The 245740-nt window shown below is 43.8% G+C and overlaps 15 protein-coding genes across 33 annotated transcripts; 6 read left to right on the top strand and 9 right to left on the bottom strand.

Annotated features, from left to right (window-relative positions):
* Window positions 1–7579: 7579 nt before the first annotated feature.
* Window positions 7580–23523, bottom strand: rtn2b (reticulon 2b). 2 transcript variants are annotated; one of them, XM_048235785.1, is made up of 7 exons: window positions 23341–23523; window positions 10121–10328; window positions 9166–9304; window positions 8958–9027; window positions 8491–8537; window positions 8280–8338; window positions 7580–7688 (listed from the first exon to the last, which is right to left on the bottom strand). In XM_048235785.1, exons 1-7 carry the CDS (start codon window positions 23351–23353, stop codon window positions 7598–7600), a joined length of 627 nt encoding a protein of 208 aa, XP_048091742.1. In that variant the 5' UTR covers window positions 23354–23523; the 3' UTR covers window positions 7580–7597. The 2 variants fall into 2 exon arrangements, with proteins under 2 accessions (XP_048091742.1, XP_048091749.1); XM_048235792.1 differs by lacking the exon at window positions 23341–23523 and adding an exon at window positions 22737–22855.
* Window positions 23524–24080: 557 nt separating this feature from the next.
* ppm1nb (protein phosphatase, Mg2+/Mn2+ dependent, 1Nb (putative)) lies at window positions 24081–36226 on the top strand. 2 transcript variants are annotated; one of them, XM_048235764.1, is made up of 7 exons: window positions 24081–24442; window positions 26062–26400; window positions 28100–28671; window positions 31007–31124; window positions 33961–34075; window positions 35012–35075; window positions 35385–36226. In XM_048235764.1, exons 1-7 carry the CDS (start codon window positions 24343–24345, stop codon window positions 35412–35414), a joined length of 1338 nt encoding a protein of 445 aa, XP_048091721.1. In that variant the 5' UTR covers window positions 24081–24342; the 3' UTR covers window positions 35415–36226. The 2 variants fall into 2 exon arrangements, with proteins under 2 accessions (XP_048091721.1, XP_048091730.1); XM_048235773.1 differs by lacking the exon at window positions 24081–24442 and having other exon boundaries at window positions 25851–26400.
* A 2277-nt stretch (window positions 36227–38503) lies between these two features.
* On the bottom strand, window positions 38504–45090 carry kcnk12l (potassium channel, subfamily K, member 12 like). Of its 4 annotated transcripts, none has more exons than XM_048237333.1 (3): window positions 44141–45090; window positions 39148–40236; window positions 38504–38943 (listed from the first exon to the last, which is right to left on the bottom strand). In XM_048237333.1, the coding sequence occupies exons 1-2, from the start codon at window positions 44487–44489 to the stop codon at window positions 39188–39190; spliced, it is 1398 nt and encodes a 465-aa protein (XP_048093290.1). In that variant the 5' UTR covers window positions 44490–45090; the 3' UTR covers window positions 38504–38943; window positions 39148–39187. The 4 variants fall into 4 exon arrangements, with proteins under 4 accessions (XP_048093290.1, XP_048093291.1, XP_048093288.1 ...); XM_048237334.1 differs by having other exon boundaries at window positions 39155–40236; XM_048237331.1 differs by having other exon boundaries at window positions 39192–40236.
* Window positions 45091–48084: 2994 nt separating this feature from the next.
* Window positions 48085–51617, bottom strand: LOC125309841. 3 transcript variants are annotated; one of them, XR_007196196.1, is made up of 4 exons: window positions 51514–51617; window positions 49961–51100; window positions 49483–49614; window positions 48085–48828 (listed from the first exon to the last, which is right to left on the bottom strand). XR_007196196.1 is itself a non-coding variant. In XM_048266969.1 (4 exons), the coding sequence occupies exons 1-3, from the start codon at window positions 50015–50017 to the stop codon at window positions 48688–48690; spliced, it is 330 nt and encodes a 109-aa protein (XP_048122926.1). In that variant the 5' UTR covers window positions 50018–50166; the 3' UTR covers window positions 48085–48608; window positions 48657–48687. The 3 variants fall into 3 exon arrangements, 1 of the variants encoding a protein (XP_048122926.1); XR_007196195.1 differs by having other exon boundaries at window positions 51468–51609; XM_048266969.1 differs by lacking the exon at window positions 51514–51617 and having other exon boundaries at window positions 48085–48608; window positions 48657–48828; window positions 49961–50166.
* Window positions 51618–54225: 2608 nt separating this feature from the next.
* On the bottom strand, window positions 54226–69119 carry qpctlb (glutaminyl-peptide cyclotransferase-like b). Its single transcript, XM_048238182.1, has 8 exons — window positions 68944–69119; window positions 68352–68574; window positions 67992–68138; window positions 67269–67562; window positions 62146–62310; window positions 59193–59292; window positions 58755–58871; window positions 54226–55667 (listed from the first exon to the last, which is right to left on the bottom strand). The coding sequence occupies exons 2-8, from the start codon at window positions 68556–68558 to the stop codon at window positions 55522–55524; spliced, it is 1176 nt and encodes a 391-aa protein (XP_048094139.1). The 5' UTR covers window positions 68559–68574; window positions 68944–69119; the 3' UTR covers window positions 54226–55521.
* A 497-nt stretch (window positions 69120–69616) lies between these two features.
* On the top strand, window positions 69617–79234 carry LOC125285612 (meiosis initiator protein-like). The gene is made up of 12 exons (XM_048230142.1): window positions 69617–69698; window positions 70052–70135; window positions 70294–70396; window positions 70528–70633; window positions 71515–71640; window positions 72953–73162; window positions 73610–73688; window positions 73978–74192; window positions 76192–76274; window positions 76432–76667; window positions 78239–78328; window positions 79078–79234. Exons 2-12 carry the CDS (start codon window positions 70080–70082, stop codon window positions 79232–79234), a joined length of 1461 nt encoding a protein of 486 aa, XP_048086099.1. The 5' UTR covers window positions 69617–69698; window positions 70052–70079.
* A 508-nt stretch (window positions 79235–79742) lies between these two features.
* itpkca (inositol-trisphosphate 3-kinase Ca) lies at window positions 79743–118182 on the bottom strand. 7 transcript variants are annotated; one of them, XM_048230566.1, is made up of 14 exons: window positions 101827–101842; window positions 94528–94587; window positions 89515–89566; window positions 88744–88844; window positions 86397–86485; window positions 85799–85878; window positions 85310–85683; window positions 83333–83689; window positions 82548–82704; window positions 81887–82046; window positions 81679–81786; window positions 81407–81533; window positions 80826–80904; window positions 79743–80557 (listed from the first exon to the last, which is right to left on the bottom strand). In XM_048230566.1, the coding sequence occupies exons 3-14, from the start codon at window positions 89563–89565 to the stop codon at window positions 80411–80413; spliced, it is 1830 nt and encodes a 609-aa protein (XP_048086523.1). In that variant the 5' UTR covers window position 89566; window positions 94528–94587; window positions 101827–101842; the 3' UTR covers window positions 79743–80410. The 7 variants fall into 7 exon arrangements, with proteins under 7 accessions (XP_048086523.1, XP_048086524.1, XP_048086518.1 ...); XM_048230567.1 differs by lacking the exon at window positions 94528–94587 and having other exon boundaries at window positions 101827–101855; XM_048230561.1 differs by lacking the exons at window positions 94528–94587; window positions 101827–101842 and having other exon boundaries at window positions 79743–80306; window positions 80389–80557; window positions 89515–89787.
* LOC125291302 lies at window positions 95311–100751 on the top strand. The gene is made up of 6 exons (XM_048237980.1): window positions 95311–95394; window positions 95508–97560; window positions 97874–98711; window positions 98974–99089; window positions 99263–99376; window positions 99469–100751. The coding sequence occupies exons 2-6, from the start codon at window positions 95514–95516 to the stop codon at window positions 100749–100751; spliced, it is 4398 nt and encodes a 1465-aa protein (XP_048093937.1). The 5' UTR covers window positions 95311–95394; window positions 95508–95513.
* Window positions 118183–119816: 1634 nt separating the features above from the next.
* ccdc61 (coiled-coil domain containing 61) lies at window positions 119817–134124 on the bottom strand. The gene is made up of 13 exons (XM_048230132.1): window positions 133787–134124; window positions 132836–132991; window positions 132527–132609; window positions 130779–130939; window positions 130309–130461; window positions 129432–129695; window positions 125175–125232; window positions 122727–123009; window positions 122374–122452; window positions 121727–121933; window positions 120876–120909; window positions 120534–120606; window positions 119817–120060 (listed from the first exon to the last, which is right to left on the bottom strand). Exons 2-13 carry the CDS (start codon window positions 132981–132983, stop codon window positions 119966–119968), a joined length of 1638 nt encoding a protein of 545 aa, XP_048086089.1. The 5' UTR covers window positions 132984–132991; window positions 133787–134124; the 3' UTR covers window positions 119817–119965.
* Window positions 134125–134964: 840 nt separating this feature from the next.
* On the top strand, window positions 134965–201765 carry rb1 (retinoblastoma 1). Its single transcript, XM_048267818.1, has 27 exons — window positions 134965–135310; window positions 135887–136007; window positions 136107–136210; window positions 139746–139880; window positions 140601–140639; window positions 140921–140970; window positions 141194–141304; window positions 142589–142713; window positions 145002–145079; window positions 152698–152807; window positions 152908–152985; window positions 156671–156758; window positions 157158–157274; window positions 158311–158367; window positions 158459–158490; window positions 158627–158700; window positions 159395–159582; window positions 178778–178893; window positions 185867–186021; window positions 191024–191169; window positions 196143–196247; window positions 196665–196778; window positions 198770–198909; window positions 199015–199045; window positions 199266–199408; window positions 201104–201150; window positions 201313–201765. Exons 1-27 carry the CDS (start codon window positions 135195–135197, stop codon window positions 201405–201407), a joined length of 2715 nt encoding a protein of 904 aa, XP_048123775.1. The 5' UTR covers window positions 134965–135194; the 3' UTR covers window positions 201408–201765.
* On the bottom strand, window positions 161089–169110 carry LOC125310448 (lysophosphatidic acid receptor 6-like). 2 transcript variants are annotated; one of them, XM_048267892.1, is made up of 3 exons: window positions 168573–169110; window positions 165041–165138; window positions 161089–162741 (listed from the first exon to the last, which is right to left on the bottom strand). In XM_048267892.1, the coding sequence occupies exons 2-3, from the start codon at window positions 165041–165043 to the stop codon at window positions 161536–161538; spliced, it is 1209 nt and encodes a 402-aa protein (XP_048123849.1). In that variant the 5' UTR covers window positions 165044–165138; window positions 168573–169110; the 3' UTR covers window positions 161089–161535. The 2 variants fall into 2 exon arrangements, with proteins under 2 accessions (XP_048123849.1, XP_048123839.1); XM_048267882.1 differs by lacking the exon at window positions 165041–165138.
* LOC125310454 (lysophosphatidic acid receptor 6-like) lies at window positions 166713–168382 on the bottom strand. The gene has a single exon (XM_048267907.1). The coding sequence runs from the start codon at window positions 168295–168297 to the stop codon at window positions 167218–167220; it is 1080 nt and encodes a 359-aa protein (XP_048123864.1). The 5' UTR covers window positions 168298–168382; the 3' UTR covers window positions 166713–167217.
* Window positions 201766–207386: 5621 nt separating the features above from the next.
* dub (duboraya) lies at window positions 207387–219129 on the top strand. 5 transcript variants are annotated; one of them, XM_048267850.1, is made up of 7 exons: window positions 207387–207616; window positions 211380–211466; window positions 213380–213460; window positions 214048–214119; window positions 216494–216706; window positions 217327–217947; window positions 218158–219129. In XM_048267850.1, the coding sequence occupies exons 1-6, from the start codon at window positions 207611–207613 to the stop codon at window positions 217900–217902; spliced, it is 1035 nt and encodes a 344-aa protein (XP_048123807.1). In that variant the 5' UTR covers window positions 207387–207610; the 3' UTR covers window positions 217903–217947; window positions 218158–219129. The 5 variants fall into 5 exon arrangements, with proteins under 5 accessions (XP_048123807.1, XP_048123825.1, XP_048123817.1 ...); XM_048267840.1 differs by lacking the exon at window positions 207387–207616 and adding an exon at window positions 209287–209767 and having other exon boundaries at window positions 213383–213460; XM_048267831.1 differs by lacking the exon at window positions 207387–207616 and adding an exon at window positions 209287–209767.
* A 6549-nt stretch (window positions 219130–225678) lies between these two features.
* Window positions 225679–231103, top strand: guca1d (guanylate cyclase activator 1d). The gene is made up of 4 exons (XM_048267920.1): window positions 225679–226062; window positions 227286–227435; window positions 227972–228059; window positions 228229–231103. The coding sequence occupies exons 1-4, from the start codon at window positions 225868–225870 to the stop codon at window positions 228360–228362; spliced, it is 567 nt and encodes a 188-aa protein (XP_048123877.1). The 5' UTR covers window positions 225679–225867; the 3' UTR covers window positions 228363–231103.
* A 1303-nt stretch (window positions 231104–232406) lies between these two features.
* On the bottom strand, window positions 232407–244661 carry alg8 (ALG8 alpha-1,3-glucosyltransferase). The gene is made up of 13 exons (XM_048238152.1): window positions 244554–244661; window positions 244066–244144; window positions 243765–243958; window positions 243570–243676; window positions 243302–243369; window positions 242970–243096; window positions 242709–242812; window positions 242389–242509; window positions 241782–241921; window positions 240874–241013; window positions 237422–237519; window positions 235170–235242; window positions 232407–233303 (listed from the first exon to the last, which is right to left on the bottom strand). The coding sequence occupies exons 1-13, from the start codon at window positions 244640–244642 to the stop codon at window positions 233069–233071; spliced, it is 1575 nt and encodes a 524-aa protein (XP_048094109.1). The 5' UTR covers window positions 244643–244661; the 3' UTR covers window positions 232407–233068.
* Window positions 244662–245740: the final 1079 nt, after the last annotated feature.

The following is a 245740-nucleotide window of genomic DNA, read 5'->3' as shown; positions in this document are numbered from 1 at the left end:
GATGCAGTCACTTTTCCCCTGAAAGTAAATCACCAGAGCACCCCCAAACTGATCAAAACAAAAACCTCCTCCTTTTCCTCCTCCTCCTCAGATTGAAGACCACTGCCTCTCCCATCAGAAGAAGCACTCTTGATAAACAGCTACATCATCGTTTACAGGCCTACGTCCAATCAAACTCAGGCACATTCAGAAGAAGCGCTCTTGATAAACAGCTACATCATCGTTTGCAGGCTTACGTCCAATCAAACTCTGCCCTATTGCTGTAGGCACATGGCATTAGCGTGTGGTCAGCCTAATAGTGACCATCACATTGCATTAGCGTGTGGTCAGCCTAATAGTGACCATCACATGGCATTAGCGTGTGGTCAGCCTACATCACATGGCATTAGCGTGTGGTCAGCCTAATAGTGACCATCACATGTTTTATGTGTCTCTCTGATCCTCATCATACCCTGTTCACCCAGCTGTGCGTGCGTGTGTGTGTGTGTGTAGAAGAGAGAGAGAGAGAGAGAGAGAGAGAGAGAGAGAGAGAAGAGAGAGAGAGAAAGAGAGAGAGAGAGCGCGCCTGCTTCCACATCCAGCAGTAAGACAGCAGTGCCTGCTTGTGCCCTCTGTGCTGTTTCCGTGCCCCTTTTGTCCCGTTTGTTGTGTAATCGCTCCGTGGATGTTTCTGGTTGAGACCATGCTCTTGCCTTCATCCGCTCCGTGGATGTTTCTGGTTGAGACCATGCTCTTGCCTTCATCCGCTCCGTGGATGTTTCTGGTTGAGACCATGCTCTTGCCTTCATCCGCTCCGTGGATGTTTCTGGTTGAGACCATGCTCTTGCCTTCATTCACTCCGTGGATGTTTCTGGTTGAGACCATGCTCTTGCCTTCATTCGCTCCGTGGATGTTTCTGGTTGAGACCATGCTCTTGCCTTCATTCGCGCTGACATCCCTGGGATCAGGTTTCTCTATCGGCCCCTGAGGTCTCACCAGCAGCCCCGTGTGGGCTGACAAAAACAAATATGGATGCCATTGTGGCTGGACCATATACAGCTTTATTTAATATGGGAAGGGGGCCTTCTCTGGCCTGTTGTTTTCTTCTGTTGATTTGTTCCTGATGTGGACATCTATTTTAGACCCACGTAAAAGTAGACCTCTTTGCTCAAAATTGCTCAAAATAGTTTTCCAATTATAGTATGTTGTATGCATAGAAGTATACTATGTTTCCAATGATGGTGTGTTTTAAATCCAGCCATCTTGGCCCATTCGTTTGGGATAGAAGCGCGGACAGGGTGGAACTACAGCATGGAGTACTGAGGAGAGTACTGAATATGAGGAGAGTGCTGAATATAGCACTACAGCATGGAGTACTGAGGAGAGTGCTGAATATAGCACTACAGCATGGAGTACTGAGGAGAGTGCTGAATATAGCACTACAGCATGGAGTACTGAGGAGAGTGCTGAATATAGCACTACAGCATGGAGTACTGAGGAGAGTGCTGAATATAGCACTACAGCATGGAGTACTGAGGAGAGTGCTGAATACAGCACTACAGCAGTGGTCCCCAAACTACGGCCCGCCACCTCATTTTGGGTGGCCCCCCAAAACATGTCCGTGGTATATAGGATCCGGCCCGCATGGGAGTACGACATCGTCAAACTATAACCTCCGTAATTTCCCCCATTCATTCTCTATGGCGGGTCTTAACAGTACACATGTAATACTCTTTTTGTCCACTGGTGGTTGTTTTGGCGCTGTTTCGCGTTTGCCATCGTAAACGGAATGAAATGTATAGTAGGCCTACTGTACCTGCAAACAATGTAAGAGGCCTCTGCTGACTGCATCAGTGCTCAAAGTATTCTAAAAGTGTATCAATTCATTGTTAATAACTAACTAACTTCTATTCAAGTCATAATTCTGAAACTTTCTGGTATAATTATTTATATTTTTTATTCACTCGTTCAAATATTCATACAGAGTTCACAAAGTTCTCATCAGGTGAGTGAAAGTTAGAATGGTGGTCATTTCAGATGTTTCTGCCACCACTTCATAAAACTCATAGTTTGAGAACTTTAAATTATTTGTAGGATATTGCTTGTTCACAACTTCAGCTGTGTATGCAAAGTTCAGAGTTCAAAATATAATATTGGGACTCCCTGCTTATAGTTTTGAGAATGCTATTATTAGTATTATTTCATTTGAGCTACATTTTACACTGATATGGCAAGATGGCAATATAAACACAGATAACAATGGTATTAAATTGCAATAGCCTATAGATTAAATGTAATGGAATATTCAACTAAGGTAGACTGCCTTTGTTCACAGCGCTAAGCTATTTATGGTTACTGATATACTCCGAGTCTCTGGCCCTCTCTTATAAACCAGGCATAGTGAGCTGGCCCTCGGAAGAAAAAGTTTGGGGACCACTGCACTACAGCATGGAGTACTGGGGAGAGTGCTGAATACAGAATCTATTGCAGCCGCACTCACAGTGTGGAGTAGATAGATAGATAGATAGATAGATAGATAGATAGATAGATAGATAGATGGATAGATAGATAGATAGATAGATAGATAGATAGATAGATAGATAGATAGATACTTTATTGATCCCCAAGGGGAAATTCAGGAACTGAGGAGAGTACTGAGGAGAGTGCTGAATATAGCACTACAGTGTGGAGTACTGAGGAGAGTGCTGAATATAGCACTACAGTGTGGAGTACTGAGGAGAGTGCTGAATATAGAATCTACTGCAGCCGCACTCAGACACTACGCTCTCCTTCTACCTATGTAAAGACGTTGGGTTGGCATCATAGATCCATAGTTATGGACATAACTTTTAACTCATTGAATGCCAAGCTGTTTTCGGAAGCTTTGTCCTAGAGTGCCAGCAATCTAGACCATTGTTGATGATTTTTGTACAGCCACAGCATATTCTGTGTTATAGCTATGAACACATACAACGTCTCGTTTAAAAGGTGAGACTTTAAGCTTTCAGTGGGTGTAAACCGTGTATTTCTACACGCCTCTGATCCTGAGAAATCCCAAGCTAAACAGTGGCTAGTTTTCATCAAAATCGCTGTTTTTTAAAAAAAATGGAGATATAACGTCTTTCATGAAATATGAAGTGTTGCCTGTAAACTTTCTGGGAAGTGATCAGCAAGACCTGGCGAGACTGCCACCTAGTGATAGACCCATGAAAATGGTTTTGACCTGACGTGCATGCGTCACTGATTCGACCCAAAGCGGCGACCGAGTTATGATAAAATGTCCAGATAAAATGTCAAGATTGTGCGTTTTCATGAGTTTTCGATCGTCATATATTTCATTTCCATTCATCACAGAGTTCCCAAAATCACATACAAGATGTGTTAGAGTGTCTAGTTTCGTAATTTTAAAAAAAAAACTAAAAACATAATATTACGTTTTTGGCAATCAACACATGGGAAGGAAAAACGTAATATTACGTTTTTGGCACTCATTGAGTTAATAGATTATCAACTCTATTCTGTAAGTATATATATTTATATTGTTTCCATACAGTATCCACACTCCACCCAGGGGCCCATAGAGTCCAATGCCTGCGTGTGTATTGTGGGGCCCGGGGCCCGTAGAGTCCAGTGCCTGCGTGTGTATTGTGGGGCCCGTAGAGTCCAATGTCTGCGCGTGTATTGTGGGGCCCAGGGCCCGTGGAGTCCTAGCCTGGTTAGCACGCAGACCTTCTCAGTAGTAGTTGAGAGTGGGTCTGGAAGGGCCCGTGGAGTCCTAGCCTGGTTAGCACGCAGACCTTCTCAGTAGTAGTTGAGAGTGGGTCTGGAAGGGCCCGTGGAGTCCTAGCCTGGTTAGCACGCAGACCTTCTCAGTAGTAGTTGAAAGTGGGTCTGGAGACATTAATTGACTTCTAACGACTTCCAGCAGGGGCGCAAATAGAAATTAAACTTAAATTGGAGCATTAAACTCTTACCAAATCTTTTCAGAAGTGTAGCAATCTTCTAAACCAAGGTTCTAAAGACAGTTTTTTACTCAATTACAAAGAAATATATGTCAATGCCAGATTAGCATTTGTATTTGTGTGGCCATACTTTATGGGCGTTAAATGGCCTTCAATGGCCTCTTGGCCAGGCGGATCTGCAGAGCAAATCCCAAATTTAGTATGAGTATTCCCAGGCTGGTAGAGTCCAAAACCTGTGTGTATCGTGGGGCCCGTAGAGTCCAAAACCTGCGTGTGTATTGTGGGGCCCATAGAGTCCAGAACCTGCCTGTGTATTGTGGGGCCCATAGAATCCAGAACCTGCGTGTGTATTGTGGGGCCCGTAGAGTCCAGAACCTGCATGTGTATTGTGGGGCCCATAGAGTCCAGAATCTGTGTGTGTATTGTGCTGCACTGCAGCAGACTGGTGCTGGTTCTGTTTGAGTCCAAGAGTCCACTAAGTGTCCCCTCCTTGCGCTACGCCCACTGACAGGGTTCCTACACATTTTGCATTTCAAAATTCCATACTTTTTCCATACTCAAATTTCCAAACTTCTCAGTAGATTTTTCTGACCATATTCTCGACATTGCGGCCACTTCTGGTTTGGGATAACTCGGTGAAAACAAAGGTATGGACAACTGAAGTGAATTAAAAAATGACACTTAATATTCGTCCATTTAGCTGGGTCATTTTTAGTTGTATCTTAGTTGTATCATAGTTGTATATTGACGATGGGGACTGACAGTTAAGCTGCACAACAGTAGGAATGGTTCATTATGACCTGAGTGAAGGGATTAGTACTGCAAATGCAATAGTCTGGAAACACAAATATTTCTCCATACCCTTGTTTCTTTTTTCCATACTTATCCAGACCTGGAAATTATTAAAATAAACTTCCATACTTTTCCAGGTTTTCCATACTGCGTAGGAACCCTGCACTGAGGAGGCAGATTGTTCCATCTCCGCAGTCCGTAGGTGTGTGTGTGTGTGTGTGTGTGCTCAGACCGCAGGTGACCTACATAACTCAGCTGCTCTTAAAAGTGCTTTAATAGAGACGGCCCAGAATAGTTTCTTACTGCTCTGCATACACAACTTTAAATGTAGAGAAGTTTAGAGGCTGCCGTGCCACTACCACACCTTCCTCCTCTTCTACCAATCACATCAGCTTCTACTCTACCAATCACATCAGCTTCTACTCTACCAATCACATCAGCTTCTACTCTGACTCCCAGCAATGACGCCCAAGATGGAGTACGACTCCAGAGTGGATCTAGATTAGAGAAGGTTCCGTTAGATATACCAGAGGTTCTGTTAGATATACCAGAGGTTAGCGTGACATGCGTTTTCTAGAATGGTTTCCTGTTCCATTTATGGAAACTATTTTCATTCCAAGCTTCAGTTGCCTGTGTAAGCACAACATGAGCATTCCATTTGAAATTATATCTAACGCGATTGCCTGAGAAACATTGAAAACAGATAACCAGTTTTTTTAAAAAGACAAAAAAAAATGTCTGTTTTTGATTGGGACATCACAAATGTAAACAAAGCATGTCGAAGAATGCTCCACTGATTGCACAGCTGAGCGCTCTAAGATCTGCGGTAGCACGACCCTGCATCCTTATTTAACTAAACTCCCCACATCCCAGCTGGGCTAGTTCTGACCGGTCCTCTGGCTTTATTTACCCTGCCAGCATTTGTTGGAAGTGTTCAAAACCACTCAGATGAACCACAGCTCTTTGGTCTCATCCAAGACTAAATGTCCCATTTGGGCCTACGTTCTCCCCTGCTGTCAGGTATAAGCCAAACAAACAAACAACACAAAATGCATAATACGTGCTGATTCACCACGACCACACGTGCTGTTTATCAGGGGTCTCATTTTATTTCTGTTAAAGTAATAAAAAACATTTGACACACAAATGATATTCTGGCGGTATCAAAAGAAAAAGTTTCATGTGTAATGCCGCCCTCTTGTGGGGGAAAAAGAATTAGTCATTCCGGTCTGGACATATTTTGACTTTGTTTTGTCGGTGGGACAGATGTTTTGCAGTCTTAAATTGAATATAAATATAAGTGTACTGCCGGCACAGTGCAATGGCCTACATGGTATATGATGATGATGATGATGATGATGATGCTCAAATGCATCCCATTAAACACTTTTGTTGAACATGACAGTGTTTCTCGGCAAATGTGAATCTTTTCAGACAACAGTTGCATCTCAGAGGATTATAAATAAATATAAATGTTTCAACTGGTAGTAAACATGAACGGGAGGCGCATAACTGGAGCTGCTTTATGTCCATACAGTCAGAGGTCATACATGTCAAAGAACCTCTCTGCAAAGAGGACTTGCTTTTTTGCCTCAGCTGTAGCTTGCCTTACAGAGGCTGGTTTCATTTGTGTGTGTGCGCGCGTGCATGCGTGTGTGTGTGTGTGTGTATGTGTGTGCGCGTGTGTGCGTGTGTGTGTGCGTGTGTACATAACTCAGCTGCTCTTAAAAGTGCTTTAATAGAGATAGCTCAGAATGGCTAGTTTCTCACTGCATACACAACGCAGCTTTAAGTTTAGAAACGTTTGGGGCCTTGTGTGTTCCAGGCCTGCCGTGCCGCACGCACGTGTGTGTGTGTGCCACATGAGCTTCTACTCCCTCCGTGCTGACCGGCTGACGACCAAGATAAATAAATTAGGTTCAATAATCACAGAACTGAAATGAAGAGCCCTGTTGCCAGCTAAACCTGGCCCTCGGGGAGAGTAAGAGAATGGACGAACACACTCAATCTTTATAGGTACAACTCTGATCTTCACATTTCAAATAATATATAAAAACACACTCAATCTTTATAGGTATACCTCTGATTGTCACATGTCCAATAATATTACAAAAAAACAACAGGAAAAAGTATCACACACTCAAAGTTACTCCATTTAGGTTCTAGATGACCTCCGTCATGTTAACCAGCTACGCTGAGTGTGTGGTACTTCCCCCAATTTGTCTTCTGTTTGACCTTGCAGTCATTACCAGCACACCGTAAATGTTTAAATATATTGGTGTGTCTTTGCCCATTCTCTCATTCCAAAAGTGCAGATGAACTTGGTGATCAAAAGAACTTAAGTTACAGTGTGAATGCAGTGTTTTTTTCCTGATTGAATCTGGATGGGATCTGGCTCAGATCCCTAGAGGCAGAGCTGCCAGCGACTCCCAGACTACATTCTGGGACATTATTAGTGTACGGGCTTAGGGGGTAAACCTTTAAGACATTTCAAGATTTTTCTTTTAAGACAACGTTTTTATGAATGTGAATTCTTCCTGACCATTTCGATCAGCGATCCGTTTGCACAATTAAGAAAATCTTAAAATCCTGCTCCATTCTTAAGTTATGATCTTAAAATCCTGCTCCATTCTTAAGTGATGATCTTAAAATCTTGCTTCATTCTTAAGTGACCGATACACTCCACCTGTATTCCATCAGGCTGAACATTAAGACATTTTAATATTTTTTCTATTTCCCCCTCCTGTGCTTTTCACAGATTCTCCATATCTGTTCACAGATCTCCAGTTTCTGCCCATTCACCCCACACCCCCAATGCCCTCCCCAGAAAACCCACTACCCCCCGCCTGTGTCGTTCTCCCTCATCACTTGGCCTTCAGCTTGGCCTTCAGCGTTGGAGTCGAAGCAGGAGGCGGTGGAGGAGACGGGTGGATGAGCTCATAGATGCTGTCAAGGCTGCAAGAACAACAACAAGAGTTAGCATCCAGTACAGTCACAACAACAAGAGTTAGCATCCAGTACAGTCACAACAACAAGAGTTAGCATCCAGTACAGTCACAACAACAACGACAAGAGTTAGCATCCAGTACAGTCACAACAACAACAAGAGTTAGCATCCAGTATAGTCACAATAACAGCAAGAGTTAGCATCCAGTACAGCCAGAACAGTATTCATCATGCATTGGAGTTACATGCTAGTGTAGATCTACAAAAGTCTGTTTCTGCATATGTGTGTGTATGAATGTATAATTAGAAGATCGAGTTTTGAGCTAGATTGTTTATAGACTCGTTATCTGCATTAGCAACAAAATGGTTTATAGACTGTAGCAACGGGCATGTAGTTATGTCCAAATAAATTGCTCGCTACATGCCTGTTGCTACAGGCAATTTTCTCAAAACTGAAATAGAATTTAATTGAAGAAGACTTGTACACACATTAAGTGTTTTTGGATCAGGTCGTGCTAATAGTTTTGAGATCATATTTCTATATGCTAGTGGTATGTGGTTGCTCTGTGCTGTATTTAAGAATATAATGAAAGCACTTACATTAGTTTGCCTCTATCTAAAGAGGCGTTCACTGCTTTCACGATCCTCTCAATGCGTCCCTAGAACAAACATAACACAGCAGAGAGTGTGAGTCTGTGTATGAGTGTGAGTGTGTGTGTGTGTGTGTGTGTGTGTGTGTGTGTGTGTATGCCTTTAGATGAGTCTTTCTCCCTCCCCTTCCTTCATAGAGGAGGACAAACAATGTCCTTACCTGCTGCAGCCGGTAAAACAGAGGGAGAGAGAAGGCACAAATCACCGCTGTGGAAAGACAAACACAAGGTCAAACACAAGGTCAAACACAAGGACAAACACTGAATCAACTTAGGGAAGGCACATTATTGGTAGAAATCAACTTGTCTGACAAGGAGCTTTGGCTTCATTAAAAAACAGATGATCACTGAACAACATTTTGTCACATAACGTGTGTATGAGACTTCAATATTGGCTTTGTTAAAATCTGTGAACAAATAAACAATACGCAGCATTGTTACACTGATATTTAGTTAATGGCTTTTCCTCAGTGCAGCTTATAGCTTATGAACGGGAGACTATGAACGGGACAGGTCATCAGAGAGGTCATCAGTTTATCTGTGAGTCCACATCCACTTCCTGAGAGTCAAACTTGAGATGTTGCTATAGTTACAGGCGCTGCCATGGGACGAGTGCTATCGGTCTTACCAGACATGACCAGCGTGAGGCCGTTGGTCTGGACACCTACATAGGTCAGCAGGTACAGCAGCACCAGGAACTATGGGAGGAGAAGGACGGCCATCTTTAGATTTGGATTAAAGATGTGTCGCTATTTGCACTGTTTCGGTGTGCTTGAGTTGAGAGAGATGATATCAGTCTCTGGTCATTAACTTAGTTTGCATTGACTGTGTAATACCTTGATTGAATCCATCATGTTCTCAACGAACAAGAGTCTCTTTAGCTCTGTGATGGACGTGGCAATCAGGAGAACGATGGTTTCCACCATGCGAATGGTGATGTCATCTGTCAGGGTGGGATCCTCATCCAGGAACGACCTGAGAGCAGAACCCAGACTCAACACAAAGACTCCACAGAACCCACTCAACACAAAGACTCCACAGAACCCAGACTCAACACAAAGACTCCACAGAACCCACTCAACACAAAGACTCCACAGAACCCAGACTCAACACAAAGGCTCCACGCCACCTCCACAGGTGCTGTATCAATTCATACATGCCTTCATTATCACAGCAGAAATCACTAATAAAAACATATGGCTACATTCAAATGTGCTGTTAACTTACAGTGTAATTGACATTACCCTACAGCAGTGTTTCTCAAAGTGTGGTCCGCAAGCTGACCCAAGTGGTCCGCGAGCAGACGTGGTAAAATATAATATAGATGAGTTTTTTGCAATATTGAACCAAATTGTATGTAAATCCAGACAGTTCTGCAAAACTGCTTATGTAAGCTAGGCCAGTTTAAATGAATCTTCTAACACAATAAGCAAGGTGCAAATACAATAAGCAAGGTGGTTCAGTATAGGTCTACTGTTGAAGTAGGTCTACTGTTTTTTTTTTTTTTTAGCTAGGTGGTCCGTGAGGTTTTTTTTTTTTTTTAGTGGTCCTTGGGCTGAAAAAGTTTGAAAAAACACTGCCCTACAGTGACAGTATACTTTTATATCCCCAACACTTATAAGCCCTACAGTGACAGTATACTTTTATATCCCCAACACTTTAATTCAGCAGCCATGTATGAAGTCAAAGTTACTCAGTCTGAATGAGTACACGCTGAACTGATGGCGCTCCACTTGTGACTGTTGAAAAGCCTGAGACTGGAGAGGTTATTTTTGCAAAACACAGACTCACTGGAAAGGGTGAGAGGCATCAATGAGGCGAACGAGGTGCAGGGCCTTGCAGAGGAGGCGTACGAACATGGTGAAGCCCAGGATGGCCAGGAGGAAGTTGGACACCACACTGATGAGGCTGAGCTGGAACAGGCAGGCCAGGCCGACCACAAGGCCCGTGAACACCACGGCCGTCCTCTTAACATCCCGCCAGTACATCAGGTCTATCACTAGGTTTGGGTAGGGAGACAGGGGGGACGGTTACTAGGGAGACAGGGGGGGACGGTTACTAGGGAGACAGGGGGACGGTTACTAGGGAGACAGGGGGACGTTTATCTTGTTGACAACTGAACACAGGGTTCCTACACATTTTGCATTTCAAAATTCCATACTTTTTCCAAACTCAAATTTCCAAACTTCTCAGTAGATTTTTCTGACCATATTCTCGACATTGCGGCCACTTCTGGTTTGGGATAACTCGGTGAAAACAAAGGTATGGACAACTGAAGTGAATTAAAAAATGATACTTAATATTCGTCCATTTAGCTGGGTCATTTTTAGTTGTATCTTAGTTGTATCATAGTTGTATATTGACGATGGGGACTGACAGTTAAGCTGCACAACAGTAGGAATGGTTCATTATGACCAGAGTGAAGTGATTAGTACTGCAAATGCAATAGTCTGGAAACACAAATATTTCTCCATACCCTTGTTTCTTTTTTCCATACTAATCCAGACCTGGAAATTATTAAAATAAACTTACATACTTTTCCAGGTTTTCCATACTGCGTAGGAACCCTGTGAACATCAAATACACCCACCACAGTATAATGTGATATGTGCCTGCTTGATAACCACAGTGAAATGCTCTGGAACGCTGTTCTGTCAGATGTTTTTTGCCCAAAAAGGTTGATTTGTTGAAAGTAAATAGTAGTGTTGCCACCTAACGACTAATTTTCTAACAACTAATCTTTCGAAAAATTAGTCAACTAATCTAAACGACTAATATAAAAAAAATGTAAAAAACATTGTGTATTAACAATCTAAGCATAAGTATCTGCATTTCTATTAGACTATAGTATACTGTAGTGGACACTATGGACATGTGTTATTGACATGTAGACTGTAGACTAATTTTCATGGTCGATTACGTCGACTAAGTCGATTAATGGCGGCAGCACTAGCAAATAGTCTTGGTTGTTGATTTGTTGACGGTAAATAGTCTTGGTTGTTGATTTGTTGATAGTAAATAGTCTTGGTTGTTGATTTGTTGATGGCAAATAGTTTTGGTTGTTGATTTGTTGATGGTAAATAGTTTTGGATGTTGATGGGCCTCTGTGTGAAATCCCCTACCTATAGTTCTAGGGATTTAACATCTCTCTGTATATCATATTTGAAATGACCATAATCATAACCATACCGTGCTGTGTGAATGTGCATGAATGATGGAGGGGTTTTTCTTTTTTGAAAGGTACACTATGCAAGATTTTCACCTTAAAGGTACACAATTAGTGCTGTCAAACGATTAAAATTTTTAATCACGATTAATTGCTGAATTCCTATAGTTAATCACAATTAATCACATATTTTATCATATGATTAAAATTCTATTATTTTGCATTTCTGAACTTTCCAGGAGTCCATATTAACAATAAAGCAATTATTGTGTATCTTGATTGGGATTCAAATGAAAGCAAAGCAAGTTACTTTATTAACTTAACTTTAAGACGTAGTAGGTCTATTTGATTATTTCAAATCAAATTTCAAAAGATGTGCAGCAAACCTGAGGCAACACAATATATTCTTCAGAAATATAGCTGATATAAACTGAAATAAATGCTACCGCAGAAGTGCATGCACAAAATGTAGGCCTACACACATTATAAAGGCATAACAAACAGAACATATTATATTCATACTATATTCATTATCTTTGAGTTCAGTTGAAAATAAGGAACTTTTCAACATGAGTGCATTGCCATTTTATAGGCCTACAGTCCATGGTGCACTGTCACTTGCCACACACATCAACGCCGAAGTTTTTAACAGGCAAACACTGGATGAACAATGGATTTTATGGAGCAGCGTCGACCAAATATAACTGAATCGTGATTTACACGGCGGCAAAGTGTGATGCTGGTGTACAGAGTTGTCTTGTAAAGAATATGGAATCTGTAAATGAATGTCGAAAGCAGAGTGCATCGCAAATAGTAGCAGCCAAAGAGGAATGTTGATAACAGAACAAGTGACAGTGATAAAATCTTTGGCGGCACACAACTAATGCGTCAGCCTAGGCTACTACTCTTTGGCTGGCTCGTAAGCCCAACAAAGTGTGTGCAGCATGCCTTTACGTAGCCTAGCCTACTAACGGCAAAAATTGTCTTTGATAAAGATACTGTAACAAACTGCAAAGTTGTCTGAGAATGGTTTTATTGGTTACGCACCAAAACACAAGAACGTCATTACACAGGCAACACAAAGGAGGTCAATTTTAAACAAGCACAATACACAAACAGGGTAGTCACATACAATACACGGGGTAAACACATGAGGTACAACATAAAGAAAGACTATACCAGCTAACACATACATGACAAGGTAAACGCAATTACTCATACTAAAACCAACATCAACATTACACACACACACATACACTGCACAGCATTATGGGAGTTCAGTCATGAACCAGCTAGGCTCAGTTCACTACAATACATTTAATCTGCATCACGCCCCATTTTAGCGGAAAACATGTTAACATTATATCATTGGACTTGCTCATGTCGAAACGATGTACATTACCAACCTAATTCGTTTGCAATACCCCATGCATTGTACACATTTAGCATGTAGCCACACTTTACCATAATATTCCATGCAAAACGGTTAGCTTGCAGGCTAGCTAACTGTGGAACTTCAGTATAACCTGGCTAAGTATCTCACCTAGTTGTAGGAAATAGGCTATGTTCATATTACAAGTGATAGAATGAATGTGTGACTTATGTTTAGTTGATGTTATGACATGTAAAGTTAAGCTTGCTGAACTTAATTATAGTCAGCCACGGGCAGTTTGACTGTGCCTATCGATACATTCGTGACACTCCTGTTAGTAAACTGGAAAGTGCAAAACATAGGAACATCATCACATTAATCCCATAAACACACAGATAACTCTTACACCAACCTTATTATGTGCCTTTTATTCACGTTTGTTTCAAGATTTAGTAAGCGTACTATAAGCCCTTTTCGCTCTCCACTTTGATGCAGCATAGATTTCCATTATATCAGTCATCTTTCCCCTAAAAGGGGGCGTGTACGTGCAGCACATACAACCTTCCATTCCATCCGGTCTAGCTAGATCTGGTGTGGTGTTGTAGTTGTTCTAACGTTACTAGTTGTTGCAACAGCATGTGAAAAAACTACAAAGTTTGTTACACCAAAAAGAACGTTAATCTCGCGATAAAAAAAATTGACGCTGTTAAAATAGGTTTACGTTAACGCTGTTAATAACGCGTTTAACTGACAGCACTATACACAATGCAACTGACAGCACTATACACAATGCAAGATAACTTTTACAAAGCCAATTTGATGGTAAACGAACTTGTAATAGGCAAATTGTTTACCTAGCATAGCTATACAGCATAGACGTAGCGAGTCGCTAACGACAAAACCAGCCATTGAACTTCAAGAACGGTGGGCCAACAAATCTCGCAAGAATCGTGAAACATTACCCTGTCAGTAGATATAACTCTTTGGAGATAATTTTTGCCTGTTGTTAATCCTTTACCTCCTCAACAAACGTAGTTTCATTGTGTACAGGCGGGATAAGTCATGACAAGTTTGCTATTTACAACAGCAAAGTTAAATATAAATATAACACAACTCTAGAGGGAGCTCTACAGTGGCCAAAAATACCTAAACCTGCATAGTGTACCTTTAAATACCTACCTTTAAATTGCATAGAATCAGAATCAGTTTTTATTGGCCAAGTATACTTACATATACAAGGAATTTGACTTTGGTAGGTGTTAATTACTCTCTGTACATTCAACAAATAGACATGTAGTAGTAATAGACAAGTGCTATTTCAAGAAAAAGTCCTTGTAAATGGCTCTAGAGGCATTTCTTAGTAAAAGTTGGGAACAGGACTTTTTATCATATTTAACATGTGCTGAATCCAACTAGCCCTGTTCCCAAGCAGAATTTTGAGTTTTTGACCATCTATTAGCATCAACAAAATGGCGATTTTGGGCACTTTCTTCGGACGGTTCATTATACCATGTAAATAAATTAATATTGTTCACATCTGTGCATCTCAGAAATCTCCCGTGGGCAAAAAATAAAAAGTAAAGGCTATGAAAAATATAAAAATGCAAAAAAATTATAATTAAATAATTAGCCTTATTATCACCTCATGAACCATACTCTTGACTATGTTTACGGTCCTCTTTGGCAAAGAGTCTGGCCTGGCTTCATTGGTAAACATCTTCGTGGTGGGTGGACACGTGTTTGGAGTTTAAAATCATTGGAGTTCCTTTAATAATCACGAACAACTGTTAACTAACAAGCTAGCATCATATCCTTCATTTCCAAATGTGAAAGATGGCCAGCAGTCACATGTTTCATTTGATTAGATTATCTTAGATTAGATTCATCTACATTGTCATTGTGCAGAGTACTGAAAATATATAAGTGTATGTGCAGTATGAACAGTATAAATATCAGTAGAATATCGCTGTGTTTAAGTGTAATTACAGTATGTACATTTATTGATGTTGATGGAGGGGCGTTGATGGAGGGGGGGTGGGGGGAGGGGTGTGAGGAACCAGTAATGTGTTGAGCAGTTTTCACCATTCTCTGCCGTGCTTTCCGGGCGGAGGCAGAGCAGGTGCCATACCATACTGTGACACAGTTGGTGAGGATGCTCTCAATGGTGCAGCGGTCTGAGGAGAGAGGTTGTGTTCTTTAGTCTCCAGGAAGAAGAGATGCTGGTGAGCCTTCTTGATCAAGGTAGAGGTGTTGAGGGTCCAAGAGAGGTCCACAGAGATGTGGACACCCAGAAACATGAACTGGTGACATGCTCCACCTCAGTCCTGTTGATGAGGATGGGGCTTTGTGTGCTAGCTTTTGACTTCCTGAAGTCCACAATGAGGTCTTTGGTCCTCTTGCTGTTGAGAGCCAGGTTGTTAGGTGCTGGACCTCCTCCCTGCAGGCTGTTTCATTAGTGTTGCTAATGAGAGCAATCACAGTAGTGTTGTCTGCAAATTTGACAATGGTGTTAGAGCCATATACAAGTATGCAGTTGTAGGTGAAGAGGGAGTAAAAGAGGGCTCAGCACACGCCGGTGTTCAGGGTGAGGGTTGAATAGGTGAGGTTATCTAATCTAACAGACTGTGGTCTGTTGTTAGGAAGTCCAGAATCTAGTTTCAGAGGGAGGTATTGATGCCCACTTCACTGAGTTTGGTGATCAGTTTGGAGGGGATAATGGTGTTGAATGCTGAACTGAAGTCAATGAACAGCATTCTCACATAGGTGTTGCTATTGTTAAGGAGGGACAGGGTGGAGGGAATTGCAGTAAAGATGGCATCCTCTGTGCTCCTGTTCTGGCAAATTCTCTTGAAGCATTCTATACTGCAAACAAAATCTACCTCTGGGTACAAATAAAGTAACTTGAACTTGCACTAGTTATAAAGTTATTCATCTAGCTATTAATTCACAGGACATTCAATCATTTTACTAACACAAAGGTTATGAAGAAATATGGGTAACACTTTATTGTAAAGGTACATGAATTATCATGAATTCATGCATTAATTAATTCATGATTTATGCATTCCGTCATTCCTTTATATCCTATGAATCATCAGGAACTATGGAATTGACAGGAATACATATATATGATGACCTCATGTATGAACAACACATCAACTAAAGCATTAGGTGTGATGGGTATATCCATAAAGTGTTACCGAAATGGGTAAAGGCCTATGTAACTTACTCCAAGACTACATACATTACCAACCTAATTCACTTCAATTATGTAAAATGTAATGTAAATCAGGTTTTATGGCCAAGTATACTTGCGTATACAAGGAATTTGGCCTCTGCATGTATCCCATCCGTGAATTAGTGAACACACAGGTCACACATTGAAGGTATTTAGAGAAACGAATATTTCCCCCCCTCCGTTTTCAATAATAACATCGTGCACACAACATTGTTTTCAAAAGACTTGTCATTTACATCAACCCGCATCAAATACGCTTGTTAGCCATAATAACTATGCCAAACCTATGGGTGGCAGTGTAGGGAAAGGAATAAAGCCATGCTGGCCAATCAAAATCCTCAGAATCGACACCAACGACTAACACGAGCAGTAAAAATGCTGACCTCCGTGCGATCCTTCGCCTCTGCTCCTCCATGTAGAGCAGTTGTTGCCAATGCAAACAGGCCAGAAGCGTTTGCACAAAAGTAAAAATTAGTAGCACCTTAACAGCATCCATGATAATCCTGATCAGTAGCCAAAGAAACTGTAAACATCAGGCGCTCGCATGACGTTAAGGATTTTCAGGCGCATAATGTGACGTTTAAGAAGCTAAAACGCCGTTTATCCCTGTTGATACGGCAGCACATAACCGGCGTTATCAGAAATCTCCACTTTGGCCGGAGGTTTTAGAAATAATCGTTTTCTGTGATAAAAACAGGGTTTTGGTGTAAACGAGAGGCCAAACCGCAGGAAAATATCTGCGTTTTCCCTTCGTGTAAACGGGGTCTGTAGCACACATTAATCTGGAGCAGTGAGATGCCTTGCTACAGTGATGCCCGGGGAGCAGTGAGGGGTTAGGTGCCTTGCTCAAGGGCACTTTTTTTCCAACTGGTCGGGGATCGAACCGGCAACCCTTTGGTTTCAAGCCCGAAAACCCTCAAAAGTCTCATTCGTCAAATACCGTGTGCCTGCTCAATTATAAAATTTTAACAATTACATTTTTCAAAGGTTTTTTTCAGGTAATTAACATAGGCATAATATAGATTGTTTTTCTTTTTTTCACAGCCTGTATCCTTGATCTATTGGCCGAGGGAGATTTCTGTGAACAATATGAATTAATTTACATGGTATAATGACATCCTCCCAAAGAATGGTGCCCAAAATCACCATTTTGTTTATGCTAATTAGATGGTCATAAACTCAAAATTCAGCTTGGGAAGAGGGCTAGTTGGATTCAGCACACCTTAATTATGTTTAAGAGTCCTGTTCCCAACTTTTACTAAAAAATGCCTCTAGGAAGCACATATCTCAAAAATATCTCCATAGACATGTAGTATTAACACATAGGCATGTAGTATTAACACATAGACATGTAGTAGTAACACATTCAATAGACAATAATAATAAAGATATGTATACTGTACAATATAGACAACTATATACATGTAGGCACATATCAACGTATTAACATAATATACAAAATACAAATAAGCATATGTAATGTAACCCGCGTTGTGTTGAACCTGCTCGATTCAGCCCTGCACACGCCCGGACTCTAACCGGCGAACAGCAGCACCTCGGATCGGGAGGTGAGCGTGCTGACAGTTGAGCCAATAGCCCAGGCTACTGGCTCACATGAGGCGTCGGGCAGTGAGGTTTACCAACGTTCCCCAAGCACAGCTAAGCTACAGTAACTGGCATCCGTTACACATAGTATCAAGACAAGTACACATGGAGTGGAGTGGATGTAAAGTGCAGAAGTAATAGTGCAGATGTATGCAACTATGCATGTAATGTGCAAGATGCATATTGGGATAATAGGCATGTAATGAGACTGTTTTTAGTGGCAGGCTAACACATACTGATGACTTGCGCTAGCCTAGCACCTGCGAACTCTGCAACTAGAAGGACTGGATGAAACATGTTGAAAACGGTCTCCGGTTTTACCTAGCTCGAGTTGCTACAGCTAGTAGCTAATGCAACCAGGCAACTATAGCGCTACACTCTGATTACATGTAAATTGGAGCTCACGGATGCTACATTGTGATGCTGTTGTGTTGCTGTTTTGTTGCTGTTGTGATGCTGTTGTAATGCTGTTGTGGTTCTGTTGTGTTGCTGTTGTCGGAGGGCAACACACTCATATCACGCCGGCGTATGTAGCCTTTAGGCTAATTGCACACATTATCACAGGTGTGACAAATCAAAGGGTGATCGAACCACTTATGGCATACTGCAGCAGGTTTTCATTCCAGCCAAAAGAGCAGTCTGCTTATTCCAATATACATCAACGGCACCAAAAGCACAACCAAAACGTCTTTTCTGACCTAACCTGTTCAGAGAATAACCTACTACGAAGTGGGCTTATTGGCTTACCCAGGTGAGGTAACTTCGGGAGTCATCCCTGATCTCAAAACAATATGTCTCTTCAAAACTAATACATGCAGTAAAGCCTGTTACTCCGGAAGTTACAGGGTAAGCCAGTAACCTTGTTTCAGAGTAGCCTATAGCCCTATGAGCTTCATACAGTACAGAGTAGCCTATAGCCCAATGAGCTTCATTCAGAAAAGAGTAGCCTATAGCCCTATGAGCTTCATACAGTACAGAGTAGCCTATAGCCCTATGAGCTTCATTCAGTACAGAGTAGCCTATAGCCCTATGAGCTTCATTCAGAAAAGAGTAGCCTATAGAGTAGCCTATAGCCCTATGAGCTTCATACAGTACAGAGTAGCCTATAGCCCTATGAGCTTCATTCAGAAAAGAGTAGCCTATAGAGTAGCCTATAGCCCTATGAGCTTCATACAGTACAGAGTAGCCTATAGCCCTATGAGCTTCATACAGAGCAGCCCATAGAGTAGCCTATAGCCCTATGAGCTTCATACAGAGCAGCCTATAGAGTAGCCTACAGCCCTATTAGCTTCATACAGAGTAGCCTATAGCCCTATGAGCTTCATACAGTACAGAGTAGCCTATAGCCCTGTGAGCTTCATATAGAGTAGCCTATAGCCCTATGAGCTGCATTGAGTAGCCTATAGCCCTATGAGCTTCATACAGAGTAGCCTATAGAGTAGCCTATAGCCCTATGAGCTGCATTCAGTACAGAGTAGCCTATAGCCAAAGATCCTTGATTACTAGCAAGATAGAGCAACGTAATTCGTTACTATGGGAGCAAAACGGGACAGTTCCGGTCTGTATAAGTGGGAGTGTCACCTTACGTCACTAAATAAACTTTCTCTCTTAACAAGCAATAAGAGCAGATAAACATAATTGTGTTCACAGTATTATTGTCTATAATCATGTATGATACCAATGAATCGTAGCCTGGCGGGCCATCCTATATCATTGAAATGTATAGTCTGGAATCGAACCATTCACCTTGCTTAATCCAAGGGGAGGGCAGAGAATTGTCTTTCAAACTGCCTAGGCGTGCAATAGGCCAGCGCTACGACCATATCCGTATCCGGTCGGCAAAACGGCAAATACATCCTTCTTCGAAAGGAATGACTTAAGTGCATTGTGTTGCTCCTCCAAAGTTGACGCCAACGCCGATTCAAACAACCGCTCTTCGTTCGCCATAGCCACCTTCCTTGTTGTTCACCGTCGCAGGACTGTCGTTATCCTGTTAAGCCCGCCTTAAGATTCTCTGACAAAAAAGAGCACTGTGATAGGATGATGTCCACGGCGTCAGCCAATAGAAATCCCTATGGTTTGATACTAGACGTACAGGCTGAGCAAAGTAATTTGCCGCCGCTAGGGTGCGTCTAGATTTCTAGGCTAAATGAATCGTTCTTTAGGACATGGAATGAATAATTTAATTAGTCTGTAAACCGAGCTAGCTAGTTAGCTAACGCTAGCTTAAAACGCTATACAAGTGAATGGGAGTAGCTATGGCAATACAGCTATGCGCTAACAAGTGACTAGTAGTTGAAGGACTTCGCTTAATCTTAATATACTGTTGCAAGTTCACTTTAACTAATGTCAGTAATGTTATTCAGCTAGTTGTCATTTCAAAAAAATTACACTTCTCCGTTTAAAAGTTTAATAGAGTAGCCTATAGCCCTATGAGCTGCATTCAGTACAGAGTAACCTATAGCCCTATGAGCTTCATTCAGTACAGAGTAACCTATAGCCCTATGAGATGCATTCAGTATAGAGTAGCCTATAGCCCTGAGCTTCATTCAGTACAGAGTAACCTATAGCCCTATGAGCTGCATTCAGTATAGAGTAGCCTATAGCCCTACGAGCTGCATTCAGTATAGAGTAGCCTATAGCCCTATGAGCTTCATTCAGTAGCCTATAGCCCTATGAGCTGCATTCAGTATAGAGTATTATGGCTGGCTGTATTATGCTGGCAATGAGGATAAAAACCCATCAGCACAGTTCTAGCACCTGCTGCTAGAGAAGAGAAGCTAACAGCACAGTGCTAACACATGCTGCTAGAGAAGAGAAGCTAACACACGGCACAGTGCTAGCACATGCTGCTAGAGAAGAGAAGCTAACACACGGCACAGTGCTAGCACCTGCTGCTAGAGAAGAGAAGCTAACACACGGCACAGTGCTAGCACATGCTGCTAGAGAAGAGAAGCTAACAGCACAGTACTAGCACCTGCTGCTAGAGAAGAGAAGCTTACACACGGCACAGATCTACAGGCCGTCATTACACAAGAATCTGGTCATCAGGAACTGGTCATACTTCACCAGCAGTAGGTCAACTTGCTGACTCAACAGTGAGTCATTGGCAATCTGATGTCAGACACAACAGCTTGTGTTTTGCTGGTTGGGATTTAGTCAAAGAAAATAATGCTGGAAAATGCCCCTTTATCGCAAATACATTTAGAGACGTAGCGAGCCCTCGTTGCTATACCTACAGTTGCTGTAGAGAAGAGAAGCTAACACACGGCACAGTGCTAGCACATGCTGCTAGAGAAGAGAAGCTAACAGCACAGTACTAGCACCTGCTGCTAGAGAAGAGAAGCTAACAGCACAGTACTAGCACCTGCTGCTAGAGAAGAGAAGCTAACAGCACAGTGCTAACACATGCTGCTAGAGAAGAGAAGCTAACACGGCACAGTGCTAGCACATGCTGCTAGAGAAGAGAAGCTAACAGCACAGTACTAGCACCTGCTGCTAGAGAAGAGAAGCTAACACGGCACAGTGCTAGCACATGCTGCTAGAGAAGAGAAGCTAACAGCACAGTACTAGCACCTGCTGCTAGAGAAGAGAAGCTAACAGCACAGTTCTAGCACCTGCTGCTAGAGAAGAGAAGCTAACAGCACGTGCTAACACATGCTGCTAGAGAAGAGAGAAGCTAACACACGCAGCACAGTTCTAGCACCTGCTGCTAGAGAAGAGAAGCTAACAGCACAGTGCTAACACATGCTGCTAGAGAAGAGAAGCTAACACACGGCACAGTGCCAGTAAATGCTGCTAGAGAAGAGAAGCTAACACACGGCACAGTGCTAGCACCTGCTGCTAGAGAAGAGAAGCTAACACACGGCACAGTGCTAGCACATGCTGCTAGAGAAGAGAAGCTAACAGCACAGTACTAGCAACGCTGCTAGAGAAGAGAAGCTTACACAACGCACTGCACAGATTTACACAAGAATCTGGTCATCAGAACTGGAATATACTTCACCAGCAGTAGGTCAACTCTACACACACAAGAACTGGTCAACAGTGAAGTCATTGGAATAACTTGTTGACTCAACAGTGATGTCAGACACAACAGCTTGTGTTTTGCTGGTTGGGATTTAGTCAAAGAAAATAATGCTGGAAAATGCTCCCTCTTCCTGAGTTGAGTTGAGTCCTCATGGAGGTAAGATATTTCCATGAGGGGTTTTATTAAACACAATACCGGAGTTCATCATGTTAATGATGAATTTCATATAATGTTTGTGTTAACCCAAACTAAAAATAGGACATGATGCCGGTAAAAGTTCCTCTTATCAAATACATTTAGAGACGTATGAGTCTGCTGCTATACTACAGCTGCTGCATGTGTTGATGTGTTATATTAGATATCACGTTTAAAACTGATCACTCACAATGTGTATATTATAGATAAGTCTGCAGTGAGCATGTGTGTATATTATAGATAAGTCTGCAGTGAGCACATGTGTATATTATAGATAGGTCTGTACACATGTGTCATTGTGTCAAATACCTATACAGTGTATAAAATACCTATATAGTATACAGTGTATAAAATACCTATATAGTATATAGTGTATAAAATACCTTTATAGTATTAGTATACCTATAGCTTCTATAGTATATAGTGTATACTATAGACTGGTCTGCAGTGTGCACATGTGTCATTGCTACAGCAGTAGGATTCCAGACATGCAGCCAATCAGGGACCAGTGTTTACGACTCAACAGCTATGGACAGAGAAAGCGCTATATATGATATACTGTACTGATATCATGACTCAGCTACTTTATGGAAAGAGGAAGCGCTATATATGATATAAATGCTGATATCATGACTCGGCTCTAATATATTATATAAATGCTGATATTATGACTCAGCACTAATATATAATATACATGCTGATATCATTACTCAACACTAATAATCTAAAAGCTGATATCCTAGCACAGGTGTAATCCACATTAAGCCCTCATGAGTTAGATGTTGTTGTTTTTTTTCCCACGTGTAAGAAGTGCACTTGCGACACAGACAGAGTCGAGGCAGAAGAGCCGCGCAGGTCAGTCAGAGCACATCAGCACTAGCGTTGCCAGACGGCTGTCTGGGAAACATTAGCGATCCGTTGGCAGTCTGAGGTGTAAATCTGAAAAGCGGAGTTGACTGATTAGACGCACTTGGGCCTCTGGAATATCACATCAAATAGAACTAAGACCAACCACACGCCCCAAAGTCCAGCCTGGCTAACCCGCTAACCCGCTAACTCACTCTGACATGGGCGTCTCAGAATCTCCCCAGTGACCACGGCCAAAATAAATTACCAGGACGGTTTCACGGAGCCAAAACACAAAAGCTTCAGCGCTTCCACACTCTCACTGTCCATCTCCTGTCTGTCTGTTTCTCTTTCTCACAATGTCTAGTTTAAGGTGGAGTTTGCATATCTTAGTCACATGAGAATACGGTGAGTCCACATACACAGGAACAATCCATCATCCAGCTCCTTAAAGAAGGCAAAAAACCCCTTTAGAGCTCCCCCCCAACCTGTTCCCGCACAGCGACGCTTGTGTTTGTGCTGTAGCATTGTGGCGTGGTGGCATTGTGCGTTGTCTCACCTTTGCTGGCCATCGCAGCTGCTTCCTCGCTACGCAGCGGTCCGCCCGTCCCGTTCCGCTTCTCGCCGGTGCGTCGTCCGCCGTTAAAGGCTTTTTTTGGCCTCGCCTGCCCTGTCAGCAGTAAGTGCTCCACCTGCTCCTAATTATAACCCCTTCCACTTGCACAGCCCATCTTCAGAGACACGCACACACACACACTTCCACTTGCACAGCCCATCTTCAGAGACACACACACACTCGCTCATTAGGTTACACACACACACATGCTGTACGTACACACACCAACACTAATATGCCACATACACACACACACACAGCCACCCACACACTGACACACACAGTTGCCCTCTCACACATATACATGCGCACACACACTCACACATATACATGCGCACACACACTCACACATATACATGCACACACTAACTCTACTAAAAACACTGATACACACATGCACACACTAACTCTACTAAAAACACTGATACACACATATACATGCACACACTAACTCTACTACAAACACTGATACACATACACATATTCTCTCTGGTTCTCTCTCTCTCTCTCACGCACACACACACACACACACATGCACTCCAGGCACTCTGTCTCTGTCCTTTTTCCAAAGCAGGTCTTGGAACCTGAGACGACCGCGATGTGTGTGTGTGCGCATGCCTGTGTGTGTGTGTGTGTGTGTGTGCGTGCGCATGCCTGTGTGTGTGTGTGTGTGTGTGTGTGTGTGTGCTGCACATGCCTGTGTGTGTGTGTGTGTGCGCATGCCTGTGTGTGTGTGCTCAGCGCTTGCTCCCCAGAGACCCTGCACTATGCCACGCAGTAGGTCATCTGAGCAAACACCCACCACAGGCCCTCGTCCACCACCCGGAACCCCAGCGGCTACACCAGCCCTCGTCCACTCCTGTCCACCATGCTGCCCCAAGGCCGGCCGTGTGAGCGCTGAAGCTGAAGCTGGAGCGGCGCGTATGATGTCCTCACCCGTAAATAATGTACATGCAACTCCGAGGGCTGCGGGGGCTGGCCAGGGGACAGTTCTTCTACCGGAGACTGGTCAAGCTGCAGGAGCAGGAACAGGGGTCTGGAAAGGGTAATGCTAAAATAGGAAACAAGCTACAGTCTGGTCTGGCCTGTTCTGTGGGGTTTGCTTTTTAACAGCATGAGAATCATTGTGTGTGTGTGTGTGTGGGCGGAGGGGGTGCTTGAAATGAAACCAAAACAATTAAAAAAAATTGTGTGTGTGTGTCAGCTTGAAGAGTGAAACCAAAACAAGCACCAAAGCAATATTGCCGTGTGTGTGTGCATGCTGACGGAACAACACAAAGAGCAACATAATATAACTGTCATATAATGCTGTAATGGCATAGCTGCCATATAATGCTCCCATGGTATAGCTGCCATATAATGGTCCCATAATATAGCTCCCATATAATGCTGCCATATAATGCTGCCATAATATAGTCGCCATAAGTGTGGTAACTACAGCATTAATGCAACCACTCAATTCTGTAAGAGCCGATCTGCCATACGAGCGCATGCGGCCTGAATATTCTCCAGCGTTGTTGGAGTGCGTCACTCGCTGCTGAATCTGCTCCAGGCCAACTGTGTTGCTGCACATGACTCACCCACAAGTAGATCACACCGTTTTCAGAGAGCGGGAGGGAGGGAGAGAGGGAGGGAGAGAGAGATACAGAGAGGGAGGGTGGGGAGAGAGAGAGGGGAGACAGAGGATGGGAGAGAGAGAGGGAGGGTGGGAGGGAAAGAGAGGGAGGGAGAGAGGATGGGTGAGAGAGATACAGAGAGGGAGGGTGGGAGAGAGAGAGAGAGGGACTGAGGGAGAGACAGAGGCATGTGCCAGGGCCAGTGTCCAGAACCCAGGCTACCTGTTATGAAATCCAGCCGACCGGCTCGGTAATCTGGTGGGGTGAGGTCTGGTAATCCAAACACATCACATGTAGAGATTAACAAGGTTCAACGGCAGGGAGTGAGAGAAAGAGTGATGAAAAGAGAGAGAGAGAGAGAGAGGGATGAGCGAGAGAGAGAGAGGAAACAGTCCAGTGACAGAAGGAGATTGTGTGTGTGCATGGGAGGGGGAGGAGGGCTCAGCGATGTGATTGGTGGGCAGAAATAGATTAACCAATCAGGGCAGCGTATGTAAAAAAGGCCCGGCTGAAGCAGAGCTGTGAGGAGAGAGAGAAGAGAAGAGAAACGAGATGGAGAGAGAGATGAAGAAGCATCAGGCACAAGATTCTGTTCTGGAACCCAGCGCGATCCACTCAGGGAAACAGCTAGAAAGGATGACATCATCCCATCAGGATATCATCCGCTGAGAAGACAAGCAGAAACAGAACAGCTGGGGAGAGAGAGAGAGTGAGAGAGAGGAGGAGTGGAGAGAGAGGAGGAGTGGAGAGAGAGAGGTGTAGATTGAGGGAAAAAAGACAGGAGAGGAGAGAGGTGTAGATTGAGGGAGAGGAGAGGAGGAGAGAGAGAGGTGCAGATTGAGGAAGAGGAGGATAGAGAGAGGTGCAGATTGAGGAAGAGGAGGAGAGAGAGAGGTGCAGATTGAGGAAGAGGAGGATAGAGAGAGGTGCAGATTGAGGGAGAGAGGCCCAGGCATGAGGACAGCCAAGAAAGGGAGCGTTGAGGTGCCGGCCTTCGTGCGGCACTTGGTGAAGGAGACGGAGAGACGAGTGAGCTCCTTGTTCAAAGGTGGACGCGGCGGAGCAGTCCGGGGCGAGCAGGCCGAGGGGGAGGAGGGGGCCGCGTCCGAGGAGGAGGAGGGGGGCGCCATCATCCCCTGCCCCTATCTGGACCGGCCCGTACTGGACAAGCTGCTGGAGGAGGGCTTTGCGCCGGGCGGCGGCGTCCACTTCGCCTGCGCCTGCATGCAGGGCTGGAGGGCCACTATGGAGGACTTCCACAACTGCTTCCCGCAGCTGTGCGGCGCGCTGGCCGACTGGGCGTTCTTCGCCGTGTTCGACGGCCATGCAGGCAGCGTAGTGGCCGAGCACTGCTCTAGGAACCTCCTAGAGCACATACTGGCCACGGGTACGTACCTACACACACACACACACACACACACACATGTACCTATACACACACACACACACACACAGTCCCCAAAACCTGCTGGAACACTTCCTGACCCTGGGTACACACACACACACACACTGTCCCCAAAACCTGCTGGAACACTTCCTGACCCTGGGTACACACAGACACACACACACACATACACACAGACACACACATACACACTGTACACACACACACGCGCACACATACACATACACACACAGCTTGGCTGCAGGGAGTACAGGATTATTCAGCACTGTGGTCATTGGAGTGAAATGTGTGAGATTGTCCTGCAGGAATGAAACAGAATATCTTTACAAGAGCTGCATAGAAATCATGTGTCTTTACTTAATGAGCAACATTTATTATTATTATTATTATTATTATTATTGTTATTGTTATTATTATTATTATCTGTATTATTATAAAAAGTATGAGATTGTCCTTCAGGAATGGGGCATACTGTAGTGAGGTAATTCCTTTAACCTTACAGCAGCTGCATATAAATGAGCTGTTATTTAATGAGAAACACCCTTAATTCATTCTAAATAATTATTCTGTTCATTCACATTTTTATTACTTGATGAGCAACATTCAGCAGTCCCTTTTAATAATCATTCTATGTTGTTGACGTCTTCATTAATGACATTAAGTCCCATGAGATTACATGAACGTAACTAACATGACTTTGCATAATTATTCCATATTGTTGACATTATTTTAATCGAGCAAATGCTACATATGCGATCTGTAAACATCCTTCCCATCACACTCTCTTACGTAAAGCACTAGCACCACCAGGCCTGTCTGGAGCGCTTCTCAGATCATTTCACGTTACATAATGATATGGTTATGCTGGAGCGCTTCTCAGATGATTATGCCATCAGGACACACAGAGAGCAGACGGCCCCTCCTGGCTGTGTCGCCAAGTCCACACCAGACCGCCATATGTGGGCCAGTTCTGGGCCAGACTCAGCTGGCCTCTGTGTGAATCGTAAACACAGTGTTTGTCCTCAGCTAGCTGTCCTGTGGCTCCACATGAAGTCACATGTAGTGTGTGTGTGTGTGTGTGTGTGTGTGTGTGTGTGTGTGTGTGTGCAGACAAGCAGTCAGAGCATTAGGAACACAAAGTTTCTAGGCTCATAAAGTTGCCCCAAGTCTCATCACCTTAATTGGCAGATGTTATTGGAAATGGGTGTGGCAGACACACTGATGAACCAGTGCTATGCTTTAAGTGTACTGCAAGCCTAGTGTAAGTGTGTTAGATATCAGTGCTATGCTTTAAGTGCACTGCAAGCCTACTGTAAGTGTGTTAGATATCAGTGCTATGCTTTAAGTGTACTGCAAGCCTATTGTAAATGTGTTAGATATCAGTGCTATGCTTTAAGTGTACTGCAAGCCTACTGTAAGTGTGTTAGATAACAGTGTCTGCTACAGCATTCTAAATGCAGATGTGTGTATGAAAGGTGATGGGTAAATAATAATAATAATAAATAATAATGCTACAGCATTCTAAATGCAGATGTGTATGAAAGGTGAATAATAATAATAATAATAATAATAAATAATAATGCTAAAGCATTCTAAATGCAGATGTGTGTATGAAAGGTGAATAATAATAATAATAATAATAATAATAATAATAAATAATGATGCTAAATGTCCCCTACAGGCTCCGTGGGTCTGGAGGAGGACGTGGAGCGTGTGACAGAGGGCATCCATGAGGGTTTCCTCAGCATGGACAAGCAGCTGCACAGTGTGGCCACGCGCGAGGGCTGGGAGCGAGGCGGTACCACCGTAGTGTCCACCCTGCTGACGCCCCAGAGCATCTACTTCGCCAACCTGGGCGACTCGCGGGCGCTGCTGTGCCGAGGCGGCCGAGTGGCCTTCGCCACCGCTGACCACAAGCCCTACGGCCCGGCGGAGAAGGAGCGCATCGAGCGTGCGGGCGGCTCTGTGGCTCTGCAGCGAGTCAACGGCTCCCTGGCCGTGTCCCGAGCGCTGGGCGACTTCGGCTACAAGACGGCGGAGTGGCGCTCGGCGCGCGAGCAGATGGTGTCGCCAGAGCCTGAGGTGACCGTGGTGGAGCGCTCGCCGATGGACGAGTTCCTCATACTGGCCTGCGATGGAGTGTGGGACGCCATCAGCAACGATGACCTCTGCGAGTTCGTCAGCAGTCGGCTGCGTGTCTGCACTGACCTGAGGGAGGTCTGCTCCCAGGTCATCGACCTCTGCCTCTACAAGGTCAGTGAGCCACAGGTGGACTTACCTACAGGTGCCTTGTATTCGGACATTTTGACCAGATTTCACCACATTTCAGTTCAAGTGAAACACTTGTGCGCTCCATATCCTCCAACCAAACACATGGAGGAGCCTTTACACTTACCCATTCACATTTATTCACACATTATGCATTTACCCAGAAATGCGTAAACTAAGATGGTGGAATTTCCTACATTTCTGTAAGTTCTGTCTAAATCCCCACCCGGTTGCAAATAGGGCCCAGCTGACTGGTTTACAGGCAGGAGATCTAGAGTCCCGAAGCCATGACGAGATATTCCGCAGCTGTGTGAGCATGCTGGCCATCGCTGTGGAGTTCCGCAGCTGTGTGAGCATGCTGGCCATCGCAGCTGTGTGAGCATGCTGGCCATCGCTGTGGAGTTCCGCAGCTGTGTGAGCATGCTGGCCATCGCTGTGGAGTTTGCGTGGCCATCGCTGTGGAGTTCCGTGGCTGTGGAGTTGCTTGACCATCGCTGTGGAGTTGCGTGACCTGTATACTGTATGGACACTCGGGGGACGCTAATGTGCTAGTTCTCTTTTCGCTGCCTGACGTCTGTTATGTAAGAGGGCCGTGGAGAATGAGATGCTGTGTGTGTGTGTGTGTGTGTGTGTGTGTGGTGTGGTGTGTGTGTGTGTGTGTGTGTTATGTAAGAGGGCCGTGGAGAATGAGATGCTGGCCAAGGGGAGGCTGTGCAATGACCTGAAAACGTCTTTTCTCTTCCCTGCACCAGCACTCCTGGACCACACACACACCCACCCACACACCCACCCACACACACACACACACACACACACACACACACACACACACACACACACACACACACAGCCAACACCCCCCACCCCGGTAATATGGTTCGATTGAAACACGAGGTGCTGTACACAGCAAATCCTCACTCTATTCTTAGTGCTGAAGGGCTGAAGATTAGGACTTTTTATCTGTACGCAGCAGTGGTCAGCAACAGCAGTGTCCTGCATCGTCCAGCTGACCACCATGAAGCCCACCACACCCTCCTGCCTTCGGTGGGCCTCTGGGTCTGAGGCAGTTGGGAAGGGTTGACCGCTCCTGGCTGAGAAAGAGGGTTGACTACACAGTCACAGTCGGGCAGACGCATCACCTCACACAGGGTTCACAGACACAACAGAACACCACACAACTCAACATGCCCATGTGGTCTAGTCTCTCACAGTCAGGCAGATCCATCACCTCACAGAGGGTTCACAGACACCACACAACTCAACATGCCCACGCACATGTGGTCTGAGGGCAGCATTCCACCGCTGTGTGTAATCCTAATCTGGCTCTTTAATCTCGTTGACTCGTAGACTGAGGTTTTTAATGCCTCACGCTTCCTCTGGCAGCTAGTTCAATGACGCAGCAACAACAACCACAATGAAATAGCCTCATTTACAGAGTACAGAGTGCGTACAGAGTACAGACAGAGTACAGAGTACAGACAGAGTACAGACAGAGTACACACAGAGTACAGACAGAGTACAGAGTACACACAGAGTACGTACAGAGTACAGACAGAGGACACACAGAGTACAGAGTACAGACAGAGTACACACAGAGTACAGAGTACAGACAGAGTACACACAGAGTACAGCGCACTGGCTTTTTCGGCTGACTTGTGAGGTATTCCCACACACTGAGTGATGTGGCCGTGTGGCTTTTGGTATTTCACAGAGATGTCCCAACCCCCGGCCCGCATTTGTGCAAATCTTTTTCTGCTCTCCGGTGGGCTGACCAAAGTGAAGTCTCTCTCCAAAGTGAACTCATGTTCTCACATTTATAAAACATTCCAAATAATCCTGTTCAAATGGACTGCGCTTGTTTTCATCTGAGGACTGGCCCTGCACATCATTAGGGTCCATCTCATCTGTAATCTGACTCTTCTCTCTGTTCTTCTCTCTCACCTCAGATTTTGAGAAGTGCACGTCAGGGTGTAGTAGGAGAAGTGCACGTCAGGGTGTAGTAGGAGAAGTGCACGTCAGGGTGGAGGAGGAGAAGTGCACGTCAGGGTGTAGTAGGAGAAGTGCACGTCAGGGTGTAGTAGGAGAAGTGCACGTCAGGGTGGAGGAGGAGAAGTGCACGTCAGGGTGTAGTAGGAGAAGTGCACGTCAGGGTGTAGTAGGAGAAGTGCACGTCAGGGTGTAGTAGGAGAAGTGCACGTCAGGGTGGAGGAGGAGGAGGAGGAGACAGGAAGAGTGGACATGCATTGAACATTTTTAAAGCACATTTTTAAAGAATGGTTCCCCATGTTGTGTTGTTTCTCTTCGCTGTGTCCGTCTGCAGGGGAGTCTGGACAACATCAGCGTGGTCCTGGTGTGCTTCCCTGCCGCTCCTCAGCTGTGCCCAGAGGCCCTGCACCAGGAGGCGGAGCTGGACGACCTGCTCGAGTCCAAAGTGGCAGGTGGGGAGTCAGCCGTCACTACCATAGACTGAATAGTATATATAGTCTAGAAACACGGCAAACACATCCTTATCATCAGCCCTCACTACACCCAACACACTACACCCAACACCCCCAACACATCAGCCCTCACTACACCCAACACCCTACACCCAACACATCAGCCCTCACTACACCCAACACACCCAACACATCAGCCCTCACTACACCCAACACATCAGCCCTCACTACACCCAACACACCCAACACATCAGCCCTCACAACACCCAACACTCCCAACACATCAGCCCTCACTACACCCAACACCCCCAACACATCAGCCCTCACTACACCCAACACATCAGCCCTCACTACACCCAACACACCCAACACATCAGCCCTCACTACACCCAACATATCAGCCCTCACTACACCCAACACACCCAACACATCAGCCCTCACAACACCCAACACTCCCAACACATCAGCCCTCACTACACCCAACACACCCAACACATCAGCCCTCACTACACCCAACACCCCCAACACATCAGCCCTCACTACACCCAACACATCAGCCCTCACTACACCCAACACCCCCCAACACATCAGCCCTCACTACACCCAACACATCAGCCCTCACTACACCCAACACATCAGCCCTCACAACACCCAACACTCCCAACACATCAGCCCTCACTACACCTAACATTCCCTGCAAATACATCAGCTCCCTCACTTTACACCTAACACACCTAAACACATCAGCTCCTCACTACACCCAACACTCCAAACACATCAGCCCTCACTACATACCAAACACCCCCAACACATCAGCCCTCACTACACCCAACACTCCAAACACATCAGCCTCACTACACCTAACACTCCAAAACACATCAGCCTCCCTCACTACACCCAACACTCCAAACACATCAGCCCTCACTACACCCAACACTCCAAACACATCAGCCCTCACTACACCCAACACTCCAAACACATCAGCCCTCACTACACCCAACACATCAGCCCTCACTACACCCAACACGCCAGCCCTCACTACACCCAACACATCAGCCCTCACTACACCCAACACATCAGCCCTCACAACACCCAACACTCCCCAACACATCAGCCCTCACTACACCCAACACATCAGCCCTCACTACACCCAACACTCCAAACACATCAGCCCTCACTACACCCAACACCCCCAACACATCAGCCCTCACTACACCCAACACTCCAAACACATCAGCCCTCACTACACCCAACACATCAGCCCTCACTACACCCAACACCCCCAACACATCAGCCCTCACTACACCCAACACTCCAAACACATCAGCCCTCACTACACCCAACACTCCAAACACATCAGCCCTCACTACACCCAACACTCCAAACACATCAGCCCTCACTACACCCAACACTCCAAACACATCAGCCCTCACTACACCCAACACCCCCCAACACATCAGCCCTCACTACACCCAACACTCCAAACACATCAGCCCTCACTACACCCAACACTCCAAACACATCAGCCCTCACTACACCCAACACTCCAAACACATCAGCCCTCACTACACCCAACACATCAGCCCTCACTACACCCAACACCCCAACACATCAGCCCTCACTACACCCAACACTCCAAACACATCAGCCCTCACTACACCCAACACCCCAAACACATCAGCCTCACTACACCCAACACTCCAAACACATCAGCCCTCACTACACCCAACACTCCAAACACATCAGCCCTCACTACACCCAACACTCCAAACACATGAGGCCTCACTACACCCAACACATCAGCCCTCACTACACCCAACACCCCCAACACATCAGCCCTCACTACACCCAACACTCCAAACACATCAGCCCTCACTACACCCAACACTCCAAACACATCAGCCCTCACTACACCCAACACTCCAAACACATCAGCCCTCACTACACCCAACACCCCCAACACATCAGCCCTCACTACACCCAACACTCCAAACACATCAGCCCTCACTACACCCAACACTCCAAACACATCAGCCCTCACTACACCCAACACATCAGCCCTCACTACACCCAACACCCCCAACACATCAGCCCTCACTACACCCAACACTCCAAACACATCAGCCCTCACTACACCCCAAACACATCAGCCCTCACTACACCCAACACTCCCAACACATCAGCCCTCACTACACCCAACACTCCAAACACATCAGCCCTCACTACACCCAACACTCCAAACACATCAGCCCTCACTACACCCAACACTCCAAACACATCCTTATCATCCACTTTATATTTCCCATCCAGTGCACACTTGGCAAATTCCCTTATGGTTAACTAGCATTGTAATGAGGGATGTCAGACATGATGATCATTAAGCTTCTGCTGTGCCACGACTGTTAAGGATCTGATATGTAATTCTCATCAGGGGTCTATGACATAACTATTAGGCCTAATACCCTTTATGTGAGCGCATCTGGACACTGTCCAGTCTACCTCAGCGATGAGCTGCTGGCTATGCCTGCAACATCATAACATGACCGAACCTATGAATTCAAAAGGTTATTATGAAGGAGCAGACTGCAACAACAGCAATACTTCTATTATTAGCCTTCTACAACTAATAATAATAATAATAATATCAATAATGTACCATGTTACTAACACTGATTCTCAAATGCAGTCGTGTGTATGAGTGCATTCATTACTTAGTTTGTTGTGGTTTGCTGTGGCAGAGACTTCATTACTTAGTTTGTTGTGGCAGAGATCTTCATTACTTAGTTTGTTGTGGCAGAGATCTTCATTACTTAGTTTGTTGTGGTTTGTGTGGCAGAGATCTTCGAGGAGCTGAGTGGTAGGGGGGAGGACCCTGACCTGCTGTCTGTTCTCACGGTTCTGGCCTCAACTGTAATTCCAGGGCTGCCACCAGGGGGAGGGCTTCAGAGCAAGTGAGTCCACTCTCACATAGAGACCACTCTCACATATTAGTGACCACTCTCACTCTAACATATTAGTGACCACTCTCACATATTAGTGACCACTCTCACTCTCACATATTAGTGACCACTCTCACTATAACATATTAGTGACCACTCTCACATATTAGTGACCACTCTCACATATTAGTGACCACTCTCACTCTAACATATTAGTGACCACTCTCACATATTAGTGACCACTCTCACTCTAACATATTAGTGACCACTCTCACTATAACATATTAGTGACCACTCTCACATATTAGTGACCACTCTCACTCTCACATATTAGTGACCACTCTCACTCTTAACATATTAGTGACCACTCTCACATATTAGTGACTACTCTCACTCTCACATATTAGTGACCACTCTCACTCTAATATATTAGTGACCACTCTCACATATTAGTGACCACTCTCACTCTAACATATTAGTGACCACTCTCACATATTAGTGACCACTCTCACTCTAACATATTAGTGACCACTCTCACTATAACATATTAGTGACCACTCTCACATATTAGTGACCACTCTCACTCTAACATATTAGTGACCACTCTCATTCACTTACAGTCAAATAACAGGAAACTATTTATATGACATGAACACAGGCAGACACTCCCCAGTATCTTGTTTTAATAATGGTAAACATTGTATAATTACATTAATAAATAGCCTAGAACAGATGAATAGATGAGTTCAACCTTTTCTATGGCTGTAAACAGAAACATGTGAGTTGAGGAAAGCTTGTGAGCTGGTGGAGTCTCCAGATGCAGTGTTTCATTGGTGTTCCATTGGTGTCCCATTGGTGTTCCATTGGTGTCCCACTGGTGTCTCACTAGTGTCTCACTGTTGTCTTATTGGTGTCTCACTGGTGTCTCACTGGTCCTCTGTGTTGCAGGCGCAACTGCATCATCTCCGCTTACTACCAGCAAAAGGAGGCGCGGCAGCTGAGGTTATCTCAGGTGGGTCTGCAGCTTAAAAACAATCCAGTACCTCATTTCCTATATCAGTCTTATCTCAGGTAGGTCTGCAGCTTAAAAACAATCCAGTACCTCATTTCCTCCTAGAACAGTCTCCAGAGAAGTTCTTTATAACAATAACGCTGTCATTGTTATAGTAAAGTGGCAGTATAGTATTTGTAGTTTTACTACAAGTAAAACTAAAATATTCTTGAATATTTTATGAAAGTCACTTTTACTTTATACCTGTAGCTTTTAATGTTTTGAATGACAGGTGTGACAGTACAACTATTTCTGTTTGTTTGTTAACAGGAAACGGGTGGAGCATCAGAGACCTTCTAATTGTAATAATTAATTGTTGCAGTATGTCAAAGGACTATCCAATACCATGTTAGAATCCCACATGTGCGAAATATACAAGAGGATTCATTATTTGCACAAGTATTTTTCAAATGCCACATTGATACATGTGACGTTTGATATTGAAATGACTGTATTTTTTATTTTACATTTTTATTTTATTTCTCTTTATTTTTTCTAAATATTTTTTCTTTTTGAAGATAATGTTTAGGAGTTCTTCTGATGTGCACGTGAAACTTAGACTACTACTGCAAATGATCTGATGTGCACGTGAAACTGAGACTACTACTGCAGATGATCTCCCAGTTTTGGACGTGACCAGATTCAGGCCAAATCCACGCCATACCCATGCCAGATTCAGGCCAAATCCACGCCATACCTATGCCAGATCTGGGTGGGATCGGTTGCAGACTCTTCTAGGGGTCGTTTCAACAAGATCAATAACGCATTCAGTGAGACGAGGGAAGAAACCAGGCGAAGGTTTTATTGAATACAGAGTTGTCAGTGCCATAGCATCACTGATAGAGATCAACTGTACTGAATATTTGATTGTAATCCCACGACCGATGACGTCACATGAAAGCTTGTCTTTTGAGAGGCTTTTTCCCTTGATGTATGTCATGTCATGTTGCCAAGGAGATTAGGTGGTGCAGGTGCAGTTCATTGTTAAACCCTTGGTCCGCATAAAGGAATGACACGTTTCTGTGAGCTAGTCCAAGGCATGCACTAGTCTTATTTCAGTCTTTCCAAGGCCAGACTAAACCCCTCAGAGTCACATTATAAGCTTGCTCTCCCCAAACATCTACAACAATTTAGGAGTTAGGATTTGGGGCTTGGAGCTTGAGGACTGGTTAAAAAATATGCTATATATTTTTAAGACTCTGTAATTTCAACAACTAAAGTCTCTGGCAGGTGGTAAGACTATCCGGTAAGAGTTACCACCCATAATGCTAGTCTGGCCTTTGTCCAATGTTCGTACTTTTCTCAGTACAAGGCTTCCAACCAGCTATTGTGCATTGGATCCAAATGCAGTTCTGCAGTTCACCGAAATATAGTTCGGTGAAACGATACTGTATCCAAATGCAGTTCTCCCTAATGGTGGAACGATACTGGATCCAAATGCAGTTCTCCCTAACGCTGAAATTTTACTGGATCCAAATGCAGTTCTTCCTAACGCTGAAATTTTACTGGATCCAAATGCAGTTCTTCCTAACGGTGAAACTTTACTGGATCCAAATGCAGTTCTTCCTAATGCTGAAACTTTACTTCAGACCACATTTCATGTTCTCTTGGTTTGCATGAAGTGTAGTTCTGCAGCCTTAATGATCTCTATGAAGTTATCCTAACATATATTGGTTAAGAGTCATTACCTTAAACATCAGCCATAATAACTAATATTGCTATGAAGTGTGACATATGATGTTCCCTGTATTGTACACATCATGTATTAAGATGGCATTCATCAAAGTTGGTGATTTAGGAATCATAAAAGTGAAATGGCATAACAAGATTGCTTTCTTCCTTTGTTTGTACTCTGAGGTGGTTATATGAATGCACTTCCTTTAAAGATTTACATTCCACTACTAGTATCCATGATTTCTCTAACTCTGTTAATAACACTGTTTTGCCATTAGTATGTAAGGGATAACGGCCGCCGAGGTGTCCTGTTATACGGAATTAATGGACGAGGGCGAGGGGCAAAAAACTCCCCGACGCGCAGCGATATAGCGTTATCCCGCTTATCACCCGGTTGCCACTGTAAAGCAAAGGAAACACGCGGTTCCGTTTAAAAAGAAGCTCACTGTTGTACAACTTTCGTTGGCCCTATAACAGCGATAGCATGGACAGTGAGCTTGTTTACATTTGATTCCATTGTTGTGAAGCCTGCAACCAAAGATTCTAGAGCGCTGCAACCGTCGTCCTACTATGGTTGTTATAGTTACCATTCATAAGCATTGATATGGAACAGTGTCCTGTTATTCAGAATTAATAGCCACCCCACCAGCCAATCAGAAAAGAGTATTTCTTTTCTCCGGGTGATAAGTGACAATACAAGTTGCCATCACATCAAGTGCAAGTCGGTGCCATACCATTGTGCACACCTTTCCTCTACAATATTTATTTTTTATGGATTAATCATTCTACTAAGTCCATTTTCCAGTATTCTCCTGTTTTGAGGTATAGAAATAATTATACAAGGATACAAGGATACAAGGAAGTTTAATGTCACATTCATATAGTTACTGGAAGTTAGAAATGCAGTGAAATTATGTCTGGTGTCAGCCTATTTGTGCATTAATGGGGGGGGGGGCTTAATGGCAAGGGCTGCATAAAAAGGTGGGGAAGAATTGGGATTGGGTGGGGGCACCAACAAAGGAGCACCCAAGAGCAACAGGGGGCAAGGAAAAACTCCTTACCAAGGAAGAAACCTTGGGCAGATCCACGGCTCAAGGGGCTAACAACTGCCAGGGGTCTTGGTGTGTGTGTTGGGGGATGACAGGGGGAGATGGGATAGTGTGCTGTGTATGTGGGGGAGGGCAGTGTGCAATATGTGTGTTGGAGAAGCTTCCTCATGAGACAATGTGCTGTGTATTGGGGGCAGTGTGCTGTAAGTATGTTGGGGATGTGTGTTGGAGCTTCCTGATGAAATAATGTGCTGTGTATGTAGAAGGGGCAGGGACTTACTATTGCAAGCAGGAGTACTGTATGTAATGTATGTGAGTGATGACAGTGAAAAGATGTGTGTGTGGGCGGGGGGAGTGGAGCAGTGACTGTGTGTGTGTGTGTGTGTGTGTAGTGTGTAGGTGGGTAGAGTGGGGGCAGTGTGCTGTAAGTATGTGAAGGATGTGTGTTGGAGAAGATCCTGAAGACAATGTGCTGTGTGTGTGGGGGCAGTGTGCAGCAAGTATGTAGAGGAGGCTTACTGTAGCAAGCAGTGTGCTGTATGTATGTGAAGTGATGACAGTGATGATGTAAGTGTGTTGTGTGTGTTGAAGTCAGGGACTTACTATTGCAAGCAGAGTACCATGTAGCCTTACTAAGACTTAATTATGAATTACATTAATCCTTACTCATTATATGTGCTTGCTAAGATTGCTTACGACTACTACTAAGGAAAAAGAGTGGTTTGGTTTGATAGACTTAATAGACGTTAGTCCAGTGTTGTATACTAGCTTTGTTTTGCTGTGTTGGAGGATGGACACATGAGGGGCAAACAGCCGAGAGGCTGCTGACCCCTGATGCTGTTCAGAGTGTATTTCTCCCCACTGAGAGTCTCTGAGGGTCTCGGCGGCTTTGTGTCGGCTGCTCTTGTAAATCACTCTGCGTCATGGCGATGCTGAAGAGTGGCCTGAGGATCTCTCTCTCCGAGCGCTCTGATTGCCTACCGCAGCAGCCAATCACTTCAGGAGCTGAACGGGCCTCTCAGAACGCCATCATCAGCGCAGCGACTGTTCTGTCTCCTTTTATCTCAACTCAGACACGCCGTTTACATCTCTGAATCATCCGCTCCCTTACAACAGACGTACACATCTCAGACACCAAGTGAATGATGCGTAATTTACATGTACAATGAAGCAAGAGCCTTCGGTCAAACGTTAAAAGCAATCTAATCAGCCTTAAGACTGTGAAGCTGTTATCAGACATATAAAAATAGAATTTCAGGAATACTCCAAGAGGTTTTCTTGGATTTTTTAAGAATGATGTTTCTTCTCACGTGAGACCTGTTTCCTGCTGGCTGGCGGACGTCCTGTTGGTCACCTGTCGACGCTGGTCTCCTGCAGCCGGTTGTTCATGATGGCGAAGGCTCCGACTCCCCCAGAGAAGCCGTTGCAGCGCGCGTGGCTCTGGCGCGGGTTTCCGTGCGCCGTCTCACACAGCTGCTTCTGCAGGATGGCCAGCGACACCTTGTTGGACGCCATGAAGTCGTTGACCGAGATCATCTCTCCGGAGAGCCGGCGGCCAGCCAAGTGTCCAGCCTCGGGCCCCTGGCCACCATCCGTCTCGCTGTCGCACACCGTCTCCACCGAGGCGTTGGTGTAGTGCTGCTTGCCCGCGGCGTCGCGCGTCGGAGTGGCCGGCTGCACCGCGTTGCGCTTGTGGGCTCTGGACCTGCCACGGCCGGTCAGAGGGTGCGCAGCGCGGCGCTCTGAGGACAGACAGGGCACACAGGGGCAGCAGCAGCCGCGCCACCTCACCCACCTCCGTCCGCACGCCTGCTGACCCCCCCGCTGGCACGGGCACGCTGCCGCCCGCTGGCAGTCCAGCTTGGCCAGGATCCAGTTGAGCGTCTGCTTGATGACGATGGAGAGGACGTTGAAGAGCGAGTAGATGCAGCACACGCCCATGAGGATGAAGAGGCAGTTGCCGAGGCGATAGGCCTCCTGCGCCGCGTAGCGCTCCCGCTGGCTGCTCACCAGGTCGCCGAAGCCGATGGTGCTGAAGGCCACGAAGCAGAAGTAGAGCGAGTCGAAGTAGCCCCAGTCCTCAGTGCTGGCGTAGAGCGCCGACGCGCTGCAGGCGATCAGCAGAGCCGCCACGGCCAGGATCAGCATCACGTAGTAGACGGACGGCTTCCAGCCCTCCAGGCTGTCGTCCTGACTCCGCTGGTCCTCGCCGCCCACGCCGCCCACGCCTGACCGCTGCAGCTGCCGCTCGTGGCACCAGCGCATGATGTAGGCCAGCATGGTGATGATGCGCTCCAGGAAAAGGTTGAAGAACAAGATGGTGGCCGCGCAACCGATCAGCCCGTAGAAGATCAGGAAGATCTTTCCCCCGATGGTGGCCGGGGTCGTCATCCCAAAACCTGCGAGAAACAGCAGATTAACCACAGATTAACCTGGAGAAACAGCAGCAAATTTAGCTCAACCACAGATTAACCTGGAGAAACAGCAGCAAAATCAGGTCAGATTTAAGGACATTGGGCCTCATTCACCAACTGTTCTTATGAAGAAGTTTGCTCTTAATACCCACTTATGCAGTTTTTACAAAGATTCAGGCATTCACCAATGTTTTCTTGTTCTTAAGTAAGAACAGAATCTATGAACACTCAAGAGCACTCTTACGCACATTTGAGAACTATCTTCCTAAGTATTTTCTTAACTGTGTTCTTAGGTCCTACGAAACTCTTCAGCAGATTCACAAAGGTGTTCTTAAATCTCAGAATCGTTCACAGTTTCATTCTTATCATGCTCAATCCCATTTCTCCTGAAGTTGACAGGGTGTGCCAACTGTTCTTAATTAGCATAGAGTAGGTAAACACCCTGTCAATCCCTATAACAGGGCATGATACTGCACACAGATTGAGGCTGAGGCACCAGCTTTCATTTCTACCGTATATTATACACTAATTGAGCAAGACAATTTGATTACCGTATGACACATGCTTTAAAGTGAAAGCACTGTTGCAGGAATTGAACAGTAAATTCATTCACTCATATTTAGTAGTTAGTACCGTATTTTCCGGATTATAAGTCGCACTTTTTTTCATAGTTTGGCTGGTCCTGTGACTCAGGTGCAACATATATGTATTTATATATATTTATATATATATATATATGTTTTTTTCCTCTTCATGACACATTTTTTGACTGGTGCGACTTATAGTCCAGAAAATACGGTATAAAAAGTGAGAAAATTTGTTTTGTTTATTTATTTTAAAATACCCTAATGCTTTGTAATATAGTGGAATTTATTTTCTTAAAAAATAATTATAATATTTGTATTCAAAAATATCATACATTTTAAAATATATAGTTGTCATTTAAATTCTATTATATTTTACACCTGCAGATATGATGAAAATGCCATAACCATTGATTTTGCACAAACAAGACAGTTCTCAAATGTACGTAAGAGTGCTCTTCAGTGTTCGTAGATTCTGTTCCTCCCTAAGAACAAGAACACATTGGTGAATACCATAATCTTTGTAAAAACTGCGTAAGTGGGTTTTAAGATTAAGACATTTCTCCGTAAGAACGGCTGGAGAATGAGGCACAATGCTGCAGTGGGAGCTTTCTATTCACAACATATACTGAGCTCACTGCTCCTAGTGTGTGTGTGTGTGTGTGTGTGTGTGTGTGTGTGTGTGTGTGTGTGTGTTCACAACATATACTGAGCTCACTGCTCTGTGTGTGTGTGTGTGTGTGTGTTCACAACATATACTGAGCTCACTGCTCCTAGTGTGTGTGTGTGTGTGTGTGTGTGTGTGTGTGTGTTCACAACATATACTGAGCTCACTGCTCCTAGTGTGTGTGTGTGTGTGTGTGTGTGTGTGTGTGTGTGTGTGTGTGTGTGTTCTGGCATATACTGGAGCTCACTGCTCCTAGTGTGTGTGTGTGTGTTCACAACATATACTGAGCTCACTGCTCCTAGTGTGTGTGTGTGTGTGTGTGTGTGTGTGTTCACAACATATACTGAGCTCACTGCTCCTAGTGTGTGTGTGTGTGTGTTCACAACATATACTGAGCTCACTGCTCCTAGTGTGTGTGTGTGTTCACAACATATACTGAGCTCACTGCTCCTAGTGTGTGTGTGTGTGTTCTGCAACATATACTGAGCTCACTGCTCTAGTGTGTGTGTGTGTGTGTGTGTGTGTGTTCACAACATATACTGAGCTCACTGCTCCTAGTGTGTGTGTGTGTGTGTGTGTTCACAACATATACTGAGCTCACTGCTCCTAGTGTGTGTGTGTGTGTGTGTGTGTTCACAACATATACTGAGCTCACTGCTCCTAGTGTGTGTGTGTGTGTTCACAACATATACTGAGCTCACTGCTCCTAGTGTGTGTGTGTGTGTGTGTGTGTGTGTGTGTGTGTGTGTGTGTGTGTGTGTTCACAACATATACTGAGCTCACTGCTCCAGGGATATTGACAAATGGGTTGCGGACCCACTCATTGGTTTGCCGTGGATCTTTGGAGAATGGCAAGTAACGCTCAAACTCATTTGAAAGCGCAACAAGGTGATCGCGCACCAGCTGCGAGAGAAAGGGCCCTGTCTCAGTCTCTCCCAAAACCGCCACCACTGTTTGGAACATATCAAATACACCCCGATCCACTCGTCGTACCCACAAATCAAGCTTGGCTTTAAATGCAGCGACTTTATCTGCCAGTTTAAAGACAGTCGTCATTCTCCCCTGGAGTGACAGGTTGAGGTCATTAAGCAACCCGAATATGTCACACAGGTAGCGAGTTTTGACACCCAGCCCTCATCACTAAAATATGCAGCTAACGGTGAGTTTTTTCTGTAAGAAATCTCTGCAGCGGCTCGCAACTCAAACACTCTGGCCAGTGACCTGCTAAAGATGCTTGTTTTTGTTGCTCATTCTAGCAGTTTAGCTAACCGTGTGACACTACCGTTAAGCCAAGAACTGATCAAGTGAAGTGAGCTCACCTGAGGCTCGCTTGGCGCTGAAGGCAATATGTAAAGAGATGTTGAAGCGGGACAGACAGGCGTAGAAGAAAATAGACCTTGCAAAATGCAAACATCGTGCAATCAAACAACTGCATATAGGCCTATGCCATGTAAAAGCATTGACATTATTGCGAATTAAATTTAGTTTAGTTTGCATGCATTTTTTTTTTAAACTCATGTCGTAGGCTACGGCCCGGTTAGGAATGTCCTGCGGCCCGGTGGTTGGGGACCGCTGTGTTAAGTGATACTACGATTGCAGTTATGTGATATATTTGTCAAACTAGGCTTTCAGCTCAGATCTGTGCGCGTTCTCAGTGTTGGGATGACATTGCCAATCGTGGAAGCGTGGAGGCGACAAGACGCCTCTATTTTAAAACTATTACTTCGCATTCATGGCGATAGCTTAATCTACACAGCGGTCATTTTTGTGTCTAACCTATAACATCAAATAAATCAATTGTCATCAGTTGTTGTATGGTATGCACGTCCATAGTGGGATATTTGCACGCACAGCACTATTAAAGCGCATTCGAGATCCAAAATGTTAGTAGAGGCGGAGCTCCACCTGTGAGATATGTGACAGAATCCTACACGTGAGATAACTTCGTTTTTAAGACAATTGATTGGTCAGCGGGTGGTAGATTACACGATTTGAGCTATACCTTAGCACATAACCTCCTCCCGACCAGGTTTGGTTGACAGCATAAGATACCATGGTGATATAGCGACACTAAAACAGATCCACTTTCGTGTCACAGCATAGCCTGGCTTTGAGCGCAACATACCTCGCTAACCCACTAATCGAGATTCGTACTACACCCCACTGTGTGTGTGTGTGTGTGTGTTCACAACATATACTGAACTGAGCTCACTGCTCCTAGTGTGTGTGTGTGTTCACAACATATACTGAGCTCACTGCTCCTAGTGTGTGTGTGAGCTCACTGCTCCTAGTGTGTGTGTGTGTGTGTGTGTGTGTGAGCTCACTGCTCCTAGTGTGTGTGTGTGTGTGTGTGTGTTCACAACATATACTAAGCTCACTGCTCCTAGTGTGTGTGTGTGTGTGTGTGAGCTCACTGCTCCTAGTGTGTGTGTGTGTGTACACTAGCCCTGGATAAGTTAAATGCAGAGGACAAATAAAGTAACTCAACTTAACTTAGATCTGTGACCCCTAACCTGTGACCTCTAACCTAGTGACCTCTAACCTATGACCCTAGTGTGTTATGAGGGAAGGCAGTTGTGTACTAGTGTGTTATGAGGGAAGGCAGTTGTGTACTAGTGTGTTATGAGCTCCAACTGACCGATAGTGGAGACCACGGTTCCCACGAAGTAGAAGGCCCCGGAGAAGTCCCATCGCGGCCGCAGGGCGTCCACACGGATGCCCGCCATGTTGGCCTCCTCGTACCGCCGTAGCAGGCCGCGCAGGGCGTCTAGGCCCACGCCATGCCGACCGGTGAAGTCGTCCAGCTGCTCCTGCCAGCGCTGGTGAGCCTGCAGCTCAGACGGACGCTCCAGCGCCGAGAAGACGGCCGCGCCGCACAGCAGGTAGCCCAGGATGAGCGCCGCCAGCAGGCCGAAGCGCGCGTTGTCCTCGTTCATGGCCACTGGGCAGCGGCCGCCCCTACTGGCCCTCGGCCGCTTCCGCACCATGGCCGAACCGCTCACAGAGGGAGGTCAAGCGTCCAGGGGCACTGCGACGCAGAGCTGAGCACGAAGCAGAGCACGCAGGGCTGCCCACCATCGAGATGACCGCTCACAACACACAGGACAGGAAATGGAAACAGGTGGATCCACAGGGGTGTAGGGAGATGAGTTACGTTCACTAAGAGATGAGCTGCAATACAATGTTGCCGTTTACACAGCGTAATCTTGCACGAAAGCACAACACATTAAATAAAAAATCATTATACAAACACATATATACATATGAATCAGGTGAAATGCTTCCCATGCAAAGGGATGCTGTTGCTAGGAAGGCCGTTCACACAGCTGGATCATTAGACTGTGTATCATTAGACTGTGTATCCTTATTAATGATGTGGTCACAAGTTAATCAGGAGTGCTATGAGTTTCCAGAGACACTCCAGGCTTCCCCGGCACAAAGGTGCAACCGAAGAGAACATCCATCTCCAGATAACAGCGCACAACATAAAGCCACTCTTCTCCAACACTCTTCGTTAAAACTCTTCTTCAACACTCTTCTTTAAAACTCTGCAATAATCAAAGCATTCAGCAAAAACAAAGGCAATCAGAGCTGATGGAATCCTGCATGGCACATCCATGACAACATGTCAACAGAACATGATGATGGAATCCTGCATGGTGCATCCATGACAACAAGTCAATAAAACATGTTGAAACCTCACAAAAATATTTATATCAAGAAGTGAAAACATTTAAACATAAATGACATGACTAATGATAGCCTTGGCACCGTTGGCTTTGTTATGCAACTACCACAAACAGGAAGAATTATACACATATAGAAAATAATATGAAAACATAATAAATGTTTTCATATGAATGTTGAATGTTGAAAACATAAACCACATAATAGTTCAACTTTAACTACTTTATGGATAAAATACAGATAATGATAAATATAAATACAGGCATAAAAATATAAATATATATATATATATATATATATATATAAATATATTCATATATAAGGACAAATTAATATTCTAAACTTTGAATTTCTCATTGTTAGGTATACATTAAACAAGCCCAGATCTGAAATTCATGTATGATGTGAATAAACTTACCCGTCTTCAACTGTATTCCACTCTCTAGCTGATTATTAGATATTATTATTAGGTAGGTATCTGATTATTAGATTAGGTTTTTTGTTTCATCGAAGATGGTGTATCCAGTCCACAGACAGACAGACTGTCCTCCACTAAGCAGAGGCTGACCAGCCACAGCAACAGGCATGTTATGAGATCGCTGCTTCAGAAGTCAAATGAGACGGAGTTGCTAGCAAGACTGCCCACCACCAGGACACAGAGAATGACCCGCGCAAGTGGAGGAGGAGGGGGAGAGAGAGAACAAGAGAGGAGAGGAGAGAGAACAAGAGAGGAGAGGGGGAGAGAGAATGAGAGAAGAGGGGGAGAGAGGGGAAAAGAAAGAACAAGAGAGGAGAGGGGAAGAGAGAACAAGAGAGGGGGGGGAGAGAGAATGAGAGAAGAGGGGGAGAGAGGGAAAGAAAGAGAACAACAGGAGGAGAAAGGGGTGAAAAAATGGGTTGGGGGTTGTAAGAGAGAAAGAGTATGTGTGAATGGATGTGAGAGAGAGAGAGAGAGGATGTGTGTGACAGAGAGAGGGAAAGACAGAGTATGTGTGTGTGTGTGAGAGAGAAAGAATGTGTATGTGTGTGTGAGAGAGATACTGTGTGTGTGTGTGAGAGAGAGAATGTGTATGTGTGTGTGAGAGAGAGATACTGTGTGTGTGTGAGAGAGAGAGAATGTGTATATGTGTGTGTGAGAGAGATTGTGTGTGTGTGAGAGAGATCATGTGTGTGTGAGAGGGAGAATGTGTATGTGTGTGTGATAGAGAAAGATTGTGTGTGTGTTTGTGAGAGATCATGTGTGTGTGAGAGGAAGAATGTGTATGTGTGTGTGATAGAGAGAGATTGTGTGTGTATGTGTGTGTGAGAGATCATGTGTGTGTGTGAGAGAGAGATCATATGTGTGTGTGAGAGAGAGAATGTGCAAGAGGGAGCGTATGACTGATTGCTGCAATTATTCTACATTTTGGGAATGCAGTTTCCAGCTCTTCAGACCTGTAATCAGTAGCCGCTGCCTCATCAATAGAGACGTGTGGAACAACAGGGTTGCCTCTGTGTGCACTTGCTGTCTTCACACACACACACACACACTCAGAGCAGAGGGTTTCTGTGTTTCCCCTCGTCACGCTATAGTTGTGCTTTGTCACCTGTGTGCTGTGTGTCTGTGTTTTTTGTCACCTGTGTGTGTGTGTGCTGCCCAGATCAAACAGGTGGGTGTGCTTTGCCCCCTCTGACCCTCCCCAATTTGACTTTCATCACGGGCACTCTGGCTCTACGGGTCAGCCTGAGTCCAGCGCCATTGAGCGCGTGGTCAGGGGTAGAGCCAGGTGCTCCCTCACGTGTGTGTGTGTGTGCTGCCCAGTGCATGGTCAGGGGCAGAGCCAGGTGCTCCCTCACAAGGAGCCGGTGCATCAAAGCAGCACTGCCCATTGCCCTGCCCCTCGGCTGTTATGTTTCTGTCTGGAAATATTCTTTCTATAAAAAACAGCAGCATGTTTAACAACTAGGCAAGAGGTACTTTTTTTATAAAGCTGACAACAGCTCATCAGCAGAGTCTGGGCCAAATAGGCCTTCATCTTTCAAGTCATCAAGGGACGGCATGAATCTGCATGATAATGAGACCCTCGCAGGTGCTCTCTGCTCATCTGCATGCTGGCCAGGGCGCGCGGGAGCTGCCTCTCTCGGCCTCATCTTCATACGCATTGTTCAGGAAATCTCATGTCTCATTTGATGGCCATCTTATGTTTCACCTGCTTATCTGTGACATTCTGAAATAAAACAATCTTAGAAAAGACTACTAGAGCACCTCAACCATATCAGTGTAGAACTACTTACCAATACCCTGATTATATCAAAACGTTACAAACCTTGCACAATCTTTTATATGTAGTTAGGTAAAGTTAGGCTTTTTTTTCACCAATCTGCAAAAATATTACTTACCAATTGCTTTTTTTTTTACTCTGTGTTCCTATAGGTGTCTAGTAACACCTCCCAATTTAACCACGGCCAAATCCTCGGTGAAACACCTGGAGAGCCCATCATGTTTGGGGTGCCCAGAGGGTCTGGGCAAAAATAATGAAAACAATTATCATGCTGAATCTATCCCAGCCATTAGTTTTGAGTAAAAATGACTCCAAGTCCATAAAAAATCCATAACAAGTGGTTTTATTGAACAATTACAAAACAAAACTTCCTGAATTGGTTTAAAATGTATTTGTTATGGATTTTTGTTTTATGGACTTGGAGTCACTTTTACTCAAAACTAATGGTTGGGATAGATTCATAATGATAATTGTTTATATTATTTTTGCCCAGACCCTTGCAGATTGGCGAACAAGATGCCTAACTTTCCCTAACTAATGACATTGAGGGCCTTTAACATTCAGCTGCATCAAACCCCCAACAGGTGCTCAAACTCTTTCACAATGAAGAGCTATAAATATTGAAAACAGAAGCTGAAGTATAACAGTGTTATTTATTTACAATATTATTATTGTTGTTGTTTTTGTTTACATATTTGATATCTAATACGGGCTTGAAAGAAAACACCAGTATCATAGTTTCAAATCAATAACTATATTACAAAAAGATAAAAACAAGATGCAAAATTACACCATAAATCAGATCTCATTAAAATGGTACGAAAACAATATAAATTATGAAATGTTAAAAAAGTGAGAAAGACAAATCCTTGTGTTGCTGTCCTCCAGTAAGGCAAGAGAGGGGGAGAGAGAGAGAGAGAAGAGGTAGAGAGAGCTAGAGAGAGTAGAGGTGCAGTAAAGAGAAGAGAGAGAGAGAGAGAGAGAGAGAGAGAGAGAGAGAGAGAGAGTAGAGAGAGAGAGTAGAGGTAGACAGAAAGAGAGAGAGAGCTAGAGAGACAGTAGAGGTAGAGAGAGAGATGTTAATGCTTTGCCAATATTGTACAATGCACAGTCATGCCAATAAAGCTCACTGAATTGAATTGGATTGAATTGAATTGAATTGAATTGAGAGAGAGAGAGAGAGAGAGAGAGAGAGAGAGAGAGAGAGAGAGAGAGAGAGAGAGAGAGAGAGAGGATCTTAGAGGAGGGACCCAGAGTCCAGGGCCTGCACTCGGGCAGCAAACAGCAGGACCTGCTTCTCCACCTCAGTGTTCAGCTGCCTCTGGGAGGCGCTTGGATTCTTCTGGACATAGTCCGCAATCTGCAGAATGCACTCTTTCTGTAGGGGAAGCATTATAGGGTTCAGAATGCACTCTTTCTGTAGGGGAAGCATTATAGGGGTCAGTCACGCTTATCTGGACAGATGGAGGACCATGCAGTCTTGTAAGACATATGGAGTTATTTACAATCAGGAGTGAGAACCACAGAGTAAGTCGTGATATGACACATTCAAACTACTCTGATACAACTTCACACATTGCAACCTCAAGACAGTCGTCTGTGAAACATCACAATATCTGTGCACTGTACCTGAAAAGAAAAATGCCCATGACAAAGGATTTGAAGCCATGTACAACAAGGTGCATGGAGTCTTAGCTTAGCGTCCCTTTAAGAGCACTGGAACCCTCCTGTTAAAAGCCTATTCTGATGGAATGCCCTCACTGTTTAATGCACTATAAAGAGCTCTCTAGACATGCGGGTGGAGGGAGAGTGATGCTCTGGAAATCTGAATGGCTCGGTGAATAACTTGGTTCTAACTGCATTTGGTGCCAGTAGGCTGATATGAGCAGCTGGAGGATATTTCATGTTGATTTTTACCCCACCCCATTCATCTAAGAAAACGAACCGAAATGGAACAATTAATTTGATACGTACCCACTATATACTGTAACTAGATATTCGAAATGTCAACCAAACTGAAAATAGCGTTCACCTTGTAAGCCTCTACTTTCCCCTGTCCAGTCAATCTGTTGAAAATCTCCCGTCCTACTTGCAGTTGGGTGATGGCAGTCAGTATGTCTTTACTCTGAGTAGTATCAGACTTCAGCCAGTTCAGCAATGCCAACTGTTCAAATGAGATGGTCAAAACACATGTTATCACGTATGGATCATATATTGATCCATTATAATAAAGGGTGTTTTTGATCAACAATTTGACTACATAGTCAATATGTTCATCCCCTATTAGGAAATAAGGTTAGTTAACAAGACGTCCAACTTCCACTAACGTTGCTTCGCGCAAAATAAATAAATAATGTTGACAGTGTCTACATTAAATACAAGGTAATACATATCTTGTATATAAGCCCAATATAATTAATTTGAGTAGTCATATCTTTATCATAATTAATCATATTTCTATTAGCCTAACTGGCTAACCTTCGCTGCTATCGCTAGTTAACGTTACTCACTTGTTGAATTAGCTGGGCATTGGTCATCTCGCCCGCAGCATTTCCTGGAGCTGCCATGGTATAATCTTTGTGCACTAAATATCCTGCTAACTGCTTTCTTCTAGTCTATATTTAATCACAAATGTACCAGCCTCGCCCACCGTCTCAGCTAGCAAGGTAGTCAGAGAATGTCCACCGTTCTGTTTATTTCCTGTTTGGGTTTTTTCTCCGTCTTACAGAACTACTGCCCCCTGCCGGCTGCAGCGCATTCACCATGCTTGCTCAACTTCCCCCCTGGTAGTTATGTCAAATTTGAACCTTACATAATTCAACTCAAGGATGTGCAATAGCTATATATATGTATTCATAGGTACTTACCTCTATGTACATTATATTGTTTTACAATATTTGTTTTGTGTCAAGTGGATGTGATCTTTTGGTCATAAAATATTAACCAGATTTGTGACTGTTACAACTATAGACTGTATATATACAGTCTATGGTTACAACCAGTAGGCCCAAATTATCAATGGTGTAGAAAAGTAGTGTTTGTTTTATTATTTATTTTTAAATACATTACACAATCAGTAATGTAGACAGTGTCCTTCACAACAGTGTTCATCCAGGTATTGAACCTTGTGCCGCAACAGGTTCTGATCTTTGAGCCATCTGCTCAAACAACAGGCTTCGACAGCCTTCTGACAATATATATGACCTTACACAATGATGTCCAGAGGAGATCCATGAGGCCTGGAAAACTATTACATGAACTGAATCCTATTATCGATAATACATGACAGATATCAGCACTTGGCCTTTACTTGGCATCATCTGTTTTCTTTGCTCCCGGAGAAAGACCCCAGCTGTTTGGTGTTCACATCTTTGAGCTGTTCGAGCTGTCGTTGTCCGCGCCGATATAAGTATTCTATGTGCATGACGTCGGTCTTCTTAATACGAGCATTCTCTCGGAATTCATCTCGAATCCGAGGAATGAATCCAGGTTTGTCCCTTCCAGCGCGCATGAACTCTCGATACAATGCCAGAACTTGCTTCTGTAATTTGCTGTAGCGGATCATTGTGCATCAGCAAGGCGGCCAGTGGAAAGTAGCTCTGCAATCAGTGTAGATATTTAGGTCCAATCAACAGAGATAGATGTTGCTCCTGCAAACAAGTAAGTGCACAGGTATTCGGTGAATGCAAACACAAATGCAGCCCAATGATTAGCACCGCGTCTAACAAAAGTGCCGCTTGTCATTCAGACTCACTAACAAAGAGCACTGGTCAAAAATAACTATTTAGTAGGCTACGCATATGAAAAGCTATGACGTTAACTGGTTCGAAGTTCAGGGTGGTCTGGCAATTCTGTTACGTTAGTACAGTAGGCTGATCAACGCTTTTGCATTGGCACCATGCGCTGGCATCAATTCCTTCCTGCCTGAAATCAACTGGCCAACTTTCATTACATTACATTTGTCTACAAATGGCGAACGTCGAGATGACTTAGTAATCATAAATAACATTGCATCACCTGTTTATCGCTATCAATCGCATTGACATCGTTCTGCTGCTTTTACCATTCATGTTGGTGCAATTCCAAGACCCATGTCAGTAGTTAGCTTCGGTCTCTCTCATTCTGGCAGCATGACCTTATGTTTAGATGTCCCTCACATACACCCGTAAACGGGCTTACATCATAGCGCCAGTTGGGTCAAAATGAATGTTCAAATCTACATTGCCCTCTAGTGTCGTGGATGTGTTTTAACCAGGTACTTGGTCAAATCCGGACTCGAGACATCTCTTGACTTGCTGCATTTGGTCTTGGACCTATCTCTCGCCCAATATTTTTGTAATTTAGTAAATTGTAGCCTACACAAAGATGGTACATTCTACCGAATTTGTGCAAATTCAGAGTTTGGAACATTTTGGAAAAAGTATGTTTTCCCCCAAAAACTTTTCATTCACATGATTTGTTCACACTGCAAGTCTTAATGCTCAATTCGGATATTTTGCTCAGATCCGGCTGGCTGTTCACATTACCTTTTAAAATGTGGTCTATATTAGGTTTGCACGGCGTGTCGTCAGATAGGGACGTCGCCATATTGGAGATACAATATTATTTAGAGTCAGATGTTTTGGTATAAAATGTAGAAAATATCAGGCTATTGAAAATATATCAACATAACTCCTCCCTAATCAAACACAAAATATAGATAGGAGGAAATCTGTAATGAATAGTTTATGTTGGTGTTACTGAAGTGGATATTTCTCCTCCACAGTGTACAGAAACCTAATTTTGAGAAAACACCCTTTAAAGATTATAATGAAAGGGAATACATTTTTTCAGCAGAAACCACTATAAACAGACAAGTCATTGATTTTGAAATCTGTAAACAGACAGTACGTACCCAAAACCACAACTCAAGAGACAGATGTAGAGTGTTTGGCACAACTTTGGCCTTTAGTCTCGAAAAAATATATGGTGAGCATCTATCTACGGCGGTAGACTTTTAGTATATGATTCAGGAGGGTATTAGGACCAATAAAAAACTATGAGACATTTCTGTTGCAATTTTTTTGTCTTTTTGGGCTAGATTGACTGGCCTAATAAGGTATCCAGCGTGCATAATACTCCATTGTGCTTCATTCAGTTCTTTACGCGAAGTGCCTCCATCATTAACCTGACCCTCGCCAGATGGTCTACTATAGTAACCTGACCCTCGCCAGATGGTCTACTATATTAACCTGACCCTCGCCAGATGAATTTCGCTCCGCCTAGCTCCACTCATCCATCTGGAACCGATCCATTGAAGTGTTGCTTCAGAAGGCTGGGCCTAATCAAAAAATGCTTGCATATGATTGAGTAAGCCACTTGTCCGTCATCTATTGACGTGCTACTTCAACCACTCACATCGAAGCCAACCCGTGACGCTTATAACAGTCTCACGGTCGCTTCTACGCTATGTCACATCTATGAAACTCCCGCCCTGCGTCCTGATTGGCTGAACCATAAAGTCGGTTGCAGAAATCACTCTCAATGGAAGAGGTCCCAGATGGATGTGAGTGAAGCTAGGCGGAGCTATAGCGGAACGAAATTCATCTGGCTAGGGTCAGGTTAGTCCAACATGGCCATGCAGCTGGATTACCGCCAGAACGTGTTGTCCGTGCAAACCCCTAATTTCAATGGCTCATTTGACCTCTAATCAGATTTCAGTGTGAACTGTTTGCGGTTTTCGAACTGACCCGCATGCGCAAAAGAACAATAACAATGACATCAGCTAACTCCCGCAGCGTTTAATTGTGACAAATGTCGATGTAGATTGTGCTAACTCCCGCAGCGTTTAATTGTGACAAATGTCGATGTAGATTGTGCTAACTCCCGCAGCGTTTAATTGTGACAAATGTCGATGTAGATTGACGTAAAAGTCACATCAAATCCACCTTGGATGTTCACACTGAAAAACTCAGACCTGGGTCTGATTCAGGACCACATATGGAAGTGGTCTAAATCTGATTTGAACAAATCAGATCTGGACAAGATTTGAGTGTTCACACTACTTCTGAAGAAGTCTGACCTGGTCACAATCAGATTTGGGCCACTTTTGCCTGCAGTCTGAACAGGGTCTAAAACATTCTTCATAAATATGTAACATTTTCCAATATAAATGCTTTATAAGTAAAAAGCAATTTGCACAAATTGGGTAGAATGGCCCAGATAAGTAAGTGGTGTAAAGAGAATATTATTCCCAGTCTCAACTCTGTCTCTTATTTTCGACTCGGCCTTTACTTGGACTCGGCCTGGTCTTGGACTCAAACCTCTTTTGACTTGGTCTCGACTAGTCCAGCTCTTGGACTCAACACAGGTGGTGGTCTTGACTACAGTTCTGGTTTCAACACCCTTTTTCTAAGGATTTCCACAGACATTGAAATCCGGCTACTTCCAGCCACATAAGACAGGCCTATATTTATATAAATCTTATGGATCAAATCTAGCCCCCCCCCCCAGATACACATGGAATGCATGGTCTTGGAAGAATAATTATGAACTAATACTTTTTTTCCCCACACACACATACACATGGAATGCATGGTCTTGGAAGAATAATTATGAACTAATACTTGTTTTCTCCACACATACATGCACATGGAATGCATGGTCTTGGAAGAATAGTTATGAACTAATACTCCCTCCTCCCACACACACACACATACACATAGAATGCATGGTCTTGTAAGAATAGTTATGAACTAATAATTTTTAGTTTTCAATTTTATTCATAAAAGTGCTGTGATATTGCAATACACTGGTTTAACCTCACAATATCAGTGCAATCAGTGCAACTGTATATAATCACCATGGTCACAACTGACCAGTGACCCCCTCGCCACACATACAGCAGGTCATCTCAAATCTAGTAAGAACACCAGAGGGCATTTGTGCCACTACACATGCGTGCCGCTGACCAGACGAAGACTTTGTTGCATATGGCCTACCTGGCCTTACTGGCCTGCTCCGGGCTTTATTAATCCAATAGATATATTTCATATGTGTGAGCGTATATAGTAGGCTGGCACCATCCTGTTGAGATATTTGATGTTTGCAGTCACTCCTGAGCTGTATACAGAGGACCCGAATGCTGTATCATAGCTAAATTATTTACATTATTGCATCACTATGTTAATAACTATGTTATTGCACTTCAACACATGCTCACATAACCATGGCTTCAAGTTAGAGGTTCTCTAAGCAAAGCTGGGTAACGTCACTTCTGTTGACCTTCAAACAAACCAGAGAGCTAGCTCACCCCTCCCGCCCTCTCTAAGCAAAGCTGGGTAACGTCACTACAAACCAGAGAGCTAGCTCACCCCTTCCGCCCTCTCTAAGCAAAGCTGGGTAACGTCACTACAAACCAGAGAGCTAGCTCACCCCTCCCGCCCTCTCCCTCCCGTGCTATTGAAACGAACATGAACGTCGATGATTGGCTGGAACAGTTTGTTATGTTTCATGGTCCAGGCTGGACCAGGCTGTTTTTATTGCCGTTTCTGGAGCCTGGGCTGTCTACAGAGACAACATTTGTTTACCGTGTGTTCAGGAAACAGGCAGCTAGCGGATCGTGAGGAGATGTTTGCTGTACGTGATAAAAAAATGTTTTAGCTTAAAAACCTCATATCATGACTTAGAGCACCTTTAACAACGCTGGATGCCTTTTGGCATTTCCTACTTTCCTTTCTTTCGATCATATTTGGCTTTTTATCTCAACATGAAGCTGAAGCTGAGGTGCAGTCCATGGCTTGGCACATATACACACTAGAACTGATGTCATTGCTTCTCCAAAACAAGAAGGCAACACCCTGTCCAAATCATACATAGTATATGCTTCAAAGGCACATAACAAAGGTGGATAGAGGCTGTAATTAAATTATTGTCATAAACTCAATGCATATTGCAACATGATGCCCTTGCAATGCAATGATATGAGTTCATTTGCTGACAGATTTCATATCAGATCTGCTCCTCTTCCTCCCTCTCATCCATCATCTTCATCCCGACGACGTAAAGTGCTGAAGCAGAGGCCACGGAACGTTTAAAGGCCCAGATATTCCGACAGAAACACGGCCAGGACCTTGGTCAGATTCTCCACCGTCTGGATGTGGATGTGCCCGGCGGTGTCCTCGACGGTGTGCATGAAGGGAGGGAAGGGCGTAGCGATCATGTGCAGCACAGGGACCCCTGTGGGCAGCAGAGGCAGAGGGCACATGGAGGTCATTTACAACACTGTGGGCAGCAGAGGCAGAGGGCACATGGAGGTCATTTACAACACTGTGGGCAGCAGAGGGCACATGGAGGTCATTTACAACACTGTGGGCAGCAGAGGCAGAGGGCACATGGAGGTCATTTACAACACTGTGGCCAGCAGAGGGCACATGGAGGTCATTTACAACACTGTGGGCAGCAGAGGGCACATGGAGGTCATTTACAACACTGTGGGCAGCAGAGGCAGAGGGCACATGGAGGTCATTTACAACACTGTGGGCAGCAGAGGCAGAGGGCACATGGAGGTCATTTACAACACTGTGGGCAGCAGAGGGCACATGGAGGTCATTTACAACACTGTGGCCAGGAGAGGCAGAGGGCACATGGAGGTCATTTACAACACTGTGGGCAGCAGAGGCAGAGGGCACATGGAGGTCATTTACAACACTGTGGGCAGCAGAGGGCACATGGAGGTCATTTACAACACTGTGGCCAGGAGAGGCAGAGGGCACATGGAGGTCATTTACAACACTGTGGCCAGGAGAGGCAGAGGGCACATGGAGGTCATTTACAACACTGTGGGCAGCAGAGGCAGAGGGCACATGGAGGTCATTTACAACACTGTGGCCAGCAGAGGGCACATGGAGGTCATTTACAACACTGTGGCCAGGAGAGGCAGAGGGCACATGGAGGTCATTTACAACACTGTGGGCAGCAGAGGGCACATGGAGGTCATTTACAACACTGTGGCCAGGAGAGGCAGAGGGCACATGGAGGTCATTTACAACACTGTGGGCAGCAGAGGGCACATGGAGGTCATTTACAACACTGTGGGCAGCAGAGGGCACATGGAGGTCATTTACAACACTGTGGCCAGGAGAGGCAGAGGGCACATGGAGGTCATTTACAACACTGTGGGCAGCAGAGGCAGAGGGCACATGGAGGTCATTTACAACACTGTGGGCAGCAGAGGGCACATGGAGGTCATTTACAACACTGTGGCCAGGAGAGGCAGAGGGCACATGGAGGTCATTTACAACACTGTGGCCAGGAGAGGCAGAGGGCACATGGAGGTCATTTACAACACTGTGGCCAGCAGAGGGCACATGGAGGTCATTTACAACACTGTGGGCAGCAGAGGCAGAGGGCACATGGAGGTCATTTACAACACTGTGGGCAGCAGAGGCAGAGGGCACATGGAGGTCATTTACAACACTGTGGGCAGCAGAGGCAGAGGGCACATGGAGGTCATTTACAACACTGTGGCCAGGAGAGGCAGAGGGCACATGGAGGTCATTTACAACACTGTGGCCAGCAGAGGGCACATGGAGGTCATTTACAACACTGTGGGCAGCAGAGGCAGAGGGCACATGGAGGTCATTTACAACACTGTGGGCAGCAGAGGCAGAGGGCACATGGAGGTCATTTACAACACTGTGGGCAGCAGAGGCAGAGGGCACATGGAGGTCATTTACAACACTGTGGCCAGGAGAGGCAGAGGGCACATGGAGGTAATTTACAACACTGTGGCCAGGAGAGGCAGAGGGCACATGGAGGTCATTTACAACACTGTGGCCAGGAGAGGCAGAGGGCACATGGAGGTCATTTACAACACTGTGTCCAGCAGAGGGCACATGGAGGTCATTTACAACACTGTGGGCAGCAGAGGCAGAGGGCACATGGAGGTCATTTACAACACTGTGGGCAGCAGAGGCAGAGGGCACATGGAGGTCATTTACAACACTGTGGCCAGGAGAGGCAGAGGGCACATGGAGGTCATTTACAACACTGTGGCCAGGAGAGGCAGAGGGCACATGAAGGTCATTTACAACACTGTGTCCAGGAGAGGCAAAGGGCACATGGAGGTCATTTACAACACTGTGGCCAGGAGAGGTAGAGGGCACATGGACCTCTATAAAGCTCTGATCCTGGGTAATGGGGGGGGTTACCGTACTGCATGGTTTTAAGTTGAGCTAGTCTTGTGTGGGTTACTGGGTTTGGTCAGTAGACCTAACATTCTTATGTGTGTTACTGGGTTTGGTCAGTGGACCTAATGTCCGTTACTGGGTTTGGGTTTGAGCCGTGGATCTGCCCAAGGTTTCTTCCTTGGTAAGGGAGTTTTTCCTTGCCCCTGTTGCTCTTGGGTGCTCCTTGTTGGTGCCCCCCCCCCCAATCCCAATCCTCCCCCACCTTTCTTATGCAGCCCTTGCCACTTAATCTACTAAACCCCTCTTCTACAGCACTTTTTACCCCCCCCCCCATAAATGCACAAATAGGCTGACACCAGACATAATTTTACTGCATTTCTTACTTCCAGTAACTATATGCATGTGACAATAAACTTCCTTGTATCCTTGGTCAGTAGACATTCTTGTGTGCATTACTGGGTTTGGTCAGTAGACCTAATGTGCATTACTCAGTTTGGTCACTGTTTACCATGTTGTTAGTCGCTTTGGTTAAAAATGCGTCAGCCAAATGTAATGTAATGGTAGACCTAACATTCTTGTGTGGGTTACTGGGTTTGGTTAGTAGACATTCGCATGTGCGTTACTCAGTTTGGTCAGTAGACCTAACATTCTTGAGTGTTACTGGGTTTGGTCAGTGGACCTAATGTGTATTACTGGGTTTGGTCAGTGGACCTAATGTGTATTACTGGGTTTGGTCAGTAGACTTTAGTAAAAATACTGGGTTTGTAATAATAACACTAAAGTGCGCACATCCACATTCTAAAACTTGGTGCTGGACGAAATGGGCAATACGAAATTAGTGAAGAACATCCGCTACACCAATAGCTCCCAATAAATTAATGTAACGTTTCATTCATCATTCATTCAACATTTCATTGTCTGATGAAGGGCTAACGCCCGAATCGTTACATAAAATTATATTTGGAGCTATTGGTGTAGCGGACTTTCTTCACTAATTTCGTTACTCAGTTTGGTCAGTGGACCTAATGTGTGTTACTGGGCTTGGTCAGTAGACCTAACATTCTTGTGTTCATTACTGGGTTTGGTCAACAGACCTAATGTGCGTTACTCAGTTTGGTCAGTGGACCTGCCTCACCTCTCTCCAGGAAAGGCACATGGTCATCCTCGACTGGGCCCATGCGGACGTCCTTGGTAAAGTAGCTCTGGGGGTTGGGGTGGGAGGACAGCAGGCCCAGTTTATGGAGTCTCTTCTCTGAGTGGAAAGGTCAGAGGTCATGGAGGGGTCACGGAGAGGTCAATCACAGCACACTCAGTCAGAACACGTTAAAGGCAGGACAGCTAAAGGCATGCAAGTCAAGAAAGGTCTACTGAGGTGAAAAACTGGCTGGACATCGTGCTTTTACTGAAGCTGAATCTTAGAGAGACGTACTGGTATCTTAAGGGTTTTTTAAGGGTTCATGAGCTTAGTACTATTCAACCTTTTTGTTTTTATCACATGAAGTTCCTGCAGTCCAATCAAATAGGTTTTGGATAGCATCCTCTCCTGACAAAGAGAGGGAGACAAATACGTCACCTGCAGACATGAGGCGGTCAAACCAGCGACCAGTGTTGTCAAAGTGATTCACAAACATCGGAGCTGGAGCTCCAATTAGGTCCAATAACAACAGCAGGTCCTATAACAGAGCTCCAATTAGGTCCAATAACAACAGCAGGTCCTATAACTGAGCTCCCCATCACTACAGTAATCAACCTATATGATGCAAATCAGGATCTGAGTAGTGCTGCCGCGATTAGTCGACTTAGTCGATGTAATCGACCATGAAAATTAGTCGACGGCAATTTTTTTAGTCGACGTGTCGTTTTATTATTGACCGCCTATTAATGTTTGGTCTCCCGTCTCAAACAGCTCACTATAATTCACCTCCAGAGCATTCAGAGCTAGTCTGTACTGTTTATTAACTCTTAGTGCAATGATTTGCAATGATTGTCTTTGGATGTTAAACAGGCTATTTAGACTTTGGCAGTAATGTCTTAAACGCCGCCATGCACGCAAGTGTAAACACGAGCAGCATAGCTGCGTGCCTGCCTGCTTTCAGCGCGATTCGTTATTAGGCAGAGCTAATCGGGGGGAGCTACGCTAAGAGTAGTAGGTTAGGTTACTCTGACTAATATGGTATACTACTGTATAGCCTAATGGAGAGCTAAGCGTAGTAGGTTAGGTTACTCTGACTAATATGGGGTGCGTTTGTAAATTGCCACTCCGAGCACCATTTTCCGTTCGTAAATTTGGAGCGTGAATGGAATTATCATGTGTTTATTCACAGCGTCACACTCTCAGAGCCTCCACAACATGCCAGATTATAAATACGAACGCACCCATGATATACCCATGGTACACTATAGCCTAAAGGAAATGCAGATGCTTAGGCTTAGATTGTTAATATATGTTTTTTAACAGTTAAGGTGAAAGCCTTTTAGTTAAGTTATTTATGTTGTTTACATTTGTAATTGTTTATTTGGTAACATTTAAGTTATTTAGATTGTTTATGGCACAGGTGACATTTTATGTTTTGGCCCTTCAGTTAAGTTCAAAATTAAATGGACACAACAAAATAACAAACATTAGTCGAAAGATTAGTCGTTAGAAAATTAGTCGTTAGTGGCAGCACTAAATCTCAGTCAACACCTATCCCAATTACACACCACGTGACCTATTCTATCCAATTACACACAAGAGACGTTTTTGTTTTCTCGCAAAGGTCACACAAAGTTATGATGATCATATATGTTTATTTCTCATTGTCTTTATTAGAATTCAACTAGAAGATAGGCAGAATACAAAAATAAAAAAATTTGCATTTCTGGTTCAGGTTCTATTCTTTTGCATGCATTCAATTGATTGTTTTTGCAGTGTTATAATGACCACTATTGAGGGGGAAGCTGGAGCCGGTTGGTACTGGTTCTGGTTCTGACACAGGGCAATTCCACGGAAAATTGACTTTTTGTCACATCCATAACGCTAGTGAAATGCCTTGGCAATTGTATGATGTGAATGATAACATTCATTTTTTGTGCATTTTTTCTCATGTACATTCTTCAGCCAAAAATAGCAAATGCTCAAATTTCATGTAATCATTCACATCATACCATACCATCACATTTTATTGGCCTTATGGATGTTACAAAAAACGTAATTCTCCATGGAATTGCCCCACATTGGTATCCGAAGTGGGAAGGAGATGACGACACTTTGACAGATCGAAGATCTCATTGAAAAGTTACAGCTGGAATCATTGCTCACATAAAGCAAATAGTCCTAAAGTCATAAAGCATAAAGTCATAAACAGTCATAGAGCATAGCCTACCTGCCTACCTAGTCCAGTCTTAAAGTTGCCAGATTTTATGACAAAAAGGTTTAAATTGAAAATAAGTATTTGTGTATGTGTAGGATGTATTTCATACACAATCTGGCAACCTGGGAATGTCAGACTAACAGACAAAAATAATGGATCTGTGATTTTAAAATTAAGTTTGATGGCCATGCAAATTACTGGAGTTTTTCGGGAGAAATAACAAAACGGGAGGGTGCCGGGAGATGACCTTGAAGTGGAAAATGCATCAAGATTTTAAAAGATATTCAAAGAGCCTTTATGAGGCAAGCTGACTCTGTATTAGCACCTGGGAATACTATGCAGAGGGTCACTGGAGATGTGCAGTGCTGTTCAGGTGGCTCCTCCACTTTGTGCTGAGCCAAAATGCTCTTGACACCGCAGCGTCAGTTTTAGGGTGAGCTACGGTCACTTCAGTAGCTGGTCAGTTTTAGGGTGAGCTACGGTCATGTCAGCAGCTGGTTAGTTTTAGGGTGAGCTACGGTCACGTCAGTAGCTGGTCAGTTTTAGGGTGAGCTACGGTCATGTCAGCAGCTGGTCAGTTTTAGGGTGAGCTACGGTCACGTCAGCAGCTGGTCAGTTTTAGGGTGAGCTACGGTCACGTCAGCAGCTGATCTTGAGACCCCCCATCATAGCTGTATGTACCAGCAGCTCCTGACAGGCCAGGCATGCCCATCAGTGGCCTGGGTGGGACATGACAGTTCCATCAAGAGCTTCCCCCTTGGGGGATTGGTCATTATAACACTGCTAAAACAACACATCTAATGGTAGCTTGAGACTGAAATTGAACTGGTATCAGAAGAAAAACTACATTTTATGTGTATTTAAATGGCCTCCTGTCTACAAACTACATTTTATGTGTATCTAAATGGCCTCCTGTGTACAACACTACTATCTCATGTGTTTTCTGGTCCTGTTCTAACTACAAAAAAAGTGAGAAATAAACAATATGGTCCTTATAGCACTGCTGAAACAAAACACGTAAGGTGCCTGAGACTGTTGCACAGTACTGTATGCATATATGACATATCAAAAATTATATCTTAGCCAGGTCATCTCATTTGCCCCTTATCCCTGTAACCTGTTTATGTGTGTGTGTGTTTCTCATTTCTATATTCTATGACGTGTGTGTCTCACCACTGCGTCAATCAAAGTGGTTTCCGTGGCACCAGGTGGATGAGGTATCTGGGCCATCCTCTGAGCCAGGTGTCGCGAGCCGTAGAGGGAGTCGCTGGCCGTCCACTCCTCGATGGCCTCTTTCCCATCAAAGAAGACCAGCTGTAGGGTCACCTGAGAGATCCTCTTACACGCAGGACAAGGAAGAAGAGCATCATCATTCACTCTGCCACGCAGGACAGTAGTGTGACTGACACTGCACAGTAGTGGGACAGTAGTGTGACTGTAGTGTGACTGACGCTGCACAGTAGTGGGACTGTAGTGGGACAGTAGTGGGACTGTAGTGGGACTGTGAGCATGTTGTGGTTGAGCTGAAAATTCATAAATTAAGGCAAACTACCATCAATTCCACAGACACTACACAAATATAAGATAAAAAGACAAAGATAGCGATTTTAACGAACCACAAGATTATTGAACAACCTTGGAAACCCGATCAGTTAGGACAGAAAGCTGGATGCATCTCACATGGGGGGATTGTTAGCGGGGTGGTCGTGGACAGTTCTGTAAGGCAATATATCCTGTTACTGCGCCTGGAAATCTAATGCAGAAATACAGACTTATGTTGTTTAGTTTGCTCACCTTTTGCCCATCTAAGCTACCGACTTCATCAATTCCCAATTCATTCAAATGGCTGGGCTACTTGCCACTGTGATGAGGGAAAACAAGGTCCATGAAAGCGCTTACAGAGGCCGGATTGGGAAAGAGCCTGTGTCATCGACTTTCAATGTGACACAGAATCTCCCTGTGGACGTCACCTCCCTCGGTCTTCCTCTCCGAGCCACTTGCCCTTCTCGGGCACGTCCCGTATTGTACGAGACAAATCAATTTCACTTCAAAAACAGCCTGGTGAGAGACCGTGGTGAGATACATGGATTCTGATCTGTCCCAATGACTCTTATCACAGCAAACGTATACACAGGTACAGTAGATCTTCTGATGCCAGTCCATGTTGTTATTTCATCAAAGATGATTTCATATCAGCCTCATATAACTTACTAGCCAAGTATTTGACTGTCAACTGCCAATGTAAATGACTCAATACCCCAACCGTTCGACAAATTCCATTCCCTGATGCTCTGCACCTATTTATATAATACATATGCCACCTCACGGTCATATCAAATAGAAACATCTGCATTTTTTATATATACCACCTCACGGTCATATCAAATAGAAACATCTGCATTATTTTATATGTTAGAGTGCTGCCTTGTTCACATACTATTCATTGTCTTTTACTATTACAGTAGACATATTATTAGAATTGGTCCACTTACCCTGGACCTTCAAACTGACATAATTTAAAAAATATATATTAAAGAAGCCCTATGCAACAATTTTAGCAAAAATTACCTTAATTATGCAGGTTGAGAGTCGTTCTGATGGTTCTACACTTTTTGGGTCGTTTGGTGGGTGCTTCGTCTCCCCCTAGTGCTTCTCCGCGGAAAAAAACGAATATGCAACTTTCTGGTCCCGGATGTCCGGATGTGGCTCAGCGGAAGTATCCAATCGCGCCTTGAAAATGTAGTCAGATTGTAGTTTCTAAGAAGACTGCAAAACGGACTCTGACTTGACTTTGTTGCTTTTGAAATTGTAAGTAGCCTACCCTTGGGTGAACTTTGTTTTTGTAATGTGGTTTGATAGTCTCTTGAACAATGTGTTTGCTCGACTGTTTTATTGTGAGCCCTGTATGTGTTTAGCTTGGTTTCTTGTTGGTAGCTCGCTAGCTAGTGGGGGTTTAGCGTAGCAGTCACTTGCTACCGAAGCTGCAGGGGGAGCTATGTCGTGAAAACTGCGAGCCCAAATCAGGTGAAAACCTAGCATGACGAGCCAGACCCACATTAAAATGTAGCACTCACCATTCGCAGTGCTCAGTCCGAGGGGCGGGATAATCGGTTGTCTATCAAATTCCCTCTGCACGCAATAGGACAGCGCTATGAGTCCCATGCGTTTTCCCACCAGCGGAGCTAGTGGGCTAGTTCAAACGTTTGCCAACTTAAAAAAAGCTTAACTCGTGTCACACTGTTCGCCAACAGCAACATCCATCTGCTTTGTTTTCAAGTAGCAGGGAATTCAAGCCAAACCGTTGCAACTCTGCCATCAATCATTATGTTAAGCCCGCCTAACGACTCTATACATGATTTGATTGGCCTGATAGAAGTTTAATTTTTCGAGCTCACAAGCCAACGGAGAGTTGCTAGACTAGCCCTGGCAGCAAATGTAATTTGCTAGATTTCTAGGCTAGTGAAAACCCAAAAACAACAAAGGAATAACCAGACCTGCATAGGGCTTCTTTAACGTAGCAAGTTATAATTTTGACATTATCAAGATAACCGAGACACGCTGATTTGATCATTCTGGCCATACTGCTACCATATGATTACATGAGTGGAGACTGAGACAGATTATGCTGTGTGTGTGCGCGTGTGTGTGTGTGTGTGTGAGTGTGTGTGTGTGTGTGCGTGCGTGCGTGCATGTGTATGTGTGTGTGTGTGTGTGTGTGTGTGTGTGTGTGTGTGCGTGCATAATGTGTGTGTGTGTGTGTGTGTGTGTGTTATGCAGTGTGTGCGTGTGTGTGGGTGTGTGTGCATGTGTGTGTGTGTGTGTATTATTATTGCGTGCATGTGTGTGTGTGTGTGTGTGTGTGTGTGTGTGTGTGTGTGTGTGTGTGTGCGTGTGCGTGTGTGGGTGTGTGCATGTGTGTGTGTGTGTATGTGTGTGTCTTTTTGTGACAGTGTATGCTGATTTTTCCTGTTGCTACCACATCCAGTATGTAGGACAGTGCACATCAGCTGATGTGATAGTCGTGGCCGTATGTCCAGAGGCCTCTCTGTGAGGAGGGAGATGCCGCTGAAGTGAGCATATGTGTGTCCTGTTCCTGTAGTGTGTGTGTGTGTGTGTGTGTGTGTTTGTGTGTGTGTGAGTGTGTGTGTGTCCTATTCCTGTAGTGTGTGTGTGAGTGTGTGTGTTTGTGTGTGTGTGAGTGAGTGTGTGTGAGTGTGTGTGAGTGTGTGTGTGTTAGTGTGTGTGTGTGTGTGTGTGTGTGTGTGTGTCCAGAGGCCTCTTTTACCACTTTTCCATCAAGGCAGTTTTGGTTCTGGTTCAGAGTCAGTGCCAAATATGGAACCGGTTCTGCTTTTCCACACAAAATAACCAGCCAAATCTGGAATTGGTGGAAAATAACCTGGCTCTTGGTCAGGAAAACAGGTTCCAACTCAGCACCAGCTTTGAGCTGGTCCAGAAATAAGAACCACTTACGTCAGGTGCTGGGAGCAGGATTTTCATGACGTTTCAAGCCACTGGCAGCAAAAACGCTGCGCAGCCATAACAACGGGTGCTGAGTTAATGTTGGCTAACATGCTAGTTTTTCTAATGACTGCAATAAATACACACGCTGACCAAAACAATTAGGCCACGTCCAGTTTTGCTCCATGAATGAATACAGTGATAAGTTACAGTTAAACTCTCTCGACATATAGCTGTTTGTGCTCCAAGTTGATCGTAATAAGTAATACAAATATCTCAATAACGTTAATCAGCTTATCAAAAAAAGCCCCTGACCAACTTAACTTTCCACATTTTATTTGTAGGCTATACATTGTGTAGGCTAACTTTACTTTATTATTCAATTTGCCTACCATTCGCTAGCTAACTAGATAGATAGATAGATAGATAGATACTTTATTGAACCCGAGGGAAATTTCAGAACCAATGTTTTTAAAAAACGTAATGTTTAGGTTAGTTTATGTTGTTAGGGCGTTTAGGATAGTTAATGTTGCTAGGGTATTTAGGATAGTTAATGTTGTTAGGATGTTTAGGATAGTTGATGTTGTTGGGATGTTTAGGATAGTTAATGTTGTTGGTGTGTTTAGGATAGTTAATGTTGGGATGTTTAGGATAGTTAATGTTGTTGGGATGTTTAGGATAGTTAATGTTGTTGGGATGTTTAGGATAGTTAATGTTGGGATGTTTAGGATAGTTAATGTTGTTGGGATGTTTAGGATAGTTAATGTTGCTGGGATGTTTAGGATAGTTAATGTTGGGATGTTTAGGATAGTTAATGTTGCTGGGATGTTTAGGATAGTTAATGTTGTTGGGATGTTTAGGATAGTTAATGTTGCTGGGATGTTTAGGATAGTTAATGTTGTTGGGATGTTTAGGATAGTTAATGTTGTCGGGATGTTTAGGATAGTTAATGTTGTTGGGATGCACCCTGCGTTCAGTATGCAGTGACTGCATGGCATGGCTCCTCTCTGGCTTTCAGTCCATGGAACAAGTTGGTTCTTCAAAAGTGGGCGTGTAGAACCAACACCGAACTGGCACAAGCACCGACTCCGAACCCCAGAGCTGCGCTGGTGGAAAAGTGATCTGAGAGGAGGCTGAGAGGGCTGGCGAAGTCGGCAGCGGTACAACTGTGCCAGTGTCTGTGCCCAGCGGGCACAGCTAACACACTGCAGGGGTAAGACACTGCAGCTGTAAAACTGTGCCAGTGTCTGTGCCCAGCGGAGTGTAGAATGAGGAGGTGAAGGGTGCCAGGGGGGTGGTGAAGGAGTGGCGCTGACTCAGAGCTTTTTAATCAATCCCTCCCTCACCATTATTTATGCCAACTGGCACAACCACAATGAGCGGCTGCAGCTCCACAGGAAGCCGTAAGTCACGTCACATGCTACTCTACCCAGTCAAATGGAACAGCACCTCTGGGGCACAGTGGCACACCAACGGCCCAGAAGAGTCACATTCACTGAAAACAGCTGAGTAGCTTCAGTTCTTTACTATGCATTTGAGTTCAATTGTATGACATTTTTGAGTGGTCTTCATACACATGCCAAAGACTTATACACAATCCAAGCTATAGCCAATGGAAGCCAACTCAAAACCTTACAGAGCAATCATCTTTCCATCTGCCCTCTGACCCTCTCATGTGCCCTCCACCCCTCTATCTACCCCTCTATCTACCCCTCTCATCTGCCCTCCACCCCTCTCATCTACCTGACCTCTCATCTGCCCTCTACCCCTCTCATCTGCCCTCTAACCCTCTCATCTGGCCTCCACCCCTCTGTCTACCACGTCTCAGCACCTACCTGCTGTTTCAGCACCCTGAGGTATTCGTCCAGCGCTGTCACCAGCTCCAGGATCATGGCACAGGGGACGGCCGAGTCACTGGCGCCCACGAACACCTTGAGCGAGCCGCTGGGGGTGACGCGCAGCGCCTTGGTGTCGTAGTGGCAGGCCAGCAGGAGCCTGCGGGGGGCCAGCGGGTCCAGCACCGCCAGGATGTTGGAGAAGTTAATGGGGCCGCGAGGGGTGGCGTGGTTGAACGAGTCAAACTCCACTGTCCAGCCAGCTGACAGTGTGTACAGTCGCGAGGAGATGTGCTGATTGGGCACAAGAAGAAAATAATGGAATTGTATCACAGCGTAGGAATGTGGTGATGCTGTGTCCACATAATCTGAGCGCTATTCTACACACACAGCAGAGCAGTGCAATCAGGAATAAATCCGATCAGCATAATGCAGAGTGAACAGTCCCAGGTGTTCACCTTTGCATACTATGCTACTGCTACACCACAAGGCACAAGCATACTTAGCCCTTAAATAAATGTCTAGTTGTATTTAGCATGCAGGACTGTGGTGACGGTGTGTCCATATATTTGACCAGTTTTTCTACAAAGACATAGGCACAGCATGCCTGGCATAACTACTGTTAAGAGAGACCTACTGTTGTACAGTGTACCATGTTAGCAGCATCTAATTAGCTCTTAAACGTGCAGTCTTATTTAGAGTGCTGAGAGGCGAGTGGCTGACCTTACGCACAGCGCGGCTCCCCTTGCTACCAGGCTGTCTCTCGATAAGGAGGGGCTGGAGGAACGCATGCCACAACCTCTGGCCGTCCACCTGGGACACAAGCCTACGCACCAGGGCTACCGTGCGCTTCCGAGGTCTGTGAGAAAGCTGGGTGAAGAAGGAGAAAGAGTTATCCTCCTGAACTCTGTGTGTGTAAAGTGCGATATAAGCTATAAGTTGCTCATTACTGTTTAAACTAAACAATTACCTATTACATCATAGGTTATTCCTACGCAATACTAAAACAAATTATTCTTTTTTTTTAAAATGGAAAGAACCTGATTACAATGCAGAAACTTGCGATAGCCTATTGTTAATTACCTTGTCCTTCGTCAGGTCAGGTATGTGAATGAGAACTTGGTCGCTGTCGGTGTCGCTGCTGGAGAGAGAGAAGCCGAGAGCCAGGGCGAGCGCCAGCAGACCCCATAGGCAGAAGAACACGGCTCTCACTCGATGGATCCGCGGCTGGTCGCATCGACAGATCGCCTTGCCGAGTCGGAGCGGCACAGCTCGGTACCGCAGCCTCATCCCAGATCAAGGAACGCTAAATTACAACAATTAAATGCTTAGTGAACAAGACATGACGAAATATTACAAGCATACTTTCTGCGTAGTCTACCACCCCAACCGTGAGACCTATTTAGTCTACGGAGCCCACGACAGCCAGCATCCCTGGATACCGTTACATCCTCCCGGTACTTTTGACATTGTATGTCGTCAACACTAATGAATCATAAAGAGCGTTAACGTTAACTGCCACACGTTTTTTCCCTCCTTGACTATTAGCTCTCACGACAAAAACTGACTGCGCAAAAATCCGAGTGATAACTTCACGCCGTGGTTTTGCAGATGAGAAAGCATAGCCTTCTGTCATACACATTTCTTTAACAGTATAATCTGATGCATGTCCTACCTTGGAGTTGTCTATTTAGGCGTTTTTAATATTCTGGAGATCATAGTCCTTTTTGTATTGATCCTGTATTGCACTGTCCTGTCATTCCGGGCAATATGTATATCCTATGTTTCAAAAAAAATCGGTGCGAGACTGAACCAATCTACGCAGCACTGCTGTGGCTACTTCTCACTGACTGCGATGGACTAGGCTCCTCTTGATGGAGGTTACGGGCGGGTGTCCTGTGGCTACACTGCACACAGCTCACTGATGGAGCAGCTGTCACTGGTTTCAAAAGTGAAACATTTCATTTGCTCTATTAATTATTTTAATTTGAATGATTATTACAATGTACATAACTAAATACATTTGATTTGGTCGAACAATAACGACCTGCAGTACAAGAAAACACAACATATTGTTTGATTTGATTGAGATTGAAAAAAGTTAGCCTTTATTAATTTATTATGCATTTAACACAGAGAGATTTTATTTCAGTGTTCCAACATCGATTAACCCGCTCAAAATAAGATTAAGAATTCTTTCCGCTAAGCAACCATGCAGCAACGCCAGCAACCAATAAGCTTCTTGAACCTCTCCAGTGTCCACTCAGTTTGCAAGAAGAATTTCGAATGCATGCACATGTGTTTTGATTGGTTCTGTCACATTCTGAAATTTCCAGCCTGAACCAATGGTGGTTTGTGGCAACCTAGGCACAAAACTTTTTTCCAGGCAGATTTGTCGACCGCGACTTTTATTTTTTCTATCTGCGACTGGTAAGCAAATAACATTTCCAAATGACAAAGCAAGTCGTCTGTTTCTTTTTAAATAATGTCTAATATTATAAACAACCCGTGGGACCAAGCTTTTTTCCGTAGAAGTCGATCTACATCATTTTTCTATCTAGCTAGCAGTCTTTCTAGCTAACGATAGTTTCAGTTAGCTGAAGTCAGTGATAGGATTAGGTTATCTTATTCTAACTGTCATATTTGAACCTTTTCACGTTAACGTTAAACGTTAGCGGATAATATCAGAAAGTCACTACTGAAGTGAAATTTTACTGAACAGAAGAAAGATTTAAAACTGATTATTTGTGACATAATTTAACAGCATTTCCCTAACTTTTCAGCGAGCGTTTCAGCAACCAGGATTTTTAAATGGCAAGGACCAACGCTGCCGGGCAAAGGGCCAAGCCTCAAAGGAGAAGAAGGCAGTAAGGAAAAGCTTATATTTCAATTAATGCTGTGTGGCCTATTTGTGTTTAAAAGATACATAGTAAATACAGATTGTGTTTGTGTACCGCCTGTGAACAGTTAGCACACATTCAAAACAAACTTCATGTATGCTAATATTACTCTGTGTAATTCTCAGTGTGGTGCAGCACGCTTGCGGCACAAATTGGAATAACAACCTAAGAGAAATTGCAAGTTTACTTCCCATTTCTGACACGATGCATGGTAGAGGACTCACGAAGGTATAGTACTGTTGTGCAATGACTCTCTGTCCTTCTCAACCTCTGACTGACCTTGTGCTATGTAAAAACTCAACGTTTTAATTCATTGCAGTGTTTTATTTCTGTATGATGTTTTGTGTATCTGTTCACAGAAAGAAACGCTGGTCCACATGCTGTGGTACTTTGAATTTCTCCAGACACATATAGAGAATCTGCAGGCTCGCCTGCCCCCTGGTTGCCTACCAGTTAATGAAACAGGTCAGTCACCTCCACACACTATGCACTGCTGTGTTGTAACCTACAGTAATGGCCGTTTAAATCTGAAAAGTTGTGTTCAGTGAGTTCGCAAACCATTAAATATTTTTAGTTGACTTAAATGTGTAATGTCTAATCATTCCATTCCGTTATGTGTTAGTAGTAAATCTGTAGTTGCAAGGCCAGTACATGAGAGTTGATTAGTAATGTGTGTCAGATGTGTTAGTAGTAGCCTACATGTGAGTTGTGTTATGTGTTAGTAGTAGCCTACATGTGTAGGTGTGTTATGTGTTAGTAGTAGCCTACACGTGTAGTTGTGTTATGTGTTAGTAGTAGCCTACGTGTGTAGTTGACTCAGATGTGTAATGTCTAGTTGTGTTGTGTTAGTAGTAGCCTACATGTGAGTTGTGTTATGTGTTAGTAGTAGCCTACGTGTGTAGTTGACTCAGATGTGTAATGTCTAGTTGTGTTGTGTTAGTAGTAGCCTACATGTGAGTTGTGTTATGTGTTAGTAGTAGCCTACGTGTGTAGTTGTGTTATGTGTTAGTAGTAGCCTACATGTGAGTTGTGTTATGTGTTAGTAGTAGCCTAGGTGTGCAGTTGTGTTATGTGTTAGTAGTAGCCTATGTGTGAGTTGTGTTATGTGTTAGTAGTAGCCTACATGTGAGTTGTGTTATGTGTTAGTCGTAGCCTATGTGTGTAGTTGTGAGGCCAGTACAAGTGTAAGTATAGAGATGTAGTTGCAGATGTAAATGTAGTAACGTATGTAGTAGGCCTAGAGGTGTACATTAGCTTTATAGGGGGAGAATCAGTGGCATGCATTGTGATAATTAAAACACCTGCTGTTCTCTCTACACCTTGTGATGATATTGTTGACTGTATAGAATCTGAATCGGAGAGTGAGGACAGTATCGTGTCCGAACCCGAATCACCGCCACCTCCTCTTCAGGCCAAACGCAAACGCCAGCGCCTGTGTGCTCGTTCGCAGAGAGGCTCCGAACTCCCCGCAGGTGAGAAACATGTGCACAACCTAACCCTAACCTGCGCACAGCAACACAATTCATGATCTTCATACACATAATGCACAGCAACGCATGATCTACTGTATATACAGTCACGTTACAAAGTTAGCACACCCATGCTAAAGTTGACTAAAAAGAGGAATAAAAAATCATCTTTTGGAAAATGATCTTAATGCCTTAGTTAACAAATTAGGAAAAATCCAACCTTTAAGGACACCAATTTACTTTGAGAATGAATAATGTATCGTAAATAAATAAATGTTCTTCCTTAAAATACAGGGGGCATAAGAAAACACACCCCTATGTTAAATTCCCATAGAGGCAGGCAGATTTATATTTTTAAAGACCAAAATGCAACCTAGGCTTTTTGTGTCTTTTTTTGAATATACCTGAGTCAAACTTTTAAGATTGACCGAATTGTCGTTTTCGGATCAAATGGCCTTTTGAATGGGAGTGGTAGGGGCACTATTATTTCATACTGTACTCATACTATATTCTGACTAGAATTGAATATGACAACGTCAGGCTACTGGACCACTGTCATTATCTCTTTTATCTCTATTTACATGACAAAGGGAAAGCCCTTTTGCTGACCCAAGTACGAATGTCTTACTCCGCTACACTAGATGGAGATATGCGCCCAAACACCACAAACTTTCCATATTAGCTTCATTAGCTTACTTGCTCCCGAACTTTGGATCATCAGTGTAACTAGTTAAATAGTTGACATTATTTGTTAAATGTTTGTATAGACATTCTGGTTGATGTTAATTCATATTTGAGAGAAGGTGCAACTTATAAGTATGTCATGTTGTGGCATAAGGCTTAGGTAGTTAGCTTGCTAACTGTGGCAGAAATCTCTTGCTCCATGTAGTTTCGTGTTGCAGCCACAGGGTCGCAGCAACAGCATGTAGCCTAGCCTACATGAAAGCTGCTACGCATGAATTCATTCAGAATATTTTGAAGGCGTATCAGCTGGATATTCTGTCTCCTCATTTTGTAGTTGAAAATGAAGAGAGATTTTATCTTAGATTTTATTTCATGCATAACATTTCAGTCTCGTCTTTTTCCGTCAAAAATAATGCATGTTAATATAGTCTTAGTCAGTGTTTCAGGACATTGGTGCAGTCTCAACATTGTCTCGTCTTAGTCATGGAAAAAAAGGTTGACAAACATATTTCGTCTCGTCTGACGAAATTATCACTAGGAAGGTGCGCAACTCATGATCTTCATACATTTAACGTGACAACACAGAAAGTTTAGACGCAGGTAAGTAATGCAGTATCTTCTAATTCAACAGGATCGTGGATCAGCATAAAGAGTGAACTGGACAATGATGAGATAAAAGTAGAGTTTCTGCCGGAGGAAGACGACCAGCCCGCCCCCATGTGGCAGAGTGGGCACAACTGGACAGAGCCGGTGTCAGACGATTCCGACTCCGTGTCGACAAGCTCCCCAGACTCCGTGTGCAGCCTCAGTCTGCTGCAGGCAGGGTCTGTTGTGAATGGAGGTAACACCGTCTTTTTGAAATCATTATTCACATTAAATACCTTAATGTGGTTTCGTAACATTAAACATATGTTTCTTTTCAGAGAGTGCTCCGATCAAACTATTATGAGTGAATATCGGCCGATAATGATCGGCGCCCGATCGATCGGAGCATCTCTAGAATGATTAAACATATGATTAATACGTTAATGTGGTTTCGTAATGATTAAACATATAATGTGGTTTCATAACGATTGAACATATGATTAATATGTTAATGTGGTTTCGTAATGATTAAACATATGATTAATACGTTAATGTGGTTTCGTAATGATTAAACATATAATGTGGTTTCGTAATGATTAAACATATGATTAATACGTTAATGTGGTTTCGTAATGATAAAACATATAATGTGGTTTCATAATGATTAAAAATATGTATAATATATGATTCTTTCCTTGTGAAGGACACTGTTCTGCTTGTGATGGACGAACTAGCAGTGAAGATGGAAGTCCTGAGCAGCTTCAGTTCACTCCACCAACAGGGTGGGTGGAACCCATCATATTTTAATAACCTGCAAAGCTAGTCTATCTATTAGCAATCTAGCCAGCTTTTAGTCTGTTAGGTAGTTGCCTTGCTAGATTTAGACAAAAAGATACCTCTTTAAAATGTAAATATTACTGTATATTAATTTGTGGCTGTTTTGAACTACAGTGAATAAATTAAATAGCATATTTTAGACAGCAAGGTTTACAAATTGGGGATACAAGAGAGATTAGCATGACTGAAATCACTGACTGACTGTGTATGTGCATGTTTGTGTGTCCCGTGAAGGTCAGCACTGATGTCCTTGAGAGAGCACCGGAGTGACGTGTTTGAGCAGGGTGATGAGGGGGAGTCTATATGCAGTGCAGGCTCCACTCCTCTGATGCCCAAGATGCCGTTGTTCGGGACGGGCCGGACGCTGAACCTCAGCCCCTCACTGCTGACCTCCCCCACACGTGGGGTCTGCCACGAGCTCCTGCCGCAGGGCCAGGAGGACCTTCAGAGTAAGACGTGCGCTAGCACGCACACAGGCACACACAGCCACACACTTGCGCGCTAGCACACACACAGCCACACACTTGCGCGCTAGCACGCACACAGTCGCACACTTAGAGCATTGTAGGGGTGTTACGATTCTCCAAATCCTTGTTTCGATTTCATTTTCGATTTTAAAGTCATGATTCGATTCGATGTTCAATCTTTTTTTAATATTACTATTGGGGCACTCCTTATGTCGTTTGCTTTTTTTGGCCTTTTCCTATTCTGTTTCGGGGGCTTTTATTTTGAAACCGCTAGTTATTTTGAAACCGTTCCAACCACGAGGCTGTGAACAGAACAAACATTAAACAGAGACGTGAACATAGTGAAATAAAACAACACAGAATGATAATTTGATTGTTTCAGCAGACTTGGAAGAGACCCAAGGTTAGTGTTCATGGAATATCCACTTATCAATGTGCATTTTATGCCTTATAGTAATTTTAGACTGTAACTAGACTAAGTTAGTGTTAATTGACGTGAATGAACAACAAAGTACTTCCACACCGGTGATTTTAGAGTAGCAAGACGGGCTTTAATTTCGGTTGGTTGATGTTTTTTCTTTCTAACTGGCTGCCAAAAGTTAGGAGGGTTGACGCCACAGTCTATATCAGTGGTCCCCAAACTACGGCCCGCCACCTCATTTTGGGTGGCCCCCCAAAACATGTCCGTGGTATATAGCATCTGGCCCGCACGGGAGTACAACATCGTCAAACTATGACCTCCGCAATTTCCCCCATTCATTCTCTATGGCGAGTCTTAACAGTACACATGTAATACTCTTTTTGTCCACTGGTGGTTGTTTTGGCGCTGTTTCACGTTTGCCATCGTAAACGGAATGAAATGTATAGTAGGCCTACTGTACCTGCAAACAATGTAAGAGGCCTCTGCTGACTGCATCAGTGCTCAAAGTATTCTAAAAGTTTATCCATTAATTGTTAATAACTAACTAACATCTATTCAAGTCATATTTCTGGGACTTTCTGGGATAATTATTTCTATTTTTTATTCACTCGTTCAAATGTTCATACAAAGAGTTCACAAAGTTCTCATAAGGTGAGTGAAAGTTAGAATGGTGGTAATTTCAGACCACTTCAGCACTTCCTAAAATTCTCAGAGTTTGAGAACTTTAAATTGTTTGTAGGATATTCACAACATGTGCTGTGTATTCAAAGACACAGAGTTCAGAGTTCACACATTTTTAATAAAATATACATTTGGGACTCCCTGCTAATACTTTTGGGAATGCAAAAGTATTTTTATTAGTAGGCCTATTATTTAATTTGAGCTACATTTTACACTGATATGGCATGATGGAAATATAAACACAGCTAACAGTGGTATTAAATTGCAATAGCCTATGATTAAATGTAATTGAATATTCAACTAAGGTAGACTGCTGTTCACAGCACTAAGCTATTTATGGTTACTGATACTCAGAGTTTCTGGCCCTCTCTTAGAGCCAGGCATAGTGAGCTGGCCCTCGGAAGAAAAAGTTTGGGGACCACTGGTTTAACATGTGTGTGAATGTGTGTTTTTGCGCAGTGGACGTAAAATTGGGGTGTGGCTTACATCATCGATTCTACCTTTGAGTTCAAAGTTCGAGATTGAAATGTAATTTTGATCGATTTTGACTTAAAATCGAAATTGTGACACCCCTAATGAGTTGACAACACAAGGCTGACGCACGAATGTGGCTGAATGTGGTATAAGTGATATTGTTCCATGTGTTGGTGGTGGTCAAGATGGTGGAGGCACAGGCCATGTGGATAGGACTTTGTAAATAGACACACAGCACTGCTAGGGAGGTATTCATAGAAAAAGGGTTGTGTGATGAAAGGAAATGTAACTAAACAGACATAATTAAAGTTAAGACAAAATATGTGCTTAACAGGTTCAGCATGTAGACTTTAAGTGAGACAAATCATTTTGCACTGATGCTAATTACATTTGTCTTTTTCACAGCTTTGTTTGAGGACGTGTGGGTTAACTCTGAGGCCAATGTCTCCAAAATAGCGAGTCTTCAGTCCAGCCAATCAAATGACTCAGTAAGACCCTTTTTTTCTACAAACTGGTAAAATCCAAGTCCATGTTCAAATCCATCACATTATTTTGACACTCGATTGGTCACGGTGTAGCTTGATGATGTTGCGGTTGCAAGCTCCTGGTTGGTCACGGTGTAGCTTGATGATGTTGCGGTTGCAGGCTCCTGACTGGTCAGGCCGGAGGGGCAGGAAGCTAAGCGTGGCTCTGACGTCCTCTCAGAGCGATGAGGACGAGGTGGGCCAGGATGACATCACCTGGACGCCGCAGCTGATGAAGGTGCGCCATCGGAGGAAACCCCGGGCCAAGGTGCCGCCAAAAGCCGTGCCAGACGCCAAGAAGAAGTGCGTCAATGGCTTCATCATGTTCTGCCGCATCAACAGGAAGCTCTACCTGCAGTGAGTTGGGGAAGGGAAGCTAACAAGATGCTCTACCTGCAGTGAGTTGGGGAAAGGAAGCTATCTTTAACAGGATGCTCTACCTGCAGTGAGTTGGGCAAGGGAAGCTAACAAGATGCTCTACCTGCAGTGAGTTGGGCAAGGGAAGCTAACAAGATGCTCTACCTGCAGTGAGTTGGGCAAGGGAAGCTAACAAGATGCTCTACCTGCAGTGAGTTGGGCAAGGGAAGCTGTCTCTGTGGTTATATGGACAGTCAGTGATGGAGTAGGCTGGTAAATAATGCCTAATATACCTCAAACCATAAATATCACAATCTCACTAAATTCAGTTTGATTAATTATTGATAAGGCAGATGGGGGGTTTACATTGTATTTTGCCAAAAAGTTTTATGGTTCTATGGTTCAACGGGAGATACAGATACACACACTACAGGGAAAGGGAGCGTGGCAGAGAGGGCAAATGCATGGGCACTTAGAGGGCAAATGCATGGGCACAGAGAGGGCAAATGCATGGGCACTTAGAGGGCAAATACATGGGCACTTAGAGGGCAAATACATGGACACAGAGAGGGCAAATACATGGGCACTTAGAGGGCAAATACATGGGCACTTAGAGAGGGCAAAAATGCATGGACACTTAGAGGGCAAATACATGGACACAGAGAGGGCAAATAATGTAAATGTAAATCAGGTTTGTAGGCCTATGTTGGTGATAGACGGTCCAAATCAACCAATCAGATAAACGAAGCATTCTTCTAATGCCATCTTTTAACATACAAGTTAGATAAGTAGCTAACGTTAACGTTTTTAAACTTACTATTTGTATGTGACATGAACCTCATCAACGACAATCCCCCACCAAGTTTTCATGGTAGGCTACACGTCTGAAGAAAGCATATTCCTTCTCGTTACGTAACTAAGATTCAGTGCTACCAAACACTAACTGGAATTGGCCGTTGAGGATGTCTGTGTCCTTCATTCCTCCCAGCTACATTGCAAAGAGTCCTACATGTAGCTTCCTAGCTTCCCCAGGAATACTCAAATATTCGGATAAAACTTCAGCGATATCTATGCTCATCTCATCCGTGGAAGTCGCCATGTTGTTTAGATCGAAAAGTAGCTTCTTGTTGCGTCACACCTAAACCCGCCTCAAAACCAACGCTGATTGGACGTTCGTTTGGCAAACTGCTCCAAATTTTCTTTATCGGGGAGATGCCAGACTGATCTGCAAGTGAAAATCTGAAGCTTGCGAGATCAGGATGGTCTCACGAGGCTACTAACCAGTAGGCCACGACTGCCCCAGTAATACATAGACCTTGACAGTCCCACCCCTCCTCCGAGAGAGCTTAGTTTCCGGAAGTAAGTTTCCCATTAATTTCTCCCATCGACGTCTGGGAAAATCCGTATCTAAAGAGCTTTAGACCTTAGGCTAACCAGCTATGGCGTAACTCATAAGCATACAACATATCAATAAATATTCATGAACACGGTGGGAATTTTTTTGTTGATATTGTACAGGTTTAATAGTGACATACAAATGACATAAGAATGTGCTCTTGACATCTTTTCAGATCCCGGCCGGCCACCCCCTCCACAGTGGTCACCAAGGCCCTGGCAAACATCTGGCATCACCTGCCCAAGCAGGAGCGACGCATCTACTGGTCAGTGGCCACTTTGCATCAATCTTATTAACATGGACATGGCAGTTAGTAGTGAGCACATCAATCTTATTAACATGGACATGGCAGTTAGTAGTGAGCACATCAATCTTATTAACATGGACATGGCAGTTAGTAGTCTAGAGGAATACGCCTGGATTCAGGGGGAAATAGGGTGGGGGGAATGTCTCTGATTTGGAACAAAGCTTTTTTCAATATCCAATCACAGAGAGGTGGCAGACCTTGTGAGTAAGCATGTGTACTGCGTGTTTCATGAAAATACCGCCGACAGTGGACTAACAACCAAAACAATGGCGTTTAGTTTGCCTTTGTAGCCATCTCTGGCTAGCCTTGGCTTAGGCAAATGAGACATAACTTCTGCAGAGGTTTAAAGCAAATGTTTTTACGAATTTCTTCAAAAATCGACTCTAAACATGCTTCAATTATGTTTGAATCGGCAGCAATTTCGCACTGGTTTCAGTAGGAACTTTTCCCCATGAACACAATGGAAGTGAGATCAGTGGGCGTCTCTGAAAGTAGCTGTTTTCCGGTTGTGAAGGTTTTGGCCCAGAAGTTAGTTCAGCATGCGAGCTTCTGGGTACCCAGATTAGGTAGTTAGTAGTTAGTGAGCGCATCAACGTTAGTAACATGAACATGGTTGTTAGTTGTGGGAGCCTCGCCAGTCCACCTTGTGAAGCTAGTGCAGCTGAAGCTCTGGTCAGTGTGTGTGACGTCCTTCATGTCATCTGCAGCCTGAAGGCACGTCGCTACAGCTGCCAGGAGAACCGCAACGTGCGTGTGCAGGAGGAGGAGGACGACTCGGGCGAGGAGTGCGTGCCGAGTCCCCTGCACCTGCTCCTGGCCGACCGACGCCTTTGTGCCGCTGCCAGAGGAGAGCCGGAACCCTGAACACGGCCCATGGTTGCCATGACTAACACACACACAAACACTGGAGCTGTCTGAACGTGGCCAGCTTTTAGGGCATTTTAGGGAATTCCTGTTGCCATTGTTTTAAATTAACAGCACAGAATTGGCTCGCTGAATTATATTTATTCTCTGACAAAATTGAATTGGACAAGGGCTGTTTCAACTAAATCTGTTTACTTTTTTGTATGAACTCTGTGTTACAGACTTTTTGGTCAACTTCATTCAAAACTTGGTCATTACTATAAAGTACTTTTTGTTTATTTGCATTGAAAACAGGGCCGATGTAACCTTATGCTGGCAAGGCCTAACTTCACCTTTTATATTTTTTTAATTGCATTTATTTTGTAGTGTTTTATTAACATTATCCAAATGTTTGACGTTTGTAATAGTGGAAAACAAACATGTCTTCATCATTGTTTATTTGTTTGTTTATTTGTTTATGTTCGAGGTATTCTTTTAGTGGAAATCAGAAAGACAGAGACTGAAAGGATTGAATGTTTCCATGATGTGGTGTGATACATGGTTTGTATTTATTTATTACCTATTTATACATGTTTTCTACATTCATATTTAAAATTAAGGCAAAGGTTCCTTCCTCATCCCGAGCAATTCTGTTTCATGTGTTAGTAGAAGTCAACAGGGCTATTGCATCTCCTTTAACTTCACAAAGTAGTTTTTTTTACCGCCAAGACTTTTTTAGTTTTTTAGGTTATAATGGAAACCAATGGAGACTGTTCTACTTATGATTGGCTGTTTTATCAGAAGATTATTTGTCTATACATAGTACAGACTACCCTTAAATGATCTGCATTACTGGAGCAATAAAAGAAACATGTTTTTGATATGTTACCCGTGTCCCTGTGGTTAATGGAATATACCTCAAGTTCCATTTTATATCATGTGACCGACTAAACAACAGACCTATTTGTCAGTAATATTACAGAAATGAAGCACACACACATATAAACACACACGCTTCAGATAGGTCCATGGGAATGTTCCGCTGCGCTATCTGGCCTCTCTGAGGGCCTCTTCTCATTGGACGTCCCCGGGCCTGCCTCTCTGAGGGCCTCTTCTCATTGGACGTCGCCAGGCCTGCCTCTCTGAGGGCCTCTTCTCATTGGACGTCGTCGGGCCTGCCTCTCTGAGGGCCTCTTCTCATTGGACGTCGCTGGGCGCGACGCTGAACATGCTCTTGAGTTTGTGCAGCTCCTCGTAGGCGAACAGCGACTCCTCCAGCAGGTGGTGGTTGTTCTTGCGCAGACTCTCCACCTCCGCCAGGAGCACCAGCTTATCCCTCCTCTCCTGCCACACACACACACCACACACACACACAGCACACATACACACAAGCACGCACACACACACACAGAGGAAGAAGTAAAACCCACATAGAGCTTCTGTGGAATGTGTGTGTGCAGGCAAGTTGTTCTCAGTATGCGTAGGTGTGTATGTGGCTATTTTCCAAGGTTGTAAATCTCTAGGAGTTATCTGTGTTTACAAACTGTATGTGCAGTTGTGTGTATGTGAGTATAGTGTGTGTGCTAAATGTAACATGTGATCCCAGCAATACCTTGTTCAGGTCACTCTTGAGCTCCCCTAGTATTGTCTCCAGATAGTAGAGTTGCCTGGCGAGCTCTCCCGAGTCCTCACTGTTACCATGACACCAGAGAGAGACGCATCAGACCAGAGCACTCACATGAGCATACGCATGGCATGCTACTATAGTGGGGGCCTTAAGCACATTTCCGCACAAATTCTGCGTATAAACATTTCTATGTGTTTCCCATGATCAATTAAGTTGAAAAAGACATCAAGTTTGTATTTGTAGCTCATGTGGTTAAAAGCTAGTCGGAACCCTTTTCGGGCAGCGGCCATATTGGATTTGCCGCCATCTTGGCCCCAAAGGGTCGCTGGCTCCGGCGCCCTAGCTAAATCATTTCAGTAGAACTTGAGCTACATCTGTACCAAATTTGGCGCTTCTAGATGAATTTGCGCAAAATGACCCCCCACTAATGTGCACTCACGTGATATGTTAATATGACTTGTGTATGATGATACATTTCACACGGATACTGTGCATATGACTTCTATAGGATTATTCAGATAAGTTGTATATTATCTCTGTGGAGATTAATGTAAAAAGTTCAATACCCCTGCTGCATGGTGGAGTCTTCCAGAAGCATCTCAGGGGGACCCTGGCTCACTGAGTTGCTCTCCGGTACTGTCCCCATTTCTTGATACTCGCTCGTCGTACAAATCGAAGCCATTTTATCCTTCACTGTGAAACCAAATAGAGAGCCAAGCTGTCACATCGTACTTGTTTCAAAGGAACATCCTGTCTTCAGGGACCACCAGCCACCTCTTTTCTCATCCTGCTGGTCATTAATCAGCTGTCCAGCTCCAGGGCAGATGCAGCAGCGTACCTGACGGAGGGACCAGCGTGCCTGGCGGAGGGACCGGGCTGTGCGTCTCCCTAAAGGGTTTCATGTTCCAGACTGAAGTGTCACTGAGCTCAGACACTGACCCAAATCCTGTGTAAGAAATAACCACATCATCCTGCTGCTCTCAGAAGAGGAGGATGCATTTATCCACATTTCACTGTAAAGATTGGAGGCTAACATAACATCCTACCGTTCCTGTTGAGCTGTGCTGAAGCCCTGCTGTGTGCACGTGCTGGAGAACCCTGCGGCTGGGCCATAGTAGGACTGTGGGGAACATCTGCTGAGTCTCCAGGATACTGATCTAACGTTCCGTCTATGTTCTGTAGAGACGATAACGTTCCGTCTATGTTCTGCAGAGATGAAAGCATTCTGTCTATATTGAGACGATAACGTTCCGTCTATGTTCTGTAGAGACGATAACATTCTGTCTATGTTCTGTAGCGACGATAACGTTCCGTCTATGTTCTGCGGAGACTATTGGTATCCAGCCTTGTCTTTCACTTCATGTCAGAGTTATCAGTCTGGCATCATGCATTAGCAGTCAAGTTTATTTATATAGCGCATTTCATACACAGAGGTCATTCAATGTGCTTTACCTAAACAAAAGCAAACAGTAATAACTAATAAAAGCATAGAAAGCAAAGAATAGTTTAAAAAGTAAAGATCGCACTCATAAGATGCATTATCATGTCATAGATCACGCATTATCAGTCATGCATCATGCATTATCAGTCCACCATTATATATGGCTTACAATTTTATTTTTGCAATGAAATCCTTTTAAGGCAGTGGAAATATGTCAGCATGTCAAAACTATGATTAATAAATGATGCCAGTATCTGATCACTTACTGTAACTTTACCGTGATCAACCGTATCACCCACAACTAGCAGTTTTCTGAGGTCCTCTTCGACTTGGGTTCTACGGGTCAGCAGGGGAGACTGACCCGTCCTGCGCATGGCAGACAGCAGCGGCTGACCAAACACATTTGTCTTCACATCCACCTGACTGCATGAGCAAAGACATGCCTACAACTCATGATTGACATCTCCTTACACTTATACACTTAGTAAAAGACACGCCTACAACTCATGATTGACATCTCCTTACACTTATACACTTAGTAAAAGACATGCTTACAACTCATGATTGACATCTCCTTACACTTAGTAAAAGACACGCCTACAACTCATGATTGACATCTCCTTACACTTAGTAAAAGACATGCCTACAACTCATGATTGACATCTCCTTACACTTATACACTTAAACAGTAAAAGTATTACTGTTTAGTGTAATGTAAATTAACTTCATGCAGTAAGATCTCCTCTGCAATGTAGCTTGTTATATTATATCATTGTTGTAAGTCACTTGGATAAAAGCGTTTGCTAAATTCATAGATGTAAATGTAACTTCTTCAACACTCATAATATGAATAAAGTCAATACAAAACAACTGATGATTTCAACTCTCATATGCTCATAAAGTCAATAAAAAAACAACTGATTTCTGCTATCTTAATGTATTTTTATCCAGTGTTAATTAAATGACAAGCTCTTCTGCTAATTAAATGACAAGCTCTTCTGCTATCTTCAGGTGTTTTGTACTTGACGTGTAAATGACAGTTCAAACTCACCTGTTTGGTCCAGCTGAGCTACCTGCGTTTCCCACCATGGCCTTGTCTCTGTGTTCTGATTGGGTGTGCTCATTCATAATGGTACCGGACTGCAGGTAACGGTGTGGCTTGACCGGTGCAGGCTGATGGACAAATCTCTGGGTTTGCTGCGGACCAGAACCACCTTGGCTCTGCTGCCAGTGGGTCAGTGGATGTGTGTTAGAGGGCTGCATTTTCATATGGTGCTGAATGGGATGGAAGTGATGCTGGCTCGGTGGGCTTGCGTTAGGAGGAGAGGTTGGAGTTATGGTGGCTCTCATAGACATGGGTTTCTCCACCACAGAAATCTTAAGCCCCTGGGGGGAAATGCATAACCTGCTATGGAGGCAGAAAAAACAGAAAAGATTAGGGCATTGAATTTAGTGCCTCATATACATAAGCTAGTTACCTATCGGAAAGTTACTCCACCCGTGCCCTAATTTCGCCCTTTTACGTGTATGTGTCACTTAATATTCATTTCTATACATCTCAAGATGGTGGATTCCTAAAGAAACGCAAGCACCCACCCCATAAGGATATCTAAATGATCCCTGTACCAAAATTACATTGTACAGTAACTGGAAGAGCTGTAAACAGTGTTGTAAGGCTGCGTGTACAAAACCGCTTGGAGCTCCACTGGAATTTTGATTCCGCAACAATAATTCTCAGTATAACCGTTGATGTGCCGAGTGAGTGGGCCGGTGTGTCAGTTTGGCTGGTGGTCATGTTAACTGGTGATATTTGCATAAAATCAGTCAATATTCAACAAGGCCCTGCCTACTTCTTAAGAGCGGTCTGCCACACACATCAACACCCCCCTCCACCCAACTCTGCCTCCACCCCTCAAGTGCCGAGCTAGGTTCACATTTTTACAAAGTCTACAGTGAGCGACAGAATAGGAAGAAAGATCTGAAGCCAAAGACACGTGGACATCACCAGTTCATGTCTTTACTGCATGTCCACTTAAGCACGATCACCAGTTCATGTCTTTACTGCATGTCCACTTAAGCACGATCACCAGTTCATGTCTTTACTGCATGTCCACTTAAGCACGATCACCAGTTCATGTCCACTGCATGTCCACTTAAGCATGATCACCAGTTCATGTCCACTGCATGTCCACTTAAGCATGATCCACACAAAATGCTGTGCGAACAGGAAAGTCTCAAAGCAATAGGCTACATCTAAGTAGGCTAGCCTAAGTGAACGTTTTGCACTGCTGAACGAGTACAGTAGCCGAACTTGCAGATGGCCTTGCGAGTGTCTAATGTAGGCTGTGGGCTGCCACAATAGTTGAAAGTAGAGAGTATTGAAACAGGACAAAATCGCGATTCTGGGTCGAGACAGACATACCTAATATGGATCTAATAAAATGAAACACAGCTATCAGTTGACGTGTGGCACAGGTTGAAAGAGACTGTTTGTGTCGAGATAGACCTACACATTCGTCATGTGAGATGGCCCACAATAACAATGATACATGATAACGTTTGCAAATGACTGAATTGTTTCATTTTTACCCCCAAAATGGAATAAAATGTTAAGTGGGATCAGCGAGGCAAAGATGAACCTACTTTATTGATTGCAAATAAATAAATATTACAAATATCAGCAGTTAACATGATCAGCAGCCAAACTGGCAAACCAGAAACAGGGCCCTCAGCAGACCATCAGCTCTGAGCATGGTAAACACAACCGGATATTATAGGTAAGAACCAAACCAGATTTTCATTTGGCTACTGAAAAATGCAAGGTTCATCAATCAAATATTATTTTCAAGTATTAAAAAACATCTTAGTTTTTAGATTTTTCAAACGAAAGGGCGGAAATTGGTAGCCTACTTTTACAATATGATTCCACATTTATTTGTAGAAGTTGCAATTAAAGTTAAATGAGAAGCAATATACAGTACATACAGTAAATAGGATAAGAAATGACCCAACAAAGCCCATTTGCTACCTGGGCTTGGGGACCAGCGTTTTGCAGCGCGGCACTGGGAGGGTGTGGTAGTAGAACCCCTGGGCTGGGTCCAGGAGAGGGGCCTGTGGGCCAAATCTGGCCCAGAGGCGGCGCTGTTGGCTGGGGGACGCGTCCTGCCTCCTGAGGGCCTGTGGGGTCACTCTGGGGGTGAAGTACTCGGACTCCGAGTCGGGCGTTTCCACCCTGGAGCGGCCCGTACGGGTGGGGGTAACGTGTGAATCCATCTCCACGCTGAGATAGCCCTCAGAGCCATGCGTCCACTCCTCTGTGCTCCACCCGCTCAGAGCCTGTCCCCTGCACTGCACCCTGGGACTGCTCTTCTCAAACAGCTGGCGGATGCATGGAGCCTCAGACTATGAGAGATCATTGGATAAGCTTTTGATCATGAACATCGTCATTAAGAAAAGAGAGTTACAAGGGCCTTTATGCAGATGTTTATCATCACATCAGAGAAAACATCAAACTCACCCTTGAGAGGACATTGTTGTTCTGATGATGGCTGTATTGATTTGACCTCTGCTCCCTTTTGACCACCTGGTGAGCAACGCCTGCCCAGTGTACACAACATATATACTCACACACACAACCTACATAACACATATGTACACCCTACACTATAAACTCACACACAGCCTACATAACACATAATGTACACCCTACACTACAAACTCACACAGCCTACATAACACATATGTACACCCTACACTACAAACTCACACACAGCCTACATAACACATATGTACACCCTACACTACATACTTACACACAGCCCACATATCTAAAGCTGTTCTCTTTAATCATACATGACCACTGATATCCATCATCATCATCATCAGCACAGCAGTAAGGCGTGAGGCTCCAATGTGTGTGTACTGTGTGTTTAGAGGTTGCCAGTGTGTCTGTACTGTGTGTTTAGTGGTTGCCTGTGTGTCTGTACTGTGTGTTTAGAGGTTGCCTGTGTGTCTGTGCTGTGTGTTTAGAGGTTGCCTGTGTGTCTGTACTGTGTGTTTAGTGGTTGCCATTGTGTCTGTACTGCATGCTTTGTCTGTACTGTGTGTTCTGTCACCATTCTGTCCTCTGTCTGTAATGGCTCCTCTGTTCCACTCCACACTGTGATGACCCTCCTGTGCCACCGGGGTGTGTCGAAACCCATGACTGTGACAACATTAACACAACGTTAACACAACATATGAAACCCATGACTGTGACAACATTACATACACAACGTTAACACGACGTTAACATTATCATATACAACACAACTTATGAAACCCATGACTGTGACAACATTAACACAACGTTAACACGACATATGAAACCCATGACTGTGACAACATTAACACAACGTTAACACGACATATGAAACTTCCTGCGGAAACTCAGGCGAGCAAGTGCTCCACCAGCCATCATGACCACATTCTACCGAGGCACCATTGAGAGCATCCTCTCCAGCTGTATCGCTGTGTGGGGCGGAAGCTGCACTGAATACAACAGGAAAGCCCTGCAGCGCATAGTGAACACAGCTGGAAGGATTATTGGTGCTTCACTCCCCTCCCTGAAGGACATTTACACCTCCCACCTCACCCGCAAGGCGACCACAATTGTGAGTGATGCAAGTCACCCCGCTCATAATTTGTTTGATCCACTGCCCTCTGGGAAGAGGTACAGAAGCCTGCGCTCCCGCACCACCAGACTCACCAACAGCTTCATACACCAGGCTGTTAGGATGCTGAACTCTCTCCCCCTTCTCCACCCTCAGCTATATAACATCCTGGACTTTGGACCCATAATGGCTGCCTTGCACTACTCCACTTGCACTACTCCACTTGTACACTTGCACACTTTGCAACTTGTTGTTGTTGTCCTGTTGTCCTGAAAACACTTCTGAACACACTTCTGCTGCTCTTACATAACTTGCACCACTATGCCACTTGCATACTTAGGTCAAACAGAACTACCTCAGCTATTTATTGGCCTGACTTTTGCACTATTATATTGACTGTCCACTGTATGCACAATTGCACATTTTCAACTCAAATTTTGCTGCTCTTATTTTCTTCATTGTATGTGCCTTCTTATTTTTACTTTTTATATTGTTTACTTGAATGTTATGTTTGTCTGTGGACCTAATTGGTAAAATATGTCTTGTCTCCACCGTGGGATAGTGGGAAACGTAATTTCGATCTCTTTGTATGTCTTGACATGTGAAGAAATTTACAATAAAGCAGACTTTGACTTTGACTTTGAAACCCATGACTGTGACAACATTAACACAACATTAACACAACGTTAACACGACATATGAAACCCATGACTGTGACAACATTACATACACAACGTTAACATGATCATATACAACACGACTTATGAAACCTATGACTGTGACAACATTACATACACAACGTTAACATTATCATATACAACACGACTTATGAAACCTATGACTGTGACAACATTACATACACAACACTGACATTATCATCTACAACACGACTTATGAAACCCATGACTGTGACAACATTACATACACAACGTTAACATTATCATATACAACACGACTATATGACAATGACAATATTACAGTACATACACAATGTTAACATTATCATATATGTAACGGAGTGTAACAGATGCCAGCTAGCTTAGCTGTGCTTGTGAGACGTTAGTAAAACCTCACTCCCCGACGCCTCAAGAGTGCTGCTGGCATGCGAGCCAGTAGCCTGGGCTATTGGCTCAAGTATTAGCGCGCTCACCTCCCGATCCGAGGTGCTGCTGTTCGCGGGTTCGAGTCCGGGCGTGTGCAGGTTCAACACAACGCAGGTTACATTGGTGCCGTGACCCGGATCGGGAGTGAGGTTTAGGGGGGTGAGTGTAACGGGTGCCAGCTAGCTTAGCTGTGCTTGTGGAACGCCTTGCGGGTGAGGTGGGAGGTGTAAATGTCCTTCAGGGAGGGGAGTGAAGCACCAATAATCCTTCCAGCTGTGTTCACTATGCGCTGCAGGGCTTTCCTGTTGTATTCAGTGCAGCTTCCGCCCCACACAGCGATACAGCTGGAGAGGATGCTCTCAATGGTGCCTCGGTAGAATGTGGTCATGATGGCTGGTGGAGCACTTGCTCGCCTGAGTTTCCGCAGTCTACTGTATGAGTGTGGTACATACAGTCTTTTTCCTAGGTGTTGGTGTGCACAACACACTGAAAACAGGAGCATGATAGTGATCTGTCTTAAAGCAGAGGGTTAAACTACAACGCCAGGGTTCTGGCTTAATTAACTTGGGGAGTACCGCTGATCTCAAAACAATATGTCACTTCAGAAGCAATACAGTAGTAAAGCATTCTTTTGGAGATCAGCGGCTACTCCCCAGGTTGCTAGGGTTACCAGTAACCTGGCCTCGTAGTCTCGCCCTGGGCCTTACCGCCGCTTGTAGAACTGGAACTCTGTGTAGAGCAGGGGCAGCGGAGGCCTCTCCGGAGCGGTCTCTGGCAGAGGTGGGCTATCGTGGCCTCTACAGGGTGCCTGTGGGGCAGACAACTCATTTGACTTCCCATTCATTTCCATCGCATCATATCATATCCTAATCATTTTGTATCATTTCTTGAATTTCCCCTTGGGGATCAATAAAGTATCTATCTATCTCTATCTATCTGTACAGTTATTTTGATTCATTATCATGTTTCATGCTAATTTGCCTTGTAGTGTCTGAGATGAGGAGTCTCTGAAGTCTGAAAGTTAGCATGCTATCTTGTTAGCACGCTATCTAAATGTCTATATTACGTCAGTCAGACTGAGTGATGGCACTACGTGCACCAAGCCAAGAGCAGTGAGCTGGAAACCTCTTTAAACAGAGCAGTAGATTGTCTACACCATCCTCTTGAGATGTAAACATGAATACGGGGTTTGTCTGGACTGAGCAGTGTTGTGCTTTGCTGTGGCTTCAACTATACTAGATGCATTGTGCTGTCAGTGTAGGAAAATGATTAGAAAAATCCTCTGTATAAACATCCAGAATTTAGAATCATAGCCTACATTTAAAACAGGCCTATGTCTACCAGGCACAGTCATAACCCATAACCCATATGTCATAGCCCATAACAAGCCTGTTCCATTAAAACAGTATGAGCTGCTAAAGGCCTATTTGACATTTGTAGAACAATGATGAATACTGAGAGAAGATATTCAGACGTACCGTTAAACAGGAATTGTATAAGCCTGTCAGTGCATCTGTCCAAGTCTCCATTCTCCTCATTAAGGATAAAACAATAAATTGGCGTCAGAATCTGGTAATTTTCATTTAGAAGCTCTGGTAGAATTTCACAGCTGTGTTTCACAACACGGTCAGCTAGGGCAAGTCACTCAGTCGCCTCCCTGCTCTTCACTCCACCTCTCTTCCTCTCTCTCCCACGCTCTCTCTCTCTCCATCTCTTTCTCACACAAACATCTCTCTATATCTCTCCCTCCCTCCATCTCTTTCTTACACAAACATCTCTCTCTCTTTCTCACAGAAACATCTCTATATCTCTCTCCATCTCTTTCTCACAAACATTTCTCTATATCGCTCTCCATCTTTCTCACACAAACATCTCTATATACTATATATCTTCCTTTCCCTCCCTCTATCTTTCTCACTCTCATTTTAGCCCCTCAGTGCTACAGAGATGTAAGCATTTGCTCATTTTGGATGACACCATTGGGCATTTCACACAGTATTTGACAGTATGTTAACAGATAGTATTTTGGATGGAAAAAACATCCAGTGACAACGGTGTCTTTATGGGAGTAAACTGTTATTTGACAGCATGATTAATTCATTTGGCCAACACAGCCCAAGACATCATTGCACCAGTGAAACCGAGGGGCCTTGATTGATAGACTACTGTAGGATATTCTCTTCCTGCTTCCCGCTGCTCTGTTGCTTTTAAGTGTCCCTTATAAACACACTCACATTGGCACTTCTACTGTAGCAATGTGGTCATTTAGACTGTCAGTCGGTCCAACAAAGAGCCCGAATGATATTGGGCGGTAGCCCGTAGGCTAGGCCTATGCATACAGTAGGCCTGCGTCTCTCTCTTTTTGTGTCCATCGACCGCACAGCTGTCTATTGATTTATAAATGCAGACACAGATGACAACTACTTTATCGATTTCTAGTTCGAAAGCTACAATGTTCATGCGATTCCATATCATAGATCTATGTTCCATATCTTTATGACGTGGAAATGCCGGGACATCGCCAATTTTAGCGAGCTGTCAAACTTTGTCTTTCCTTGAATAAGTCCATTAAAATCCCCTATGTAAAAATGTGACAAACGCCTAGGGTTGGTGTGAGAACAAAATGTCTTTAAATGTGCGGCTGGTAGCCAAATGGAGAGACTTTGCGTCACGACTGGCAAAAACAATACAGGTAGGCTATTGATTAATGATAACTTTTTGTTCGACCACTCGAGGCCGCTGCTCCGCTGACTGCAACCTACTGTGTTCTGGTGTTCGTCTCTTCTGGAGAGAGTGCTTCACTTATCAGTGAAACCATTTGAGGTCAATTCTGTTGGAACCAATGTACTCCAAACAGTGATGGGCAAGCTACTTAGAAAATGTAGTGAGCTAATCTACCAGTTACTCTATATTAAATTAAGCTTACCCAAAAAGCTCCCTCAAGACAAACCACACTGTAGCAAGTAAGTTTCATACATTTCACAAAAGTAACTTCTTTGTAATTCGCAAACAAATGAACATAAACCAATAAAGTGAACCAGATTCATGCAAATGACTTTGCCAACATAACTCATAGGTCCGTGTAACGCTTTGCAGTGCTATGTTCTAAATTTGCAGAAAAAATATAAAAATAGGCTTAAAAATCCGTTATCCATTCTTTAGGACGGCACAGTAAATGGGTTATTGTTGCATATTTTGATATGCGAAAATTTCACTTAGCCTAATTATTTATTATTTGTTTATTTACTGTATTATAGTCTACTTATCAAGCATTCACTAGGACTTCTTATCACTCTAGTATCACTCTTTAACCCACCTGTATCTGTTTTTGATTATGAATAAATTGCAAACACTTAATTTCAACATTTATTTATTTATTTAGTCTAGTTACTCTGCTCGCTCCCACTTCCAATCGTTTTTTTATATAGGCCACTGTATATCATGAAACACGTCTCTTTGAGTCATGCCTTTTTATTTGGGAGACTGCAACATACTTCTGTCCGCTAAAACACTTTCATTATTGCTGCGCAAGATCTGGTTAATCCGCACACGCACTGTCTGTCTCTTGTCTCTCCAGCGAAACACTGCACACATAAAACCAGAATAGGCTATTGAAACATCAACGTATTTTTCTTTAGCCTGTATGGTTTTTTTTTCAAGAAACGTCCGTCTGCTAAAACACTTTGGATACCAGTGCACGTTGGCGCAATTATTGTAGGCTACTGTACGCGCGCTATAGCTTGCTCGTTGTCTTTCCAGCTGCACGGGAGGTTTAGACACAATTCAGATACAGTTCAGAACGATGTATATGAAATATATTTTGGGGGAAACGTGTTGCTTCTGGTAATTTTACGTTAGCAGTTGTGTTGTCATGCTGAAAGTGCTATATTTTTCAGATACAGTATAGTTTTCTTTCCGGTACGGCGTACCCTCTCCAAATATTTTAGTGGTACTCCGTACCGGCCAGTACCGGCGTACTTTCACCCTTGCAAATAATTCCCCAAAGCAGAATGCTTTCAAGCATCGACGTCAGTCTAGGCTAAACAAGCTACCCCAAGCACTGTTTGACATGGGACATTTTTGCTTATTTAACACTTTACGCTAGACTATCATTAGGCTAAACGAAGACACAACAGTGAATATGCCTAATTTATCAGTTTATCCATTTATTCATTTCAACAGCAAATAGCCTACATTGCTATAGGCTACGGCCAGGGGCGGACTGGGACCAAAAATCGGCCCTGGCATATTTGTCAAATCGGTCAGGCACACCTAATTTATACAAAATCTTTGCATTACCCTTAAATATGCATACATTTTCAACGGTCATGGAGCACTGAAAGTGATGTAGGCCTCATTGGTTATCTCTCTAACTGATCACAGGTAGGCATGGAGCATATGATCTCCATATTCAAGTAGGCTAACAAGCAATTATTAAAGAAGAGTTTCTGCTTGAATTCAAGGTATCCTTTCAAAATGCAATAGGCTACAATTGACAGCAGCACCAAAAATTACTGAAGCCTATGTGTAAAGAGTTAAATTACCCAGACTGTCTTAAGACATTAATGTAACTTATATCAGTTATCACTGTAGGACAACTGAAACACAAACAGGGCTGTTGCTGGAAATATTTTATTCCTGTAGGCTATACTACCTACCTACATTGCTGGTACATTTTGGAACAGTACAGCTACATGAGCTAATGATCTTTAGTGTCTTCCAGTAGCCTATCGTATAGGTTATATATACTGTATAGCTTAGTTGGCTTGTGCATGACGTGACATTTTGCAACCTACATTTCCGTCAGTCTATTTTAGCCCTTCTTTACCATGATAACCCTTCCAAGATAGAACCCTTCTCTACTTTGAGAGACCAACCACCACTCATGCCATCGATGTTGAATTTTGGGCGTCTGACGGAAACTGATCAATCTGACCAACAATTAACGTCGATTTGACACTATTTTGCTGTCCGGGTTTGCAAATCAATCATTTAGAAAAAATAAGTTGCGCTATTTGTTATTATAATCACAGCACGGCCTTACTATGTTATCATTATAGTCAGCATGGCATGCATGTCACAGCCTACCTGTTCCACCACTGAATTCTTATCATCTATAGCCTCAACTAAGCTCGCACTCCACCTGCTCACTGTCCCTTGCTCTGTATGCTTGCTACATCCTCGTTCAAACTCAACGAACTTCAACATGTTGTTGACATATGCTAGCTTACTTGCAATATTGTATTTTCGAAGCTTCTACATTGGTGTTAATTTTGCACAATTGTCACAACCGGCACCCGCCGCAATTTCGTGTAGGCAACTTCGATTAACTTTTGATGCGCTTTAATCCTGGCTCTGAGCCAAAATGGGAGGGGTGGGGCCTGACGTGAGCTGTTATTGGATCAGTCCAGTGTCAATATTGAAATGTAACCAATGGGCCGCTGATTATCCTTCCTTTGGGCCGATCTTTGGCCAAAATAATTAAATTATATCCAATTTTGTCGGCCCAAAAGGTGCGTCGGCCCACCGGGAAAATGCCCGGTATGCCAGATGGCCAGTCCGCCCATGGCTACGGCTCAAGTCCATGGTAATGCTCATGTAGGTCTCCAAAGCCTCCCAGAACATGGACATTCTACACACGTAGGGCCTCCTCATAAGTGTCAGGATGCAGCAATGTCTCCCTCTGCATCTTAAGTTCTGATTTCGAGCTGACATTATCAATCGCTTGGCACCTTGATGCAAGCTGGACTGTGTTTGATAGCCCTCCATCTCTACATCCGCTGATAAAATGTAATCACCAACACCGCGCGCCAATATGTATCAGGTCACCCCCTACGCTTGTGGTTCACCCCAACAAAAACGGTAAAAAAGGCAAAAATCCAATATTAACTGAATTTTACTTTTGTTTCCAATCCAGTCTCTGTTTTCTTTATCTTGCGTGACTAATGACACATTTAGAAAATAGCAGCAATTATCTATTTGAAAATTGGATTATTGAACACATTTTTTATTTGGATCAGATGGATGGAGCAAATAGAACAAAGCACTGCAAAGCGTTACACGGACCCTCATAGCCTACTGTATATCTGTCATAACAGATAGGCTACAGTAATTTAGTTACCTTGATTTACACATGTCTATAAAATATGTTGCCTATAACTAAAATATTTATTTTTTTATATAACTAAATATTTCTTGAATTTCCCCTGGGGATCAATAAAGTATCTATCTATCTATCTATCTATCTAAAATCAATTTGGGGTTAAATGTTCCATGTAATAGCTAAAGGAATGTAGGGCCTGCTGAGAGTGTGCATATGTGGCCCAACTTAGATGTGGGTATTTCTTTGCAGGATAAACTGCAAGCTAATGTTTTACTCTAACTCTATATATACTCTTAACACAAAGTAGAGTAGCAAAGGCATACACAATGTGTGTGTGTGTGTGTGTGTGTGTGTGTGTGTGTGTGAGTGAGTATGTTTACATCCTCACCTGTATAAGCTTCAGCTCTTGATTATCCCAGTTTCATTCCACCTGGCTGAAATGTTGGTGCTACATTTAAAAGTACAATTACCCATTCAGTTGATCTTTACCATGTACAAGTTAAAACTAATACAACAAATGTTGACAGTCTATAGATATTGCTCAATAAAACCACACAATAGACGACCACCAACATCTTTACAAGCACAATTTCGTTGCTTCATCTCTGGCATGGAAAAGTATAGTTTGTCTTTCAAGTAATACAGAATATGGCCTAAATGATTCATGTATGGGTGGCTAAAGGAAACTACTGTGAGCTTCACAAATGCTCTGGAAAATGTAGCTTCTGTAAAAGTTACTGCACTACATGGTCAAATAAACAGCTACACTACTGAAAAGCTATCTGCTTCAGAAAATAGCTACGCTACCACCAAGCGACTGAGAAATGTAGCAAAGCTACTGCTGCCCATTACTGATTCCATCATGTAAATCTTGAAGATGAAGAGGAACTGGCTCAGTGTGTTAATATTAAGAGGAACTGGCTCAGTGTGTTAAGATGAAGAGTTAGCTCAGTATGTTTTGATGAAGAGGAACTGGCTCAGTGTGTTTTGATGAAGAGGAACTAGCTCAGTGTGTTAAGATGAAGAGGAACTGGCTCAATGTGTTTTGATATTCCACCATTAGGAGAAGGAGCAGCAGAGCCATGACAGCCAGGGTGATAAAGAGAGCACCATATACCTAGACATCCACCCCAGCGTCCAGTTTCACTGCCCCTGTGCACCAGGTGACCATCTCCAGTGCATCACGGCATACACTGGTCACCATGGCAACGTGGTGCTGGGGTTCCAATGGGGTCAGACTGTGTTCAAACATCAGGTGAGAAATAACTCAGATTCAGTCTTTTTTTGTGCCGTTACACTAACACTAGCATGGCAAGTGACTAATACTTTTCTCACGTCTATGTTTTTCTGCAACATTTCTCCTGACAGATACACATGTGGCTAGACGACGGGGTAGGCAACCTTCGCCACCACTCTACCACCCCCATGTACGGCAGATATAAGATGGAGCGCATGCTGTTTGTGCCCAGTCAACACGTCCTGGTGGGGTACTGTAACGACCTGTGCCTGCGTGTCCTCACGGACAACACTCAGGAGATGGTTGTGCTGTACCACACCCAGTGCCCGGCCTCCGTGCTCTGCATGCACTACTGTCTGGAGACCAACGAGCTGTTGACCGGCAGCATGGGCCTCATTGCATTCTGGGGTTTCTGGACGTCTGCTCAGACGCCGCTGAGCCTGCTGCGGATTCTGGACTGGACGCGGTGTTCCATTGAGCGGGAGACCGTGGTCTCGGCCTTCGTGTCCCAGCGACAGACCAACTCCATTTACGTCCTGTGCGACCGGAACATAAAGAACTTTGAGCACACTGGTCAAAACGAGAATTTTGAGTTCCGGGGTCAGAGCTACGCCACGCTCCGCTGTGTGGTCCCAGAGTGGCGGCAGAGGTATCTGTACACAGGTGACGCTGATGGCTATGTGCAGGTGTGGAGCTGTGATATACGCCGTTTGTTCCTTCAGTTCCGCGCTCACGCCACTGCCGTCACTTCCGTGGTGCTGCTCGCCGAGTCTGGCAGCATCCTAACCGCCTCGACAGGATGTTGGATCAAACAGTGGACGCGCAGTGGGGACCTCCTGCTCAAGCTGCACATCAACATGCCAGGAGGGGTGCGAAGCATGTGGCCTCTCAGCAAAAACATCGTCATGTGCCAGTCGGCCACCATCTTGGATGTGTGGCGTCTGAACAGCATCTACAGGTCTTTCAACGACACAGCCTGCACTGTGCGTGTGCTCAGACGGGTGGAGTGTTGCCGTGGGAGATGTCGGATTCTCGCGGTGACGCTGGACGGCATCATTCGATTCCTCTCCCCAGTTACTGGAGAACTGCTGTTTCTCTCGTGGCCCTTCCTGCACATCGACAAAGCCCTCGGCTTCGCCTACGCCCCCAGCCAGGAGGAGCTGTACTTGTGTGACGGAAGTGTGGAGGTCCTCGTGCTGAACACCACCCTCAGCCCCTGTCCGGTGACACGCGTCATAAACACGGTGAGAGACGGCAATGACGGCGTGTTGTGTTTGGAGACCGTAATGGTCTGGAGCTCACAGGATGGAGCTGGCGACGAGAGCCCAAACTGCCTGGTGTTTAGTGGACATCGCAATGGGAAGCTGGAGCTTCTCTCACCTCTCGGTGTGTTCTGCGAACCCCAGAAAGCGCACAACGGAGCGATCAGTCAGATAAGTAGCCTCCCTGGACAAAGGCCCTCGATCTGTTGCTATGGTACCGACTGCCTGTTTACCGTCTGGTCTGTCAGATTGGAACAGTGCGAAGTGGTTCTGACTTTAGAGGGTCAGATAATCTGCGATTTCACCCCAGTCCACTACACACTGATGGACGGGTTAGTTTGTGCCGTGTCACCACAGCAACACTTGATCTTTTATTCTGTTCACGGGGTCAGAGTCGCAGAGAGGGAGAGGAAAAGGTCAGAGAGGATATCATGCCTTGACTACTGCCCCCAGCTGGCTATTCTCGCCCTGACGGGCAGCAGCGGTAAGATTGAGATCTGGAGTCATGAAGGGGACTTGGTGGCCGAGATCCAGCTCGGAGTGCCTGTGACACAACTGTGCTTTGGAAACGCGCGCGGTGACATCCTTGCTTCCTTCGCAGACAGTATCAGCATCATTTCAGCCACACATGTTCTGCCAGCAAGCTATTTGAGGACCGTGTTGGGGCAGGCTCCCCTGGACGACATAGTTGAGCTACCTATTCCCTTCCTTCCAAAATCACCCTTGCATTATGACATTGGCTTAGTGCCAAAGGTTTATCTGAAGTATCTCAATCGGACCAAGGAGAAGGTCATGATTGAACCAACCCCTGATCAGACCACAACCGAGGGCATATTGGAGGGAATTCCTCCCGAGGAACAGAAAGAACAAACTAGCAAGTTCGTCATCATGCCCTACTGCTCAGCCGCATGGAGGGCACCAGGTGAGACCCCCAAGCAGAACAGAGAACAGAACAGGGAACACAACATTTTCTGTGTCGTCTCCATCGCCTGTCTCTTATAACGTGTCCACTCTGTTCTAACGTGTTCTCCACTCTGTTCTAACGTGTCCTCTCCGTCTCCACTCTGTTCTAACGTGTCTTCTCCGTCTCCACTCTGTTCTAGATATGACACTTTGCACTTCAAATAACTAGCGAATTACATAATTATTATGACAAATGCCAAAATGCTACATTCTTAACTGTCTTAAATCTTAGCACCTCTTTTTCTCTCTCTCTCCCTTGTTAATTTGTGAAGTGGCCAGGACAGCTAAGAACACTCAGCCAACGCCCCCAGAGGTGGAGCCCAATGAGACGCCTGATGCTCCCAATGAAGCACTGATCCAGACAAAGAGATGCGAGCAGGACTTCCTCTCCCTCTTTAGACACATCGCCCTAGATGGTTATATTCCCAATTCAGTGATCCGAGCCATCCATTTACAGGAGGAGGAGGAGGAGGAGGAGGAGGCAGAGGAGGAAGAGTCTCTTGAGCGCTTCCTACCCACATGCCTCCTGAGAGACTTTGAAGAAAAAGAGGATGCCTCTGAACACACACAAGCCATACAGGAGATTTTAACACGTGCGAAGGTTACAAGAAGGGTTAATGCACAGCTAACGATATTTAACCCTGAGGCCACTGGTCAAGAGGAGAGACAGGTGCCAGAGAAAAAGGTGCCAGAGAAAAAGATGCCAGAGAAAAAGAGTCAAGAAACAGAGGAAGAGATAGATCATGTCAAGCAGAGGGTCGATGTACTGCTGGAACATTTAAACGTAACGTGCCAGTTTTCTTACACGGAATACTCTAACAAGCTGCTGGAGGTCCTTAGGAAGCAGCACCTGAAGCAGAGCCTTCTGGACCAAGTGAGAGGGAAGCTCCTCTCTCACATCAGGGACGCGTCTCTTGTGTGGCGCCAGCACGAGGGCCTGAAGTACCTGCACCTGATGCAGCTCCTGCTCAGCGACGACATCGCTCTGATTGGCACGTTCTTGGCCAGCTCGAACCAAGAGCTGCGTGACTTAACCCGTTACATTCTGCGGGACGTGTTCCAAATTTGTGAGAAGCAGGCACTAAAGGAGGAACTGCAGAAAACAATGAGGTATGTAAGCTTAATGTGTAGGCCCTTAGGCCAGAAAACAATGAGGTATGTCATGAGGTATGTAATGAGGTGTCATGTAGGCCCTTAGGGTTGTGTGTCTGATCTACAATGATTCCCATTACTTGTTTAAAGATCCATTACAATTCATACACAACCTTATGCCAACATCAAGAACTGTGCCTTTAAAGTGAATCGGTATGCAATTCATCATTTAAGAATTTCACCTTTAATAAATGAATCGGTATGTAATTCATCATTTAAGCATGACCACATTGGAGCCCTTTCTTGATCAACTCTCTGACGACTTGGTGCTGAAGGAGAATGTTGATCATGATGAAACTTCACACAAAGCTACAAAACAGCGGAGAAAAAGCCAAGGTCAGTTCTAATACACAGCACAGTGTGTTTTCACTTTTTAAAGATGATCTGAAGGATGAATATGCAGAAGATTCTGTCAATGGCGCAGTTGTCCATTAATAGGGTAAACTAAGGTAATCCTCACTGTAATTTTTGATAATTATGTTTTGTTTATGAAATGTTATTGTTCTTAGACATGACGGGCAGAACCCATCGTTCCTCCTCCATTAAGTCTGAATTCCAGCAACACGACGTCCAGCGGAGGGCATTAGACCACAACGGTCAGCGGAGGGCATTAGACCACAACGGTGAGTTTCTTTTTATTGCTTTAATTTTCTTTGTATTTTCTGTTTTATGCTGAATTTTACATGAATAAATATGCTTACTTGTTTTTGCCTAGACTCACAAAAGGTCCGCCGATCCTCCAAAGTGACCGATGGATCTACTAAAGTCTCTAAAGAACAAGAGAACCTCAGTGACAATGAAGCGAAACAGACTCAAATACAGACTGGCATGTTCGACAGGACGACGTTCCATCACACTCCTGAGCCTGCACGCCAGAAAAAACGTGCCGTCAAACCCCGATCTAAAAAGGAGAATCTCACTGATCTGGAGCAGGCAGGCCCATCACCTAATGACCCATTACTGTATGCGTTTAGAAAATCTCGCAAACACAACGTAGCTACATATCCGACAGTGGAAAAATACGAGTCACACCTTCTGCCCAGTGACTCTGGCCTGGGCTCCCTGGTCAGCCAAGAGATGTCCTCAGAGAAGGTGCCCTTTGGAGGTGAAGATGGTGGCTCCCTGCCAATCACCAAGCCCCACAAGCTCATCTCTAAACCCCAGGACCTAATTTCCCAGCATCCTCAGCATGTTTCCCAGTACTTCCGCTACATCTCCCAGGATCCTGAGCACATCTCACAACATCCTCACTACGTCTCTGAGCATCATGACTACATTTCCCAGCATCCTCATTACAGTTCCCAGCATCCTCAGCACATGCACAAGCATCCTCGGCACATGACCCAGCATCCTCTGCAATTTTCCCAGCATCCCCAGCAAATCTCTCAGCATGCTCAGCGTATCTCCCAGCATGGTCGGCGTATCTCCCAGCGTCCTCGGCACATGACCCAGCATCCTCAGCAGATCTCCCAGCAGCCCGGTCATCTCTCGCGGCGTGCTGCCCTCGCGGCTGAGGAGCCCGGTGACCACGCCACGGTCCCCGGGGACACTGACCCCCACTGGAGGGAGAGCCTGCACAAGCTCATCTCGCTGCACGGCTTCCGCTCCCAGAAGGCGGCGCGGGCGGCGGCCTCGTTGTGTGCATGGCCGCTCGCGCTGCAGGCCCGTGACACGAGCCGGACGCTCCCACGGCTCCTCCCCCGGCCAGCGTGCAAGGGGGCACTGGGCGAGAGGGTGGCAGCGTGCCAGGGGGCACTGGGCGAGAGGGTGGCACAGAGCACAGAGATGACGGACGCCTGCCGGGGCCCCGTGACGACGTTTCAACACCAACTTCCTCTGCCCTGGCGCCTCGGCCACTTCCCCCTGCAGCCTCACGGGCAGCTGAAGTACGGCAGACTCGAGATGGACTGGGTCAGAGCGGACGATGCCCAGCTCAGCCAGACGGGCAGGATCACGCTGCCCAAAATCAACCCCAAAGGCTCCCATGTTCAGGCTTAGGAAAGGAAAACAATCTTTCAAATGTTTTGTATTTTGATTTGTAGTTTTTTTCCTCCTACTTTTAAATATATTCAATTTCATTCTTCATAATGCTTCAGTTGATAAAAGGAAAGAAAGCATGCAAATATAACAAGTTTCTCTCTTTGGCAATAAGACATACTGAAATTCTTAATCTTAATTGGTCAACTATTTTAAACAGCTGTGTTCACAAGACAATGACAACAGATAAGATAAGAGCCTAATGCAGTAATCCCCAAACACAGAGTCCTTCAAATCTTAGTGGATATTTATTGAGTTGATACAGTAGTGAACACCACTTCAAATCCACTGTGTGAAACTCTTTTGTGCTTCTTATCTGCTCATAGCATCTCTGACTGGTTGACCAAAGGGCCAGGTGGCACAGGTCAAGCAGGAGTAGTAAGAGCAGTATTATGGATGAAGCCAAACGTCCAGCTCACATGTACACATCAGCACGTCCAAATGTGAAAAACCAATCAAGCTGGAATGTTGACAGGCAAAGTCTCTCTACCCACTAAAGAGCACATATTACACTAGGCTCATGTAAAAGGATATACAAAGAGCACATATTACACTAGGCTCATGTAAAAGGATATACAAAGACATGATATTTGTGCATTATCATTTTGCATAAATGGTCACAGTTTTTGGTTGCATGTCATGAAAAAAAAAAGTTTGTCATGAAAAAAAAAATATATATGTTTATCACACAGCCCTTTTCTTTGTCAAATTCATTATTTGCATATCAACAGAGTACAAATTCAGAGATAAAATGGACTAAGAGAGTCAGCTGGACTAAGATAAGACGCCACTAAAAGTAGTCTAGACTTTGCCTTTGCGTTCGCTGCACACACAGATCTGAGGTCATTGGGTGGCCACTTTGTCACAATGCAATGCAATGAGTATTTGAAAACACTGCACTCATTTGGGGTGTCAATAAAGAGGGAAAAAACACAATCCACACACTCACGTTATGAGCTGCACCATATTTAACAGTCTGTGTTCTAACAAAGGCTTCATGGTTCCAAACCTCTCCCCCCCCATCCTGTGACCGCACCTGGGTCCTGTTCACTCTGCGCGGGCCGACAGCATGGTGGTCAGCATGTCTATGAAGTTGTCCAGGCCCCAGAGGTAGCCGTCCTCGCGGTTCCCCTCCCGCCACGGCGTCCGGTGGTCCAGCGTAAGGGGAGGGGGCACGGGCAGCGTCTTGCCGAAGTCGATCATCCACACGCCGGCCTTGCCCGTCCGGTCGTGTACGAACAGCAGGGAGCTGCCCACCACCTGCGGGGCGAGGGAAGAGCACGCTACAAAATGCCAACAAACAAACAAACAAACACACGCATGACATATATAGGGCTTATTCGCAAACACCGCCGCGGCCATATTGTTGATATGACATTCCAGTTATATGGACCCTTTCAACAATAAAAACAAAAACAATGCTTGAACGTTCTATTTGGGCCCCAATCTACTTCCTCTGCATTAAGATAACATATGGAATGTTAAAAAGGAAGTCTTGTGGGGCCAACTATGATGCTGATAATGGAACTCTCTTGAAAGGGTCCATAGGCTAGTAGTTTATGTGACAATCGCCTGCAGCGCGTAGATTTGATCTGAGCACAGCACAGTAACCTAACGGCTTCATCTTGTCAATATCAAGAGTAGATAAACTTAATCGTTGTGGACCCATATCTAATAGACTCAATATAGCATTAAGTAAAGATCCGTCATTATTGTCAGCTGTAACTTACCCCGATATTCATAGCCTAACTGTCTGTTCATACATCGGCACACGCAGCTGAAGGCGTTGAAGTCGCTTGAGTCAAGGTCGGCTAACTTATATTTGTTCCACCAACGACATCGTCTAACATTGCCATGATCACAGAGAATAAAGCTGCACCTCATTGGACTGCAATTGTATCTTGCGTTTGCCTGTTGCTCACAACCTGCACCCAAGGACTTTGCTAAAGTAGTTTAAAGTGGGTTAGCCAGTGATCGTTCTTGTCTGATAACTTCTAGGCTACAGGAGGATCTATGATGCAATGTTCTGGAGGCGGAAAAGGCTAACATATTTCTCTACATTTCCAAAATCCAAGTGAACAAAACACAATACATATCAGAATTATCTACTGATATCTTTCTCCGCTGAGTTTGTTCCTATTATTTGCCACTTGCAGTGGTGGAATGTAACGAAGTACAAATACTTCGTTACTGTAACTGTACTTAAGTAAATATTCCACGTGTTTGTACTTTACTTAAGTAGAATTTATAGTGCATACTTTTGACTTTTACTTCGTTACATTTTACAGCAATTATCTGTACTTTTACTCCGCTACATTTTTACAACACCATCGTTCCTTTTTATGATACATTTTATGATCAGATTTTTTTTCTCTCTGACAAACACGTTTGTTTTACCAGGGGGCGGGGTTGCTACCACAGATTCTGGAGCGCTACGTGCCCAGCTTCTAAATCTTTGAAACATAAGCTTCTAGTCTAGACCAGGCAAAGCGTGAGCTTGTAGCCATCTGCATTCGGTAGGCTATATTCACCAGACCCATGGCTACACTGGACATGCAACTGTGTTCTGTGCCTGTTATCTGCAGCGTTAGGGCCTCCTCTCCGATGAGATTGCTCTCCGCGTATCACCGAAGTTACAGGCTATGCCCATGCTTCTGTCACACGTCTGATCATTCGGCGTGCACAAATGAATGGTGGACTATTATAGAACCGCTGGCGGAAAAAACGTAGCATTTTCCAGATTAGAAAATATTTCTTAATTGTGTGTGATCAAATAAAGATGCATAGCCTACAATTGGGGGGCAATTCAGTGGAAATGCATGGATTCCAGTTTCTTCCAGTAGCAGCAACTGGAATCCATGTATTTCCACTGAATTATTTTTGGAATCTGATCCCTTATCATACCTGTTCATTCTTACTCGTTGTTTTAACTTATCGCGGACTAAATTCAAGATGGCTGCAAACGCTTAAAACGTGAAGATACTGTCTGTATAAATCGCCTTGTAAGTAAACTACCAGTGCTTTCTCAAAGTTCTCAATGTCTCGTTTTAAATGTCAGGGCCCTCGGAAGTCTACCAATGAAGTGTGGAGATACATTGAGCCTCGTAAATGGGTGTAAAACAGTGATTTATTTGCATGGCTAGCCCGATGCCGAAGCACCACTATTGAAAAAGCTGTTGGTAGCATCGGCTAACTAGCGCCAGATTTTGGAGTGCAGGGGACAAGCCGAGATGGGCTATGAGACATACGTTCACACTCGGTATCATGTTTCAATACACTTTAGGTCAATATCACACCGGAATTCTCCTTTAAGTACTGAGATTCAGTACTTCCTCCACCACTGGCCACTTGCCGTGCATAGCCGACGAGCTGACAAGGACGCACCATCAATAAAAATATTAGCCTTGGCTACTGTAAAACGTTGGCTAACATTGCCTACCTAGCAATGCTATATGCAAATGCAATACGTCCAAAGGTAATCTACGGTAGGCGACTACATCAGGCTACTGCTGATGTCTCCGCATATTGCATAGGGGCAGCTGTCTGCTGTCTGTACTGTCTAAAACGTATTTAACTTAATATAGTATTAATAGCTTAATACAAATATAATAATGGCGATGGATGTGAGGAGTTGGCTGTAAGGTTAGCCTGTTTATCCTATCTAGCCACAAGTCTCTCCCGCGCTGACTCAACTCCTCAGTCATTTTCTTCTCGTTTTCTGACCATACTGTAGCTGTCAACATTGAGCATTGAAAATAAATGAGATTTTCAAAAAATAAGGGATTTTCCAGTTTACTCACCCAAAATACAGGGAAATTTCAACATTCGTCTTTCTGTTGCTATCCCTCTGGTGAGAGCAAGAATTCGTACAAAACTGCTGCACTAACTGAAGCTAGGTCTAATGAGACTTTGCTTAAAGTTTGGCGTCAAATGCTCTCTCCCACACTGTTCTGGGGCCGGTTTCCCGATAACGCTCACTCTTAGCGCGCTAAGAAGACTCAAAAGATATATCTTACCAAAGTTGTTTATGTTCCTAAGTGTGTTCCCCGAAGTGTCCCTTAGGAAGCTTCTTAAAGGCACACTATGCAGGTTTTTTTAGCTTAATATGGACGTTTTTTTTAGCTTAATTTACCTTCATTTAACTGCTTCAGAGTCACTGGAATGGTTATATGACTTTTTTCGGGTTGAATGGTGGCCGTCTCGCTTTCCCCTAGCGCCTGTGAGCGGAAAAAACTTGCAACTGTGGGCCGACGGCCTCATTGTCAGGAAGTAGGCTATAACGAGTGTAACGAATTGCTTTACTGCATTCAAATACACATACACGCCAGGCACCGGCTAGAAAAAAGGTAGCGATGGAGTTTCTCAGACATTCGTCATGACAGAGCCAGCGAAAAAGAAACAATTAAACCGAGAAAACAGTAAGGACATGGCCAATACTGCATAGTTTACCTTTAACACGCTGCCTCTTACGTTCGACGTTACAAAGGTGCTGTCCCAAGTGAAGGTGCTGAATTAGTTGGCATCGATTGCTCAGGAATCGATTTTCTACTTCACGTGAAGGTGCATGACGGCGTTAAGAAACACAACACGTTCTATGCAAATGAAACATTCCTCAAATTATTCTAGTAACATTTATTCACATAGTTTAAGTTATCAGTAAAATATAAACTATTAACTAAATTATCAAATTGTCAGTAATATGTTCACACGATATGTTGTGACGGGTATCCCTCGCTAATCATCCACCCTCCTTATCCCGTTATGCCACTTGTGCCGCTTCTTGACATGGATTTAACAACTTCTTAAAATGATGTAATACACTTTTATATTAATGGTAAGGTACCTTACAGTTAATTGATTGGCAAGCAGCTGCAGTTACTTCTGTTTAATGCGGTATTGATAGATAGACAGATAGATAGAGATAGATAGATAGATAGATAGATTTATTGATCCCCAGGGGAAATTCAAGGTTCAAATGAAAAAAATTATTGCCATTGGTTAATGTTTTCAATAAAAAGCAACCTATCTACAATGAACAGAGAGACATTTAGATACAGTATGGTGGGGAAGCAACGTAAAAAAAGGGCACCAAGCTTCTCGTCTGAGGAACTTAAAGTTTTGCTGGACGAGGTGAGCTTGCACAAGGTGACACAAGGTGACACCGTCCAGCTTTCGGAATAACTTGTGCAACAGCAACAAAAAAGAGCTATGAAGCGACATCGACTACACGGCGTTTTTGATCGCTGCCATAGGCCCAGTTGGTCGCTTACTGGACACCACCATGCTTACCCATTTATAGATCTTTTAGAGGCAAATTCTTTGCCAGCTTTTAATTATCAAAAGTGATTGCCAATTTGAAAGCTTTAATGACATTACTAAATAGTCTAGGCTAATTACCACCATATAGTTCTGATACCAAATGTAAACTTCATAAATAGACCTGCATCCATTGCGAACATATTTTATTATTATTAGTCTTAAAATGTCCATAACATAAAATCATCGTTGAGCCACAACATTGTCAACATATACTGTCGGCCTACCATAGTTTGACTTGTACTGCGCTGCGCTGATTTCTAAAGACTGCTGCACAGTGGCGGCGACTAGCGTCTTGAGAGCTCAAACAACGCTAAAAGAGAGCTTAATTACGAATGGTCCAGGGGCCGGTTCCCCAAAACGTTCTTATCGCTAAGTAGTTCTTAACCTATTCCTTAACCTCTCTCTTAACGTTATGACACGATTCCCGACACGTTCGTACGCTAAGTATATCTTCTGTAAGTCACACTTTCGTAAGGTTGGTCTGGACCATTCGCAGAGGTGGAAAGTAACGAAATACATTTACTCACGTTACTGTATTGAGTAGTTTGTCTGTGTATTTTGTATTTTTTAAGTAGTTTATAAAATCGGTATTTTTAGTATTTTAATTTATTTTACTTGATTACATTTTGAGTGAAGTATTGTACTTCGCTACATCAAAAATCCCATCCGTTACTTGAGTAAAAAAAAAAAAAGTTAAGACTAACAAAACAGAAAGGGGAGAGAGAAAAATCGCGGGCCCTAAAACCACTAGCCTAGTGATAATGATCAGCATGTAGGCTAGCCTACAACAGGACATGAATCAAGCTTAGCGCCATGCAGTCTTTTCTGAAAGTGATGGAGCTGGATCAATAGATGCATCAGATTACATGTCTAGGCTATGTATTTTCCACTATTTCAATGGGTTGTCTCAGTTCGTTTTAGCACTAATGATTGCGGAGATATTCAAGCAAACGCCATGGGATTTCGTGTTTTGGCGTTTGTGCTCACCTTTCTTTGGAAAGAAGTTGATTAGCAGTTGTTTCCACTCATTTTAATGTCTCTCTTTTTCCTGTTTTGGACTTTTTTTTTGGTAACCTGACTTGGCTTTCTTGGAGAAAGACATTGCACCAGCAGCACAACAATTAGCGGTCCACTAGGCCTACTAGCGATGCTCAGCTAAATAAACAAAAGATACTGTAGACTACCTAATGAATCGCAGGCAGTATGGACTAAACCATTTAGCTCTTTAGCAAGGGAGAGTGAGAGGACCTTAGACAGTTTTCACTATGTTGTATACAAAATTACAGTCAGTCAAACTATTTCGTCTGACATTCATTTTGACATTTAAAGTAGGAAGTTAAAGGAAGGAAGTTAAAATATTCAGGTAAAATAAATATATGGTGGAAATAAGTATTGAACACTTAAATGTTTTTTCAGTAGCCTACTTAGCCTAAACTTCCAGTGAGTCTTCGAATTTTTCACCACACATTATATTAACACACATATAAAAAATCCAAACATAAGAGTTATGTGTAATAAAGTGGAATGACACAGGAAAAAAAGTATTGAACGTTCCTACTGAAATTTCTTCAATACTTTGTGGAAAGCCTTTGTTTGTAATAACAGCTTCAAGACATTTCCTGTATGAGAAAACGTATTAGTCGCAGTATCAGGTGTGATTTTGGCCCATTTTGGCCCAGGGCTCCCTCTTGTGAATCCTGATCTTTAGTTACTTCCAGAACTGTTTAATTGAATTTAATTGAATTGGCTGCCTTCAAGTCTTTTTGGAGCTTTCTCCAAGTGGTCCTTGGCTCTTGGAATTGACTATCCTTCTGACTCCCTGATCAGAAATATTGTGAGGAGATCCTGTGCATGGCTGGTTGATGATGCAGTGATGTTCCTTCCACTTGCAGATAATGGCTCCCATGCTGCTTACTGGAAGATTCTGAAGTTTTGAAATGCATCTGTAACCAGTTTCATTGATGTTTGCAACAATAAGGTTGCAAAGGTCTTGGGAGAGCTTTTTGCTTTTATCCATCATGAAATGTTTCTTGTGTGACACCTTGGTAATGAAAAACCTTTTTATAGCCCATCGATATACTAACCAAGCTTATATTAATTTGCACAGATAGAAAGGATAACTACTCTAACTACTTACAGATTCCAGCTCGTTCCTTCCCTTTCCTTAGTGCTTTTTCTTAGCGTGTTCAATACTTTTCCCCTGTGTTATTCCACTTCATTACACAGGACTCTACTTATGGAGTTGTTTGGATTTTTTATGTGTGGATTACCTGAGTTATTACTAATGCCTGGTGAAAATGTTGTGCCCCCCGTAATCCACCTTTCAAGGGCCCTCTCCTCCATTGGGGTCCTAGTACTTCCCACTTTTCCCCCCAGTTCAACACCCTTTAATCTGCTGAACCTTCTGCTCGTTTCCAAATATAAAAAAAACTTTGCAACTCAACATTGGCCTGCCTGTCTCAGCTGCCTGTGAGGGGCAAACTTAAAGGAGAACTCCAGTGATTTTTCACATTTTTGACATTTCTCAACGTCACCGAGTACTGTCGGTATGAACAAAACTGAAACAATCGGTTTTACCTAGCTCGAGTTGAGTTGAGCTCGAGCTCTACACACTGGGAGCATGAACATGGCTGCCTTAGCTGCTGGCTGCAGCAACTCGAGCTAGGACCAAAGTCCTTTTAGGCAAGTATTTCCACTCTGCGTCCATATTGCAACGCTTTTTGGGCACTTATCGGGCATCTATTTCTGCAGAAATGCGTGTGCGTAAGGTTTCACGACACCAATCTTGCTCCAGCGACGAGATCACAACAACAATCAATCCCCACACAAAAAAAAAGTAACTAAGTAACTTTTACTTAAAGTACATTTTAAATGAACTACTTTTTACTTTTACTTGAGTACATTTTCAGATCGGTATTTTAACTTGTACTTGAGTAATATTTCATCAAAGTATTGGTACTTTTACTTGAGTACAATATTTTCTTACTTTTTCCACCTCTGACCATTCGTAAGCTAAGCTCTCTCTTAGCGTTGTTTGAGCTCTCAAGGCGCTAGTCGCCGCCACTGTGCAGCAGTCTTTAGAAATCAGCGCAGCGCAGTAGCCTACAAGTCACTATGGTACAGTATGTTGATGATGTTGCTCAACGATGATTTTATGTTATGGACATTTTAAGACTAATAATAAAATATGTTCGCAATGGTTGCAGGCCTGTTTATGAAGTTTACTTTATTTGGTATCAGAACTAATATGGTGGTAAGCCTAGGCTATTTCGTAATGTCATAAAGCGTTCAAATTGGCAATCACTTTTGATAATTAAAAGCTGGCAAAGAATTTGCCTCTAAATGGCTAAGATCTATTAATAGGTAAGCATGGTGGTGTCCAGTAAGCGACCAACTAGGCCTATGGCAGCGATCCAACGTGTCCTTGTATTGAATCAAAAACGGCGCCGGCCGCGGAGCCGTGTAGTCCATGTCGCTCCATACAGTAGCTCTTTTTTTTTGTTGCTGTTGCACAAGTTACAGTGTTGTGCCAGTTCACAGCTTTTCTGAACTAGTTCAAGTTCAGTTCATACATGCTCAAAGTGAACAGTTCACGTTCAAAGTTCACAATTTGAATTCTGAACTAGTTCAAAGTTCAGTTCATTTTACTTTTTTCGTGAGATATTCAAATAAATACTTTTTTCACACTACGAGCTAGAAATCACTATACGTTCTTTGAAGCTGCTCTTTGTAGACATATGCTCATGACACTGCAATTGTGGGTTTCTTACCAGGTGATGTAACTTGCAGCAGTACAGACAAGGTAGACCAGTCTCCCTGCCATCACTTCCACTAGCCATTTTTTTTTTAATTGCAGCGCTTTCTCTCACTCTCGTCATTGGTCTGTCTCTCTCTCTCTCTCTCGCTCGCTCCTCCAGCCCTCCGCGCTCTCGTCGTTGCCTGCTACGCGGCGTTGCTATGCCTACCCCGCTCTGCTGCAATTCATCACGGGTAACGTTGTGCAGAAGCCAGTATGCTATTCAACTATTCTCAGCCGGACACTACGTTGCCCGCAATGCATTGCACACACAATGACAAAACCATTTCTGTCTGGTGATACATGATTTAAGCGGCACCAGCGAGAATACAGGAGGGAGGAACTTTCTCTCGTTGCGTTTCAAAAGAGAAAACAGATGTCACTCAGTTTTCAATGGAAAACAAATTCCAACGTTCATTTACAGTGATGTCTGCCGTTCATGACACATAATGTGAACTAATTCACGTTCAAGTTCTTTATTAAAAAATGTGTTGCGTTCAGTTCAACGTTCACGAAAAAATGAGCGTGTTCAATGAACGCGTTTTTTTTAACTCGTTCACGCACAACACTGACAAGTTAGCCTACTCCGAAAGCTGGAAAACAGTGTCACCTTGTGCAAGCTCACCTCGTCCAGCAAAATTTCAAGTTCCTCTGACGAGAAGCTTGGTGCCATTTTTTTACGTTGCTTCCCCACCATACTGTAGGCTATCTAACTCTCTCTGTTCATTATAGATAGTTGCTTTTTATTGACAACATTAACCAATGGCAATCAATACCGCATTAAACAGAAGTAACTGCAGCTGCTTGCCAATCAATTCTAATTGTAAGGTAGGGTACCTTACCATTAATATAAGTTTATTAGGCCTACATAATTTTTAGAAGTCGTTAAACCCATCAAGAAGCGGCACAAGTGGCACAACGGGATAAGGAGGGTGGATGATTAGCGAGGGATACCCGTCACAACATATCGTGTGAACATATTACTGACAATTTGATAATTTAGTTAATAGTTTATATTTTACTGATAACTTAAACTATGTTAAAATAAATGTCACTGGAATAATTTGAGGAATGTTATTTGCCAACTAATTCAGCACCTTCACTTGGGACAGCACCTTTGTAACGTCGAACGTAAGAGGCAGCGTGTTAAGAAGCTTCCTAAGGGACACTTCGGGGAACACACTTAGGAACATAAATAACTTTGGAAAGATATATATCTTTTGAGTCTTAGCGCGCTAAGAGTGAGCGTTATCGGGGAACCGGCCCCAGACCAACCTTACGAACGTGTGACTTACAGAAGATACTTAGCGTACGAACATGTCGGGAATCGTGCCATAACGTTAAGAGAGAGGTAAAGGAATAGGTTAAGAACTACTTAGCGATAAGAACGTTTTGGGGAACCGGCCCCTGATCCTTTAAGGTCGCCTTCAGTTCAGGCAAGCAAAACGATGCTTTAAAAACATCTTTTCGCTGGAAGGGCAGGGGGTAGCAAAAGGACAACATTACATAGACGGACAAGTCCGATGGGGCTAATGTAATGAAAGTAATAAAATATGTGATATTTTACGGAAAATATTAAAACAGGAAGACAGCTGGACAAAAGTTGACAGGTATGTTTCTGACAGTGGGTGACTCTAGGGCTCTTTGCTGTTGTTAGAACGGCATGTATTGCTGTTGTTAGAACGGCCTGTAGCCTATTGAACAACATAGGCCTACCATCACGTTAAATTTTGTACAAATAAATAAATAGCCTACAGCGATAATACCGGCGCTTTCGCACTTGTCAATTGACAGCTGCATTAAATAGACCTACCTATGCATTTTCTATATCAACAAAATGGCCGCTGCGAACGTTATTACCTGATTATTACGTAGATCGAATATGCGTAATACAGACAGACTAGAAAAAAAACACTCGGATCAAAACCTCACCTCGTGTGACCGGAAGAAGGCAGAGTTTTCAAGCACCTGCCGCAAGTCTTCCAGACGCTTCAGGTAACTCCTCTGCAGAGAGGGAGGGAGAGAGGAAGAGAGGGAGAGAGGGAGAAGGGGAGAGAGGAAGAGAGGAAGAGGGAGATGGGGAAAGAGAGAGAGGAAAAGAAAGAGAGAAGAAGGGAGGGAGAAGGGGAGAGAGAGGAAGAGAAAGAGAGAGGGAGAAGGGGAGAGAGAAAGAGGAAGAGAAAGAGAGAGGGAGAGAGGAAGAGAAAGAGAGAGAGGAAGAGGGAGATGGGGAAAGAGAGAGGAAGAAGGGAAGAGAGAGAGAGGGAGACTGTTAGGATTCTCCTGGTGGAGCCAGTGCATGAGACAGTAGGAGAAATAAAGTGTTTTCTTATGATACAGGAAGAGAGCGCAGCCCCTTTGCCTGGGGAAAACTGGGGTGATATGTCCACCCAGTCTGACCACAGACCCAAGGCACCACACACTCTTAATTGTGGTGATCTCATAATCACACACACTGCTATAGCGCCCTAGCATCTACACATTCTAAATACTTCACATGCTAAATACTTCACAATCACACACACTGCTATAAGGCCATCTATCTATCTATCTATCTATCTATCAATCATACTTCACATCCACATATTCTATAGAGCCCCAACATTTATTCTACGCACATGTAAAAAAACGCTGTTTTCATTGCATTGTACTCTATTATACATCACATCTATTATATAACTCTCTCATATGCATTGCACTCTATTTGAATTCATTTGGAAATCTAATGCATATTAGAATCTAACAGGTTACACTGAAGGGGATTGGAGGTAGCTCTGGTAGTGGGAACTGGTCTTGTGAAACTCAAGCATTAAGCTTTGTCTTTTAGCTCTCTCTACAACATCACAAAGAAATCCTCCTTCGCCTCCCCCCCCCATCTCCTCCTCCTCACGCACCAGAATGGGGATACTCTTGTCCACAAAATCCTCCAGGGCCTGGATCACTTGTTCCTTGCATTTCGTTTTCTTGAAGTTTGTGTTACACGTACCATTTGCCTTCTGGGAACACACACACACACACACACACACACACACACACACACACACACACAAACACACAACAAAAAACACATGACTGAGGGCATCCCAAGGTGGGGAAATCAGGCCACAATAGACAGCCTAGACAGCATCTGTCCGTTTCATGCAGGGATTTGTTTTTAGCTTTCACTGTTGTGTCCTGCCGTAGTGTTTACATTCGACACATTCCTAAGCAACTCGCCCTGATCAGATTAAGAATGTAGCCACTCCACACACACAGGCCATCAGAGCCACCTGGTCAGGTTTCTTTCTGCCCCAAGAGTGGACTACTCTGTTCATCAAGTGACTGTGCTCCTCAGATTACTCAAAGGCCAAAAAATAAATTAAACTGGGCAAAGACAAAGCTTCCTGTCCACACATTCCTGAACAACTCAAGCATTCAAGCAGATTAAGAGTATTGGCTTTCTGTTGTACACACATAAAAGACCGCCAACAGGTTACCCTACCAAGCAATGCCATGCAAACGCCAACAGGTTACCCTACCAAGCAATGCCATGCAAACGCCAACAGGTTACCCTACCAAGCAATGCCATGCCAACGGAAACACAGAAAGAGCCTGAGAACTGTTCAAATTTGCAAACATTGGCGAACGTTCACAAACGTTTGCAATCCGTTTTCTGTTTCCCTTGAGTTGTTTGCAAACAGTTGAGGAAGTAGTTCTCCACAAACATGTTGGGAGTTGGACAGAAAGTTACCGTTGAGATAGAATGTTTACACCAAATCGTACAAATGTATCTGTTCAGACAAACATGTTCGCCATGAGCGGTCACCTCTGTTGAAGGAATGTGACCGCTCCCCAGACGCCCCCTGGCTGACCCACCTGGATGCCCTCGATGCGGAAGCCAAGGGTGTGGGTGGAGCTGAGGCTCTCTCTCCACTGCATGTAGCGGGTCTTGAGCACGGCCTGCTGCACGCGCTCCTCAGGGGTCGGCGCCGCGGGGTCCACCACCACCATCTTCTCGTACATGTCCTTACGGGGCTGGGGGCTCTCTCTGGCCCTACGCAAGTCCTCCTCCAGGTATGTCCTGAGCAAGTGTGTGTGTGTGTGGGGGGAATCACAACATTTGAAGCACTCAGTCAAAGACTCTTCCTCCATTGTGCCATGTGAGAGCACCAGGCTTGTTGCACTGGAGCACTAATAAGTTGCAAACTAAATCAGAGGTAGACTGGCAGGCGTATAAATCCTGGCACTTCATGAGCTTCATGGCTGACAGCAGTCAAATAAGAAAAATGGAGATCTACCTTACTCCTGAACAGACAGCTGATGGGACATGATACGGCCTCTTTAATAGGACTTTAAATCTACAACATGTCTATGGCTACTTGGGATCTGTGGGACTTTAAATCTACAACATGTCTATGGCTACTTGGGATCTGTGTGGTTTCTACCATCTTGTGATTCTAGCTAGTGACAAACTGCTGCTACTACTACTACTGCTACTATAGACCCTTTCAAGAGAGTTCCATTATCAGCATCATAGTTGGCCCCACAAGGCTTCCTTTTTAACATTTCATATGTTATCTTAATGCAGAGGAAGTAGATTGGGGCCCAAATAGAACGTTCAAGCATTGTTTTTGTTTTTATTGTTGAAAGGGTCTATACTACTACTACTACTAGTACTTCTTGAATTTCCCCTGGGGATCAATAAAGTATCTATCTATCTACTACTACTACTTCTTGAATTTCCCCTGGGGATCAATAAAGTAACTACTACTACTACTACTACTACTACTACTACTAGAATTTCCCCTGGGGATCAATAAAGTATCTATCTATCTATCTATCTATCTATCTATCTATCTATCTATCTATCTACTTCTTGAATTTCCCCTGGGGATCAATAAAGTATCTATCTATCTATCTATCTATCTATCTATCTATTACTACTACTACTACTACTAGTTTCTATGACGATTGCAACAAACAAAGGGTGCATCATCTGGAGCCCATCTTGCAGTCCATGATGCTATTACTGGTACTGCTGCTACTACTACTACTACTACTAGTAGTTTCTCACCTGGAGCCCATCTTGCAGTCCATGATGCAGGGGGAGTGGAAGCCGGCCAGCAGGTTGTCCATAGTGTTGTAGTCCTGCCGGTCCTGCTGTGTGATGCCGTAGTAACCGGGCACATACGGCCGCAGCGTGTCGGCCATCAGCTCCTGCAGACATCGCTGCTCCAGTTCACAGAACTTCTTCAGCAGCTTCCCGTCTGGACCGGTCCGGAAGTTTCCTTTGGAGCCGGACCGAGAGGAGAGAGAGAGAGAGAGAGAGAGAGAGAGAGAGAGAAGCCGGGTGAACAGAGATGCTTGGACACTAGTAACATGTTAGATGTATTAAATGAAACATTTTCTGTGTCTTTGCTAACTGTAGGAAGTACACACAGTTCTCACAAAGTGATCCCATGATAGTCAATGCTTAGAGTTAGGGTGATCCCATGATAGTCAAGGCCATCGCCACAGTGACTTTTTTTTGTTTTGTTTAAACAACGATAACAATATAATATAATAACATATACAATAATATACAGTATATATATATATATATATATATATATATATATATATATATATATATATATATACATACATACACATATATATATATATATACAACTGTATACATGTATGTATGTATGTATGTATGTATATATGTATATGTATATGTATGAGTTGCTCCTAAAAGCATGTGTGTGAGACAGAGACCCACCTGCATGGCCGACCACCTGTACCCAGGAGGAGGCAGCTTTGAGAGGCCCCGGGAGAGGAGAGGAGTTCACCATGTTCCGGGGCTTCAGAAGATCATTCTGCACACAGACAAATGCACACAGGACTGATGCTTTTCACAAGCCATTAGCGGAGTCACCTGGGTGGGCACATAATACCAGCTTTTTTAACACACATAAAGCCTCTTAAAGATGCAATACACCACTTCTAGAGAAAGGTTAATCTTTTTATTCATCTTAACAGTCAAATCAAATGAGCTCTCTCCCTCCGGTGCTCTGGAGGCAAAAAGAACTCAACATTCTATGTTCCATCAGACAGTACGAGTCTTAAGACTGCCCTGACTACGTGCCTTCTCATGACTGCCCTGACTACGTGCCCTCTCATGACTGCCCTGACTACGTGCCCTCTCATGACTGCCCTGACTACGTGCCCAGCTCACTCTGGCCTCTTCTCCTCCCGCGAGTAAACTCCCCGAAATCGTTTCCACTCCGGCGTCCAGGGCCACCTCAGAGGGGTACTAAACGCGAAACACACTGTTTCTGATGCCAATCATTGACCACCATGCTGAACTGCATCAGCAAGCCCAGCCAGCGCCACCTGACCGCTGATCCCGCACGACGACTCGGGAAACATTAACAGGGAAGACATGGTGGAGGCAGCACTGGAAACTAGGCCTGCTACACGCAGTTGCACAATCCCTCCTTTCCACAACACACTAATAATTAGCTCATTATCAAATAGCAAATATTCTTATCATTTCTATGATGGCTGTTTCCAAACAAAGATTAACGCATGACATGGCTGAGGTTTTTTATGAATGAAATATAACAGTGTGTCGATCCAAATAAGAGAAATCCAATAAATGTTTGTGGAAATGTCCACTAGGCTGACCTACAGGCTTTCTGTACTATGCGACATGGTCCAAACCTGTCGACAGCCTATTAACGGTCATCTAACCTATGACCGTTGTTTTTTGTGCTCCTGCTCTTTATACAGTACAGTGGCTAATAATTCACACAATCACTGCTTTTCCCGGTCAAAACTTTGCTCAGTACTGCATTGTCCAGCAACACAATGGAGAGCAGCAAGGACAGCTGAGCCACAGTGTCCCACCCTCCTTTCATACCATATCTTCCTCCCTCTGGGCACAACTCTTCTCTGTCTGTCTCTCTCTGACTGTGTGTGTGTGTGTGTGTGTGTGTGTGTGGAGGGAGGGGGGCTCACTGGTTTAACCAGAAAGACTGAAACACCATACAAGGCACGTGTCCCCTTGCATGCAGTAGGCTTCCACAATCATTCACAGGAACCCGAGGGCCTCCTATTTAAATGTTCTACCTGGTACGTGGGTTCAAGTTGCAATATCATGCCAAACCATTTAGGCCTTTGTGAATGAAGTGAGAGGGCTAGAACCAAAACGCAACATGTTATCCCATGTATCATCTGACCCATAACAGAGAGAGATGTGCAGGATCTGTAGATGATAGTTAGATAGATACTTTATTGATCCTCAAGGGGAAATTCAAGTTAGCTGGATTGACATTTTTTGAAAGTTGGTGCAACAAGTAGTCTAGGTTAGAGGTCCTTGTAACTCGGCCACTGATATCTATGCCACACTACACTGTGACTCTCAAACATTAAAATCATCTAACAATTTAGGTAGTTAAAACGTGTTGACTGAGTAGACCACTCACCTTGGTGTCTGAACCGACGTCTGTCTGACTGTTGTGTGTCACTGCGGAGCAAGGTTCACTGAAATCTTCATCATATTCCTCAAAAGACGAAGCAGGTGACAACACCGTCGAGGAGGAATTGGACAGCTTGCGATAAAAAAGCGATGGAGCGGGCGATCCGCCAATTCCACTGTCGGAACAAACAGATTCCTCGTCGGGGTGTGAACAAAACGATAAGGCGCTAGTCTTTGTGGTCTTGTGCTCAGTTCGGCTGGGGGTTGGCTCACATGTCACCACTAACTGAGGGACAGCAGGCACCGCTGAGCACCTAACGTTTTGGTGTTTCATTTGGGTCACGGGTTCCACGAGTTCATTGAGAGAGCCGTGATTGTTCTCCCCCATACTCTGGCAAGGGGCTTGACTGACGGGCGCCTTTGTCATCTGGTATTTCGGTATTTTCTCGCCAAAAAAACGCATACACTATTTGGACAATAAACCCTCGTCCTTAATTGTGGTTATTTTATATATTTACAATGAGGCCGTAATCTCAGGTTCACTAGTTGAGGGTATAGAATGGTGACGTTAGGGGCTCGCCCACTCACGTTGCTTGCACCTTGCACCCCGGGACTCTCGAGGTTTGATGTTCAGTCAGACGCACCAGCAGTGGAGAAATCCAGATATTTATGGTTATTGTCCGGTCATGAATGTTCAACTCCGCAAAGGTTACACTTGCACGGGTTTCCAGTTTAATACTCTTTAGATCGCGAAAAGTGGGCCATATTTGTGTCTGACAATGAGATAGCCACACTCGTTGTGATGACGCGCAGGGTCAGCTAGCATAGTTGTCCGCGAGGAATGATTGGCTAAACATGTGACAAACACAGATGGTGACGACACAACAGACCTCCTCTTTTAAAGGGGCAGATGATATTAACCGTTCGTTGAAGGATTGAAGACTTTGAACACTGGCTTTCCTCGCGTAGCAATCATTTTGTAACTTTGTATCCTACTCTTTAATTTACTCGAAGATCGCAGCTATTTAATAAAACGTATTGGGAAGGTGATATTTCGACACAGGAAATAAATTATAAGGGGAGGCCTGATGATATTTCAATCACTTCGATCTATTTTATTGCGTTTGTTCTATTGTCAGGCACCACTATTGCCATATAATATGGAAAAACATTGGATTTCAGAATAACAATTCCTTTTCCGTTTATATGAGTGAGTCAAATATTTCACTCTCAAATTAGTTTTTTTTTTTAAATCATAGTCTGTCTAGGAAAGACACCAACTTGTAGTAACTGCAAGTATTTGTAATTGTGTGGGGACAGGACAGATTCATACCTGATAAAGCCCAGAGGTGTAACAGATTCATACCTGATAAGGCCCAGACGTGTAAGAAGGGTACTATTCTATTCTACAGTGAGATTGCCAGTGAGATTCTATAAAATAAGCTATCGTCTTGGCTATTTTAGATAAAGGAATCAACCACTTTTTCACCCCCTTTGCGTTAACTGAAGTGGAGCCTGCGTCTGTGCTCAGAGCTAACACCAATGACCTGGCCCCCACTGAGCACAGAGCACAAAACCTATTCTATTCTATTCTATTCTATTCTATTCTATAGTGGGATTGCCAGGGAGGTTCTATAAATAAGCTATCGTCTCGGCCCCTTTAGATAAAGGAATCGTAATAATGTTCTATAAATAAGCTATCGTCTCGGCCCCTTTAGATAAAGGAATCGTAATAATGTTCTATAAAATAAGCTATCGTCTCTTGGCTCCTTAAGATAAAGGAATCGTAGTGAGGTTCTATAAATAAGCTATCGTCCTGGCCCCTTTAGATAAAGGAATCGTAGTGAGGTTCTATAAATAAGCTATCGTCCTGGCCCCTTTAGATAAAGGAATCGTAGTGAGGTTCTATAAATAAGCTATCGTCCTGGCCCCTTTAGATAAAGGAAGCGCAGTGGGATTGCCAGGGAGGTGATTCACATGTCACATCTTTTCTCCGCTGAAGCAAAATGCCTATTTGAAAATATGATTAAAAAGAGACTCAGACACAATGTAATTGATATAAAAACACCGCTCAAAATCTTTGACAAAGAGAAAAACTGAAACGATTCAAATAAAAAGATATTTACATGTTCAAAGTGCCAAACAGACAGCACACATGGCCGTCACTGTCACCATGCACTAAGTGATTGTCAATGTCAACATATTCTGAGGTTAGGCTTTGGGGGAAATATGGTCCCGTGTCATAACGGTGTCCGTGGCAACAGTGGCTTCATCTCCTCATTAGGAACAAGAGTCCAGCTGCAGGGGCAGTTCATATAAACTAGGGTAAAGGGTTTGGCCTACACTACACCTTCTCAGGACGTACACGTCAAAATCAACATGTACTTCACCATGTGGTAACAGTACTCCTCCACCACCTCCTCCTCCTCCTCCTCCTCCTCCTCCTCCACCACCACCACAACCCCCATCCCCAACAGTAGCTTCTTCACCATGTGGTAACAGTCCTCCTCCTCCTCCACCACAACAGTAGCTTAGTGCACACAGGGAATGTACGTTTAAAAACATCAATGTCCAGCTCCCGCACATAGTCCTGCAGGGAATGTACGTTTAAAAACATCAATGTCCAGTGTCCAGCTCTCGCATGTAGTCCTGCAAGGCCTGAAGTCGAGCGTCAATCTCCGATAGGTCTGCCCCGGTGTCAATGGATGTTTCTGACACACAGAGAGACAGACAGACACACACACACACAGCAGGATAAACACTCTGCACTGCATCTGTATCTGCATCATTACACAACGATGAGCAATTCAATGCAAATGTCTATTTCATTTAGCAGCTTCTCTCTCTCTGCAGCGCGCGCACACACACACACACCTTCTCTCTCTCTGCAGCATAAACACATAAAACACACACACACACACACACACACACACACACATACACACACACACCACTGCATCATTACAGGAGGACAGCGATGCAAATGTCTATTTTAGGCTGTCCCTGCGGCCTATATTGCACCTTGATGGGCATCATTTACATTTTATTTCAGATTCAAAATCAAATGACGAGAGTTATGGATGTGATGGAACACTTGCATGGAGTTACACATTTGAGGCCAATAAGATGATAAAACAAATAAACAGGTAAATATAAATATAAAATAAATAAAATCATGCAAAACCTCGGTCATTCATCCTCATCCTCCGGGTTGGTGTGCTACACATGGGCTTCTTGGTCAGATGTCTGCCTCTCGTCTGTGAAGAGATGGAGCAACACATGACCTCCTAGACAATGATCAGTGGACTCAACAAAGTCTTCAGGTCAATAGTTTCTGTACTGGTCAAGTGCCAACAGGAAGCCAGGTCCAAATCCAAGCCCAGGACATTCCCCATCCCTCCCCAAGTCTCGCTCTCCCATTCCTTTCCTGTCACTTCCTGTTCCTTCACTAGATATCAAAATAAAGGCAGCCCTCTGATTAAATAAATAAATAAATAAGACGAAAAGAACAGTGCTCTCTACTTACCGAGGAGGGACCGTTGTAGATGACTTTTCTCCCACTGAAAGAACAGACCATAATAGCACACGTATGAAACATGAAGTTCACCCTGATCACACGTATGACACATGAAGTTCACCCTGATCACACGCATGACACATGACTGATATGCGGTTTTAAACACAAGTTCACCCTGATCACACGTATGACATGACTGATATGCGGTTTTAACACAAGTTCACCCTGATCACACGTATGACACATGACTGATATGCGGTTTTAACACAAGTTCACCCTGATCACTCAGAGCAGACAGAGCAAAAGCGATGACCGTGAAAAGCACGACTGCATGGCAGCACAGCCTGCAGTTGCCTTCTGTTCCCGAGACATGGAGCCAAAACGCATCAAAATGAGCACTGCCATATGCTCCCACTGGGGGAGACAGAGCAAGCGTGAGGAGCAGAGGGCTAAGGGCAGGCTGCTCAGGACTGGCCTAGATCTGCTTAAAGCTGCTCAGTTCCTTCTAGTCGCTTCACTTGTGAAATGAAATGACCTTATGGTGTCCATGCTATTTACGTTCATCATGCAAAACATAAACATATTATTATTGTTTTATTTTTTAATTATATAGTGGTACAGAAATGGTCTATAAATAAAATGTTTTGAGTTAGGTTGAAATGTATTTGTTTTTATGGCAGACAAATCTAACCCCTGGACAACTCGTGTTTCTCTCATGCCGTGTAGAAAGAAACAGAATGCAGGGAGAAGGAGGAGGAGGGAGAGAAAGAAAGAAAGAAAGGAAGGAAGGAAGGAAGGAAGAGATCTCAGCAACTCTGAGCACATTCCTGCAGTAGAGATGTCCGCTGAGGGGCACTGACCGTGATGCCAGGGGTTTGGCCAGCTCGTCCAGCTCGGTGATGGAGCTCCCTGAGGACCGCTGGCTCCTGCGGCTCTCCACCGAGAGGCTGCGGCCCCGCCCACCACTGCCCGTTCGCACCAGCTGGACGCCGAGCTCCCGCGAGCGAGAGCGTCCACGCTCCACCAGCGACGGAGACGCCAGCATGTCCCGCCGGACCTTACGCTGACTGGACACACACGGCACAAAATGGTGCTCAGGGCAGTAGGGGCAGTAAACAGTAGAGTCAGTCCACAGTAAGGGCTTCATCAACTGGACAACTATTAACAAAACAACAGTTTGTACTGTATGCCGCTAGTTGTGGCTAAAATGGCTAAAGGCTGAGTCAGTGCACTTATAACGCTTAGCATGTGGTTTACTGACTTCTGCAATGCCCTGGTCCCACAAAATACAGGAGAGAGAGAACGGTCACTCCACCCGGTCTCAGATCCGACCACAACTCTGACCACAGCATCAGACACCCTGGCTAGTTGGAATGAGCGCCAGGAGACAGATCCAGTGGATCCATTACTAGTCGTTTCATCACTAGTAACAACAAACATAAGCGCCTCACACTAGGCTTCTTCACGGTGTCCTTTAGCTGCAGTGAGCAACAAAAGATGAACTTACTTTTTGAGCTCTGCCTCTCTCTGCCGACGCTGTCGCTCCTGGATGAACGCAGTCGGATCGAACCTGGGAGTCCTTGATCCTGAGGAGGAGAGGATCAAACACAGCTGAGCAGCCATTTCTATTCTGCCCAGCCAGGCTGATGCCATCACACTTACTACTTAGTCACAAGACTCACCTGGACTGGACTAGTCTTTAACAGTTTCAATTATGTTTGTTTATGTTATGTAAAGCTTATATCCTCCAGTAGGGTCCTGTATTACATTTACATGTCAAAGACATTTTTACAAAAAAAAAACTGCAGAAGTATAAACACGATTAAATGTAAGAATGTCAGAAATGAAGTGCTGGATGACCTGTGGGAGAAGGGGAGGGTCGAGCGATGTAGGAGCGTGGGCCTGTGGAATCGGCTCTCCTGCCCCTCTCCTCCGACTTTCGACCCCTGTCGTCAATGCGCTCACGGGATCCGGAGCGAGCCCTGGCGATCATGCGGCTCACGCGGCGCTCCCTGGAGGAGGAGCGCCGAAGCTCCGCGTCGCCCCGCGAGCCGCCGCAGCCGCCGGACAGAGGGGTCGCCCTCCTGTGGACAACACCACGGAAACGACTACAGCAAACATACACTAAAACGGTAAACATACACTAAAACGGTAAACATACAACACAAAAACGGTAAACATACACTAAAACGGTAAACATACACTAAAAGCTAACACCACACAACAATTTGGTACTTTTATATAAATAACTAAGCCTATAATCAAGAGATCGATAACTAGGCCTATAATGAAGAGCTGTCACATACAGTTAGAGTGAAATATGAGACTAGTGAACTCCACTGACTGCAAAAGAGAATATTGTATATCGTATGGAGCCTTACGTCCTCTAGCTAAACTAACTCCTGTATCTGTATTGAACCTTAAAACCTGTAGCTAAACAGTTCGGTACGAATATGTGTACCCGTCAGGACAGAGGAACTCCCCTCTAGCGTCTAGCCACTCTGGCTGTCAACTAGCACACTCATCAACTAGCACACTTCCATAAGCGCTCTGCTGCTGGCCAAGCCTCTTGACTGCTGAGGTCTCTTTCTGGTTTAAGACCAAGCCTCTTGACTGCTGAGGTCTCTTTCTGGTTTAAGACCAAGCCTCTTGACTGCTGAGGTCTCTTTCTGGTTTAAGACCAAGCCTCTTGACTGCTGAGGTCTCGGCTCAAGTCTATCTACATTTAAAGGGCTATATGGAAGGTCATGGACAGAGCTTTAATGTAACCATAACATCTGAACACAGCTCGGGATATTCCGGTTGCATGATGACCCCACTACAAGCCATGCGCTGCATAAAGCAGACAATCCTCCTCGCACACACACTGGCAGAGCAAGATTATATAAGACCTGCTGGCCTACTTTTACATATCCAAAGAGATGGATCTGCGCAAGTTATGTCATCTGATTTGAAGTCACAGTGGCAGGAGCAGTAGAACAGCAACACACACACAACCACTCTGATGCAGAGCCCACACACACACGACCACTCTGATGCAGAGCCCACACACACACACACACACACACACACACAAGACCACTCTGATGCAGAGCCCACACACACACACACACACCAGCACGGCACAGCACAGAGCCCACACACACACACACACACACACACAACCACTCTGATGCAGAGCCCACACACACTCTGATGCAGAACCCACACACACGACCACTCTGATGCAGAGCCCACACACACGACCACTCTAGTGCAGAACCCACACACACGACCACTCTAGTGCAGAGCCCACACACACACACACGACCACTCTGATGCAGAGCCCACACACACACACACGACCACTCTGATGCAGAGCCCACACACACACACGACCAGTGTGGTGCAGAACCCACACACACGACTAGTCTGGTGCAGAGCCCACACACACACACACACATACACACACACACACACACACACACAACCAGTGTGTCAGGTCCAGAGCCCACGCCAGGGTCTTAAAGAGGATAGAGTGGCGTGACTCAAAGCTGATTAAGAGCACAGGTGCCATTTCCCACCAGGGCTAGAGTGTGTGTGTGTGTGTGTGTGGAGCACGCGTGCCATTTCCCAGGGCTAAGGAGCTGCTCATCTCCACTGAGGAGCTTGTGCTTCGCTTGTTTCCTTGTTTATTTATTTATGTCTTTATTTACCAGCAGGATAACACAGAACTTACTGCCAGGCCAATTTTCCATTTCCCCTGCGTTGGGCCAGGGACAAACCTGTCAGGATCGGATCCAAATGGTGTTTGTGTGTGTGTGTGTGTGTGTGTGTCCGTTAACATTGCGAGATAAGCCATTTGGCCTTGGAGGACGTCTGCGCAGCCATTTTCAAATATTTTTGTGAACAGAAGAACATCTTGATCTTAAAATCTGAACCTCTACATGACATGCCCTTCAGCAGGAAACAAAGTGAACTGTTTGGGTTGACCACCACTTACAACATGCAACCACACGGCAACATGGGGCTGCGGCAATCAGCTTTGATTTGATTTGAGCTCTGCCTCACACCCATATCTACTGACTCGTCCCACCAAAGAGTTTGTTTATTTGTTTCCCCAACTAGCGCAGTAAAGTGCAGACAAACCAGCACAAGAAGGCAATGCACTCTGTGTAGGCTGAGCTCCGCTCTGCTTAGGTTAAACTGGGTTAAAACGGAGGACCATTCACAAGTGCATTTTGGGCTGTACAGATTCAATACAGATCTTGTTAGAATGGTGAAATACATCCACACAGCTGACATTATTTTGAGGAAGAGGTAACCAACCAAGCTCAAGTAGCGTGTAGCCAGACGGGCCTTACGTAGTTGGGAAATTGGGGCTTCCCTACGAATAATAAAGTGCATCTCTACTATTTAATTAGAGATATTATCCATGCTGCTCCTGGATGGGGAAATGTTGCTTGTCAAAAGCATCTTTCATCCAATTTTCACCAGAGTGAGTGAGACCTTTAGAATATTTTGTGACAGTGACCGGTCGCTCTGCTGACGAGGTGCACCGTGCCCGACACAAAAACAGTTTGGCGGGAGCCACGCACCATCAAAAGCACACACACACACACACACACAAGGGACAGAAGAGCAAGAGCAGTCGGCTCACACACACACACACACACAAGGGACAGAAGAGCAAGAGCAGTCGGTACTCACACACACACGGGACAGAAGAGCAAGAGGAGTCGGTACTCACACACACACGCACACACAAGGGACAGAAGAGCAAGAGCAGTCGGTACTCACACACACACACACACAAGGGACAGAAGAGCAAGAGGAGTCGGTACTCACACACACACACACACACACACACACACACACAGGGACAGAAGAGCAAGAGGAGTCGGTACTCACACACACACACACACAAAGGGACAGAAGAGCAAGAGGAGTCGGTACTCACACACACACACACACACACACACACACACACACACAAGGGACAGAAGAGCAAGAGGAGTCGGTACTCACACACACACAAGGGACAGAAGAGCAAGAGGAGTCGGTACTCACACACACACACACACACACAAGGGACAGAAGAGCAAGAGGAGTCGGTACTCACACGCACACAAGGGACAGAAGAGCAAGGAGTCGGTACTCACACACACACACACACACAGGGACAGAAGAGCAAGAGGAGTCGGTACTCACCCGGCCGCGCCAGTTAGCCCAGAAGAAACCAGTTCACACACACACACACAAGGGACAGAAGAGCAAGAGCGGTACTCACACACACACAGTGCAAGGGACTCTGAGCCCAGTCGGGTTCACACACACTTCGTGGACAGAAAAAGAGGATTATTACATATAAAAAAAATGCAAAATCTTAAAAACACTCACTGGAGGGACAGAAGAGAGCAAGAGGGAGTCGGTATCACACACACACCTACTACTACTGCTACTACTACTACTACTACTACTACTACTACTACTACTACTACTACTATACTACTAGAAGAGCAAAGAGAATTCGGTGCTCACACACACTGCGCACACACAAGGGACAGAAGAGCAAGAGGAGTCGGTACTCACACACACACACACACACAAGGGACAGAAGAGCAAGAGCAGTCGGTACTCACACACACACACACACACAGGGACAGAAGAGCAAGAGCAGTCGGTACTCACACACACACTGGGACAGAAGAGCAAGAGGAACTCACACACACACACACAAGGGACAAGGAAAGAGCAAGAGCAGTCGGTGCTCACACACACACACACACAATAAGGGACAGAAGAGCAAGAGGAGTCGGTACTCACACACACACACACACACACACACACACACACAAGGGACAGAAGAGCAAGAGGAGTCGGTACTCACACACACACACACACACACAAGGGACAGAAGAGCAAGAGGAGCCGGCACACACACACACACACACACACACACACACACACACACAAGAGACAGAAGAGCAAGAGGAGTCGGTACACACACACACACACAAGGGACAGAAGAGCAAGAGGAGTCGGTACTCACACACACACACACACACAAGGGACAGAAGACACAAGAGGAAGGGCTCACACACACACACACACACACACACAAGGGACAGAAGAGCAAGAGGAGTCGGCACTCACACACACACACAAGGGACAGAAGAGCAAGAGGAGTCGGTACTCACACACACACACACACACACAACACACACACACACACAAGGGACAGAAGAGAAGACAGTGATTTACTCACCACACACACACAAAGGGACAGAAGAGCAAGAGGTTCGGTACTCACACACACACACAAGGGACAGAAGAAAAAGGAGTGGGTGCTCACACACACACAAAGGGACAGAAGAGCAAGAGGAGTCGGTGCACTCACCACCACAAGACAGAGAGAATCTACGACCAGTACCACATGAAATCCCAGACTTTTTACCACTATCATAGTATAGCTAGAGCCACTAGTTCTTCTAGCTAAAAAGATTATTAATATAAAAAAATGAAATCTTAAAATACTCTTACTACTATGAATTGTACTAATACCACTAGGATGGACTACTACTACTACTACTACTACTACTACTACTACTACTACTACTACTACTACTACTACTACTACTACTACTACTACTACTACTGCTACTACTGCTGCTGCTACTACTACTTGTACTAATTACTGCTAGCACTTTATCGATATACTAAACCGATAATTTTATTTGCATTTTGCAACAATCGATTCTTTTTTAATCAATTAATTTAGCACTTTATTTGATTAATCGGATAAATTTGCATTTTTAAACAACCAAAACAAATAATGCATAACAAAAATGACATTTTAAAATGATCTATTTTATTCTAACTCAACATTTGGCTCCAAAACTAAGCCCATTTATTGCAATTTACCCATTTAGTGTTTATAAGTGCCAGTGCCAACAATTAAATAATGTTCAAAATGCTCTCTATAAAATTGCAGCCTCTTGTGCATGACTTAGCTGGGCGAACAAAGCTGTCCATACTATGTGCTGGGAGGGAGAAGAGGGAAAGCAATTTAACATGCACAACGAGTTTTATGCTGTAATCTAGACCTGACATCAAAGGAAATATGTCTGTTTTATATAGATTTCTACACCTGCAGCATTTGGCATTAGGCTACTAACAAATAATTTTACCATTAGGCTACTAAAAAATAATTTCTGGGGTGAGCCTATTTGCTATGGTAACCTAGCAACCTGTGTGTGTGTGTGTGTGTGTGTGTGTGTACACGCTAGCTGTGTGTGAGGAAAGATGAGGGCGCATGCATGTGTATAAGAAGGGTTTCTTTTTTAGGCATACTGTCTTGCAATTGAACGTGAATAAGTTTACTACTTAAAAACACCAAAGCTAAACATTGATTATATCACAACATCGCTACAAATACAGTTTGTGATTAAAATCAGCCAACATCAATGTAGGCTGGCTACGTAGATAGATAAAACCAACCAACACAAGTTTCGAAAACTAAAATAGGGAATCGAATTTAACCAAATATGTACACTATTAATTTTAAACGAATTAAACAAATAAAAAATCTAGATGTAACAAAACTCACAAACAAGCAGAAAAATAACAAAAGAATTCGAAGTGCAGTAAGCATTGCGAAAAGCTAAAAAAGAAAATTCCCACCAATTTTACGCACCGGAAACAGCGGTTTCAATCGGCTGCTGTGCTGCTGGTGTTTTGCCAAAAAATTGAGGACAACGCGATCATGTGCGACCTGTGCGACATGAGAGAGACGAGTGATAGGCCCTAATAACTTGAGGAGTTCGATATGGAAGCACTTCGGGGTTTGGGTATATCAAACTATGGAGAAGGACAAAGCGGTATGCAAACTGTGCAGTCGTGAGTTCTCACGTGGCGGAAATTTGTTTGACATTTCTAATTGTAAACGCAGCCACGTTGAAGCCTGCAGTAATGTTTTTCACTGATATTATGACAGTCCACTCTGCTTATTGTTTTTCGAGAATGTTGCACTCCTGTTTGTCATTGTGCACGAAACTTCACGCCAAGAAATCATCAGAAATATTGCTGGCCTGTGCGTCTTCAAGTGCCCCCTTTACGTTCGTCCTAATGCCTAGTTGTTCGTGGATTGGCCTATATTTGGCGTTGAAAATTTAAACGTCTTTTGACATGAAAAATCGATTTTACAATCGATTCAATGAACAATTATGTCTCAAGAATCAAACAGGATTTTTTCACAAAAGTGACAGCCCTACTTCGAGGCAGGGTTTTTGCCTTGAGTAATTTTTGTAATAGAGTTATTCGAGTAACTCGATGAATCGTTTCAGCCCTAGTGTGTGTGTGTGTGTGCACGTGTGATCTGACCCATTCGTATATAAAGTGTGTGTGTGTGTGTGTGTGCACGTGTGATCTGACCCGTTCGTATATAAAGTGTGTGTGTGTGATCTGACCCGTTCGTATATAAAGTGTGTGTGTGTGTGTGTGTGATCTGACTCGTTCGTATATAAAAGTGTGTGTGTGTGATCTGACCTGTGCGTATATAAAGTGTGTGTGTGTGAGTGATCTGACCTGTGCGTATATAAAGTGTGTGTGTGTGTGTGTGAGTGTGCGAGTGTGTGTGATCTGACCTGTTCCATGAGGACGCGCTGCTCCTGACCTCTCTTGCTGGCGGAGCGCTGGCTCTTGGCTCTTTCTCGGAGCAGCTGTTCCTCCAGGCTCCGCACTGCGTCCCGCAGCCCTATGGCCGCCCCTGGGGTGGCCCCCGCCCCCGCCCCCTGCAGACGCTCCAGAGCCTTGGCCAGGGCCTCCTTCTCCTCTCTGACCAGAGCCAGTCTAAGAGAAAAGGTAACAACAAACATGCGTCTGTCAATAAGTGTAAGTATATACATTTGGTCTCTGCATTTATCCCAATCTGTGAATTAGTGAAACACACAGAGCACACAGTGAACACACAGTGAGGTGAAGCACACACTAATCCCGGCGCAGTGAGCTGCCTGCTACAACAGCGGCGCTCTGGGAGCAGTGAGGGGTTAGGTGCTCAAGGGCACTTCAGCCATTCCTACTGGTCGGGGTTCGAACCGGCAACCCTCCAGTTACAAGTCCGAGGCGCTAACCAGTAGGCCACGGCTGCCCCAATGGCATCTTCAGCAATGTTCAAATCCACGCCTAACCATCACACGATAACCAATCATGCGTATGTCAATCGCACCTTCAGCAATGTTTCATTGAAATCCACGCCTGACCGTCACACAACGAACACAAGGACTTCCCTCTATTCATAGCTGCACTATTACATCTAATGACATACATATTATCCATCTGAAAATGAGAGTATTTACAACTTCCATAACTGGTTGATTAAGAAGTACAACTTAACAAGGATGCTGAAGTAGTCCATCCAAAACTCTATGAAATGGAAGGCAGAATCTTTATCACTTGAACATACTCGGCTCTTAGTCGGCGAGTCTCATAATCTGATGGTCTGGTGTCTCCTCTGTGAGAAAGAGCGCTTAGTTCAGCCCGCAACGCTCGGATCTCTTTCTGAAGGGCCGCTGGGTCGGGCTTCCCCATATATGGCAGGGGTAATGGATAGTGTATCCTGAACACAGAAAAAACAGGTTATGGGTAACAGAACCTGAACTGAGAAAACACAGGTGATATCAGTATTTAGAAATTAAGTTTAGCTATAATACACCCGAGATGGACATCTTTGAGACAAATTTACACCTCGAGGATGAAGTAGCGTTTGGCACTCACCTGTCGAACTCCACAGTGTAGATGAGGATGAGCTAGCGTTTGGCACTCACCTGTCGAACTCCACAATGTAGATGAGGATGAGGTAGCATTTGGCACTCACCTGTCGAACTCCACAGTGTAGATGAGGATGAGCTAGTGTTTGGCACTCAGAACACTCACCTGTCGAACTCCACAGTGTAGATGAGGATGAGGTAGCGTTTGGCACTCAGGGCGGGCGACTGCTGCTGGCCCCGGGGGCGTCCCACAACGCCGGCCTTCCGGTTACGGAGCAGCTCCAGGTCAGCATAGGTCAGGAGGTCCAGCGCCACCGCCTCACTTCTCTGAAGGAAACACAGTTTGGGTTTTAATCAGAACTTTGACCAATAACCACAGAACCCAATGAGGACTAGAAGCAGTAGCGGGACTGTGTACATTCATTCATATGTGTCAAAATATGTACCGTACAGAGTCATGTAAATCATTGGCGGAGCGAGGGGGTGGCTTCGGGGGCTCAAGCCCCGAATCTTTTTTCAAAAGCCCCGAATCTTTTTTTGTATGTGTTTTCAATTTCCAACGATTCTAATTTCTAATTTAAATTTCCCTTGGTTTCTCTATAAATGTTACAAAATGTAGGCTACTATTACTGAGCAAATAGGCTATCCCTTATTTTCAAAGCCCAATATTGACAGATAATCTGATTTCCCACACGATGAGTTTAGGCAATGGCACAGCCGAGATGTAGCGGTTTACAGTCAGTTTAAACAGCAAGCGGTAAGAAAAACTATTGTCAAGACATTAGGCAATTAGGCTACTGTACCCCGGAATACAAAAATAAACTTCAAAAAGACAGAAAGTTTGTTGTACTGTATTTATAGAGTCTCAATGACCGAATCAGTAGATTTACCTGTTGTCAGTTGAGTTCGTTCAATTAATTTATTGTAGGCTTGTAGACGAGACAAATATGAAACGGAGATGTAACGTGGCTACCGGCAGGATTTTGAATTTGCATGTTTCATGCATTTTAGGGCAAACAATACCATGAGATTGATGTGTTCTATTTGAGGAACGTAATCAATTGCAGACGTGCACAGACAGCTCAGACACAGCGCATAGGCCTAGGTTAGGCTACTTTCACTTTCTAGAGTGCGCATTAATTACGTAAAAGATGCTTCATAGTACCAAAACAACGATCAAACATGATCAAATGTATCATGACGTGTTGTCACAAAGACTTACTCCAATTAGAAAATCGAAACCAAAATCATGTAAGTGTAAGTGTTCTCTCATTGACGCCTGTAAGGCCTATAAGGAAAATGCGACTTCAGTTTGTACAATTTATATGCATCCCACCCCTCCCCAACTGAATTAGTCCCCCTATGTGAAGCACTGAAGGGGAGAATTCCCCCATTTTGAAAAATTAGCTTTAAGCCCTGAATTATTGTGTTCCATTGAACATTATAACAAGTGGGTTCACAATGTGTGGGGCTGTGCTAAACCTGGCCATAAGGCTACTTTTGCCAGAGTTCAAAGTAAACATGTATTGAGACAAGGTAGCATCCCATCAGGGTTATCACAGCATAGTATACTAACCTATAATATACAAACCATAACTCATAAAAAACGCTTAATTAACTAAGTGCCTGCTGATCAGACAGGCTATGCCTATAGACCCCTTTTGAAAGACCCAAGTCAGATATACCTTGAGTCTCACATTTTTAAAGTCTCAATGTGTCCATTAGTTTACACAGAATTCACTAGAAGTCATTATTTAAGGGGTTATTTTTCAAAATGTTCTGCCGGGGGTGCATGCCCCCGGACCCCCTAGCTTTCCTGTGTGTGACACTGGGCTAAGCCCCCAATGTTTCAAATGTCTGGCTCCACCCCTGATGTAAATCAGTCTGTCAGTGTCTATCTCCTTCTAAACCAACCTTGCTGACTGCAGATTCCAGCATGCTACAGAAGATGGGAAACTGTTTGAAATTGCCCGTCTTGCGCGTGAGGTCCTCAATATCTGATAATGAGAGAAAAACCCATTTTGCACATCACAATGTGCACAAGGAATGGCACTGGGTCAAAAAAGAATCCGGCAACGTTAGAAAATGTATATATCCTCACACCAATGAATAATTTACCAAGCACTATTCGTAAGAGTCAGAAAGGCCTAAATTTGAAAGTGCCCCATGCATGATCAGTAGCCGTAAGGTTTTGTATTAATTTATTGAACGGTCCTCACTTACAGGCAGGATCAAACTCCCCTCGCCACTGGTCAGCTGTCATAACGTCCGAAATCTCCACCGTCAGCAAGCCTTCCTCCAGCTCCGTCTTTATGGAGAATTCCACTCCGCGAAATTTCATCTCTTCCTGCACGACAGTTCCCACTTCCATGGCTATTCCTGGGAACCGATAAGACAATAGTAACCTGACACAACCATAGACAGTAAAAGACAACGCCATTCTATTTCAGATGGCATCACTAAAGAGGGGTGACCCCAGTCATGAATATCCATTAAGTCAAAAAGTGAATACAAACTATCTAATGTTACATGTATGATGCACAAATGATTAAGATTTAACTCAAATACGTACGCTAAACAACCAGCTGTCGTTTGGCATAAAACGTTAAGAAAAGCAGAAGCAAGCTAACGGTTAACGTCAGGCATTTTGCGCTAAGATGCCTACAAGTGATCACACTATCTGTGAGCTCTTCACTACAGAGAATGAAGTGTGTACGATGCCCTCTACCGTGTTCAATGTCAACAACATTAGAAAACAAAACAGATAACATTAAACCTCAGATGTTAACTGGCTAGCAAGGTGCTCTCAATGATCCCAGGTCGGTAAGCTGTATGCATAACACAAATGACAACTTACAATCAGATACCCATATTGCAGTTACCATTGTCTTGGTTTGTAAACTAATTCCTACTTGTCCTGGGGTTTTATTTCATCAGCTCAAACGCTACAGCTAGCGATTTAACACATCAGCTAACGAGAACGTTAGCTAGCCATCCTAGCTGACCTAACGTTAAGCCAGTGTTGTGATGAGAGGATCTCAAACACAAACTGTTCAACAACGATAGTAGCAGCTATATGGATGATGCACGATTTGCCAACATCCCTAATATAATCAGCCAGATTATCTGTATCGCTCTCGATATAACGTTAATTTGCCCAGTCGCCATACGTACCTGATTAAGTGCAATGATGCGTATTAACCTCTGCTAACTGACTAACGTAACATTGAGTTTCTAGATGAAATAACTTTAACTGTTCAGTGTCGCTGTAATCTTGTGATAGGAAGCTAGCCTCTCAGTTGAAATGTAGTACGGTACGGAACGTGTGTTGCCCAGCTAACGTTAGCTAATTTTATAGCCAATACAACTTGATATCCTTTTCAAAATAAGTCATGTTACAGTCCTTTAAGGCAGAAAACATATCTCAGCGGCTGGCTATGACGGTTAACGTTAGCTAACTACACGATAGACAGCAGCGGTTCAATAACCGGGAATTTTAAAACTACCGCCCCCCAAAGAATGCCAAGTGAATACATTGGCCAGCCGTACCTCATTAGCGGTAATGCCATTGTCAGCTCTACCTGCCAATCTTTTAATAACGCCCACTGCTACAAAATTCCAAAAAGTCCAAATGTCCTGATTTTTGCAAGTCAGATTTTTTTAGTTTACCTTGCGGTGCAAAGGACGAAGCAATGGATGGTCACATTTGACCTTAAGTCAGTTTTAACCATAAACTATATAAAATAGGTTTTAACAGTTCAGGCAGGTCACCGCTTGTTGCCAAGGGACGCAGCTGGTTAGGGGAGCGTTCAAGAAAAACATGTTCTATTCATGCTGCTATTTGGTTCTATTTCATGGTCCTGCTCAGATTAGAACGGCTAAGAATGGAGCAGAATAATCATCATAATGTTCTACCTTCATTTGAGAGAAAATTAAACATTTTCTGATTGTTTCTATTCTGGTTGGGGATACTGAGGTAGAGCAAAGTTAACCTACAGATGATTTTGTGTTTTGAAACTGTAGCTTCTCCTTTGATATTCCTTTGAATGGTTGTAACATAGACTGTATAGAACGGGCTGTACCAAATATCCATAATAGCCAAGTAGCAAAATAGATGTATGTAATGTAATGAGGGAAAACGTTTTTAAGACCAGCATTATTTTATGAATAACACAGAACTGCGAATTCCCCATGTATTTTACAACCCTCACAGCGTAAATAAACTAGAAGAACAAAAACTCAATGTCCAGTGCGCTTAGCTCGAGTGACTGATGTTCAACTGTGTGATGAACTGTGAACGCAGCCACCTTGTCGACGGAAGTGACGAACACAAGACGGAAGTTTCGTTTCTCTTTTTTCCCGCGGTTTGACATCAGCTGAATATTCTCCGGATTCAGTGTTACAACTACTAGAGTTTTTGGACGCAGTGTGTCTTTCAGCTTTAGTAATATCGCCATACAACAACAACAACTGCAACATTTCCATTAAAACAGCTACGGACATTCTGCTTCACGGCTAGTATGATAAAGTGCTGAATATATTCAGGAACCATCTGTTTTAATCTAACATTAATAGTACGAATATGCCTCCTAAGAAGCGGACGCCACAGAACAAGGAAATAAAACAAAACGTCACCAGTTCAGATAATGTAAAGTCTCCAAGCAAGAATTCAGATGACTCTGTTGTGTCCACGCCTAAGTAAGTACTGTTTCACTCGTCTGACATAAGATCTTTGATGGATACTAGTAAGCCATGTTATGAATGTCCTGTCAAGGTCCCACCAGATTCTGTTTTTTACTTCAGCGCTCGCTAGCATGCTAGCATAGTTATGTAGCTCGCGGACGACTGTGGCAAGCTAAATAATCGTTCACGAAGTTAAACTTTATGGATAGATGCTCTGGTTTGAATGTATATATAAATATACCAACACCACAGAGAACTCCCTTGTCTGGCTTTTAAACGTTTCTCGTTGAGATGCAAAATATGCATTAGCGTTAACGTCACTGCGATAACGTTAGCTGTTATCCAGGCATTATTAAGAAGGCAAATGTGCCATTGCTAGCTTGCTACTAGCCAGCTATATTAACGACATTCAGTTGTATGTACTAGCTATCACGTTTGGCTGTCATATTGATCTTAATCTCTCTTAAATATTTTTTGTTAATTTTATGAAAGCTGTGTATGGTTTAGCTCGGTTTCACGTTTAAATACCCATACCCCCACCCCGTGCTTTAACGTCATGGTATGTTGTTTTTCCGTGGTGTATTCCTCCAGGCATAGAGACAAAGAAGTGGATTTCGTCAGCCTTTGCAAAGATCTCCAGGTGACAAATTCACTCTGTAACCACGCCTGGTCAATATGGAAGAAAGTTTCGGAATCCACGGAGAAAATGCCCGTATGTTTTGATCACTTCACAGCTTTAAGATTCATTAACATTGTAACCACTTACAGCTGTAGCAGTGTGTAAACGTCTAATGCTGTTTTACACTTGTAGGACACAAACAAAAAGATGTGGGCAGCCTGTCTGTTCGTGGCTGGAATAGACATGGATGTCTTGAGCCCCAACTTCACAGAAGTGCAGAAAGCTGCTGGCCTCAAGTAAGAACTACTTTTAACTTTTACATGTATGTCAGGTCAAGTAAACAAAATGTTATTGTCTTTCCTTCAGTTATAGTGACATTGACAGATGCACCATGGTGATGTGTTTTTAATGTGTCAGTTTCACAATATTAGACACTCAGCTGCAAGTGAATGGGTTAAAATGCGTTTTTGCCATTTGTAGCACTGTGGGTAGTGCATAAGGTCTGTTTAACCCTTAGAACCCTAAGCTGTTTTTAGGGCATTTTCACTACCTTTATTCATAAGGATTTATTCTGGTCATTGTAAGTACCACACACACATATTATATATTGTTTTTTTTCAGCAGAGTCTAGGCTATTCAGATCTGCCATCATTTCATGTATTAGTACTAGCATTGAGTTTATTTTGATTTTTAAAGAATTAAAATAGAAAAAGCGTATTATAAAAATTTCAACATGTATCTCACCACAGCAAGCTCATAGCTCTACATGCATTTCATGTGTGTGTAGGGCAGACTGTCCTGAATCGGGCAATATAATTGCCATGTTGGAGGGATACTCTGGGGCTGAGCAATTTACAGAAATATGTGGTGTGTAATTTACGGAAATAAATGCCATTTTTTATTTAGTGATGAAAAATGACCTTTCTGCGCTCCATAACTGATCTGACCTAATTTGACTCGATGTTGCGTGTTAGCCTGCGTGCCTATGGTGAATGCACTCATAATGATTCTCAACTTTTTACTGCATTGCTATGAACAAAGTAAAGGCAAAAAAGGTGTTTCTTTGTTGAACAAATTGGGATGCAATGTGAGCCTTGAATTGGATGCGATGCAGGAATTTGCTAGGATTTCAAAACCGGATTATGAACATGCTCTGCCATAGAGAAACACACGATAGCGTTGGATTATAAACATGCTTTACCACAAGAACAGACAAAAACGTGGGGTAAGCCATGGTACCAATGGATAGCCCTGTGTCCCCTCTTTCATCTGATATGCTTGCCATATCGATGTGATCACGGGTTCGCGAGTAATTCAAACGAGAGTAATGGGTGCGCAGGTGAACGCAGAGAAGTATAGACTGTAAATATGATGCAATTTAATTTCATGATTTTTTTTTTTAATTTTCATACTTGATTGTACAGACAAGTGTGTAGTCTCTTTTGAAAGCCCCACTTCTGCTCTCTCATGCAATAAAGGTTTCATCTCGCTACGATGAACAGTTCCGGAGCAATGTAACAGAGAAGAAAGGGTGTGTTTTTTTGACGCACTTTGCGTCAATTGGGTTCTAAGGGTTAAAGGACCATTGTAAGATTTTGTACTTGTACTGCTTTACTGCCATGAGATTGATATGGCTTGGTTTATAATTGTGAAATGTATTTTCCAATATTGTTTTTGTGTTTTGAAATGGCTGTTGTGTGTGTATGTTCATAATTGTGGAAATGGTCTGTATTCTTTCACACAAACTCGCACAAACTCGTTGTATCAGCGATAGCGGGGATACCTCACTTCTGTTGATGTTCAAACAAAAGAGAGCTAGTTTGCTACTCCCTCCCCTGCAATTGAAACTCCTAAACACGCATTTCGTCGGTTATTGGTTGAAACACTTTGTTTTGGGTCATTCCGTGTCAAATCACCCAGTGGCTGGCAGGTCACCCTCTCCCAAAAAATCTGACAAATGAGTCTTTTCCTTCCTCTATTCCTTTGTTCCTTGAATATGTTCCTTTATGACATTCATTTTCCAACTTCTTTCCCAGATCACATGGAGACAAAGCACTGATCTCCATCTTGATGCTTAAAGTTTCAAAGGGCTGTAGTTTTGCAACGATTAGTTATACAGATATACTATTTAAGATCTATGCATGGATTTGGTCTACAAACACCTGTGATTTTTTTTCAGATTTTTTCGAAGAGGGTCACCTGCCAAATTGTGCTGAAATTGGGTGATTTCACACGGAATGACCCTTTTGCCTTTGAGTGGTTGCCAACCTATGTTGGTAGCAATTGTTTTTGTGTACAGATCTCGGAGCCTAGGCTGCCTACAGAGACGCGTGTTTTTGACGGCCTGCTTATGGGGTAGGCAGCTAGCGTATCGTTAGGAAAGATTAGATGAATGTGATCATTTATGTTTGGGCCTTTTTTGGGCCTGAAATCGCTGATACAACCTTTAACCAAATCTCCGTTTAGACCAAAGATTGTGGCTGCAACTCGTCCACTTGAAATCAGCCCGTTGCTCCAACAGAGTGTTCTAAAGTTGAGTTGAAACCGTAGGGATGCAACAGCATCGTTTAGCCAGCTGGTTACTTGGCCATCAGTGAGCCAACCAGCCGTAGATAACTAGTGTAACGGATGCCAGCTAGCTTAGCTGTGCTTGTGGAACGTTGGTAAACCTCACTCCCCGACGCCTCAAGAGTGCTGCTGGCATGCGAGCTCAATTGTTAGCGCGCTCACCTCCTGGTCCAAGGTGCTGCTGTTCGTGGGTTCGAGTCTGGGCGTGTGCAGGGCTGAATCGCGCAGGTTCAACACAACGCAGGTTACACTAGCTAGAAGGCAGTGAAATTACTCAGTTTTCATGACATTGAGCATGCAGTTTTTGACTAATGGTGTAACGATACAACTGCTGGTCTTCTGAAAAAACATAAGTAGTCCCGTCTCCTCAATACTATGTTGTGTTTTCTGACAAAACGTCATAAAAAGAGTCACAAAGAGCTAAAATGAGCTATGGAACCTATGAAAACCATTTTCTAAGTTAGCATTTGACAGTATCTGCTATGACAACAGTGTTCAAAGTTAGCATTTGGCAGTATCTGACGGCTTCACAGTGATTCCCCAGGCTACAGGTGATTGTTTTACTTTAGGTTTGGGGGACACGTCACGCTAAACTGACATTAAAATTAAAATGACGAGCCAAAATAGTAGGCCTAACAACCCTGTCCATCAAAATGACGGACAATGAAAAAATCTAATGCAACCTCTGCTCCGGAGCACTAATCGTGCAGTTTGACAGCAACGCCAAAGAGCCAGACTCGTTGGTAGGGCAGTCAGAGCGCATTCTCAACCATGGTGACGGTGCTCTCACACTGCACTCTCCCTCCGGAAGCGTGCCCATGCACAGCTCTTACACGTACGTGTGTGTGTGTGAGTGTGAGTGTGTCAGCGTCAGCCCTGGGAAACAATGAGTGTGCCATACTCTGGAACAGAATCTCGACTGGCACCCCTTATTCTTGTCCATTTCCCAAGTGTAACCTATGATGACGTGCCCTCTCATGGTCAGTAGGGGGAACCGGATAACTCCGCAATCTGCTCTAGCCTCGTTTTTGTTGTCTTCATGATTTCCTTTTTAAACGTTTCTTATATTAAAATATTAAAAAGGAAATATAAATGATCAACAATGACGAGCCAGCTGGACTAACCAATCCCCCCGCGCGCTCAAGATGCGTTCCCAATTAAATGGAGCAGCATAACATTCAAGTTAGAGCTGCTGCATAGTGGAGATTGAGGGACATTTCAGTGGATGTTAATGTGTTTTTCTGGTTCGATTTCCATGTGCAGCGTGAAGCAGTTCCTTGAAGTGATGAGGAACTTGGACGTGAACATTGACATCATCAGCTCCAAAGTGAATTCTGCTGTGAGCAAGCTGGAGAAGAAGTACGACGTGTCCCTGGCCCTCTACCAGCGCTTTGAGAAGTGAGTTGAGAGGGGGCCGCTGGGAGCCGCTGGGTGCATATGAACTATGAGCTCGTTATCTCGTGCCTTTCTGGAAGTGCATTAGTGTGTGTGTTAAAGAGGTCACATTGATGCCAACATTATGGTATTAAGTTCAGATTGATGGAAGATATGAGTAAGTAACTCTGGTCCAGTTATACCAGTTCCCAACCTAAAGATGGCAGCAGTGAGTTTGTCAGCGTATTCAGTCAGCTTTTCTGCCATGGAAGCAAACTGTATAAAATAGCATGGAACCCATAAATAATTATGTCTGACCATATCCTTAGGCCCAGTTCTCTGGCCCAGGCTGGTCTTATCTCATTTGATGAAGACAGTGTTCTAATGAGCAGTGAACAGTGTTCTAATGAGCAGTGTTCTAATGAGCAGTGTTCTAATGAGCAGTGTTCTAATGAGCAGTGTTCTCATGAGCAGTGAGCAGTGTTCTATTGAGCAGTGAACAGTGTTCTAATGAGCAGTGTTCTAATGAGCAGTGAACAGTGTTCTAATGAGCAGTGTTCTAATGAGCAGTTATTGTTATTACATAGCAGTGTGTCTAATATGGGAATTATAATGTTTTGTTTTAAAAAATGGAAACACAACTAATTTATAATTCTGCATGTTGAGTCATTTTAGACTTTTCACAGCCCTTTCTGCATTTGGGAGTGATGTGTGTTGTTTTAACTGTTCCCTTGTTCCCTCCAGGATATGGAAGGATATCTACACAGAGCCCTCGGAGCCAGAGTGAGTTCTGAAGATTTCTCTTTGTAATTATGATTGTCCAATCATTTGGAACAAATACAGCCATGCAGGTACTAGGGATGTAACGATTATCGCGTAAAACGGTAAACCACAATAAAATTGTCGACGATAACAATTATGGTTTTGATTTTAAATATCTTTCACGGTGTGAAAACCGTGAAGTTAAATTTTCATACCGTTACATCCCTAGTAGGTACATTGCGGTGCATTGCAAATCCTCTCATGTGTTGTGCGTAAGTAACTGACAGGCTTTTCCCCCTCAGGAGTACAGAGCTCTTCAGCAGCATCTGGACCATGTTCATTCTGGCTAAAGGTACGACCGCACTAACTAATAGAGCACAACATGTTCTCCCTGATCACCTTTCTCTATTTTCTTAAACTCCGCTAAAACAGAGTTTATTCATGCAAGAACGTCTCTCTTGATTTTTCCGTGGATCCCTTTAGTTGTTCTTTCTCCACATCCAAGCGCACCCCCCTCTGACCTCTGACCTCTGTGCTGTGGGTGGCTCTCTTGTCTTTCTGTCTATGTGGTGCAGGAAGGTTTCTGCAGATGGAGGATGACCTGGTGATCTCCTTCCAGTTGCTCATCTGCGTTCTGGAGTTCTTCATCAAACGCTCCTCACCCTCCCTGATCAAGCCCCTTTACAGTGAGTTCTTCATCAAACGCTCTACACCCTCCCTGATCAAGCCCCTTTACAGTGAGTCCTCACCCTCCCTGATCAAGCCCCTTTACAGTGAGTTCATAGACTACTTACTCAATCACGCACGGTCTTATCATAATAAACATTTTTCTTTTACATTAGAACTGAATTAGATAGATAGAATAATAAACATGAGAACTGAATTTGATCGATAGAATCCAGGAAAATGGTTACTGCCGCAGTCTCAGTTTTAGGACCTAAACTTTATGTGGACAAACTTTGGGCAACATCTAATACTTGTAAAGTATTTTTGTTTAGTTAATTTTGCCTTTGATTCCTTTACTTGTTACACTCAAAAATGCCTTACTTTGTGGATGGAAGACAAACATGTTCTCAGTATGACTTGACCATTATCAGTTTGCTTTGCATGCCATTGATTGTATTTGATCTGGAACAAAGTGCAAAAAGAGTTCTATTGAGGGCATTGTAAGGTTTCTTTTTGTACCCACATTGCACCAATCAGTATATTTTCTACGATAATTAATGTTGTGCCAATATTTTACGTTTCCACAACACTTGAATATAAATATATTAAGGATAAAACAAGGTGTGCATTTTATGGTCATTTTCATAGGACTGAAATGGTACGTGGGGTAGCTAGTAGACACATGGAAAATCTTTTTGGGAATAGTTCACCATTTAGTGTATGCAATGGAATTCCATATTCCTACTAGCTACCATTTTAGTCTTTTTAAAAAACTTGTCCTTAAAGGAGAAGTTCGGTGTAATATTGACCTAAAGTGTGCTGAAACATGATACAGAGTGTGAACTTTTGTCTCATAGCTCATCTCGGCTTGTCCCCTGCACGCCGATGCTACCAACAGGTTTTCAATCGGGATGCCTCGGGAATCGGTCTAGCCATGCAAATAAATCACTGTTTTATACCATTTACGAGGCTCAAAGTAGCTCCACACTTCATTGGTAGACTTCCGAGGGCCCTGACATTTAAAACGAGACATTGAGAACTTTGAAAAAGCACTGGTAGTTTATTTACAAGACTATTTATACAGCCATTATCTTCAGGAATTTTACCGTTCACCGCCATCTTAAATTTAGTCACGATAAGTCGAGCGACGAGTACGAATGAACAGGTATATTAAGGGATCAGATTCCAAAAATAATTCTGTGGAAATGCATGGATTCCACTTGTGATAGCGGATAGATAGATACTTTATTCATCCCATGAAATTTCAGATGTATGCCTAACGTGTGTGTGTGTGTGTTGTATAGGTGCAAAGATGACCCCCACGCGGAGCTCCCGGCGTAACCAGGGCAAAGCCAAACCGCGGCCGCCGGAGGCAAACGAGCCGCTGCTGGAGGTCATCTGCCGGGAGAACGAGTGCAACCTGGACGAGGTACGTGCTATTTATTAGGGCCTGGACGAGGTACGTGCTGTTTATTAGGGCCTGGACGAGGTGCGTGCTGCTTATTAGGGCCTGAGCACCGGAGGTGCGTGCTGCTTATCTAGTTATTTCCTTTGGTGGAGGACGGCTGGCGGTCACTGGTCGCCATTTTAACTTGGAGGTTATTCTCTTGCTGTAAGCCGCTTTGGATAAGCACTTTGGGTCTGCTAAATGAATAAATGTCTAGAGGGCTAACTGGCTCATATACAAATAAAATAAATAACTAAACAGTGGTGGAGGCCCATGTGTGTCTCTTCATATGTTAAGAAATGTTCCCCTTTCTTTTCTGTTTACCCTTTTAATCTCAGGTCAACGCTAGTGCTGAACGATTAATTTTATTTGCGATAATATCACGATATGATGAAAGATGATTTTCTAAGCGCAGAGGCTGTGATTACACTGCGCAATATATGACGTCACCACCGACGTGCCACTGACTCTGCACAGTGCTCACCAATCGTTGAAGAAGCAAAAAACGTAAACAAGATGACCAGCTAACAGTGTCAAGAAAGGTCTGAGCAGTAGAGCTACTTTGGTCCAAAATAAACCTCTTCATTACCTTTTGCTGGTCCCTGGTTCTAGTTCCTTTCTTTTAATTCCCCTGTGCTGCATCTCTCGCTGGTAACTTCGTTAACTTCTCCAGCTGACTTAAAACTATTAAAACTCTCCTGAACAGCAGCCATTCACCTGTGCTGGTAACTTTGTTTACTAGAGTACAGTAACAGAGGGGGTGTTTGCGATATCCAAGGGGGTTGGCGGTGCAAAAAGTTAATTAATTAATTAATGTGTAATGTTATCTGCGAGTAGTTGACACCGCTAACCACCAAAAACCCAGTTGTTGTAACATTAACTTACTAGCTAAGGCTCTTAGGCTACATGCAAGCTGCTAACTGCTGATAACTTTGACTGTTTAAAAAATCCTCAGTGTCCCGTCGGCAGGACGGTTACCCCCCACCTCCCCAACATTCTAAATCAATTGTATGCACCATATGTAGCATAGTAATGTTATACTCCATTTCAAAGCTCTTGGGAATCCAAAAATGACAACTTTTTTCATGTACAATCTATATAGTACTTTACATTCTCAGATTAATCTTATGTCTCAATTAAATTTGATCCAAAATGCCCCCTCCCTCCGCTTTTGGTGCTACCCTGACTTCTACACAATAAGTAGATGCAACATATTGGATACTAAAATATTCTCAAGAATCCATAGAAATTGAATCTTCATATTGTATTATCCAATATTAGTTGTACAGATGTATAGTCTGTCTTATACACACAAATTGAACCAACAAAGTAAATGCAAAAATAGACTTTTTTGTAATTATTCCATATTTTGAGTAGTCAGTGTATATCAGAACACCTGACATACAATCTAAATAGTCCACAAGAAACCTCAAAGTGTTACCTTTCATTTGAGACCAGGATTATGCTTCTACACAAAGGGGTTCATGTGCAGTTAGCATTTGATTGTCAGTATGCATTTTGGATAACAAAAAGTCCTATGGGGAGTTTCCATAGGCATTTTACAAAACGCATGAGCATACCTTGGCAAATAATGGTCTAAAGCACTCATATTTTCATTCTATATTGATCTACTTTTGCACACAGCTTCAGAAGACCTGGTGCTAGGGCTCAGTTGTGTTTCTAAGTGATATCAAGTGACCTAGAGGGCTGAAATGTGGTCAGTTCAGAGATGCTTGTATTGAGATCCATGTGGTTAGAGGTTTGTCTCCGTGACTGACTTTGTTGTGATAAGAACAAACTAGTTAATTTGCATGCATGCGTATTGAGCTTTTGTGAACACCGAGCTGGACTGTCATTTGACCACATTTTGTGCTGCAACAATCTAGTTTAAAAATAATCGCCTATTACATCGCAATCGCAATACTGGGAGAAATAAAAACGCAATTAGATTATTTAACAAAATCGTTCAGACATAGCCAATGGTAATATCTGACCAGGAAGTCCACTGTGCCATTAAAAATGCTGCAGGCTTTCTCTATAAGCACTCTCCATATTCCCTTTTCCACTAGGGCTTTTAAGAGTATTCAGATTTACTGCAGATAGTTCCATAATGTAGAAGGCAGTGCAAGGGCATGTCATCATTAAGATGTCTCAAATCCAAATGTGAGTTTTATTGGAAATGTTTCAGGCTATTTGCATGTATTTTAAAATGGTAGTGTGCCGTGCAACAGTTCTTGATCTGAATATTTTCTTTTGTCTTTTTTTTGCAGGTGAAAAATGTTTACGAGACTGTCTTTTCTCCCTTTTTGGAATCATCAGGCTTTTCAAAGTCTCAGGACTTACCAAAGGTACCTTGTCATTGCTGAACATATCCTGTGTGTTATTAAAAAGTTATTAAATGGATAGTCGTGTGAGCTGATTACAATGTTAATCAGTTAATGTTTGAAATAGGCTACATCAATACAATTTATAATACAGTGGGTCCCCGTTAAGTTTGGACGGGTTCCTTCATGAATCACGCACCCCATTTTCTCAGCAGAAATGGCACAAACTGCAGTTGACACAAACAACCACAAGGTGTCACTTGGGTGCCACTACTATTTTTGATGCGACTGACTTACTGCTTCCATGACGCAGCGGGGGCACGGGAACTTAAATTGATCACGGTAGTTTAAGCTTACACTTGACAAAACATTCTAATATGAAAATGTAGATGCAATTGTTGTAAAATGGTGCAGCTCCTTTAAGAAAGCACCGTGTGCAGGGATGGAGAGAGCGAGAGGGGATAGGCCTATGTGTGTTTAGAACTTAGCGCGTGTGGAAAAAGTGCGTGCTGTTGAGACTGAGCGAGTCATATTCAAAATAATGCAAAAAAAAAGCAATTATCCTCATTCATTGCAACCAAAGGATGCCTGCTTGCCGACCTTCAAACAAAAAATATATCAAAGCACCTTTTGCGTTTGAATGTAGCACGAAAAAATGTTTAAACAGCTGGACAAATTATTTAGCTAATTGATTATATAACCTGTACACCAGCAATTGTTGAACATTTACCTGTACAAGTACATTGACAGTAGCCCAGCCTAACAGCATGTTGTAGGCCTACTGTAGAAATTTCACTTAAATTGCAACCATAACATGCCTGCTTGCCAACGTTCAAACGACAAACAAAAAGATAATAAAACAACAAGAGGGTTTAGTCTGAATGACACTGAGTTTTTAGACACTGAGTTTTTGTAGTTAAGAAATATTTTCAGTAAAAAAATGGTCATTCTTCAATCTCCTTCACTGGCGCCTATGGAAAAGGCTTAACGTCCCAAAACAACGATCAATGATCATCAAATTTCTCTCACATTGCTCCTCATAACCATCTATAAAAAAGTGTTTTCTTTTCTTTTGAGCACATCCGAATCCCAGGACATAACGCACTGGACCTTATAATAGGCTCGAGATATAATTCCAAAGGGGGCAGATAGGGGCCACTGCACTTAAAACTTAATAAGATGAAGCTTTCGAACTTTGAAATTGCGATCAGTGACTGGCATCGGGTGAACAAAGCTTTTCGAAGTTGAACAGGCTATTAAAAACTATTTGCGCACCTCCATGTCACAGGAGAGACTGGGCTCTCCCTTCTATGAAAAAGACGTTACCTGCAAACTGGCCTATGATTTCATTGCTGAGTTTGCGGCAAAACATTTTTTTTTTTCCTGAGTCAGGATATGGCGAGTCAGTGTCATTTATTTGTCCAATGTTAGCCTATAGATACAGACCAGTACATCTTATCAATAGTTTGAATGTCGTGTGTGTTTCTGCTCATTGACAAATACCGTTCAACACATGCACATGCCCAATTAATTCCCCCTGTTAAAGTGTTCGCCTTTGTTACACTATTTGGTTTCGTGATGTAGCCTATGATAAACACCATATGGCCAAATATGTGACTCAGCTAATGTTATAGGCTATACAATTGAATTTCCCCTCTTAAAGGCAAGCTGGTGTAGCTTATTAGACTAGGCTACTATTAAAATACACCCGACGGTAGCCTTGGCTATGTGTAAAGTAAGCTATCGTGATGATTTCATGCACGTAAGTGAAAAGGGCCTTGCATCTGTCAAGTTAAGATAGGGCCTCGTGATCCCCTTTGCGACGGCCCTGCAGCTCCTCCTAAGACAGCGAGGAAAAAGTTAAAATACTTGCGATAAACCCGGAAAAGTTGACAGGTTTGTTTGGTCCCGGTGATTATTTGTGAAATTGTGCAAGCGACAGCCTTTTCAAGGCATTTCAAGGAAGGAGTCGAGCATGCAAGCTCCCAAATTGACCCAGTAGCCTAAGGCATCAATAAATTGTTGGGACTGGGGAGGGTCATGCGCTTTTTCTCAATCACTTTGGAGGGTCATAGAAAAAATTCTTGCTGGCGCAGGGAGGGTCACGTCTTTTTGACTAACGCCTCCCAAAACTCCTCCGTAGCCCCTTAATTAAATAAATAGCGAACAGTCCCTAATTGATTAATAGCCTAGGCCTACACCAGCAATTGTTGAACATTGACCTGTACAGGACATTGACAGTAGCCCAGCCTAACAAGCAAATGTTGCAAAATACATCAAAAGGCGAATTAATCAGAAATAAATAATGTAATCTGCATCGCTTTATTTAACAAACTGCAAGCAACAAGAGCATTGAGTTGGCTGTAAGGCCAAACCCAAGAGCAAAGCCTATCTGTTAAGGCAGTCGATAGGCTATATAACGAGCTGTGTGCCTGGAAAGGCGATAGATGGCGGCTCTGGTCATCCCATACCCTCCCCCACTTCCTGTAGCCTACCATTATGAAGGCCTGTAGCCTAAAACGACTTCGTTGCCGTTTTGTGACATTAAGCTTTTTCACGTTAAGCCCCCTCCCCCATCCCCTTCTTTCACAAGCAGTGGGGAGCGCTGGGGGCACAAAGTAACACTTTTGGTAGACAAAGGAGGGTTCTCCAGCGCTTCTGTCGTTTGGCCACAATCCGTTGCAACCAGGCCAAGACAGATATTTTAGAGAGGAGAGACGCCGGTGCAGCTCAGATGTCTTCTTATTCTTCAGTAAAAGGTGCAGAACATTATTAAACTTTGACTAACATTTCGATGTGTCGATGTTTTGACTAACTAACATCGAAACGTTAGTCAAAGTTTAATAATGTTCTGCACCTTTACTAAAGAATAAAGAAAAATTAAGAAGACATCTGAGCTGCACGGTCTCTCCTCTCTAACACTTTTGGCTTTGGCTAAATATTTCTAAAATCATTTGAGTTTCACTAGTCACATGTTTTAACAAGCAACACTTGTTATTGAACTAATAACAGGCGTGTGTCGAAAATTGACTTTATTTTCCATAATGGAGAAATAACATATGCAGAGTCTAACCAAGGTCAATCTTGCCAAAAAGCCCTCAAACCTGAAAACACATGAGGCAAAAGTGCAAAACATCACAAAACTAACTAAACTAACACGCGATATTTTTGTATTGCAATCATTGTAGCCTACAGTTGTAACAGCGCAGAACAGTCGCTTTTTACTCCCTGGATGCGCTCATTATAAAGAACGTTTAACGTGTCCCAAAACGGCTATCAATTAATCACCAAACGTCTTATAAACAAGTATTGCCAGGAGCAACACCTTGCAAAAATGATAACAATAGGCCTAGGCCTTTATATGGCTCTGCTCCTGCCTAAATTGAACTCGAACTACCTGAAAGTTGCAGACCTGTTCTGGAAATACGTGCATTAACCCACTCGACCGTCAGACAACGCTATCTGCTTCGAGTAGGCCTATTAGGTAGGACTGTAGCCTACACTGGTTGCTGTGGCACAGTCTTGAGTGACCGAATTCGTTTTTCTTTGTCATATGAATGCTGTCATTTTGTGAACATTACTGTTAAGGAGATGCTGTAGGCAAAGTCTATATTTCAACCTCGTTAGTGTAGTAAAAAAATCAGAACTATTCACAAGGTTTCTGGGCTGCATATTTATGTTCTGTTAGCAAGTTTAACTTCTCATGACTACCGACAAAGTAGCCTACTGCCAGCTGACGAAGCTCTCATTTTAAAACATTACTGAGAGACAGGCACTGTACAATCAAGAAATCTTGCCACTGAATCCAAAACTATGTTTAACATTATGTACAAGGCTTAGGCTACAGTGGACTAGCATGTTGCAGGGGCTGCTAAAACAGAGAAACGCGACTGAAAACTTCGCCAATCACAGCCCTTGCTGTCGAATCGCGCCGTCTGGTTCGACCGTGGAACTCCACAGCGGACTATGCTGCCCCAAGCTGGCTGCAGTTGTACTTTACATTTCACCATTCACCATGATCGTGAATGAAGTGTCAATTTTTAACTGGGACCCACTGTATATGAAGTGAAACTGGACGAGCCATAATAACCTCAGACTGGTTTGAGGCCTAGTCATTGTCAAATTGCAATGTGAGCGGCAGCCAGCGGGGGAAGATACGAAGCCAGGATTATTTCAGAAGCAACCACAACTACATTGTGCGTCTGCCCCGATTCTCATACCGTGATGGTATTAATTTTGCCATAGCGGGCCGCCATGCTAAAGTCAACGTAGAGGAAACACTGTGGTTGGTCAAGGGTCCTTTTAAGGTCTTTTGAGGATAGAACTTAACAATGTCTGTCCACTCTTTAGACAAAGATCCTTGATTACTAGCAAGATAGAGCAACGTAATTCGTTACTATGGGAGCAAAACGGTACAGTTCCGGTCTGCATAAGTGGGAGTGTCACCTTACGTCACTAAATAAACTTTCTCTTTTAATAAGCAATAAGAACAGATAAACATAATTGTGTTCACAGTATTATTGTCTATAATCATGTATGATACCAATGAATCATTCTTTAGGACATGATATAAATAATTTAATTAGTCATGTGTACGTGTAACGCTAGTTTAAAACGCCATACAAGTGGATGGGAGTAGCTATGGCAATACAGATATGTGCTAACAAGTGACTAGTAGTTGAAGGACTTCGCTTTAAACTTAATATACTGTTTCAATTAGGTTTTGAGTATAAACTATCCACTTTAACTAATGTCAGTAATGTTATTCAGCTAGTTGTCATTTCAAAGAAATTACACTTCTCCGCTTAAAATGTTACCTTAGCTAAGAGGCTAGCTAGCATGCTAACAACTGGACAGTAACTGGCAGCAGCATGGTCTGATATTAAGTTATTTTATTACAAATCCGAACACTAAAAAATTACACTTTTAGGCTTGAAATGATCCCAAACACTTACAGATTATGACAAAATGTTCCAAAAAACCCTCAACAAATCCAGAAAGACATCATGACCAATTTATTGGTAAAATTCCACAAGTCTCCATTGACATTAGTGCAGCGAGGGTTTACTCTGGTCTGCATAAAGGGGGATTCCCCTCCCCCTTGCAATAATCGAACGCGGAAATTGTCGAATGTTTTAACGCTTTAACCCTCTCTGCTTTAGACAATTGACCTTTCGCGAAGTCCCGCCCCCCTTAGTTACTGTTGCTAAGTCCGACAGCTAAGACCGGAGTTGACTATTACTTCAATGGTAGCTGTAAGCCTGTCTGTAAAAGTTACAACCCAAGAGGCTCTTTTACAGAGCCACGGACCTGATTTCATTTAGAATGCGCCATGGAGACACATGTATAAAAATTAATATCTAGGTTTGTTGGGTGACAAACTTAGACAGGGGGCGAGTGGGACTCTGATATAGATAGCTATGCTAGATAGACTTGCATGCAAATTACAAGGGCACCAGGTCATGTCATGTAAGGAACATGGTACTGCAAATAAACCGAAACATAGTCTACATTGCAGAGCGACTTCAACTTTATTAATTTATGGTGAATAAATGTTACACTACTGTGCACAGCCCCATGCTTTTCTGACGAGGCGATGCTAGCACATTAGCAGCGGTTAGCTAACCTGAGTTGTCTATGAGTCTCCTCTAAGTGACAATCATTTTATACACAATGCTGGCAATGCTGAGAACAATAAACGACCTTGTTTATCTTACTTACATTGAGTTAACTGTTTGGCTTAATCCATAGATGTGGTGGAGCACTATTTCATTGTGGTTTGCTAAGGAGTAACCCTTTGCTAAAAATAGGGGAGAGCTGGGAGGAGATAATTTAACATAATTACAAAAAAGCATAATCAAGATTGAAAGCCATTATTCTGTGTATCGGTGTTGCGTTAATCCCACACATGTCGTTTGGCTGTCCCTTTTCCATTTACATCACTATACAATCCCATAAAACCGGAAAAAAATCAAATCACGGCTTCCAATGCATTTCTATGGAGCCGTAAGGTGAAGCTGTCGGACTTGATCTACATGTGCGGAGCTACTGGGCTACCATTGGCTCATCCGCGTTCGATTGGCGGGGCTTGCGATAGGTCAATTCCGGAAGTGAATTACCCATTGTTTAACTCTTAGACGACTCGTTTAACAGCGTAGACGACTTGGACAGATCACTTCTGCTTCACAAGTTGTTGAGAGCAGAAGTCTTCAGAGACTTCAGAATCTTGCTGAAACTGATCAAAGTGCTTGGTGCACTAGATGCTGGAAATGCATAGTTCTGGTGATGGGGCGATTGTGGCAGCCAAATAAAGTTAGTTACCATTCAGAGGAAATTCCATGCGACTATTCAGAGTTTAGCTGTGTTTATTTCTTTGTTGTTGTAGTGCAGTGCCCGTTAAAACATGCCATTCCTGTAGAAAACCCGTAGCCCAATTACATGCCCGCAGGGATGCCTGGTTTAAAAAATAAGATGATAGGGGAAAAAGCCAATGAGTGCTTCTTTTACCAATATATTTAACAATATATTTTGCATTACTAATCCAAACAACGTCAAACCTGGCACTGCATGTACTTGTGCCCGTAGCAAGACGCCTATCAAGTTTGAAATTGATCGGACAAACGGTTCGAGGGATATGCGAATATCACACAGACGGACAGACTGTAATTTATAGATAGATAAGTTTTGTATTGTTTCTTTGTTGTATAAGTTTTGTGTTTCTTTGTTGTGCACTCGGGTCAGATTTACACAAATAAATGATAAATAATACACAAATAAATATTTTCTAAGAAGCAGAAGAGAGAATGTGAGCTCAAATGTTCTAGTGGAAGCAGCTTGGTGCTGGGGCTGCTGAAAGGCTGGGTGGGAGTTTAATGACTTATCATCTGTACAATCTACTCCAAATAGAAACAGTAAAGGAGCAGTAATGTGTTCACGCTGTTCTTGTTTCTCTGGTATTGTTGTATCACTAAGACATTTGCAGAAACCGTGGTTTGGTTTATGCCAGAGAACAAGTGACCAAAGACTATTGTGAAATAGCCCCCACTGTGCTGTCTCCATGTGGTCCCTGTTGCTTCACCCTCCAGCCCCCAGTCCCCACCCCCAGCCCTGCACCTCCACTCTGACAGGTGGCCAGATGGGTTCTAAAGTGCAGGCCTGTGTTTGCCCTCTCACAGGGATGCTAGGTAGATGGTTATATGTGCTGTTAAATCACCCTACGCCATGCTTCCTCAGGGAAATTGATTTAACCAGCGGCTATTGCAGCGGCTATTCCAGCAGCTATTCCAGTGGCTGCCGGACGTGGGTAATATTTGCTTTGACCCAACAGTGGTTTGCTGGAAGTAATCTCAAACACATACCCTATAAATTTCTCATCATGCCGTGTCCTGGCAACTGGATGAAGTTTTGGCATTGACCTTTTACATTGTCAATGCAAAGCATCCATGGCTCTGAGGGATTAATATTTGATGAATATGAGGTAGACTTGTTTATATTCAGGAGGTGTTTAAACAAGGGCTCTGTTTGAACACAGGACTTACCTGATCATGTCATATCATATCAAATGCACAAGGGCTGAGAACTGTATACAAGAAATGAGCCATTAGGATTTCAGCCCTAATACTAGTTATTCTGTTCCCCTCAGTTTGAAGAGCTGTCAGCGAAGTTTGAAGAAGTTTCTGTAAAAACTAAAGACTTTGATGGCAGACTGTTCCTGAACGGTGAAGAAAAATGCAGCCAGGAGAAAACGGACATGTAAGTCACACACGAATGTAACAAAAATATTTTTCAAGTTACTTTACAAATGTTGAAATGATTTCAATGTGTTTTCTTTTTGTTTTGTTTTGTACTACAGTGGCCATGTGGAGAGTACCCCTAAGAAGAGTGTGTTTGCTGAGGAGTTCAACCCAGCTATTCTGCAAACACCCGTCAGGTAGCGCAAACACTCATTCAGCCCAGCTATCCTGCAAACACCCGTCAGGTAGCGCAAACAGCTCATTCAACCCAGCTGACTGCAAACATCTAGCCTTGTGAGACCATCCTGATCTCGCAAGCTTCAGTTTTCCACTCACAGATCAGTCTGGCATCTTTCCGATAGAGAAAATTTTGCCAAACGAACGGCCAATCAGTGTTGGTTTTGAGGCAGGTTTAGGTGTGACGCAACGAACAACATGACTGCATCCACAGATGAGATGAGCGTAGCTATCGCCAGAGAATGTCTAATGGTGTAGACGGGCCCTGCTATCGCACAAGTTTATCCGAATTAGAAAGTATTCCTGGGGAAGCTGTGAAGTTACGAGTCTCAGCCATGCAGCTGGGAGGAATGAACGACAGACAATCTTCCACGGCAGATTCCAGTCGGTAATGGAGGAGTAAACTTTCTTCAGAAGTGTGTGAACTTGGTGGGGATTGACATTGATGAGGGTCATGTCACATACAAATGGTAAGTTTAAAAACGTTAACGTTAGTTAGGTTACCTAACTTAAGTGTATGTTAAACGAAGGCAATAGAAGCACAATAGAGGCACCTGCACTGTACGCCGGCGACCCGGGTTCGATTCCCGACCCGTGGTCCTTTCCGGATCCCACCCCGACTCTCTCTCACACTCACTTCCTGTCATTCTCAACTGTCCTATCACATTAAAGTATAAAGCATAAAAAGACCAAAAAAAAAGAACACTTCGTTCATCTGATTAGTCGATTTGGCCCGTCGATAATCAACATAGGTGGTGATAGACAGGTGCTTTATCCAATCAGCTAACCAGTATTTTCACCCCTTCCCAAAAGTTATCCAACGGAAAGTTCCCAGATGGACATGCAGAGCAAAGTTCCCAGATGGACATGCAGAGCAAAGTTCCCAGATGGACATGCAGAGCAAAGTTCCCAGATGGACATGCAGAGCAAATGCAAAGCATCCAATCATCTCAACTCCACAACAAGACAACATCCTTCTTTACTCTTAATACTTTAGAAAAAAGATAGATGTTTCTTTCTGTCCCGGAAATAGAAAATGAAACAATGCTGTGGTAGCTACTTTGTAATTGAATCATACTTATCTATTATCTATCGTTTCTCCATCACTTAAATAGAGACATGATCTGAGGAATAAATTAAGTGAAATATGTGCATCTCTAATGTGGTAGAAAATGTATCAAACATTCGAGAATGTTCCATGAAGATCGGCATATCAGCCTGACAATCGTTTCGCCCAATCGCAGCACATTAAGAGTTAATAATTTTGTACATTCGCAGCACATTAAGAGTTAATCATTTTGTACATTCGCAGCACATGAAGAGTTAATCATTTTGTACATTCGCAGCACATTAAGAGTTAATCATTTTGTACATTCGCAGCACATTAAGAGTTAATCATTTTGTACATTCGCAGCACATTAAGAGTTAATCATTTTGTACATTCGCAGCACATTAAGAGTTAATCATTTTGTACATTCACAGCAGATAAAGAGTTAAGGGAGGTGGGTCTTCAGTGGCAGTGATTCAGGAGAACTTGAACAAGTGCACCTCTGTGCTGTCAGTAGACTAGAGCATATTACGCCAACACTGCTGTCAGTAGTTTCAGTAGAGCATATTACTCCAACACTGCTGTCAGTAGCTTCAGTAGAGTATATTACTCCCACACTGCTGTCAGTAGTTTCAGTAGGCCATATTACTCCAACACTGCTGTCAGTAGCTTCAGTAGAGTATATTACTCCCACACTGCTGTCAGTAGTTTCAGTAGGCCATATTACTCCAACACTGCTGTCAGTAGAGCACATTACTCCCACACTGCTGTCAGTGTCTGCAGTAGAGCACATTACTCCCACACTGCTGTCAGTAGCGTCAGTAGAGCATATTACTCCCACACTGCTGTCAGTAGTTTCAGTAGGCCATATTACTCCAACACTGCTGTCTGTAAACTAGAGCATATTACTCCCACACTGCTGTCAGTAGTGTCAGTAGAGCACATTACTCCCACACTGCTGTCAGTAGCGTCAGTAGAGCATATTACTCCCACACTGCTGTCAGTAGCGTCAGTAGAGCATATTACTCCATGGGAAGACGGAGTTATTGCTTACGGCACTATGCGTTCTCACTTGACTCCCATGATGCCTTTTGGGGGTTGTGGTCACATGGACCTCTGCTTCACCTCACAGATGGGATAAATGCAGAGACCAAATTGCTTGTATATGCAAGTACACTTGGCCTAGAAACTTGACTTACATTTTACATTTACATAAAGCTCTGGGCTAGATGCAGGTCAAACTCTGGTGTAACAGAGTTTCTTTAACCCTTTCTGGAACACCTATTTGTGTGTCTGCGTGCATGTGTCTGTCCCTGTGTGTGTGTGTGTGTCTGTATATGTGTCTGTCCCTACGTGCATGTGTATGTGTCTGTATATGTGTCTGTCCCTACGTGCATGTGTATGTGTCTGTATATGTGTCTGTCCCTGCGTGCATGTGTCTTAGGGCTGTCACTTGTGAAAAAATCCTGTTCGATTTTTGAATCGATTGTAAAATCGATTTTTCGTGTCTAAAGACGTTTCCATTTTCAACGCCAAATATAGGCCCCAAACAACTAACAGGCATTAGGACGAACGTAAAGAGGGCGCTTGTAGACGCAAGCCAGCAATATTTCTGATGATTTATTGGCGTGAAGTTTTGTACACAATGACAAACAGAAGTGCAACATTCTCGAAAACCAATAAGCCGAGTGGACTGCCATTGCATCAGTGACAAACATTACTTCAGTCTTCAACGTATGTGTCTGTGTTTACGATTAGAAATGTCAAACAAATTTCGCCTCCGTAGAACTCGATTGCACAGTTTGCATAGCCTACCGCTTTGTTCTTCTCCATAGTTTGATATACCAAAAATCCGAAGTACTTCCACATCGAACTCCTCAAGTTATTAGAGCCTATCACTCGTCTCTCTCATGTCGCACAGGTTGATCGCGTTGTCCTCCATTTTTTGGCAAAACACTAGCAGCACAGCAGCTGATTGAAACAGCTGTTTCCGGTGCGTAAAATTGGTGGGAATTTTCTTTTTAGCTTTCGCAATGCTTACTGCACTTCGGAATTCTTTTATATTCTTATTTTCTTGTTTGTGTATTTTGTTACATCTATCCTTTTTATTTGTTTAATTCGTTTAAAATTAATAGTGTACATATTTGGTTAAAATCGATTCCCAATTTTAGTTTTTGAAACTTGTGGTGTTTGGTCCAATCGATTGTGCAATCGATTTTCGAACGTAAAATGACAGCCCTAATGTGTCTGTATATGTGTCTGTCCCTGCGTGTATGTGTCTGCATGTGTACATTTTGAGTGTGTGACCATATAAGGATGTTTTGCTGTGTGTGACCATATAAGGATGTTTTGGTGTGCTTTGTGGCCAAGTATCTCAGTGCATCCCTATTGAGGCGATTGATAAATTAGTGCTGTAACCTCAACTTCACTGCAGCTTCATTATGCTGTATTGGTCCTGTAACTACAACCAGCGTTGTGGCAAGTGTGCAAGTTCCTTTATAAACTGTACTGTCTTATGGTGTTGATGAGACTGTCTGTTTCCAGGGCAACCTTATACTGTACTGTCTTATGGTGCTGATGAGACTGTCTGTTTCCAGGGCAACCTTATACTCTGTCCAGCAACTCCGGGTCTCCCTCACCTCCGCCAGTGACCAGCCCTCTGACACGCTCATGACCTACTTCAAGGTGGGTGGCCATTTTAGAACGGTGTAGGCCTCTAGTGGTTACTAGACGTGCCTCTATCGGAATCTACGTTTTGCATCTCCACAATGATTTACAGTCTGTGACGTTGTAAGACTTCTAAAGTTTAGGGAATAGCAGTAGTCCATGTTATTAGGACCAATCCAATTACCCTCTCCCCCCTGTGCAACTTCTGAACTGGTAATCACAGTTACACTGTTAATCATTCTCAATGGTCCTTTAATTAACCTTTGTGTGAATGAGCACGTAATATGGTTTAGTGGTTGTGTGTGTTGTGGTTTAGTGGTTTGGGTGAGCGCTCTCTGGGTTAATTAGTAAGGTGGTGAATGAGCACGTAATATGGTTTAGTGGTTTGGGTGAGCGCTCTCTGGTGGCTGTTCTCAGAACTGTACGGTGAACCCGACGGAGGAGGTGGTCAAGCGTGTGAAGTGCCTGGGGGAGCTCTTCAGCCAAGCCTTCGCCCAGGTGGTCAGTCCAGGATGCTCGGGCCTCGGCAACCAGGTACCGTCACTATGGAAACCTCATACGGAGTCGTTTAATGTGATAGAAAAGTGGTCTCTGTGGAATGCAAGTTATCAAGTTGGAATGTTTTTTTTTTCTTACCATATTAATATTTTGACGTGACCTCAAGTTATTAGTTTTGGCCGGTTGGCCTGTGTTTTAGGATTGTTTCTCTGATGGCTTACAGTCTTTGTGTCCCTGTGTGTCTGTGTCTGTCCCTGCATGTCTGTGTCTTCCTGCATGTCTGTCCCTGCATGTCTGTGTCTGTGTCTGGCATGCCTGATTGACTTAATCTAGATGATGTTGCTATGGCTGTGTTTGTAGTGCTGTTTAGATTTCTTTGGATTTAGATTAAACTTTATTGTCATGGTGTCACTTTTTGTAGGAATATGTGCAGTGTGTTAATAACAGTAGGAATGTGTGCAGTGTGTTAATAACAGTAGGAATGTGTGCAGTGTGTTAATAACAGTAGGTTGGGGGCAGTGTGTTAATAACAGTAGGAATGGGGGCAGTGTGTTAATAACAGTAGGAATGGGGGCAGTGTGTTAATAACAGTAGGAATGGGTGCAGTGTGTTAATAACAGTAGGAATGGGGGCAGTGTGTTAATAACAGTAGGAATGGGGGCAGTGTGTTAATAACAGTAGGTTGGGGGCAGTGTGTTAATAACAGTAGGAATGGGGGCAGTGTGTTAATAACAGTAGGAATGTGTGCAGTGTGTTAATAACAGTAGGTTGGGGGCAGTGTGTTAATAACAGTAGGTTGGGGGCAGTGTGTTAATAACAGTAGGAATGTGTGCAGTGTGTTAATAACAGTAGGTTGGGGGCAGTGTGTTAATAACAGTAGGTTGGGGGCAGTGTGTTAATAACAGTAGGAATGTGTGCAGTGTGTTAATAACAGTAGGTTGGGGGCAGTGTGTTAATAACAGTAGGTTGGGGGCAGTGTGTTAATAACAGTAGGTTGGGGGCAGTTGGTTTGCTATTGAGTGGATGTTGGAATGGCAGTGCTGTGTCTCACACCGGTCTCCTGCATTTCTAGAGGTTCGCTCTTGGTGTGCGGCTGTACTACAGAGTGATGGAGTCCATGCTGAAATCGGTAAATCAGCATAATAGTCATAATGTCCAGGTTCAGTTTCTGGGTTTCCTGCTGCGATTCCTAACAAGTTGTTCTTTTCCCTGAACCACAGGAGGAGAAGAGGCTGTCGGTACACAACTTCAGGTGAGCTGCGAGAGAGAGACACACACACACACACACACACACACGCCATATATGATCGGAGGAGCTTGTTTATTAAAGCAAATCAGAGCCGCAGAGGCACATGACTCCCCCTCACCTGTGTTTTATTCCCCGCCAGTAAACTTCTCAACGACTCCACATTCCATACGTCCCTTCTGGCGTGTTCCCTGGAGGTCGTCATGGCAACATACGGTGAGTGACTTTGAGTTTAGGGTTTGAGCTTGCATGTATGATCTCATGTGGGTCATGTCACAACTTAAAAGTATAAAAACCTGGTTTCTCAAGTTAACATCATGTGATTTACCAAGTTAATGTGACCGTTATGAATGCGTGTGCTAAAAGCTCCTCATTAGTATTATTATTTGACCATTATTTTGATTCATTCCTTTTTTTGCCATTTTCAAGTAAACTGTGTTTGTTTGTGTATGTTTTGCTGTGGCAGGTAGTGGTCTGTCCAAGTAAACTGTGTTTTGCTGTGGCAGGTAGCGGTGTGTCCAAGTAAACTGTGTTTGTGTGTGTGTGTGTGTGTGTGTGTGTGTGTTGCTGTGGCAGGCAGCGGTCTGTCCAAGTAAACTGTGTTTGTTTGTGTGTGTATTGCTGTGGCAGGCAGCGGTCTGTCCAAGTAAACTGTGTTTGTTTGTGTGTGTATTGCTGTGGCAGGCAGCGGTCTGTCCAAGTAAACTGTGTTTGTTTGTGTGTGTGTTGCTGTGGCAGGCAGCGGTCTGTCCAAGTAAACTGTGTTTGTTTGTGTGTGTGTTGCTGTGGCAAGTAGCGGTCTGTCCAAGTAAACGGTGTTTGTGTGTGTGTGTGTGTGTTGCTGTGGCAGGCAGCGGTCTGGCCAAGTAAACTGTGTTTGTTTGTTTGTGTGTGTGTTTTGCTGTGGCAGGCAGCGGTCTGGCCACAGAGACGGACCTGAGCTTCCCCTGGCTGCTGAGTGTGCTCCAGCTCCACAGCTTCCACTTCTACAAAGTGATCGAGAGCTTCATCAAGGCCGAGCCCAGCCTCCACCGCGACATGGTCAAACACCTGGAGCGCTGCGAACACATGATCATTGAGAGCATCGCCTGGAAAACGGTGAGTTACCGAGGCGACGGGAGGAGAAACACTGCTCTGCTATACTGTACTGAGCATGCAGACATCCAAATCTACCACTACCATCACACACACTCTCACTCACTCACTCACACATGCGTGTCATGGTTAGTTACACACACTCTTTCGAAAGCATGGTTAGTTACAAACACACTCTCATGTGCGCGTGGCATGGTTAGTTACAAACACACTATTTCTTGCGCGCGTGACGTGGTTAGTTGCAAACACACTATCTCATGCACGCATGGCCGGGTTAGTAACACACACTCTCATGCATGAGCTCTCGCTTGTGCACTTCCAGATTCCGAGTAATTGCATCTAATTTGCTGGAGTCTGGGAGCCGCTATCAATGCTGCTGTCTGTTGCGAGTCTGAGTTGTTTCGGATACAAAACGTCTTCTGAATGCCGGTCACCTTTACCTTTACCTAGCCAAAGCAGTGGCGTCATTGGTTATTGAGAAATCTCAACAATGATCATATGGTGAGTACAGGCCAAAGGGACCAGCAGCATACAGAGCGGCTCCATTACCTAAACACTATGGATATAAAGGACCAGCAGCATGCAGAGCTTCCATTACCTAAACTCTACGCAGAGAGGGTTAAAGCGAGAGGCGCAAACGTTCAACAATTTCCACGTTCGATTATTGCAAGGGGGAGGGGGGGAAATCCCCCTTTATGCAGACCAGAGTAAACCCTCGCTGCACTAATGTCAATTTAGACTTGTGGAATTTTACCAGTAAATTGGTCATTATGTCTTTCTGGATTTGTTGAGGGTTTTTTGGAAAATGTTGTCATAATCTGTAAGTGTTTGGGATCATTTCAAGCCTAAAAGTGTAATTTTTTTAGCGTTCGGATTTGTAATAAAATAACTTCATATCAGACCATGCTGCTGCCAGTTACTGTCCGGTTGTTAGCATGCTAGCTAGCCTCTTGGCTAAGGGTAACATTTTAAATGGAGAAGTGTAATTTCTTTGAAATGACAACTAGCTGAATAACATTACTGACATTAGTTAAAGTGGATAGTTTATACTCCAGTGAATTTGCAACAGTATATTAAGTTTAAGCGAACTACTAGTCACTTGTTGGCGCATAGCTGTATTGCCATAGCTACTCCCATCCACTTGTATAGAAGCTAGCATTTTAAGCTAGCATTAGCTAGCTAGCTAGCTAGCTCGGTTCACATAACTAATTAAATTATTAATTTCATGTCCTAAAGAATGATTCATTGGTATCATACATGATTATAGACAATAATACTTTATCTGTTATTATTGCTTATTAAGAGAGAAAGTTTATTTAGTGACGTAAGGTGACACTCCCACGTATGCAGACCGGAACTGTCCCGTTTTGCTCCCATAGTAACGAATTACGTTGCTCTATATCTTGCTAGTAATCAAGGATCTTTGCTCTACGGATATAAAGGACCAGCAGCATGCAGAGCGGCTCCATTAGCTAAACTCTACGGATATAGAGACAGGGACGCAAAGGATGACCACACTCTTGATTTCATTTCACATACAACAAATTTTTGACGGTATCAGATTCACACAAATCAAAGACAAAATAAGACTTAATAAATGATGCTTATAGGCCATACCCGAGTTATTTGAAACAGTTGAAACAGAATTAATTGACTGTCCGGTCCTTGTGGCAGACGGGTGCTGTGAACCCATAGTTTATGGTATGTAAATTAATATTAGTTTATGGAGTGTAAAAATGTAGTGTCCTTAGGTTATCTTTACTGATAACTTTTCCAGCAGTACATGTATAAATTATCTTCTGACAATTAGACTTTACACCACAAGGCTAAATTAGCTCATGCCAGTTACATAGATCATCTTGCATACCGTAAGAACCATTCTTAGTGAAAACTAGCAGACCAACTCATTGGTTGAGAATAGCAGATGACCTCGTTGGTTGAGGCAGATGCTCGCCCTCATTGGTGGAGACTAGCCGATGACCTCATTGGTTGAGGCAGATGCTCGCCCTCATTGGTGGATGCAGGCGTCATGCCCCCGTGGCTGGCGCTGCCGGCCGCGTCCTTGTGCGGCAGGCGGCTGGACGCGTAGTAGATGAGCGGGTTGAAGCAGCAGTTGGCGCTGGCCAGGGACAGCACCACGGGGTGCAGCGCCTTGGTGGCCTTGGCGAGCAGGCAGCAGCGCAGCAGCCCCACGTGCGTCAGCGTGTAGCCCAGCAGGTTGAGGTGGTACGGCGTAAAGCACAGCAGAAACACACCCAGCACCCAGTAGACGACCTTCAGCGTGCGCCGGTGGTGGTGGTGGGGCTGCTGGCTGGTGCTGGCGTTGCCCTGCTGGTAGCGCTGGCGGGTGGAGGGGCGTTGGCGTCGGCGCGGTTGGCGTCGGAGCACGCGCAGCACGCTGCAGTAGCTGAAGAGCAGTAGGAGCGCGGGCAGCTGGAAAGCTGCCTGGACCAGCACCAGCGCGGCCAGGATGAAGGCCCGGTTCTGCCGCAGGGACGGGTCCAGCAGGCACGGCTGCAGGTGCGGGGCAGCGGCGGCGCGGAGCAGCGGCAGCGCCAGACTGAGCGCCAACACCAGGCACCAGATGCCAGCGCTGATCAGCCGTGCCGTGCCCACTCGCCGCAGATGCTGCGTCAGCGGGTGCACCACCGCAAAGTAGCGGTCCACGCCGATGCACACCAGGAAGAAGATGCCGCCGTACAGGCTGATGTACTTTAGCGTGAAGGTCAGCTGGCAGAATGTTGCCCCGGGTGACCAGGTAGCGGCCAAGCCCGTCTCCGAGGAGGAGGACGAAGATGATGAAGAGGAGGAGTGAGTGGCCTGCTTATGGTAGTAATAGATGCGGAGAGGCAGCGACACCACAAAGAAGAGGTCAGCCACGGCCAGGTTGGTCATGTAGACGGCCGTGCTGGTGAGTGCGCGCGGGGAGACCCACAGGCGTCGGAACGCCAGGACGTTGCTCGCCAGGCCCAGCACGAAGATCACGCTGTAGGATACCTGGTAGTAGGTGAAGCGGAATCTGGTGTCCAGCGTGCAGTTGGGCTGGACCAGAGCCTCCGTGTCATTCAAGCCCATAACGCGCCGCTCGTCAGGGTCCGGTTTGTCGTCACGTTCCTCGTTCACCTCCAAAGCTCTGTCGAGATCCGGCCCATATGTGGGGACCTGCGTAAATGAGGAACGGGTGAAGATGAAACTGCTATGATGGTTAAAGAGGGAAGGTGTGTGTGTGTGTGTGTGTGTGCGCTACCTCATATAGGCAGGATCACTAAATCCACAAGCCGCTCTCAGAAAACAGCACATAAAAAAATAATGAACTCCTTTTATGGGCTTCCCCGTGTTGACTTAAAATATTTGTGTAGTTTTACGGTAGAGAGAGAATATGGCAGGCCCAGCTGTGTGCACGTGTAGCCCTTAGGGTTGGGCCCTGAGACACAGTTCTAATGTGGTGCAGACTCAAACGGTAGTAACTATATTGAATAACAACATGGATTTTGGTGCCTCATTTCGATCCCACTTAAACATAACATAACAAAAACTAAATATATAAGCTTAAAGCAGAGGGGAGCACCACGTAGGCTAGTGGACAGTGTTTGACAGCTTGTGTGAGCCCATGCCAAGTAGCTTACTTACTTAGCAATATAACAAGCTCTTGTCAAAATCTAGCAGTGTGACACATCAACAGTAGACTTTACACCAGGGGTTCCTAACCTTTTTCATTACACGGACCGGACAACAGTTGTCATATTTCTGACCGACCGGTAGAAGGGACGTTGATAGTATTTTGTGAAAGGTGGTGCTGATCATATTATGGGGGTTCGGGGGTGTCTTCCCCGGACAATTGTAGAAATTCTGGCTGTTAAATCTACTCGTCGAGGAGGGTCATAGTTTGAAGATTATAGATCATGGACAGAAAGCCTATGCAGTTGCCTCGTATAGCACGTTAGGTCCAGCCCATGGCCCGTGACCTAATGCGCTAACTGGCATCTATTTGAAATGTTATCAGCAAAGTTGTAATGTGAACTGTTTCACGGCGTGTTTCGAGTTGTTGCTGTTAAAATGCCTACTAGCGCTGGGAATCAAAACCCTGGCATATGGAACATGTTTGAAACTATTGCATGTTATGGGGAAAGACATCAAATTTCTTGAAGCAGAGTCTCTCGACGTTAGATTAGGTGCAAATGCCGTTGTCCATGACCTGGCAGTTCCATGGCAAGCGGCAAGCCGCATACACTGTATAAACTTGAAAGTAGCTTGAGAGCTAATTTGTGTGCATCCATGGCGAGCTGTTTTAACATTTAGATTTATTATGTGAAGAAGCAATGAGATATTGATAGCAAATTGAATATAACAGTTCATTTTCGTGTTCAAATTTGTCTTGTCAATCAACAAAAAAGAAATTCAGACCTTAGTCCATTTTATTGTAAAAACAAAGTACCGGTTGGCACCAGCACCGTTTTAAAAGTATCGATTTAGCACTGGTATCGGATAAAACCCAAACGATACCCAACCCTAGTAGTCCTAGAGATAGAATAAAGCGTGCCCAGCTGTGTGCATGTGTAGTCCTACGGTAGAGATAGAATAAAGCACGGCCAGCTGTGTGCATGTTTGATGTTGCTATGGAGATCTCCATTGGCATTGTGATCTATAAGGGAGCCCGTATTACCCTCAGACATTTATAACGGATGACCGTGATGTATAAGGGAGCCCGTATTACCCTCAGACCTTTATATGTTGTTAACAATCCATATGCGTCTTGAGCAATACTTCATTTCTCCAAAGCTGTAGTCCATGTTTTACAGAGGGATGGGAAGTATGCTGAAATCTGTCTGGACTTGATCTCCCACACACCCTCAGGCCAGGCAGTGAGCCTTTCTTCTGGCATTGGACATGTTCAAAATGATCAGCATGTCAGCAGGTTACGTGTCTCTCTTTCTCTAAAAGTGCTACTATAGAGATACACCTCTGTCAACAAAGGACCTGTGTGTTTTGGGGGAAAATGTTCTTGTTGCACATAATCTAAGAGTGCCGTAGCAGCCACTGTGAAATGGACTCATAACCTCTGGTGGAAACTAAGCACAAACACCACCAATGCAAAAATAATATTAACACTCAGTTCTTTGATCTAGCAACTCTACAAGGAGGCTGTACTGTAGACATAACATGGGACAAAAGGACTAATCACTCCCTTTAAAGGCAAATAGAAGGATGACTTAAGAAGAAAAAAAAACATTTAAAGCTTGTCTATGCAGACACGCAAGAGGCATATGTAGGCGCGACACCTGATTATCAGTTGACATGTCTTGAGATTAGCCTCTGCTCTTTCTTCCTGCTCTCTGTCTGAGCAGAAGGGGTTTTCCTTTTGTGAGAAAGGTGTGGGGTTTATTTCAGAACACAGGCCTCGCAAGGAAAAGACTAGACATCATTTCTAAACAATAAGAGGCTGACTCTGAGGCTGACTTACCATATAGCCAAGACTTGTAACTCCTAGTGAAGCCAAGACTTGTAACTCCTAGTGAAGACTCTTCTGATTGGCCTTCAGTGTCTCTCCACTGAGCTGTCCTAGTGTATAATGAAGAGGATCAGTAGTAGCAGGAGTAGCATCTGTGTTGGACACACTGTTGATGCTGTTGGGAGTGGTCACAGCAGCAGCAGCAGCAGTAATGCTGTAGTTATTGTGGACCAGATACTAATAGAGGCTCTACCTCAGTGGTTCCTCACGTAACAAGGTCACACTGAATCAATAACTATCTGCCCAGAGCACACACTCCGAAAGAGTCCTGGTAAAGCGCACACGCACACACACACACGCATGCAGATGGGTTATGACCGCGTGTATAATTGAGAATGACTGAATTTAGATGTGAATAGCAGCATCTTCTAGGGAGGTATGGGAGGTGTGAAGTGTATTACGTGTATAGCTTACTGACAAAAAACATGAAGAATTCACACAGATGTGTTGATTAAGACTGGTGGGTTTAGTTGTGAAAGAAAGAAAATCCAGGATGTCACTACCTAAACTCCCTTCAAACCACACGGCCATTTACTGTCTTCTGTTTGTTCTTTCTGTGAAGAATACAAAAAAATGCATAGGAAGCACTTCATGGCATATAACGTTTATTATGTGTCAGTATCATGGCTCAACACTCACCTTTTCCATATGAAATATACTGAGGCTGTTCCCCTCCTTTGCGAGTGGCTCTAGCCTGTAGTGAACGGAACTGAAACCCTCAGTTTCAGGGCTGTACATTAACTTGTGTTGCTCATAGCACTGGTGCTACAAAGGTTGATTTGTTTAGTAGCACAATCCACAAAATCTCTAGCATCAGTATGTAGTTACAAGCACCTCATCTGTTGGCTACACTCTAGAAAACATTTTAAATACGGTCTCAGCTGCTGGTGCAGACATATTCTACCCTCCCCCCCCAACCCCAGCTGCTGGTGCAGACATATTCTTTGGTGTTTTTGAGGAAATGGTTTGAGCTTGCAGTCTCTAATGAGGCTGTTTTGACTGCCACTTCTGCCTGAAAAACCACATCCAGTTTGCATAAAAACACTCACTCAGGGTGCTCACTTCAGATGATTTCACTTACATAGTTTAAATACTTTGGTCTTTTCTCAAATCAGTCAGTTTAAATACTTTTGGTCTTTTCTCAAATCAATGCATGGATTGATTTTGCCATCTACTGCTGAGGAAATGGAAGGTATGTGAGACTGGTACACTGTAAAAACTGCTTATCTAATAAAATCTAACCAAGTCTTCTTAATCTCACCAAGTCGTATTAATCTAACAAATCTTATTAATCTAACCATTAAGTCTTATTAATCTAACCAAGTCTTATTAATCTTATATCAAGATCAAAAAATCTAGTTGGTATTGTTTTCAGTATACAGAGATCTAGCGCTTTTTCTTAAAATCATTAGACTTAATTTAAGAAGGGTTTGATTTCTTTTGAGACATCTCATCCTAAAAACAAGCATATTTGTCTGCCAGTGCATTGAGTAAATTTGTCTTGATAAGACTCCTTAAAATAAGTCGGTGTTCCTAATTTTAAGTCAAAATTATCTTTCTAGAGAGTGCTAGGTAAGTCTCTTCATACTAAAAACAATGGCAAATAGATTTTTTGATCTTAATATAAGATTAATAACACACGGTTAGATTTTATTTTTTGCAATGTGTGTTTAGGCCATTTGCAGGACAAAAATACTATAAGGTCAAAACTAAAGAGAATGTTCGCACACCTGAGTAGCTCCCAGAGTTTAATTAAAAGAAAAAGACTCAGACTCAATGTTTCGACTTGACAGGGTCTTCTTCAGACCCTGCCTTCTTCTTCAGACCCTGCCGCCTTCTTCAGACCCTGCCTTCTTCTTCAGACCCTGCCTTCTTCTTCAGACCCTGCCTTCTTCTTCAGTCCCTGCCTTCTTCTTCAGACCCTGCCTTCTTCTTCAGACTGGGAGATACTCATTCTTTTTTGTTTTTACTTTAGAGATGTGAAACTGATCATCAAAGAAAATGAATATAATCATGACGTTGTGTATAAAATTATTTGACACATAGCACAAAAAACTCCATTGAGTAAACTATGCAGTTACAATCACACAGAGGCTAAAAAATCCTTTCTCAGTGCTATCAACAGTCTGCTATCTAGAGTCGGTGGATTCAATGGATCTGTCTTTATGTCCGATGCTCCTTAGGCTCTGCATCCGGGGACTGCTCCGCAGGGTCTCCCCGAGGTGGTAGTCGTTTCGGATGCTCTGAGTCTTGCGTTTGATGGAGTTCTGGATGGTCTCCGAGGTGAAGTAGTACACGACAGGGTCGAAGCAGCAGTTAGTGACGGCGATGCAGAGCGTTATAGGATTGATGGTCCGCGCCACAGATTCCGCCACACAGCTTTTGAAGACATCACTCCTCACCAGGGTGTAGAAGACCAGGTTGAAGTTGTAGGGGATGAAGCAGAAGCAAAAGGTGGACAGGTGGACGACTATCATGCGCAGGATCTTCCTCTTGTTCAGCTGACCGCCGCGGGACAGCGTCTGGGGGTCCTGCAGCGTGCGAAGCACCTTGATGGAACAGATCATGTTGATCAGGAAGGGGATGAGGAAACCCACTGTCTCAATGAAGACCACCACTTTGGACAGCTCTGACTGCCACTGTTTCTCTGAGTAGTTCTCAAAGCAGTAGTTTGGAGCGTCCGTCGAGTTGTCGTCCTGGTTTTTTTGCGACGTGGTTTCCAACATGAAACCCGTAGGGAGGCTGCCAGACAGAACCACCAACCAAACGCAGCAGCAGGCAATCTTAGCATTCCGTTTTGTCCTCAGTGTTCTAGATCTGAGGGGGTAAACAATGGCCAAGAATCGGTCCACGCTGATGCATGTGAGGAACAGTATGCTCCCATACATGTTTGTGTAAAACAGGGCCACAGAGAGCTTACAGAGTACATCGCCAAAAGGCCAGTCCTGGTTGATGAAATAGAAGATCCTAAAGGGCAGAGTGAGCACGAACATTAAGTCTGACACTCCCAGGTTGATCATGTATGTGGTGGTCTCATTTCTTATTTTGAGAGTGCATGTGAAAATATACATGGCAACCAAGTTGAACAGCAGTCCAAAGATAAACACCAGGCTGAAAACGGTGCTGTATAGCGTGTATTTGAAATTGTCGTCGACCGTGCAGTTATCCTGAGCTCCAGCTAAATGGCCCGCTGCCGTTGTGTTGTGCATCTTCAGCTGTGCGTTAAGGGAGAATAAGTCCACAGCACTGAAGCAGCCCCAGGGCCTTTGTTATTTTTTTTTTCTTTCCAGGAAAAACCCTCCTGGCAGTGCTTTTTGAGTAAAACAGCAAAAAAAAGCTTGATGCGTTACAGAGAAGTAAAAAAAAAAGTACTTGTCATGTTTCTCCTTTCATGTGGCCTCTGAGTTTTGCTGTGTCAGACCAAATGATTTTGTCTTAGTTCAAGTCTTCTCAACACATAGCATGATGACCATTTTAGACTTACCTCCATCTTCTGAAACGGCAGTCAAGGACAGCTGGTCTTTATTCCAGCTTATTCTGATGTTCAGCTTTTTGCAGTCAAAAGTTGTTACCCTATAGAGGTTGTTACTTGTTTTGTATCCTTATTTTTCCAAGGAGTGCTGTCTCTTGTGTCTCTTTTGTCTCTCGTCCTGTCAATGCTTGCTCTTGTCTGTCGAACTCGATGTTCACTGCTCTGTGGCTTTTGGACACGCCCATGTGTGTGTGAGTGTGTGTGCTTTCGCTATGTCTGTCTCTGTCGGCTTGCCGCTCCCCTGACCCGTTGCCTTCTCCCCACACGGCTTATGCGCTCAAGTCTCGTTCCTGTTTGAGCCCACACGGCTCACTCTCTCAAGTCTCGTTCCTGTTTGAGCCCACACGGCTTATGCGCTCAAGTCTCGTTCCTGTTTGAGCCCACACGGCTCACTCTCTCAAGTCTCGTTCCTGTTTGAGCCCACACGGCTCACTCTCTCAAGTCTCGTTCCTGTTTGAGCCCACACGGCTCACTCTCTCAAGTCTCGTTCCTGTTTGAGCCCACACACTCTCTCCGGCTTATCGCGCTCAAGTCTGGATTCCTGTTTGAGCCGTTCCTGTTTGAGCCCACACGGCTTGGCGCGCCAAGTCTCGCTCCTGTTTGAGCCCACACGGCTCACTCTCTCAAGTCTCGTTCCTGTTTGAGCCCACACGGCTCACTCTCTCAAGTCTCGTTCCTGTTTGAGCCCACACGGCTCACTCTCTCAAGTCTCGTTCCTGTTTGAGCCCACACGGCTCACTCTCTCAAGTCTCGTTCCTGTTTGAGCCCACACGGCTCACTCTCTCAAGTCTCGTTCCTGTTTGAGACCACACGGCTCCGGCCGCTCTCACAAACAAGGTGCTCAGGCTCTGACTCCTGCCTTGGTCTGAAGTGAGGCAACCGCTCACTCCGTCAGGCATGGGGGGTGGGGGAGGGGAGGAGTTGAAGTGCTCAACCCCTCCTGGTCGTATTAGGACATCCTAAGGCCCACAGGTGCAGAAGGAGTAAGGGTCTGCTAGGCCGAGTCAGGTGTATTATTATTATTATTATTATTATTATTATTATTAAGGGTCTGTTAGGCCGAGTCAGGTCTTTTTAGAATGATACTGATTTGATGGCGCTGGTCGGGGGTTGGTAAATTATACTGATTTGATAGAATTGGGGGTTGGTAAATTATACTGATTTGATGGCTGGTCGGCGTTGGTCTACTTTATGTTGGTAAGTTGGTAAATTATACTGATTTGATGGCGCTGGTCGGGGTTGGTAAATTATACTGATTTGATGGCGCTGGTCGGGGTTGGTAAATTATACTGATTTGATGGCGCTGGTCGGGGTTGGTAAATTATACTGATTTGATGGCGCTGGTCGGGGTTGGTAAATTATACTGATTTGATGGCGCTGGTCGGGGTTGGTAAATTATACTGATTTGATGGCGCTGGTCGGGGTTGGTAAATTATACTGATTTGATGGCGCTGGTCGGGGTTGGTAAATTATACTGATTTGATGGCGCTGGTCGGGGTTGGTAAATTATACTGATTTGATGGCGCTGGTCGGGGTTGGTAAATTATACTGATTTGATGGCGCTGGTCGGGGTTGGTAAATTATACTGATTTGATGGCGCTGGTCGGGGTTGGTAAATTATACTGATTTGATGGCGCTGGTCGGGGTTGGTAAATTATACTGATTTGATGGCGCTGGTCGGGGTTGGTAAATTATACTGATTTGATGGCGCTGGTCGGGGTTGGTAAATTATACTGATTTGATGGCGCTGGTCGGGGTTGGTAAATTATACTGATTTGATGGCGCTGGTCGGGGTTGGTAAATTATACTGATTTGATGGCGCTGGTCGGGGTTGGTAAATTATACTGATTTGATGGCGCTGGTCGGGGTTGGTAAATTATACTGATTTGATGGCGCTGGTCGGGGTTGGTAAATTATACTGATTTGATGGCGCTGGTCGGGGTTGGTAAATTATACTGATTTGATGGCGCTGGTCGGGGTTGGTAAATTATACTGATTTGATGGCGCTGGTCGGGGTTGGTAAATTATACTGATTTGATGGCGCTGGTCGGGGTTGGTAAATTATACTGATTTGATGGCGCTGGTCGGGGTTGGTAAATTATACTGATTTGATGGCGCTGGTCGGGGTTGGTAAATTATACTGATTTGATGGCGCTGGTCGGGGTTTGATTGGTCGGGGTTGGTAAATTATACTGATTTGATGGCGCTGGTCGGGGGTTGGTAAATTATACTGATTTGATGGCGCTGGTCGGCGGTTGGTAAGACTGGGTTTTATGTGGGATAGAGGTGCTCTGGGGCATGTTTGGAGGAGCTGAAGTATGTTGGAACAGAAATGAGCAGAGGTGTGGCAGACACAGGAAGAGGCGTGGCAGACACAAGGAGAGGTGCGGCATGGCCCCCTCGTTGGTAGACTTTGCCCCTTACGCTGACACCGTGGAAATTACGTCTGCAGGGAGATCCCAGCAGAGATAGGAACATAGAACCTCTACCACCACCACCACCACCACCACCACACACACAGTGTCTGCAAGCCTGCCTGCCTGCCTCACTGCCTCCCTCCCTCCCTCCCTCCCTCACTCACTCACTCACTCACTCACTCACTCACTCACTCACTCACTCACTCACTCACTCACTCACTCACTCACTCACTCAGTCTCAGTCACGTACACACAGAGGGCGATCAGGATAATAAAAAGCACTCAGTAACACAAACAAAGGAAAAAGTGTCGCAAGTGCAAATGTTACTGGATAAAACCCACCACTGTCTCTTATTCATCATCTCTGCAGCGTTTAACTGGAGTATTTTTCCTCAACAGTAGCGGATGGAAATTTTATTTTCCCTTCACTAGAGAATCTTCAGTAATTCAATAAGCAAGGAAGTAAAATGCGGAATTCTTTCCTGTTTTCGCAGCCCTGACCTTTGGTTCCAACAACTTGGCTGAAATGTGATAAGCGCTACTTGTCATCGCTAGGCACTGTGCTTTTGCAATGTGATAAGCACTTCTTGTCATCGATAGGCAACAGTGCTTTTGCTTTTCTGCCCAGCTGAAGGACACAGCTGCAAACCCTGATAGCAGTGGCACAATAACAGCTGATCGACTGTCAGCAGCTGGGCACAGCCCAACGTGCCTACTGAACCCAGTACAGCACAGTCCAACATGCTAAACCCATCAACACGCAGTCCAACATGCTAAACCCGTCAACACAAAGCCCAACATGCTAAACCAGTCAACACATCAACACACAGCCCAGCATGGGAAACTCGTCAACACACCAACACACAGCCCAACATGCTAAACCCATCAACACGCAGCCCAACATGGTAAACCCATCAACACACAGTCCAACATGCTAAACCCGTCGACATATCAACACGCCACCAAACATGGTAAACCCATCAACACGCAGCCCAACATGCTAAACCCATCAACACGCAGCCCAACATGCTAAACCCATCAACACGCAGTGTTGCAAGATTCCTAGGCTTAGCAAAATCATAGTCTTTGACTAGTGACTTAAAAACTTGATGACTTGTCTTTTGATGTGAGAGAGTCTGAGACTCTAGTCTTTAAAAAAAATCGAAATATTTCCAAAGTCCTTCAGTGTAAGGAGGACTTTAGTCGCACAGTGACTCACTGTCGGACTCGAGCTCTGAGACTTGTGAACCTGTATTTCATGCAATTACTATCTAAATGCATGCACTATGTGCTGGCAACGCACAGATCAAAAATGCATTGGCCATGGCAACAAGTCCACGCAGAGTTGTGCCTTTTATCATTACTTTAGGTCACAATAACTTCGTGCACAGTGGAAATAAGCGAACAGCTACATGCAAGGTGTGTGGCACCAGGATAAATAATGCCGGTCCAACAACGTTGAATTTCATCAGGCATCTCAAAACGCACCCAAATAGGTCAGTCACTTGTTAATGGGAAAGCGACATTAAGTGTTGTGGCGATCTGCCTGTTCTCAGCATTAGCACATCATGTGGCCAGCTGTAAAGATGCAGACTTGGGTTACTATTTCACCAGGTCCGAGGGCTAGAGGGATATGTTAAGTAGCAGAAGACTACACAATGTCCTAAGTTGGAGACCCAATGTAAATTCTAGATATAAACAAAATTAAGCTAGCTCCTGTGCAACTCACCACTCGGTGAGTTGCACAGTTTTGAAAACGAAACGAACGTTAAGGGTTGTTTTAGGACATGTTTGAGTAGCCTACAGTATACCTGTTTGCCTCCACTCTGAGAAGTCAAAGGCGATTTAAAACGAGTCAGAAAAGTCGAGACCGGACCAATCATCAAAGTTTCGGTGTCCACCACTCTAGTTCATCCAAAACAAACCAGAAAAGTGCTAAATACCGGAATTTTCCTTTAATATAGACATGTACATGCACCTCCACAGAGACCTGTGGCCACACAAACATACGCACACCCGCACATACACGTTGACACATTCTTTCACCCTCTCACTCTCCCTTTCTGACACACATATGCTCTCTCTCTCTCTCACACTCACACGCTCTCACACTCTCTCTTTCACCCTCTCACTCCCTTTCTGACACACATATTCTCTCTCTCTCTCTCTCTCTCTCTCTCTCACATATGCTCTCTCTCACACGCCCTCACACTCTCTCTTTCACCCTCTCTCTCTCCCTCTCTGACACACATATGCTCTCTCTCTGACACACACACGTTCACACTCTTTTTCTCGATCATTCAGATTCATTCTCTTTCTCTCTCTCTGACACACATATATATTCTCTCTCTCTCTCTCTCTCTGACATCTGACATACATACTGCGGCACACATACTCTCACTGTCACATTCTCTCATTCACTATCTTTCATTCTCTCTGACACATGCAGATACACACCCTCACACCTAAGGGTTTCCCAACGCGCGAGTAGAAACTGTCTCCAGACCCCTTCGGTGTCTCCCCTGTGTAATAGGCTAGACCTACTATTTGATCAAAAGGATTTTCAAATCCAACTCTATCTAACTGCCTTTTCAATATATGTAACCAGCAACTATGTGCCTGAAGTTAGGCTATCTGACATTTTGAATATCTAATATAGACTAATTGCCTTCTTTCAACTCTTGCCCCACGCCTGAATTCATGTACAGTGTTTTTATACAACAATTGGGTTCTATGGAACTATTTATTTGTTTCTGATTGGCCGAGAGACGTTCCATGAGTTGGAATATCCCTGGACATTTCAACTCAGACTCAGCACAGCTAATAATAAATCACTCCGCGATACAATGCGAAGATTTGACACCCAGCTCTCCACTATTTCAAGCAATGGGTTACTCCTTAGCAAACCATCACGAAACAGTGCTTCACCACATCTGTGGATTAAGCCACACAGTCAACTCAATGTAAGTAAGATAAACGAGGATGCTAATTGTTCTTAGCATTGCCAGCATTGTGTATAATATGATTGTCACTTGGAGGAGACTTGTAGATGACTAACGTTAGCATAATTAGCTAACCGCTGCTAATGTGCTAGCATAGTCACGTCAGGCTGTGCACAGTAGTGTAACATTTATTCACTATACATTAATAAAGTTGAGTGGTTCTGCAATGTAGTCTGTTTCCGTTTTTTTGCAGTACCATGTCCCTTACATGACATGGCCCAGTGTCCTTGTAACATGCATGCAGCAAACCTAGATATGAATGTGATTTCAACATTTCTTTCAAGAAGACATGTAAACCACAAAAAGACCGTAGCGAAAGGGGTCTGGAATGTTGGTTACCTAGTAACCAAGACGCTGTCTATTGAAAAAGGAACTATTTTTTGATGCGTAAGAACGATGTCGAAATTAACATTTTTAAACAATAATGGGGTGTTTTCAGATTATTTAGTTTGTGGTAGAATTGTTGTATAAAAGCAATATAGCACTCGTGATCGTGGGATTAGTCATGGATATTCCCACGGCTGTTGTTGCCTGCTTATTTTTCTGGGTAAAAAAAAAACACCATACACACAGTGGAAAATAGTTATAGGAATGTATTAGTTTTGTGTGTTTTTCAGACAATGGGACCTGGTGACCTTCTCAAAGTAAAGGGTAACACTAAAGCAAAGGGCTATATTAAGATTTTTGGAGGAAAAGATCAGGCAGTCTGCCGAGAGACCTGCCCCAATAGGCGGCATTGGACCATTAAACCCCACAATGATCCAAAACATACAGCCAAACAAGGCAAGAAATAGACAACATTCATCAATCAACATTTTAGAGTGGCCCAGCCAGAGTCCAGACCTCAATCTGTCATGAAAGCGAGCACACGGTCAGTCATGGCAAGTAATCTTTCCTGCCTAAAAACCTGCATTGCTGCTAAAAACAGATGCAGTCTAGAATCATTGTGGACACATGGAGAGGCTTGGTAGATTTTATTAGAACCATTTTGAGAGCTGTGATTGCAAATAAATATGTTTCCATTGATTATTTTAAAAGGGTATGAATAATTGTGGACACTTAAAATGTTGAAAATGCTTTTTTTTCGTGACTCCATACTTGTACCACATTGTCTCGCAACCTTTTGGCACAGAGGTGGGCAAACTGTGGCCCGCGGGCCGCATCCGGCCCGTCAAGCACTTTCATCCGGCCCGCCGAGCATGTCATTTGGTTGTCAGGCTGCTCGCTATTTTTTTTTCCTGCGATAGAGATGACGTTGGTTGCTTTACTGCAAACTGCTTTTCACTCTCCTTGGAGAACGTTTACAATGTCAAAACATTATGTTAAAAAAGAGATGATAGGCCTATGTTAGGCTACCTTCTTTGCAGCAGATCTAACGTGAACATTATGCGATCCATTTAATTGGGAACGCGTCTCACGCTCACGAGAGGGAGAGAGCGGCAGGTTCCAGCTGGCTTGTCATTGTTGGTAATTGATATCTCCTTATCAGAAACGTTTAAAAGGAAATCATAAAGGCAACAGTAGTTCGCACTACTGACCATTTAAAAACTGTGAGGGGGCACAGCCATAGGTACAGCACTAGCCATAGCGGAACAGTAGCCATAGGTACAGCACTAGCCGTAGGTACAGCACTAGCCATAGCGGAACAGTAGCCATAGGTACAGCACTAGCCATAGCGGAACAGTAGCCATAGGTACAGCACTAGCCGTAGGTACAGCACTAGCCGTAGGTACAGCACTAGCCGTAGGTACAGCACTAGCCGTAGGTACAGCACTAGCCATAGCGGAACAGTAGCCATAGGTACAGCACTAGCCGTAGGTACAGCACTAGCCATAGCGGAACAGTAGCCATAGGTACAGCACTAGCCATAGCGGAACAGTAGCCATAGGTACAGCACTAGCCATAGCGGAACAGTAGCCATAGGTACAGCACTAGCCATAGCGGAACAGTAGCCATAGGTACAGCACTAGCCATAGCGGAACAGTAGCCATAGGTACAGCACTAGCCATAGCGGAACAGTAGCCATAGGTACAGCACTAGCCGTAGGTACAGCACTAGCCGTAGGTACAGCACTAGCCGTAGGTACAGCACTAGCCATAGCGGAACAGTAGCCATAGGAACAGCACTAGCCGTAGGTACAGCACTAGCCGTAGGTACAGCACTAGCCGTAGGTACAGCACTAGCCGTAGGTACAGCACTAGCCGTAGGTACAGCACTAGCCATAGCGGAACAGTAGCCATAGGTACAGCACTAGCCATAGCGGAACAGTAGCCATAGGTACAGCACTAGCCATAGCGAACAGTAGCCATAGGTACAGCACTAGCCATAGCGGAACAGTAGCCATAGGTACAGCACTAGCCATAGCGGAACAGTAGCCATAGGTACAGCACTAGCCATAGCGAACAGTAGCCATAGGTACAACACTAGCCATAAAGCGGAACAGTAGCCATAGATTTACCAGCACTAGCCCGTGGGTACAGCACTAATATACATAAGCGGAACAGTAGCCATAGGAACAGCACTAGCCGTGGGTACAAGCACTAACCGTAGATGCGTGAGATTACAGTACTCATAAGCCCGAGGCCCGACCAGGGGTGAAGCGAGGTACAGCACTAGCCATAGCGGAACAGTAGCCATAGGAACAGCACTAAAGAGGGTACAGCACCACCAGGAAGGCAATGGAGGTACAGTACTCATAGCTGAGCGGGTAGGGTGGGCGATATGGACAAAAAATATCTTTTTTTTTTTTGTGATTTTGACGATAACGATAATTAGTCGATATCCTTTAAAAAATTGTTTTTGTTAAAGTCTGAGTTACTTTACAGCTCATTATTTATGAATAGCATCATTACAATAATGACCCATAACCTAACCTGTGACTTTTTAACCAAATCAACCAATGCATTGTCACTCTGACACATTTCCAATTCTGCCCCCACTTGTGTGTGTGGCAATGACATGGTCTAGCCAGCTACATTAGAGAAGATGAATAGGCCTAACAGTTTCCCAAGAGAAAGTCTGAAGCTGAAGTTCCTTCCTTTCAAACCTTTACATAGGATTCACTGTAAAACTAAGAGCAGACCAACAGAGTAGCCTACATCTCAGTTATTTCCTTCTATGTTTTGTTTTAGAGCAATCACGTAGGCTAGCATTCCAAGTTACAGAATAGAAACTAATGCGTTAGCTTATGGCTAATGTATATGAGAAATCCTATAGAAATGCTAACGGTTAGCATAATCGGTACGTAGATATTTAGAGCGAACTTCAGTCCATTTACAAAAGAGTTACATGAGAATAGTTATTTGTTTACAACTGACTATTGTTAGGAAGAGGTGGCCTGGCAACAAGCTCGAACTAAGTCTAGGGAAATTAGATGTGCTGCCCAGACCAGAGTCCCTAACCTAAGTGTGTGCAATGGTGGGGCAGTCAGTGTGTACGAACTAATAGGAGATGAAATGCAAGAGGACACCAGCTTACCTCCAAGTCCTGGACCAGCCCGCGCATTGCCTTCTCTAGGCGACCAGCCCATACGTAATTCCTACTTCCAAGAATGTTCATAGAAGAATGTGGGGAAAACCCCAACACAGAAGCAAAACAACAAATATGTGTCCAAACACAACATATATATCCAGTGGGAGAAAGGGAACACTCCTCAAAAGGGTCCAGGGCGGAAACCATGAGGTGCTGGTAGGCCCCAAGCAGGCCTTTCCTCATGCCAAACGGAGTTCCCTCCATTAAAGCCGCTTCATGGCTTTTATAGCTAGCTCACAGCTACCAGGTCAAAGAAACAAACTGGTGCCCCCTTGTGGATGAGATGTGTTTGTGAAAGTGTGCTGTCTCACAAAGTGCAAATCACAGGCAGCACATCGTAACACTATTAAAATACTACAGTATACTAAATATGTTTTCTCTCCATATAATACCGTGTAGGAAAAAACGTGACTGTCTCATTAATGCTACTTGAACAGAAGTAGCCGCAAGTAGGCTATTCTCGCTGCACAAAATAAACATTAGGCTGCGTGGGACAACGTTGTGACCCACTAGTGACCCACTAGTAATTTAAATACTCGATAATGTCAATTTGCACATCGTTAAAACAACAATCACGATATTATCGCAGGCGATGTATATCGCCCACCCCTACGGAGCGGGCAGAAGATCATTGAGACATAAACGTGAATTAAAACGTTTAAAAACGTTAAAGCGACAGCGCACAATTTATAACAGCTTCAAATTAGCAGTATTTTTTAAACAAATTTTATATTTTAAATAGTATATTTTAAACAAATACTTTTGATACTAAATTATAGGCTACAAAAAAGTGTATTTTTTGTATTTGTGTGTTGTGCGGCCCGCCGGCCAATTTTCAAAACCCAATGTGGCCCTTGAGCCAAAAAGTTTGCCCACCCCTGTTTTGGCATGTGCCAGTGACATTTTCAGTCAGAACAAACTTATTGATGCAGAGAACATCAACAGGGGTTTACACTTAGAGATCATCAACAGGGGTTTACACTTAGAGAACATCAACAGGGGTTTACACTTAGAGAATCCTTTTGCTCTTAACTGTACATATGTACTCGTACTCTGTTTGTGTCTGTCTGTCTGAATCTGCCCTGTGCGTGTGTGTCTCTGTGCGTGTGTGTGTGTGTGTGTGTGTGCGTGTGTGCGTGTGTCTCTGTGCGTGTGTGTGTGTGTTTGTGTGTCTCTGTGTGTGTGTGTGTGTGTGTTTCCCCCGTAGGACTCCCCTCTGTTTGAGCTGCTGCAGCAGGCTGGAGAGGAGGGTCGCCTGGAGACCGCTGAGCCCCCCGCCTCCCTACACCAGCCCCCCCAGCACAGCCACACCGCTGCCGACCTGTACGTACACACACCACACAACACCACACAACACCACACAACACCACACAACACCACACAACACTTATCCCAGCATTGACCTGTGAGTGTGTACTCAGGCTCACGCACACACACTTACGCTCACGCACACACACACACACTTATCCCCAGCACTGACCTGTGAGCGTGTGTACACACACACACACACACACACAGACAGGCAGGCCTGCCACAGTCCTGTAATGCTGGTTTTCCACGGAGTGGTATCAGCTCATCTGACCTCGACTCTACTGGCGTTTTTGCTTTTCTGGTACCTGGTGCTATTTTGATATCGCCTCCATGGAGGGTCCTAACGAGCTGAGGCCATACCAAAAGGCCACGTGAACATATTGTATGTTGTTGATTGGGCGCTATTGTCATTGTTCAGGGTCCTAACGAGCTGTAGCCCGGCATTTTAAAAAGACGTACTTACTGTCTGTGTTAGCACTATTCTCTCACTTACTGGAATATGGCAAGTCAGGAATTGATAGCAGAAATGACGTGACCGTTGTCAGCACAGTGATCTAACACACTTGTGGGGGGAAGTGTACTGAGCGATGGGGGATGTGCTGCTGGCTGATGAAGCGGAACATTGTACTGTACATAAGGAATTGAGTAGTACGTGATGAAATATGCAGAAGTATGCATCATCAATCTACCTAGGAAATGTGTAAGTTCTTTACATGGAAGACCGTTGGTCAGGTCTTCTCTGTTCTTTACATGGAAGACCGTTGGTCAGGTCCTCTCTGTTTTTGTTCAAAGTCCAACTGTACTGTCCAGACCATAGAAGGAGAGTCCAGCAGAATGAACGTTTTTGGCTGTTTTGGTGGCTTTGCTTAGGCAATGTTTTAGGTGCAGGTGTAGTCCCAGGAGCCAAATTGTGAGTTGACTGTATCGCTATACTCCTGGTGTGCCATGAGATGCCTTTTCCTTCTAAATGAGAGAAAAGGGTTTGGGCAACTCTGCTGCAGGTAGGATACTGGTTGCCATAGGGTACTAGTTGCCGTAGGATACTGGTTGCCGTAGGATACTGGTTACCATAGGGTATTGGCTGCCTTCAGACTGGATTCCATTCCGTCTGTTTACTTTGTTGTCATGCTAACTACAGCCATTTCAGATGCACACAGAAGTTAGAGCTGTGCAATTTATAGTGTTAATTTTGTCACCTATTTTTAATTTAGTCTTAGTCTTGTGACGAAATGTCCTTTTTAGTCTGTCATATTTAGTCATTCAAATATCATTTTTGTTAGTCAAGTTTTAGTCGACTAAAAGTCTCGTCATTGTAGTCTAGTTTTAGTCAAAAGAAAACTAAAGGTATCTTAGTCTTAGTCAGTTTTAGTCAACACATTTTAGTCTTTTTTTTTTTATAACAAATTATTTCTGATTACCATTTGAGTCAAATAGTGTTTCACACATCTCAATTTTCAACAATATTGTGTGTCCACAGGGCTACTCGCCTGTTATAATTACTCATTCTGATTTTTTTTGTCAGTCAGTATGTTTACATGCACAGGTAAGTCGAGCTACAGTTATAGCTCGGCTGGGATTTGACCATAGACAGTAAAAAAGATTTGACTGGACCACTGTCATATTCGTGTTTCTCAAAGTGTGGTCGGGAATCACTGGTGGTCCTAAGCTATCCCAAGTGTTCATGAGCAGGCGTGGGTAAAATATAATATAGATGAGTTGTTTGCAATATTGAACCAACTTGTATGTAAAAAAACAGTTCTGCAACACTGTCTATGTAAGATATGCCAGTTTAAATCATACAGTATGAATCCACACAATAAGCAAAGTGCAAAGACAATAAGCAAGGTGGTTCAGTGAGTCAGGCCTATAGTGTAGACTAATTATAGGCTACTGTTGAAGTAGGTCTAATCTTTTTTTTTTTTTTTTTTTAGCTAGGGTTAGTTAAGTGGTCCTGAAACTGAAAAAGTTTGAGAAACACTGTCGTGAGACCAAAGTATTAATGTTTTACTCCTATAAGCTAGATGGCTTATATGCTACCAAACACAACACATTCCCGAAACAGACTCTCCATCTTAGCCATAGCTAACTTGCTAGCGAACTTTCCATATTAGATAGATAGATCGATAGATAGATACTTTATTGATCCTCAAGGGGAAATTCAAGGGTCTCAGTAGCATACAGACATAACACACAACATGCACTTACAGCAGAAATGGTAAACATAAGTATAAACATATAACTAAACTCCACTGTACAATAAGACAGTAGAAGATAAAACAGACAAGAAAACTAACAATACTAAATACACTATATAAGTTAAATTAAGAAAGTCCAATGTGCTTGAGGGTGATCAAGCATAAGACGCTTGTAGTGACAGGGCCAGGACTGGTGAGGTGCTAAAAGGAGTGAGTGTCATGGTGAAGGTGCAAAAAGTAGTCCAACATTAGTCCATGGTGAAGGTGCAAAAAGTAGTCCAACATTAGTCCAACTGTGCAACAGTGCAAGAGTAAGGTCTAGAGACCAGCATAAATAATATAGACAAATAGGAGAGTAGTGTAATGTAGACGAGGAAAAATAAAAAACTATTTCAGTGCAAGAACAGGTTGAGGTAATAGGGTTATAGCCATTCATTCATTCAGTATTGTATCAGAAGCCTGACCGCAGCCATTGATCATGTGTGCTAATATAGCATGAAAAACAGTGTAGCAGTAAAACAGTAGTGAAAACATTAGGCTGTGTACAATAGTAAAGCAGTAGTGGGCAGTCAGTACTCAAAAAACATGGACATGGAGAGGGGTGAAGAGGCAGACCGACTAAGCAGAGAAGTCTATCTCTCCTCTTCCCTTTAGTGAGGCATTGAACAGTTCAATGGCCCTGGGGACAAATTACTTCCTCAGCCTTTCAGTTGTGCATGGCAGTGAGCGAAGACTCCAGCTGATCAAGCTCTTTTGCTTTTTGATAGTGCTGTAGAGCGGATGACATTCATTGTCCAAGATGTTGATCAGTTTGTTTAGGGTCCTTTTGTCAGATATTGAAGTGATGCACTCCAGTTCAGCTCCCACTACAGAGCCAGCCTTCCTTACCAGCCTGTCAAGTCGCCCAGCATCCTTCTTCTTTGTGCTTCCTCCCTAGCATACCACTGCATAGAAGAAGGCGCTGGCCACAACAGACTGGTAGAACATCCTGAGGAGCTTGCTGCACCCATTGAAGGACCGCAGCCTCCTCAGGAAGTACAGCCTGCTCTGTCCTTTCTTGTAGAGTGCATCAGTGTTGGCTGACCAGTCCAGTTTATTGTCCAGGTGGAGACCCAGATACTTGTAGGTGCTTACCACCTCCACATTGACCCCATCAATGGAGACTGGTAGCAGAGCGGGCTTAGGCCTAGCCCACACGTACCAAACCGATCTTTTTTTCCTCCGTCTTCCCTGGAACCGTATCAAGAATATTTGCGTCCAAACGGATCCATCTCAACACGACTCAACACGTTACTTCATATCCCAGGCCTATAGGTGGCACTGTTTCTTTACAGAAATTGACCAAATCTTGCGCTGTAGGCTATCAGAGCCCATCTACGGAGGCTATACAAACAGACAGAATAGGCTATGACGAAATGGCTAGTGCAAGGAAACCAGAATTGTTTGTGTGGACTTATCGTGAACTGTGAACTGTAGTCAACTGTAAAACTAATACACTTAATTTTTACGGTTTGTGAAGGGTGCAGTCCCGTCCTTTATTTGGCTAACGCAGGTAAAAATAATCTCCTTTACTTTCTTTGGTTATAGGATAGTCCGCGATTCACATTAGTTTTGGTTATCACCGTAAGTGCAAAGGCTAGGCGTACCCAAGTTCTAGGCCATTCCGTTGCCACATTTATAATATTGCTATAATACTTGTTAGTAACAGTCGATACTTTTGCAAATCTTCCATTCGCATTTAGCTTAACATGAGTTCTAAGCGTCTTTGTATGCTCATATCTGACTTCACTATGAATGCATTTATTTATGTTGTAAGACATGTAAAATAAATTAATGACACCGGCACTACGCACAAATTAATGCAAACTTACACTGCACTTCCCTAATAACTTAAGTTCTCTCGCGTCACTGACAGTAGCTAGAATGCATAAAAAAACACCGGGAAAAACAGTGTTCAGTCCATCAAGTCATAAGCTATCGGCGCAGTGCAGCATCAGTTGTGATATTTATCCTACGGAGTGTAATCGTAGGTAATGTCATGTATGAAAACTAGTATTGTTAGGCAATACTATAAGTGTCAAGTCCAGGGCAGCTAAGGTGTGGCGATGACATCATCGATACGCAAGTAGGATGTGCGGTTTCGCTGTCCCAACGAATTCAAACGGGCTACGGTTTCAGATTTTTCCACTCTGGGACCAGGTTTCAAAAAAGTGCGGTTTCGGGCAGTGCGTTTACAGGATTCGTTTGGACGCTCGGCCAAGACGAAGCAAAACCTCTGCGTTTAACCCAAAAAGCGTCTCTGTGTGGACAGGCCCTTAGACCTTCGGAAATCCACCACCATCTCCTTGGTCTTTGAAGTGTTAAGTTGAAAGTGATGATTGAGTTTGCACCACTGCACAAAGTCCTCCACCAGGCTCCTGTACTCCTCGTCTTGCTCGTCCCTGATACACCCCACAATTGCAGTATCATCAGAAAACTTCTCCATGTGGCATGACTTGGTGTTGTAGCAGAAGTCAGATGTGTACAGGGTGAACAGGACTGGAGAGAGCACAGTTCCCTGTGGCGCTCCGGTGCTGCTGATCACAGTGTCAGAGAGGCAGTTCTTCAGTCTGACGAACTGTGGTCGCTCGGTCAGGTAATCTGTAATCCAGGTTACCAGGTGAGCGTCCACACCCATCTGCAAGAGCTTGTCTCCCAGTCTTAGGGGATGGATGGTGTTAAAAGCACTTGAGAAATCAAAGAACATGATTCTTACAGCACTTTTCCCCTTGTCTAGGTGAGAATGTGTCCTGTGTAGAAGATAAGTGATGGCATCGTCCACGCCCACTTTCTCCTGGTATGCAAACTGTAAAGGGTCTAGTGCATGCATGCACCTGGGGTCTGAGCATATCTAAGACCAGCCGCTCCATTGTTTTCATCACATGTGATGTTAGAGCGACAGGCCTGAAGTCATTAAGCTCGCTGGGGTGTGGTTTCTTGGGAACGGGGGTGAGACATGATGTCTTCCACAATGTTGGAACTTGTCTGAGACGTAGACTCCAGTTGAAGATGTGCTTCAGTGGCTCCCCCAGTTCAGCAGCACAGGCCTTGAGCAGCCTTGGACACAGTCTGTCAGGCCCGGCTGCCTTACGAGGATGGAGTTTTCTTAAAAGATAACTTACTTGGTCCGCTGAAATGATGGGGGGGATGGGGGGGGGGGGGTTAGGGGTGCTTCTGTGAGGGTTGTCGTGTGGCTAGAGACTGATGGCCATTGGCTGAAGCCATTGTTGCCGCACTGCTCGTGGTCACCATGTGGGGGAGAGGTGCAATAGCCTGATCAGCAGTGATGATGGAGGGGGGAAGGGAGGGGAAGGGGGCAGCATCTGAGGTCTGTGTGTCTGATGGCTGTTGACTGAGGTCAACTTACTTAGCTTACTTGCTAGCAATCTTTGCATCATCAGTCTACTTGGTCACTAGTTAAATAGTTGACATTACATGATGAACATTTTCGTATGGACATTCTGGGGATGTTCATTTGTATGAGAGAAGCTTCAACTTCTGGGTATGTAGCATTGTGGCATAAAGCTTAGGTAGTTAGCTTGCTAACTCTGGCAGAAATCTCCAGTGTTCTTGTTCCATTTAGTTTCGTGTTGCAGCCACAGGGTTGCAGCAACAGCACGTAGACTAGCCTACAGGAAAGCTGTTGCGTATGAACTCATTCGGAATATTTTAAAAACGTAACAGCTAGATATTCTGTCTTCTCATTTTGTAGACGAAAATTAAGAGAGATTTTATCTTAGTTTTATTTCATGCAAAACATTTTAGTCTCGTCTTTTTTCTTCAAGTCAACAATAATGCATCTTAAGATGGTCTTAGTCAGTGTTTCAGGACATTACTGCCGTCTCGTCATCGTCTCGTCTTAGTCATGAAAAAAAAGATCGTTGACGAACATATTTCCTCTCGTCTCGTCTGACGAAATTAACACTAGCAATTAATCAGATTTCAATTTCAATGTCAAATTTGGCTCCAAACAATCACAAAAATAGTATAATCGAGAAAAAAACATCATTTTTTTTCCGTTAAGGAATAGGGTTTTTGGAAAAACATACAATTTGAGCTCATACAACGCACTGATTCACGCTGCTTCTTTAAGACCCATACTCCACGCACCCCTCCCCTCAGGGTAGAGGCCACTCAAGCAGGCTTGCATGTGTGTGTGCTCCTGCAGCCGGTAGCCTCATGAACCACGCCGAAAATGTAACTAGCGCGTGCTCTAATAAATTTGTTACCATCACTGTCAATCGAGGTAACCAAATTACTCATAGAACTTATGGCAAGTTGGCTAATCTAACATTAGAACACGCCTGCTTTTTTAAATTAGCACGTTACAGCTTGTCTATTAGCTTCTACTAATGCACGAGGATAACATTAGGCAAACGCCAGGATAACATTAGGCAAACGCGAGGATAACATTAGACGAATGCTACCATTAGATCACTAATACTGATTGTTTGCTTCTTCAGTCCCAATGGATTACATATTTTCTAAGACCCAGGGGAGACCCTCATGAATAATCGGTAATCGTGATTTACAATTTTGACCAAAATAATCATGATTTTTGCCACAATCCAGCAGCCCTAACAGAAGTGCTATAGGTAGGAGATTTTCCACAGTGGTCAATCAACAACCAAGTCTGTTTACATCAACACACACACACACCCTTTGTGAGCTAAAAACATCACCAGCAGCCAATGCAGCTTCGGCTGGTTCCGTAAAGAGTCTGACCCTCCTATTTCATTGTCTCTCTGCAGCTACCTGTCACCGGTGCGTCCGAGCAGACCCCTGCCCCCCGTCCAAGACCGGAGCCCCCCCACTACTGCCCAGCCCCCATCGGCCTCTGCCCAGGCCTCCGCCCAGGCCTCCAGACCCCCCAGGTCCAACTCGCTTGGCCACTTCTACAAGAAACGTAAGTTGGTTGCTCTTTTGAGGTTGAACACTACTGCCTGAAGGCAGCTGAAAGGTGGTCTGGCTGCATCTTAACAGTTACCTGTTGCAGACACCTGTTGCAGTCAAACCTGTTGCTCATGGAAAGGCACATCAGTGTTAACACTTTACGAGTAACACATTAAGCCTTAGATTAAGCTATGGGCTATAACGCATTAAGCCCTAGATTAAGCTATGTGCTATAAACCCAAGATTAAGCTATGGGCTGCAACACATTAAGTCCTAGATTAAGCTATGGGCTGCGACACATTAAGCCCTACTTTCTGTCTAGATTGGCGTACTTCCGTGAGTACACTTTCGTGCAGCACCCATAGTGTCATCTATATCGAACAGCAGCTCCATGCAATTAACGGAAATGACACGGAACATTTAAATATAACTTTATTGGTGTCTTCTATTCGACAGTGACCTATATGGTTATACTGGCCCTCATTTATCAACCGAGTAGAAACCAGTGTAGATCAACCGAGCGTAGAAACCAGTGTAGATCAACAGAGCGTAGAAACCAGTGTAGATCAACAGAGCGTAGAAACCAGTGTAGATCTGAGCCAGACATCCTCTTACCATGGGGCTCATGTGTGATTCATGAAACTTCACTCCAAGCGTTAGAATAATCGTGTGTTGATAAATGTGGCGGCTGGAAACGAGCGTAATTTAAATAAAACGCCCCATGTAAGCTTGTTTTAAAGTCCTCGCCCCTACAATCTACGACATTGAGGTGCATTATACGTCCAAAAGAGAAACGTTTGTGACCTCGAGACACCGTGACGTTGCAAGTCCAGCTGAATCTTGTTAATTTTAACAGCTAGAAAAGTGTCATCAAGAAAGCCAGGAAACTATAGCGATACTATAACTATAACGCACTCACATTCTCAAATCAGGTATTCTAAGTGTGAACATTCTCACGGATCCTCACATTGGGCAGCCGTGGCCTACTGGTTAGCGCTTCGGACCTGTTACCGGAGGGTTGCCGGTTCGAACCCCGACCAGTAAGCACAGCTGAAGTGCCCTTGAGCAAGGCACCTAACCCTTCACTGCTCCCCGAGCGCCGCTGTTGTTGCAGGCAGCTCACTGCGCCAGGATTACTGTGTGCTTCCCTTCACTGTGTGTTCACTGTGTGCTGAGAGTGTTTCACTAATTCACGGCTTGGGATAAATGCAGAGACCAAATTTCCCTCACGGGATCAAAAGAGTATATATACTTATAATTATACTTATACATTCTCAAATTAGTTAAGTCAGTTTTATTTTTATAGCGCATTTAACATGCACAGAGTGCAACCCAAAGCGCTCCACATACAAGACACATAACAAAAAGACAAAAGATGCCAGACGGAGCGGCGTAGTCGCCAGCATACCCGTGAAACCAAGACGTACAAGACGGACAACAAACAAATTAAGGCGAGACACGGCAGGTGAAAACATCGTTTTTTCATGCACTGGTCAATTTCGAGATTTTGAGCTAGTATGTTACCTTGGCATGTATTCTATCACACTATTACAACAAAAAAGTCCGATTTACACATTTAGGTGTTTACTTCATTATATTGTGTCTACTCGCGCCTGTATATTTCTCCTAAATTCAGCAAAAGTTAGCATTCTAACCTTGCATGCACTCCCGCGACCGGGGTCCAAAACATATCATGTGTACTACCGTTGGAAAGCTCTGTTTTCCTGTATCACGCTATGTGATCCATATATGGACACTTCCTTTGTATCAGCAACCAATCGCGAAAGTTCAAAGGCGAGTCTAGGCTGAGAACGGAATGTCATTGGCTGTCTTTCAAGGCTGTTTTCTCAAAATGAGCTTCCTCTCACACTCTGAGCTCAAACACTCCACTTCAGAAGCACGTACATACACTAGGGGTGTAACGGTTCATGTATTCGTATTGAACCGAAACGGTACGGGCGTCACGGTTCGGTGCATGAATTTACACGGAGAATACACGGTAAAAAATACATAAAACTTCGTAATGCCGGATTAATTAACGTCATGCGCATACTGTTAAGTAGCGAGATTTACGGGAGTTCTTTAGCGACACCTAACGCTAATCTGTAGCCTCCCCTTAGCTCTGAAGCTCTGATTGGCCTATGTTTTTTTGTCAGGTCGTCGGTCGAGTCCGTCAGTCATTAGCAGCACTAAGGTTAGACCCACAGTCTCTTTAATATCGCAAGTTTGAGAACTTCCAGTTACAATGCGTTAGTACAGGCGAAAAGAGTGGTGGATAAGATGAAACTGTGTGTCGGCGTTGTTCAGCAGTTGTTGGGTATGTGAGTGGAAAAATGCTACACATATTGAAGCCATCACCCAGATGATGTAGGCTACCAATCACTGAAGCGAGGGAAAAAACTTCCCCTGCGCTTCAGCAGCCTTTGGATACACATACAAATCGGCCAAAACCTATGGCTTAAATTAAATGATTTAAGTAATGACAGAAAGCTATGTAAATCGCGTGGTAATTACCTTTATGTTGGGGTAACTTGTAACTTCTCACATGAGGAGCTGGTAGTGTTAAGTGCATAGACAGTAAAATAAAGTGACAAGCTAACCAGGCTAATAAACAAACCATGCTACGGGTGAGTTAGCGTCAAAGGGCAAAGTCACATGACTTCTAGTTGTAGTCTGTTTATGAAATAAAAGGAGCAATTTTTTTTTTAAAAAAAGGCAAAATAGTGTGATATTCACAGTTAGTAGGCTATATTATTACTTTATACACAATAAAAAAATATTGAGGCAAATTGTAGACCCTTCCATATACAACTAAACACAGATGTTGAAGGTCTTGCTTAAGTGGATTTTTAAAAATAATTTTTCTATGTAATTTGCACTTTTAGAAATAAAAGATGCTGTAGGCCTATTTTCAGTTTTATAGCTGATTGTCTTATTTTGTTTACAAGTTACAGATGGAGTCTGGGTACTTAATGTACTGTTTAGCCTACATCTTACACACTTCAGGCTGTTGCAGATAGCTCAAGGAAGAGACTGTATGACACTAGGTGGTACAGCCTGAGACATGCACAAAAAAAATGCTTTCTGCATTTTTGTTTTGCTTTTCCCTCCATTGTACCGAACTCGTACCGAACCGTGATGTCCGAACCGAGTTATGAACCGAACCGTGACTTCTGTGTACCGTTACACCCCTAACATACACCAAACTTTCTAGACTTATGCCTAACTATATGTCGAAGATTTCTACAGAGGGGTTTGTTGATATATTATTCCTAGCCTGACTTACATGACATTTTATGCCTAAAAACATGGAAAAAATTGATTTTTTAGGGCTAGTGACATAATTTTCTGATTTACAGGATAACAAAAGTAGATATTCATAAATCCCTCTGTAAATGTTTCCCCATCTAATATCTGAACACAATGAAAACATAATTTTGAACCTGGCTGTATCCAATGCTCAGGTTTCGTGCCTTAAAATGTATGCAAATTAGCGCATATTTAATTAGATAATGCCTAATTTGCATATGTAAACATTAAATTACAACAAACTTGTAATACATTTTTTCTCATATTAATGTAAGTAATCAACTGGGGAAGTTTCATAGTGATATCTGCTTGTTAAAAATGTTACCCTATTCACCTGTAGTGTCTCGCCTTAACAAATAAAAGTTAAAAAATAAATAATTTTTTAAAAAGAACAAAAAATCATGTTAAATTAGTCCAATTTCCAAACCAGCTGAAAATGTCCAAGGGCAATGATGACCTGCATGAAAACTGCACACAGCTGTGTCTTCACAAATGCCAACAAAGTTCTTCATAACTCACCAACCTGGAGAATTCACTGGCAGTCTGGAGAGCACTGGAAGAACAAGACAGTCCGAAGTCGTGATTAGGTATTTAGGTATTTTATTAGGTATTATAAGTGCAGAAGTGCGTCATTTGAGACACAGTAAGTGATTTAAGATATGGCCTACAACACATTAAACCCTAGGTTAAGCTATGGGCTATAACACATTAAACCCTAGATTAGGCTATGGGCTTTAACACGTTAAACCTTAGATTAATATAACACATTAAACCTTAGATTAGCTATGGGCTATAACACATTAACACCTAGATTTAAGATATGGGTTATAACACATTAAACCTTAGATTAATGAAGCTACCAGAGAGAGATGTAACACAGGGAATTAAGATGAAAGAACTAGGAGCCAGGGACATGCCAATAATCCAGCAAAAGGTAACAAAGATATTTATTTTCAACCAAAGGATAGCTGCTAAGGCCTGAAAAAAATCTCTTTCCACCATAGGAAATTACACAAACTCATCTCTCAGCACCAGCCAGCTAGCTAAAATTTCCCTCGGGATGAATAAAGTATCTATCCATCTAGCTCCACACAGCTTGGAAACTAGATGGTAATGATGGTAGTTGTGAATAGCAGCAACCGAAGACTGCAGTATCATCACAGAGGGCAGTTTTTACTGCCATTGAGGCCAATGCTACTGACAGCTCACCACCACGGTGCCACCACCACGCACGAGTATAAATGGTTACGCCGCTCCTGTGACGTCACAGTGTCGCGCTACCGGTCGGGAGTGGCGAGTATGTAACAGGCTTAACGCATTAAACCCTAGATTAAGCGATGGGCTATAACGCATTAAACCCTAGATTAAGCGATGGGCTATAACGCATTAAAACCTAGATTAAGCGATGGGCTATAAGGCCTGTTTTCTTTACGTGGATTTAGCTAGCCTGAAAGCTTTTTTCAACGGAGTTGAACTTCAATTTAAATTTTCTTGTAGTCTTGGATTAGGCTTAATCCATGTATGGGAAACTGTCCCATAAGACATCATCTTAACAGTGACAACCAGTAACAGCCGTGTATGTGGTTATGTATGTACAGGTGGCTTTAAGTGGCATAGTCTCGTGTAACGGCCGTGTGTGTGTGTGGTTGTTTCTGTTTAAGTGGCATAGTCTCGTGTAACGGGCGGTGTGTGTGTGTGGCTGTCAGTGTACAGGGTGGCGTACCTGCGCCTGAAGATGCTGTGCACGCGTCTGCTGTCGGACCACGCGGAGCTGGAGCCCATCATCTGGACGCTGCTGCAGCACACACTCAAGGACGAGTATGAGCTGCTCAGGGACCGACACCTGGACCAGGTATGCACAGCGCCCCCATGTGGAATAACATCACACCACAGCGCCCCCATGTGGAATAACATCACACCACAGATAGATAATGTGGATAAACATTTGTTATTAAGTGAATAGTTGTGATTTTTTTGATATGAGTCGCTGAGCCACACTCTCTGCTTGGCATTGTGCCTATAACCAAGTAGCACACCAACAGAAGTGTACATCTACGCTGTAAATTGCCTTTGATTAACTCATGCCAGATGAACTAGAAGGGAGCTTGAAGTTAAATTCGTGGAGCCACCCTGACTCCGAGCCACTAGAAAGCACGGCCCGTGCTGTACTTTCCCACCAGGTTTCGTGAAAACCAGGCCGATAAACAAAACTGACAAATCGCACTGCAATCATAACCTCCTTGGTGGAGGTAATAAATGTCAACCAAACAGGCGGAAGCTGTTGAACAATGAAGAATATTTTTTATAGTTTGATCATGTATTAATTCAGGAGCAAACTACATGGGTCTGGGGTATAGAGGCTATGGGGTATAGAGGCTATGGCTTGGGCAGCTAGGCTGAAAGGAACAGTGGTGATCAGAGATGAAAAAGAGTTTGTGCCAGAGTTAAAAAAATGCATAAACATTTGCATTAAATGCATTAAACATGGTCGGAGGTTTAACTGCTAAATGGCCCGCCTACTTAGGTGTTTGCTTCTGTTGTAGTAGCCCTGTCATGAGTTGCTCAAGATCATAGTGCGTGCCAGGAAGAAATTCAACTGGCACGTCTAGCCGTCACCACTGTTGCGTAATATACTATTAAATTAGACATTCAGTCATCCACACAGTATTACTCACATTGTGATGTGGCAATTAAGCAGTTAGGTTATAGTTTTATTTGGAATGGAACTGGTTGCTGATATTCTGTTCTACTGGTCAGGCTCCACCAAAGCAGCTCTTGCTTGCAGGGAAGAGCGAGCGTACGCATTTCTACCTGCAGCCTGGGGCATCATGTGACCTTAACACTCTGTCTCGCTCACGCCTCCATAAAGCAATTCGAATTTGCAGAATTTCTAAAAGCAGCACTGAGGTGCCGTGTTTGTGAACTTGAAGGCAGCTTTCATTAAGACAAAGCATTGATCAGCGCTGTAAGGAATGCCTGGGTTGGAGTAGTGTAATAGACTAGATTATGCTATCTAATGTTTCATACAACGTAATTAATTAAATAATAAATAAAAGGGGACGATATCAATAACAGCGTCCATGGAAACATTTCAACGCTAACGCAAAAGTAATGTGACTCGTTACTTTCCATAGAGTAAAGAAGTTATGTAAGGGATTACATTTTTTTACAGTAACGAGTAATGTGCGAGTAGCCACCCCAACACTGGATAACGGTCATTTTTGGAGGCAGCATAGATGCACACTCACTGTCTATGTGCACACTTCATGCTCCCTCCCACCCATAATCCTTTGCAGCAACGTCGGAAATAGCTGTGAAAAGTAAACAAAGATGGCGGATAACATTGATAATACTGCTGAATCTGTTGAAATGGGATTTGTGTAACATTATTTTGCTAAAATTTGTAGATTTAAGATGAGAAATAAACAATTTACCATCTGATTATACTGTTGTAACCATTAATAGCTTCTGGTCTGATATATCTGTCGCCCATAAAATTAATTTATACCGTTAGCCTGCAAGCTTAGGTAAGCTAATTTAGTCCGGGTTTTGCTAACATCATACTGTAGTGTTAACCAAAGATTCTAAAGTGCTATGCTCATTTTTAAAAGATGCATTTAATCCAAAGTAGCTGTCTTCTGTTTTGAACAGACCCTCTGTCTTTCTCTCTCTAACACTGTCTCTCACTCTCTCTCTCTCTCTCTCTCACTGAAACTCTTTCTCTTTCGCTAACTCTGTCTCTTACTCGAACACTGGAGATGCTCCTCTCTGAATTTGCCGCCGCACACTGACTGTTGTTTATCCTATCAGCTGTTCTGGTGGAAGCCACCACAGTGCAACCACTGCTCACTAGAGGAAGTGTCTCCCCTGCTGGCGTGGAATGAACGGTTGGACTTAGTGGTTTAGTTTGAGGTTTGTTGGGAGTATAGACTGAGAATGTTTTGGACTGTGTAAATAGTCTACTACTATTTCCCTGGTAGTAGACTACTTACACAGTCCAAAACATTCTCAGTCTATACCACAGCAGGGTCACTTATATAGGTATATTTTTTATTCAACAAAAAATATATGCAGTTTTGCATATATTTTTGTTGAATGAAGATAGTGATAAAGACAATCATTTATATATTTGCCTCTGAAATTCTCATTGTGTTGGTGTGAAGGGAAAATCTGAATCTAAACTCTATCGACTGTTTTAAGTCAGGTTACATTATTGGAGCTTGCAGGGAACAGACATGTCATACCCAGCATCATTTCTGCCTGTTGAGCGTATTACTGGGAGTTTAAGCAAGACCAAAGGCCACAGTCATGCCAGCATGCACAGTTCACTCCCCCTGCTACCCTGATTTGTATAGCTCACAGCGTTTTCATTTACATGTTAAAGCTCCTCCCCTAGAATTAGGAGGAGGGGGGTCATGGGGGGACGACTGCCAAGCAAGGCCCACGTCAATTTCTGACAAGTCATGGCAGTTTTCGGCATTGCCTGCAAACTGCCGCGAACAGCCATTAAACTGAACTTCCACGACAATCTACAGTGCCGCATACTGACGGAAATCACACTTTTCATGCAGTGTAAGATGAATAGAATGACCATCCAATTGCGTACAGTGTCATTTGAACTATGCCTGTTGATCATGCCTCTTGTGCAGTAGAAAACACTTTGCGGACTCCCCAGACCAATGTTCAAATCTTAAAAGATTGAGCTTGGTCTGGTGAAAGCCAGACTATTGTTAACTCCCAAGTGTCTCCAGAGGTCGAGGCATCCACCAATAGCTGTGAAGAGTTCTTGAAGTTTTTTTACTGAGAGAATTGACCACATCAGAGCACAGTTCACCCTTGTTGTATCTGACACTCCACCTCATTTCCCTGTTGCTACAGCTAGTTTTGACCAATTCCAAGCAGTGTCATACACTTATCTATAGGACATTGTAAAGCACATGAAACCATCAACAGCCCCACACGATCCTATCCCTTCACAGATCATCACAGATGCTTTTGATGCTATTGGTCCCTCCATTCAATTCATCAAACTCCTGTCTTGCCACCGGCACCGTTCTTATATGTTTCAAGCATGCGGTTGTCCAGCCTATGCTAAAGAAACATAATCTAGATGGAAAAATGTCCTAATAATTTCTGCCCTATCTCAAAACTGCCATTTATCTCAAATAAGGTGGTGTTAACACAGCTGCTTCCATACCTAAACTCCAAGATCCTAGAGCCATTTCAAGCTGGTTTCAAAGCCACAGCCACAGCACTGAGACAGCCCTGTTAAAGGTGGCAAATGACCTGTTGCTCACCCTTGACTCAGGTGATAATGCCATTCTGATCCTGTTGGATCTTAGTGCTGCATTTGACACTGTAGACCATGGTACACTACTAGAGCGTCTTGTACAGTGGATTGGCATTAAAGGTACAGCTCTAAACTGGTTTCACTCCTACCTCCACCAAAAATCTTTTTTCAGTATCCATAGGCCAGTACTCTTCATCCTCTGCCCCTGTGTCTTATGGTGTCCCCCAGGGATCCATTTTGGGTCCAGTACTTTTCTGCCCGTACCTGCTCCACTTAGGTAACATCATCTGAAAATTCAATATTTCGTTCCACTTCTATGCAGATGACTCCCAACTGTACATCGCACTTAAATCTGGCAACTCCATGCAGCCTCTTTTAGACTGTTTGGAGTAAATTCAAATCTGGATGGCTAACAACTTCTTTCAGTTAAATAACAACAAAACCGAAGTTATTGTCTTTGGCTCATCTTTTGTAAAGACCAGTTTATCTAAAGAATAATCAACAAACTCAAGTCTGTTCTGTCATACAATGATCTGGAAAAAGCCATATTTGCCTTCATAACCTCCCATCTAGACTATTGTAACTCTCTACTTTGGTCTCCCTCTGACACTAGTGGCACGGGATCAGATGGTCCAAAAAGCAGCGGCTAGGCTGCTCACAAACACAAAAAAGCGTGAACACACCTGTCCCCGCTTCCAAAAAATTTAAAATACTGCTGTTGGTCTTTAAGGCTCTTAATGGCCTGGCCCGTAGCTACATAGCTGGTATCATTCATCCCCATGTAGCCCCCAGGTCCCTCACATCCTCCAGCCAAGGTCTCCTCCATGTCCCACGGTCCCGACTTAAGTCCTTGCAGAGTTTGCTGTTGCTAGGCTAGCACAAGTCAACGGTACATAGTTAGCCTGCCACTAAAAATAGTCTTACCCACTTCACAGTACACCCGAGGCAAATAAATCATAACGTCAGACTATCGATGTAAATGTTTGTGTTGATCACTCATTGCATCAAAAAACTCATTGCATCAAAATCGCTATTTTTAAAAAAACTAAGAAGGCTCGACACAACATGAAACTTTGATCGAAGTATCACCAGGGTCTCTACACATGAACCCGAGTATTGAGAACATTGTTTGTGTACACAGAGTTTTCTAAAAAGAAAGGTTTTGAACAACTTACTTGGTTTTTCTGTTCGCCGCCATCTTGCCCTCTAACACACTATCTCATTCGAACACTCTGTCTCTCTCTCTCCCTCTAACACCGTCTCTCTATCACTCTCTTTTTCTCTCTCATTCACTCTAACACTGTCTCTCTCCCCCTCTGTCCCTCTATCACTCTTTTTCTCTGTCCGTCTCTCTCTCACTCTAATACGTCTCTCACTCTAACACTGTCTCTCTCCCTTTAACACTCACTCCATCACTCTTTTTCTCTCTCTCATTCATTCTACTGTAACACTGTCTCTCTCCCTTTAACACTCACTCTATCACTCTTTTTCTCTCTCTCATTCTACTGTAACACTGTCTCTCTCCCTTACACCAGCTGCTGATGTCTGCCATGTACGCCATATGCAAAGTGAAGTTTGTGGACCTGCGCTTCAAGACTATTGTCACCGCGTACAAGGAACTCCCAAACACTAATCAGGAAGTGAGCATTTCACATTTACACAGTTCATGTTTTTAGGAATGGGGTCTAGTAGTGTGTTTGTTTATTTTTTCTTATATTGTTTATTGTGTTTGTGTACTATATGTGAATATAATTATGCATATAATATAATGCACGAATTTATGGTTTTAATGATGAATTATTTTATGCACTTGTGTCGTAGTTATTAACTTAGAAAATCACTGAATTACTAAATACGAAATCACACCCAGATACAGAATAACTGAAAAAATCTTCAGTGATTTTTTTTTTTTTTTTTTTTTTTTTTTTTTTTTTTTTTTTTTTTTTTTTTTTTTTTTTTTATTGTTATTTTCCATGTCACTCGTTAGTGTGTTTGTGCTTGAGTGTAGCTCTTATCCAGACTGATCCAGGTGCTCTACCCCCCCTCCTTTGCTTCAGACATTTAAGCACGTTCTGATCAGCGAGGGCAAGTATGACTCCATCATCGTCTTCTACAACATGGTCTTCATGCAGAGGCTCAAGACCAACATCCTCCAGTACGCCTCCTCCAGGGTAAGTGAGGCCTTGTCTTCCTCTGCGCCACTGAGAGCGGCCCTTAGCTCAGCTATCTGAGAACACTGCCCTCTAGTGGCCCTTAGCCCAGCTATCTGAGAACACTGCCCTCTAGTGGCCCTTAGCCCAGCTATCTGAGAACACTGCCCTCTAGTGGCCATAGCTCAGCTATCTGAGAACACTGCCCTCTAGTGGCCATAGCTCAGCTATCTGAGAACACTGCCCTCTAGTGGCCTTTTAGAACACTGCCCTCTAGTGGCCTTTTAGAACACTGCCCTCTAGCGGCCTTGTGTCCCATAGCCCATAAAATATAGTATAGATGCAATATTGAACCCAATGTAAATCCAAACAGTTCTGCAACACTGCCTATGTAAACTATGCCAGTTTAAATCATATTAATCACACATAATATTAATCAGACACAATAAGCAAAGTGGTTCAGTGAGTAGGCCTTGTGTAATATACTGTTGAAGTATGTACTACTTTTTTTTTAGATAGGTGGTCCGTGATTTTTTTTTTTTATTGGTTAAGTGGTCCTTGGTATGAAAAAGTTTGAGAAACACTGCTCAAGGGGCCTTTTGACCCATAGCCCAGCTATCTGAGAACACTGCCCTCTAGGGGCCTTTTTAGGCCACAGAACAGTACAGGTCTAGTTTCACATTCTAGTTTTATTAACGGAGCAGGTCTAGTTTCACAGTCTAGTTTTATTAACAGAGCAGGTCTAGTTTTATTAACAGAGCAGATCTAGTTTCACAGTCTAGTTTTATTAACTAGTTTTATTAACAGAGCAGGTCTAGTTTCACAGTCTAGTTTTATTAACAGAGCAGATCTAGTTTCACAGTCTAGTTTTATTAACAGAGCAGATCTAGTTTCAGTCAAATACAAAGACTGTAGCTGTAAAGCCCGAACATGCCTGTAAAACCTGAACATGCCTGTAAAACCTGAAGTCAGTGAGTAGCTTACTCTATAATGAGTAGATTTAGTACTGAAAGCTTACTCTATAGAGAGTGGATTTAGTATTGAGTCACTGCTTACTCTATAATGAGTGGACTGGATTGAATACTGAGTGCTTACTCCATAGTTGTCTAATTTACTGAAGCCTGACTGCTGTATTGCACTTGTATGTCCCTTTGGATAAAATGTTCTGCTACTGAGTTGATGCAAATGTGAAACATTTAAAATGAAAACGCTGACATTTTAATTCATTGAATGCCAAGCTGTTTTCGGAAGCTTTGTCCTAGAGTGCCAGCAATCTAGACCATTGTTGATGATTTTTGTACAACAGCCACAGCATATTCTGTGTTATACCTATGAACACATACAATAGCTCGATTAAAAGGTGAGACTTTAAGCTCTCGGTGGGTGCAAACCGTGTATTTCTACACGCCTCTGTTCCTGAGAAATTCCAAGCTAAACAGTGGCTAGTTTTCATCAAAATCGCTGTTTTTTTCTAGAAATGGAGATATAACGTCTTTCATGAAATATGAAGTGTTGCCTGTTACTTACTTGTGTAAACTTTCCGGGAAGTGATCAGCGAGACCTGGCGAGACTGCCACCTAGTGATAGACCCACGAAAATGGCCTGGTTTTGACCTGACGTGCATGCGTCACTGATTCGACCCAAAGCGGCAACAGAGTTATGATAAAATGTCCAGATAAAATGTCCAGATTGTGCGTTTTCATGAGTTTTCGATCGTCATATATTTCATTTCCATTCATCACAGAGTTCCCAAAATCACATATAAGGTGTGTCAGAGTGTCTAGTTTCGTAATTTAAAAAAAAAGATAAAAACGTAATATTACGTTTTTGGCCTTCAACGCATGGGAAGGAAAAACATAATATTACGTTTTTGGCACTCAATGAGTTAATAAGTAGTACAAGAAAATGCGGACATTTTAAGTAGTACGAGAAAATGCTGTGAATGACTCTCACTTATGTCAGCATACATGTTCAGGCAGTCATATGTTGTACGTGTCTGTCTGCCCCCGCAGCTTCCCACCCTGTCCCCCATCCCGCATATCCCCCGCAGCCCCTACAAATACCCCAACTCCCCCCTGCGCGTCCCTGGGAGCAGCAACGTCTACGTGTCTCCCATGAAGAGCTGTGCGTCCCCGATGACCCCGCGCTCAAGGTCAGGCCGCTTCATACGTTACACCAGAAGTGTTCATATTCTGACCGCAGTGCGACTGAAGTGTTTAGTCACCTGTGCTCATCTTCTCCACTCTTCTTTCAACAGGATCCTAATATCACTCGGAGAATCATTTGGGGTAGGGGATTATGTTGGATATATTTAAATAGTGTAATACTCTTATCAAATATATTTGCAATGCAGCTTAAGCAGAATATTAAATTCATTATTAATAATTCTATTTAGCTATTTTATTGATATGTATCAATCAGTGAAATACATATGTAGACATTTTTTGACCCTTAAGAGATCTGGTGTCTATTCACCCAGTACTGTTCTGTGTTTCGGTTCTCCTGCAGAACTCTGAACGGTTCCAGAGGATTAACGAGATGGTGAAGAGCAGCGAGTGGACGCTAAAGAGGAGGGCGGACGGCGCTGGCGGCCCCAAACCGCTGAAGAGACTGCGCTTCGACACCGAGGGACAGGATGAGCCGGACGGCAGGTAGGCCATGTGTACACCTGCTCAATCTCAATCCACAAGGGCAACATTCAAAGGCCCAGAAGTCAAGCACACTAGCGAGGAGGCTAAAGCTAGTGCCCAGGCACAGAAGTCAAGCACACTAGCGAGGAGGCTAAAGCTAGTGCCCAGGACCAGAAGTCAAGGACACTAGCGAGGAGGCTAATGCTAGTGCCCAGGCACAGAAGTCAAGCACACTAGCGAGGACGCTAAAGCTAGTGCCCAGGCACAGAAGTCAAGCACACTAGCGAGGACGCTAAAGCTAGTGCCCAGGCACAGAAGTCAAGCACACTAGCGAGGAGGCTAAAGCTAGTGTCTGTCACTTGACTAGCATGTCTGTTAAAGTGCTAGTGAGGAGGCTACAGCTTGGTGCTAAAGCGCTAGTGAGGAGGCTAAAGCTTGGTGCTAAAGAGCTAGTAAGGAGGTTGAAGCTAGTGTCTGTTAAAGCGTTAGTGAGGAGGCTAAAGCTAGTGTCTGTTAAAGCGCTATTGCAGAGGCTAAAGCTAATGTCTGTCACTTGACTAGCATGTCTATTAAAGCGCTAGTTAGGAGGCTAAAGCTTGGTACTTGCTAGTGTTTGTCACTTGACCAGCGTGGCTATTAAAGCGCCCTGGAGTGTCATGGCTTTTAACCATCTTTTGGTAACTGTGTGACCACCAATAGGGCTGTCACTTTTGTGAAAAAAATCCTGTTCGATTTTTGAGACATAAGTGTTCATTGAATCGATTGTAAAATCGATGTTTTATGTCTAAAGACGTTTCCATTTTCAACGCCAAATATAGGCCAATCCACAAACAACTAACAGGCATTAGGCCCTAACGTAAAGAGGGCGCTTTGTAGACGCAAGCCAGCAATATTTCTGATGATTTATTTACGGAAGTTTAGGTGCACAATGACAAACAGAAGTGCAACATTCTCGAAAACCAGTAAGCCAAGTGGACTGCCATTACATCAGTGACATGACTGCAGGCTTCAACGTAGCTGTGTCTGTGTTTACGATTAGAAATGTCAAACAAATTTCGCCTCCGTAGAACTCGATTGCACAGTTTGCGTAGCCTACCGCTTTGTTCTTCTCCATAGTTTGATATACCAAAAATCCGAAGTACTTCCACATCGAACTCCTGAAGTTATTAGGGCCTATTACTCGTCTCTCTACATGTCGCACAGGTTGATCGCGTTGTCCTCCATTTTTTGGCAAAACACGAGCAGCACAGCAGCTGATTGAAACTGCTGTTCCCGGTGCGTAAAATTGGTGGGAATTTTCTTTTTAGCTTTCGCAATGCTTACTGCACTTCGGAATTCTTTTATATTCTTATATTCTTGTTTGTGAATTTTGTTACACCTATCTTTTTTATTTGTTTATTTCGTTTAAAATTAATAGTGTAAATATTTGGTTAAAATCGATTCCCTAATTTAGTTTTCGAAACTTGTGGTGTTTGGTCCAATCGATTGTGCAATCGATTTTCGAACGTAAAGTGACAGCCCTAACCACCAACCAAACAGATTTTATTCTGTGGTTTTATCATGGGTTTTATCTACCCAGGTATTTGCAGGTTCAGAGTTTAAGCTTTTCGGCCTCAAACTAAATCCTTTAACGAGTGTTAGTGAGTGTGGTGTGTTTAGTTCTCCCATGTACTGCGGAATGCAATTTAACATCAAAGCTTGTGTTTGCCTCCCCAGCAAACCCAGTGGAGGATCAGCATTGATTCAGAAGCTTACAGAAATGAGTGAGTACCACTATGCCATCACATCATGTGTAGCCACCACACCATCACATCATGTGTAGCCACCCAGTGGTTAAATTGGCTTTTGTAAGGAGGGCGAGCCCTTATTTATGGTGAATGGTTATCATTTAAAATGGCTGATTGGCCACTTTCTTCCCGTTGTAGACTCGACTCGCAGCCGGATGCAGGAGCAGAAGATGAAGGAGGAAGCAGAGTCTGCGAGAGTGGAAGTTCCAAACGGAGTGGAGAAACACGAATGAGCTTTGTCAACAATGAAGACGACATCGAGGTGGAGGGGAAGGATCGAGGGTCTGGAGTGTTGTATCCACCAGACTGCTCACGCTCTTGGTCAAGCCTGCTCTGGATCCTGTTGAATCATGGACTTCTGATTTTATTTTTTTTTATTTTTTTTTTTTTTGTTTTTAATTTTTTTTATTGGATTTTTTTTTTTTATACTGTTAGTGACTCATTACAGCAAGGGCCTGTGATGTGGACTTGGCTTGACTGTTTAATTATTCATTATTATTTTTTTTCTGAATTATGTTAATGTAGCAGTTTCTGTTAGTTTCAGATTTTTGAGTGAAATAATGAGTGAAGAACCCATGGACTGAGGGGGGGGGGGGGTGGTGTGATACATTCAATTAGCTGAATATTTCTGAAATATTAAGAAACTTTTGAGTAGTTGAATAGCTTTGTCGAAATGCTAAATATACAACTCCTGTGGTGTTTTGCAAAATCAAATTTTGGATCATAATATATTTTAGAGGAGGTTGTCGGATTGCGTTTTATTTTGTTTTATCTTTTGTTTTTAGCTTCATAATCTTACTGCATGGTCTAAAGTGTTTTTTTTTTCTTTAAAAAGACTTGATATTTCAGATCATACTACAGTTTACTGTTTTTATAATGTCTGATATTTGAAAGAAATGTTTTTCTTCTATCCTAAGGGGAAAAATATAAAAAGATAAAGCCTTTGGAAATGCCATCTGGTAAGAATAAATGTATTATTGTGTGTCTCCGCCGGTCTTGTTTTTGTGTCTTCCAGTAAACATTTAGTCTCACATGGTGGTGCAGATCTTCACCTGCACCATAAGTGACGATGTATTGAAACCTTGATTTACCTGGCGGGTGGTTCTTATCAGGTACCATAAGTGACGATGTATTGAACCCTTGATTTACCTGGCGGGTGGTGCTTATCAGGTACAGTTAAATGGGACACATTGTATGTTGCCCACATTGTTTTTACAAGGAAAGTTTTGCCAGAAGTCATATATTGACTTGAGGAGCACATTAGCTGGTGTCGGGGAAGTGATTTGTACTTGTGATCAAGTCCTTTTTTGGTGTTATTGAATGACTGTTATCTCAGGATGTGATTTTGAGCAGTTAGGTTTTGGGTAACACTTTACTTGGATAGTCTGCTCACAGAGATCTGTTAAGATTCAAGTGCAGCATGTTATTGAACAATTACTAAACATCACATTAATCAAATCCAAACCTTAACCATAAGTTGTAGTTAACGAAGTCAGCAGATAATTTGCTGCTAATCGGAGCGTCTGGAGATAGTGGGCTAACTATCCAAGTTAAGTGTGATGGGGTTTGATGTTTCCCAACAGAGTGTGCTGTCTCAAAGGTTCGACCCACATGGAACCATCATATAAGAACTAGAAATGCAATTCCAAGGAATTACCAGTGCATGAAAATGCTAAAGTTGTGATGTAAAATATCATGTATAGTTAAAACAGATAATACAGAGATGGTTACTACGGTGATGCTAGGATAGACATGGTGGTTGCATAGCTTAATAAAAGTTGATAGTTTACATTACATTACATTACATTTGGCTGACGCTTTTTAACCAAAGCGACTAACAACATGGTAAACAGTAAGTTTTAGAACAATTCTCACAATTTTAGGACAGTTTAAAAAAAAACATTAGAGTACAGTAAGAATAAGTGGGCCGGTGAGTGCTGTTTTAGCAGTTACTTGTCAGTTTAAAACGGCTGGTGAGTGCTAGGATCAGTAAGATTTGTTGTAAGTGTTGCTAAGAGAGTAGATGTTCTCTAAAGAGCTGGGTCTTCAGGAGTTTTTTGAAAGTGGAAAAGGATGTCCCTGCCCTTGTAGGAACTGGCAGTGTGTTCCACCAACGAGGAACAACAGATGAGAAAAGTTTGGATTGGCTTGAGCGTGCGGTGGTAGAGCTAGACGCCGTTCGATCAGAGGAGCTTGCGGCCGGTCTGGAGGTAGTGTAAGTCTGTATGAGGGCATTCAAGTAGGTGGGAGCAGAACCGAGACTACTTTGTAGGCAAGCGTTAGAGACTTGAATTTGATCGCGGGCCGCCATAGGTAGCCAGTGTAGCTGGATGAGCAGCGGGGTAACATGTGCCCTTTTGGGTTGGTTGTAGACCAGGCGCCGCCGCGTTCTGGATCATCTGAAGTGGTTTCACTCGCGCAGGCTGGGAGACCTGTCAGGAGGGCATTGCAGTAGTCGAAGTCGTGAGATGACTATTGCCTGAACCAGAAGTTGGGTAGCATCTTGAGTCAAGTAAGTCCTGATTTTCCATTATGTTGTAGAGTGCGAAACGGCATGACCGGCGACTGAGGCAACATGATCTGAGAAGTTTAGTTGGTTGTCGAGAACAACTCCTAGATTTCTTGCAGTCCTGGTCGGTGAAACAGACAGGGAGTCAAATTTGATGTTGATGTCGTGGTGTATGGTAGGTTTAGCTGGGATGACCAGCAGTTCAGTCTTTGAGAGGTTCAGCTGGAGGTGGTATGTCTGAAATGCTATGTCTGAAAGGCAATCTGAGATCCGTGCTGAAACCAGGGGTCGTCAGGTGGAAAGGACAGATAGAGCTGTGTGTCGTCTGCATAGCAGTGGTATGAGAAGCCGTCTGCGAACGGATAATCTGTCCCAAGGAGGTGGTGTAGATAGCAAAGAGGAGGGGGCCCAGCACTGAGCCCTGGGGACCCCTGTGGTGAGATGGTGAGGTGCGGATAGCTGACCAAGCCATGATACGTAAACGAAAGCGTCCTGTGAGGTAGGATTCAAACCAGGAGAGAGTAGAACCGAGATTCCCATGTCAGCAGTATAGAGAGAAGGATCACGGTGATTAACCGTGTCAAAGGCAACCCGATAGGTCAAGCAGAATGAGTACTGATGACCCGGCGGGTCGCCCTGGCTTCTTTAAGGCTTCTGTTACAGACAGCAGAGCCGTTTCGGTAGAGTGGCCGCTTTTGAACCCAGACTGATTTGGATCCAGAAGGTTGTTCTGTGAAAGGAAGTCAGAGACCTGTTTGGAGACTGCTCGTTCAATGCCTTTGGATAGGAAAGGCAGTAGTGAGACAGGGCGGTAGTTCTCGACTTGAGCAGGGTTGAGAGAAGCTTTCTTAAGTAATGGTGTTACCGGGCCACTTTGAACGCTGTTGGAAATGTGCGGAGGTTAGCGAGGCATTGATCACATGTGTGATAGCTGGAGCGATGGTCGGGCTGATGGACTGAAGTAGGCTCGTGGGTATAGGGTCCAGCGAGCATGTGGTAGGGCGGCTGCATGTCAGGAGTCTGGACACTTCACTCTCGGAGAGAGGCGTGAATGCTGAAAAAAAGATGTTCCAGCAGTCCCTAGAGGTTGTAGGAGTCGCGGTATCTGAGTCAGATCGTTGAGTGGGCATGTAGAGAATTGACTGCTGATTGCCGCCACTTTGTTTGTAAAAAAAAAATGAGGCGAGGGTATCTGCAGTAAGGCTGGATGGAGGAGGAGGCAGCTGAGGGTTGAGTAGCGATTTGAAGGTTGAGAAAAGTTTTCGAAAGTGTCTGTAGCTGTTGATTTTGTCATGGTAGAAAGCAGTCTTAGCAGCAGTGATGCTGGCTGAGAAGGAGGTCAGGAGTGTCTGGTAGTTTTTGAGGTCGTCAGCTAGTTTGGATTTGTGCCATTTCCTCTCCGCGGCTCTGAGTTTGGTGCGCTGCGATCGGAGGGTATCATTTAGCCATGGATGAGAATGTTTGGATCGAGCTGGCCTTGTGGTAAGTTTAAAAGTAGACTGTTTAAAAGCTGAATGTAGATAGTTTAAAAGTTGTTGATAGACAGTAGATAGTTTAAAAGTTGTTGATAGACAGCTAGTTTAATAGATAGTTTAATGATAGTTTAAAAGTAGACCGTTTAAAAGTTGAAGGTAAATAGTTTAAAAGTTGTTGACAGACTGGAAGTTGAATGAATGTTGATATTCAAATAGTTTAATGGCTGTGTATAGGTAGATATTTGACGATAACTGAAAGTTGGAATGGCTCTAATGTTTGCTTGCAGTTATGCTAAGATTTTTAACTATGCTAACCATGCTACTTAGCTAATGTTTTATAGCAGTGTTAGCAATGCTAACCTGCTAACCATGTTACTTAGCTAATGTTTTCTAGCAGTTTAATGAATGTTGATATTCAAATAGTTTAATGGCTGTGTATAGGTAGATATTTGACGATAACTGAAAGTTGGAATGGCTCTAATGTTTGCTAGCAGTTATGCTAAGATTTATAATTCTGCTAACCATGCTACTTAGCTAATGTTTTATACTAGTGCTAGCAATGTTAACATGCTAACCATGTTACTTAGCTAACTTAACTAACATTTTCTAGCAGTTTTGCTAACCATGTTAGCAATGCTAACATGTTAACTATGTTAACCATGTGACTTAGTTAACCAAGCTTATCATTTTTAGTAGTTATGCTAACTATGTTAACTAGCATGCTAACTATGTTAACCATGTTACTTAGCTAACTTCGCTAATCATTTTTAGCAGTTATGCTAACTAACATACTAACATGTTAGCATGTTAACTATGCTAACCATATTACTTAGCTAACCTAGCTAATCATTTTTAGCAGTTTTGTTAAAAATATTAACATGCTAACTTTGTTAACCATGCTAACTAGCTACAGTGGGTAGGAGTCATAGTTGATGAAAAGTGTTGACAGTTGATGACAAGTTAAAAGTTGTTGATGGACAGCTAGTGAATGTATATAGTTTAAAAGTTGAATGTAGATAGTTTAAAAGTTGTTGATAGAAAGCTAGTTTAATGATAGTTTAAAAGTAGACCGTTTAAAAGTTGAATGTAAAAAGTTAAGTAGTTTAATGGGTTACATTGTTTAACAGTGGATTATTGTAGTGAGGACTTTTATTTTGAAACAGTTTTGGGCAGAGGAAACAGTTGAATAGGATGTGTAGTCTTAATTGACCCAGATTGTATGCTTAAAGCCTGAGGCTGCAGGTGGCCTGAACACCTGCCATAGGATTCTAATTGCTTAACGGCCTATTATGATGTCACAATCGGCAATGTTAAGTCTATGGGGATTTATAAAAAAGTTTTTCTTTAATAGTTTAAAAAGTATAAAAGTTTCAAAGTTGAAAAGTCATACCAACCCGATCTGTTTGAAGACCTACGTAACAAAGTTTGAATGACGTTTCTAAGTTAAACTGTTCAAGAGAAATTGCGTACGGAAAAAGTGGTAAGCGGAATAATAATAATAAGTTGTTGCCTAGGAAGAACAGTACAGTGCATTTTCATGCACTGTAACTATTCAAGTCCCCTTAGTGCAAAGGCACCTAGAAATTCTGTCTTGATTACGGAGTGCTGGTGTACCTTTACCTATTGGTATAAATCTTTGTTTAAATTAGGTATAGCTAGAATTATTGTAGCCTAGACTTTAAAAATGGACAAACAAAAGGCCTCTCGGTGTGCCCTAGCTTGTTTGGCTGTGAACATCTTGTTTGCCTTGTGACGGTTGGGCTTATATGGTAGTCTACTGTTGCTTCTCAGGAAGCCTGTGACAGGAAGGAAATGTCACGTGCAGCTTCCGTTGTCTCGTGAAGGTTTTTTTTTTCTCGGATTTCCTTTAGAATGGGATGTAGATCTGGTTGATGTACTTTTTTTTTCTGTGCATGGTATATTATTCATGAATCTGAAGGTACAGCACACTAGCCTATCCCTTAACTTCAGTCAGGGCCATGGCAGCTAGGGTAGTGTCACTGACTCACTGTTGACGAGAATGTAATAGTGTGGATGTTGAATTTGTCAGACTCAAATAGCCGCTTGACAGAATTTTATTCAACACATGATTTGCTTGCTCAGATTACACTCTACAGAAAATAGCAGGGCAGCGCGCACTACACCCTCGGCGGAGTTGGTAGCTATCAGCTGTGAAGTGAGGGATGAAACCCGTTTGTAAAGGGCGGTAGGAGCGCGCGGGTGAGTCACACACACGAAACTATCTCGCAACCTTGCAAACACTGGGAGAGTTCAAACTAAATATAACTGCAGGACCACCTTCCTCGACACAGTAACGACAGGCCCACGGCTATTCAGAGCGCTCGTCTGAACACAGGATTGAGAAATTAGGCCCAAGTGTGAACGAGTCTTACCACCAGGAGTCGGAGAATAAAACGACATCGGAGAGCCAGTTGTAGGCTACCCAGTCTTGATGGAGGTAAAGTTTCTTCTTTTAGCTTTTCCTTGACTCGCAAATGTACAAGGAAACGCCAGATTGACGTTGATAAAGTCGAAGGTTTGGAAAAACGGTAGCTGGAAGTGTTTTTATTCATTATACGAAGAGTTTACAGTTTTCGGCAAACTGTTTTGACAGAATAGCTTACTGAATGACTAGGCCTATTTTAAAGTTGTTTAATTTATTTTTTATTACTGATATACTGAATTAAATTGCGTCATTAAATCACCAAATAATTTTGTAGACTGGTTTGTAGCCTATGAAATCGGTGCCTCTGTAGTTAGCAGTTGTCTGCGGTGTGTCCTGTGCATTTCACTAAGTAAGTGGCACAGTGGGAAACAATGGATGCAGTTGTAGCCTAATATATGAAGCACAATTAAAACAGCGTACATCATCCACAGACCTTATGAGCTCATGTTTTGTGCGGATGAGGAATTTCGCTAGGCACACCTAGATAGGCAGCAGAGACGCACACCTCCGTCATCAGGCCTGTGAGATGAAAATGACACTCCGGTGGTGTCTAATAACGTTACATAACATGTTTCAAAGTAACGGAACCTTAATATATGCTCAGGAATATGATCCATTTGGAATGGGCAATGTTTTTAGATGAGGCGTTGCATGGAGACGCATAATATGTTCACTTAGATTTATTGCCATTTCGAATAAGGACCTCCGTGTAGAGATAAGTAACACCTGTTGGTCTTATGGAATGTGAGCCCGATAGATATGACAGAAATCTTTTTGATCACTTTAAATTGGAATTGGAATTGGAGAGGTGCAATGTTCTGCTATGTTGTAGGCTAGACTTGCTTAGACCGGGAAAAAAATCACTCGATGCTATAGAAAGTAAGAGGAAGTTCGCCGTTTGAGTAAGCCATGTGTTTGACACAATGTCATCGACCCTGTGTCTGATGTAGTCCTAACCCGCGCCGCACGAGGGCCAGGTTCGGTCCCGGTTGAGCTGCACCGCCTGCCGGAGTGGGGCTGCGCGGTGGTAGTAGATATGCGTCTCTGTGGTGAGCTGCCTATGCGAGTTCATTATCTCCTGAATGTCAGCTATGCGAACCCTCCGGCAGGGCCGAGGCTCAGCGCCACTCATTTCGGCAGCTGTCAGAGAGAGCTCGCCCTGACAGCAGCGGGGAACACTGGCACCGGATCTGGCGCGGATCTGTGCGGGCCCGGAACTCTCGCTGGCGGTTTGTTTCTATTTGGGTGGTCGCTGTTTGGCCTCTGTCGTGTAAAATGATAGACATAGTGGACGGTAAACATCGTAAACACATGCGCTAGGAGTCTACTGCCGTGTCAAATATCTGGCACACTTAGATTTCCAGATGTGTCCAATCCGCTGTACTGTTTTGCGACACTCTTGCCTGGCCTGCTGTGGGCTTATGTGTCTCTCTGATCAACCTGTGAGTTGTTGTGGTTGCTTATGTAGCCTACACAGAGTTTTTCCTTGCCTCTGTTGCTCTTGGGTGCTCTTTGTTGGTGCCCCCAATCCCAATACTCCCCCACCTTTCTTATGCAGCCCTTGCCGCTTAATCTACTAAACCCCTCTTCTACTACACTTTTTACCCCCCCCCCATAAATGCACAAAAAGGCTGACACCAGACATAATTTCACTCCATTTCTTACATCCAGTAACTATATGCATGTGACGATAAACTTCCTTGTATCCACACAGGAGCCAAATTACTGCTCCACTACTGTGTCTGGCACCAACAAGTCACCGCCTGGATAATGTCACAACAAAGACCTTACATATCTGAGAGTGAGAGAGTGCACTTTAGCTAATTTGAGAACTGGGTTGGACTCTTGGGATCCTTTTGTCCTTTGACTCTATCAGCAAAGCTCAGTTAAGTCAGAGATTAGACTCATTTTGAAGCTGAGGCCAAACCATGAGCTCACGGCAGCACAGAGGCTCCTTTGGCAGGAAGTGAAATGTCAGTAATGTGTGACCCTCTTGTTTTGCATGGGCTTGTGGTCAGGTGCGCAGGTCTTTACTTCTCCCTGCGTTCTGGTAAATGTAACGGTACATTTCACCTCTACATAACGCTTAGCCTATCTGCAGGTCAACCTTCAACATGTGTCAAACCGAGCCCCGGAAATCAAGTTTCTGTTTCCACACTGCAGGTTTGTTGACCACATTACAGCTGCAGCAGGAGACACACAGCTGCTCAGGTATAAATCAATTCAATGTGCCCTGTTCAACTAGGGTTGCCACCTGTCCAGGATTTTCATGGTCTGTCCAGGAAAATAAAAATCCTGGACACTGAATGTCCCTGATTTTTGTACATGATGCGCAAAATGTGTATTTCAGTTTAATTGAAGCGTGCCTACGTCCATAAACGAATGCACAGCCTTATTGGCTCTACAAAAATGACGTAGCATAACATGGGTGGTGGTGGTGGTGGGGGCAGGCACCGTGGAGGTTCATTAGAAATGGTAAGGTGGAGACAGAGAGTGTGTGGGACAAGGAGAGACAGAGAAAGGAAAGTTTATTCCACATAAGCAAAAAAGCAGAACCTAATTATGTATTCCCCTTTTTTCTCAATACTGCCCCCAGGTGTCCACAACTAAAAACTGTTGAAAATATAACAAAATAATAAAGGTTGCTATTAAATAAAGCTAAAGCAATTAACTAAACAAATAACTAGAAATTGTCATTCTTACTAATTTTAGCTATACAATTGTCGCTTAGAATGACTGTTTTTATCTTGGGTTAGATGTGCGAAAGGCGCCGTTGCTTACAAACAAAAAGGTCGATTGGATGGTCAAAATGTCCAGGATTTTTGTCAGACACAGGTGGCAACCCTATGTTCAACCGGTTAGAACGAGACCCAAACAGAAAGCCTCCTAAATAACTCGAAACTTCCTGTGCTCTGCTAGCCTGGCGAGCCAGACCCACATTAAAATGTAGGGTCTGGACACTCACCGTTCGCAGTGCTCAGTCCGAGGAGCGGGATAATCAGTTGTCTTTCAAATTCCCTCTGCACGCAATATGACGCAATAAGATATTTGTTTTCAAGTAGCAGGGAATTCAAGCCAAACCATTGCAACTCTGCCATCAATCATTATGTTAAGCCCACCAAACGACTCTATACACGATTTCAATGACCTGATTAAGTTTCGATTTCTGGAGCTCACAAACCAACGGAGAGTTGCTAGACTAGCCCTGGCAGCAAATGTAATTCTAGGCTAGTGCTCTGCAATAAACAAGCCCCTTTTGTTTTTTCATTCTTTGTACTTTTGGCATTTTGTATTGTATTATTATTTTATTATTGTTTTATTATTTTTAAAACACTGTGGGTCAACCCTGTTGCGTTAATGTGCCATAAAATAAGTGGACTTGACTTAAACTCAGATGAACTGTCTGTCATGACTCAGATGAACTGTCTATCTATGGAATTATTTGGCTTTGTTTGAATGAGCGCATTCTTCCGAGGTGCTACCATGCTTAACATGATGCATCTGAATCAGTGAACTTGTACCTTGTTGTTTGGGAGTCAGACATGTGTGGACAGAACAGTTTCTCTTGTTACAGTTGTGTAAAATATATCTTTCATGTTGCACATGTTAAACTAATCTACACTAACATGCACATGGTCTGTATTCAGAGAGAGAGACCGAGGTCAGAGTCACACTGTCACGCCTCCATGACACGACAGAAGCCATTTTGCTTTTGATGCTCTGCCCATAAAGATGAGCCTTTGGTATTCCAAGAGTTGCTGTTTCTGTGTTCCAGGGGAACCCTGTTATTAAAGTGTCTGTTGCTGAATTGGCTGGAAAGTTTAAAGATCACAGTGTCTCCAGTTGTGCTGGCTATGATGGGGTGAGATTCATCTTCTCTTCCTCCCTTCTCTTCTTCTCTTCTCTTCCTTCTCTTCTTCTCTTCCTCCCTTCTCCTCTTCTCTTCTCTTCCTTCTCTGCTGCCTCTCCAGCAGCTGCTGGACTCGTTGTTCGCTGGCTGATGATGTCATATAGTTCGGTGTGCAAAGATGGAAGACAATCCCTCACTGGAACCAAAAGGAAAAGAATCTCTTGTGTGTCATTTCTTACAGACCTAATAATGCTGCAGTAATTCTTGAGCTCTTCTGTTTTAGATATGTTATGCATCTAGTAGAAATGAGGAGAACTGTTTGTAGTGTGCTGAGAAGTTTTCTCAAGATTCTTAAATCAGCTTGCAGTGCCAAATTACAAAGTACACAAACCTGCGTAGAATATCTATATTTGTTCACCTCCTGCGTTAGCTCTTGGCCACTACAGCATCTTCCCAGCCTGCCAGCCCTTTGGCCGTCTTTCTTTCTTTTGTTTGTGAATTCTGACGTCTCTACTATCAAGCGTTCCTCAGGTCCTCATAGTCCAACTGCCTGTATCTCCTCCACTGGTCATCTCTTGACTGTGCTCAGTGTGTGTCTGTGTCCAACATGTTCATCTTGCTGTGCTCAGTGTGTTTCTGTGTCCAACATGTTCATCTTGCTGTGCTCAGTGTGTTTCTGTGTCTAACATGTTCATATTGTGCGCCACCTCATGTCCCTTTTCAGATCTGTTTTGTAACAGTGTTCGTGTTTATGAGCCTTTCTGAGATTATAGTCACTGCATGGTAGCATAATTATCAGATCTGTTTTGTAACAGTGTTCGTGTTTGATGAGCCTTTCTAGATTATAGTCACTGGTGGCAGAATACCACCAGCAGCTTACTTGCACCCTGCCATATTTTAGACTAACATATATGAACACGTCATGGCAAATGTCATAACGAGTTAGGATAATTAGTGGCCAGCATAATCTGTAGTTATCATGATAATATGATGTTATGATAGCTGAGCTATGTGACAGTAGCATGTGACATAAGCGGTTATGGTAGCTAAAATTCTTAATTTCTGACCATTTTCTAATAATGTAACACCATCATAAGAGATAACGATTGGACATGACACCCATTATGTGTTTAGGCCTGACAATGTCAGGTCTAATGTGGCAGGGTTCAAGTGCAGTGTGAGCTCCCACCTCAGATAGCAGGAGGCACATTCCCACGTCTGCTCCCTGTGCTGTGTCTGTTCTGAGGCACATTCCCACCTCTGCTCCCTGTCTGTGCTGAGGCACATTCCCACCTCTGCTCCCTGTGTTGTGTCTGTGCTGAGGCACATTCCCACGTCTGCTCCCTGTCCTGTGTCTGTGCTGAGGCACATTCCCACCTCTGCTCCCTGTCTGTGCTGAGGCACATTCCCACCTCTGCTCCCTGTCCTGTGTCTGTGCTGAGGCACATTCCCACCTCTGCTCCCTGTGTTGTGTCTGTGCTGAGGCACATTCCCACGTCTGCTCCCTGTCCTGTGTCTGTGCTGAGGCACATTCCCACCTCTGCTCCCTGTCTGTGCTGAGGCACATTCCCACCTCTGCTCCCTGTCCTGTGTCTGTGCTGAGGCACATTCCCACCTCTGCTCCCTGTCTGTGCTGAGGCACATTCCCACCTCTGCTCCCTGTGTTGTGTCTGTGCTGAGGCACATTCCCACGTCTGCTCCCTGTCCTGTGTCTGTGCTGTGTCTGTGCTGAGGCACATTCCCACCTCTGCTCCCTGTCCCTGTCTGTGCTGAGGCACATTCCCACCTCTGCTCCCTGTCCTGTGTCTGTGCTGAGGCACATTCCCACCTCTGCTCCCTGTGTTGTGTCTGTGCTGAGGCACATTCCCACCTCTGCTCCCTGTCTGTGCTGCCATTCTAAAGTGGACTCTGGTGTTGCTCTTCAGCAGAATAAGCCGGTTCGGCGGAGGCCCCCACGTACTCTCCAGATCCCTGCCACAGGTGATGAGAGCCAGGCAGAGGAGCAGGTGAGAGCCAGCACTCCGGTGCCCCCTACTGGACCATCTGGTGCAGAGTCAGTTCATTGACCTCTGAAGTTTGCCTACAAAAAAGAACCAAAACGGCCATCTTTGCCCATATAAGGAGATCCGGTTGTTAATTGAAGCTAACTACCTATAGCTCTAGGGTAGCAAAAATCTAAGTGTGCCGCCTTCATGTACCAGAGATCACAGTGTCCACTCGACGGCAGAGGACAAAAGAGGACAAAAGAGGACAAAAACGTCTGCGAGAGTTTAACAGGTGCGATCATTCCCCAGAGGAAACATCGCCAGATACCGGATGTCAAAGATGGCAGCTTTTTTGTAGGAGAACTTCAGAGGTCTATTACTGTGATATTATTATGACTGCTCATTAGTGCCATCATTGGATTAAGATTATACTATTGTATTATTTGTTCAGGATATGCATGGTTACATATTTGATTATCATGATGTTATCAGGCTTGTGTATTTGTTTGAGCTGATAATGATAATAGTTAGATGGTCTATGGACATACAGTAAGACAAAGCCAACAGGACACCTGTTTGCCACATTGATGTCTTTTTGTCTCCTTCAGAAGTCAGACGGCGCCGCTGCACGTCCTGCCCGCTCCAGGAACAGGAACTCTGCTCTGATCGAGAAGCTGCAGGTAAGAGCGGCATGTCCAGGCCCCGCGCCCGCAAGCCAACCCTGACCACAAGCCAACCCTGACTAACCTACTACCACAAGCCAACCCTGACTAACCTACTACCACAAGCCATCCCTGACTAACCTACTACCACAAGCCAACCCTGACTAACCTACTACCACAAGCCAACCCTGACTAACCTACTACCACAAGCCAACCCTGACTAACCTACTACCACAAGCCAACCCTGACTAACCTAATCACACTAAAGAGCTACCACAAGCCAACCCTGACTAACCTACTACCACAAGCCATCCCTGACTAACCTACTACCACAAGCCATCCCTGACTAACCTACTACCGCAAGCCATCCCTGACTAACCTACTCACACTAAAGAGCTACCACAAGCCAACCCTGACTAACCTACTACCACAAGCCAAGCCGTGTTGTGGGATAGGTGTTGTTAGAGCCGTGTTGTGTTGATAGAGCCGTGTTGTGTTGTTAGAGCCGTGTTGTGTTGATAGAGCCGTGTTGTGTTGTTAGAGCCGTGTTGTTACAGTTGTGTTGTTAGAGCCGTCTTGTGTTGATAGAGCCGTGTTGTGTTGTTAGGTCCGTGTTGTGTTGTTAGAGCCGTGTTGTGTTGTTAGAGCCGTGTTGTGTTGTTAGAGCCGTGTTGTGTTGTGTTGTTATAGCCGTGTTGTGTTGTTATAGCCGTGTTGTGTTGTGTTGTTAGAGCCGTGTTGTGTTGTTAGAGCCGCGTTGTGTTGTTAGAGCCGTGTTGTGTTGTTATAGTTGTGTTGTTATAGTTGTGTTGTTAGAGCCGTGTTGTGTTGTTAGAGCCGTGTTGTGTTGTTATAGTTGTGATGTTAGAGCCGTGTTGTGTTGTTAGAGCCGTGTTGTTATAGTTGTGTTGTTAGAGCCGTGTTGTGTTGTTAGAGCCGTGTTGTGTTGTTAGAGCCGTGTTGTGTTGTTATAGTTGTGATGTTAGAGCCGTGTTGTGTTGTTAGAGCCGTGTTGTTATAGTTGTGTTGTTAGAGCCGTCTTGTGTTGATAGAGCCGTGTTGTGTTGTTAGGTCCGTGTTGTGTTGTTAGAGCCGTGTTGTGTTGTTAGAGCCGTGTTGTGTTGTTATAGCCGTGTTGTGTTGTTAGAGCCGTGTTGTGTTGTTATAGCCATGTTGTGTTGTTATAGCCGTGTTGTGTTGTTAGAACCGTGTTGTGTTGTGTTGTTAGAGCCGTGTTGTGTTGTTAGAGCCGTGTTGTTATAGTTGTGTTGATAGAGCCGTGTTGTGTTGTTAGAGGCGTGTTGTGTTGTTATAGTTGTGTTGTTATAGTTGTGTTGTTATAGCCGTGTTGTGTTGTTAGAGCCGTGTTGTGTTGTTAGAGCCGTGTTGTGTTGTTATAGCCGTGTTGTGTTGTTATAGCCGTGTTGTGTTGTTAGAACCGTGTTGTGTTGTGTTGTTAGAGCCGTGTTGTGTTGTTAGAGCCGTGTTGTTATAGTTGTGTTGATAGAGCCGTGTTGTGTTGTTAGAGGCGTGTTGTGTTGTTATAGTTGTGTTGTTATAGTTGTGTTGTTAGACCCGTGTTGTGTTGATAGAGCCGTGTTGTGTTGTTAGAGCCGTGTTGTGTTGATAGAGCCGTGTTGTGTTGTTAGAGCCGTGTTGTGTTGTTATAGTTGTGTTGTTAGAGCCGTGTTGTGTTGTTAGAGCCGTGTTGTTATAGTTGTGTTGTTAGAGCCGTGTTGTGTTGTTAGAGCCGTGTTGTGTTGATAGAGCCGTGTTGTGTTGATAGAGCCGTGTTGTGTTGTTAGAGCCGTGTTGTTATAGAGCCGTGTTGTGTTGTTAGAGCCGTGTTGTTATGTTGTGTTGTTAGAGCCGTGTTGTGTTGTTAGAGCCGTGTTGTGTTGTTAGAGCCGTGTTGTGTTGTTATAGTTATGTTGTTAGAGCCGTGTTGTGTTGTTAGAGCCGTGTTGTGTTGTTATAGTTGTGTTGATTGAGCCGTGTTGTGTTGATAGAGCCGTGTTGTGTTGATAGAGCCGTGTTGTGTTCATAGAGCCGTGTTGTGTTCATAGAGCCGTGTTGTGTTGTTATAGCCGTGTTGTGTTGTTATAGTTGTGTTGTTATAGTTGTGTTGTTATAGTTGTGTTATAGTTGTGTTGTTATAGTTGTGTTGTTAGAGCCGTGTTGTGTTGTTATAGTTGTGTTGTTAGAGCCGTGTTGTGTTGATAGAGCCGTGTTGTGTTGTTATAGCCGTGTTGTGTTGTTATAGCCGTGTTGTGTTGTTATAGCTGTGTTGTTAGAGCCGTGTTATAGTTTTTAGTTGTTAGAGCCGTGTTGTGGGTCTGTCTTTGTGCCAGAGCGCTGGTCCTCATGTAGTGTCTGGTGTCTCATCCTGCAGTCCAACCTGGCCCTGTCGCCCTTGGCCCTGTCGCCCACACCGATGTTGCCCTCCCCGAAGAGCCCGGGGTTGAGGCTACAGCCCCCAGGGTCCTCCCCCAACTGCCCCAGCAGCCCTGTTGCCCCCATGCCAAGGGCAGGTAAAAAGCCGGTGGAAGCCCCCGCCAGCTTTGAGAGTCCAGCAGATGCTGCTCTGCTGCCCAGCATCAATAAGGTGAGAAGAGCAGAGTAGTCTACTCATACGGTGAGAAGAGCAGAGTAGTCTACTCATACGGCATCAATAAGGTGAGAAGAGCAGAGTAGTCTACTCATACGGCATCAATAAGGTGAGAAGAGCAGAGTAGTCTACTCATACAGCATCAATAAGGTGAGAAGAGCAGAGTAGTCTACTCATACGGCATCAATAAGGTGAGAAGAGCAGAGTAGTCTACTCATACAGCATCAATAAGGTGAGAAGAGCAGAGTAGTCTACTCATACGGTGAGAAGAGCAGAGCAGTCTACTCATACAGCACCAATACGGTGAGAAGAGCAGAGTAGTCTACTCATACAGCATCAATACGGTGAGAAGAGCAGAGTAGTCTACTCATACAGCATCAATACGGTGTAAAGTCTTGCAGCCTGTGTGTGTCCTGTTCTAAGAGCCTGTTTCTATTATGTATGTGGGCAAGAGGAGGAGAATTTCTCTGGACACTCTGGACAGTGGAGAGCTGTCTGTAATTCACACTCTGTAGAGCTGTCTGTAATTCACACTCTGGAGAGCTGTCTGTAATGGTCAGTGTTGTAACTCTAACAGTGTCCCGATGTCCTAAAGATGTCCGTCTCTGTTCTCGCAGGGCAGAGCTCGGCTGTCGGTGAGGCGTCGGCCTCCGTCTCGGCGGGTCAGGAGGGCGGGCGAAGAGGAGATGGACGGCGAGGGGGGGGGCAGTGGGACTTCCTCACCCGTGGAGCCTGCAGACGGAGAGAGTGAGGCGACACACCCAACAGATGCACTCACAGCAGAGAAACACACAGATGACCGCGGCGTGCCTGACCCCGAGACAAAGGCAGCTAGTGTGAAGGAGGCAGAAGTAGTGGACGAGGTGAAAGCCCAGGTCAAACCCCCGATCGAGGTGAAAGCCCAGGTCAAACCCCCGATCGAAGTGAAAGCCCAGGTCAAACCCCCGATCGAGGGGAAAGCCGAGGTCAAACCCCCGATCGAGGGGAAAGCCGAGGTCAAACCTACGGATCAGTTCAAGCTCGTAAATGAAGCCTCTAGCGCCGCTGCTGCTGAGGCTGACCGTGCAGTAGAGACGTCCACAGCAGAAAGGGAGGCGGCCGAGAAAGATACACCTGAGCCGGAGAAACAAGACGGCCCCTCAGAGACCAGCGCTGACCAGCAGGAAGCAGATACCGTAAAGCAGGAAGTGTAAGAGAGGGCTGAGGCGGAGGAGGACCGTGGACCCCAGGATCTCAAGGTAGCCGGCCGCACGCTCTTTATCTCAGACTCTAAAATGCTTTAATCCTCAAAGATTTACATGAAGATTTCGAGTGGCTCATATTATATGCCACTGTGTGTGTTTATTGTGTCACTGTGTGTGTTTATTGCTGGTTTAATGTTTGATTGCCTCTTTATTTGTGCTATATTTTTGACTCTGTGACTCATGCTTATCCATGTTGTGATGCAGAATGAAGTTGAAACGCCTGAGGAGCACTGAAGCAGAATGAGATCACCTGGGACTTTTTAAAGCGTCCAGGACTGGACGGAGTAAAACGCTGGGAAGGTACCTGCCCAGAACAGACCTCTGCCAAGCCCAACACCCGATCTCACACTGTTAAAACAAGAGAGAAATAAACGCCCGATCTCACACCGTTAAAACAAGAGAGAAATAAACGCCCCATCTCACAACGTTAAAACAAGAGAGAAATAAACGCCCCATCTCACAACATTAAAACAAGAGAGAAATAAATACCTAATCTCAGAATGTTTAAGAGAGAAAAAAAAAACAATCTCATAATCTTTAAGAGAGAAATAAACGCTGATCTCACAATGTAAACACAAGAGAGAAATAAACGACTGATCTCACACTGTTAACATAAGAGAGAAATAACTTGTCAGTCCTGTGATGTGGATCCACTCCTGATCCATAACTCGGGTTCTTTCATGGGAGAACAGGGGTGACTCCATTGTAGTCTCCAGATGTGGCGGCTGTCCTCTGCGTTCACTTGCCATGTGCTGGATTAGCAGTATTTGCCCATTCCATACCGTTGTGAAGTTACGTTTGATATGTTAGTGATGAACACATCATAAAGCTGTGTGATAGCGCACCATACTGTAGCTGTTTACGGCCACAACACAGAATGTATCTTATTGTCAATTATTAGAGCTCATGGCCATCATTAGACTTTGAGGGAATTTCTAACTGTGTCTTGTGTAACTGTTTCTTGTTAGTTTCTATGAATAGCAATGTTCTTGAATGCCTCTAACCATAATGGTGTACATACAGGTCATCAAAGAATTTCAACTGTGATCAGTGTTACTTTTGAATTAATTTTTGCCTTGATCAGTGTAACTTTGATACATTTGCTGCAGTGTTTTTGTACTTAGGGGATGTCTTTGGAAACAATGTAAATAAATGTTACTGTTTTTTCTGGCTGGATTATGCAATTCTGTGGTATGTTAAGCAGGTTTAAACTGCAGTAATGTCCATTTTTAAACACTAGGGGGGCTCTCCCCTGCACTATCCCATTAATTCCTGAAACTCAACCCATGTGCTATTGTACATGTTGCACAAACGGATTGGTGCAGAATGGAAGTAAACGACACAGTACTTGTGCTGCGCAAGACTAGTATACTACAGTATATGCCACTAGTATACTATATGCCAGGGCTATGTCCTGCGCAAGACTAGTATACTATATGCCACAGCTATGTCCTGAGTAAGACTACAGTTAAGAACAAAATGATTCATACCCCTAGCAAATTGATTGATTTAATGTTGATTTTCTCTTGACCAATATGTTTGTTTTGACTGAAAATGACACCGCCACATGCCAAGTAAGTAATGTAATGTGGACATTACATTACTTGTGGTGGTACATGTGGTAGAAACATGGAATCAAAAAAAGAAGCGTTTTTAAAAAATAGCGTGTCCAAAATGATTCCTACCCTTTACACAACGATAGCGTGTCCAAAATGATTCCTACCCTTTACACAACGATAGCGTGTCCAAAATGATTCCTACCCTTAACACAACGTAGGAGCACAAAGGCATGTTCTGAAGAGGCATGACAGGATCGAGCTGCCATCGTGCCGTGACTCATGACGGCACTGGGACAACTGGAGCATGTTTGGGAAGTGCCCTGCGCTCCGAGTAGGAGGTGGCTGGAAGGTCGAAGGTTAATCTTTTGACTGTTGGCCAGCCAGAATGTTAACCTTGGGCCGTCTATTTACAGACGAAGCTAAACGAGATTACAACAGTGTTGTATTGCAAACAACGGCACCTGTAATGAGAGCTACGACTCGTGCTGATGCTGGAGCACTTGCTCCCCACCCTTCTCTCTCTCTTTTTCTTTCTCTCTTTCTCCCTCTCTTTCTCTCTTTCTCTGTCTCTCTCTCTGTCTGTCTCTCTCAGACAGGTGCTGATGCTGGAGTGTTCATTTGCATGAGCCCCTGCTGTGGCTATTTGTTTTTCAGTGACTTGAAACTTCTGAGTCATTTCTTTACTTTGACTTGAAACATGCTTCTGAGTCATTTGTTTATTTTGACAAAAGACTGTTGTTAACTTTTAGCTAATATATGAACATCAAAGCTTTTTGCTTTTTCAAACACAGTTAAGGAGGTTTCTCTAAACTATTTAAGGCATTATAACGAAATCAATATTTGTGATTTGTCCATGTCTAGATCTGATCACTGTTTAACTAATGGCCACCTTACACCAAACAACTTTGACAAGATTTGGGAAAGATTCTTGAAAGATTGTAGTCTTTTAACTGATGCCCCCCCATTCAAGCTTTACTCAAAGGACTCCAATCTTTCAAGACTCTTCTTCTCTTTCTCTCTCTGTTTCTCTCTCTCTCAGACTCCTGCTGATGCTGGAGCACTTGCTCTCCACCCTTCTCTCTCTCTTTCTCTCTCTCTCTCTCTCTCTCTCTCTCTCTCTCTCTCTCTCTCCTCCCTCCCTCCCTCTCTCTCTCTCTCTCTCTCTCCCGCTTTCTACAATCTTTCAAAAATCTTCCCCAAATCTTGTCAAATTTGTTTGGTGTAAGGAGGCCATTAGGTGCAAGTCAACGAAAATCCCAAAAGTATCAGATAGATAGATAGATAGATAGATGGATAGATACTTTATTGATCCCCAAGGGGAAATTCAAGGTCCCAGTAGCTTATGACACCACACACAACAACATAAACAGGATGATAAAAAAACAAATCCACATGACTAAAATGAACAGTAAAAGACACTAAAGATACTAAAACAAGGACCCACATGAATGTACTAAGGATGTATAAGCATGAGGCGCTTGCAGTGACAGGGCAGGGACTGACCCTGTGATTCAGTAAGGTGCTCAATGAGGTGTGTGTCATGGTGGTAGTGCAAATAAGTGCAACAGTGCAGAGTCTAGCGACCAGCAATAAATAAGAGATTTAGGCATAGGAATGTACGCATAGTAATATAACAGTTATAGTATAATTATATGGACAATATAAGAGATTTAGGCATAGTAATGTACGCATAGTAATATAACAGTTATAGTATAATTATATGGACAATATAAGAGATTTAGGCATAGTAATGTACGCATAGTAATATAACAGTTATAGTATAATTATATGGATAAAATGGAGAAAAATGTAAACACAGTAACATAAGAATGATAGCAGCAGTGCAAGCATAGCTCAGCAGTGCAAGCATAGTGTTGCAGTGCAAGCATAGCTCAGCAGTGCAAGCATAGTGTTGCAGTGCAAGCATAGCTCAGCAGTGCAAGCATAGTGCTGCAGTGCAAGCATAGTGTTGCAGTGCAAGCATAGTGTTGCAGTGCAAGCATAGCTCAGCAGTGCAAGCATAGTGCTGCAGTGCAAGCATAGCTCAGCAGTGCAAGCATAGTGTTGCAGTGCAAGCATAGTGTTGCAGTGCAAGCATAGCTCAGCAGTGCAAGCATAGTGTTGCAGTAATAGGGTATCAGCCATTGGTCAAGTCTGAAGTTAGACCACAGTCCAGACTGGGGGATGGAGGGAGGGGTTGTGCATGTGGGCTAATATAGCCAGTAAACAGTGTAGACAGTGTAAGCAGTAACACAGTGGCCCAGTGGACAGTCAGTTCAGTCAGAGGTCACAGAAGGAAAATACAACTAATGATTGACATCCCCACACTCACACATACTGTACATACTCTCTCTCTCTCTCTCTCTCTCACACTCTCTCACACACACACACACACACACACACACAAGCCCATTGACAGTTCAACAGAAGTGCATGTCATCCTTATGACATCTGGTTTAAGGGCAATTAATTGAGGCTTTCAAGGAAGACAGGAGCTTCACCCTAGCATGACGCCATAGTGATGCTCGTCTAATTAGGTCGCCATAGTGATCCTCGTCTAAATAGGTCTTGCTGGGAAGCCTCTGCGTTGGCACGCGGCCCTCCCGACGAGTAAAGGCAGATGTATCGTTTTTGTGATCTATTCAAGGTTGCATGCTGAAATTATCCATTCTGCGTTCCCCTGAATAAACAGTTGCACCCTCTGATCAGACATTTCTTTAAAAAAATGCATCTCTATGCATCTCACTTTGCTTCTCTAATCTCCGATCAGTCCCCAACATGTCGAGCTAAACACAATCACTGAAGATTCCGCAGTCCTTTGATCCTTGTAGGTGACCTGACGAAATACGCCGAGCTGCAAGGACAATTAATTAGTGTAATCTCTAGAGGATGGCCTATGCCAAAGTACAATTAATTAGTGTAATCTGTCTCGATCTGTCTCGATCTACATAAAATGCATTTATACTGTGACCCTGCTGAATTACTATCTTCAGAAGTGTTCTATGACCTACAATGTGTTTTACAGTATTCAAATGTATCTTACATCATGTGTATAACAAACAATGGTGATACATGTCTGCCAGATTAACGAACATAAAATCTAGGGCTGTCAAAATAACTAATTCATTTCGATTAATTCATTTGAGAAAAAATAACTGATTAAAAAAAAAATAGCGCAGATTAATCGACCCCGAGCCGTTCTAGTTAGTAACCATTACTGTAAAATGAAGGAGAGAGAAGAAAATGTGCTGCCTGGATCCTTGATTGGAACATTTACTTTTAAAAAACGGCCTGATGGTGTTGACAAAAATAAAGTGTTGATTAAAATAAAGTCCTCTGCAATGTCTGCAGCAAGGAATTTGCTCACCGGAGTTTATCAACTCTAAAGTCGCACATCAATGCAAAGAAATAGTGTTGGCATTGAGGGGAGTGTTCATTTATTTTCATTGTGTCCCCTAGGTTATATCTGTGGCCTGAAATGCCTTGTACTGTATGTGAAAAAAAAAACTTCTTTCCAAAGCACTTTTGAATTGATTTCCTCAGCATATTAGGTCATATCATAGATTATTATGGCCATTATTTGAACAGTGAAAATAATAATAAAAGAGTTTTTGAACTTTAAATGTCACTAATGCTGATTATTCAATGATTCATTTCAATTTAAATATTTAAAATACTTTCTCAGCAAAAATTATATATGTGATTAATTTAGATTAATTAATCACAGAGTATGTAATTAATTAGATTTTTTTTTTATCGATTGACAGCCCTAATAAAATCATATTGCAACACATAAACAGATTTTGAGCAAATTGGTACACTGCAATATAGTATCTGACAGTACATTATAGGGAACATAAAAGTGACATTAGGTGCACTCTGATTCAAACAACAGGCAGAGTGCAAGTCTAATGCCTAAAACTAAATCAACTAGATATACTGCAAAGCGGTACAAAATATGACCACAGCTCAGTCCTGTACATTTAGTTCAGGATTGTTGGTCTTAGTTCATGTCTATGGGAGCGAAATGGGGATCCTGTCTGATTCCTGTCTGCATAAAGAGGCGTGTCGTTGACGTATTGATGACGTTCCACCTGTCAGACAGCTAGCAACCGGCCAACAGCAGCAGAATAAATAACGGGCGCATTCCTGATATAAGGTCAATTTTCTCCAGACTGGAATTCTCAAATGCCTGAAATGGTGAGAATGGTTTGGGGATCATGAAGACGTGCCCAACATTCATATTTCTAACTCAATAGAACCAAGATCTTGTGGTGAAATTCTGAGCTATGGCCGTAGACTTTAATGGAGCAGTCGCTGCCTCTGCTCTGCATAAAGGGGGATTTTGACCCCCTCGTGCAATCCGGGTTCCCGGAAGTGGCTCCTGATGAAGCGTCTTGCTCTGCCATGTATAATCTTTGGTGTGTGCTAGGGGTGTGACGAGATCTCGCCATACAAAAATGTCACAATATTTCTCGTCAAGGTTAAAATCTGTCTTGTGGAGAGACCGATATGGAAGTATCCAGGTGTAGCCAGCATGACTGACCAGTCTGACTAAATTAGCATAAAAGATGCCCCCCACACACACACCACTAAATTAGCATAGAACATGCCCCACACACACACACACACACACACCACTAAATTAGCATAGAAGATGCCCCTCAATGATCTCTCAATTACACTGTTTTCCCTAAAACACACTAGCATTCTTATGACCTAGTCTCCACTAATGGGGATTTGCTGGTATATCTTCAGTGTGCTGTGTGTTAAACATGTCAAATCCTGACAGAGTGAGAGATTGTTGAGTTATGGCCAGACTGTACTTAGCATAGTAACAGTTTTAGTTACAGCTCTCACAAAGGCAATCCCACCCAGAGGAGCAACCGTGTCCTGGCGACACCTCCAGCCACTTAATCCTCTGCTTTGATGAGAAGATCAATGACCCTCGACCTCTCCTGGCTCCTAGCGAGGGCTATCTTCTCAAGCTTAAGTGCTGCTCATGGGCTGTCAGGACGACAGACAGAGATCTGTGAAACAGATATTATTGCCATGGCAACACTCGGAGCACGGGTCCACCCCTCACTATGAGAAAAAACATTTACAATTTACAAAATTGACAAAGATTACATTTATTAAAGCAATAAAAGGGGAAATATCCAGGTGGTACTTTTTTAAGGCACTGCATGTGAGACAACATTATGTTCTGGTCCATTAAGTACTTATTAATTATTTTAATATTTATTTATTATTAATTTTAATATTTCTTTAGATTTATTATTAATTTTAATATTTAGTTATTATTAGTTAATATATTAGTTAGTAATTATTTAGTTAATATATTTTAATATGTATTTAGATCAGAATAAGCAGAGTACAGATGCTCCATCAGATCTGCACTGTTACATGATTTTCTGTTCTTTTGATTTTTATGCATTTACATTGAGACAACTGACATCATTGACATTGAGACAACTGACATCATTTAGATCGAGACCACTGACATCATTTACACTGACAACTGACATCCTTTACATTGAGACAACTGACATCGTCTGAAGGCACTACACCAGAGCCTACTTAGCAGGTTATAGTGGCTCTGGCATCAACTAGTCTTGTCTTAAGGGTCAAAACATGACCCGCCACTATGTATGAGAAAAAGAGTGTTGTTCACTTATTAAATGCTGTGAATATTATAGAAGCTGTACAACACTAGAACATGATTGTCTTGATCATGGAGATTAAAAGACTACAACACTAGAACATGATTGTCTTGATCATGGAGATTAAAAGACTACAACACTAGAACATGATTGTCTTAATCATGGTGATTAAAAGACTACAACACTAGAACATGATTGTCTTGATCATGGAGATTATAACATGTTTTATGGACATGTTCATATAGCTGGAGTCCCAAGTGGAGTGTGATGTCGGCAGTGGGCTGTGATGACCCAGCAATGGGCTGTGATGACCCAGCATTGGGCCAGGCTGAGCAATGACCATCGGCCAGCGGTGGCGACACCCTTTCCATGTTACCCCGACCCCACTTCCTCTCCTCTGCTCCCTGGCTGCGGGCCGAGCCGTTATCTCATTAGCGTTGGAGTTATTTCCAGTGGCCCGGCCTTTTTAGCGGCCCTAAGAGGTTTAGCTGAAGTGCTCTGCTCTCAGCGTATCTGCCGTGGCCAGTGCAGCTCAGTCCCTGTCATGCTCGTCAGGACGGTTCGGAGCTACACACTCTAGCTGGACGCAGGACTAGCCGCCGCTGCAGGAGCTCACACACACACACACACACACACACACACACACAGAGGACCCTGGCCCGAGGTCTCCGCAGACACACCGTTTGGTCACCATGGGGAACCAGCACGCGACGCTGGACGACATCCTGGCCGAGGACATGCACCACTGGTACAACAAATTCATGAAGGAGTCTCCGTCTGGCCTGATCACGCTGTTTGAGCTCAAGGCCATCCTGGACCTGCAGGGCATGAACGAGGACGCCAACGCCTACGTTGACCAGGTCTTCTTCACCTTCGACATGGACGGGGTAAGAACACGCGTGCCCGAAGCTCGCCCGTGTGGTCCGTCCTGACCTGGTACAGCTTCACGCCGGAAGCAAGCCAGAACTGGGCCGGGTGTGTACCATGATCAGCAGCTGCACTGCGGGCTGACATTATGGGCCTTATTTGCATGACAGGCGCAGTGTAAAGTCTCAAGTCTAGCTGAAGCTAATTCAATAACTAGGCAAAATCTATTTGCTAATTTAGCACCGCGGGCACGACCTTAACCGCAAACACAATGAGTCAGCTGAGTGCTCTCACATGCAAGAGAATTCATCAAATTGGAATTCATTCAGGAGACAGACAGATTTTGCCCATCGTTTAAATTAGGGCACACAAGACAGACAGACTTTGCCCATCATTTAAATTAGGGTCGTAACGAATGACACTGATGTATTCGCTTTTCCAAACTCCTGATGTCCCCTTTACATGGTGCCTATGGCAGAGTACTATATACACATGGTGCCTATGGCAGAGTACTATATACACATGTGTTTACAGGGTGAGAAGAGAGAGAGCTCATAGTTAAGCGTGTTGGTGAAATACAGATCGATCAGGTCTGAAAAAGACAGATATTCTACCCGTCTTCGCTGGAATAGCACGTTTTGATTTCCCACTGGAGCACTGGAGGTTTAACGTTTGCCATTTTCAGTAGGTCTGTACCCTGTGAAAATCTGCTTAAGGACTCAAGCCTATCCAGAACAGCTTATGGGGACAAGTGTGATGAGTTAATTTACCCAGTGTGCCTCTGACCGCTGAGACGTCGGTGACTCAGTTTTTATTATTACAACACATCTTACAAAATCCTCTCAAAGTAGGTTCGCCATTATTTGTTTGGACGTTTGCAAAACCAATATTCTCTCTCACCATAGTTAATAGTTAAATAACTTGGTGTATTATCAACCTGGGTCTCTGAAAAGTGAGTTCACTGTAGGCTGTGCCCTATCAAAACTATTAGCAGCTAGTTTAAGCTATTAGCCGCTAGTTTAAGTAGCACACTGTACTGATATGATACATGCGAGCTATGAAAACAGGTTGCTCAGCTTCATGACTGTATTCTAATTTGAGTAACTTATTTACAACTCGTAGGCCTGGAATCACTGATCAATGGCTAACTTTCTTCATACATAAAATGTTGAGATGTTGTTCATTACTGGTTTGGCTGGATCCAACTGGATATAACTCAGGTCTTGGATTTCTCCTTCTTCAGGATGGCTACATAGACTTTGTGGAGTACATCGCTGCCGTCAGCTTGATGCTGAAGGGGGAGATCAACCAGAAGCTCAAGTGGTACTTTAAGCTCTTCGACCAGGACGGGAACGGCAAGATCGACAAAGACGAATTGGAGACAATATTTACTGTGAGTGCAGTGCTGACATGCTCTGAGGTCTGAATGTGCTGTTATTCTGCTTGCATCATCCAAATCACTCTCTCACATCTGTCCTGTTGAGAAACTAACCCAGGTCTAGACTGGACTTGACTAGAGACTAAACTAACCCAAGTCTAGACTGGAGACTGACTAGACTGAGCACTGGTTCACGCCTCTGCACCCTACAATGATCATATAAAATAAATAAATAAAGTGTCTCACCTGCTGGTCCAGTATTTCAGTTCAGTCTGGGATTACGTGTTGTGAGATTAAATGTGTCAAGCAGAACGGGTTAAGAAAGAAATTGGAGATAATCTGTCGGTGAACTGACATCTAATCTGATCTTTTTTGAACCAAGAACAGAAGTTTGAGGAATAAATCTATACATGTGTCTGGCTACATGCTTTTTTGTCTTCAGATGTAGGGATCTACTTCAATGTGAAGAAGTACAGATTATTTGTTTTAGATTACTTCAATTAAAAGTTACTGAGTTTTTATATGTTCTTTTTCTTGGTTTCCAAAAACAGGCCATTCAAGACATCACCCGAAACCGTGATGTCATTCCTGAGGAAATAGTGACCCTTATATTTGAAAAGATTGATGTCAACGGAGAAGGTAAGACATTACCACCGCAATACATTCACATAATTTTGTAGGCATGCCGGACACAAAAGAGATATTTTCCTGATATTTCAATGTTATCTTAAGTAAATATGTTTAAATATATGTAACAAAGTTTAGGACAGACCTCTAATAAGGAATGTTTTGTGTCTTCGTTCTTCAGGTGAGTTGACGTTGGAGGAGTTTATTCAAGGGGCAAAGGAGCACCCGGACATCATGGAGATGATGAAGAACCTCATGGACCTGACCCCTGTTCTACTCATCATCGTCGAAGCCCGGCAGTTGAAAAATAAATAAGTGACCAGCAGGCGCGGGTGTGCTGGGCAGAACCGTGAACTAACCCAGAACTCTCTCAACTAGAAGAATCTTCCCTTTATTGAACGCACCCAACAACTACATGAAAAACATAAACATACTTACTGACCAGCTATGAATCTGTGGACATGGACTGTGGACATGGACTGTGGACTGAGTCTCTTCGCACCCAGAGAATGACACAGAACTCCATCCCATCACTCATCTGTAGAAACACCCATTATACGTGCAGGGCTGTAGGGACTTGTACACCTCATACCCTGAGAGTGTGTGTGTGGTTGAACCCAGCGGGACCCTGAGTGTGTGTGTGTGTGTAGTTGAACCCCACGAGACCCTGAGTGTGTGTGTGTGTGTGGTTGAACCCCGCAGGATTCTTGAGCTCTGCCTCTTGGCTGGACACTCCTGGACGTTCCTGTGGTTCGCCGCTGATCCCTTAATGCTTTTAAGGGCCTGAGAGGACTGTACCTGCGGGAGGAGACTGAGGGCTGCATGGAGTCTTTTTAAAGAAGGGCTCATCTCCCATGGCAACACAGACATGGCGACGGCCCTGAGGAGAGCTGGCAGCCTGGATGGTTATATAACCTGGACTGGCGTGAATCTACTTGAAGAAAGCATTTTGTATTCACCAGACAACTTGACGTCTGCAGAATGTTAGATTGGAAATTGTATCCTCTCTCTCTCTATATATAGAGGCTGCAATTTTGATACACAGAGTCCTGAGCCACCTGTGCACCTTGGAAGCATGGGAATTTCTGACTATTGCCTTGAAAGTCATATTTCCCAAGCCAATGGTGCTCTGTACCCAATAATTTACACTTAAAATGACTGTTACACTTGGGACTAGTTCTGAAGGTCTAGAAGCTTCCTCCTGCCACTCTAAACTATGATTGCAATGTACCTGAGACACATAAATAATAATCAAAGTCCAATCAACTGAACAATTATAACAAATGAGGTCATTGACATCAAGTCATTACAACCCAGCCTTGTGACCCCAGACCCTGATACGGCCCAGACCCTGATGACTGAGTCTGACCTGATCTGATCTGACCTGTGGCCAGTGCAGCTTGACCACACCTCCTCAAGCTCACGCTTGATCTCTTAATGCTGTTAAGGATCCCAGATGATTCAAGGGCTTGACCCGCTGCAGAGGGGGGGAACTGAGTACAACACCAGAGGCTTTTATGGAGACAGTGAGGCTGAGCTGGGGACATATGCAGGACAGGACAGGACATGCGCAGAAGAGGAGAGAGAGGGAGGAGAGGAGAGGAGGAGAGAGGAGGGGAGAGGAGGGGCTTGACATACTGCGCTCATCTAGAGTGTGTGAATGGATATAAATTAACTACGACGTTATATAGAGTGTGTGAATGGATGTAAATGAACTATGACGTTACTGTAAATTGAAAATGCTATCTCAACCTAGCGTGACTATGCTATCTCCACCTGGCGTAAGGGATCAGTTGAAGTAATGCAGATGCACAAGAACAGTCAGGGGATATTAATGTGACACGTTATCAATGTGACACAATTGTCAAGTGTTATCAATGTGGCATGAAAAAGACATTGGCAAGTTATTGTCCATTCACATTGATCTTATGTTGGTCTTTGACTACTAGGCTTCAATCTACCATGGGCAGACAGACAGCACTGCAACATGTTCTGCCCTAACGGTAACCTCCGATTGTGGCCTTGAGAAACCACATCTCTCCAGCCCCTGGAGGTGTTCACAACCCTCCTCAAGCTCACATATCACCAACCGACAATCACTGAAGGACTCAGTTAAGAAATCAACTAAATCTGCAGTTTTCCCTGAACTCATAGGCCTACTTCAGTGTTTCCCATACATTGATTTATTTGTGGCGGCCCACCACAATAGTCATTGACCACCACACAATGATTTTCCAGGTTGTACTAAATTGAGCTTAAATCTGGTTAGCATCATAACCACTAATTTGCTCAAAACTGTTGCATTCAAGTTAATTCTGCAAACCTACCACCACAAATAGAATTTAATTCTGTGGGAAACACTGTACTTGTAATCACTAATAATCGTCAAACGATAATTAATAAAGGATACGAAATCAGCACTTTAAACCTCTTTATGTTAGTTACTATGCAACAGAAAACCCTTCCTGCAACACTTCTGGTTTGATGGGCTCATGCTCTGCGCATAACCTACTTTGTTGGATGGGTGATGGATGTGGAGCATTCACATGTTCATAGCATAGCTTAGCCTGCAGTCTAGGCAGCCATCCCTCATACACATTCACATGTTCATAGCGTAGCTTAGCCTGCAGTCTAGGCAGCCATCCCTCATACACTCCTCACATATCCTTTAGTTTCAGTAATGCTCAAACAGGTTATGCTGAAGCATAGAGTTGCAATCCGCAGACAGTAATGTAATACAAGTGTGTAGGCCTATGCATCTTTCAGTGAACACCAACACCACCAACATCATGACCTGCTGAGTCTTCACTAGTAGCTGCATCATGTCTAGTCACGTGTTCATGTTTATATACAGTTATTCTCACCACTGACCAATGAGAAGCAATGGAAAGGGTTTTATAGGCACGTGTCATTTTTTGAGAAATGTTTTTTATATCATGAAAATTGCTGAATGTATTTGTATGAGGCTGAGAATGGGGCAATTTAAAGTACAGTGTATTTTTCTTTATTGTAAATAGTCTGTTTTTTAAATAAATAAAAAACTTACAGTACAAAAACTGTCTTCTAAGAGATTTAAGTTTGTAAGAGATTATTGTACTCAATTCTAGTCTAGAATTGGAGTCTGATCCTGCTCCGTTGGGATTTGATTCTGGTGATTCTGGTTTCAACTCATACAGGGTTCTTCTTCTGCCGCCTTCACAAATGCCTTAATACTGTTTTCTGGTTATTATATCTTGTACAACAGACGTGACAGCATCTAAATGTCTTCCTTTTAGCAACAGCGTTTTTTGTTAGGAAGAACCAGGAAGAATTAATCACTTTAATTAATTAATTGTCACTAGACATTGTACCATACTGAAAGCTAATATTTTATCACTAGCAACCTACATCTGTCCTCTGTTAAACAGTTGCATTTTCAGCTCTGAACAAAACCGTTCAGGAGTTCTGGTCGGAACCGTAACCGAGCAGCTCTGGTTCAGGCATAGTTGCTCCACAATGGAAAAAGTCCAGACCGAACTTCCCGACCTCACATTTTGTGGGCAGGGTTATGTTTGGCTGGCTTCCAGGCTAGTCCAAGTATAAGTATATATACTCTTTTGATCCCGTGAGGGAAATTTGGTATCTGCATTTATCCCAATCCGTGAATTAGTGAAACACACTCGGCACACAGTGAGGTGAAGCACACACTAATCCCGGCGCAGTGAGCTGCCTGCTACAGCGGCGCTCGGGGTTAGGTGCCTTGCTCAAGGGCACTTCAGCCGTTCCTACTGGTCGGGGTTCGAACCGGCAACTCTCCGGTTACAAGTCCGAATCGCTAACCAGTAGGCCACGACTGCCAAAAAGGCACATTATGTTTAGGCATGTTTGGATCAGGCATGTTGGCGTTGCCTTACAAAACTTATAAAACATCCATCTCTTTATTTCACCTCAGCACGAGGAAACACCAAAGAGGAAACACCAAATAGGAAATAACACTATCACATCTTCAGGGTACTTGTCTTGGGTGATAGGCTACCTAATACATACATGTTGAGTAATACAATAAATGTAGGCTTTATCAAACACCTCGTATCATAACAGTATTTATTAGACTGGCTATCTAACTGGGTTAGCATAGTGGCTATAGCAGTTACCATAGTATCATAACTACCATAGCAGTTAGCATAGTACCACAACTACCATAGCAGTTAGCACAACTACCATAGCAGTTACCATACTATGGTAACTGCTATGGTAGTTATGGTACTATGGTAACTGCTATGTAGTTATGGTAATGTGCTGCTATGGTAGCAGTTACCATAGTACCATAACTACCATAGCAGTTAGCAAAATACCACAACTACCATAGCAGTTACCATAGTACCATAACTACCATAGGAGTTAGCACATTACCATAACTACCATAGCAGTTAGCATAGTATGACAACTGCCATAGCAGTTAGCAGTTGATTTCAGGTTCATCTCAGTTTCAGTACGCTATGCAGCACTCACATGCACTTTATGCAATCTAACCTCGTAGCTAATTAATATTTAGCATAACACAAGAACAGCTGATTTTGTGATCACTTTTTATTTGCAGGGCAAAGGAAAAGTATCTGATGGTATATAAAACGGGATAACAGTAGAAAAAAAACAACTCATTTCTATTTGGTCTATTTTCATTGAGCAGCCCCAATACTAACCCCTGGACAGAATATGAAATCACATTACTGGAACTCTAACCAAGCCCAACTTAATCCCACTGAAACCAATGCATTTAATTCTTGACAATCAATAAGTGCAATAGTAACTAGATTTATGCATCCTTTAACATAAACACACACACTCAGACACACACATGTAAACACAGAAATTCACACCATCATGTACACACACACACACTCATGAAAACATGGACATACAGTATGTACACACACAGACTTGTCATTATGTGTGAGAGACTGGCCCTTCAGTGGAGACAGGTCTCTACTAGAGATAGTCTGCAGAAGGACTAGGTAACTCCGAGGGTCCAGTACACACACTCACTGAGACTTGTCCTTGTGTTTGAGGGCCTGGCTGGTGAGCAGAGAGCGGTAGAGTCTGCAGAAGGCGTAGGTGAGTCCGAGGGAGCAGTAGGTGGAGGTGAGGAGGAGGGGGGCGAAGGGCATGGAGCTCTGCCATGGGGTCAGCGGGTACACCCACTCACACAGCACCTCCAGGGGGAGCAGTCCAGCCAGGTACAGCCCCTCCACAGAGCCCAGCACACAGCCCTCCTTACTGCACACACACACACACACACACACACATATATATATACAGAGACAGAGACACACACACACATATATATACATATATTAGCCCCTTCACAGAGCCTAACACACAGCCTTCCTTATTACACACACACACACACACACACCAGGGTTTCCGTTGTCCGGTAATTACCGGACATTGGCCGGAAAAAAAATGAAATGTCCGACAAAATTAAATCTCTCCGGTCAAATTGTCCGATTGAAATTGGCTAATAATCCCGTCCCCCTAACGCAATCTGAATTTGAGAATAAGCCTTAAAATGTAAGCCTATATTAAAGCAATACGTCCTCTGGCTATGTTTTTAAATGTACAGGCTCTACCGTTTGAAAGCTATTAAACAACACGCATAACCTATGCTGCATTTCAAATACTGTAGGAAACATTTCAAATAGGAAGCGACGCTAAAAAACGCCCATGTTAAACAACGAACAAAATGAGTGAGGCGGTTCAAACATGGCCTGGCCCAGGCAGACTAGCCTTAAAAGTTTTTTCAGAGGCCAGACGCGATGGATGATGATAAATTGGTAACGTCTGAAGCCTCAGATGTCCGGTCAACTCCACCACCACCAGATAAAAAGCATAAATGTCGGGCGTATCTGTCGGAATCATGACGTTGGAAGTGGAGTTGCGGGGTTGTGGCCGCTCCAAGACACTGTCATTCTCCGTGAACACTGGACATGCAACTGTGTTCTGTACCCAAAGCATACAGTAGGCCTATGCTTTCTCTGTCTATGATCTGCAGGGTTAGGGCCTCCTCAACGAGGAGATTGCTGGTCCATGGATAATTTCGGCACAATTAAACGGTATCATTGAACCATGGGCCTAAAAGAAAAAATAAACTAAACATTTCCCAGAATAGGAAATATTTCTTAATTTATTGTTATCAAATAAAGAGGCATAGCCTTAGGGGGTAGTGGTGTGACCGCTCATTCTTGTGTGTGCACATCTGTGCAAGTTAAACAGTTCAACCACTGGAGATAACGTGGGTAGCAGCAACAAACAATGTAGCCTTAAACAATGAACGAAGCGGACTCTTGCTGTCCATGAAAACATAGATACTGGCTAGGCATGTTTACGTAAGTTAGGCTAATGAACACGTTGCATTCTATTCAGCCTGATTATGTCATTCTTTTTTTTCTCTTTTTTTTTAAAGTATATTTTTTGGGCTTTTTTATTCCTTTACTCAGATAGGATAGTGGAGACTGAAAGGAAGTGAGTGGGAGAGAGAGTCGGGGTGGGATCCGGAAAGGACCACGGGGCGGAAATCGAACCCGGGTCGCCGGCATACGGTGCAGGTGCCCCAGCCAGTCGCGCCACTGCTGGGGCCGATTATGTCATTCTTTAAGCTACATAGCCTGTCTCCAGTTTTCCTCAACTTGACTAGGTAATTAAGAAGCGATGATAGGATATTTGACCAGAATATCATCAAAATGTCCTCTGCCGGTCACTTTGACCGGCACCATTTTTTCCTAGCGGAAACTCTGACACACACATATATACACACACACACACATATATACACATACACAAACACATATACAGAGACACACACACATATACAGACACATACACACACACATATATATACACACACACACACACACACATACAGTGTTCAATCAAGGCTCCTCAAATCCTGCAGTGTTCTACTCTTAACATGGCCCTTTCATGGCCCCATATACACATAGGAGGTCATCACAGAGACTGCAGGGGTCATCACAAGGCAATAGAGATAGTAGAATTGTGGCAGGACGCTGGGACTTATACATAAGAATATATACAAATAATGACCTACTGACCTGAAAAGATATATACAAATAATGACCTACTGACCTGACAAGAGTCTTTAATGATGTGAAGGAGAACAGTGTGAACAGGGCCATGAGAAGGACTTTGATGGGGAGCTCTGAAATAGGAAATAATATATCATCAAGGCATTTGTTACTCAAGCTTAAACACACACGCACGCACGCAAACACACACACACACACACACGCAAACACACACACACACACACACACACACACACTTCACCCTCATCATGTGACACACAGATAGCTTACTCTTTTAGACTTGAAGCTTGTACACCTCACAGCAACGTTATCCATGTGAGCCCTGCGAAGGCCTCCGTTTCATTCACACCTCACAGTAGCCTTCTGACTCCATTCCACTCACACTTTCGTGTAGTACCCTATGTGCCCTGTGTGCTTACTGGCAGAGTGCGCAAATTTGAACAGAATAGTATTGTCTCATATCAAACACTAACTCTGTGCACTTCATGGAAATGACGATCGCAACATTTTAATATAACTTTATTGGCGTCCTCAATTCGACAGTGTCATGGTCATACTGTGTCAAAACATGAACCGTTTGTGTTCTAAGTTGCTTGTACCTCCGTAAAGTCTGTTTTCCACTGCTGCTGCTTCAGCTTTCTCCACCGCTGACACCACGAAGTTTGAAAACGCCCCTCCCTTCGCTTATTTGGCCAAGATGGCGTCTCAGGTATAAAAGTGTCCAGCGTTGCACACTCAGCTTTTTGACCGTTATGAGTGCACCATCCGAGAACTTGCAGCGCCCTTCATGTCGTTGGAATTTTCAGTGTGAACACCCTTATGCACTCAAATTAGGTATTGTAAGTGCAGAAGTACGCGATTTGAGACACAGTCTAAGTGTGAACATCTCGGTAGTGTTTGTGTAGTGGTGCCTGCCTTGCTGCCTTAAACTTAGTAGTACCTACATTACATTACATTTTTGTCCAAAGTGACTTACATTTGTCAACTATATTACAAGGGATTACATTGGCCCAGGGCAACTTGAGGTTTAGTGTCTTGCTCAAGGGAACAACGGTGGAAGCCGGGAATTGAACCAACTTTCAGGCTACTGCATGCTAGCCCAGCTCCTTAACCACTACACTACCACCACCCCATTACACTACTGCATGCTAGCCCAGCTCCTTAACCACTACACTACCACCACCCTACAGGCTACTGCAGGCTAGCCCAGCTCCTTAACCACTACACTACTGCACGCTAGCCCAGCTCCTTAACCACTACACTACTGCACGCTAGCCCAGCTCCTTAACCACTACACTACCACCACCCTACAGGCTACTGCATGCTAGCCCAGCTCCTTAACCACTATGCTACTGCACGCTAGCCCAGCTCCTTAACCACTACACTACCACCACCCTACAGGCTACTGCACGCTAGCCCAGCTCCTTAACCACTACACTACCACCACCCCATTACACTACTGCACGCTAGCCCAGCTCCTTAACCACTACACTACCACCACCCTACAGGCTACTGCGCGCTAGCCCAGCTCCTTAACCACTACACTACCACCACCCTACAGGCTACTGCACGCTAGCCCAGCTCCTTAACCACTACACTACCACCACCCCATTACACTACTGCATGCTAGCCCAGCTCCTTAACCACTACACTACCACCACCCTACAGGCTACTGCATGCTAGCCCAGCTCCTTAACCACTACACTACCACCACCCCATTACACTACTACATGCTAGCCCAGCTCCTTAACCACTACACTACCACCACCCCATTACACTACTGCATGCTAGCCCAGCTCCTTAACCACTACACTACCACCACCCCATTACACTACTGCACGCTAGCCCAGCTCCTTAACCACTACACTACTGCACGCTAGCCCAGCTCCTTAACCACTACACTACCACCACCCCATTACACTACTGCACGCTAGCCCAGCTCCTTAACCACTACACTACTGCACGCTAGCCCAGCTCCTTAACCACTACACTACCACCACCCTACAGGCTACTGCACGCTAGCCCAGCTCCTTAACCACTACACTACTGCACGCTAGCCCAGCTCCTTAACCACTACACTACTGCACGCTAGCCCAGCTCCTTAACCGCTACACTAGCACCACCTACATCCTGTGGAGGGGAAGACTCACTGCCTCCGTACTGAAGACTTGATACAGTTTTTGACCAGGTAAGATCTTCATAATAATGACGGTCTGTACCACAACCCAGTGTGTTTGCACGAGTTAGCGGCGGCCACGAGTTAGCGGCGGCCTTCCTGCTGGTTCCACTCACCTGGCGCTGTGAACAGGAGCGGAAACAGAGAGTAGTGCCCAGTAGTGGCCAGCAGGAGGAACGTCCGCGCGTCCGCTCTGCTCTCCACTGCAAGCACACTGCAACAGAGGAAGGGCCCTGATTAAAACAGAAAGCAAACTACAACAGAGGAAGGGCCCTGATTAAAACAGCAAGCAAACTACAACAAAACCAGGGCCCTGATTAAAACAGCAAAGGTCTCTAATTAAAACAGCAAGTAAACTACAATAAAACAAGGGCCCTGATTAAAACAGCAAGCAAACTACAATAAAACAAGGGTCCTGATTAAAACAGCAAGTAAACTACAACAAAACAAGGGCCCTGATTAAAACAGCAAAGGTCTCTAATTAAAACAGCAAGTAAACTACAATAAAACAAGGGCCCTGATTAAAACAGCAAGCAAACTACAATAAAACAAGGGCCCTGATTAAAACAGCAAGTAAACTACAATAAAACAAGGGTCCTAATTAAAACAGCAAGCAAACTACAATAAAACAAGGGCCCTGATTAAAACAGCAAGCAAACTACAATAAAACAAGGGCCCTGATTAAAACAGCAAGTAAACTACAATAAAACAAGGGTCCTAATTAAAACAGCAAGCAAACTACAATAAAACAAGGGCCCTGATTAAAACAGCAAGCAAACTACAATAAAACAAGGGCCCTGATTAAAACAGCAAGTAAACTACAATAAAACAAGGGTCCTAATTAAAACAGCAAGCAAACTACAACAAAACCAGGGCCCTGATTAAAACAGCAAGCAAACTACAACAAAACCAGGGCCCTGATTAAAACAGCAAGCAAACTACAACAAAACCAGGGCCCTGATTAAAACAGCAAGCAAACTACAATAAAACAAGGGTCCTGATTAAAACAGCAAGTAAACTACAACAAAACAAGGGCCCTGATTAAAACAGCAAAGGTCTCTAATTAAAACAGCAAGTAAACTACAATAAAACAAGGGCCCTGATTAAAAAAGCAAGCAAACTACAATAAAACAAGGGCCCTGATTAAAACAGCAAGTAAACTACAATAAAACAAGGGCCCTGATTAAAACAGCAAGTAAACTACAATAAAACAAGGGCCCTGATTAAAACAGCAAGCAAACTACAATAAAACAAGGGCCCTGATTAAAACAGCAAGCAAACTACAATAAAACCAGGGCCCTGATTAAAACAGCAAGCAAACTACAACAAAACCAGGGCCCTGATTAAAACAGCAAGTAAACTACAACAAAACCAGGGCCCTGATTAAAACAGCAAGCAAACTACAACAAAACCAGGGCCCTGATTAAAACAGCAAGCAAACTACAATAAAACAAGGGCCCTGATTAAAACAGCAAGTAAACTACAATAAAACAAGGGCCCTGATTAAAACAGCAAGTAAACTACAACAAAACCAGGGCCCTGATTAAAACAGCAAGTAAACTACAACAAAACCAGGGCCCTGATTAAAACAGCAAGTAAACTACAATAAAACCAGGGCCCTGATTAAAACAGCAAGTAAACTACAACAAAACCAGGGCCCTGATTAAAACAGCAAGTAAACTACAACAAAACCAGGGCCCTGATTAAAACAGCAAGTAAACTACAACAAAACCAGGGCCCCTGATTAAAACAGCAAGTAAACTACAATAAAAACCAGGGCCCTGATTAAAAAGCAAGTGAAAACAAAACCAGGGCCCTGATTAAAACAGCAAGTAAACTACAATAAAACCAGGGCCCTGATTAAAACAGCAAGTAAACTACAACAAAACCAGGGCCCTGATTAAAACAGCAAGTCAAACTACAATAAAACCAGGGTCCTAATTAAAACGGCGGGCGAAGACAAGCACAGCTCTTGTGCATGAACTATTGTGTAGTATGTGGGAGCATTGAGCTGACTCATGGTTAAGGTCTTGTGCATGTAGTATGTGGGAGCATTGAGCTGACTCATGGTTAAGGTCTTGTGCATGTAGTATGTGGGAGCATTGAGCTGACTCATGGTTAAGGTCTTGTGCATGTAGTATGTGGGAGCATTGAGCTGACTCATGGTTAAGGTCTTGTGCATGTGGTATGTGGGAGCATTGAGCTGACTCATGGTTAAGGTCTTGTGCATGTGGTATGTGGGAGCATTGAGCTGACTCATGGAGCTGGTCTTGTGCATGTGGTATGTGGGAGCATTGAGCTGACTCATGGTTAAGGTCTTGTGCATGTGGTATGTGGGAGCATTGAGCTGACTCCATGGTTAAGGTCTTGTGCATGTGGTATGTGGGAGCATTGAGCTGACTCATGGTTAAGGTCTTGTGCATGGGAGCTGACTCATGGTTACGGTCTTGTGCATGGTATGTGGGAGCATTGAGCTGACTCATGGTTAAGGTCTTGTGCATGTGGTATGTGGGAGCATTGAGCTGACTCATGGTTAAGGTCTTGTGCATGTGGTATGTGGGAGCATTGAGCTGACTCATGGTTAAGGTCTTGTGCATGTGGTATGTGGGAGCATTGAGCTGACTCATGGTTAAGGTCTTGTGCATGTAGTATGTGGGAGCATTGAGCTGACTCATGGTTAAGGTCTTGTGCATGTAGTATGTGGGAGCATTGAGCTGACTCATGGTTAAGGTCTTGTGCATGTGGTATGTGGGAGCATTGAGCTGACTCATGGTTAAGGTCTTGTGCATGTGGTATGTGGGAGCATTGAGCTGACTCATGGTTAAGGTCTTGTGCATGTGGTATGTGGGAGCATTGAGCTGACTCATGGTTAAGGTCTTGTGCATGTGGTATGTGGGAGCATTGAGCTGACTCATGGTTAAGGTCTTGTGCATGTAGTATGTGGGAGCATTGAGCTGACTCATGGTTAAGGTCTTGTGCATGTAGTATGTGGGAGCATTGAGCTGACTCATGGTTAAGGTCTTGTGCATGTAGTATGTGGGAGCATTGAGATGACTCATGGTTAAGAGTGTGAGCTCTTTAGCTGTTCACTGTACACGGTATTGTTGATGGTGGATTAGACATTGACATCACCTTAGAGGAAGTACGGCCATGAGGACGGCTTTCTTACCTTAGAGGAAGTACGGCCATGAGGACGGCTTTACCTTAGGGGAAGTACGGCCATGAGGACGGCTTTCTTACCTTAGAGGAAGTATGGCAACAGGATGGCTTTACCTTAGAGGAAGTATGGCCATGAGGACGGCTTTCTTACCTTAGAGGAAGTATGGCAACAGGATGGCTTTACCTTAGAGGAAGTACGGCCATGAGGACGGCTTTCTTACCTTAGAGGAAGTACGGCCATGAGGACGGCTTTCTTACCTTGAGGAAGTACGGCCATGAGGATGGCTTTCTTACCTTAGAGGAAGTGTGGCCATGAATGAGGATGGCTTTCTTACCTTAGAGGAAGTGTGGCCATGAGGATGGCTTTCTTACCTTAGAGGAAGTGTGGCCATGAGGATGGCTTTCTTACCTTAGAGGAAGTATGGCCATGAGGATGGCTTTCTCATGGACGTGCCAGCCAAACAAGAAGGAGCCCAGAGCACAGATGACCACGCAGCGAAGGAACCCTCTGGGCCCGCTGGGTCGGAACCACAAGTGGAGCAGAGCCGGCTGAGGACGGAACACAGAGTCCACAATGAGCAGAACCTCGCCACAGAGACGAGTCCACAATGAGCAGAACAACGCCACAGAGAGCAGTTCTATGCATAGCAGAACCACGCCACAGAAAGCAGTTCTATGCATAGCAGATCAATGAGAACACAGAGAGCATTTCTATGCATAGCAGAACCACACCACAGAGAGCAGTTCTATGCATAGCAGAACCATGCCACAGAGAGCAGTTCTATGCATAGTAGAACCACGCCACAGAGAGCAGTTCTATGCATAGTAGAACCACATCACAGAGAGCATTTCTATGCATAGTAGAACCACGCCACAGAGAGCAGTTCTATGCATAGTAGAACCACATCACAGAGAGTATTTCTATGCTATGCTATGCATACAGTAGCAGATCAATGAGAACAGTGCTGCATTCACTACAACATCATGTCTATTTACCTTCCAGGACTTTGTCTCTAAACAAATTTAAACTAGTTTCTTCTGAAGTATTACTGGTCTTACCACTCCTATGCTGTATACCTTTTTAAAAAATCACATAATTTAAGGCAGTGTGTGTGTGTGTGTGTGTGTGTGTGTGTGTTACTACTCACAGTGATAGAGAGCAGCGTGCAGATGAGTGTGGCCAGGAGGTGTGTGTGTGTGTGTGTGTGTGTGTTACTACTCACAGTGATAGAGAGCAGCGTGCAGATGAGTGTGGCCAGGGGTGTGTGTGTGTGTGTGTGTGTGTGTGTGTGTGTGTGTGTGTGTGATACTACTCACAGTGATAGAGAGCAGTGTGCAGATGAGTGTGGCCAGGGGGCTGACGGAGGGCAGAACGGAATGCTGGAACTCCTGCACGAGCCCTCCGGTCATCGACGCCTTGGGCAGCTTATCAACGTCCAAAACCTTCAGCTTCACCCCTTCAGTGGGCAAAGACAGAACGTACATTAGACATCACACAATATATTCAACATTACCCTCTGTAATTTGAATGCACCTGTTCTGTAAATAAATTAATTCATTTTTTAAAAAAGTGCTATAAACAGAAGTTTCATGGCTTAATCCAATCATTAACCTTTCTTTCCAAACCATTTTAAAAGTTGCTTATCAGGTAACAGACAGTTAGGTTACATATGTCACCCCTGAGTCTGGTGGGTTCTAATATGTCACCCCTGAGTCTGGTGGGTTCTAAGTTACAGTTAGGTTCCATATGTCACCCCTGAGTCTGGTGGGTTCTAAGTTACAGTTAGGTTCCATATGTCACCCCTGAGTCTGGTGGGTTCTAAGTTACAGTCAGGTTCCATATGTCACCCCTGAGTCTGGTGGGTTCTAAGTTACAGTCAGGTTAAGAGTCTGGTGGGTTCTAAGTTCCACATGCGGGACACACCTAGCATGGCCATGGCTTTGTCCGCTGCGTTGTAGAGGGCCCATATGTTGGGGGCCCAGTAGGCATGGCACAGGCCCCGCTTAAAGGGGAAAAGCCTGGACAGGACTTGGGCCAGCTGGCCCTGGGAATGATGAGGAACATCACAAGTTAGGAGACTACGTTAGTAACATGAGAAACGAAATGCAAAATCATCATTGACTGTTTACTGCCCTGTAATGCATGCATGCACTGAACCACAGAATTCACTTCACGGTTCACAGTGAGACTGGCACCAAATACACATGTGATGTGATGTGAAAGGCTCCATACAGTATACAAACCATTGCGATGAACGGTCCAAAAGACAGCGCAAAGACAGACAGGACAATGGCCCCCAGAGCTGCCAATCGGACTACATTGAAGTTTCTCCACTTTATTGAGCCATCTGAAAAGAAAACACTCTGTTTATGTTTAAGGTTCTTAGTTTTTAATTGAATCTTGTGTTATTTCAATTAACATTAAATTACCATAGTGGGACATATGAGGATGCTTTGTGGCCGCCACATTTACAACATGAAGCAGAGTTCTAGTTTCATGGCTACCTGAGTTGTTTGATGTGAAGCAGAAAGACCTCAACAGGAAGATGCCGTAGGCAGGTGCGATGTACAGGAAAATGTGCTTCAGATTCAGAAGGATAGCAAAGAGAAGGGCGCCCTCTAAGTGTCTACTCTGGAAGTACAGAAATACAAAGTGCAACAAAAGTAAAGTGCATTCATGGCCTAATCTAACCTTGCCTAAATCTGAACTTCTTCAAGTTTATCATCAGGTAACTGTAAATTATACAAGTTAAAATATATATCACACAATTCATGCAATGCAAAACAAGAATTCCATAATGCTATTGGGACAAATTATAAAGACAAATGCAACTTACCTGACAATGTCTTGCAATGGACAGAAGCAATATGCCAAAAAGGAAGCCATTGTACTGAAAATGGATGTCTGTGGGAAACACTAAGGATAATTCGCTTTGGACAAAGGCGTCTGCCAAATCCCATAACCATAACCCATATCACTGTACTGAAAATGGATGTCTGTGGGAAACACTAAGGATATTATCACTAGTGAAAACTGCTGAATTCAGATTCAGTGAGGGCCACTAAAAAACACACAGACACCCTCAAGGAACTCCTCAAGGATACGGTCAACAATCAGCAGGCCGAAGTTCCACACCAACAAAGCCGCCAACACAAAGGACGGTTTTCCAAGAACTTCTTTCACCTTGTTGTCTCCCACAGTTTTAGCGCACCTGCAATGATACTCCAGATGTCAGAAAATGTCTGCTCCCATGACGTGGCCATAAGCTGTTATGATGTGTAGTAGACCAAGACACTCACTCTCGCGCCGCATACAGAAACACCACGTCCACAAGTATAACCGAGAGTCTTTGGAAAAGAATGGTGGCTGGGCTTGCATAGCTGAGATTCTGCACAACTAGCATTTCTTTGTCAAAATATTTGGCCACATGTGACAGGCAATATTCAAACCAGGCGAAAAAGGGTGGATAATCCAGAGTCCACTCTGAGGTGTCCTGCAAATACACCAGTCAGTGGATCATTGGCTAAGAACGTCATCATACAACTACTTAATGTATTTGCCTAAGTAGGCTATTGAATCCAGTAAAGCATAAAGCATTACCTCAAAGTACCATTGTGAAACTGGTAGACTGTGCGTGATTGCAAGCCAGTTTCTATGGACTTCAAAATCTGTGGAATGACTAAAACAAGACAGGCGCAGCTTTAACCATTACTTACTATAAAACAAGGCAGGCACAGCGTTAGCCATTACGGATTCCCCCGACACTTAGGCAACGTCATCCTATCACCCCCATTCATTCATTCGGGTTACACTCTCAAACCAGAGATAGTTTTACGTTGAACCAAAACACCAATACAATTACATATTTATTGTAACTACACCGATACAATATACATTCAGTACAAGATGTTGCCTACACATTTACTCCAAAACAAGAAGTCTGGCCACTTAATAAAGTTAGCATAATAGCTACCTAACATTAGCTGGCCACCATTACAGCTAACTGCCGTGGATATGCTGTCTTTTTGACAGTGAAGAAGGTCAATACGTTGTTCTAAAACATATAGTGTAGACAATATTTCACTTACTATGTGTTTATCAAAAGACACTTCAGGAAGGTTACCCCAATTGCTAAAGCAGGGAACCATCCTGACAACTCAGACATGGGCGCTGCCATGACACTAAGGTGACGCTGAGCTCGGGGCTAGTTCACTGTTCACGCGACAGTTCACGAGACTGAAGTTGGGTCGTTGCTCAGAAAAAGAGACGGAGAGTAACATATAAACAATATTATTTTAATCACAGATGTAGTGATTTGGGACTATGGATGTCTAAGAAATTATTAACAGGAATAGTGTCATGCTTTAATAGGCGTCAAATGTGTTAAACTGTGAAACTGAGATTGCAACAGGCAAAAGCGAGAATTTGGGCTTGTTAGTCTGCCCCATCATGACTAGTAGCAGTAGTTTAGATATCCAGCAAGAGCAGCGCGAGGCCAGCAAGAATCCATGATAGAGCACATGGAATGTAGACGGTCATGACGTGGCTGAACATGTCCCTACCATGTGGAAGCAAAATGATTTTAATATGGATTAAAAGTAATGTTTTTTGCATAGCTGCTGATACTCTTGGGAATTGAGATTATTTTGTTGTCTCTACTGATATTTCAAATGTAAAAAAAAAAATAAAAATAACATTCTTATTATTATTTTTTGTACTACCAAAGATCCTTGACTACTGTTCATGTAAAGAACCGCCCATATCTGGAAATAAACGTTAAGCCAAAGATTGTTAAGGCGGAGCAAGATATTTAATCAGGAGCCACTTCCGGGAACCCGGATCGCACGAGGGGGGTCAAAATCCCCCTTTATGCAGAGCAGAGGCAGCGACTGCTCCATTGAAGTCTATGGGCATAGCTCAGAATTTCACCACATATGCTAAAGTCTTGGTTCTATAGAGTTAGGAATGTGAATTTCGGGCACATTTTCATGATCCTCAAACCCTTCTGAACATTTCAGGTACATTTTTAGCATTTTTGAGCAATCCAGTCTGGAGAAAATCAACCTTATATCAGGTGTGCGCCGGTTATTTCTGCCGCTGCTGTTGGCCGGTTGCAACTTACGCTCGTCAATACGTCATCGACACGCCTCTTTATGCAGACAGGATTCGATCCCCATTTCGCGCCCATAGACATGAACTACGACAAAGTATCTTCAGAGAATTCAGAGAGGGAGAACTGCCACTCTCGGAAAACTTCCGGTTTCTGAACTGGTTG

The sequence above is a fragment of the Alosa alosa genome, chromosome 2 (assembly GCF_017589495.1).
Source record: "Alosa alosa isolate M-15738 ecotype Scorff River chromosome 2, AALO_Geno_1.1, whole genome shotgun sequence".
In the NCBI taxonomy this organism is placed as follows: domain Eukaryota; kingdom Metazoa; phylum Chordata; class Actinopteri; order Clupeiformes; family Clupeidae; genus Alosa; species Alosa alosa.
Note: the sequence above shows the minus strand (reverse complement) of the source record. Positions and strands in the feature narration are given on the sequence as shown.

Coding starts and splice junctions, on each gene's coding strand:
- rtn2b (XM_048235785.1), bottom strand. Junction 9,305..10,120: donor GATGCCTCTCACCCTTTCCA/GTGAGTCTGTGT, acceptor TTCTGCTCTCAG/GTCGTTCCTGGATGAGGATC. Junction 9,028..9,165: donor ACATGATGGATTCAATCAAG/GTATTACACAGT, acceptor CTCCTCCCATAG/TTCCTGGTGCTGCTGTACCT.
- ppm1nb (XM_048235764.1), top strand. CDS start 24,343: ATGTACATGCAACTCCGAGGGCTGCGGGGGCTGGCCAGGGGACAGTTC. Junction 24,443..26,061: donor GGAACAGGGGTCTGGAAAGG/GTAATGCTAAAA, acceptor CCTTGTTCAAAG/GTGGACGCGGCGGAGCAGTC. Junction 35,076..35,384: donor GGCAGCTGAGGTTATCTCAG/GTGGGTCTGCAG, acceptor GTTTGTTAACAG/GAAACGGGTGGAGCATCAGA.
- kcnk12l (XM_048237331.1), bottom strand. CDS start 44,489: ATGGTGCGGAAGCGGCCGAGGGCCAGTAGGGGCGGCCGCTGCCCAGTG. Junction 40,237..44,140: donor AACCGTGGTCTCCACTATCG/GTCAGTTGGAGC, acceptor TGTTTCTCGCAG/GTTTTGGGATGACGACCCCG. Junction 38,944..39,191: donor CAGGAGACCAGCGTCGACAG/GTGACCAACAGG, acceptor GTCTGTTGTAAG/GGAGCGGATGATTCAGAGAT.
- LOC125309841 (XM_048266969.1), bottom strand. CDS start 50,017: ATGGCAGCTCCAGGAAATGCTGCGGGCGAGATGACCAATGCCCAGCTA. Junction 49,615..49,960: donor ATGCCCAGCTAATTCAACAA/GTGAGTAACGTT, acceptor TCATTTGAACAG/TTGGCATTGCTGAACTGGCT. Junction 48,829..49,482: donor GGAAAGTAGAGGCTTACAAG/GTGAACGCTATT, acceptor CTTCCCCTACAG/AAAGAGTGCATTCTGCAGAT.
- qpctlb (XM_048238182.1), bottom strand. CDS start 68,558: ATGAGGCTGCGGTACCGAGCTGTGCCGCTCCGACTCGGCAAGGCGATC. Junction 68,139..68,351: donor CTGACCTGACGAAGGACAAG/GTAATTAACAAT, acceptor TTCTTCACCCAG/CTTTCTCACAGACCTCGGAA. Junction 67,563..67,991: donor GGAGCCGCGCTGTGCGTAAG/GTCAGCCACTCG, acceptor GTGCCCAATCAG/CACATCTCCTCGCGACTGTA.
- LOC125285612 (XM_048230142.1), top strand. CDS start 70,080: ATGGCAAGGACCAACGCTGCCGGGCAAAGGGCCAAGCCTCAAAGGAGA. Junction 73,689..73,977: donor CAGTTCACTCCACCAACAGG/GTGGGTGGAACC, acceptor TGTCCCGTGAAG/GTCAGCACTGATGTCCTTGA. Junction 78,329..79,077: donor CAGGAGCGACGCATCTACTG/GTCAGTGGCCAC, acceptor TGTCATCTGCAG/CCTGAAGGCACGTCGCTACA.
- itpkca (XM_048230561.1), bottom strand. CDS start 89,574: ATGAGGAGAATGGAGACTTGGACAGATGCACTGACAGGCTTATACAAT. Junction 86,486..88,743: donor TTCCAGTTCTACAAGCGGCG/GTAAGGCCCAGG, acceptor ATGTTGTCACAG/TCATGGGTTTCGACACACCC. Junction 83,690..85,309: donor ACGCTGGTCCCCAAGCCCAG/GTAGCAAATGGG, acceptor CTGCCTCCATAG/CAGGTTATGCATTTCCCCCC.
- LOC125291302 (XM_048237980.1), top strand. CDS start 95,514: ATGTGGCTAGACGACGGGGTAGGCAACCTTCGCCACCACTCTACCACC. Junction 97,561..97,873: donor AGCCGCATGGAGGGCACCAG/GTGAGACCCCCA, acceptor TAATTTGTGAAG/TGGCCAGGACAGCTAAGAAC. Junction 99,090..99,262: donor ACAGCGGAGAAAAAGCCAAG/GTCAGTTCTAAT, acceptor TATTGTTCTTAG/ACATGACGGGCAGAACCCAT.
- ccdc61 (XM_048230132.1), bottom strand. CDS start 132,983: ATGGAAGTGGGAACTGTCGTGCAGGAAGAGATGAAATTTCGCGGAGTG. Junction 129,696..130,308: donor ACTCGCCGACTAAGAGCCGA/GTATGTTCAAGT, acceptor CTTTTCTCTTAG/ACTGGCTCTGGTCAGAGAGG. Junction 120,061..120,533: donor GATGAGGATGAATGACCGAG/GTTTTGCATGAT, acceptor TCTGTGTGTCAG/AAACATCCATTGACACCGGG.
- rb1 (XM_048267818.1), top strand. CDS start 135,195: ATGCCTCCTAAGAAGCGGACGCCACAGAACAAGGAAATAAAACAAAAC. Junction 152,986..156,670: donor ATTCTGCAAACACCCGTCAG/GTAGCGCAAACA, acceptor GTCTGTTTCCAG/GGCAACCTTATACTCTGTCC. Junction 158,491..158,626: donor CTGTCGGTACACAACTTCAG/GTGAGCTGCGAG, acceptor ATTCCCCGCCAG/TAAACTTCTCAACGACTCCA.
- LOC125310454 (XM_048267907.1), bottom strand. CDS start 168,297: ATGCACAACACAACGGCAGCGGGCCATTTAGCTGGAGCTCAGGATAAC.
- dub (XM_048267831.1), top strand. CDS start 209,576: ATGTCAGTAATGTGTGACCCTCTTGTTTTGCATGGGCTTGTGGTCAGG. Junction 211,467..213,379: donor GTTGTGCTGGCTATGATGGG/GTGAGATTCATC, acceptor GTTGCTCTTCAG/CAGAATAAGCCGGTTCGGCG. Junction 213,461..214,047: donor AGAGCCAGGCAGAGGAGCAG/GTGAGAGCCAGC, acceptor TGTCTCCTTCAG/AAGTCAGACGGCGCCGCTGC.
- guca1d (XM_048267920.1), top strand. CDS start 225,868: ATGGGGAACCAGCACGCGACGCTGGACGACATCCTGGCCGAGGACATG. Junction 226,063..227,285: donor TCACCTTCGACATGGACGGG/GTAAGAACACGC, acceptor CTCCTTCTTCAG/GATGGCTACATAGACTTTGT. Junction 228,060..228,228: donor GATTGATGTCAACGGAGAAG/GTAAGACATTAC, acceptor TTCGTTCTTCAG/GTGAGTTGACGTTGGAGGAG.
- alg8 (XM_048238152.1), bottom strand. CDS start 244,642: ATGGCAGCGCCCATGTCTGAGTTGTCAGGATGGTTCCCTGCTTTAGCA. Junction 242,510..242,708: donor TTGGACCGTTCATCGCAATG/GTTTGTATACTG, acceptor CATCATTCCCAG/GGCCAGCTGGCCCAAGTCCT. Junction 241,922..242,388: donor CAAAGCCATGGCCATGCTAG/GTGTGTCCCGCA, acceptor TGCCCACTGAAG/GGGTGAAGCTGAAGGTTTTG.